The sequence below is a fragment of the Dysidea avara genome, chromosome 4 (genome assembly GCF_963678975.1).
Source record: "Dysidea avara chromosome 4, odDysAvar1.4, whole genome shotgun sequence".
Lineage (NCBI taxonomy): Eukaryota > Metazoa > Porifera > Demospongiae > Dictyoceratida > Dysideidae > Dysidea > Dysidea avara.
Window position 1 is genome coordinate 27,147,402 of NC_089275.1, and position 207,316 is coordinate 27,354,717.

The 207,316-nt window shown below is 37.9% G+C and overlaps 3 protein-coding genes and 3 long non-coding RNA genes across 8 annotated transcripts; 5 read left to right on the plus strand and 1 right to left on the minus strand.

Moving 5' to 3' along the window:
• Positions 1–8,840: 8,840 nt before the first annotated feature.
• Positions 8,841–52,391, plus strand: LOC136252720 (hemicentin-1-like). Its single transcript, XM_066045288.1, has 16 exons — positions 8,841–8,856; positions 8,901–9,167; positions 9,449–9,718; positions 11,189–11,476; positions 21,124–21,375; positions 21,475–21,774; positions 38,599–38,865; positions 39,139–39,411; positions 40,932–41,219; positions 46,025–46,276; positions 46,377–46,676; positions 48,499–48,765; positions 49,075–49,347; positions 49,887–50,174; positions 52,079–52,330; positions 52,387–52,391. Exons 1-16 carry the CDS (start codon positions 8,841–8,843, stop codon positions 52,389–52,391), a joined length of 3,858 nt encoding a protein of 1,285 aa, XP_065901360.1.
• A 181-nt stretch (positions 52,392–52,572) lies between these two features.
• Positions 52,573–153,379, plus strand: LOC136254587 (uncharacterized). Its single transcript, XM_066047336.1, has 38 exons — positions 52,573–52,722; positions 54,883–55,149; positions 55,455–55,727; positions 97,949–98,236; positions 98,353–98,604; positions 98,852–99,103; positions 99,350–99,601; positions 101,413–101,691; positions 107,925–108,197; positions 108,285–108,329; positions 108,461–108,736; positions 109,139–109,428; positions 111,450–111,663; positions 111,744–111,844; positions 111,894–112,001; positions 112,052–112,127; positions 114,008–114,118; positions 131,313–131,589; positions 131,929–131,995; positions 133,665–133,736; positions 134,574–134,709; positions 134,769–134,933; positions 138,166–138,226; positions 138,281–138,386; positions 138,497–138,549; positions 138,602–138,725; positions 138,929–139,029; positions 139,077–139,188; positions 139,246–139,402; positions 139,467–139,533; positions 139,588–139,654; positions 139,714–139,811; positions 147,176–147,302; positions 147,363–147,404; positions 147,693–147,761; positions 147,815–147,866; positions 152,839–152,931; positions 152,988–153,379. The coding sequence occupies exons 1-38, from the start codon at positions 52,590–52,592 to the stop codon at positions 153,164–153,166; spliced, it is 5,715 nt and encodes a 1,904-aa protein (XP_065903408.1). The 5' UTR covers positions 52,573–52,589; the 3' UTR covers positions 153,167–153,379.
• LOC136253284 (uncharacterized) lies at positions 88,906–91,115 on the minus strand. Its single transcript, XR_010700048.1, has 3 exons — positions 91,018–91,115; positions 89,651–89,722; positions 88,906–89,136 (listed from the first exon to the last, which is right to left on the minus strand). It is a non-coding gene; the product is annotated as an uncharacterized lncRNA (long non-coding RNA).
• Positions 153,380–159,070: 5,691 nt separating the features above from the next.
• LOC136253713 (uncharacterized) lies at positions 159,071–163,483 on the plus strand. Its single transcript, XM_066046370.1, has 20 exons — positions 159,071–159,280; positions 159,347–159,508; positions 159,574–159,715; positions 159,936–160,039; positions 160,101–160,232; positions 160,330–160,702; positions 160,751–160,977; positions 161,039–161,126; positions 161,251–161,361; positions 161,424–161,585; positions 161,637–161,785; positions 161,843–161,938; positions 162,061–162,183; positions 162,237–162,362; positions 162,462–162,530; positions 162,583–162,668; positions 162,755–162,881; positions 162,930–163,038; positions 163,115–163,188; positions 163,238–163,483. Exons 1-20 carry the CDS (start codon positions 159,071–159,073, stop codon positions 163,370–163,372), a joined length of 2,805 nt encoding a protein of 934 aa, XP_065902442.1. The 3' UTR covers positions 163,373–163,483.
• A 17,080-nt stretch (positions 163,484–180,563) lies between these two features.
• On the plus strand, positions 180,564–181,928 carry LOC136254077 (uncharacterized). Of its 3 annotated transcripts, XR_010700285.1 has the most exons (6): positions 180,564–180,611; positions 181,131–181,174; positions 181,225–181,402; positions 181,452–181,508; positions 181,564–181,748; positions 181,799–181,928. It is a non-coding gene; the product is annotated as an uncharacterized lncRNA (long non-coding RNA). The 3 variants fall into 3 exon arrangements; XR_010700284.1 differs by lacking the exon at positions 180,564–180,611 and having other exon boundaries at positions 181,072–181,174; XR_010700286.1 differs by lacking the exon at positions 180,564–180,611 and having other exon boundaries at positions 181,072–181,174; positions 181,809–181,923.
• Positions 181,929–182,284: 356 nt separating this feature from the next.
• On the plus strand, positions 182,285–182,518 carry LOC136252806 (uncharacterized). Its single transcript, XR_010699788.1, has 2 exons — positions 182,285–182,342; positions 182,394–182,518. It is a non-coding gene; the product is annotated as an uncharacterized lncRNA (long non-coding RNA).
• The last annotated feature ends 24,798 nt before the right edge of the window (positions 182,519–207,316 follow it).

Consider the following 207,316-nt stretch of genomic DNA (forward strand, 5'->3'; position numbering starts at 1 on the left):
AAGAAACCATCATGTAGAGAGTTCAGCTACAGTACAAACAAATCCTGTAGAAATATCAGCTAGAAGGAACCACCTTGTAGAGAGTTCAGTTACAGAGAAACCACCATGTAGAGAGTTCAGCTACAAACTAGTGACCCTGTAGAGACATCAACTAGAAGAAGTTACCTTGTAGAGAGTTCAGCTACAAAGAAACCATCATGTAGAGAGTTCAACTACAAGCAAATCACCTGTAGAGAGTTCAGCTACAAACAAATCACCCTGTAGAGAGATCAGCTAGAAGAAGTTACCTTGTGGAGAGTTCAGCTACAAAGAAACCATCATGTATAGTTCAGCTACAAACAAGTCACTCTGTATAGAGATCAGCTAGGAGAAGTTACCTTGTAGAGAGTTCAGCTACAAACGATTCACCCTGTACAGAGATCGGTTTGAAGAAGTTCTTTGTAGAGAGTTCAGCTAAAAACAAATCACCCTGTAGAAAGATCAGCTAGAATAAGTCACCTTGTAGAGAGTTCTGTTACAAAGAAACTGCCATGTAGAGAGTTCAGCTACAAACTAGTGACCCTGTAGAGACATCAACTAGAAGAAGTTACCTTGTAGAGAGTTCAGCTACAAAGAAACCATCATGTAGAGAGTTCAACTACAAGCAAATCACCTGTAGAGAGTTCAGCTACAAACAAATCACCCTGTAGAGAGATCAGCTAGAAGAAGTTACCTTGTAGAGAGTTCAGCTACAAACAAATCACCTTGCAATGAGTTCAGCTACAAACAAATCACCCTGTAGAGAGTTCAGCTACAAACAAATCACTCTGTAGAGAGATCAGCTATATAGACACTAGACACAATATGTGACTGGATCTATGAAAACCATTCTTATCGCCCAGGACAGGAAGTTTGATTTTTTCACACAAACACAAAGCTTAATGAATGCACTATCAAGTTTCACTGCCACAGTCGACCAGAGTAAAGTGATCTGCTTTTGCTGGCTGCTTTTTTATAGCACAGTGGCGAGCCGTACGAGTGGTCTGGGGTCTTGATGGAGCCCTTGCCAACCAGGAGATGGCTGTGTGTGGCTGTACAGCTCCGTGGTGTTGGACAATGGCCTGTGCTGTACATTTCCCTTCATTTTAGCCAGTTCTGAGTTCTGAATGGCCTATAACTTGGCCTAATTCATCCCAGCACGTTTCTTTTCAATTTTTGAACACTATCTTGCCCGCCTTCCAGGGCCCCCACCTCCCACCCTCCTGGAGCTTGCCTGATACAGACAACCTAGGTTTAAAAACTATCTAAAATGGCAGGAAACTTAGCTGTTGACTACTTCTTCAGAAGATGATCAGGAAGGTAAGAAATTGTTGTGAAACGTGTGAAAATTTGGTATGCGTAGCTACCACCATTGGCCAGCTACAACACACTGAATATTTAAAACTGACGTTTCTCGATACTTTTGAATGGGCGATAAGACCGGTTTTCCCAGAGACAGTCAAATATGTGACTAGATTTGCGAAAAGGGGTCTTCCACACACATCCAATTCTTTGAACTTGGCAGACCATAACTTAGTGTTCAGTTAACCTAAAAGCCTGAAATTTTCTCCATCCATTAAGCTATGTTGGTACTCACTACTTACCAAATTTCAAGTTAATATCTTTTTCCTTACCTAAGTTATTGATCATTGAAGTTGGTAAATTGGATGTGTGTGGAAGACCCCTTTTCGCAAATCTGGTCACATATAGGGAATTCGGTTACAAGCAAATCACCCTGTAGAGAGTTCAGCTACAAACACATCACCTTGTAGAAAGATCAGCTACAAACAAATTACCTTGCAATGAGTTCAGCTACGAACAAATTACCCTGTAGAGAGATCAGCTGCAAACAAAATGCCTTGCAGTGAGTTCAGCTACAAACAAATCAACCTGCAGAGATTTCAGTTACAAACAAATCACAGAGATCAGCTACAACCAAATCACCCTGTAGAGAGATCAGCTACAAATAAATCACCCTGTAGAGAGTTCAGCTACAAACAAATTACCCTGTAGAGAATTCAGCTACAAACAATTCACCCTCTGGAGAGTTCAGCTACAACCAAATCACCCTGTAGAGAGTTCAGCTACAAACAAAACACCGTGTAGAGAGTTAAGCTACAAACACATCACCCTGTAGAGAGATCAGCTACAAACAAATCACCTTGCAGTGAGTTCACCTACAAACAAATTACCCTGTAGAGAGATCAGCTACAAACAAAACACCGTATAGAGACTTCAGTTACAAACAAATAAACCTGTAGAGATTTTAGTTACAAACAAATCACCCACTGTAGAGAGATCAGCTACAACCAAATCACCCTGTAGAGAGATCAGCTACAAACAAATCACCCTGTAGAGAGTTCAGCTACAAACAAATCAACCTGTAGAGAGATCAGCTATATAGACACTAGACACAATATAGGGAATTTGGTTACAAGCAAATCACCCTGTAGAGAGTTCAGCTACAAACACATCACCCTATAGAGAGATCAGCTACAAACAAATCACCTTGCAGTGAGTTCAGCTACAAACAAATTACCCTGTAGAGAGATCGGCTACAAACAAAACACCTTGTAGAGACTTCAGCTACAAACAAATCAACCTGTAGAGATTTCAGTTACAAACAAATCACCCACTGTAGAGAGAGCAGCTACAACCTAAATCACCCTGTAGAGAGATCAGGTACAAACAAATCACCCTGTAAAGAGTTCAGCTACAAACAAATCACCTTGTAGAGAGTTCACTTACAAACAAATCTACCCATAGAGATATCAGTTACAAACAAATCACCCCCTGTAGAGAGATCAGATCACCCTGTAGAGAGTTCAGCTACAAACAGATCACCCTGTAGAGAGTTCAGGTATAAAAAAAATCACCCTATAGATAGTTTTGATACAAACAAATCACCCTGTAGAGTATTCAGCAAGACAACAGTCACCCTGCATAGACATCAGGTTACCCTATAGAGAGGTCAGCTAGAAGAAGTCACCTTGTAGAGAGTTCAGCAACAAAGAACCCACTCTGTAGAGAGTTCAACTAGAAACTAGTTACCCTATACAGAGATCAGCTATATGTAGAAACAAGTCATCCTGTAGAGAATTCAGCTACAAACACATCACCCTGTAGAGATTTCAGCTACAAACAGATCATCATCCTGTAGATAGTTCAACTATAGATACAAGTCACCCTGTAGTAGGAGAAGTCACCTTGTAGAGAGATCAGCTAGAAACAAGCCACCTTGTAGAGACCAGCTACAAAGAAACCATCCTGTAGAGAGTTCAGCTATAAACAAATCACCCAGAGAGCTCAGCTATGAACAGATCACTCTGTAGAGAGATCAGCTAGAAGCAAGTCACCTTGTAGAGAGTTCAGCTACAAATAAACCATCCTGTAGAGAGTTCAGCTACAAACAAATCATCCTGCATAGAGTTCAGCTACAAATAAATTACTCTGTAGAGAGTTCAGCTACAAACAAATCACCCTGTAGAGTGTTCAGTTAGATAAAAGTCACCCTACAGAGGGATCAGGTCACCCTATAGAGATATCAGCTAAAAGAAGTGATCTTCTAGAGAGTTCAGCTACAAAGAACCCACTCTGTAGAGAGTTCAGTTAGAAATAAGTTACCCTATAGAGAGATCAGCTAGAAACAAGTCACCCTGTAGAGATTTCAGTTACATACAAACAGATCATCCTGTAGATAGTTCAGCTAGATACAAGTCACCTTGTAGAAAGTTCAGTGACAGAGAAACTATCCTGTAGAGAGTTCTTCTACAAACAAATCGCCCTGTAGAGAGTTCAGATGCAAACAAATCACCCTGTAGAGAGTGCAGCTACAAACAAATCAACCTGTAGAGAGTTTAGCTACATTTCAAGTCCCTTAGTAGAAAGATCAGTTGTGAACAAGTTATCCAGTAGGGAATAATAGACATGTAATAAAATATATTTATATAACTACTGATAAAATCAAAAACAGTTGAAGTATTAAAAATCTGCTCTGTCTTTTTATTCTTCCTGTGGTAAACAAAAAGGATAGGTTAAAAAAGCCCCAAAGCCAGCCTATGGCCAGCTTTGGGGTATACAAATACAAAAAGAAGTGATATCTAATCAAAAACAGCTAAGCTGTAAAAAAAAGTGTGGCCCCTAAAAAGGCCAAGGTGAAAAAAGATGTGAAATCCAAGGTGGCGGCCAAGAAATGGCTGTGATGGTAGGTTAATGGTAAAAATTTTAATAAAGACAATTCAGGTGTATTTGGTGCCGCTTGGTCTTGGCACAAAATTCACCTGAATTGTCGTTATTAAATTTTTACCATTAACCTACCATCACAGCCATTTCTTGGCCGCCAGCTTGGATTTCACATCTTTTTTCACACTGGCCTTTTTAGGGGCCATACCTTTTTTTACAGCTTGGCTGTTTTTGATTAGATAATTTCTCCAAGTGTAATTTTGTGCTTCCTTCCAAATTAGGTATGCTTGTACACTATTTGTCTATTAGGATTTTTACTTTGCATGACTGTTCTATTAGAGTATCTCAATTTTTCATGCAAAATGTGATTGCTCAATTACACCTTTATTGATAGAATATGATTTCCAGCCTGTTGTCATAAATTTTGCTAGTATAGCACTTATATGATGATTATGATAATGACGATTAGCGCAAATATGTCTTAATCGCAATGTACTACCCCACCGATCAGTAGGTTTTGATTCGATGGAATACTAAAGAAGTTACAATAGTTTGTATCGCAGATTTTATGTTTGGTTACTTTTGTAATACTGTAATGGAACACACATTTTTTGAGAATTTCTAATAGAACACACATGGAACGTTCTACAGAACAATCTAGATTTTCCATTGGTAGCTGGCTAGGTCTTTGAAATTATGACTTTTTACTATTAAGTATTTATAAAGTAGAAATTAAATGAGGTGATTAGCCAAGATAGCAACGGCTCAGTAGTTAAGGATTTGGGTGTTCGGTGTTTGAGGTCCCTGGTTTGAACGCTGGTAAGTTTTTCGCATTTTTTCATACATCTTTTAATCTGCTGTGACTGTTCTATTAGAGTATTTCAATCCCGTGGTTTACAGTTGTCTGGTTTTTTCCTTGTATTTCTGTAACTGTCAATGTGCTTTCTCGTAAACCACAAAAGGTTTCTCCTATGATGGTTAACCTATACACATACCAAATTCCCATTAGCAGTTTACCCTTACAACATGTCAACAAGTCGACCTTTTTTAATGCAAATAATCGTCTATACAGCAACTCTATGATTGTTAATCAGATTTGCACCAAACTAGGTACATGGTTTTGTCGCAGTAAGTTCTTAAAGTGCACAGCTCAACAAAATTGAGCTACTTGCATTTCTTAACAGTTTTTGTAAAAGTGTGCAAAAAGAATAATCTAAGCACCCCAAGCCCCTTAACTGAAGAAAAAGATGAAGAAATTTAGCTGAATTTTGAGGACTCATATTTCATGAACGCATTAGGTAATCTTGCTCAAATTTGGTGTGTTTGGTACAGAAAGTGGAGGACGATTGCATTACAATTATGATTCCAATTCAAGAAAGGAGCACATGCAAAGCTACGTATGCATGAAAAGCACATTTTGTATCTTCCTATAAATATACTCATGGTGTGGTGTGCTGGCTTTCTTGGTCACATGACACACTGTTATGTGTCTTGATCACAGTGTTACTAAATATCAAATGTAAAAGCCACTGATGTTAAGCAACAGCCATTGGTATAAAAAAAATTGGTATGACTAAAACATCACAGTTTTTCCTAACAATACCAGTATATTGCCCAGCAGTAATGGTGAGGTTTATCTATTATAAAATTAATATTATTAAGACACACGATAATGTGATGTACGGCCAAGAAAAGCCGTTGCTCCACACCAAGAAATTGACAGGAAGAAATGTATTGATGGCTTTTATAGTGTGCATAGCGCCATACCCTATTCTCCAAAGCACACAATTATTTTTTTGCATTATAGCTGTCCACCAGGTGAGGTAGGCTACACAGAAAAAATTGATTAAATTGGCACAATCGGCACTAGCCGATTTTGTGAGATATAGGCACTCAAATTTTGATTTAATTTCTTTGGTTTTTCTTTAGCACAGGGGAGCTAAAGGGGCTATGATTTATTTTTGCATACTTTGCAAAAATTGCTATAAATTAAATACAAACATGTAACTCAATTTCCTTGATCTTTGGCACAAATTAATGAATAATGCATAAAGACACATTCATGTACCAAGTTTACTATGAATGTGATGAACACTAAAGGAGTTATGAGCATTTATTCATGTTTGACAATTGGTACAAGTAGGTCTTAATCTGCCTTGCCTTGCCAATCCGTACCAAAATGGCTATAACATTGGCTTTGATTCGATGGAATACTAGAGAAGTTGCAATAGTATAGTATTGCAGAGTTTATTTATTTGATTACTTTGTAATGCTCTAATAGGGCACACATTTTTCGAGGATTTCTAATAGAACATGCATAATAGAACATGCATAGAATATTCTAGAACAATCTAGATTTTCCATTGGTAGGTCTATGAAATTATGAACTTTTACTATTGAGTGAATTTTAGCTAAAATAAAGTAGAAATTAAGTGAGATAAATAGCCATGATAGCTGCAGGTCAGTGGTTAAAGTTTTGGGTGTTCAGTACGGAAGTCCCTGATTTGAATGCTGGTAAGTTTTTTGACATTTTTATACACCTTTTAACCCCACAATGACTGTTATATTAGAGTATATCAATCCTGCAATTTACAGTTGTTTGGTTTTTACCTTGTAGCCAACAATGCGATTTCTTTTAAACCATGCTATGATTATTAACTTATTCGCATACCGATTTTTAAGTTATTTCCATAAAAGGTTTATCTTGTAGGAATGACAACAAGTAGGCTTTTTTCTTTAAAACAAATAATCATCCATAGTTCTAGTACGTCATTGTACCACAATATGTTCTTAAAAGCGTTCCTAAACTCAAGAAAATCAAGCTACACATTTCCATTTTATAATGGCTTTTGTAAAGTGTGCAAAAAGAATAATCTAAGCCCCCTGTGCCCTTTAAAAGGAGAAGAAAACGAAGAAATTAAGCTGATTCATAATAGCATTATGCAATCTTGCTCAAATGTGGTATGTATGGTGCTGAAGGTGGAGGGCGTTAACAGTATAAAAATGAATTCAAGGGAGAATGGAGCTATGTATGTATGAAAATCGGATTTTGTTTCTTCCTGTAAATATACTCACAGAGTGGCATGCTGGCTTTCTTGGCTGTATGACACACTACCGCGTGTCTTCATGAGAAGAAAAAACAAAGAAAGAAATTAACCAAAATTCTAGTAATTCACATCGGGAATGTCTGCATTGATTTTCTAGTATGTTTCCTGCTGTATCTTCCAGAAAGCTCTACTGTGAAATCACTTTATTAAAAGAAAGGAGTGCAGGCTACATATGTATGCATATGTGAAAGTCACAGTTTTTTTTGCTGTTGACAACACATTGTTGGGATGTGCTAGCTTCTTAGACCACACAACACAGTCTTGATATCTGATAAGATGGAGGTTACTCACTTAATGGAGCAATCTGTGGAGAATAAAATGCTGCAATAATGAGTGATGCACCAATACCACATAAATTATTCACTACGAATCCATTACTGAGTACATTTTGGATGGAAATGGCCTATACTGATCCAGTACCGATACTTTGCCACACTATGGCATTACTCACAAAACAGCTAGTAATTTCAACAGTAGTTGATAGAGTAGCTTACTAAACAAATTGCACACGGGTTTTAAGTTTCAAAAATAACAAAAACATGAATTTGTATTGACTTGGTAGCACTGCTGCCACGTGATCTGACACTGTTACAAGATGGCTTTTACTGAGCCTGTATAGTATGCAAGAATAACTGGAAAATAATGGAAGAATACGGAATAATGGAATATTAGAAATGACAGTAACCAGATGCGGGCAGTGGACAGGAAACATAGAATTTATTTGGAGTGGCCTAATGGATGGTTTCTTTCAAAAAATTCATGGCTTATATCAGTTTTTGATCAACTCCGTTTGACATGCTTTGTCACCGTTTTGAAAATCAATTAGATGACATCATACAAAGTATTGGTTGGTATTGGACATTTAGAGCTTTACCGATACCAGTCCAATACCGGCAAAATAGGGCCTATACCAACACAAGTATTGGTATCAGTGCATCACTAGTAATAATATGCACACTAGATGGATACTCACTAATAGAACAGTCAGTGTGTAGTGAAACATTGTAATAGAGAATTCAGAAATTAAACTTTTCTATACTATGGTATGAAATGTTGTGAACATTGGAGCTTAGTACTAACATAAAAGGAATATTAGAGAATGTTTCCAGAAGCCGTTAGAAATTTTTTTTTCCAAATTAGATGGCAGTAATTAGTTGGAATTTACTGTATTTGTACTAGTAATAGCATGGGTAGCAGTGAAATTTGGGATAAATATCACGAGTGTTGTATTGGAAATGGGGATAAATTTCACGAGGCGAAGCCGAGTGAAATTTACCATTTCCAATACAACAAGAGTGGTATTTATCCCAAATTTCACTGCTACCCATGCTATTCCCAGTTAATACCATACTCGCTGCATATGCGCATGCTGTGCATTAGCGTTGCTATGTACGCAATTTGTCACTATGTACTAAACATGTGTCAACACTAATTGTTAACATAAATTCTAGCCAATGAAATTACAATTACAACTTTTTCACTGCTACCAGTGAAATACGGGATAAATTTCACTGCTACTATTGAGACTTTTGTATGGGCAGTGAAACAGGTATGGTATTAATTGTTTAATATTATCTTTATTTTTTTGTGCAGAGAGACCTGTGATAACCCTATCCTCTCACAATGTCAGTTTGGGCACTAACGTAATATTTGAATGTACAGAGTTTGGTTCTCCACCATTTACCTACCAATGGTTCATGGGAAATACATCAATGGAAAGAAGTGATAAGTTATTAGTTGGAGAGGATAATAACACTTACAACATATCATCAGTATTGTACAATCAGACTGGACTATATTTCTGTGAAGCTAGTAATATGTTAGGAATTCTTTCTAATTCAACTCCTGCTAGTCTAATCGGTGAGAATGCTAGTTTTTTGATTTTCAATGCATACCTATGTAGATCATTGCCGTACTAAATAGGTTGCTAGTGCATAGTTCATGAAATGATTTGCTATAGCCTGTTAATTTCATATTTAACTTTTAATCTAAACTTTGTAAGAATGATTAAGTAACTCAGAAAGTTTTCTTTTGTCTAAGCTAACTACTGTGATTCATCCTACATACATACAAGAATAGGTACTCTTCATAATTTATTTATTTGTAATCAAAATTGTTTTTTACTTACGTAACTCACACAGTTCGTCCAAGCATAGTTGAACATCCTGTCACAGTACAGTCAGTCTACCCAGGAGAGATGGTGAACTTCAGTTGTAGAGCTGAAGGTTACTCTACACTTAGTTATAGCTGGTTCATGGTGGAGTGTGGTTCTGATAGAGTGTATATTGGGAATACAACTAATCCAACACACACTATTTCTAATCCCATTTATGACATGAACAATACTGGTTACTATTGTGTTGCTACTAACAATGAGGGAATTGCAGTATCCAGCACTTCTACTTTGACAGGTAATTACATTGGGTATATTTAGGTTCAATTTGTGCAGGAGTGTGTGTGTGATTTTTGAAGTGTGTATGTGAAAGAACTTAGTGACTGTTCTATTAGAGTATACTGTCAGACTCAGTTATCAAATATTTTTCTCAAATACTTATAAACTAAAAATAACTATGAGACACCACTGTGTGACAAATACATGACATAAAAGACATTTTATGTATGTCCAAGACTCGCAGTCATGATTTCTGAAATCTGAATAATGTGTAAACTCCATAGGGAGCCTAACATTCCATTGCAATCATATCTGCATAAGTTATGTTTTATCCTGTTATGATGGTAGTATCATTGTATTTACACTCATCCAGGGCAGAGCCATGGACAAGTATAATAACATTGATGTCATCCAAGTATATGGGATATAACTATTTTAAATACCTGTGCGCAAGTGTTACGGATATTAAAGTAAATTGCTGTTCAAGTTCCTGTCCATGGGCGACTCCAGGATTTTTGATGACTGGTTTCTGATCAAGAGCATAGTTAGATTTTTGGTGAAGACCAACTATATTGATAAAGTACATAAAAATCATTAATTACAACTACATAGCTTGCTACACGGCTTCTCTGAATACTTTATTAGAGTGATTGACTGCTCTATTAGAGTATCTCAATCTGAACGTGACTTGTTTCCAGAAACCTCCCTGCCATGGAGCTGCCCCAGCTGTTGGTGTGGTCAAGATTTTGTCTAAGTTGTGTATAGAGGCACTGTAATAAATTGTGATGAATGATTTTATGAAGCAGCAGTGTCCAGGTATGATTCAACTTTGTTTTGGTTTGGTGGAGCGGCATTGTGTGATGTGCAAAGACTAAAAGGACTGGCAAGTGGCAAGTATTAATCTGAGATAGAATAATGGAGCCAGAGGTTTATATGAAAATAATTAGTTCTTCACCATAGTGACTGCTGAGACTGATCACAGTAGTGAAAATCAACACAGAATATTTAGTCCTTGACAGTTGTTCTAAACCATTCAATTGCTATAGTGTCTATTTAAGTATTAACCATTTTTATTGTAAGATTTACAAGTGAAAGTACTGTACTGGCATGTTGTTTGCAATAAAATTTCCATATTTGACTATATGCTCTTTAGGTAAACAATACCATTCGCAGTTGTTCTGATGTCATGAACAATTCTGAATGGCTATACCACAGAGTGATAAGTTATGTAGTTGTCACTAGGTAATAATTAACTTTCCACACAGTAGAAGAACCACTACGTCTAGTACTGTAGCTATCTCCCAGTGTGGCACTTTAACATTCTCACACACTGGGATTTAATATAATTCAACATGTTTTATGTACTATATTCTGTAAACATTGTCTTCTAACAGTTAATGTTGGCTTGGAAAATGAAAGCATATTTGTATAATCACTTTATAGTATGATCTACAGACATACTAATCACTATGACTTATTTCCAATGTAGTTCTGAGACCAAACATCACATACGTTACCTTCACTCTACAACCAACCAATACTTCATTGTTACTCAACTTTACTAACAGTCAGTTAATGACTTGTAGTGCTAGTGGTGGTCCTCGGATCATGACGGTGTGGTTGTTTGATGATGGTTCATCATTGTCAACAGTGGCCAATGGTAGTGACAGTGTAACTTATAACATCTCATCCTCATCAACCAGCGATACTGGTAGTTATTACTGTATAGCCACTACTGATGAAATGAATGACACTTCAGATGTGTACGCTCTGTTTGGTGAGTCATTACTATATTATGTACTCTATATGATAGTTTATTTAGGATATACCAATGTGTGCAATTTCAATCTGTTTTTTTCTTCTTCTTTAGTTTTAGTACTCTAAACTTATAATGTATATACCACTTTAGTGTGGGTGTTCAAACTTTGAATACCAATTGCTAAAACTCAGAAGATCTATCATAATTATTATAATTATTTGCATACAAAACTACAAAGATATTAGACAATAAAATGTCTATAGCTTCTAAGGAACTATAGATTTGCCCCCAGAACCCTTGCTCTAAAATGCCTACAAACTCTGGAGCACATCCCAATTTCAAGCTATTGCTAATTTTTGTATGTTGAAAATTGAAGTGACTTTCATTCATGTTCTATTGTATGAAGAACTTCACTTATTTACACAAAATAAAAGCATAATGCGTTTCTGAAAAGCATAAAAACAAGCATAATAGGTAGAAATTGGGTAAATGCCAAAAAGCATAATAGGCAAATTTTGGAGCATAATAGACTCAAGCCTACTTGGGGTTTAACTTGTTAATTCATTGGGCAGTATCTATATATTACCCAAGTAAACACGGTTTGCCCATGACTTTGATGCCCAACCTGTTCAAAGTTACAAAATGCTTTGACTCATTTTATTGAGTGACACAGAGTGTTTTATTGTGGGTTTTAATTTACACATTAGGCAAGGCTCAGTGTAGTTGCTAAGTTTAGATTATTTGACAGTAACTAAAATGTATTCTATGGTGAATGATCTGTAAAAACAACTGCTTGGGCAATGCGTGGATGCGCATTTCAACCCACTGCACAGAGGGCATGTCAGCCATTGAGCAGACCACGAAACAAGAAGAATATGACAACTAGCTTATAGTCCTAAGTACTTAACTTAATGTATTACCTTACAGTCACAATAGCAAGGTTTAATGTAGTATTTTTTTAAAACCATCGGTCTTTTAGCATAAGTGACTTATTATCAACCAAGTTTGGTATACTGGCTTATAACTTACATTGGTAATGCTCAACAGTTCCCTGTTTTCGCCATCAGACTTATCTATCCTTCTACATTTCTGTCCCTGATATCCATATATGTGATAGTGTTTGTTTGTAAGCAGTGTGAGTTGAAATGATCACATGTCAGCAACCTATTATTGACCACCGATACTTACTATTGACTGGGCACATAAATTCCGTAGACCACTTATTGATCAGTACCTTAGTTGATACATGTGCCAAAACTCTACTCAGTTGTAAGTTACATGATGCAATAGCCCACACACCAGAGGAAGTTGGATGTGCTTAAGCACCACTATAACAAATTACAAAAAATCTCTTTTGTTGATGAGGTTAATGCATCGCGATCTCACTGAATCATCTCATGTTTCGTTATAGAATACATACATGAAGGATGGTGAAGTAGTGTACACCAAACCAAGACACACAGTAGTGTGTTGTGCGGCCAATAAAACTGCCAACCACACCGTGAGTATATTGACAGGAAGAGACAAAACAGCTTTGGTTCATCCATTTCCCAAACAGAAATGTTAAAACGTTGTACATAAGCTGTCCGATCGTCTACTGAGGGGTCGTACAGTTCTGGAGCACCAAGATAAGACTTGGTTCCGTGGTTCTTCATCGCCATAATGCTATATATCTTTTGTAATTACTTTATTGTTTCATCACATGGAATCAATGCGACATTTGTTACAATTTCACTAGCAGCACACAAAACAAGTACAACTCATACAGGCCTAATCAAGAGAGTCACGTGCACGTTTTTTACATCATTATATAGTGCTTCGTACTGTAATTAGCTACAGTGTACAAGCGTAATAAAGTATTACAACATAGTTATGGTGAAATTAGACAGCTTAATGACTAAACTATGCTACATCAAGACATGTACTGTACATGCTACGATACATGCACGAGAGTCATCAATGAATGTGTGTAGCCACAGTGCACTAAGTGCAACCACAGGTGCTCATGTGGACACACATGTGTCAAGAGGTACTGATACACATATAGTGGGCGTGTACAAGTGTTTCACACGTGTAACAAGACACGTGAGTCGATGTGTGTACACTAGGCCAAGCTTGTGTGTGCATGCTTCAGTTCACGCGTGTGGAAATCACACAAAACACGTGTGCTGTGAAGTTATATTTGAGCTGTACTGTACTTTACTAGCCACAAATAAACTAAAGTAGTGAATATATTTACAGTGCTAATGGTCACGTGAGTGACATCGCACCAAGAGTCTACAAAAAGACAAAATCGTAAGCTCATTTAAGTGCACTAAAGTACTTACTTTACTAGCCATGAAAACCTAAAGTAGTTACAACAGTAAACAATATCAATTAAGTGCCATGCTCAGTGCTATATGTGACTTACCATCAGGTGTCTATAATCAATCAAAATACTATCCTATGACCTTCTTCATTCAATGAAGCAGCAAACTATCTACTTTATTAAGTACACAGGTTAACTCTGGCTCAGCTTTACAAAACTATAACTCACAATCAGCGGCGGAGGAAGTAGTTGATATGAGGGGGGGCTGGGCTGACCCAGACTTATTTCTATAGTTTGGTAAGGTGAGACCAAAAAAAAAAAAAAAAAAAAAAGGTCACAACCAACTGATAAGAGCTTTCCACCTCACCAGCTACCATTTCTAGCTGACAAACTACATAAAAATCCTTACATAGCTCGCTACACACTGATTACTTTATTAGAGTAACTGCTCTATTAGAGTATCTCGATCTTTATCACGGTTTTCAGCTCCACTCCAAGAAACATTATTTTGATGTGATATCATTCCTCAGCAGACCAAGGGGGGACTTTAGCCCCCTTGCCCCCCCCCCCCTTTCCGCCGCCTATGCTCACAATCAATCTTGTAAAATATGTATCATTGACTATAATTATTAGAGCAGAGGAGATACCACTGTTTCATCAAAGAAATCCAAGAAAGTCTGGAATGCATTAATGAGAAATTAAGACACTGAATTAAAAATTAGAATGGATATACTACCTCCATTTCTCCTTTTTAAGGGAGGTGTGAAAGTGGTATATGTATTAGTTAAAGCACTGCTGCAAGTACTAAAACAGCTAAGCTGTAAAAAAAGGAGTGCGGCCCTTGAAAAGGCTATGGTGAAAAAAGATGTGAAATCCAAGGTGGCGGCCAAGAAATGGCTGTGATGGTAGGTTAATGGTAAAAATTTTAATAATGACAATTCAGGTGAATTTTGTGCCAAGACCAAATTCACCTGAATTGTCGTTATTAAAATTTTTACCATTAACCTACCATCACAGCCATTTCTTGGCTGCCACCTTGGATTTCACATCTTTTTTCACCATGGCCTTTTTGGGAGCCACACCTATTTTTACAGCTTAGCTGTTTTTGATTAGATTTCATTTCTTTTTGTATTTGTATACCCCAAAGCTGGCCTATGGCCAGCTTTGGGGCTTTTTAACCTATATTTTTTTCTTTACCACAGGAAAAAGAAAAAGATGAAGTAGATTTTATAAATACTTTAGTAAATGTACAAATTATATATATATAATGAATATATTTATTACATGTCAATTAATCCCCACAGGATAATTTGCAGCTGATCTCTCTACTGGGTGACTTGAAATGTAGCTGAACTCTCTACAGGGTGATCTGCTTGTACGTAGATGAACTCTTTACAGGATTCTCTCTACAGGGTTACTTGACTCTAGCTAAACTCTCTGCAGGGTTATCTGTTTGTAGTTGAATTCTCTACAGGGTGATTTGTTTGCAGCTGAACTATCTACAAGTTAACTTCTTCTAGCTGATCTGTCTACAGGGTGACATGTTTCTAGCTGGTCTCTCTACAGGGCGATTTGTTTGTAGCTGAATTCTCTACAGAGTGATGTGTTTGCAGCTGAACTCTCTATATGGTGGTTGCTTTGTAGCTGAACTCTCTACAGGATAATCTTTTCATAGCTGAACTCTCTACATGATGATTTCTTTGTAGCTGAATTCTCTACAGGGTGATTTGTTTGTAGCTGAAATCCCTACAAGGTAACTTCTTCTAGCTGATCTTTCTACAGGGCGATTTGTTTGTAGCTGAGTTCTCTACAGGGTGTTTGTTTGCAGCTGAATTCTCTACATGGTGGTTTCTTTATAGCTGAACTCTCTACAAGATGACTTCTTCTAGCTGATCTCTCTACAGGGTGATTTGTTTGTAGCTGAACTCTCTACAGGTGATTTGTTTGTAGCTGAACTCTCTACAAGGTGATACTTCTAAGTGATCTCTCTACAGGATGACTTGTTTCTAACTGAACTCTCAACAGGGTGATCTGTTCATAGCTGAACTTTCTACTGGGTGATTTGTTTGCAGCTGAACTTTCTACATGGTGGTTTCTTTTTAGCTGAACTCTCTACAAGGTAATTTCTTCTAGCTGAACTCTCTACAGGGTGACTTGTTTCTAGCTGATCTCTCTACAGGGTGATCTGTTCATAGCTGAACTTTCTACAGGGTGATTTGTTTGCAGCTGAACTCTCTACATGGTAGTTTCTTTGTAGCTGAACTCTCTACAATGTGACTTCTTCTAGCTGAACTCTCTACAAGGTGACTTGTTTCTAGCTGATCTCTCTACAGGGTGACTTGTTTCTAGCTGAACTCTCTACAGATGATTTGTTTGTAGCTGAACTCTCTACATGGTGGTTTCGTTGTAGCTGAACTCTCTACAAGGTAACTTCTTCTAGCTGATCTTTTTACAGGGCATATTTGTTTGTAGCTGAGTTCTCTACAGGGTGATTTGTTTGCAGCTGAACTCTCTACATGGGAGTTTCATTGTAGCTGAACTCTCTATAATGTGACTTCTTCTAGCTGAACTCTCTACAGGGTGACTTGTTTCTAGCTGATCTCTCTACAGGATGACTTGTTTCTAGCTGAACTCTCTACAGGTGATTTATCTGCAGCTGAACTCTCTATATGGTGGTTTCTTTGTAGCTGAACTCTCTACAAGGTAACTTCTTCTAGCTGATCTTTCTACAGAGTGATTTGTTTGTAGCTGAATTCTCTACAGGGTGATTTATTTGCAGCTGAACTCTCTACAAGGTGACTTCTTCTAGCTGAACTCTCTACAGAGTGATTGATTTTTTTTGCAGCTGAACTCTCTACATGGTGGTTGCTTTGTAGCTGAACTCCCTAAAAGGTGACTCCTTCTAGCTGAACTCTCTACAGGGTGATCTTTTCATAGCTGAACTCTCTACAGGATGATTTGTTTGCAGCTGAATTCTCTACATGATGATTTCTTTGTAGCTGAACTCTCTACAGGGTGATTTGTTTGTAGCTGAGTTCTCTACAGGGTGTTTGTTTGTAGCTGAACTCTCTACATGGTAGTTTCTTTGTAGCTGAACTGTCTACAATGTGACTTCTTCTAGCTGAACTCTCTACAGGATGACTTGTTTCTAGCTGATCTCTCTACAGGGTGACTTGTTTCTAGCTGAACTCTCTACAGGTGATTTGTTTGCAGCTGAACTCTCTACAAGGTAACTTCTTCTAGCTGATCTTTCTACAGGGTAATTTGTTTGTAGCTGAATTCTCTACAGGGTGATTTATTTGCAGCTCAACTCTCTACAAGGTGACTTCTTCTAGCTGAACTCTCTACAGAGTGATTGATTTTTTTGCAGCTGAACGCTCTACATGGTGGTTTCTTTGTAACTGAACCCTCTACAGGGTGATTTGTTTGTAGCTGAACTCTCTACAGGGTGATCTGTTCGTAGTTGAACTCCCTACAAGGTAACTTCTTCTAGCTGATCTTTCTACAGGGCGATTTGTTTGTAGCTGAGTTCTCTACAGGGTGATTTGTTTGCAGCTGAACTCTCTACATGGTAGTTTCATTGTAGCTGAACTCTCTACAATGTGACTTCTTCTAGCTGAACTCTCTACAGGGTGACTTGTTTCTAGTTGATCTCTCTACAGGGTGACTTATTTCTAGCTGAACTCTCTACAGGGGATTTGTTTGCAGCTGAACTCTCTACATGGTGGTTTCTTTATAGCTGAACTCTCTACAAGGTGACCTCTTCTAGCTGATTTCTCTGCAGGGTGATTTGTTTGTAGCTGAACTCTCTACAGGTGATTTGTTTGTAGCTGAACTTTCTACAAGTTGATACCTCTAGCTGATCTCTCTACAGGATGACTTGTTTCTAACTGAACTCTCAACAGGGTGATCTGTTCATAGCTGAACTTTCTACTGGGTGATTTGTTTGCAGCTTAACTCTCTACATGGTGGTTTCTTTGTAGCTGAACTCTCTACAAGGTAACTTCTTCTAGCTGATCTTTTTACAGGGCATGTTTGTTTGCAGCTGAGTTCTCTACAGGGTGATTTGTTTGCAGCTGAACTCTCTACATGATGGTTTCTTTGTAGCCGAGCTCTCTACAAGGTGACTTCTTCTAGCTGATACAGGGTGACTTGTTTCTAGATGAACTCTCTACAGGGTGACTAGCATGTAGCTGAATTGTCTATCAGATTAACTGTTTGTAGCTGAATTCCGTACAGAATATCCTGCAATGTAATATAATTCTGTAATGGTAAGTTATAAACGTAGCAGAATGCTCTATTAGGGTGACTGTTCTTTTAGAGTATCTCTATCTCGCATTTGCTACACGTAGTTGCCTTTCGAATCATAACTCAGTGGTTTGTAATCCGATTCTTCTGTACTACTGCAAGGACTTTCTATGATGATTATTCCAGCTACACACTGATTTTCAGCTCATTGCTCTAAGCGGTTTACCTGGTAGATGTGAAAACTAATAGTTTTTTTATTCATAAAAATCGATCACGTAATTTTAACACAGGTTGCGTTTTGTGTCATATCTCCATGGTCTTTATCTCAATTCCTTTCAAACCACAAAAAGGCACTCCTACGATGGTTAGTCCATCTACATATAAATTTTCAACTCATTCCTCCAAGGGGTTTACCCTGTAGGCGTGACAGACCTTCGACCTTATTTTACGCACATAATCGGTCATAACTCTGTGTATGTTCATCGGATTCCTACCAAAGTTCGTACTGAGATCCGCCTTAATGAGCCCTTCAAGTGTGCCAAATTTCAGCCCTATCCGAGTATGCATTCGTGTTTTATGTAAATATTTTAATAACGACAATTCAGGTGAATTTGGTGCCGCTTGGTCTTGGCACAAAATTCACCTGAATTGTCATTATTAAAATTTTTACCATTAACCTACCATCACAGCCATTTCTTGGCCGCCACCTTGGATTTCACATCTTTTTTCACCATAGCCTGTCTGAGGGCCGCACTTTTTTTACAGCTTGGCTGTTTTGGATTAGATTTCACTTCTTTTTGTATTTGTATACCCCCAGGCTTTTTTTAAACCTATCATATTTTCTTTACCACAGGAAAAAGAAAAGATGAAGCAGGGTGATTTCTTTGTAGCTGACCTCTCTACAAGGTTATCCTTCTAGCTGATCTCTCTACCGGATGACTTGTTTGTAGCTGAACTCTCTACAGGATGGTTTGTTTGTAGCTGAATTTTCTACAGAGCGATTTGTTTGCAGCTGAACTCTCTACATGGTAGTTTCTTTGTAGCTGAACTATCTACAATGTAACTTCTTCTAGCTGAACTCTCTACAGGGTGACTTGTTTCTAGCTGAACTCTCTACAGGGTAATTTGTTTGTAGCTGAACTCTCTACAAGGTAACTTCTTCTAGCTGATCTTTCTACAGGGTGATTTGTTTGTAGCTGAATTCTCTACAGGGTGACTTGTTTCTAGCTGATCTCTGTACAGGGTGACTTGTTCCTAGCTGAACTCTCTACAGGTGATTTGTTTGCAGCTGAACTCTCTTACATGGTGGTTTCTTTGTAGCTGAACTCTCTACAAGGTGACTTCTTCTAGCTGATCATGATCTCCCTACAAGATGACTTGTTTTTAACTGAACTCTCTACAGTGTGATCTGTTCATAGCGGACCTTTGTATTGGGTGATTTGTTTGCAGCTGAACTCTTTGCATGATGGTTTCTTTGTAACTGAACTCTCTACAAGGTAACTTCTTCTAGCTGATCTCTCTACAGGGCAATTTGTTTGAGCTGAACTCTCTACATGATGGTTTCTTTGTAGCTGAACTCTCTATTAGGTACCTTCTTCTGGCTGATCTGACTACAGGGTGACTTTTTTGTAGTTGAATTCCCTACAGAATAACTTGCAATGTAATATGATTAAGTAAATTATAAATGCAGCTGAATGCTTTATTAGGGTGACTGTTCTATTAGAGTATCTCGATCTCGCATTTGCTACACGTAGTTGCCTTTCGAATCATAACTCAGTGGTTTGTAATCCGATTCTTCTGTACTACTGCAATGACTTTCTATGATGATTATTCCAGCTACAAACTGATTTTCAGCTCATTGCTCTAAGCGGTTTGCCTGATAGACACGAAAACTAATAGTATTTTTATTCATAAAAATCGACCGCGTAATTTTGACACAGGTTGGGTTTCGTGTCATATCTCCGTGGTTTTTATCCCGATTCCTTTCAAACCACAAAAAGGCACTCCTACGATGGTTGCTCCATCTACATAGCAATTTTCAGCTGATTCCTCAAAGAGGTTTACCCTGTAGGCGTGACAGACCTTCGACCTAATTTTACGCAAATAATCGGTCATAACTCCGTGAATGTTCATCGGATTCCTACCAAAGCTGGTACAGAGATCCGCCTTAATGAGCCCTTTAAGTGTGCTAAATTTCAGTCTGATCCGAGCACGCATTCGTGTTTTATGGCGGATTTTGCGAAGTGTGCGAAATGAAGAAGTAGAAGAAGAAAAAACGAAGAAATTAAAACGAAATTTTGTTCGCTTGTATCTCGGAAATGGCTACAGCGATTTTCTTCAAATTTGGTGTGTAGACTCCCCTTGCTGGCCGGCACCTCTGTAGCAAATTTGGTTCCAATCGGATAAGGTATCACAGAGCTACATAGGTGTGAAAATTGCGTTTTCTTTCTTCCTGTTAATATACTCACGGGTGGCACGCTGGCTTCTTGGGCCGCACGACACACTACCGTGTGTCTTGATATGAAATTTATAGCTTGTAGGAGAGAGACAAATATAGCACGAGACAAAGATTTCATCTCAAGATCACTCTTTTAGTGCTATGTTTGTCATATAGCGTGAGCAAGGCCATGCTTTAACTAATTTGAATAACTTCCATGTTTGAGCTGGAACCCAAGTGTAACTTGCGCGAAATTATTTGTTACTCATCAAGCAGCATTCAGTGAAACCATTGACTTCGCTCTGGATATGGACGAACGTACCTTGAAGATCCTCCGGAGTGCCTTTTCCTCTGCCTTTCTTCTCCAGTTACTTATCCTTGTTGTATTGATTTTAGGGTGGGGTACCATGTAACTGCCCATCTACAATGCTATAACTACGTACCTTGATGTAGATCTGCAGTCATATAGCACTGTGGTTTTGTATATATGTAGTACTGTGGTCACGAATATAGCACTGTTGTCACATAAACTGTTTTGTATGGCAAATATAGTGCTATTTTCACTTTAATCTTTGTTTAAAATATGCATGTTGCTGAAGTGAACATTGAATAACAATTACAATAAACCACTATTCTACCCATACAAACAGTTTGTGTTGTTTCTCTACGCAGTTGCTCCATATGGTGTAAACATCACTGGTAACAACACATACCCTCATGGGAGTCAGCTACAATTACATTGTTCATCAGAGGGTGGGCCACAATTAGAATACAGTTGGAACAGGACTAACACATTCTCAAACAACACAACTACTAACACCAACAACCTTACTATTAGTAATGTAACTACACTTGATGGAGGAAATTACACTTGTACTGTCACTAATGATGCTGGATCTAGTAGTAATGCTGTCACTGTTTATGGTGAGTCATATATTTCCAAGTTTCTATCTTACCTTGTGTATGTATTTGCGAAACTTTGAATGAGCAAATTAGTTAATTATCACTTATTCTTGTTAACAGTTGGACCAGTGTTCACTACTCATCCAATGAATCAGGAGGAGGTTATTAATAACAGTTTTACACTACATTGTACAGCAGAAGGATTCCCTACACCATCTATACAATGGTACCTCAACAATACCATGATCACTAATAGTAGTAATAGATATATTGTTGACACCACATCAATGAACAGTATTACTAGTATACTGACAGTTATAATGGCTGACTTTACTGATACTGGCCTGTACTACTGTGAAGCTAATAGTAGTGTGTTTGTTGATAATGTGAACAGTGACATGATGAATATCAGTGTAGTAGGTGAGTGTGGGTTGGTATTATACTGTTACAAGGACAAAATACTGTATGCATTTATGGCACACTATTGAATAAATTACACAAGTAGAAAGAAATTTAGGAATTAAGCTTGATTAGAGATCATAGAAAAAGTGGTGAAACAAGGAAGGTTGTCTATACCAGCAGATATAATAATCCAATCCAAATAAACCCAGCTGTAAAAAAGCTGCGGTCTTCCAAAAATAGGCTAGTATGAAAAGGTGTGTTATCTAAAGTGGCAGCCAAGAAGATTATACTGTCACTTACTTTGTAACAAAACAACCTTCACTTTTTTGCTATTCCCCAACCTTCTTCTTTGATCTCTGTGTGTATCGCTTTAAAGAAAGAATAGTGCCAGGCATGCCCGAGTTATCCTGACACAATGTCTGGACACTAAAACTCAGTCTGCACTTAATAGAGCACTCATAAAATATAACTATACTATGGTAAGAAATGTTGTATATAAACATCAGGGAATATTAGAGAATATAATATCTAATCCAAAACAGCCAAGCTGTAAAAAAAGTGTGCGGCCCTCAAAAAGGCTATGGTGAAAAAAGATATGAAATCCAAGGTGGCGGCCAAGAAATGGCTGTGATGGTAGGTTAATGGTAAAAATTTTAATAACAACAATTTAGGTGAATTTTGTGCCAAGACCAAAATTCACCTGAATTGTTGTTATTATAATTTTTACCATTAACCTACCATCACAGCCATTTCTTGGCCGCCACCTTGGATTTCACATCTTTTTTCACCATAGCCTTTTTGAGGGCCGCACACTTTTTTACAGCTTGGCTGTTTTGGATTAGATTTCATTTCTTTTTGTATTTGTATACCCCAAAGCCGGCCTATGGCCGGCTTTGGGACTTTTTTAACCTATCTTTTTTTCTTTACCACAGGAAGAAGAAAAGATGAAGTAGATGTACTTTTAATATTTTATCAGTAAATGTACAAATTCTATATATTACATATACTGATTACAGAAATCTCCATGGTGGTTTCTTTGTAACTGAGCACTCTACAAGGTGACTTCTTCTAGATGCTCTCTCTACAGGGTGAATTGTTTGTAGCTGAACGATCTACAAGGTAACTTCTTCTAACCGATCTTTCTACAGGGCAATTTGTTTGTGGCTGAATTTTCTACAGAGTGATTTCTTTGCAGCTGAACTCTGTACATGGTGATTTCTTTGTAGCTGAACTCTCTACAAGGTGATTTCTTCTAGCTGATCTCTCTACAGGGAGATTTGTTTGTAACTGAACTATCTACAAGGTAACTTCTTCTAGCTGATCTCTCTACAGGGTGATTTGTTTGTAGCTGAATTCTGTACAGGTGCAGCTGAGCTCTTTACAGAATGGTTTCTTTGTAGTTGAACTCTCTACAAGGTGACTTCTTCTAACTGATCTTTTTACAGGGTGGTTTGTTTGTAGCTGAACTATCTACAAGGTAATTTCTTCTAGCTGATCTCTCTACAGGGTGATATGTTTGTAGCTGAATTCTGCACAGGTGATTTGTTTGTAGCTGAACTCTTTACAGAATGGTTTCTTTGTAGCTGAATTCTATACAAGATAACTTTTCTAGCTGACGTCTCTACAAGGTCACTAGTTTGTAGCTGAACTCTCTACATGGTGGTTTCTTTATAACTGAACTTTCTACAAGGTGACTTCTTCTAGCTGATCTTTCTACAGGGTGATTTGTTTATAGCTGAACACTCTACAAGGAAACTTCTTCTAGCTGATCTCTCTACAGGGAGATTTGTTTGTAGCTGAACTCTCTACAAGGTAACTTTTCTAGCTGATGTCTCTACAAGGTCACTAGTTTGTAGCTGAACTCTTTACATGGTGGTGTCTTTGTAACTGAACTCTGTACAAAGTAACTTCTTCTAGCTGATCTCTCTACAGGGTGATTTGTTTGTAGCTGAACTATCTACAAGATAACTTCTTCTAGTTGATCTCTGTACAGGGTGATTTGTTTGTAGTTGAATTCTGTATAGGTGATTTGTTTGCAGCTGAGCTCTTTACAGAATGGTTTCTTTGTAGCTGAACTCTCTACAAGGTAACTTCTTCTAGCTGATGTCTCTACAGGGTCACTAGTTTGTAGCTGAATTCTCTACATGGTGGTTTCTTTGTAACTGAACTCTCTACAAGGTAACTTCTTCTAGCTGATCTTTCTACAGGGTGATTTGTTTGTAGCTGAACTCTCTACAGGTGATTTGTTTGCAGCTGAACTCTATACATGATGGTTTCTTTGTAGCTGAACTCTCTACAAGGTAACTTCTTCTAGCTGATTTCTCTACAGGGTGATTTGTTTGTAGCTGAACTCTCTACATGATGGTTTCTTTGTAGCTGAACTCTCTACAAGGAAACTTCTTCTAGCTGATCTCTCTACAGGGAGATTTGTTTGTAGCTGAACTCTCTACAGGTGATTTGTTTGCAGCTGAACTCTCTACATGATGGTTTCTTTGTAGCTGAACTCTCTACAAGGTAACTTCTTCTAGCTGATTTCTCTACAGGGAGATTTGTTTGTAGCTGAACTCTCTACATGATGGTTTCTTTGTAACTGAACTCTCTGCGAGGTAACTTCTTCTATTGATCTCTCTACAGGGCGATTTGTTTGTAGCTGAACTCTCTACGTGGTGGTTTCTTTGTATATAGCTGAATTCTACAAGATGATTTCTTCTAGCTGAACTATTTCTTTCCATAGTTGCATGAACTCCCTACAAGGTAACTTTTTCTAGCTGATCTCTCTACTGGGTGACTTGTGTGTAGCTGACCTCTAAACAGGTTTCTTGTTTCTAGCTGATCTCTTGAATTCTCTTCAGCGTGACTGCTCTATTAGGATGACTGCTCTATTAGAGTATCTCGATCTCGCACTTGCTGCACCAAGTTGGATTCGTGTTATAATTCTGTGGCTTTAAGTCTGATTCTTCTACACCATTGATGAGCCTTTCTAAGATGATTACTCCATCTGTACAACGATTTTCAAAGCATTACCCCAAGCGGTTTATCTGGTAGGCGTGGCAAGCAGTCATTTTTTTATTAGCTAATCTCGATTGCGTAACTGTTACACACTGTTGGTTTTTCGTTGTATCTTCCTGGTTTTTAGCTCGATTTCTTTCAAACCACAAAAGGTTTGACCGTATCTCTACTGCATATGATCACATTGTTCACTGGAGAAACAACCTTTTCATGGTGCCATTCGGAAAAGCAGGCACTAATTTTGTAACTGAACTATCAAAACTTTTTCACAATTATGGAACAGCTTCTGCCATGGAGTGTATTGCATTGAAGGCTGCTATGGTTATGCCTGCACTGCTGCTTCAACGCCCACATCGGAACTCTATATGTCATAACCACGTGATGTGCCTGGAACGTCGCCTTCCCTTGTGGCATGATGGTAATATACTGGATCTATTGAATGAGGGCTGCTCTATTCAGCATCATTTGCAGACCAACAAGGGAGAGAGATCCAACTCAGAGGATACTGCCAGAAAATTTGCTAACCTTATGTTCCAGGGTAAGGTAAAGCCTGCCTTGCGCTTTGTCTCTGACAAGTCTTGTGGCTCCTTTTTGCCGATCTCTGCACAGGTTGGGGAGTCCACTGTACTGGAGGAGCTCATTAAGAAACATCCATCTCCATCTCCAGCTTCCTCTTCCAGCCTAATTGTGACTGATTCAACAAACTTTAGTCATTGTCATCCTGTCATATGTGACCGGATTTGCGAAAAGGGGTCTTCCACACACATCCAATTCTATTAATTCAGAGGAACACAACTCGGTACTAAAGATACATATTTACCTGAAACTTCCTCCATCCACTAAGCTGTGTTGTTACTCACTACTGACCAAATTGCAAATCAATAGCCATTTCCAATCTGAAGTTACGAGTTGTCAAAGTTGGTAAATTGGATGTGTGTGGAAGACCCCTTTTCGCAAATCCGGTCACATATTTGACTGTCTTAATGACGATGTCCTACGTAAGGTTGTGCTTCGAATGGAGGGCACTGCTGGGCCATCAGGGGTGGATGCCCGAGGCTGGCGCCGTCTCTGTACATCATTTCACTCAGCATCAGTGGACTTATGCCGTTCTCTAGCCATGGTTGCTAGGCGGATTTGTACTTCTTTTGTGGATCCTTCCACTTTGCAACCTTTACTCAACAGTCGCCTTATTGCCCTGGATAAAAATCCGGGTGTTGGACCTATAGGGATAGGAGAAACCTCCAGGCGGATCATTGCTAAGGCTATCCTAAGTGTATTGAAGCAGGACATCTTAAAAACATCAGGCAGCCTTCAACTTTGTGCGAACCAGCGTGGGGGCTGTGAGGCTGCAGTGCATGCCATGAGAGAAATTTTAATGATTCACATTCCGAAGGGGTCCTGCTGATTGATGCTTCTAATGCTTTTAATTCCCTGAATCGTCGCTCTGCCCTTCTGAACATGTTTGATTTGTGTCATCCCTTTGCTACTGTTTTGACCAACATCTATCGTATAGCTTCAAACTTATTTATTGATGGTCCTTCCATATTGTCTCAAGAGGGTACTACACAAGGAGACCCTTTAGCAATGCCCATGTATGCTATCAGTTTGATTCCAGTTATTCAACGTCTAAGGGGTATTGCCAAGCAAGTTTGGTATGCGGATGATGCTGCTGCTGGGGGTTCGCTTCGTCAGCTGAAGAAATGGTGGGATACATTGTGTTCTTTCAGTGGCTCTTTGGGTATAATGTTAACGCAGTCAAGTGCTGGTTAGTTGTTAAGGAAGGTTTGTTGCAGAGGGCTAATCATGTTTTCATGGGAACTGGCGTTCAGGTCACCTCTTCTGGTCGCCCATACTTGGGTGCAGCATTGGGTTCCACTACCTTTATTGACTTATTTACTGAACAGCGTGTTGATGAATGGATTCAAGGAGTCTCTCGCCTATCTTCTTTTGCTGAGACACAGCCTCACGCATCTTATGCCGCTTTTACCCATGGTTACCTTTCTAAGTGGAATTATTTTTTTCGTACCACTCCTAATGTTTCCAACCGGCTTTCACCTCTTGAATCTGCTGTTCGCAGCCATTTTCTTCCTAAGTTGGTACTGTATCCTGTTGGTGACGTTGAGCAAGAATTGTTTGGTCTTCCTGTACGTTTTGGAGGTCTGGGTATCAGTAATCCCACCTTGACATCTGATGAGCAGTACACTTTTTCAAGGGAGCTGCTGCATGGCTTAATAGATTTGATTTACCATCAAAACCCTGCTTTGTCTGAAGATGTAGTTCATCATCAGCAAGAGATTTTTCGTCATCTTTCTTCTGTTAAAGAGCGATCCTTATCTAACCAATTACAGTCCACACTTTCCAACTGCCCTCCACATTTGCGCTGGGCTGTTGAATGCTGCACCGAGAAAGGTTCTTCTTCTTGGCTTACTGCTCTTCCTCTAGAGCAGTATGGCTTTGCACTTCATAAGGGTGAGTTCATTGATGCCATTTGTTTAAGGTATGGCTACATGCCATCACGACTTCCATCTCACTGTGTGTGTGGCAAGGATTTTAGCCTATCCCACGCCCTTAGCTGCCCACATGGTGCCTTTCCGATTATTCCGCCTAATGAAATTAGGAATCTGACAGCTAGTTTGATGTCTGAAGTCTGCCATAATGTCCAGATTGAACCACAGCTGCACCCTTTGTCTGGTGAGACCTTACATTATCGCTCTGCCATTCAAGATGATGACGCGAGGGTAGACATCAGGGCTTCCGGCTTCTGGAGGTGCCTACACCATCATTCCTTCTTTAATGTGAGGGTTTTTAACTGCTTTGCAGCTTCTAATCGTTCCTCTACGCTATCTACTGCTTTTCGAAAACATGAACTAGAGAAACGTTGTGCCTATGAGGAACGGATTTGGGAGGTGGAGCATGGGAGTTTTAATCCCCTTGTTTTTTCCACTTCAGGTGGCATGGGAAGGGCTGCTACCACCACTTATAAACATCTTGCCTGCCTGCTAAGCGAGAAGTGGAATTCCCCATATTCTGTGGTGATGGGCTGGCTCCGTTGTAGTTTGGCGTTTTCCTTGCTCCATTCTTCAGTTATGTGCATCAGGGGATCACACTCAAGATCCAAGTGTCCGTGTGTGCCTCCAGCAGTTGATCTTGCTGTTGCTGAGGGGCACCTGCCTGCCCATTGAACCCTGGGCATGCTGTAGGTTCTGTGTAGGTTCTTTTCTGTAGGTTATAATTAATTTTTCAAATATTTTGTTAGCATTCTATAGAGGAAGGGAGTGACATTAGGGCCGGAGGAAAAAAAAAAAGGTTTGAGGTTCAATAGTTAACCTATTCACCCACTGATTTTCAGCTTCTTCCCATATGCGGTTTACCCTGTAGGCGTGACAACATATTGGTGTTATTTTTCGTGAATAATCGCTCATAACTCTTTGCCTGTTTATCGTATTCCAGCCAAAGTTGGTACAGAGATACGCCTTTATACCCCCCTTCTGTGTGCCAAATTTCAAGGCAATCGGATATTGCATTCACGTTTCATAGCAGTTTTTGTAAGTGTGCAACAAGAGGAAGAAAAATAAGAAGAAAAAAAACGAAGAAACTAAGCCAATTTTCGAAGTCGCATATCTCGGGAATGCGTGAAGCGATTTCGCTCAAATTTGGAATGTGGAGTGCTGAAGTTGGAGGGCATGTCCACAGCAAAAATCGTCTTGTTTCATCAAGGAAGCACAGAGCTACGGAGGTGCGAAAATTGCATTTTCTTTCTTCCTGTCAATATACTCACTGGTGTTACGTGCCGGCTTCTTGGGCCGCACGACACACTACCATGTTTAATATACTTCCAGAAATATTTTAAATGATTTTTACTTCGTATTAGATGTATGTAGTACAATAGATTAGTTGGAATTGATGGTATTTGTACCAGTAACTAATATTTGTATGAGAAGTGAAATTTGTGACTGGATTTGTGAAAAGGAATCTTCCACACACATCCAATAGACCAACTTTGACCATCCATAACTTCAGATTGGAAAAAGCTAATGATTTGAAATTCTGGTAAGCAGTATGTACCAACATAGCTTAATTAATAGAGAAAATTTCAGACTTGTATTTTACTTGAACACTAATTTTCCAAGCTCATAGAAGTGGATGTGTGTGGAAGACCCCTTTTCGTAAATCCGGTCACATTTGGAATAAATACCACATGTTTTGTATTGCAATTTGCCATTTCCAATACAACAACAACAGTGGAAAGTTACTACCATACTCATAGAATACTCCTTATATATGTACATATATGTGCAATAGGTCCGGTTTTTGAAGTCAGAACATCTATTCGTGTTCACCAAATCTTGAGAAGCCATTTAAGAAGCTGTACAGCCAAAGGAACCATAACTTAGCTGTTGCATAATGAGATAAGTGCATCTCATTATGTAAACTTTTGCTTTGTTACACTTTGTAGTAAGTCACAACAACCTTCTCCATGATGTACAGAGTGTTTATTTGAAGAAAACAACAGATGTTATGTAATCATACAATTATAACTCCCATAAAAGTTGTCAGTAGGACTCGACCACAAATTTATTGAGTTGCTCATTTCAAAGGATTCCTCTTAAACAGTTTCCCTTATATGAATGTATGGCAAAACCTCAAAGTGCACTAACTACTTAACAATGTATGGGATTAAAGCACATCTTATCCCATCATCTCTTATCCCATCATCTTAGGTATTTGAATAACTTTAATTTAGTCATTACCAAAAGGAAGTAATGGAATCTATGGTAAATGAGAATATACTATATAGCATAATGCATAAATTTAATAATTATCTAATCAAAAACAGCCAAGCTGTAAAAAAAGGAGTGCGGCCCTTAGATAGGCTATGGTGAAAAAAGATGTGAAATCCAAGGTGGCGGCCAAGAAATGGCTGTGATGGTAGGTTAATGGTAAAAATTTTAATAACGACAATTCAGGTGAATTTGGTGCGCTTAGTCTTGGCACAAAATTCACCTGAATTGTCGTTATTAAAATTTTTACCATTAACCTACCATCACAGCCATTTCTTGGCCGCCACCTTGGATTTCACATCTTTTTTCACCATAGCCTTTTCAAGGGCCACACTCCTTTTTTTACAGCTTGGCTGTTTTAGATTAGATTTCATTTTTGTTTGCATTTGTATACCCAAAAGCTTTTTAACCATATTTTTTTCTTTACCACAGGAAAAAGATGAAGCAGATTTTATAAATACTTTAACTCATTCTGATTTTTAATGTACAAAATTCATTAATCAAGACACACGGTAGTGTGTCGTGCGGCCCAAAAAGCCGGCGCGCCACACTGTGAATACATTTACAGGAAGAAAGTAAACGCGATTTTCACACCTTTGTAGCTACGTGATTCCTTATCCGATTGAAACCAAAGTTGCTACAGAAGTACCGGCTAGGTAGGGGAGTCCACATTCCAAATTTGAAGAAAATCGCTCCATCCATTTCCGAGATACGATCGGCCAAAGTTTGGGTTTTTTTTCTTGGTTTTCTTCTTCTACTACTTCTTCTTTTCGCACACTTTGCAAAATGCACCGTAAAACGCGAATGCGTGCTCCAATCGTGCTGAAATTTGGCACACTTAAAGGGCTCATTAAGGCAGATCTCAGTACTAAGTTTGGTAAGAATCCGATGAACATTCACCGAGTTATGACCGATTATTTGCGTAAAATAAGGTCGAAGGTCTGTCACGCCCACAGGGTGAACCGCTTGAAGGAATGAACTGAAAATTGCTATGTAGATGGAGTAACTATCGTAGGAGTGCCTTTTTGTGGTTTGAAAGGAATCCAGTTAAAGGCCATCGAGATATGACACAAAACCCAACCTGTGTCACAATTACATGATCGATTTTTATGAATAGATGAATATAAAATTGGAAATTTTAAAATGGGAATAGGGATCGCTGAAAAAAGCCACAAAACAAGAAGGGATCGCTGGGGTGGTAATGTAAACCACAAATCCCTATTTTGACTCTTTGTCATAAATTTTTAGTAACATCCTCTGTCATTTTGAAGTGAGTCAAAATAGGGATTTGTGGTTTATATTACCACCCTAGCGATCCCTTCTTGTTTTGTAGCTTTTTTCAGCGATCCCTATTCCCATTTTAAAATTTCCAATTTTTTATTCATCTAGTTTGTGTACTTTTTATTAATCCAGTAATGGATTATGAAGTAAACTGTTGTGAACAGTGTGATTTTGCATTCGGCATAGTAACACCGTCAACATTTCAGTACACACATGAAACTGATCAAATTGCAATGTGCATACAGACTGAGAGTCTCCTAATATGAGGTACAATTTACATTGCTGGTGCCTTCAATAGCTGCAAATTCAGTACAAAGATTGTTGTTATACACTTGACGGCATTATGTATACATCAGGGTGAACTCCCTTCAGACTGGAAGAAGGCATATGTAACACCAGTATACAAGAAGGGCCCGTGTACTAATCCATCGAACTATAGACCTATATCGTTGACTAGTATTTGCTGTAAGTTGTTGGAATATATCATCTCCTCAGCAATATCTTCTCACACTATTGACTACAATATCATGTATACAAATTAACATAGATTTCTTTGATTGATAATGAAGACTGTGGTGAATAGTGTAATTTTGCATTCTGCATAGTAACGCCATTAATGTTTCAGTACAAACATGAAACTGATCAAATTGCAATGTGCATACAGACTGAGAGTTTCCCAATATGAGCTACAATTTAAATTACTGGTGCCTTTAATAACTGTCAAATTCAGTGCAAGAATTGTTGTTGTACACTTGACTGCATTATTAGAGTATTTACATGACTGCTCTATTAGAGTATTTAATCTGGATAACCCGCCCACTTACAATAATCACGGAGCGAAAAAACCACCTTGCAACAAAGTCATCAGCCCAGATTAAGCTTCCTGGCCTATACTGAGTTTAATATAAAGACAGATTTTATTAGCCACAAGTAGCGCACACCAAAAAACTTAACCTTGAGCGCGAACTTGTATGGCTTCTCGAGCGTAATGGCGTTTTGGCAAGAAGAAACGGCCCCGGTTTGGGCTGTTTCCATTTGAAAACGAAATCAAAAATAGGTCATGGACATGAAGAAGGACTAGGTAAGCACGGCAATATAGTTTTTAGCACAAAAAAGTGGATAATTTTTGCTGTACATGGGTGAAACAAAATAATATTATGAATAATAAGAATAATAATATGAACAAAACGGCAAATTTCAGTTTTGTCCCAAATACACATACTGTTTCCTTTTCACTTGATACTTACTAGTGGACCAATACTCATTGCAAATAACCACCAGAGGGTGGTTTTGAATTGGAGGATGCTTTCAAGGTAGTTTTTAGGCGTGCGTTTTATTAGAGTTTTTGCAAAAAAACATGGGCAATCCCTATTATGAACCCACTATCGTGGTTCATGATAAAAAAACTATTAGTTTTCACGCCTACTATGCAAACCGCTTAGAGCAGTGAGCTGAAAATCGGTGTGTAGCTGGAATAATCATCATAGAAAGTCCTTGCAGTAGTACAGAAGAATCGGATTACAAACCACTGAGTTATGATTCCAAAGCCAACTACGTGTAACATATGCGAGATCGAGATACTCTAATAGAACAGTCACCCTAATAGAGCATTCAGCTAATTTATTTACTCCATTATAGAATTCTATTACATTGCAAGTTATTCTGTAGGGAGTTCAGCTGCAAACAGTTAATCTTATAGACAGTTCAGCAAGAAGCAAGTCACCCTATAGAGAGTTCAGCTACAGATATATCACTGTAGTGATTCAGAAGAATCAGAACATTACAAGTCACACTGAAGAGAGTTCAGCTATAAACAAGTCATGCACCCTGTGGAGAGTTTAGCTACACTCTCTAGAGAGTTCAGCTACAAACAAGTCACTGTGGAGAGAGTTCAGCTACAAAGAAACTACCCTGTAGAGAGTTCATCTATACAAACAAGTTAACCTATAGAGACCAGCTGCAAACAAGTAACCCTGTAGAGATTTCAGCTACAGACAAGTCACTTTATAGTTTATACAATGTTCAGCTACAAGTAAGTCACTCTGTAGAGAATTCAGCTACATACAAGTCACTCTGTAGAGAATTTTGCTACAAACAAGTCACAGTGTAGAGAGTTCAGCAACCAAAAAACCACATGTAAAGAGTTCAGCTATACAAACAAGTTACTCTGTAGAGAGAACAGCTAGAAACAAGAGAGAGCTCAGTTAGAAGAAGTTGCCCAGTAGAGATCTCAGCTGTAATGAAACCCTGTAGAGAGATCAACTACAAACAAATCACCCTGCAGAGTGTTTGGCTATAAACAAATCACCCTGTAGAAAGTTCAGGTACATACAAATCACCCTATATAGAGTTCAGCTACAAAAAAAATCACTCTGTAGAGAGTTCAGCTACAAAGAAACTATCCTGTAGAGAGTTCAGCTACAAATAAGTTACCCTACAGTGAAATCAGTTTGAAACAAGAAATTTCAGCTACAAACAAATCAACCTGTAGAGAGTTCAGCTATGAACAGATCACCCTGTAGAGAGTTCAGCTATACAAGTCACCCTGTAGAGAGATCAGCTAGAAGAAGTCACTGTCTACAGAGATCAGCTAGAAGCAAGTCACCTTGTAGAGAGTTCAGTGACAAAGAAACAATCCTGTAGAGAGTTCAGCTACAAACCAATCACCCTGTAGAGAGTTCAGCTACAAAATAAATCACCCTGTAAAGAGATCAGCTACAAACAAATCACCTTGCAGTGAGTTCAGCTACAAACAAATTACCCTGTAGAGAGATCAGCTACAAACAAAACACCGTGTAGAGACTTCAGCTACAAACAAATCAACCTGTAGAGATTTCAGTTACAAACAAATCACCGACTGTAAAGAGATCAGCTACAACCAAATCACCCTGTATAGAGAGATCAGCTACAACCAAATCACCCTGTAGAGAGATCAGCTACAAACAAATCACCCTCTAGAGAGATCAGCTACAAACAAATCACCCTGTAGAGAGTTCAGCTACAACCAAATCACCCTGTAGAGAGATTAGCTACAAACAAATCACCCTCTAGAGAGATCAGCTACAAACAAATCACCCTGTAGAGAGTTCAGCTACAACCAAATCACCCTGTAGAGAGTTCAGCTACAAACAAAACACCGTGTAGAGAGATCAGCTACAAACAAATCACCTTGCAGTGAGTTCAACTACAAACAAATTACCCTGTAGAGAGATCAGCTACAAACCAATCACCTTGCAGTGAGTTCAGCTACAAACAATTCACCCTCTGGAGAGAGTTAAGCTACAAACACACCACCCTGTAGAGAGATCAGCTACAAACAAATCACCTTGCAGTGAGTTCAGCTACAAACAAATTACCCTGTAGAGAGATCAGCTACAAACAAAACAAAATATAGAGACTTCAGTTACAAACAAATCAACCTGTAGAGATTTCAATTACAAACAAATCACCCACTATAGAGAGATCAGCTACAACCAAATCACCCTGTAGAGAGATCAGCTACAACCAAATCACCCTGTAGAGAGATCAGCTACAAACAAATCACCCTCTAGAGAGATCAGCTACAAACAAATCACTCTGTAGAGAGTTCAGCTACAAACAAATCACCCTGTAGAGAGATCAGCTACAAACAGATCATCATCCTGTAGATAGTTCAGCTATAGATACAAGTCACCCTGTAGTAGGAGAAGTCACCTTGTAGAGAGATCGGCTAGAAACAAGTCACCTTGTAGAGACCAGCTACAAAGAAACCATCCTGTATAGAGTTCAGCTACGAACAAATCACCCAGAGAGTTCAGCTATGAACAGATCACCCTGTAGAGAGTTCAGCTATACAAGTCACCCTGTAGAGAGATCAGCTAGAAGCAAGTCACCTTGTAGAGAGTTCAGCTACAAAGAAACCATCCTGTAGAGAGTGCAGCTACAAACAAATCAGCCTGTAGAGAGTTTAGCTACATTTCAAGTCCCTTAGTAGAAAGATCAGCTGCGAACAAGTTATCCAGTAGGGAATAATAGACATGTAATAAATACATTTATATAATTACTGATAAAATCAAAAACAGTTGAAGTATTAAAAATCTGCTCTGTCTTTTTATTCTTCCTGTGGTAAAGAAATAGGATAGGTTAGAAAAGCCCCAAAGCCTATGGCCAGCTTTGGGGTATACAAATACAAAAAGAAGTGATATCTAAAAATAAACAGCCAAGCTGTAAAAAAAAGTGCGGCGCCTAAAAAGGCCAAGGTGAAAAAGATGTGAAATCCAAGGTGGCGGCCAAGAAATGGCTGTGATGGTAGGTTAATGGTAAAAATTTTAATAATGACAATTCAGGTGAATTTTGTGCTAAGACCAAGCGGCACCAAATTCACCTGAATTGTCGTTATTAAAATTTTTACCATTAACCTACCATCACAGCCATTTCTTGGCTGCCACCTGGGATTTCACATCTTTTTCACCTTGGCCTTTCTAGTGGCCGCACCTTTGTTTACAGCTTGGCTGTTTTTGATTAGATTATATATAATGCATATATTTATTACATGTCAATTAATCCCTACAGGATAATTTGCAGCTGATCTCTCTACTCGGTGACTTGAAATGTAGCTGAACTCTCTACAGGGCAATTTGCTTGTACGTAGATGAACTCTTTACAGGATTCTCTCTACAGGGTGACTTGAATCTAGCTGAACTCTCTACAGGGTTATCTGTTTGCAGTTGAACTCTCTACAGGGTGATTTGTTTGCAGCTGAACTCTCTACAAGGTAACTTCTTCTAGCTGATCTGTATACAGGGTGACTTGTTTCTAGCTGGTCTCTCTACAGTGCAATTTGTTTGTAGTTGAACTTTCTACAGGGTGATTTGTTTGCAGCTGAACTCTCTACATGATGGTTTCTTTGTAGCTGGACTCTCTACAAGGTGATTTGTTTGTAGCTGAACTCTGTGTAGCTATTTTGTAGCTGAACTCTCTACAAGGTGACTTCTTTTAGCTGATCTCTGTACAGGGTGACTTGTTTCTAACTGAACTCTCTACAGGGTGATCCGATCGTAGCTGAACTCTCTACAAGGTGATTTGTTTGCAGCTGAACTCTCTACATGATGGTTTCTTTGTAGCTGGACTCTCTACAAGGTAACTTCTTCTAGCTGATCTGTCTACAGGGTGACTTGTTTCTAGCTGATGTCTCTACAGAATGATTTGTTTTCAGCTGCACTCTCTACATAGGGGTTTCTTTGTAGCTGAACTCTCTACAAGGGGACTTCTTCTAGCTGAACTCTCTACAGGGTGATCTTTCCATAGCTGAACTCTTTATAGGGTGATATGTTTACAGCTGAACTCTCTACGTTTGTAGCTGAACTCTCTACAACGTAAATTCTTTTTTCTAGCTGATCTTTCTACGTGGTGAATTTTTTGTAGCTGAACTCTCTACAGGGTGATCTGTTCGTAGCTGAACTCTCTACAGAGTGATTTGTTTGCAGTTGAACTCTCTACAGGGAAGTTCTTTGTAGCTGAACTCTCTACAAGGTGACTCCTTCTAGCTGATCTCTCTACAGGGTAACTTGTTTCTAGCTGATCTCTCTACAGGGTGATTTGTTTGTAGCTGAATTCTCTACAGGATGATTTGTTTGCAGCTGACATAGTGGTTTCTTTGTAGCTGAACTCTCTACAAGGTGATTTTTTCTAGCTGATCTCTCTACAGGGTGACTTGTTTCTAGCTGAATTGTCTATAAAATTAACTGTTTGTAGCTGAACTTCCTATGGAATAACTTGCAATGTAATATAAATCTTTAATGGAGTAAGTTATAAACGTAGCCGAATGCTCTATTAGGGTGACTGTTCTATTAGAGTATCTTGATCTCGCATTTGCAACATGTAGTTGGCTTTGGAATAATAACTCAGTGGTTTGTAATGCGATTCTTCTGTACTACTGCAAAGACTTTCTATGATGATTATTCCAGCTACACACCGATTTTCAGCTCATTGCTCTAAGCGATTTGCCTGGTAGGCGTGAAAATTAATAGTTTTTTATTCATTAAAATCGATTGCGTAGTTGTGACACAGGTTGGGTTTTGTGTCATATCTCGATGGTCTTTATCTTGATTCTTTTCAAACCACACAAAGGCACTCCTACGATGGTTACTCCATGTACATAGCAATTTTCAGCTCATTCCTTCAAGGGGTTTACCGTGTGGGCGTGACAGACCTTTGACCTTATTTTACGCGAATAGTCGGTCATACCTCCGTGAATGTTCATCGGATTACTACCAAAGTTGGCACTGAGATCCACCTTAATGAGCCTTTCAAGCGTGCCAAATTTCAGCCTGACTGGAGCATGAATTCGTGTTTTATGGCGGATTTTGCGAAGTGTGCGAAATGAAGAAGTAGAAGAAAAAAACGAAGAAATTAAAACAAAATTTTGTTCGCTCGTATCTCGGAAATGGCTAGAGCGATTTTGTTCAAATTTGGTATGTAGACTCCCCTAACTGGCCGGCACTTCTGTAGCAAATTTGGTTCCAATCAGAGTAGGTATCACAGAGCTATATAGGTGTGAAAATTGAATTTTCTTTCTTCCTGTTAATATACTCACGGTGTGGCGCACCGGCTTCTTGGGCCGCATGACACACTACCGTGTGTCTTGATATTGTTTACGTAAGATTACTCAGAGATTTCTTCAATGCTAGCTTTCTTGCAGGGCATACACAGTACTGGAATGTTGTTGGTAATATGTACTGTGCAATTCATAGACTTGAGCAAGGGAAGGGATGTGGATTGCACTGAAATTCCACATTAGAATATCATACAGTACAATAGTACTGTATAGTAGGGACATCGAAGGTGTAGGGGCGATCTGTGATATAATATAACTCAAAAACCTGCCATAATTTTTCCTCACAATGACATGACAGTATTGTTTGGGTAAAACCAAGCCCAAAAGTGTCCTCAGATCGACCCAAAACATTTCCATCAATTTGGTACAGAATTTTTTTAAATTATTCAACAGAATTTTCTACTGCCTGCCTGCCTGCCTGCCTGCCTGCCTGCCTGCCTGCCTGCCTGCCTGCCTGCCTGCCTGCCTGCCTGCCTGCCTGCCTGCCTGCCTGCCTGCCTGCCTGCCTGCCTGCCTGCCTGCCTGCCTGCCTGCCTGCCTGCCTGCCTGCCTGCCTGCCTGCCTGCCTTCCTGACTGCCGCTGAGCAAAATGCTGCTGTAAAGCAGCATTTAAATTCAGCACAAAAATGTTTAGTAAGTCTACAGTAGTAATACACTTTTCCTTCTACTTTTTAAACCTTTAACCCATGTTGCTGTTGACTTTATTGTGTTTCTATTCTTGTTTTACTCAAGACCTTGTGTCTCCTTCTCTGTTGTTGAACCAAGCATTGATGCGTTGCTACAACTTACTTTGTGTATAGATACCGTATCAAGAAATTCTTCAGAAATTTTATCACTACTAATCGTCTCATTGTCATTAAAAATTGCACTATTTCATCAGAAAGAAATCATCGCAATTAAACAAGGTTGCTAGCAAAGTAACGTGTCACTGTGTCCATACAAATTGAGCTGTGCACACATCAACACTAATCAGTATTACCAAGAATAAAATTATTTTATTATTTACTCTTGGCATTACACTGTTACACAAATTCTAGCCAATGAATTGCAATTACAATTTTCACTGATATCTGTGAAATATGGGATAAATTTTACTGATGGTATAAGGGGATTTTTGTATAAGCAGTGACACAGGTTTGGTACATGTATTTTTTATTGAATATTATCTTTATTTAGAGAGACCTGTATTAACCCCATCCACTCACAATGTCAGTTTGGGCACTAACATAACATTTGAATGTAAAGTGTTTGGTTCTCCACCATTTACCTACCAATGGTTCATGAGAAATACATCAATGGAAAGAAGTGATAAGTTATTAGTTGGAGAGGATAAGAACACTTACAACATATCATCAGTATTGTACAATCAGACTGGACTATATTTCTGTGAAGCTAGAAACATGTTAGGAATTGTTTCTAATTCAACTCCTGCTAGTCTAATCGGTGAGATTTTTTGATTTTTCAATGCATACCTACATTATTGTTGTACTGAATAGGTTTCTAGTACATAGTTCGTGAAATGATTAGGTAGCCTGTTAATTTCATATTTACATTTTAATCCAAACTTTGTAAGAATGATTAAACAACTCAGAAAGTTTTCTTTTGTTTGAGTTTATTACTGTCATTCATCTCACATATATCTGGTAGCAAGAATAGAAACTATTCATGATTTGAATATAACCACCGTATACATATTATTTGCTTTAACTCACACAGTTCACCCAAGCATAGTCCAACATCCAGTTACAATACAGTCAGTCTACTCAGGAGAGATGGTCAACTTCAGTTGTAGAGCTGAAGGTTACTCTACACTTAGTTATAGCTGGTTCATGGTGGAATCTGGTTCTGATATTGGAGTGGTGATTGGGAATACAACTAATCCAACATACACTCTTTCTAATCCCAACTATAACCAAAACAATACTGGTTATTATTGTGTTGCTACTAACAATGAGGGAATTGCTGTATCCAACACTTCTACTTTGACAGGTACATAGTAACACTGTGTCTTATTTTGTGCAAGGTGTGTATAGGATTTTTGAAGTGTAGTTGCAGTAGATGATCTGTGTCTTTGATGACTGTTCTGGTAGAGTAACACTACTAGACTGATTATCACAATTTGATGGTTATCCAAATGCTATTATTGTTACAAGATTTATGTACAAACCAATATATATGAGATACTATTGCTTAATTATTAGTTAGCAGAAGTTTAAAGTCAAAGAATTATATCCATTTTGATTTGGGGGACCTGAAGTGACAATTTCCAATGCTCCAAGTAGTTTGCAAAAAATCATAGACACTTTCCTGAAACCAGGAGCTTATAAGCGCCGAAGGCGCAAAGGAGCGTAACACTCAGGATATAGCTGTGTTCTATCTTTTGTTAATGAAACATGTCCTTATAAAGAGAGCAGTAATTTCCTGGGCTGTGCTTGGTTATGTTAACAGGTGCTAGCAGTTAATATGCAGCCATAGAGTGTCAGTAATACTGGTAGGGTAATTAAAAGAATTATTTCAACACAGCTCTGTTTCTGGTCCTCAGTACAGCACAAAGAGCTTACAAAACATATGGCTACTTAGTTCATTATTAAGAGTTGTTCAGTCTCTTTTAGTTTACAAATAGCACACAAGTACTTAGACTCATCATGGCTTCCTTTGAAAATTAACAGCTTAAAGGTGATGATGCAATAAACCACTGAGTAGCAGTGAATATAGGATGAATGCCCTACATGGACTGAGGTTTAAGTAATTAGTCAAATGTTGGACTGCATAATGCAACTAATAGTAAGTAATATGATGGATGGCTGTGGTGTTCGGGATTAATAGTGCGATTATTGTATTGTCTTCCTGTTTACAATGTGAGAACTATTAATCCCGAATACCACAGCCATCTGTCTTTTTGCAAATTAATCCAACAACCATAGCAACTGTTGCTAGGCAATAGAAATTCTAAATAACCATTGCAAAGGACTAATCACACTTAGAAACCATTGTCTACCAGCCGAACCATTGCCTAGCAACTGTTGCTATGGTCTCAAAATGATATTTGTCTTAGCAACGGTTACCTAGCAACCATTGCTAAACAACCGTATTGTTGTTATGCCATGGGGCATCTATCACTATGGTAACACTAGTTGTCAAGTCAGACATTTGTTTCTAATAGGATCACACTATTTGCCAATCAAATTAGTATACCAGATTTTTGTCAAGGTACCTTGACAAATAAGTGTAATACTTATATTACTCTATTTGCTAATTGCTTGACGTATTTCAATATAATACGTCAAGCTGCTATTGAGAATATTATACTGTAACACATTCACTTGTTAGACTATACATTTTACTTGTACAGTAGTGCAACATAAATTTGTTTATGTCCTACTCTGTAAATGTTTCCCTCTAGTAATTAGAATTTTAACTATTTAGCACAAAACATATGCTTGGAAAATGATAGCATATTTGTGTAATCGCTTATGATCTACAGATATTTTAACTTATTTCCAATATAGTTCTCAGACCTAACATCACTGATATCACCTTCACTCCACAACCAACCAATGCTTCATTGTTACTCAACTTTACTAACAGTCAGTTAATGACTTGTAGTGCTATTGGTGGTCCTCGAATCATGACCATGTGGTTGTTTGATGATGGTTCATCATTGTCAACAGTGGCCAATGGTAGTGACAGTGTAACTCATAACATCTCATCCTCATCAACCAGTGATACTGGTACTTATTACTGTATAGCCACTATTGATGGAATGAATGACACTTCAGATGTATACACTTTGTTTGGTGAGTCATTACTATCCACGCAAAAACAGCCAAGCTGTATAAAAAGGGCTCAGCATACAAAAGCCCGGGTGAAAAGAGTTGTGAAATCAAAGGTGGCAGCCATAAAATGGCTGCAATGATGTGTTTGATAATACATTAATTTTTATTATATATTTATTATCATTAACATGATTGAAGCCATTTCATGGCCACCACCTTTGATTTCACAACTATTTTGCACCAGGCTTTTTGAAGGCTGCAGCCTTTTTGTGCAGCTTGGCTGTTTTTGGGTGGATTTCATTTCTTTTTTGTATTTAAAATTATGTACCTGAAAGCCAACCACAAACTGGCTTTGAGGTTTATATTTACTAAATTCCTTCCAATTTAGGTGTACTATTTGTCTATTAAGATTTTGCAGTAACTGTTCTATTAGAGTATCTCGATTTTTCATGCAAAATATGATAAGTTGCAGTTGCTCAATTTTTACAAAGTAAATCTTTTACAATTTACAGCCTGTTGTCGCAAGTTTTATTAGCATAGCACTTATTATGATGATGATGATTGGCGTGAGTAGGTCTTAATATGTACTGAGTGTACTGGCCCACTGAATTTTACCAAAATGGCTATAATATTGGCTTTGATTCAATGCAATACTAGGGAAGTTGTAATAGTATCAAGACACACTGTAGTGTGTCGTGCAGCCCAAGAAGCCGGCGCGCCACACCGTGAGTATATTTACAGGAAGAAAGTAAACATGATTTTCACAACTTTGTAGCTCCGTGATTCCTTATCCAATTGAAATCAAAGTTGCTGCATACATACCGGCTAGGTAGGGGGTCCACATTCTACATTTGAAGAAAATCGCTCCAGCCATTTCCGAGATATGAGCTGCCTAAGTTTGGGTTTTTTTTCTTCGTTTTTTTTCTTCTACTTCTTTTTGCACACTTTGTAAAATCCGCCATAAAACACGAATGCGTGCTCCAATCGGGATGAAATTTGGCACACTTAAAGGGCTCATTAAGGCGAATCTCAGTACCAAGTATGGTAGGAATCCGATAAACATTCACGTAGTTATGACCGATTATTTGCATAAAATAAGGTCGAAGGTCTGTTACGCCCACAGGGTAAATCGCTTGAAGGAATGAGCTACAAATTGCTGTGTAGCTGGAGTAACTATTGTAAGAGTGCCTTTTGGTGATTTGAAAGGAATTCAGTTAAAGGCCATCGAGATATGACACAAAACCCAACCTGTGTCACAATTACGCAATCGATTTTTATGAATAAAAAACTATTAGTTTTCACGCCTACCAGGCAAACCGCTTAGAGCAGTGAGCTGAAAATCGGTGTGTAGCTGGAATAATTATCATAGAAAGTCCTTGCGGTAGTACAGAAGAATCGGATTACAAGCCACTGTGTTCTGATTCCAAAGCCAACTACGTGTAGCATATGCGAGATCAAAATACTCTAATAGAACAGTCACCCTAATAGAGAAATCGGTTACGTTTATAACTTACTCCATTTTAGAATTATATTACATCGCAAGTTATTCTGTAGGGAGTTCAGCTATAAACAGTTAATCTTTTAGACAATTCAAGTCACCCTGTAGAGAGTTCAGCTACAAATATGTTGCTGTAGAGATTCAGAGCATTATAAGTCACACTGAAGAGAATTCAGCTATAAATAAGTCACCTTGTAGTGACAACAAGTCACTCTATAGAGAATTCAGCTACAAACAAGTCACTGTGTAAAGGGTTCAGCTTCCAAAAAGCTACCCAGTAGAGAGTTCATCTAGATCAGCTACAAACAAGTTACTTTATGCAATGTTCAGCTACAAACAAATTACTTTATGTAATGTTCAGCTACAAGTAAGTCACTCTGTAGAGAGTTCAGCTACAAACAAGTCACTCTGTAGTACAAACAAGTCACTGTGTAGCTGGAGAGTTCAGCAACCAATCAAAAAACCACCCTGTAAAGAGTACAGCTATACAAACATGTTATGACTCTATAGAGAAAGTCATAACTCTATAGAGAGATCAGCTAGAAACAATTAGTCATCCAGTAGAGAGATCAGCTACAAGACACGACCTTATAGAGAGTTTAGTTACAAAGAAACCACCATGTAGAGAGTTCAGCTGCAAACATATCACCCTGTAGAGAGTGCAGCTATGAACAGATCACCCTGTAGAGAGTTCAACTAGAAAAAGTCATCCTGTTGAGAGATCAGCTAGAAGGATCACCTTGTAGAGCTAGAGTTCAACTACAAGCAAATCACCCTGCAGATAGTTCAGCTACAAACAAGTCACCCTATAGAGAGATCGGCTAGAAGAAGTTACCTTGTACATACAAAGAAACCATCATATAAAGAGTTCAGCTGCAAACAAATCATCCTGTAGAAAGTTCAGCTACGAACAGATCAACCTGTAGAGAGATCAGCTAGAAGAAATCACCTTGTAGAGAGTTCAGATACAAAGAAACCACCATGTAGTGAGTTCAGTTGCAAACAAATCATCTGTAGAGAGTTCAGCCAGAAACAAGTTCACCCTGTAGAGAGATCAGCTAGAAACAAGTCACCCTGTAGAGAGAGCAGCTACAAAGAATCCATCTTGTAGAGAGTTCAGTTACAAACAGATAAACCTATAGAGAGATCAGCTAGAAACAAGTCATCCAGAGATCAGCTAGAAACAAGTCACCCTGTAGAGAGATCAGCTACAAAGAAACCATGCTGTAGAGAGTTTAATTGCAAACAGAAAGCCCTATAGAGCGTTTAGCTAGAAACAAGTCACCGTGTAGAGAGATCAGCTAGATACAAGTCACCCTGTAGAGAGATCAGCTACAAAGAAACCACCCTGTAGAGAGTTCAGCTACAATCAAGTTACACTATAGAGAGATCAGCTAGAAACAAATCATCTTGTAGAGAGTTCAGTTGCAAACAAATCACCCTGTACAGAATTCAGCCACCCTGTAGAGATTTCAGCTTAAACAAGTCACGTTGCAGAGAGTTCAGCTACAAAGAAATCACCATGTAGAGAGTTTAGCTGCAAACAAATCACCCTGTAGAGACAAATCATCCTGTAGAGAGTTCAGCTAGAATCAAATCACCCTGAAAAGAGTTCAGCTACAAACATGATGAGAGTTTCAGCTACAGTTCAGTTATGTAAGAAGTCACCTTATTAACTACAGTATGTGATAATCATCGTTCAATGTTAAATATACAAATATTTCGACAAAAGCTATACACACAATTACTTCCTTTCTTCCATAATTCCTTACAAGTTAAAAGGAAGCAGCATCAAAGCCATATGGCCAGCTTTATGACTTGCAATACAAAAAGAAGTGATATCTAAACCAAAACAGCCAAGCTGTAAAAAAAGAGTGCGGCCCCCAAGGTGAAAAAAGATGTTAAATCCAAGGTGGCGGCCAAGAAATGGCTGTGATGGTAGGTTAATGGCAAAAATTTTAATTACGACAATTCAGATGAATTTGGTGCCGAATCCTAGTGGAGGAGGCAACACAAATTTACCTGAATTGTCGTAATTAAAATTTTTGCCATCAACCTACCATCACAGCCATTTCTTGGCCGCCACCTTGGATTTCACATCTTTTTTCACCTTGGGGGCCGCACTCTTTTTTTACAGCTTGACTGTTTTGGTTTAGATTGTATTACAGAGTTTATTTTTTACTTTTGCAGTATAACCCACATATTTTTTGAGGATTTCTAATAGAACACACATATAATGTTCTAGAACAATCTAGATTTTCCATTGGTATATCTATGAAGTTATGAACTTTGAGTATATTGTAGCTAGAATTGTCATTTATAAGTAGAAATTAAGTGAGGTAATCAGCCGTGATAGCAGTGGCTCAGTGTTAAAGGATTTTGGTTTTCAGCATGGAGGTCCCTGGTTCAAGCGTTGGTAAGTTTATTTCGACATGTTTTATGCACCTATTTTACCTATGGTGACTGTTCTATTAAAGTATTTCAACCCAGCATTTACAGTTGTGTCGTTTTTGAGCTACATATGCATGGAGATTGCATTTGCATTGGAGTGCCTTGTAACTCTATACCTTTCAATGCAATTTCTTTTAAACCCCAAAAGGTTTGAGCTATGATGGTTATAAACCTATGCACATACCAATTTATAGGTTATTCCCATAAGTGGTTTACCCTGTAGGTGTGACAACACGTCAATCTATTAATGCAAATAATCGTCCATAGCTGTATGACTATCATTCAGATTTGCACTAATCTTGGTACATGATTGTGCCACAATATGCTCTTAAAGTAAACCAAAGGACAAGAAAATCAAGATATGTATTTGCATTTTATAATGGCTTTTGTAAAGTGTGTAAAAAGAATAATCTAAGCCACCTAAGCCCCCTAAATGAAGAAAAAAACAAAGAAATTAAGGAAAATTGTGAAGGCTTATATTTCACTATTGTGTTGGGCAATCTTGTGCAAATTTGGTATGTGGGGTCCTGAAGGTGGAGGGCTTTTGCAGTATAAAAATGACTCAAATTCGAGAAGGGAGCATGGTATTGTGTATGCATGAAAATTGAATTTAATTTCTTCCAGTAAATATACTCATGGTGTGGAGTGCCGACTTTCTTGGTTGCACGACACATTACTGTGTGTCTTGATACTACTGTATATGATAGTCTATTTAGAATATGGAAATGTAGAATTTCAATCTTTTTTTTAAATTTTAGTAAACTTAAAATGTACAGATATAATACGCTAAAAACACTGTGTACATGTTGCTAAGCCTAATATTAGATAATAATTACAATAATCCCCTACACACAGTTTGTGTTGCTTCTCTACACAGTTGCTCCATATGGTGTAAACATCACTGGTGACAACACATACCCTCATGGGAGTCAGTTGCAATTACATTGTTTATCAGAGGGTGGACCACAATTAGAATACAGTTGGAGCAGGACTAACACATTCTTAAATGACACAACTACTAACACCAACAACCTTACTATTAGTAATATAACTACACTTGATGGAGGAAATTACACTTGTACTGTCACTAATGATGTTGGATCTAGTAGTAACACTGTCACTGTCTATGGTGCGTTACTTCATATCACATGTTTATTGCCTTGTTTTGTTCTTACTTTGTGTACGATTGAATCTTTGAGTGAGTTAATAAATTAAAATATTTTTAACAGTTGGACCAGTGTTCACTACTCATCCAATGAATCAGGAGGAGGTTATTAATAACAGTTTTACACTACAGTGTACAACAGAAGGATTCCCTACACCATCTATACAATGGTACCTCAACAATACCATGATCACTAATAGTAGTAATAGATATATTGTTGACAACACATCAATGAACAGTATTACTAGTATACTGACAGTTATAATGGCTGACTTTACTGATACTGGCCTGTACCACTGTGAAGCTAATAGTAGTGTGTTTGTTGATAATGTGAACAGTGACATGATGGATATCAGTGTAGTAGGTGAGTGTGGGTTGGTATTATACTGTTACAAGGACAAAATACTGTATATATTTACTTATGGTACACTATTGAATAATGTATGTTTTAAAGTTTAATCAAGAAAATGTTTATTTAATTCAAAACAGCAAAGCTGTAAAAAAAGAATGTGGCCCTCGAAAGGGCTATGGTGAAAAAAGATGTGAAATCCAAGGTGGCGGCCAAGAAATGGCTGTGATGGTAGGTTAATGGTAAAAATTTTAATAACAACAATTCAGGTGAATTTTGGTGCCGCTTGATTTTGGCACAAAATTCACCTGAATTTTCATCATTAAAATTTTTACCAATAACCTACCATCACAGCCATTTCTTGGCTGCCACTTTGGATTTCACATCTTTTTTCACCATAGCCTTTTTGAGGGCCGCACTCTTTTTTTACAGCTTGGCTGTTTTGGATTAGATTTCACTTCTTTTATACCCCAAGGCCGGCTTTGGCACTTCTTTAACCTATCTTTTTTTCTTTACCACGGGAAGAAGAAAAGATGAAGCAGATGTTAAATACTTTAAATATTTCTAATTTTATCAGTAAATATACAAATTATATATCATACATTACGATAGTAACTGTATAGTAAGGACCACAAAGGAGTAGGCATGGCTCACGAAATAATATCGCCCAAAAACCAGCCTCAATTTTCCCTTATGACAATGAGGCAGTATTGGTGAGGTAAAACTAAGCCCAGACAAGCTTTCAGATCGGACCGAAATGCTTTCAACAAGTTGCAATGGAATTTTAAAAATTTTTGTTCAAAAGAATTTTCTACTGACTGAGTAAGTAACTGACTGACTGATGCTTTCAGACAAGCGTAACTTGATAACTGATAAGGCTGCGGGCTTGATTTTTTCACTGTTCGACGTCGTTTCAGCCCGAAAGGTGCCTTTTGGCATACCGCAGTATGTACAATGCATTCTTCATGGACTTACCAGTGTCCTCCTTTGTGTCCCATTCATCTTTGCTGACAGGGAAAGGTGTCGACTTGGCGATAGCACGTGATGGCTTCCGTTCGAAACGGAAATCATCCGTATTTTTCATCGTGGCTATTTTGATTGCAGAGGTGCTTTTCAAACAGTTCTTGATTCGTACTGCTGTGTAACAGGTTGAACGTAGCCTACAGCAAAGCGTAATGGATACTTCACTTTTCAGACGATAATTAATATGATTGGGACACGCAGTACAATTTCTTTCTTTTGGTATGCGTGGATTGTAGAAGTGCTTTTTGAACAGTTCTTGATTCGAAATGCTGTGTAATGGGTTGAACATAGCTGACAACGAAGCGTAATGGATACTTCACTTTTCAGACAATAATCGATATAGCTGGGGCGCATGGTGCCTTTTCAGATGCGGTATGTGTGGGTCCACCAGTCATAATAAAATTATTCATGCGCAGAGGTGGCAGCTATGAAATGGCTGTAATGATGTTGACAATAATAATGCACAAAGCCGTTATTAAAATTTAACATCATTGCAGCCATTTCATGGCCGCCATCTTGATTTCTCAACTTTTTCACCAATGCTACACCCTTTTATAGAGCTAGGCTGTTTTGCATGGAAAATAAATACAGTACATTACACACTATATAGATGGATACTCTCTAATACAACAGTCAGTGAAATACTCTAATAGAGCATTCGTGAATTAAACATTTATGGTAAAAAGGTATTGTGAACATTGGAACATGATAGCCTAAAGAGAATGCTTTTAGAAATCATTTGGAATGATTGTTTTTACAAATTAGTTGCAGTAAACTGTATTTGTTGTTAAATATTATATTATTTCTTGTGTAGAGAGACCTGTGGTTACCCCATCCTCTCACAATGTCAGTTTGGGCACTAACATAACATTTGAATGTACAGAGTTTGGTTCTCCACCATTTACCTACCAATGGTTCATGAGAAATACATCAATGGAAGGAAGTGATAAGTTATTAGTTGGAGAGGATAAGAACACTTACAACATATCATCAGTATTGTACAATCAGACTGGACTATATTTTTGTGAAGCTAGTAATATGTTAGGAATTCTTTCTAATTCAACTCCTGCTAGTCTAATAGGTGAAAATTATTATTATTATTATTTTTTTGATTTTGATTTTGCAATGCATACCTAGGCCATTGCTGTACTAAATAGGTTTCTACTGTGTAAGTCATGAAATGATTTACTAGCCTGTTAATTTCATATTTATATTTTGATCCAAACTTTGTATGAATGATCAGAAAGTTTTCTTTTGTCTCAGCTAATTGCTGTCATTGGCCCAACATATACGTACTATGTATACACCTTGTAGCAAGAATAGGTATTCTTCATAAAACTGAACATAGTAGAAACTGATCTTTACATAAAAATCTGTTTAACTCACACAGTTCGTCCGAACATGGTTGAACATCCAGTCACAATACAGTCAGTGTACCCAGGAGAGATGGTGAACTTCAGTTGTAGAGCTGAAGGTTTCTCTACACTTAGTTATAGCTGGTTTGTGGTGGAGTCTGGTTCTGATATTGGAGTGAAGATTGGGAATACAGCTTATCCAACATACTCTATTTCTAATCCCATTTATAACCAAAGCAATACTGGTTACTATTGTGTTGCTACTAACAATGAGGGAATTGCCGTATCCAACACTTCTACTCTGACAGGTACATAGTCACACTGTGTCTCATTTTGTGCAAGGTATTTATAGGATTTTTGAAGTGTAGTTACTGTAGATGATCTGTGTCTTTGATGACTCTTCTCATATTTATTACTGACACTACTAGACTGATTGTCGCAAATTGGATTGTTATCCAAATGCGTATTATTGATACAAGATTTATGTACAAAACCAATATCTATGAGATACCTTGCTTATGAATAATATATTAGTATTATAAAATAAAGTTAAAACCATTACATCATTTTGATTTGGGGCACCTGAAGTCACAACTTCCTATGCTCCAAATAATTTATAAAAAAAATTTAGGGAGTTTCCATTAGTATCATGACTGGATAATGCAGTTATTATATATTTTATTTGTACAGTAATGCTAAATAAATTTGTTTATGTACTATTCTGTAAATGTTTCCTTCTAGTAATTAAAATTTTGACTATTTAGCACAAATCATATGCTTGGAAAATGATAGCCTATTTGTGTAATCACTTATAATCTACAGATATTTTAACTTATTTTCAATATAGTTGTCAGACCTAACATCACTGATATCACCTTCACTCCACAACCAACCAATACTTCATTGTTACTCAATTTTACTAACAGTCAGTTAATGACTTGTAGTGCTAGTGGTGGTCCTCGGATCATGACCATGTGGTTGTTTGATGATGGTTCATCATTGTCAACAGTGGCCAATGGTAGTGACACTGTAACTCATAACATCTCATCCTCATCAACCAGTGATACTGGTACTTATTACTGTATAACCACTATTGATGGAATGAATGACACTTCAGATGTGTACACTTTGTTTGGTGAGTCATTACTATCTATGTAAAAACAGCCAAGCTGTATAAAAAGGGTGTGGCCTTCAAAATCCTGGGTGAAAAAAGTTGTGAAATCAAAGGTGTGGCGGCCATGAAATGGCTGCAATGATGTGTATGATAATAAAGTTTAATAAAACATTAATTACCATTAACATGATTACAGCCATTTTATGGCCACCATCATTAATATTGTTTCAGAATTTTCTTGACCCCAGCTTTTTGAAGGCCACACACTTTTATACAGCTTGGCTGTTTTTTGCATGAATTTCATTTCTTTTAAATATATACCCAAAGCCAACCATGAACTGACTTTGAGGTTTATTTTTACTAAATTCAAGTATACTATTTGTCTATTTAAGGATTTTCAGTCACTGTTCTATTAGAGTATCTCGCCTTTTTCATGTAAAACATGTTAAGTTACAGTTGTTCAATTTTTACAAAGTAAATCCAGCACCTTTTATGCTAGAATACAATTTACAGCGTGTTGTCACAAGTTTTATTAGTATAGCACTTATTACAGTATGATGATTATGATGATGATGATTTGGTGCGAGTAGGTTTTAATAGTACTGAGTGTACTACCCTGCTGATCTGTACCATAACAGCTATAGTGTTGGCTTGAATTCGATGGAATGCTAGAGAAGTCATAATAGTATTGTATTACAGAGTTTATTTGATTACTTTTGTAATGATCTAACATAGCTCACGTTTTTTGAAAACTTCTAATAGAACACACATGGAATGTTCTAGATTTTCTATTGGTAGATCTATGAAATTATGAACTTTGAGTATATTTTAGCTAGAATTTTCATTTATAAAGTAGAAATTACATGAGGTGATCAGCCATGATGGCAATGGCTCAGTATTAAAGGATTTGGATTTCATTGACAAGCATGAAGGTCCCTGGTTCAAAAGCTGGTAAGTTTATTCCCCACAGTGACTGTTGCATTAGAGTATTTTGATCCAGCGATTTACAGTTGTGTGGTTTTTGAGCTACACATGCATGGAAATCACATTTGCTTTGGAGTGCCTTGTAACTCTATACCTGTCAACACATTTTCTTTTATTAAACCTCAAAAGGTTTGAGCTAAGATGGTTAACCTACCCTCAAAGCAATTTTCAAGTTATTTCCATAAGTGATTTACTCTGTAGGCGTGACTACTCGAATGGCTGCAGGTTCGAAGCTGCCCAGGTCCAGTCATGGTTTTTTTCCCCTTTCTTCACCTTTCCAAACACACTTTCTGTAACAACTTTACACAGGCTGTAGGATCAGGTGTCCTACAGACTTCAGCACTTGTGCTGTAAAGCCTTAATAAATAAGTGAATAAGTCAACCTTTTTAATGCAAATAATTGTTCATAGCTCTATGACTATTATTCAGATTTGCATCAAACTTGGTATGTGATTGTGCCACAATAACAAACAACTGTAAATTGTACCAATGCTCAAGAAAATTGAGCCAAGTCAATTTTTGAAGGTTTATATTTCACGATTTTGTTAGGCAGTCTTGCTCAAATTTGGTATGTGGGGTCTTGAAGGTGGAGGGAATTTGCAGTATAAAAATGATTCCAATTCAAGGAGGAAGCATAGAACTACTTATGCATGAAGATCTCATTTAGTTTCTTCCAGTTAATATACTCGTGGTGTGGAACGCCGACTTTCTTGGCTGCACGACACACTACTGTGTGGCTTGATACTACTATATATGATAGTCTATTTAGGATATATAAATGTACAATTTCAATCTTTTTTTTTCCCTTTAGTTTTAGTAAACTTGAAATGTACGTATATATGCTAATAACACTTTATGCATGCTAAACCTAATATTATATAGCAATTACAATAAACCTCTATTCTACCAATACAAACAATTTGTGTTGTTTCTCTACACAGTTGCTCCATATGGTGTAAACATCACTGGTGGCAACACATACCCTCATGGGAGTCAGTTACAATTACATTGTTCATCAGAGGGTGGACCACAATTAGAATACAGTTGGAGCAGAACTAACACATTCTCAAATGACACAACTACTAACACCAACAACCTTACTATTAGTAATGTAACTACACTTGATGGAGGAAATTACACTTGTACTGTCACTAATAATGCTGGATCTAGTAGTAATACTGTCACTGTCTATGGTGAGTTACTTCATATCACATGTTTATTTCCTTGTTTTGTTCTTACTTTGTGTAAGGTTGAAACCTTGAGTGAGTTAAAATATTTTTAACAGTTGGACCAGTGTTCACTACTCATCCAAAGAATCAGGAGGAGGTTATTAATAACAGTTTTACACTACAGTGTACAACAGAAGGATTCCCTACACCATCTATACAATGGTACCTCAACAATATCATGATCACTAATAATAGTAATAGATATATTATTGACTCCACATCAATGAATAGTATTACTAGTATACTGACAATTATAATGGCTGACTTTACTGATACTGGTCTGTACCACTGTGAAGCTAATAGTAGTGTGTTTATTGATAATGTTTACAGTGACATGATGAATATCAGTGTAGTAGGTGAGTGTGTGTTGGTACGAAGTCAAAATACCGTGTGCATTTATGTATGGTGCACTATTGAATAATGTACATTTTAAAATTTAATAAAGAAAATGTTTATATGTATGTATTTGGTCTATAGTATGAACAGCCTATGTCAAACACTCCAGCATAACAGACAGAGTAGCTATAGAATAGAATGTTTCAGTGTATCAACATGATACTAACACATTGTGAATCTATATCAAAACAGTCAAGTTGTGTGAAAAAGGAATTTACCTCACAATAGTACAGGGTGAAATATTGTGAAACCATACAAATAAATAGCTGAAATGATGTCAATAAATTTTAATAATATGGCATTTCTTATGATTTCACAACCTTTTTACCTGGTCCACACCATTTTTTTAACAGCTTGGCTGTTTTGAGGTCAAGACTACAAACAATCTTTGTATCCATACTAATTCATCACTCACGTAGTACAAGATAAATCAGAACTTGGTTGATTGAGTGCATTATAAAATTTATTATCATCAACATATGGCTGCCACCTTTGATTTCACAATTTTACACTCAAGCTTTTGAAAGCGCACTTATATACAGCTTGGCTATTTTGGATGGATTTCACTTTTTTTTGTATTTTAAATACCCTAAAGCCAACCACAAACTGGCTTTGAGACTTTTTCATCCTAATCATTGTTCATCTTATCTGCGGATACAATGATGATAATATCAGGCAAACTAGTGCTATACCAATGCAGAAAAATACCTACAGATCCAATACCAAAGCCAAAGGATCTAAGTTAACACTGATAATTGCTCCAACTGTAATTTTGTACTTCCTTCCAGATTAGGTGTGCATGTGCACTATTTGTCTATTAGGATTTTTACTTTGTATTACTATTCTATTAGAGTACATACCTCTATTAGTGTATTCCAGCTTTCTTGGTCGCACAGTGCACTACCGTGTGTCTTGATGAGAAGAAAACAAAGAAATAAACCAAAACTCCTAGTAATTCATATCAGGAATGTCTGCATTGATTATGCTGAATTCTAGTATGTTTCCTGTTGTATCTTCCAGGGAGTTCCACACTTTATTAGAAGAAAGGAGTGCAGGGCTATGTAGGTGTGCATGTGTGAAAGTTTCCTATTAATAACACACTGTTGTGATGTGCTGGATTCTTGGACCACACAACACATTATTCTGTGTCTTGATATCTGATAAAATGGAGGTTAATCTCATGGTAGATCAATCCTCACTTAATGGAACAATCAGTGGAGAATAAAATGCTGCAATGATTAGTGATGTACCAATATCACATATTCACTATCGATCCAATACCAAATACATTTTAGATGGAAATGGCAAATACCAATCCAATACTTATACTTTTTTACACTAATACATTACTCACAAAAACAGCTAGTAATTCCAATAGTAGTTGGTAGACTAGCTTACTAAACACACCACACATGAGGATAACAATCATTTATTGCTTCAACAATCTTATTTCATGGCTTATTGCTATTTGCACTATGCTATAAAGCCACTCCAAATACATTCTGTTTCCCATCCTGGACTCAGGAATATATGCTTGCGGGCAGACAGTCTATTTCCATTATGCAAAAACAACTGGAAAGTAATGGAAGAATATGGAATAATGGAATATGAGAACTGACAGTAACTAGATGCGGGCATTGGATGGGAAATAGAGAATTTATTTGGAGTGGCCTAATGGCTGGCCTCTTTCAAAGAATTCATGACTTATATCAGCCTTTGATCAACGCCGTTTGACATGCATCGTAAGCCACTATCTTGAAAATAAATTATATGACACCGTACAAAGCATCGGTGGGTATCAAACATTTATAGCTTTACCAATATCAGTCCAATACCAGCAAAATAGGGCCATTCCAGCACTAATATAGGTATCGGTGCATCACTAGTGATAATATGGTACACACTAGATGGATAGTCTTTAATAGAATGGTCAGTGTGCAGTGAAACACTGTAATAGAGAATTCAGAATTTAAACTTCTTAATACTATATTATGAAATGTTGTGAACATTGGAGCTTAATACAGAAACCATTTGAAAATATTTTTTTGAAAATTAGTTGCAGTAAATTAGTTGGAATTTACTGTATTTATTGTTTAATATTATCTTTATTTCTTGTGTAGAGAGACCTGTGGTTATCCCATCCACTCACAATGTCAGTTTGGGCACTAACATAACATTTAAATGTACAGAGTTTGGTTCTCCACCATTTACCTACCGATGGTTCATGAGAAATACATTAATGGAAGGGAGTGATAAGTTATTAGTTGGAGAGGATAAGAACACTTACAACATATCATCAGTATTGTACAGTCAGATTGGACTATATTTCTGTGAAGCTAGTAACATGTTAGGAATTCTTTCTAATTCAACTCCTGCTAATCTGTTAGGTGAGAATTTTTAGATTTTGCATTGCATACCTAGGCCATTGCTGCATGCTGCCACTAAATCAGTTTCTAGCACATATTTCATGAATTGATGGTATTGCTCTGTTAATTTCATATTTATATTTTAATCCAAAGTTTACATGAATGATTAAATAACTCAGAAAGTTTTCTTTTGTCTCAGCTAATTGTTGTCATTGACCTCACATATACGTACTATGTATACACCTTGCAGCAAGAATAGGTATTCTTCATAAAATTGAACATAGTAGAAACTGATGTTTACATAAAAATTTGTTTAACTCACACAGTTCGTCCGAACATGGTTGAACATCCAGTCACAATACAGTCAGTGTACCCAGGAGAGATGGTGAACTTCAGTTGTAGAGCTGAAGGTTTCTCTACACTTAGTTATAGCTGGTTCGTGGTGGAGTCTGGTTCTGATATTGGAGTGAAGATTGGGAATACAACTAATCCAACATACTCTATTTCTAATCCCATTTATAACCAAAGCAATACTGGTTACTATTGTGTTGCTACTAACAATGAGGGAATTGCCGTATCCAACACTTCTACTCTGACAGGTACATAGTAACAATGTGTCTCATTTTGTACAAGGTATATATAGGATTTTTGAAGTGTAGTTACTGTAGATGATCTGTGTCTTTGATGACTCTTCTCATATTTATTACTGACACTACTAGACTGATTGTTGCAAATTGGATTGTTATCCAAATGCGTATTATTGATACAAGATTTATGTACAAAACCAATATCTATGAGATACCTTGCTTATGAATAATATATTAGTATTATAAAATAAAGTTAAAACCATTACATCCATTTTGATTTGGGGCACCTGAAGTCACAACTTCCTATGCTCCAAATAATTTATATAAAAAATTTAGGGAGTTTCCATTAGTATCATGACTGGATAATGCAGTTATTATATATTTTATTTGTACAGTAATGCTAAATAAATTTGTTTATGTACTATTCTGTAAATGTTTCCTTCTAGTAATTAAAATTTTGACTATTTAGCACAAATCATATGCTTGGAAAATGATAGCCTATTTGTGTAATCACTTATAATCTACAGATATTTTAACTTATTTTCAATATAGTTGTCAGACCTAACATCACTGATATCACCTTCACTCCACAACCAACCAATACTTCATTGTTACTCAATTTTACTAACAGTCAGTTAATGACTTGTAGTGCTAGTGGTGGTCCTCGGATCATGACCATGTGGTTGTTTGATGATGGTTCATCATTGTCAACAGTGGCCAATGGTAGTGACACTGTAACTCATAACATCTCATCCTCATCAACCAGTGATACTGGTACTTATTACTGTATAACCACTATTGATGGAATGAATGACACTTCAGATGTGTACACTTTGTTTGGTGAGTCATTACTATCTATGTAAAAACAGCCAAGCTGTATAAAAAGGGTGTGGCCTTCAAAATCCTGGGTGAAAAAAGTTGTGAAATCAAAGGTGTGGCGGCCATGAAATGGCTGCAATGATGTGTATGATAATAAAGTTTAATAAAATATTAAATACCATTAACATGATTACAGCCATTTTATGGCCACCATCATTAATATTGTTTCAGAATTTTCTTGACCCCAGCTTTTTGAAGGCCACACACTTTTATACAGCTTGGCTGTTTTTTGCATGAATTTCATTTCTTTTAATTATATACCCAAAGCCAACCATGAACTGACTTTGAGGTTTATTTTTACTAAATTCAAGTATACTATTTGTCTATTTAAGGATTTTCAGTCACTGTTCTATTAGAGTATCTCGACTTTTTCATGTAAAACATGTTAAGTTACAGTTGTTCAATTTTTACAAAGTAAATCCAGCACCTTTTATGCTAGAATACAATTTACAGCGTGTTGTCACAAGTTTTATTAGTATAGCACTTATTACAGTATGATGATTATGATGATGATGATTTGGTGCGAGTAGGTTTTAATAGTACTGAGTGTACTACCCTGCTGATCTGTACCATAACAGCTATAGTGTTGGCTTGAATTCAATGGAATGCTAGAGAAGTCATAATAGTATTGTATTACAGAGTATATTTGATTACTTTTGTAATGCTCTAACATAGCTCACAAATTTTTTGAAAATTTCTAATAGAACACACATGGAATGTTCTTTGAAATTATGAACTTTGAGTATATTTTAGCTAGAATTTTCATTTATAAAGTAGAAATTACAGGAGGTGATCTCAATGTTAAAGGATTTGGATTCCCAGCATGGAGGTCCCTGGTTTGAAAGCTGGTAAATTTATTCCCCATTGTGACTGTTCTATTAGAGTATTTTGATCCAGCGATTTACAGTTGTGTGGTTTTTGAGCTACACATGCATAGAAATCGCATTTGCTTTGGAGTGCCTTGTAACTCTATACCTGTCAATGCATTTTCTTTTATTAAACCTCAAAAGGTTTGAGCTACGATGGTTAACCTGTATTCAATGCAATTTTCAAGTTATTTCCATAAGCGATTTACTCTGTAGGCGTGACTACTCGAATGGCTACAGGTTCGAAGCTGTCCAGTTCCAGTCATGTTTTTTTTTCTCCTTTCTCCACCTTTCCAAACACACTTTCTGTAACAACTTTACACAGGCTGTAGGACCAGGTGTCCTACAGACCACTGCACTTGTGCTGTAAAGCCTTAATAAATAAATGAATAAGTCAACCTTTTTAATATAAATAATTGTTCATAGCTCTATAACTATTATTCAGATTTGCACCAAACTTGGTATGTGATTGTGCCACAATAAAAAAAAAAGTAAATTGTACCAATGCTCAAGAAAATCCAGCTAAGTCAACTTTTGAAGGTTTATATTTCATGATTGTGTTAGGCAATCTTGCTCAAATTTGGTATGTGGGGTCTTGAAGGTGGAGGGAATTTGCAGTATAAAAATGATTCCAATTCGAGGAGGGAGCACAGAACTACTTATGCATGAAAATCTCATTTAGTTTCTTCCTTTTAATATACTCGTGGTGTGGAACACCGACTTTCTTGGCTGCATGACACACTACTGTGTGTCTTGATACTACTATATATGATAGTCTATTTAGGATATATAAATGTACAATTTCAATCTGTTTGTTTTCTTTAGTTTTAGTAAACTTGAAATGTACGTATATATGCTAATAACAATTTATGCATGTTGCTAAACCTAATATTAGATCAAGACACACGCTAGTGTGTTGTGCGGCCAAGAAAGCCGGCGACCACGCCGTGAGTATATTTACAGAAAGAAAGTAAACAGCTTTTCCACGCGTGCATAGCTCCATGGCCCCTTCTCCAAAGTTCCCCAGGTAGCGTACGCCACACAGCAAATTTTATTAAATTCGCAACAGCCATTTGCGAGATATGGGCGTTTAAAATTTCGTTTTAATTTTTTTTGTTTTTTTTCCTTTATATGCCGTACGGGGCTTCGATTTCTTTTCGCACACTTTGCAAAAATTGCTATAAAATGCAAATGCGTAACACGATTGCCTCAATCTTTGGCACAAATGAAGAACGTGTAACGATGGATTCACGTACCAAGTTTATTGTAAATCTGAGTAATATTCAAGGAGTTATGGACATTTATTCACATAAAAAAAGATCAAACTTTTGTCACGGCTACAGGGTAAACCAAGTATAGAAATAACTTGAAAATTGGTGTGTAGATAGGCTGATCATCGTAGCAGTGCCTTTTGATAGTTTGAATAGCAACAGAGTTACAGCGACAAAGTTATAAAGCAAAAACTAGGCGAGCGTAAAATCGCAGGTTAGAGATACTGTAATAGAGCAGACGGGGTAAAAAAGGTGTGCAAAAAATGTCGAAGAAAAGCTTACCAGAGTTCAAACCAGGGACCTCTATACCTAACACCTGCTTCCTTAACCGATGAACCACTGCTACCTTGACTGATCATCTCACTTATTTTCTGCTTTATAAATGAAATTTCTAGTTGAAATCTGCTTATAATCATAAGTTTTTAATTTCATAGATCTACCAATAGAAATACTAGATTGTTCTAGAACATTCTATGAATGTTCTATTAGAAGTCCTCAAAAATGTGCACTCTATTAGAGTATTACAATAATATTATCAAATATTGAATTAAATCATGCAATGAAATACATTTATAAGTCTGTCTTCAATAATCATAATTGTATTTACATAGAAAAGAAGAAATGTGAGTAAAAACAAACCTCAAAGTCAGCCATAGGCTGGTTTTGGGGCCTTATAAAGTACAAAAAGGAGTGAAATCCACACAAAAACAGCCAAGCTGTGAAAAAATGGTGCGGCCTTAAAAATCCTGGGTGAAAAAAGTTGTGAAATCAAAGGTGGCGACCAAGAAATGGCTGCAATGATGTTAATGCTAAAAAATTTTAATAATGGCTGTGTGCATTGTTAAAATTTATTAATGTTTAGTTACGCTACCACTCACCTATTTACGTGCTCTGTTCCTCGGATCTTCATTCTTCACCTCCAGCAATCCATTGATTGAGGAAGGGGTTTGGTAGGTGCCAGGGGGCCTCATCTGCCATGGTATATGGCCTAGGCAATGTTATGTAATTCCAGCGGGGCCAAAGTAGGAAGTACTTTTGGTTTATTGATGCTTGGGTAATGAAAGAGTTTAGAGCAGAGAAGCGTCTCTGTCCTAAACTCTTTACAATAGAGGCCAAACGGGAGAACCTAGTGGATAAGGCAGATATCCTAAGTGAGGCCCCCTGGCTGTCTCAGACTCCTCTAAGGAGAATGGACGAACTGCTTATAGCAGTAGTAGGTGATGTGTTGACCTGCGGGTCACCACTAATTTGTGTCACGTGGCTTTAGCCAGATTGTGACAGCATCAACACCTGTGCGCAGGTGCCAGATTGTGCTAGTGATCTGGTTGGGAGAGCGTCTCCTGGTAGTGATCTGGATGGGAGAGCGTCTCCGGCTAGCAATCTGGTTGGGAGAGCATCTCTAGTTGGCAGTTTGAATGGGAGAGCGTCTCCTAATAATGATCTGGATGGGAGAGCATCTTCAGGTAGTGATCTGGTTGGGAGAGCGTCTCCTGGTAGTGATCTGGATGGGAGAGCGTCTCCGGCTAGCAATCTGGTTGGGAGAGCATCTCTAGTTGGCAGTTTGAATGGGATAGCGTCTCCTAATAATGATCTGGATGGGAGAGCATCTTCAGCTAGTAATCTGGTTGGGAGAGTGTCTCCTGATACAGATCTGGATGGGAGAGACAAGCAGCTGTTAGCAACCTAATTTCCTGATGGCACTCTGAACTGGAGGGGCTTGTCTGTGACTGCAGGCAGGATAAAAGAGCATCTCTCCTGACAAAGATTTGAACTGCGAGCATCCCTCAATAGCAATCTCTACTTGTGGTAGCAGCTGGCACGGTGAAGGAATCCAGGCTGGCACAGTGAAGGAATCCAGTCAGACCTACAGCTGAAGAACTCGCAACAAAATGCATATGATAATACAGTCTTTCATGTAAATGTTTAGAGTACAACAACAACAACAACAACAACATTATGTGTCTACTTAGCTTGCTCCACTGCTTACCAGGGCTGAGCGATACTACCGTTTTAGCGATATATCGCGATGTTTTGAAAGTATCGATATCGCGATGTTTTGTTATTAACTATCGTGATACCATGCCTGTACATTACTGTCATTAAAATCCATTTGTTATGCAGTAGTAGGCTAAGAATTCTTGTAAATGATAAAGTCCACCCGTCTGGTTTCCCCTGCAGAGATGTGTGAACACCGTACCAACCTCAAAGCATGTGTTACAATAACTGTTACTGTAAACAAGGATGATAGTGGCTAGTTTGTTATCACCTATAAGGACTTCCTGCAGGAATGCTGAGCAATAAGCTATGTAGCACCAGCTATGATTGACTTATTGGTAAGTATCGTGAACTATTCAGTATCGTGAATAGTGGCTTTAGTATCGATCGTGATACCAAAATGGCAGTATCGCTCAGCCCTAATGCTTACACTACATATGTATGTAAGTACCACTATTGACAATGGGATACTGACTAGAATTTTTAACTGCCAACATACTATGCCAATTAACATAGAGTACCTGTGTGTAGTGAAGTTTGTGAACTGTTCAGTGGGTAGGGACAGGGTGGGAAGATTTGTTACAACAGGTATGAATTACTGCCAACGTGTTCTGCTCACTTTGTTGCGCATGCGTTGTTCTTATTAGAGCCCACTGTTGCATACTAATATTTTGGGTACTTGCGCAGCCTTGCGCAGCCTGCGCTTCACAACATTAACTGTGTTTAATAACTTAAACTTTATTTAATGTTTAGTTACGCTACCACTCACCTATTTACGTGCTCTGTTCCTCGGATCTTCATTCTTCACCTCCAGCAATCCATTGATTGAGGAGGGGGTTTGGTAGGTGCCAGGGGGCCTCATCTGCCATGGTATATGGCCTAGGCAATGTTATGTAATTCCAGCGGGGCCAAAGTAGGAAGTACTTTTGGTTTATTGATGCTTGGGTAATGAAAGAGTTTAGAGCAGAGAAGCGTCTCTGTCCTAAACTCTTTACAATAGAGGCCATAGGTAGGTCATGATATGTATTATGTATATCGTGATCTACCCCCCCAAGCATCAAGGTTATTTATTTAGACCATGCAATGTGCAGAAATGATGATGGTGGCAACATCTAGTAATATGCAAGATAAGCTATGCTTGCAGCATACAGAAGATGATGATGATGATGTGCAAGCTGAGCAACGGTGACATACAAAACAAGCGGTGGCAGTGACATACGTTGATATACGGACAAGCAATGGTGACGACATACATATCAAGCGTGACAACGTAAACATTAGGAAGACATAACGTACGCGCAGACTAACATGCAACTAACAACCCAATGGTGTGCCCCGTACCAATTGCCTGGCAAAGTTGTGGAACACATCCTAACCATAGAACTACAGATATATGACGAAGACACTGTATCGTGTACACATTAGAGCAAGCACTGTGTTTTGAAACAATTCCTGTTGAAGATGTATAGGTTGAAGTTTCCTTTAATGACAATAAAATGGACTTTTCTTTGGGACTATTATAAGACTCAAGGGGTATGGTGTGCAAGAAGCTGGCACAACACCATGAAACTACTATGCAAAGTTCTAATATGTACTTGGCTGCTTTTCAACATACAATTTATGATAACCATGTGTTTGTGTTGTTGTTTTTACAAAGCAACTCTTATTATTTCACATTTTACTGGGGGTGTACCAATAAAGAAATTTCTGAACCGATCCAATATAAAGCGATATACTGAGTCAGAACACCGATACCGACCCAATATAATAAAGTGCAGCTATACATTTAGATTAGAGGAAACTGAGAAACTTTAACTTGCCATAAGATACACTTAGTAAGTAGTTCCAAGTCCTAACAATCACTGCCAATGGTTGATTGCCTGTGGTGGTGTGGCCTCAATTGACAGCCCCAATTAACAGCCCAGGCCGTGAGGCACCCACAAGTTTATTTATTTATTTATTTATTATTATTATTATTTAGTGCGTGCTCCCACCAAGATAAGTCCAAATCACTCCGTATTTTTAATGGCTTGTAGCAGGAGCTCACAAGCGCCGAAGGCGCTAAGGAGCGCGATACTAGTGGTTCCAACATTTGACTAATTACTTAAACCTCAGTCCATGTAGGGCATTCATCCTATATTCACTGCTACTCAGTGGTTTATTGCATCATCACTTTTAAGCTGTTAATTTTCAAAGGAAGCCATGATGAGTCTAAGTACTTGTGTGCTATTTGTAAACTAAAAGGGGCTGAACAACTCTTAACAATGAACTAAGTAGCCATATGTTTTGTAAGCTCTCTGTGCTGTACTGAGGACCAGAAACGGAGTTGTGTTGAAATAATTCTTTTAATTACCCTACCAGTATTACTGACACTCTATGGCTGCATATTAACTGCTAGCACCTGTTAACATAACCAAGCACAGCCCAGGAAATTACTGCTCTCTTTATAAGGACATGTTTCATTAACAAAAGATAGAACACAGCTATATCCTGAGTGTCACGCTCTCCGCGCCCACAAGCTTCTGCTTGTAGAGATGGCTGGTTGTTTCAAGCTGTGTTTCTAGTTTATTCATCCCATGGTTACTTTTTTTTTATATATATATATATAGCTCTCCACTATGATCATTTTTGTATGGTTATAACAAAGAATGTTTGCTATGCGCGTATTTCTATGGCTTCTCGTAGCGTAGCACTTCTTTTCAAGGATAAAACTACTGTTTCCCCAGCTTTGTTTGCTATATAACAGAGGGTATAATGCGGCTTTACCATGGCAAAGACTATTTCGGTATATTATATTGATTTTGGCAGCTATATTGAGACCAACCGATATTGGCAAAAGACGAAATCGCCATATTGGCCACTGATACGATGTACCGGTACATCCCCACTGATTGTATACAAATATATACAGTGTGTGTGGGGACAGTGTGCAAGATTATACTAGTACACCAATTGGTGTTATACTGTTGCTTACCCGATGCAGCATCTTGTTTGAGGCCGTTTCTCGATAGTCGTGTTTGTCCTCGAAGATTCTAATTGATGCCCACCACGTGATTTCCCTGCATTTTTGTTGATTAGGTGGCGTCCGACGAACTGGTTATGGTATGAGGTGGAGCTGTAGTTACTGTTGGTATTGAGTCCAGCGGCGTCAGAGCTGTCCCAGGCGACCGTGACACCGTGCGTGGGCCAAGGTAAGCAACTTGTGGAAACGACCCTGAAGGTGGCTACTAGCATTGTAGTATCGCATCTTGTCGCGTCGTCGTCCTGTCCGGAATACTTGTTCCATTAGGCGGCCCTTCCTCCGGCGTGACAAAGCTCTTCGCTTGCTCAATCCAGCAGTCGACCTTCCCAAGGACGACGACCCTCCCTTTCCTCAGTTGGCGATAACTACGAGTATTCATCTTGAAGATTAAAAGCCACTGTAACTGGCAAGATTTGTTACAACAGGTATGAATTACTGCCAACGTGTTCTGCTCACTTTGTTGCGCATGCATTGTTCTTATTAGAGCCCACTGTTGCATGCTAATATTTTGGGTACTTGCGCAGCCTGCGCTTCACAACATTAACTGTGTTTAATAACTTAAACTTTATTTAGTATTAACATCATTGCAGCCATTTCTTGGCCGCCACCTTTGATTTCACAAATTTTTTCACCCGGGCATTTTAAGGCCGCACCATTTTTCACAGCTTGGCTGTTTTTGTGTGGATAGCAATTACAATAAACCTCTATCCTGCCAATACAAACAATTTGTGTTGTTTCTCTACACAGTTGCTCCATATGGTGTAAACATCACTGGTGACAACACATACCCTCATGGGAGTCAGTTACAATTACATTGTTCATCAGAGGGTGGACCACAATCAGAATACAGTTGGAGCAGAACTAACATATTCTCAAATGACGCAACTACTAACACCAACAACCTTACTATTAGTAATGTAACTACACTTGATGGAGGAAATTACACTTGTACTGTCACTAATGATGCTGGATCTAGTAGTAATACTGTCACTGTCTATGGTGAGTTACTTCATATCACATGTTTGAAACTTTGAGTGAGTTAATGAGTTAAAATATTTTTAACAGTTGGACCAGTGTTCACTACTCATCCAATGAATCAGGAGGAGGTTATTAATAACAGTTTTACACTACATTGTACAGCAGAAGGATTCCCTACACCATCTATACAATGGTACCTCAACAATACCATGATCACTAATAGCAGTAATAGATATATTATTGACTCCACATCAATGAACAGTATTACTAGTATACTGACAGTTATCATGGCTGATTTTACTGATACTGGTCTGTACCACTGTGAAGCTAATAGTAGTATGTTTATTGATAATGTGAACAGTGACATGATGAATATCAGTGTAGTAGGTGAGTGTGGGTTGGTACTAAGACAAAATACTGTGTGCATTTATGTATGGTGCACTATTGAATAATGTACATTTTAAAATTTAATAAAGAGAATGTTTATATGTATGTATCTGGTCTATAGTATGAAAAGCCTATGTCAAACATTCCAGCATAATAGACAGAGTAACTATGGAATGGAATTTTTCAGTGTTTCAACAGTATACTAGCACATTGTGAATCTATATCAAAACAGCCAATATTAATTTGGCCTACTCCGAGGGTTGCTTGGAGTCTGGCGGCCTTGTTTGCTTGCTGGTATTTCCAGCTGTCCAGCACTTTAACAATTAGTGCTGGGGGTGGTGGCAAGGGAAGTCCATCTAGCCCAGGAAAAAAAAAAGAAGCTGTGTGAAAAAGAAATTTACCTCGTAATAGTACAGGGTGAAATGTTGTCAAACCATACAAATAAATAGCTGAAACGATGTCAATAAATTTTAATAATATGGCATTTCTTATGATTTCACAACCTTTTTACCTGGTCCACACCATTTTTTTAACACCTTAGCTGTTTTGACATCAACACTATCAAACAATCTTTGTATCCATACTAATTCATCACTCACATAGTACAAGATAAATCAGAACTTGGCTGATTGAGTGCATTATAAAAGTTATTATCATCAACATATGGCTGCTGTCACCATTGATTTCACGATTTTCACCCAGGCTTTTGAAGGCACACTTATATACAGCTTGGCTATTTTGTATGGATTTCACTTTTTTGTATTTTAAATACTTCAAAGCCAACCACAAATTGGCTTTGAGATTTGTTTTCACCCAAACCATTGTTCTTATCTGCAGATATAATGACGATAATATAAGACAAACTAGTGCTATACCAATGCAGAAAAATACCTACAGATCCAATACCAAAGCCAAAGGATCTAGGTTAATACTGATAATTGCTCCAACTGTAATTTTGTGCTTCCTTCCAGATTAGGTATGCATGTGCATTATTTGCCTATTAGGATTTTTACTTTGCATGACTATTCTAGTAGAGTACATACCTCTATTAGTGTATCCCGGCTTTCTTGGTCGCACGGTGCACTACCGTGTGTCTTGATGAGAAGAAAACAAAGAAATAAAGCAAAACTCCTAGTAGTTCATATCAGGAATGTCTGCATTGATTATGCTGAATTCTAGTATGTTTCCTGCTGTATCTTCCAAGGAGTTCCACTGTGAAGTCACTTTATTAGAAGAAAGGAGTGCAGGGCTATGTATGTATGCATGTGTGAAAGTTACACTTTGTTTCCTGTTAATAACACACTTGTGATGTGCCGGATTCTTGGACCACACAACACATTATTCTGTGTCTTGATATCTGATAAAATGGAGGTTAATTTCATGGTAGATCAATCCTCACTTAATGGAACAATCAGTGGAGAATAAAATGCTGCAATGATTAGTGATGTACCAATATCACATATTCACTATACCAAATACATTTTAGATGGAAATGGCAAATACCAATCCAATACTTATACTTTTTCACACTAATACATTACTCACAAAAACAGCTAGTAATTCCAATTGTAGTTGGTAGACTAGCCTACTAAACACACCACACACAAGGATAACAATCATTTATTGCTTCAACAATCTTATTTCATGGCTTACTGCTATTTGCACTATGCTATAAAGCCACTCCAAATACATTCTGTTTCCCATCCTGGACTCAGACATATTTGCTTGCGGGCAGGCAGTCTAATTTCATTATTTCATTATAAGATTACTATTATTTGCCTTGCACAACTATAAAAAGCAGCATAAAACCATGTGTAAGCTTGTACCTTTCTTTTTAAGTTACAAAAATAACAAAAATATGAATTTGTGTTGACTTGGTAGCACTGCAGACACATGATCTGACACTGTTACAAAATGGCTTTTATTGAGCCTGTATACTATGCAAGAACAACTGGAAGGTAATGGAAGAATATGGAATAATGGAATATGAGAACTGACAGTAACTAGATGCGGGCATTGGATGGGAAATACAGAATTTATTTGGAGTGGCCTAATGGCTGGCCTCTTTCAAAGAATTCATGACTTATATCAGCCTTTGATTAACGCCGTTTGACATGCATCGTAAGCCGCTATCTTGAAAATCAATTAGATGACACCGTACAAAGCATCAGTGGGTATCGAAAATTCATAGCTTTACCAATATCAGTCCAATACCAGCAAAATAGGGCCATTCCAGCACTAATATAGGTATCGGTGCATCACTAGTGATAATATGGTACACACTAGATGGATAGTCTCTAATAGAATGGTCAGTGTGCAGTGAAACACTGTAATAGAGAATTCAGAATTTAGAATTTTTAATACTATATTATGAAATGTTGTGAACATTAGAGAAACCATTTGAAAATAATTTTTTGCAAATTAGATGCAGTAAATTTACTGTATTTATTGTTTAATATTATCTTTATTTCTTGTGTAGAGAGACCTGTGGTTATCCCATCCACTCACAATGTCAGTTTGGACACTAACATAACATTTACATGTACAGAGTTTGGTTCTCCACCATTTACCTACCAATGGTTCATGAGAAATACATCAATGGAAGGGAGTGATAAGTTATTAGTTGGAGAGGATAAGAGCACTTACAACATATCATCAGTATTGTACAGTCAGACTGGACTATATTTCTGTGAAGCTAGTAACATGTTAGGAATTCTTTCTAATTCAACTCCTGCTAATCTGTTAGGTGAGAATTTTTAGATTTTGCATTGCATACCTAGGCCATTGCTGCATGCTGCCACTAAATAGGTTTCTAGCACATATTTCATGAATTGATGGTATTGCTCTGTTAATTTCATATTTATATTTTAATCCAAAGTTTACATGAATGATTAAATAACTCAGAAAGTTTTCTTTTGTCTCAGCTAATTGCTGTCATTGACCTCACATATACGTACTATGTATACACCTTGTAGCAAGAATAGGTATTCTTCATAAAATTGAACATAGTAGAAACTGATCTTTACATAAAAATTTGTTTAACTCACACAGTTCGTTCGAACATGGTTGAACATCCAGTCACAATACAGTCAGTGTACCCAGGAGAGATGGTGAACTTCAGTTGTAGAGCTGAAGGCTTCTCTACACTTAGTTATAGCTGGTTCATGGTGGAGTCTGGTTCTGATATTGGAGTGGAGATTGGGAATACAGCTTATCCAACATACTCTATTTCTAATCCCATTTATAACCAAAACAATACTGGTTACTTTTGTGTTGCTACTAACAATGAGGGAATTGCTGTATCCAACACTTCTATGTTGACAGGTAATCATGTTATGGTTAAAGTACCACCAGGCTTATGTATGAGGGAAATACAGGATGGGGGACATGTCAGCAGGGTCAAAACACCCCATTTAGTGCTGTATTTTCATACGCACAAGCACAAGTGATGTTTTATGTGTTATATTGCACTTCCTAGTCATCTTGCTTGGAGCATTCACCTTGAGTGTTTAATTTTCGGTGATCAAACTATCAGTATAATTTTTCTAGTTGTAGAACAAACTGGTAGGATTAGTTTGGCTAGTTTTAGTGATTCGCAAAGTTATGCAAGTGATCATTCATGCTGTCTGAGTGCGGTTGTTAGCATGACATTCCTTACATAACTGTACTGTACATTCCCAAGTGTACTGTATTTGCCCAATTATCTGCATAACTGCACTGTATGATTCATACACTTTATGGCACTTTCATCTTCTCACGCAAAGTACAATATGTGACTGGATCTGCAAAAACCGGTCTTGTCGCCCAAGACAGGACATTTGATTTTTTCACACAAACACAAAGCTTCATGAACGCGCTATCAAATTTCACTGTGACAGCCAATCAGAGTAAAGTGGTCTGCTTTTGCTAGCTGCTTTTTTCAAGTACAGTGGCGAGCCGTACGAGTGGTCTGGGGTCTTGATGGAGCCCTGGCCAACCAGGAGATGGATGTGTGGCTGTACAGCTCCATGGTATTGGAAAATGACCTATGCTGTAATTTTCCTTTCATTTTAGCCAGTTTTAAGCCCTAAATGGCCCATAACTTCGTCTATATCATCCCAACAAATTCCTCTTCAAATTTTAAACAGCATCTTTCCTGCCTTCCAGCCCTCCTCCCGCCCTACGTCTCACCCCTTTTGGAGCTTGCCTGATACAGCCAACATCGGTGTAAATACTATCTAAAATGGCAGGAAACTTAGCTGTTGACTACTTCAATCTGGAAGGTAATAAATTGTTGTAAAATGTGTGAAAATTTGGTATTTGTAGCTGCCAATCTATTGGCAAGCTATAACACTCTGAATACTTAAAACCGGTATTTCTCAATACTTTTAAATGTCGATAAGACTGGTTTTCCCAGAGGCAGTCACATATTTTGTGCTTACAGTAAGTTTAGGAGTGTGTGCATGATTTTTGAAGTGTGGTTGCTTTAGATGATGAAAGAACTTATACGTAATTATTATAATGAGTGTATACTGTCAGACTCTGTTAGTACAGTAGTTCAAATATTCTTTTCTCAAATGACTGTAAAGAGTTGGATGCTAGTAGATATCTATGAGACACCATTTTTTGACAAGTACAATAAACATTTTGTATATCCAAGACCCCCAGTCATGATTTCCAATAATCTAAATAATTTGTAAACTCCACAGGTCTCTAACATCCAATTGTAAACATATCTGTGTTATATTGTCTAATTCAAAACAGCCAATGTATAAAAAAGTGCACCCTTCCAAAAATAGGCTAGCACAAAAAAGGTTTGATATCAAAGGTGGTGGCCAAGAAATGACTGAAATGATATTATACTGTCATATAAATTGTGACATTACCAATTAATTGACGCAATGTTATTGCAGCCACTTAATCGCCACAACCTTTGATATCACATCTTTTTCATAATAGCCCATTTTTGTAAGGCCGCATCCTTTTTCACAGTTTTCCTATTTTGGATTAGATATCAATTATTTTTGCATTTGTATATGCTGGCTTTTGTCTATCGTTTTTACAGATAAGCAGAAGAACTAAATTTGTACTATCTTGATATGAACTATTGTATTATTTTGCTGTTGTTGAATATCACATGGCTGCTCTACTTATAAGGATCAAGAAACGTTTTTGTTGCATGCATACATGGTTGGTTTTCACATTATAACTCATTGATATTTAAAACAGATTTCCATTACAATACTTGAAGGTTAATACCTAGATGGTTACGTGATACATGCAAGAAAATTCATCTTGTTTGCATAAACAGTTTAGCTAAAAAGTGTGACAACAAATCATGACAAGGACAACTGCTCTATTGAAGTATTTCAATTGCAAGACTATTCTGCCTTTCTTATTATTTGACTATTTTTATAGCACTCTATTACAGCACGCATTTTTGTGAGCACTAGGACATGCATAGAGTGCTCTAGAACAATCTTGAATTTCCATGGATAAATCTAGGAAATTATAGCAACCTGAGTTTCCATTTATAAGGTAGAAATTAGGTGAGGTCGGCAACTGACTGGTGGCAGAATTGAAAAGATTTAGGCGTATAGATGCGGAGATCTCTGGTTTGAACCTTGAACAATTTTTTTCAACATTTTTTTTCAACATTTTCCTGCAACTAGCTGTACAGTACTTCTCAGTGACTGTTCTATTGTAGTATCTCAATCTTGAGTGTTTCACATGTTTGGTTTATGCTTTATATCTCCTTAGCTAATAATCTCAGTGCTTTCAAATCACAAAAGGATTAGCCTATCTGCATACCAAGTTTAAGCTATTTCTATCAGTAGTTTATCCTAAAGGCATCACAAAAAATCACACTTGCAAATTTTAAATTGCTTGTAACTTTGCACTACTTCTATTCATCTGTTGACAAATTGAAAGATTCATGCACTATATTATGCTCTTTATGCCATCCAAATTTAATAAGAATCCAATAAGGCTTGCACCAGTTATGGCAATATTTGTAAATGGTGTTTAATATTAATTACTTGACTAACCTTTGACGTGTCCAGGGAGGTGCAGCACTGGTCGCTCTTCGCCACCGACCAACTGTTGTTGGTAGTGGTGGTTTTGGTATGTGTACCTGGTCCCGGTTGCTGGGTTTGATTTAAAGAATTTTCTGTCTTAAGATTTCTTTTTGGGATCAATTGCCTACCGGGTCTTATATTTTTATTTTCCAGATGTGCTGATACTTGGGCAGGGAAGGACTTTGGTGCCCAGAGGCATTCTACGCACCAAAGGCCTTCCTTTAAGCCATGATTGGGTCTAAATACTAAAACAACCATCCTAGAGACCAGGTACTATCACATTCCCTCTATCAGGAATGGAGATGCTGCGAATGCAGCTAGAGCTTTTAAAAAGCTCTGTTTTTCAGAATGGCGAGACCAGCATTGGCACTGGGCGGCCGAATGCTGATCTGGATTCTGAGAAGTGTGGAAGAGGCAGCATTTGCTAAGAAGCAGTGTGCTACACTCTTCGCAACGAGGGGCTGACACTGACCAGCTGTGGCAGAGCTGCGTGCCAAGACTCCTGTTAGGGGAGGTGGCATTGACTCATGAGGGGGGGGGGGGTCACATGCCAGGCACTCCCGTTCTTGTATCACATCTGTTGGGGGAGGTGACATTGACTCATGAGAGTCGCATGCCAGGCGCTCCCTTGCTTGAATTACACCTGTTGGGGGAGGTGACATGGACCCATGGAAGTCACATGCCAGGCACTCCCTGCCTGCAGTGAGCAAAGGAGTGCATTGTGTGTATCAGTAGCTGTAACAACAACAAAAAAAAATACAGTATGCAATATTGGCTAATAACTGCAACAGATTTGGCATGGCAGAGCTGTGGAAGTTCTGGTATTGGTCCGTGATACAGTCTCCTGCCAGGCACTCCCTTGCGTTTGGCATCGCTGCTTGGTAATGGTCCATGATAGTCTCCAGGCTATACTACCACTTAGCACTGGCAGTATAATAGGTTCACCTGCAGGGAGCTAATGAGTACATCAATGCACAAGTATGATAGCATCATGTGATGACAATACAACAGAGGCGCAGTACTGGCTAGTTGTGTCACCACCAGTGTGCCTGCTCGAAGGAGTGCTACCACTGAAGCGATTAATAGAGGGTGGAGTGCAATGTATATGTATATATATGTGTGTGCTATACCCTGTATGTGGATCAACCACGTACATTTTTATTGGAATTTATTGTTGTAGGCATGATGTTGCTGTGAAAACTGGTATTTGTGCATAAGAGGGATGGGATGGGAGGGTAACACTTGTCTAACAACTAATGCCACGTGCTACTGCGCATGTGCTAGGATTCTTATTAGTGCGTCGTTATTCTTATTAATGTCTCGTGTCTAAGAGTGAATGCTCGAGGCCGCCATCAAGTTCAACATTAACTTTGTTTAAAGGTATTTTAAACTACATTTAATATTAATTACTTGACTAACCTTTGACGTGTCCAGGGAGGTGCAGCACTGGTCGCTCTTCGCCACCGACCAACTGTTGTTGGTAGTGGTGGTTTTGGTATGTGTACCTGGTCCCGGTTGCTGGGTTTGATTTAAAGAATTTTCTGTCTTAAGATTTCTTTTTGGGATCAATTGCCTACCGGGTCTTATATTTTTATTTTCCAGATGTGCTGATACTTGGGCAGGGAAGGACTTTGGTGCCCAGAGGCATTCTACGCACCAAAGGCCTTCCTTTAAGCCATGATTGGGTCTAAATACTAAAACAACCATCCTAGAGACCAGGTACTATCACATTCCCTCTATCAGGAATGGAGATGCTGCGAATGCAGCTAGAGCTTTTAAAAAGCTCTGTTTTTCAGAATGGCGAGACCAGCATTGGCACTGGGCGGCCGAATGCTGATCTGGATTCTGAGAAGTGTGGAAGAGGCAGCATTTGCTAAGAAGCAGTGTGCTACACTCTTCGCAACGAGGGGCTGACACTGACCAGCTGTGGCAGAGCTGCGTGCCAAGACTCCTGTTAGGGGAGGTGGCATTGACTCATGAGGGGGGGGGGGGGGGGTCACATGCCAGGCACTCCCGTTCTTGTATCACATCTGTTGGGGGAGGTGACATTGACTCATGAGAGTCGCATGCCAGGCGCTCCCTTGCTTGAATTACACCTGTTGGGGGAGGTGACATGGACCCATGGAAGTCACATGCCAGGCACTCCCTGCCTGCAGTGAGCAAAGGAGTGCATCGTGTGTATCAGTAGCTGTAACAACAACAAAAAAAAATACAGTATGCAATATTGGCTAATAACTGCAACAGATTTGGCATGGCAGAGCTGTGGAAGTTCTGGTATTGGTCCGTGATACAGTCTCCTGCCAGGCACTCCCTTGCGTTTGGCATCGCTGCTTGGTAATGGTCCATGATAGTCTCCAGGCTATACTACCACTTAGCATTGGCAGTATAATAGGTTCACCTGCAGGGAGCTAATGAGTACATCAATGCACAAGTATGATAGCATCATGTGATGACAATACAACAGAGGCGCAGTACTGGCTAGTTGTGTCACCACCAGTGTGCCTGCTCGAAGGAGTGCTACCACTGAAGCGATTAATAGAGGGTGGAGTGCAATGTATATGTATATATATGTGTGTGCTATACCCTGTATGTGGATCAACCACGTACATTTTTATTGGAATTTATTGTTGTAGGCATGATGTTGCTGTGAAAACTGGTATTTGTGCATAAGAGGGATGGGATGGGAGGGTAACACTTGTCTAACAACTAATGCCACGTGCTACTGCGCATGTGCTAGGATTCTTATTAGTGCGTCGTTATTCTTATTAATGTCTCGTGTCTAAGAGTGAATGCTCGAGGCCGCCATCAAGTTCAACATTAACTTTGTTTAAAGGTATTTTAAACTACATTTAATATTAATTACTTGACTAACCTTTGACGTGTCCAGGGAGGTGCAGCACTGGTCGCTCTTCGCCACCGACCAACTGTTGTTGGTAGTGGTGGTTTTGGTATGTGTACCTGGTCCCGGTTGCTGGGTTTGATTTAAAGAATTTTCTGTCTTAAGATTTCTTTTTGGGATCAATTGCCTACCGGGTCTTATATTTTTATTTTCCAGATGTGCTGATACTTGGGCAGGGAAGGACTTTGGTGCCCAGAGGCATTCTACGCACCAAAGGCCTTCCTTTAAGCCATAGAAAGGTGAGCCCCCCCCCACCAGGCACACAGGTGGGTGGGGGGAGAGACCTTTCACCCAAGTATCTAGATTATGTGTTTTGGAGATACCGGCTGTTTGGGAACAGCACTTATGGCAGGTGTGCATGCCAACAAATTGTGTAGGTCAACCGTTATAGCGTGAAGCCACTTTGCGGTAGTGTCAAGACAAGCACGGTAGCAACATGAAGTGACTGTACAACACTATCAATATGACATATGCAGTACTAGTAGACAGTCCTTAGTACATATAAATACACCAATTACATGCTGAGGTTGTCAAAAAGGAGTCAGTGATGACCAGCTGCGATGATCTTGGACATATTTGCTACCTCACTGGGAGGAGGTCAGATATACCTTTTAAATGCGTTGCTTTTCCAGTGGCCAAGAATTTGTATGTGAGAGTCTGGCAGTTTGGCTAGAGAGGCAGACGTTGCTGCCCCAATTCGAAGGCTATGTGAGTTATAGCGGCGCTTATCGAGTTTGAGGCTGACCATCAGGGACTGGAGGCCTGCACGAAACATGGCTCCCGTCCAGCCATTTCCTTCTTCAGTGATGAAGAGTGGGCCTGGTTGTTCACTCCTTCTGCCGAGGTATGAAATCATTGCTTTTATTGGACATACCAAGCTATCTGTGGCACCCATGTGCACCTTGGCACCCTGCCTGAATGGGTCTGTTTTGGATTCTTTGAGGGACAGTTGCAGGAGACGGGGTTTCTTCCTGTTGTCAACTGTAATATCCTTGAGAGATAGGTGTCGTGATGGATCATAGGAGCCTTCTGTAGGAATTGTAAACTCGCTGACTCTTAAGAACCCCAAAAAAAGGCAAGACAGCACATAGCCCAGAGTGTGGTATTATAATAGGAAGGAGGTTTCTTTGATAGGAGGGCTTTTATGTTATAGAGCATCTGGATGGTAATCGGCAGTCGGGTTTTTCCTCAGTGCATGCCTGCTTGGTGCTTTTTGATTCCCCTTAAGATGAGATGGAGCCTAGGAGTGATTTGGCGGTTGAAGTGGTTATGAAGCCCCTTGCATACATGCATGTGTCTAACTGCTGATAGATACACCTTGATAGTTCCCTGCGAGATGTTGGAGGTAGCTAGGTGCGATATGAACAGAGTTAGGGTGCACTCGGATGTTGGGATCGGGTGAATCCTTGCCATTTTGCAGAAGTTAACATATCGTCTTTGTCCAGCCGTGTAGGTGTTTCTGCTGGATTTGGCCAGTCCATGATGTAGTAGCTTTTGGGCTTTGTTCAGTAGATTGTTGAGGTGAGTACTCCTTGGTAGGTCTACAAATGGAATTTAAGTATATATGTGTGGCCTTGTTTGCAAGTGTCTATTGGGATTTTGTAACAAGAATGGCAAATAAATTATCAACTAAGTTAATCATACAGCAATTACAATGAACAGCATAAATCAATTACACTGAACAACAAGTGTGTGGTCAATTATGTTGTAGCATTGTTTTATGTGAGCTCATTAAGTATGTGGTTTTTTATTTCTTGCAGGTGGAGACCCTTGCAGTGTATTGATGGTTCGCTTGAAGTGACGAAGAAAGGAGGGAGAAGTCCAGTCTTGTCTCCGGGGTGATATGAGCTTCAACAGTGACATTAGGATTGATGCAGGGGAGCGGCAGGTGTGAGGGTGTAGCTTTAAGAATTCTGTTGATCTGTTTCTGGATAACTGGTCTGCGGCAGTATTCGACGTGCCTGGAATATGGCAAGCTGAGATCTTTATATCAAAATGAGCTGAGAAGAACCAGAGACAGTGTAAGAGGTGCATGACCATTATTTCCTTTGAGGATCCTTTGGTAATGGAGTCAACAACACTGCTGTTGTCACGGTGGAATTCCACTCTGCTGCCTGATAGTAGTGGTCCCCAAATAGCGCAGCTTAAAACAATTGGTGCTAACTCCTTCGCCATTACGGTATGTCGATTTGTGCCCAGTCTTTTGACCATGCTAGTTGCAGCCACTGAAATCCAAATACTGCTCCACAGCCCCAGGACCCTGATGTGTCTGAGGCAATTATATAGTCTGGAGTGGAGCCGTTGATAAAACTGAACCCGTTCCAATGTGTGATGAAGAGGTGCCACCACCTAAGATCTGTGTGGAAGCCGCTTGTGAGACGCGTAAAGTGAGATAATTTTTTGAGGCAAGCTGCTAGTCTGTACATTCTGGACACAAAGGTCCTTCCTGGTGTTACCACCTTAGTGGCATGCTGCAGCAAGCCTACCCGGGATAAGATAGCCCTTTTTGGTGTTTTTCTGCGAGATAGCCAAGCTGAAACTTCGTTCTGGATTCTTGAGAGTTTTTTATCAGGTAGGCGGGCCAGCATGAGTTGAGTATCCAGAGAGATTCCCAAAAAGGTTAGAGATTGGGGAAGGGGCTTTCAACCTTCTCTAGGGCAAGAGGGTAGTTCTCTACTGTGTTAGGGTGTTGAAGAGCACAACTCAGATTTTGCTTGACGGATTTCAATGGAGTTAATTGCTCTTTGAAGCCAATGCGAAAGCCCTCTGTGATACCGGAAATAAAAAAGTCGACCAATGGTCTGTTAGGGTGATCTACCAGCAATTTTTTCCAGTTGCTTGCATCTAGTGGTGTGTTGACTGCCCTGGCCACAGGTGGTACTTTGACATCAGATAGCTGGTGGCTCAGGTGATTGGTCCAAGATGAGATCCAGTCACTGTAGTTACAACGCAAGTCCTTAGTGTGCACACCAATAATATGTTGTTCTGACAACACTGCGAGGGGATAAGGTGTCGATAATTAGACTGTCAGCATTGTGCATACTTATCACCACACATAATATTGCATAATATTATATTGACTAAATAGTGTTATTACACAACAAATCATATGGAAAGAAAAGAAACTACTATCAGTATTGGCCTAAAGTCAGTTAACAAAGAAAGGAAAAAACAACAAATCAATCAAGTCAAGATTGGTTGTGCTGCCTGTCCTTCTGCCTGTATGTACACTGGGAGGCCTTGTGATTCTTGTCTTGGGCTCTGGGATTATGAACATATCGGTAGCAAATATGCTTGAAGCGGCAGGGCGACCGAGAGCATCCATTAGGATTTTCGTTCCAGTCCAGGCAAATTGGTTGGTATTGATATTGGCGTTGTGACCATTGGGAAGGTTTGAAGCATAGGGGGTGGAGCCTGCCTGCTGACGACTCTGAATAGCCCTTTCTGGGGAAGTCATATTCCAGAGTGTAACATCTATAACAGACCATAGAGCATTCTGAGAGGCCGATGCTTTTAAGCAAAAGCGACGATCATAAATAACCCACTTGCCTTCGCGACAGTCCATTGATGCCCCAATTATTAGGCTCTGGTATCCTAGGAGGTCAGCAATTCTCTAGGGTTTATGGTGGGAAATAATTGCCATATATACTGCAAAGCACTGGATCCAATCAATTATATCTGTCACTGTAGGAAGTCGCTTGCATGATGCGACCTGCCCTTCATTAATGTTGAGGTCAGCTAAGTCCAGGTGGCTTGGCAGAAGTTCTGCCATCTCAACAAACAATCCATTCTCCACGCGCTTCATCAGTCTGGATGGGATGGGAGGGAGGCCATTACTTATTAACACTAGTGGGCATGACTTCTCCGAAGGGGATGTATCATCCGAATCATGGCTGTCAATGCTAAGGAGATCATCGGAATCTGGATGGACTTCCAACTGCCGGATATGAGGGAGTTCACAGCCATCAGTGGACTCATCTGCAGAACAGGACACAAGAGACAATGAGAAGGGTGGGGGTGGGGATTGAACAACGTCTGATTTTTTAACATTATATGGCCTGCATTAAGTAAACATAGTAAGAGGCTTAGGCATGGTATTATGAGATACCCCTTGAATGAGGCTAGAGCATGGTGCATACTACAATTGGAAGGCTTTTTTTTTTTTTGGAGGAAACTGAAGAGTCAGCATCCATATCTAGGGGTCATATTCCACCAATCAATGTCTTGGTCCCACCACATCGATCATCTTTGCGGCAAAGCAACTAAAAGTCTCAACTTTCTTAAACGTAATATAAGTAAATGCTCCAAAGAAGTTAAGATAACAGCCTATTTAACATCAATACGTCCTCTGCTGGAATATGCTAGTTGTGTCTGGGACCCTCACCAGCTATACTTAATCAATACTTTAGAGAAGGTACAACGTCGTGCTGCAAGATGGGTAGCATCGGATTACAATCCAATGAGTAGTGTCACTTACCTGTTGGATCAACTGCATTGGAAGAGCCTACAGAGCAGAAGATGTATTGATCGTTTGAACTTACTATATAGAGTATTACATCACGCTTTGCCATCTATCCAGCTCCCTGAGTATTTCAAGCCTACTTCATATCCAACTAGATTGCATCACCAATACAGATATATAATTCCTCCAACTAGAACACTTGCTTACCAACAGAGTTACTTTCCAAGAACTATCAAGCAATGGAATAACCTCCCTAATCACATCATCGATACAGAGTCACTAGAACAGTTTAATAATTGTATTTTTGGACTAGATTTGTTGTAATTAACCCCCTTTTTGTTTTGAGGGTCCCCCCCCCTCCTGGATGTAACCAGCACTGAGTGCTGTCTTTCCAGTATCTAATCATAATCATAATCAAACAGTAAGAGGCTTAGGCATGGCGTAATAAGGATGGCTATTAACTGAAGGCTAGAACATGGTGCGGGCTACATAAAGTATGGTATACATATAAAGCATAGGCTTGTGCATGGTGCGCCTTACAAGAAGCCTTTACATGGTGCGCGTTATAAAGAAGGCTTTGCATAGTGCACTTTATTATTTTGTAAAACGAAACATTACACGGACATAACACGCACTACTACATAACTTACCAAAATCCTCGTGGTCGGCGTCTCCTTCGTTGGAACTGTCGTCCGTCTCAGGAGTAGGCGTTGTGCGAGTAACGCGACGACGGGTTGCTTGGCTAGGCTGATCTGTGTTCTTCTGCTTGTGACGACTTGCTCTCTTCTGGCGTGTAGAGGAACTTGGGGTGGCCTCCCTCCGCAGACTGTAGCATGCCCCTGACCACTGCCGACACGATGTCCAGAATGTCAGCAGTTGTTAAGGGACGCGTCTTTGATCTCTTCTCTCGTCGGGCTCCGGGACTTTCAGCTTGTCTTCCCCGCTTCGTTCCTGCCTTAGCGGAAGATTCGGTGGCGGGCGAGACAGCGGATGATCTAGTTTTTAACAGGAGGCTTCTTAGGCGGGGATTTCTTCTTCTGCTGAGCGTTTCTTCCTGTTCCATTCTTTACGGACGATTTCGATTTCTTTCCTACTGCCTTCGTAGGCATCTTGATAACAATTGATAACACTTGTCTAACAACTAATGCCACGTGCTACTGCGCATGTGCTAGGATTCTTATTAGTGCGTCGTTATTCTTATTAATGTCTCGTGTCTAAGAGTGAATGCTCGAGGCCGCCATCAAGTTCAACATTAACTTTGTTTAAAGGTATTTTAAACTACATAAATATAAAATTAATGGAAGAAGAGAAATTAAGACAAGTTAAAAATGTGTGTATCTCAAAGACAGCTGTTTAAATTTAGCTCAAATTTGGTGTGGAAGATGTCCCACCCTGAGGGATGTTTCATAGAAAATGGGCTATTTTTGTTAATCCATTACTGAAGTACAGTATGAATGTGCAAAATCACGTTTTCTTTGTTGTTCCAAAATTGTCTGTCCTGATTATAGTGTGCGGTGGCAGATCTAGATGAGTAACCCCCTTTTAAATTTAGCTCAGTGGAAATCTAAATACATAAACATTGTTGTACTGACAATTTGTCATATCAAACAACTATATACTACTGTATTTCAGTAGCATGCATGCAGCTGCACTTAACTGACACCATTTATAGCTATTAAACCCTCAGCAACACTTCACTTTTCATCTCCCACTGCATTAAAAATGATCAAGATACTCTAATAGAGCATTCAAAGCTACAGCTTATACCGGGGTAGCCATCATATTTGCCATATAGTTAGCTATAGTATTTGCAGTTTAAAGCATTGGATTTATTGTAATTCCTAACTAAAAGTAGCCTAAAAGTAGCCTAAAATCCGATCTCAGAGCTTCTAAAATCTCAAAATTTTCTGGAGAAATAAAGCGCTAATAACAAATGTCATCAGATACCTCATTGAGTTATTACAACTTTCAGAAACCCCCTTTTAAAAATCCTAGATCCGCCATTGGTGTGTCATGTGGCCAAATACAACTAGTGCAGGTGTGTGACAGAGAAGTGTGTATTTTGAAAATTCTTTTTTCACGCATTTGTAGTTTGGTAGTACCTGATCAGAAATTAACCATCTTTGCTTTGGAAACTCCCTCAGGATGGGACACCTCCTGTATACAATTTGAGCTGAATCTATCCAGCCGTCACTGAGCTATGCACCTTCAAAGTTCATCTTAGTTTTTTCATATTTTCATCATCTTTTCACTCAACTTAGAAAAATTACTTTAACTAGCATATGGTTTAGTCAATTTTCTTCAAATTTGGAGGGTAGTAAGAACATACTGCAGAATAATGTCAGTATAAATTATGTACACATCAGAGTAAGAGCAAGGGAGTTATTCATAATTTTTCAAAATTAAGTAAGGCCATACCTATTTGATCTTATGTTACGCGGGCCCGACCGACTGCGTTTTTCTTCAAATGAAATAATTTTGAAAATCACGTGCGCGGATCACGTGTTCTTTATTAAAGACAACATGGCATCAACATCATTGTGCTATAGCCAAAAAGGGACCATTGAAGATCGTCCAACGCTCTAAATTGTGCAGATACAATGGGAAAGATTTATTTTTAAAGTCATTCAAATCTGATGCTACTAGAAGAGTACTGAAAGTGGAGATTTCACAGACTGACCAGCTTTTGAATGCTCACAAGGTTAGTATCAAACTAATTCTATATATATATTAGAGCCTTGCAACCAGGCAGTCTAATAATATGAAACCTAGATTTTAACTGTTTATGTTTAAAATTGTACTATTATAGCTACATTTATTGTTTGCATTTTGTATGCCTTTGTTTAAAATTTTTGTCATTTTCATTTTCAAACCGACTTACCTACCCAAATTTAAAATAGTTTTGCCCGCGCAACAGAAGATCAAATAGGTATGGCCTAAGCATCATAGTGTAAACCTTTTGTGGTTTGAAAGAAATCCCACTAACAGTCATGGAGTTGTAACAAAAATGTCAACCATGTACAACAAGCACATGATCAAGTTTTTTCAATGAAGAACTATTGTTTGCCACACCTACCAGGCAAACTAGAAATGCAAGCATCTGAAAATTGGTAAATAGGTACATTAATCATACAGTAAGTAATGTCTAATCAAAAAGAGACAAGCTGTAAAAAAAGGTGCGGCCTCCAAAAAAGCCAGGGTGAAAAATATGTGAAATCCAAGGTGGCGGCCAAGAAAAAGCTGTAATGGTAGGTTAATTGCAAAAATCCTGTTGCCTTCTCCAAGTTTCACTAGGATTTGGCACCAAATTCACCTGAATTGTTGTTATTAAAATTTTTGCCATTAACCATCATTTCTTGACCGTCACCTTGAATTTCACATCTCTTTTCACCCTGGCTTTTTTGAAGGCCGCACCCTTTTTTTACAGCTTGTCTGTTTTTGATTAGATATCGTATCTTCTTGTAATTTGATGCCTAAAACCAGCCTATGGCCAGCTTTGGGTATTATTTTTAACTTGTCTTTTTCTTTTCTATGGAATGATGTTCATTAAGGAGAAAATTATTTTATTGTTTAATTGTTTAGCTATATATGCACATTTAACAATATTATTTACAATTAATGTTGTTCACTCACCTTACTCAACTGTAACAGTGTTCAGCTCCATATCCACTTCACTGCTGGTTCCGGCTGGCCATCTGTTTATCCTTCACATGTTTGTTACTACTGTAGACCTCACACAGTCAAATGATTGTGGAGGGGTTTGGTAAGTGTACAAGGCCTCGACAGCCATGGGATATTTTGTTTTGTATTACTTTTTTATTGTAGTGTGGAGGGGAAATGTAAGGTGTTAATATTGGATTTTTTTCCTTTTTGACAGATACTTGGGATAGTGAGATGTCTGGGGCAAGGCTAGCAATAGTCCCCTCCCAGACTCTTGCTATTATCTTAAGCCACAGAAAGGGAGCAATGGTGACCTTTCACCCAAGGATCTGATATATCGATGGATGAGTGGCATGTGTGGTATCTCCTGATTTGATTTCAATTTGCTTTGTGAATTTTTTTTAAATTGATGTCTGTGGTTGTGGCTTGGTCGTTACATAATAGACTATGCAGCGTGCTCGCTGTTCGTTCCAAAATTAATTCATTTAAATGATCATTTAAACGTTATTTGTGTTGATTAATCATTAACTCAATGTGAATACTCTACAGAGAAATGTGTATCTAATCCAAAACAGCCAAGCTGTAAAAAAACAGTGCGGCCCTCAAAAAGGCTATGGTGAAAAAATATGTGAAATCCAAGGTGGCGGCCAAGAAATGGCTGTGATGGTAGGTTAATGGTAAAAATTTTAATAACGACAATTCAGGTGAATTTTTGTGCCACTTTGTCTTGGCAAAAAATAAAAAATTGCCGTTATTAAAATTTTTACCATTAACCTACCATCACAGCCATTTCCTGGCCGCCACCTTGGATTTCACATCTTTTTTCACCATAGCCTTTTTGAGGGCCGCACTGTTTTTTTTTACAGCTTGGCTGTTTTGGATTAGATTTCATTTCTTTTTGTATTTGTATACCATAGGCCGGCTTTGGGACTTTTTTAACTTGTCTTTTTTTTCTTTACCACAGGGAGAAGAAAAGATGAAGCAAATGTACTTTAAATATCTGATTTTATCAGTAAATGTACAAATTATATATATATTACATATTATATTTATTACAGAACTCTCCATGGTGGTTTCTTTGTAACTGAACACTCTACAAGGTGACTTCTTCTTGCTGCCCTCTCTACAGGGTGAATTGTTAGTAGCTGAACAATCTACAAGGTAACTTCTTCTAGCTGATCTCTCCACAGGGTGATTTGTTTGAAGCTGAATTCTGTACAGGTGATTTGTTTGCAGCTGAGTTCTTTACAGAATGGTTTCTTTGTAGCTGAACTCTCTACAACGTAACTTCTTCTAACTGATCTTTCTACAGGGCAATTTGTTTGTGGCTGAATTTTCTACAGGGTGATTTCTTTGAAGCTGAACACTCTACATAGTAGTTTCTTTGTAACTGAACTCTCTAAAAGGTAATTTCTTCTAGCTGATCTCTCTACAGGGTGATTTGTTTATAACTGAACTCTCTACAGGTGATTTCTTTGCAGCTGATGTCTCTACAAGGTTACTAGTTTGTAGCTGAACTCTCTACATGATGGTTCTTTGTAGATGAACTCTCTACAAGGTAATTTCTTTTAGCTGATGTCTCTACAAGGTTACTAGTTTGTAGCTGAACTCTCTACATGATGATTTCTTTGTAACTGAACTCTTTACAAGGTGACTCCTTCTAGCTGATCTTTCTACAGGGTGATTTGTTTGTAGCTGAACCCTCTACAAGGATACTTCTTCTAGCTGATCTCTCTACAGGGAGATTTGTTTGTAGCTGAACTCTACAGGTGATTTGTTTGCAGCTGAACTCTCTACATGATGGTTTCTTTGTAGCTGAACTCTCTACAAAGTAACTTCTTCTAGCTGATCTCTCTACAGGGAGATTTGTTTGTAGCTGAACACTCTACAAGTGATTTGTTTGCAGCTGAACTCTCTACATGATGGTTTCTTGTAACTGAACTCTCCACAAGGTAACTTCTTCTAGCTGATCTTTCTACAGGGTGATTTGTTTATAGCTGAACTCTCTACATGATGGTTTCTTTGTAACTGAACTCTCTACAAGGTAACTGATGTCTCTACAAGGTCACTAGTTTGTAGCTGAACTCTCTATATGGTGGTTTCTTTGTAACTGAACTCTCTACAAGGTGACTTCTTCTAGCTGATCTTTCTAGAGGGTGATTTGTTTGTAGCTGAACTCTCTACAAGGAAACTTCTTCTAGCTGATCTCTCTACAGGGAGATTTGTTTGTAACTGAACTCTCTACAGGTGAGTTGTTTGCAGCTGAACTCTCTACATAATGGTTTCTTTGAAGTTGAACTCTCCACAAGGTAACTTCTTCTAGCTGATCTCTCTACAGGAAGATTTGTTTGTAGCTGAACTCTCTACAGGGTGATTTGTTTGCAGCTGAACTCTCTACATGATGGTTTCTTTGTAGCTGAACTCTCTACAAGGTAATTTCTTCTAGCTGATCTTTCTACAGGGCGATTTGTTTGTAGCTGAACTCTCTACAATGAAACTTCGTCTAGCTGATCTCTCTACAGGGAGATTTGCTTGTAGCTGAACTCTCTAACTGTGATTTGTTTGCAGCTGAACTCTCTACATGATAGTTTCTCTGTAGCTGAACTCTCTATAAGGTAACTTCTTTTAGCTGATGTCTCTACAAGGTCACTAGTTTGTAGCTGAACTTTCTACATGATGGTTTCTTTGTAACTGAACTCTCTGCAAGGTGACTTCTTCTAGCTGATCTCTCTACAGGGTGATTTGTTTGTAGCTGAACTCTCTACAAGGAAACTTCTTCTGGCTGATCTCTCTACAGGGAGATTTGTTTGTAGCTGAACTATCTACAGGTGATTTGTTTGCAGCTAAACTCTCTACATGGTAGTTTCTTTGTAGCTGAACTCTACAAGGTGATTTCTTCTAGCTAATCATGAACTATCCCTTTTCATAGTTGCATGAACTCCCTACAAAGAAATTTTTTCTAGCTGATCTCTCTACAGGGTGAATTCTTTGTAGCTGATCTCTCTACAGGGTGAATTGTTTGTAGCTGATCTCTCTACGGGGTGACTTGTTTCTAGCTGATCTCTATACAGGTTACTTGTTTCTAGCTAATCTCTTGAATTCTCTTCAGGGTGACTGCTCTATTAGGATGACTGCTCTATTAGAGTATCTCGATCTCGCACTTGCTGCACCAAGTTGGATTTCGTGTTATAACTCCGTGGTTTTAAGTCTGATTCTTCTACACCATTGAAGAGCCTTTCTAAGGTGATTACTCCTTCTATACAGCGATTTTCAAAGCATTCGCCCTAGCAGTTTATCTGGTAGGCGTGGCAAGTAGTCGTTTTTTATTAGCTAATCTCGATTGCGTAATTGTTACACACTGTTGATTTTTTCGTTGTATCTTCCTCGTTTTTAGCTCGATTTCTTTCAAACCACAAAAGGTTTGAGGTTCAATAGTTAACCTATTCACCCACCGATTTTCAGCTTCTTCCCATACGCGGTTTACCCTGTAGGCGTGACAACATATTGGTGTTATTTTTCGTGAATAATCGATCATATCTCTTTTCCTATTTATCGTATCCTAGCCATTGTTGGTACAGAGATGCGCCTTTATACCCCCCTTCTGTGTGCCAAATTTCAAGGCAATCGGATATATCGTTCGCGTTTTATAGCAGTTTTTGTAAGTGTGCGAAAAGAGGAAGAAAATTATGAAGAAAAAAACGTAGAAACTAAGCCAATTTTTGAAGTCGCATATCTGGGAACGCTAGAAGCGATTTCGCTCAAATTTGGAATGTGGAGTGCTGAAGTTGGAGGGAGTGTCCACAGCAAAAATCGTCTTGTTTCATCAAGGCAGCACAGAGCTACGGAGGTGCAAATTGTGTTTTCTTTCTTCCTGTCAATATACTCACGGGTGTTACGCGCCGGCTTCTTGGGCCGCACGACACACTACCATGTGTCTTGATGTAGCTGAGATTTTTACAGGGAGAATCATAATGTAGCTGTACTCTTAGACTACGTGGTGAAAAGTTTGTATGTAGTTGAACTCACCACAAAGTGACTTGTAACATAACTAAACTCTACAGAAAGAATTGCAAGATAACTGAACTTTATACAAAGTAGTTTTCTTGTAGATGAACCCTCTACAGGGTGACTTGATTCTATCTGATCTCTCTACAGGGTGAATTGTTTTTAACTGATCCTTCTATGGGGTGATATGTTTCAAGCTGACCTTTCTACAGAGTGATTTGAAATGTAGCTGATTTTTCTACACGGTGACTTGTTTTAGCTGAGCTCTCCACAGGGTATCTTGTTTCTAGCTGATCTCTCTACAGGGTGATCTGTTTCTAGTTGTTTCTACAGGGTAACTGTTTCAAGCTGATCTCTCTACAGGGTGACTTGTTTCTAACTGATGTCTCTATGGGGTGATTTGTTTCAAGCTGACCTTTCTACAGGGTGTTTTGAAATGTAGCTGATCTTTCTACAGGATGACTTTAAATTAATTTTTTCTCCACCCCATAAGTAGCATTAATGACGATATGGATAACAGTCTCCTTGATGTTTCTGCTGATATGATTGGTGAGACCCCTAAAAAAAAGCCAATATCTCCACAGTAATTTGCTAAGGACGCTGTAAAATGCTGATATAACATTGTACAACAAATTGGTAAATAGGTACATTAATCATACAGTAGGTAATGATTATATAATAATATTTTTAAAAATTATCAATTTAAAAATGAAGTAGGGATCTATGCAATAAAAAGTAGTGAAACAAGAGATGAATGATGGCATTACAACATAGCTCGGTGGGAAAGTCCCTACTTTGGCATTGAGCAAAATTATAGCTAATGTTCCAAAGTAGGGACTTTCCCATAAAGCTATGCTGCATGTAATAGCATCATTCATCTCTTGTTTCACTACTTTTTATTGCATAGATCCCTACTTCTTTTTTAAATTAAGAATGTTTTAAAGTACTAGTCTGTTTAGTTTTTTGTTGTAGCACAGCTAGCTACACTGTAGTTACAGTGTAACTTGTGAGTAGTTATTAAGTTCTGTACAGCTTATTGAAGTACGTACTGTGCCAAAATTGGGAAGCACATAAGCCCATGTGCATAGCTTACCTTTGATCATAGTAGCAGTGGTGCTTAGATCTATGACCTGTCTCAGTACGATGGTTCATGTTCTATTCACCCAGGCTGGAAGTTGTTCAAATGAACAGGCCCTTTCAGTTGTCTGGAGCTTAGTCTTGACTAACAGGATGGAGTAATACAGCCTCAATTTCCCTTCATGACATCTTTGCAGTCAGTGTTGGGGGTAATGCGTTGCATCATATTATTACTTTTGTGGTAACTAAGCAATATGACGAAATACGCTATAAAACAGGTAATATAACTCAAGTTACTTTACTTACAAATGTAATGCATTACCTAAGTAATATAGTTCTGTAAATTATGTAATATTATTACTACAAGTAACGAAGTTACTAATCTCGTTAGTGATCCACTGAGTAATGCCTAGCCACAATGAAATAATGAAGCCTACTGAATGAAGCTTAGTCACCAGCTTCTTACTCATAGCCAAGATTTGCACATTGTCCAACAACGCAATCATGTCACATGATAAAGTGGTAGTTTCACATGTGACAGCTTAAGGTTGTGGACACAAAGTAATATAATGCGTAATATTATCAAGACTCACGGTAGTGAGTCGCGCGGCCAGTAAAGCAGAAACGCGCGCCGCAGACAATAAATGATGCAACCACTACGTGAGGATTTTACAAGAACGAACGTTGTCAAATTCGGCCTTCCTGTAATCCACCCGTCACTTACGCTATCTCTCTGAAACTCTGGAGTTGAACTCATCGTGTCACTAGTAACTACCACACAAGCAGTGAAGCAAATCCATGCCGATTGTTTCGTGATCGAGGTTGCCGACATCAAAGGGGAAGTTTCATTTAAAAATATATATATATTTTTTATCGCACGTGGTTAGACGCAACCGCAGGTGTATGCCTTGCATTCCTTTGTGCATTCCGAACATTGATCGCCCTGTTATCGCTTCAGTATTCACTCAATCACCTCAAGATTCACATCATCGATTTCACCATACATGATTACCCTACAGTCGTGATTTCAGCACCAAACGAAGTTTCAGTCGTCCTCAGTCGACCTAGAGGCCAAATACAAATCCCAGATTGTTGTTTTCCTCAATACTCGCTTGGCATGTAGGGCAATGTGTCTTTAGACTGTTCTAAAAGTTTCGTTCAGATTGAAACATTTGTTTTCGAGAATGGCTAGTTTGAAATTTGAATTTAGTCGCCCCCACGTCATTTGCTCTCTAAGAATTTTACTTGGAATTTAAAGAATGACGCAGAGCACAACTGCGGTCACTGGGTATTGATGAACTGGCGCTCTATGTAGTTAATCAGTGCATATAGCCACCAAGAAGTGTGCTGCCATAGATTATAGTCCATAGATATAATCTATGGTGCTGCATACCATCCTTCGTTTTGAAATTAGTCGCCCCCACATAATATGTCCTCTAAGGGCGCGGCTTAAAGAATGACACAAGAGTACAACTGCGGTTACCAGTTGTTGACTCAAGCTGTGAGTAATTAGCACATGTAGCTAGCTTAAAAGGAAGTGTGCAAAATCGCCTAATACAATTGTCACCATGCATTATTGCATTTTATAGCACCCCCACATAAAATTACACATGTAATTACAACATACAGAGGAGACACATGAATACCAAACACTTTTCACAACAATAATGTAAGAATTGTACAATAATGACTGTAATATAACTGCTATGCAAATGTTTTCCAGTGGCCCGCCATGGTAGCAAGTCTCACATGACGGCATGTATATTCATCCAAACACAATGGGAGTAACGAGTAAGTATGATGACAACAAGTTGGTATGACTCCATTTGTAGAATCCAGATGAGTGGGTGTGGCTCCAGTATGTCTAAACAGTTAACAAACATTCCTGTTATAAATACGTGCTAGAGTTGCAATATAATAGTATAGTATTTAAATGCAATAATACATAGTCTCCATTGCATCACTATCAAACGACACTAAGTGGAGGATATTGTTGCATTTCTAGTATGTACACTCTATCAGTACAACCCATCTTAATGGCCACTAGTATAGAAAGACAACCACTCTTGAAAAGCCAATTCCAATTGAGAATTTATACACTGTTACCTGCTGAATGAGTGAAGGTGGCAATAAACAAGTTCCACCGTAATTTATACACGTGATCTGATCCTGTATATTCTGTCAGTGGATGAGATCCACTTGGCCAGGACAAAATGTGACTCAAGTGCCCTGGATGATCCATACTCAACCAACTTATGACCCAGTGGCACAATGGTACTGACTATTTATAGAGAATACAATTATATTTATTTCTAAGATGTGTGGATGTGTGGACACATTACAACACATTACATGTACATACAAGACATGCTACGTACTGTTTTAGCATTTCAAGTCACCACATTATACACGTACCATTCAACAATGCTTCATAGTGCCCATCAGTAAACCTGAAGAAAAGTTACGAAAATAAAAATTCACATAAGTACAATGAAACCTCATTAATATGGCAGGCTGTGGGACTAAAAAAATTGGCCTGAATAACAAGGTGGCCTTATTAATGAGGTCATAAGTAATGCTTAGCTATATTTGGGACCTACTAGAGGTGGCCAATATAATGAGGTGGTCTTATTAAAGAGGTGGCCACTAAGTGAGGTTTCACTGTACATATAGTTCACAATATTGTGAACAATATTAATGGTTAACAATATACACTGAAACCTGTAGGTCACTTCTTGTGAAAGATTGCTCTCTACACAAAATGACACATTCAGAGATTGTATTTAGATGGATGATACAGTAACGCATTGTGACTTCAATACTCGTGATGTGTCACTGCTAGGCAGCAACCATATACACGGCACTGCCACATCGCACTTGCTCGCACACACAATTTTGCTAAAGATTTTACAAATCGACAATTAAGGGGTGTGGCAACTAGCTGTTTCGCTCGCAAGACTGTGTGGCAGCTGTTTCCCTTCTGTACAAGTGGCCACCAAGACAGTTCCACTGTGGATGAAAGCCAGGCATTAGATATTTGGTATTTCATGTGTTGAAGACATTCCAGGGCTTCTGGTAGTCTCAAATCTCACCACAGTTTAACTCAGGCAGTGTTGTGGTCACCACTAAACTACTGGAACGCTGTGTTATGTTCATCTTATGCTTGGCTACTATATTGTAGAACTGAAATGGATACTCTGAAAAATATATCCTATGGATAATGACTTCATCACTTTCTTCATCAGGAGCTTATAAGGACCAATAGTGAAACTTTTTACACTTGGGGCTGACAGTCAACTGCCTATGTCTGAAGCAGTGCTTTTGGTGTTCTAACAGATTGGCTGCCCCCTTGCTGCCAGCACTCACTGTCTCATATGCTGTCATACACTAAATCCATCTCTATAGCCAGTTAGAACAGCATGCTTCTTACCTTTTTTTAAGGCCCCATAATGCAGCCACCTCTTTAAAAGGCAAGGTTAGAAAATTTTGTCCCTACGGCCTGAATAATGACCAGTTTTCACTGTACTATTAGTGATTAGTGATCATGGGGGATTATGTATTAAGGTATACAAACGCTACAACCTCTAAATATAGCAGTAAATTTTTTACCCTGGTCCAATGTCTCGTAATAATTGTGACTTCGTGAGAGACTCTACTGTGACAAATACATGTTTAGCATGATATGTGCTAATCGCCTTTTTACAATTAAGGTTTACAACACAAATACATGTATAGTTAAACTCACCAATTGCGACTAAATCCCTTCAACACGAAAAGACAAGTAATGAGACAACCTTGGAGACAACAGCCACACAAGCTTATTCTGGTGCGTTTATTTAGTAGTAATATAAAATTTTAAGGGCATGTATTTACAACAGGACATAATTACGCGCCCCTCTATTGTCTCTACATACTTGCCTTTTCTTTACTATTCTCATTTCATTTCACAAGATCTCTTGGCAGGGGCGTAGCTTCTTCACTTGAATTAGTCAATGCTTGAAGTAGATCGAGATACTCTAATAGAACAGTCACATTTCTACAAGTGCCATATTTTTATATTGTAAAGTCTGTAAGTAGCTAGTAATTTATACTATACAATCCGATGCTAAGCAGAAGTTGTAACTATGCTAAATATTGATTGCTGTGTTACAGCTGTTTTGTGACTGCTCTAATAGAGTATCTTGATCGTTTCAATGCAGTACAAGATGAAAGGCAAAGTGTTGTTAAGGGTTTACTAGTTAAAATGGGTGTTAGTTGACTGCAGTTGCATGCTACTAACAGGGCCGTCCAGAGAAATTAGAGGGCCCAGGGAAAAGAGTTAAAGAGGGGCCCAGGGGCAAGGAAGGGTCTAGATCCTGACTGCTCTATTAGAGTATATCGATCTTTCTTTAAACAGGTATTCAAGTGGCCCCTTTCGGGCTGTGGTAGGGGGCAAAATACCCCAGTTACCCCCAATGTGGGCGACCCTGGCCACTAAAATTACAGTTATATTTTAATATTCTGTCACTGTAATCTGGGGTTTCTGTCAAAACCATGGAAACTCACCTATTGTTATCAACAGTGCATTGCTTATTCTATTGAAATCCCAACCAAAAACAGCTTATAGCTGTAAAAAAAGTTCGCGTCCAAGTAAAGCAGAGTTAACTGCGACAAAAAGTAATGATATCATAATGCGGCCATGTGCGAGGTGTGCAAGCTGTAAAATTAATATTAGCTAATCAGATAATACAATGTTATTGTTAAAGTGTTAATGAGAACTATGTGATGCTGCTAGTTTTTAAGTGTGTGAGCATCTTCATAAATGCCACATAAATTTAATTCTCAATAAAGCAATGTGTATAGATTCTCTGATAGTAATAAATAGTTTGAGTTTGGCTGCCTTTCCTCTATACAGCAATGCTACGAACAAAGGAAAGGTGGCCAAACTCAAACTATTTATTACTATCAGAGAATCTATACACATTGCTTTATTGAGAAATAAATTTATGTGGCATTTATGAAGATGCTCACACACTTAAAAACTAGCAGCATCACATAGTTCTCATTAACACTTTAACAATAGCATTGTATTATCTGATTAGCTAATATTAATTTTACAACTTGCACACCTCGCACATGGCCGCATTATGATATCATTACTTTTTGTCGCAGTTAACTCTGCTTTACTTGGACGCGCACTTTTTTACAGCTATAAGCTGTTTTTGGATGGGATTATAGTTACTTTATTTTATGGATAATATGTAACTGTAACTAAATAGTTCAGTTGCAAGTAATGTGTAACTAGTTACTTCTAAAAAGTAACTGTCCTAACACTGTTGGCAGTATTTGTTGGACAAAGCCAAACCAAAAATGTCTTCAGACCAACACCAAATCCTTCAAAAAAGTTTTTATGGGATTTAAAAAAATCTATTTAACAGAACCTTATGCTGACTGACTAACTTTTTTATATTTGCATATTATACTACTGTATTACAAACAAATAATAATGACTACAAAATGTCTAAACTAAAGATGGAGATGCCCTTGTAATCAATCATTGAGGGGTCATGCATGTGTCCAGGGCAGAGAGGCAACCACACAAACACAAAACAGCTGAGCGCATTAAGGAAAATTCTATATGACATCGAAGCCAGCAAACCGTGTGACTGTAGGGCTTTCCCTTGCGGGTGGCAATGCATGAAGCCAACCTCTTAAGGACAACATCAGCGGTTGGTCCACAGCCACCAGTAACTGAAAATACAAGAGGTGAGAAACATCCCATCTCCACATCATGAACTTGGTAGTCATAATCTCTCCTCCTAGGTTGCCCATTACAGTGATAACAAGTTGACACTGGTACTGATTGATAAGATGGAGCCTTGGGATTAGACACACGTACATCAAAATAAGCAAGTTGATGTGAAATGTCCCAAAAACCACGAGTAGCAATGTCCAATCAAGGTTTTCCCCAGTCAATGGCTGAAGGCCAGGCTCAACAGAAACATCATCACAAATCTCCTTTAGCAAATGAGCAATGGAATCACAAATTTCTTTATGGCGGACAAATAAGAATCCTCCCCGAGTACAATTTAAGGCATGCTCAACTGTAAAGGACACACACACACACACACACACACTCACACACACACACACACACACACACACACACACACACACACACACACACACACACACACACACACACACACACACACACACACACAAAGCTGGTAGTAGAGCAGATTTCCATCCATATCGCAGGCAGAGGGCATCGCGAAAATCACCCTTATCTAGATGAAACTCATGGTCTCTCAGAGGTAAAACTGATAACCAAGTGGAGGCACCAGGCTCACGGGCAATCTAATTTAAGTGGCTCAAGGCTAAAGTTGCATATTATTGAAATTCAGTTAGATAGACAAGCCGCTGCTGACGCTTAAGTAAGCACAGTTTAACCGTTACAAAGTGTTGTTAGTCCATAACCTCTCCGGTATGACTAATGCGAGAAATCAGTAGGGAGACAGGATTAGTAACACCAACTGAAGTTCTGAATTGGACATCACTTGTTAACAGGGGATTGATTATTCCTAACCCCATAAATGCAATGAAAAGGCCAGAAGAGAGCATCCTTGATTGTTAGGTGAACAACAACCAGTCAGGACAGGCAAGTAAATGTAATGAATAGCTCTCTGTAAAGAAATCAACAAGTCAGAAAAATTAGTACAGTTAAAAAAAAGATAATTACACTCATGTGTAAAGGCACTATATGCACAGTGAGTGTGTTGAGAAGCAAATTTAGAAAATTCTTCAATCTCAGAGACTCATTCAGGCACTTTGTTAACAACAAATTGATGGACAAAACTGGTAGTACCAATAAGGGATCCAAGATAGAGTCGACCATTCTGAGTAATAGAAATATTAGAGCCTTAAATTGTTTTGGTGCAGCATAACTAACTAACTAACTAACTGATGCCTCCAGCAAACTCAACAATGGATAAAGTTATGGGCTTGATTTCTTCACTGTTTGATGTCACTTCATCCCAAGATGTGCCCTTTTGCCAACCACAGTACGTACAATACATGCATCATGGACTTGCCTTTATCTGCCTTTGTGTTCCAGTTCTTTTCACTGAAAACGCAAGGTGTTGATTCACGATAGCGCTTCCCTGTGGCTGTGTTGGCTAATCACCCATATTTTCTGTAGCAACTAGATTAATTGCAGAGATGCTTCTCGTACTTTTCTTTGTTTGTAATGCTGCATAACAGGCAAAGCATATAGATGTTTTAGATTCTATTTGAACACTTACACATTGAGTGAACCACGTGATATGTAATAATTAAGGCAATCGTGTAATTCGCTGGTTTTCAAATGGAAACTAAAAGATCTGTAGCTGAAAATAAAGTGCAAAGCCACCTCCCTTTCCGTTACATATTTAATTGTTTGGGTGCACATTCTGATAAATTACTTTTATGGAATTTCTGGTACATTATTTCATTTAATGTAGTATGCACTGGTTTATTTGTTATAATTATGTTATTAAAAAGTAAAACAAACAAGTAGAAAGAAAAATCAATTTGATTAGGGATCAAAGAAAGTAGTGAAACAATGGGATAGCTAATAAATGGTAAAACAAGAAAGGTCACCTATACGTGCAGATATATTTGGATACTTTTTTTATATTGATGACTTTATTTCAAAAATTAATACTGTATGAAAATTATGTCCTCTCTTCTACAGGTTGGCTCACAACTTGGCTGGCTTGAAGCATAAATCTCTTCAAAGTAATTTGTTTTTAGCCGAACTCTCCACTAGGCTTGTGTCAATTATGCCGGCATAATTTTTGGCATAATAGGGGAGGAAAAGCGTAAAGCATAATGCTGGCATAATAGAGCATAATTAGGAGCATAATGGGCAAATTTCTGTCACAATAAATATAACTTCTGCTATAACAGTCACAAAGTCAAAGGCAAACCTGTTTTAGATGGTGAAATGATTCTTGACAAAGAGTAGAGTAATGCACTACTACAAGTTTACACTGCTTGACAAAATGAATGCTTTTCATTGTGGGTTTCAGTTTTATAGGACATATGCAGTCACATGCCAACTAGCACTAAGCCATGACAAAGTAGTTTAGCTGAGTTTCAATCATTGAATTAGGTATTTATAACATTCTAATTTTGAATAAAACAGATGTGATAATTATAATGATTATGATTATTGGAAGCTCGATTGGAAGATGCTCTGATGAGTGATGATAATATTTTTTAAAGGTTAGTGTTGAGTCAAATAGCTAGTAAATGTCTGGACATTGAAAATAGTCAGGTCTGGTGTTAATAGGAAAATATTTCAAAAAGATCGAGATTCTCTAATAGAACAGTCAAACACTCTAATAGAACAGTCATTGCCTGCAACAGAGAGAATGAGAACCATTTAAGTGTTATCCCCAGGAGGCTAATATGTTTTGGCATGGTGCTGCAAATACAAGTTACGTTTTTAAAATAAATTTATTATTATTATTATTATTATTATTATTTTTTTTTTTTAATGCAAGTTACATAATATACTGAGCAGGTGCTGTCCTTTGACTACCAACTGCTACAACTCAGAAGATCAGTCAGAAACAAGGCATAATTAATAATAATTATATTTGACCGGGCCTGCAAAAATAGGGCATGTGGGCACAAACTACACCCCACCAAATAATATATCATATTTCAGTACTGGGATAAAATATTTTCATTCTGTAACTTGTATTTTATAGAAATGTTTAATAAGTGGTAAAAATTTCATGGCCATGAAGTAATGGAGTACAAGGTTATGAAAATGTAGACAATTTTTATGTGCCCACGTGCCCTATTTTTGCAGGCCTGGTCACATTTATTATTTGCATGCAAAACTACAAAGGTATTAGACAATAAAAGGTGTATAGCTTCTGAGGGACTATAGACATGCCCTAAGAATCCTGCTCTAATATGCCTGTGAACTCTGGAGCACATGACACTTCTCCATTTACATGAAGAACACTCCTGTACATAGAAAAACACAAAATAAAAACATAACACATTTTTGGAAAGCATAAAAACAAGCATAATAGGCAGACAATTGGGGAAATGCCAAAAAGCATAATAGGAAAATTTTGGAGCATAATAGACTCAAGCCTACTCTCCACAGGGTGACCTGTTTGTAGTTGAACTCTCTAGAGGGTGACTTGTTTATGACTGAACCTTTCATGAGTGATTAGTTTGCAGCTGAACACTTTGCTAGTTAACTTGTTGTAGCTGAACTCTAGAGGTGAAATGCTTGTGGCTGAACTCTCCATAGGCTTGAGTTTAGCTAATCTCTCCACAGGGCAATTTGTTGTAGCTGAAATTTCTAAAGGGTGCATTGTTTGTGACTTAACTCTCTACCGGGTGATTTGTTTGTAACTGATCTCTCCACAGGGTGACTTGTTTGGTGCTGAACTCTCTACATGGCAACTTGACTGTAGCTGATCTCTCTATGGGGCAACTTGTAACATAGCTGAGCTTTACAGGGTAATCACCTCTTTGTTTACTGACTTCTCTAGAGTGACTATGTAGCTGATGTCTACACTAAATGATTTGGCTGAATTCTCTAAGTGGACATTTAATCCTTTATTCAGTCCTAGTTATAGACTGACATTTAGGGATGTAATGTCCATTAGTATATCTGCAGGTATAGGCAACCTTCCTTGTTTTAACTATTCCTTTGATTCACTTTTTTTTTCTTTAATCCTTTTTCCAACTTACAATTTGTAATTTTTCCTTCTACTTGTTATTTTAGAATGGCCTTTCAGTGGTTTACAAGGAATCAGATTAAATATCACTAAGTTACACTACTAAAGTGTGTGACAAGTAGTGTAACAAGTGCGTGATCAAGATACTTTAATAATGCAGTCACCCTATTAGAGCATTCAGCTATGTAATAAATCAGTGTATTGGAGAGTTCAGCTACAATCAAGTCACCATGTAGAGAGTTCAGTTACAATCAAATCTCTGTGCAGGATTCAGCTCTTGATTTCTTCCACTTTTCTGCAGTAAAGAAAAGGACAAGTAAAAGAAGTTTCAAAGCTGGGCACATGCCAGCTTTGGAGTACACAAATACAAAAAGACATGGTTAAAGAGCCAAGCTGTCAAAAAAGGGTGTGGCCCCCATAAAGTGCAGGATGAAACAAAGATATGAAATCAAAGGAGGCAGCCAAAAATGACTGTGATGGTAGGTTAATGGCAAAATTTTTATTCATGACAATTCAGGTGAATTTGGTGCCGAATCCTTGGAGAAAGCAACATAAATTCACCTGAATTTATTAAAACCTTTTGCCATTAACAGCCATTTTTGGCTCTCACCTTACCACTGGTGGTGTTAGTTAGATATTGCCTGATGTGTGATTTGGAAACAGTTTTGTAAAGTTTAGTCACATACCGTATATCAATTAAATTTGGCGGTGAACTACATTTGGTAAATTGGCGATTCATCACTAAACCACTTTAGATTTCACATCTTTTTTCACCCTGGCTTTTTGCGGGCCACACCTTCTTTTCCTGTTTTGGTATAGATTGCAACATGTTCTACATACTGTATTTTGTAAATGCTGTTTTACAACAGTTAGAAATGAAAGAATTTTGTGTAATTGCTTGTGAACGATAGACATGTTAATCACTATGGCTTATTTCTGATGTAGTTCTCAGACCTAACATCACTGATATCACCTTCACTCCACAACCAACCAATACTTCATTGTTACTCAACTTTGCCAACTGTCAGTTAATGACTTGTAGTGCTAGTGGTGGTCCTCGGATCATGACCATGTGGTTGTTTGATGATAGTTCATCATCGTCAATAGTGGCCAATGGTAGTGATACTGTAACTCATAACATCTCATCTTCATCAACCAGTGTTACTGGTACTTATTACTGTATAGCCACTATTGATGGAATGAATGACACTTCAGATGTGTATACTTTGTTTGGTGAGTCATTACTAAACTACTGCATACGATAGTTTATTTAGGATGCAAATGTATGCAATTTAAACATTTTTTTCTTTCTTTCCCAAACAAACAATTTGTGTTGTTTCTCTACGCAGTTGCTCCATATGGTGTAAACATCACTGGTGACAACACATACCCTCATGGGAGTCAGTTACAATTACTTTGTTCATCAGAGGGTGGACCACAATTAAAGTACAGTTGGAGCAGGACTAACCCATTCTCAAATGACACAACTACTAACACCAACAACCTTACTATTAGTAATGTAACTACACTTGATGGAGGAAATTACACTTGTACTGTCACTAATGATGCTGGATCTAGTAGTAATACTGTTACTGTCTATGGTGAGTTACTTCATATTGTGTAATCTTTATTGATTAACATTAGCATCATTGCAGCTATTTCGCGGCTGCCACTTTTGATTCAACTTTTTTCACCCTGATATTTTGGGGGCTAGATTGTTTTTGGTACAGATATCTTTCCTTTTTATAATGATAAGTCCTAAATTTGGAATTGACTTTTATTTGTTTGTTTATTATTATTATTATCTTTATTTCCCAAACAAACAATTTGTGTTGTTTCTCTACGCAGTTGCTCCATATGGTGTAAACATCACTGGTGACAACACATACCCTCATGGGAGTCAGTTACAATTACTTTGTTCATCAGAGGGTGGACCACAATTAAAATACAGTTGGAACAGGACTAACCCATTCTCAAATGACACAACTACTAACACCAACAACCTTACTATTAGTAATGTAACTACACTTGATGGAGGAAATTACACTTGTACTGTCACTAATGATGCTGGATCTAGTAGTAATACTGTTACTGTCTATGGTGAGTTAGTTCATATTGTGTAATCTTTATTGATTAACATTAGCATCATTGCAGCTATTTCGCGTCTGCCACTTTTGATTCAACTTTTTTCACCCTGATATTTTGGGGGCTAGATTGTTTTTGGTACAGATATCTTTCCTTTTATAATGATAAGTCCTAAATTTGGAATTGACTTTTATTTGTTTGTTTATTATTATTATTATCTTTATTTCCCAAACAAACAATTTGTGTTGTTTCTCTACGCAGTTGCTCCATATGGTGTAAACATCACTGGTGACAACACATACCCTCATGGGAGTCAGTTACAATTACTTTGTTCATCAGAGGGTGGACCACAATTAAAATACAGTTGGAACAGGACTAACCCATTCTCAAATGACACAACTACTAACACCAACAACCTTACTATTAGTAATGTAACTACACTTGATGGAGGAAATTACACTTGTACTGTCACTAATGATGCTGGATCTAGTAGTAATACTGTTACTGTCTATGGTGAGTTAGTTCATATTGTGTAATCTTTATTGATTAACATTAGCATCATTGCAGCTATTTCGCGTCTGCCACTTTTGATTCAACTTTTTTCACCCTGATATTTTGGGGGCTAGATTGTTTTTGGTACAGATATCTTTCCTTTTATAATGATAAGTCCTAAATTTGGAATTGACTTTTATTTGTTTGTTTATTATTATTATTATCTTTATTATTATTAGGAAGAAGAGAATATGATTATTTGAATTAATTAGAGAGTTGTTATATTATGTGGCTGAATAAAGAATATCATGTACCAAAAATGCTACTTGTTATAAAACACCTGTGGAACTCTGTACAAAGTGGCTTATTTGTTGCTTATAATGAACACAATACTGGGTGACTTGTAATGTACTACATGTACGTAGCTGAACTCTCTACTGGAAATTTGTGTGTTGAAATGAGCTAGCCTGGTTTTTATGAAGGCTTTGCTCACTCACCTTGATGCCACAAAACACTTACCTTCATACTAAAGTCTGCTTTATATTGGAGTTAAAGATGGGTGACTGCTGAACTATTGGCAAAAAAATATTTGTTTGGCTGCTGGACAAATAGACACTGTATTCTTTTAAAATCACACATAATGGCCTTGTTTTGTTAATCTAATCACTACGAACATTTGTGACTGGATTTTGGAAAAACGATCCAAATCGCACATTAGAAGTTCCGAGATAAACGGTTTTAAAGAATTGAAGCCAGCATAACTCTCCAAGGATAGCAAGCACGCGTATGAAATTTACACAAAAGATGCATCAATCTGTTACCTTTCAAGCCACTTCCAGTACTTGTAACTTCTTGTACAGTTTCCCGCCAAATAAGATAAAAAATCTGAGCAGTTGGACGAGCGAAGTAGTATCACGAGTGCTCACAAAGGGGTGGAGGCTGGGGGGTGGCGGGGAGGGCAAAAGTTAGACCTCAAAATGGAGGCAGACCACGATTGGAGTCCAGACACCAGATTACAGGGCTGTGCTGGCTCCTTAGTGGCTGATATGTAGCAAAATCAGCAGAGAACACGTCTGGCCAACATTATAAGGCTGTCCACCAGTAAACCACTGACTCTTGCCAAGCCAGGTCCTTCACAAGGCCTGAAACCGCCATTTGAGCACTCCACACCGCCCAGAAAAGACGTGTGTAAAAACCAGCCTCGTGTAGTTTGAGTAGTGCTGAGGGTCAAAACTTGTAGTACGATAGTGCAGCTATCCACTGGTGGTGTTAGTTTGATTTTGCCTGATGTGCGATTTGGATCGGTTCTGTAAAATCTGGTCACATTTTATGTACTTTACCATGCTTCTCCAAATTTGAAATCTATTTAATTAAGTGAATTATACTGAAGTACTGTACGTACGTATGAAAAAAAGAAGAATTAGAAGATGATTTTGCATACAATTAATTTTACCACTGTACTGGCCACACCCTAACGAAATAATTATTTCATTTAAGCTACATTACCTTTACATAGGCATAGCAAGATATTATTAGACAGGGGGGCTCTAGTTTGGTGTCAAAGAGCAAACAAGAAAGCAAAAAAAGCAACTAAAAAAAAGGTCAACACCTGCTAAGAATAGCTGCCATCCACTAAATAATATAGATTGTATCACTGATATGCACATTATCACTGATAAAACCCATAAAAATCCTTATTCACAACTTCATAGTTTGCTACTCTGCTTTTCTCTGAATACTGTGATTGCTTTATTAGAGTAACTTTGTTCAAGTTAAAAGGTTATATTTCTGCTTGTGTCTCTTTGTGTACCATTTAAATATAATTTTTACAGATCCAGTCATTATCAGTGATGGGGGAAAAGTTGAGAATCAGTCAATAGTTAATGATTTCAATAATGATGACATATTAGAATTAATGTGCAGATCTGACAATATGTTTGATGTTGTTGAATGGATAATGATCAATCAGACTGGAACTGTTCAGAGACAGATCACCAACACATCTAATGTTTCATCTACATTGACCTTTTCTAATCCAAGTGATGATTTCACATCACAAATGAGGTGTACCTCCAATAATATTGCACAAAGAGATGTGTTTATTACTAAAGGTAATAATTCTAGTACAATTAATTTGAGGGTTACAGCAATTAAAAGTTGTGAAACAAGATATATGAGATATATGCATGATAGTAACTGTTAGAACATACTGTAGCTATGTGGGAAAATCCTTACATTGGCATTTACTACACAATTTGTTCAATGCCCAAGTAAGGATTCTCTATGTCGTAATAGCTAACATCATTCACATACCTTGTTTCGCTACATTTTATCGATGGAACCCTTCTTCATTTTTAAATTATAGCATGCTAACTGTTTTGCTATAGCATAGCTATGTATATTCATGTAGCTGTGACTGCCTTATTAGAGTATCTCAATCTCCCTGACGTCTCAAGTGAGTTTATATTAAGGGATGTGGTTTGCCAGAATTATTTAGTTTTTATAGCAAAACCGTAGCTTATTGCACACAGATCATTATAAGGTGTATTCATCATTATAGCATAATAATGTAATTATTATTATTTAATCAATGTACACATGCGTGTAGACTGCATGTCATGTGATTTAGTTATGATTATTATCTCTATCCAACAATCATGTGCTCTGATCATAAAGAATGTGATGGCATGTTCTGATTGTTTAGGGGCATGGTTGGTCCATATGATTGTTTAATGTGTACATTTATCTACTATACATTTTATCTAATCAAAAACAGCCAAGCTGTAAAAAAAGGTGCGGCCCCCAAAAAGGCCATGGTGAAAAAAGATGTGAAATCCAAGGTGGCGGCCAAGAAATGGCTGTGATGGTAGGTTAATGGCAAAAATTTTAATTACGATGATTCAGGCGAATTTGCGTTGCCTCCTCCACTAGGATTTGGCACTAAATTCACCTGAATTGTCGTAATTAAAATTTTTGCCATTAACCTACCATCACAGCCATTTCTTGGCCGCCACCTTGGATTTCACATCTTTTTTCACCATGGCCTTTTTGGGGGCTGCACCTTTTTTTACAGCTTGGCTGTTTTTGATTAGATATCACTTCTTTTTGTATTTGTATATTGCAAAGCCAGCCTATAACTGGCTTTGTGGCTTTTTTAACTCATCTGTTTTTTTTAATTTACCACAGGAAGAAGAAAAGAACTTAAAGACGATTTTTAATACTTCAACTATTTTTGATTCTATAATTATACAAATTATATACATATATTTATTAAATGCCATTATTCCCCACGGGATAATTTCTTTGCACCTGATCTCTCTACTGGGTGACTTGTTTCTAGTTCATCTCTCTATAAAGTGGTTTGTTTGTAGCTGAACTCTCTGCAAGGTAATTTGATTGTAGCCGAGCTTTCTACAGGCTTCTTTCTAGCTAATCTCTATATAGGGTAACTTGTTTGTAGCTGAACTTTCTACAGAGTGGGTTCTTTGGAGCTGAACTCTCTACAAGATGACTTCCTCTAGCTGATCTCTCTACAATGTGACTTGTATCTAGCTGAACTATCTACCAGATGATCTGTTTGTAACTGAAATCTCTACAGGGTGACTTGTTTCTAGCTGATCTCTCTATAGAGTAACATGTTTCTAGCTGAACTCTCTACAGAGTGTGTTCTTTGTAGCTGAAGTCTCTACAAGGTGACTTCTTCTAGCTGATCTCTCTATAGGGTGACCTGATCTCTCTGTACAGTGACTTTTATCTAGCTGAGCACTCTACAGGGTGATTTGTTTGTAGCTGAACTCTCTACAGGATGGTTTCTTTGTAGCTGAACTCTCTACAAGGTGACTTGCTTCTAGCTGATCTCTGTAGACGGTGACTTCTTCTAGCTGATCTCTCTACACGGTGACTTGATTCTTTTCTAGCTGAACTCTCTATAGGGTTTTCTGTTTGCAGTTGAACTCTCTACAGGATGATTTCTTTGTAGCTGCTCTCTCTACAGTGTGACTTGTTTCTAGCTGATCTCTCTACAGGGTGAACTTGTTTCTGGCTGAACTCTCTACAGATGATTTGTTTGCAGCTGGACTCTCTACATCGTGGTTTCTTTGTAGCTGAGCTCTCTACAAGGTGATTTCTTCTAGCTGATCTCTCTACAGGATGACTTGATTCTAGCTGATCTCTGGATGACTTGTTTCTAGCTAATCTCTCTACACGGTGACTTGATTCTAGCTGAACTCTCTATAGGGTTTTCTGTTTGCAATTGAACTCTCTACAGGATGATTTCTTTGTAGCTGATCTCTCTACAGGGTGACTTGTTTCTAGCTGATCTCTGGATGACTTGTTTCTAGCTGATCTCTCTACACGGTCACTTGTTTCTAGCTGAACTCTCTATAGAGTTATCTGTTTTGTAATTGAACTCTGTACAGGATGGTTTCTTTGTAGCTGCTCTCTCTACAGTGTGACTTGTTTCTAGCTGATCTCTCTACAGGGTGAACTTGTTTCTGGCTGAACTCTCTACAAATGATTTGTTTGCAGCTGGACTCTCTACATGGTGGTTTCTTTGTAGCTGAACTCTCTACAAGGTGATTTCTTCTAGCTGATCTCTCTACAGGGTGATCTGTAGCTGAACTTTTTACAGGGTGATTTGTTTGCAGCTGAACTCTTTATATGATGGTTTCTTTGTATGTACAAGGTAATTTCTTCTAGCTGATCTCTCTATAGGGTGACTTGTTTGTAGCTGAACTATCTGCAGGGTGATTTGTTTGTAGTTGAACTCTCTACAAGGTGATCCTTCTAGCTGATCTCTCTACAGGATGACTTTTTCTAGCTGAACTCTCTACAGGGTGATCTGTTCATAGCTGCACTCTCTACAGGGTGATATGTTTGCAGCTGATCTCTCTACATGGTAGTTTCTTTGTAACTAAACTCTCTATAAGGTGATGTCTTGTAGCTGATCTCTCTACTGGATGACTAATTGTTTCTAGCTGATCTCAATATAGAGTTATAACTTTCTCTATAGAGTTATAACATGTTTGTATAGCTGAACTCTTTACAGAGTGGTTTTTTGATTGGTTGCTGAACTCTCCCGCTACACGGTGACTTGTTTGTACTACAGAGTGACTTGTTTGTAGCTGAACTCTCTACAAAGTGAGTTACTTGTAGCTGAACATTGCTTAAAGTAACTTGTTTGTAGCTGATCTAGATGAACTCTCTACTGGGTAGCTTTTTTTGTAGCTGAACCCTTTACGCAGTGATTTGTTTGTAACAGAGTGACTTGTTGTAACTGAACTCTCTACAAGGTGACTTGTTTTTAGCTGAATTCTCTTCAGTGTGACTTATAATGTTCTGAATCTCTACAGCAACATATTTGTAGCTGAATTCTCTACAGGGTGACTTGCTTGTAGCTGAATTGTCTATAAGATTAACTGTATGTAGCTGAACTTCCTACAGAATAACTTGCAATGTAATATAATTCTACGATAGAGTAAGTTATAAACGTAGCTGAATGCTCTATTAGGGTGACTGTTCTATTAGAATATCTCGATCTCTCATATGCTACACGTAATTGGCTTTGGAATCGTAACTCAGTGGTTTGTAATCCGATTCTTCTGTACTACTGCACGGAGTTTCTATGATAATTATTCCAGCCACACACCAATTTTCAGCTCACTGCTCTAAGCGGTTTGCCTGGTAGGCGTGAAAACTATTAGTTTTTTATTCATAAAAATCGATCGCGTAATTGTGACACAGGTTAGGTTTTGTTTTATATCTCGATGGTCTTTAACTGGATTCCTTTCAAACCACAAAAAGGCACTCCTACGATAGTTACTCCATCTACATAGCATTTTTTAGCTCATTCCTTCAAGCGGTTTACTCTGTGGGCGTGACAGACCTTCGACCTTATTTTACGCAAATAATCGGTCATAACTCCGTCAATGTTCATTGGATTCCTACTAATCTTGGTACTGAGATTCGCCTTAATGAGCCCTTTAAGTGTGCCAAATTTCAGCCCAATTGGAGCACGAGTTCGTGTTTTATTGCGGATTTTGCAAAGTGTGCGAAAAGAAGAGGTAGAAGTAGGCATTCCAGCCTGATTTTTAAATTTTGGAAAAACAGGCTTTTTATATGCTCATTAGATAGAGTATTGATTGCCGATCTCAGAAATATATAGTTTGTTGGGTTGGAATTAGCTACTTTGGCATGCACAGTTCTTAAAAACTAAAAAAAGGTACATTTTTTCTCCAGGGCTCTCCATACATTTTAAAGGGAAAATGGCACAATTGAATCAGGAAGCCATCTAGCAATCTGGACTATCTTGAAACTGCAGTTGCTTCTAGCTGCAAGTTTGTACATGTAATGAGAATAACTTCAGGTCTTATTGGATCTCAGCGATCTTTGTATACTTTGTGGTGAGCAAATATGCTTCACCTATTGTACACTTCTCAATACAATGGTGTATACCCATATAGGCAAGTGGCTATCTCAAGTTGGTAAAAACATCAAGTTAACAACTTATAAAAGTAAACAACTAAAGTGGAGGTGCCACAATGATGCAACAATACCTAAGGTGGAGTTGTGGTTCAATTATGGCATTGTTATGCCGACTTTGAAGTGGTTCATACTTTTGAGCTGATGACTCAGCCATCAGAAAATTGCTCTGGAGCTGAAAATCGCTAACCCGAGTGCAGTAACTACGCACTTTAAAGTAAGCACCAGTGACTACCTTCCACCCGACAGTACGTTTTTTAAAGTTTTAAAGTATTCTACATATATTACAAGGCTTGAAAAGATTACAAAACAACACAAAACATACTTATATGTAACGCGCACGATAAAACTAAGATTTTCATAATGATCAGCGTGTGGACAAACACCACAGCGATTTTCATCCTAATTGGAGCTCAGACGACGGAGCAATCCCAAGTTAAACACGAGTTGTCATTTTGTGCCGGAGTTCTATTGGGGAATATACGGAGAATTTTTTTATTAAAAAATCTCGGATACTGGAATGCCTAGTAGAAGAAGAAAAAAACGAAGAAAACAAATCCAAACTTTTGCCGCTCGTATCTCGGAAATGGATGGAGTGATTTTCTTCAAATTTGGAATGTGGATTCCCCTACCTAGCCGACACTTCTGTAGCAACTTTGGTTTCAATCGGATAAGGAATCACGGAGCTACAAAGGTGTGAAAATTGCATTTACTTTCTTCCTGTAAATATACTCACGGTGTGGCGCGCCAGCTTCTTGGGCCGCATGACACACTACCGTGTGTCTTGATACAGACAGTGTCGATGTGGACAATTAATGCCTCAGTAGGTGTGGTTTCCTTGCATGAAGAAAACAATCGTGTAATTGAAGATAAAAGGAAAGGCAAAGCATAGAAAGAAGACACTCATTGGAACCAGAAAAGCACATGCCACAAGCGAGTTTGTTTTTTGACACAAAATAGAGGTCATGGGCTGCTTTATTTGGCCTCTATCCTTGTGACAGTGATTAGGCAGGCAGGCAGGCAGGCAGGCAGGCAGGCAGGCAGGCAGGCAGGCAGGCAGGCAGGCAGGCAGGCAGGCAGGCAGGCAGGCAGGCAGGCAGGCAGGCAGGCAGGCAGGCAGGCAGGCAGGCAGGCAGGCAGGCAGGCAGGCAGGCAGGCAGGCAGGCAGGCAGGCAGGCAGGCAGGCAGGCAGGCAGGCAGGCAGGCAGGCAGGCAGGCAGGCAGGCAGGCAGGCAGGCAGGCAGGCAGGCAGGCAGGCAGGCAGGCAGGCAGGCAGGCAGGCAGGCAGGCAGGCAGGCAGGCAGGCAGGCAGGCAGGCAGGCAGGCAGGCAGGCAGGCAGGCAGGCAGGCAGGCAGGCAGGCAGGCAGGCAGGCAGGCAGGCAGGCAGGCAGGCAGGCAGGCAGGCAGGCAGGCAGGCAGGCAGGCAGGCAGACCAACATTCAGGTTTTGCAATTTAAAAATCTAATATCTAGCTGTCAGTGGCTTCGTTGACATTGAAATTGATGTCAAGTGGACTAAGACTATTCTGTAAAGGTGATTTTGTCATGTATGATATTTCTATGATAGTGTTTAGAGCCAGCATTTGGGTGGCACTTTAGGGGGAACCCTACTAAACAGTACTGTCATACTGCTCGATAATTCACACTTGGGTTATGTTCAGAGAAGGCTAATGTACATAACAGTACATTTGCATGTATTTCATGATGCAGAAGGCACAAATTTGATGACAATATTTTCCAAGGTATTCTCAACATTATCACCGTATTTTAAAACTGGTGCACACAAATGCATGTATTTAATTATGTAATACTGCAGTATTAGTTCTGATTATTTTTACAGTATGTGCATGTGTGTATATTTCAGAAAATCCTTTCTACTTACTGTTAACTAACCAGAGCTTAGTAGTGCCATTGGGTAGTAGTCCAGTCATCAGTATTATCATTGCCATTGATTGTGATGGTACAAGATCTCAACAGGATAATGTCACTAACTCTTTAGTGTTCACTCATACTAGTAATAGTGGTGATGTAGTAAATGTGGATGAACTTGAACAAGATCCTGTTAACTTTCAGTTGTACCATTACACATTTCCACCAGTACAGAGAAGTAGTGTTGGCACTTACACAATAATATCAGGTACTGTATGTCGTGTAATGCATACATGTGTTTATTAAAATTTAGATTTATATATAATATATTTACCCTTACATATAAACTATACAGGAAGTTTGGAAGTCATGATTGCTTTGGACTTAGAAAAAACTGAAGGTATCATACCTAAGATACTGTATGTGTACATGTATGTGTGTGCATATTTGCATATGTTTGCATATACATTGCACACATAACAATTATGTTAATGTTCTGTACTAGATACCAAGTTAATTTTTTTACTCTAGTTTTAACCCTCACAAGATCATTTTCCTCAATCACTCTACTGGAAGGAGACACAGTTACCTTATCATGTACTCCAAGTATAACAGTAGTTATTTTGTTGTGGGCTCACAATGGAACGAGTGGGATACAAAGAGGAGATATCAGTTTTTCTCCACCTGATCGTAATCACAGTTTGACAATAAAAAATCCAACAAAAAGTGATAGTGGTGTGTACACCTGCCGTGTTGCCATTGATGATGTACTGATTGAGGAAAGTATCAGAGTAACAGTCAAAGCAGGTAGGTATATACATAGGCAGTAACAAGATTTTAATAAGCACCCGACTGACACACAGCTGTATACATAGATACTCCTGGCTGTATACACTATATATGTGACCGGATTTGACAAAACCAGGCTTCCACACACATCCAATTCTTCGACATTAATCACTTGTAACTTGATCACTCAGTATGCTATTGACCTACAATTTTCACACAATTCAGTCATTGCATTATGTAGTAATATGTAAAAATTTGAAAGTGATAGCTTACTTCTACATTGCGTTATGGTCCTTCAAAGTAACACATCTGGATGTGTGTGGAAGCCTGGTTTTGTCAAATCCAGTCACATATATATATATATATATATATATATATGATTTGGCACTCTTGTTTTGTATTTACGTATGATTTTCTTAGCATGTCAAGAAGATTTTTCTGATTCCTTATTTTGGGACAAGAGTAGAACAGATATTCGTATTACTCAACCCTGTTCAGAACTACATCCAAATTTCCGTTCCGGTGTTAACATTGGGAGATGGTGCCAAAGTGATGGAAGTTGGTCACCAGTGGATGTAACTAACTGTACCATGTTTATGGAATCTAATGCAATTGTTTTACTCTCCTTTACGGTATCTAGTGAAAATAATGTTTTGAAGGAGTTAAATATTACTAATATCCAGAATACTGTAACACAACTGGCGCATAAAGTAAGTATAGTAGTAGATAATATACTGTGTGAAATCATTCTTATCAGTTTTATATTAGCTATGTATGCACATCATACAGCAGGGGCATAGTTTCACCCAGGCCTGCTGGGGCACAGGGCCAGGCAATCATTGCTGGTGTCTGGCCAGCAAACCTGGTAAATGTGGCACCTTCCACTAATACAAACTAAACTAAACTACACACTTACTCTCTTTTTGGAGCATCTTTTGATACTTTCGAGGATCAAAGATCGCCTATACCAGCTCAAGTCCACCAAAATTCCTTTGTCAACTATAGTTGGTGAAGAATATGTACTTAGTCTTTAGTCTAGCTAGCCACTAGGTTGTTGACAGTGGTTAACAATAAATTCTTGTGTGCATAGTGCAATAGTGCATGGTCAACTACCTAGTCTCTTTGCAATTAGTACTAAGAGACTTGTGTTGAAGTCTCTTTATGATATAGAAACTTCTATTTTAATTATACCTCAAAGCATTGCTAACATACCATTTTCTATAATGCCCAGCATCATGTGATCAGATTTTGAAATTTGAGCGGTCGAGGGTCAACCATGTTCTACAATTTTGTGAAACTGCTGAGTAAACAGTATACTGCATGGATTGTTTAATTTAATGTCTAATGATGAGCCGATGAAAACAGACCATTGCCTACCAGGCCAGACATGGATAGAGTGGGAGAAGCCGGTGTGGTGCCCATCTTACTGTTGGCACTGGAGACTGAGTTTTATTCAAGTTCTCTCATTGCTGGTTACTGCCTAAACAATTATAGGGGAGGGTGAAAAAGAGGTCAATATTGAAATTGGAGATGTGATAAGTTAGTCTGTCATGAGATGATTAGTTTTAGCCACTTCTATTACTCATACAATGATATTAATCACTTAATCTTATAAACTCCACAAATAGCAGTGTAGTAGCTAGGTAGCTATATGTACGCACTTTTAAACAGTTTGTTGTTTGTTTAAAGCAAATGCATAATAAAGAGTGCACAGAGATGAGCTCATATTTCTTCATCATAGGGACAGTCAGACCTTGTGCCTGGGATATTAAAACCTAGCGGAACCCCTGTATTGCAGTATGGTAGTATTGTATATTAGAAATCTCATGGAAATTTGCATTGTCTCACTAAAAGCATTGACCAGAAACCAGCCTTACAATTCCTGTATGGCACCTTCCTTAGCAGAGGTATAACCAACCACAAAAGTTCCTTCAGTATGGTCCAAAACACTTCTAATAAGTTGATGCAAAATTTTAATTCTTTTCTATTTAGTGGAATATTCTACTGACTATAACCCTGTACAATATTTCTTTTTAAAGATATTTATGTATTTAAATTTGCACAATAAATCCATTGTTGCATGAAATTATTTCCTTCTATACTAGTCATACTAATTGATTCATTTGTTGCTGCTTTTTTGCTGTTTGATAACTGTTAAAGGTATTAGACTGATATACACAGCATTAAATACAAGAGAAAACAAAACATGAGGTGGTAGAGTAATAGGGGAAGTGCTAGCTATAACTGCTCTACATGTACGTATTTCATAAGGTTAATAGTTTTTCCTTAATAGCTATGGCTGAAGATTGGGATCTAAATTTTAAGAAATTTGCCACCGTTATTGCTAGCTATTATGCCTCTGCTGTATTAAAAGTGACTTATTACAAATGCATATTGCTCATGAGTGCTAATGTCATAATATAAGTAGAAAATTGTGACTTACAGTGTGAGAAGATGATTTTGTGATGTTCACAACTCACTGTTGTTGTACTATATGTACATGTAAAAGCAGTAAAGCAAAATTATAATACGCAAAGTGTCTAAACCATTATACACAGCAAGAAACAATATTATTATGTATGCATAAACATGGTCAGCTCCTGCACCTGTGCCTATACTTCGTATTTTTGTTTATTCTGTTTAGTAAACAAAACAGCTTATGTGTATTTATGGTGTTCTGTTTTACATGTACGTATGTACAACCATACTGAAATTATTTTATGACATGTAGGATTTACGTAAGGGTTCCAGTAAAAATTGGAGTCATGAGTCTGCATCTGGATCATCGAGGCTGCTTAGTTTTGTCATTTCTTATAATCTAAATGCAACATCATTTCCAGCTGGTGTATTGGACAGCATCCAGAAAAGTCTAAGCAACATCTCTTTCCCCAATGGAACCATGTTAATTGAAGATGGCATCCAAATATCAGCATACCAGCCCAACTGTGAGTAGATACTGTATCAGTAGTAGATGCATTTATGAATGTTTGCTTTATTATTAAATGATATTGTGTAATTTTTGCAGCAAGTTGTTCATGCAATGTAACTGATGATAAGAGTATAAGAACAGTGTGTACTGGACCTAGTACTCCACCATGTTTGTGTAGATCTCCTGAAAGTTGTATAGTAAGTTACTACTTTACCAGTTTACACCTGATTAGTGTTATATTTATAGTGCAATAGTCCCACTTATGTTGGTGATGGTAATGTGTGTGGATTAGACTCAGACAGTGATGGATTTCCTGATGTAGGCTTGGACTGTGATCTACCTCAGTGCAAAAGGGTATGAATTATTGCAATACTTCACTTAAAAATACTTATTATTTTATACAGGATCTATGTGTGGAGATTTATAGCAAGACTGAAGATGGACAAAGTGATTTATTTTGTAAGGAGATTGAAGATACTGGTGAGTATTAATTGTAATACTATTTCAGTTTCTCATGCAAGATAAATTTTATAATGTTGCATACACTGTATGGAAATTATGCAATGTGATGTCCACTAGTGACCCATGTCTATATTTCTTTGTTGGCATAAGATTTAATGCAACTTCACACTTCACATATGGGTTCAAGTATACTGCCTGACAGCTTAAGCCATACTTCAATTCCAATGATAGAAAAGCAACAAGTGACCCTGTTGAGTAACTCACGAGCAGGCCGTTGAGTGCTCAAGTTTGAGCAGTCAGCTACAAATTACTACATGTAATAGTTGTAACTCAGGCATGAGGGCTTTGCCTGATATGTATGCTCGACTGCCCAAGTGCCACAGACCCAAAGGCATACATATCACGCAAAGCCCATGCTACAGCCAATATGTAACACTCATCAGGCTGATAGCCTGTACAGGGCGATCAAACACCCAAGCCAATATGAGTGCAGCCACTGGATATATTGTATATACATACCTAAAATTTTTGATTATGGGTCAGCAGCTAGTAGCTATGTTCAGTTATGATCAACGGACATATCCTAGAGATATCATGGAGAATTTCAGTTACATGAGTTTAATGTTTTCATCAGTGCTATTGAATCGTTTATGGAAAATTATATGGAAAATTAAGGAGTTCACTAAAGGCCTAGCTAGATAGGTAATCTTGCTTGTAGAGTGGTTACTCAGTGCAGAGTGGTAGCTTTGTGATGGGGGCGTGTCTGTATTCAAAAACATGCGGAAACAATCGGTGAATAAGCTATAGTACTAGTTCTCACCTTAGCCCAACGTTTTTCAACTCGTAGGATATCAAGGATAACAAAACACTCTCCGTCTGAGTGGTTTTCATGGCAAAATCCAAGTCGTGCATCCTCATCACATGAGTATTAATCGATCCCCACAATCGATTTCGACCTCAACATCTATACAATCACTGCCCAGTTGTAGCCTGGCTACATTTCGTATGTATAGCCCAGGTGGCTCCTTTGATCTGAGGTGTGAAAGTGTTACATATGTTTATGTATATTCATAATTACCAACTCACAGTGACAAAGGATCTACTTCTTTTAAATACACACTTGGGAACACCACAAATTGTGCCAGTATAGCTATTTTCAATATATATCCTTTTTCCCTTTACTCTCTCTATTAAATTCAGGGTGTTTCCATCTTCATTTCCACACAGGCATTTATGTTTTAGGTACTATGAAAACTGGTACAAAAGTGCTAGTTAGTAATATCAGCTTGTAGAACTAGAGATCTTATTTAGCATAATACATTAATTGGAGCTGCATCAGAAATATATGTGTACGCTTGTAGCTTGTCAATGCTGGGGCAAAAATATGAAATATTCTGTTGCAAAACTTGTGAATGATAAGGTTTTTTCACTTTACTAGTCACTGCCAAGTTGTTACCTATGAGTGCCTCACCCTAGAATGCGATTCTGCACTGTAAATGTATAATTTTATGAAAAGGCATCAATCCTAAGTGGGTGCTCTATTAGAGTAGTCAATGTTATCTAACTGCTTATCCAGAGTAATACTAACATTTCTACTAATCGACGTTGTTATATTATTGCTTGGCTGAGAAAAACTTCAAAGTGTGTTCCATTCTTTGTGGATGTATGAAGGCTAAAAAAATACAATTATAAATATTCCAAGTAGTATTTAAAATTCACTGGTTTCCTGATCTCCTGTGTATGACTAATATCACTTTAATTTAGCAACCACCATTGCCACTATGGTCTCCGTTTACAACAATCAATTTGTTATTTAATGAATAAGATGTGATTATATTAAATAGAATTTGATTACAATTTGTTTGTTGTAACATTCTGGTGTAAATTTTGTTAATCAGCATTTATGGGATGTCAGCGAGAAATAGATGGGCAATGGAAGATAACATGGCCACCAACCAATGTCAGTGAAGTAGCTATACAGAAATGTCCTGGTGGTAGTGAAGCAGTAGGTATGTACTGTATGTAGTATAATATCAAGTATCTATCTTAATATTTTATCTTATTATTTTGTGTAATTCGTCATGCTCTTAATTGTTTGTTTAAGACATGCCTTTATATGGATGCTATAATGTATGCATTGATGTAACAGGGCTTTGTAAATGAATTTGTCACCTTTGTGATGTGCTAGCAATACTATTAGACTCTATCACATTAGAATTAATCCATGTCTGCAGAAATTTTGTCATGCCTATTTGTTTTTTTTATTTGGGGATTAGTATCAATTTATTTGGTATTGTTGGCATGCATTCATGACATAGACTGTAGAACCATTTATAATGAAATTACTGGATAACTAGCAGTTAAAATGTAAGATTTAAGCATACACCTGATGCCACAATGCCCATCAATAAAAAATAGGGACATGGAGATTATGACGACATAATTTTTAAGCATAATAGGTAAATCTGCAGATAGCACAATTCCATTAGAAGAGGTCGAAATACAAAGGAGCAGTCAGACCTTCTAATAGAACAGTCATGCAATATCTTTACTCTAATAAATGCTTATATAGAAATGAAGTACTCTAAGGAATAGAAACCTATTTGAAGCTGAAACATCAATGTATATAGTCCCATACTGTATTGCAAACAAAATTTAGTCAACTGCGAAGGAGATAAATTTAATAGACTGTACTGTACATTTTATTTATGCAGGCATACAGCTACAGATGTACAGCCCTCGTGCTGTGCAAATTTAATATTAGACAATGGTATGCAGAATTACTTTGGGGTCTCTTATTGTCAAGGAAACCTGGTAGCAGTTGTCTTATTGATAATATACCTGGCTTAATAAGACACTGGTTTACAACCACAGTCAAACCCTATTAGTCTCTTCTAGACAAACTAATACATAAATAAACAACAAGAAAAGTGACTCACTTGCAATGAAGAAATTGCTCTTTGCACCTGTACTATTGTCGCAACTGGTTATTACATGCTTGAAGAAGTCCATCAAATTCTTTGCAGCACTTGCAATTAGTACATCATTCTTTAGACATAGACAGCCATGCTGGTTATGACTTAGTATATTCTCACACATCTATCATGTCTCAAATACATAGTCAAGTGTACAAACAATTATCATGCTCCATGGCTTGCTGTGTACTCCCAAATCTTTTGGGTAAGGGCTGTATATACTAACTCACTGCTTGTACGCCATTTTCTAAAACACTTAGACACTCGTAATATACACCATCTTTGATACTTAAAACCATTAGTGAAGTCAATTATTACCTCACTGTGCTGCACATTGACATCATCTAGCTCATGTTTTAATTCCTCAAAACATACCTATTATATGATTAATTCCTCAAACACACCTATCATACAGTACAGTAGTACTGTATATTAGTGATCATGCAGAACTGGGCTTTTCCAGCCAAAAAATATCACCGTAAAGCCAGCCTCAATTTCCCTTCATGACAACTTGACAGTATTGGTTAGTACAATAGCCAAGCCCAAAATGTCTTCAGATCAACCCCAAACAACAAAAATTTATTCTGACTAACTGATGCCTTCAACCAAGCATAACTCAAAAATGGACATAGCTACCCGCTTGATTTCTTCACTATTCAACATCACTGTGTCCCAAGATGTGCCCTTTCACCAACTGCAGTATGTACAATACACACATCATGGACCTGCTATTGTCCTCCTTTGTATTCCAGTTCTTTTCGCTGACAACATGATACGATAACACGATGAGGCTTCCCAGTAGCTGTGTTGGTATTTTGTGCGTATTTTCCATAGTGATTGGATTGATTGCAGAGACGCTTTTTGTAAGTACTGTTCTTTGTTTGTAATGTTGTGTAATGGCCTGAAATAGGTGAAAGCGAAGAATAATAGCCACCATTCAACCTCTAGTAGTTGGGGCTCACAAATCATTCATATTTTGTTTAGTGACTGGATTGATTGTAGATGTGCTTTTCCTACTGTTCTTCGTTTATAGCGCTGTATAATGGGGTGATAGCGATGCACAATGGCTGCTTCACTTTTGAGTCAGTAATTGATAGTGGGGTGCACATTCAGACGAAAGATCAACTCTGACGCCTTCCTTTCTTTTGATGTGGTATGCGTGGGTTCACTGGTCATAATAATGCTGCAAAAAGTTCGATTAAGAATCATAGAAAAAAAGTAAGGAAACAAGGGAGGTCGCCTACACCTGCAGATACACTAGTGGACATTTAATCCCTAATTCATTCATGGGTATAGGGATTAACAATGTCCACAGTATATCTGTAACCTCCCTTGTTTCCCTACTTTTTGTTTCTATAAACCCTAATCGAACTTAAGATTCTTAATTTTTCCTTATACTTGTTAATACAAGTATAAGAAAAATTAGGATCTTTAAACTAGAGTGGAAAGTAGATATTTTAAACTAGAGCAGGGACAATGCAGTACCATGATAAAAAGTACTGAAAACAAGCTGGATTGGAGTAGTATGTAATGTCCAATTGCTGTAAAACAATAAGAAGCAAATATCCCTACTGTGCTGTGGAGATTGAAAATGCACAGTAGGGATATTTGCTTCTTATTGTTTTACAGTAATTGGACATAACATACTACTCCAATCCAGCTTGTTTCAGTACTTTTTATCATGGTACTACATTGTCCCTACTCTAGTTTAAAATTCCTAATATTTCTTATACTTGCTTGTAAACTTTTTCGGCAACCACTAAACACACTGTATAGTAGTGCAAATTAATCTAACTGGATTTTTAAAAACAGGTATTAACACTCATCTGTATAGGAGCTGTATATAGAACTATCCATTTAGCAATGTTGATATCAAGGATGTTAAAGGGAGCCCATTAACTCCAAATTGCTTTTTCTCTCAGATTCAGGAGAACTAGATTCAACGTTAGTTGTGATTTGAAAGATTTTACTGAGATTCAACATGATGCAAACCTCTAGAAGGTTATATTATATTTGAAGAGTTGCAGTGTTTCCCAACCAGAAAGGATTTACGTATAGAGCTGCTGGGTTTGTCATGCTTGTGGTGACACATGCTAGTACTGTACATACTAGCTATCCTGATGCTGTACCATCAACTTCAACAATACGAATTTTCTGAATGTTTCACACATTAATAACAATTCTTTGAGCAGGTGTCCTACAGACCTTTAGCACCTGTGCTGTAAAGTATTAATAAATAAATTTTAAAAAAGCATATTGAGAATGGGACTCATGTTAATTAATATCTAATCAAAAACAGCCAAGCTGTAAAAAAAGAAGCGCTGCCCTTGAAAAGGCTATGGTGAAAAAAGATGTGAAATCCAAGGTGGCGGCCAAGAAATGGCTGTGATGGTAGGTTAATGGTAAAAATTTTAATAACGACAATTCAGGTGAATTTGGTGCCGCTTGGTCAATTGGCACAAAATTTACCTAAATTGTCGTTATTAAAATTTTTACCATTAACCTACCATCACAGCCATTTCTTGGCCGCCACCTTGGATTTCACATCTTTTTTCACCATAGCCTTTTCAAGGGCCGCACTCCTTTTTTTACAGCTTGGCTGTTTTTGATTAGATTTCACTTCTTTTTGTATTTGTATACCCCAAAGCCGGCCTATGGCCAGCTTTGGGACTTTTTAACCTATATATTTTTCTTTACCACAGGAAAAAGAAAAAGATGAAGCAGATTTTATAAATACTTTAACTCATTCTGATTTTATCAGTAAATGTACAAATTGTATATATAATGCATATATCAAGAGTTCATAATATAAAAAGAGAGCATATATTTATTACATGTCAATTAATCCCCACAGGATAATTTGCAGCTGATCTCTCTACTGGGTGACTTGAAATGTAGCTGAACTCTCTACAGGGTGATCTGCTTGTACGTAGATGAACTCTTTAGAGGATTCTCTCTACAGGGTGACTTGACTTTAGCTGAACTCTCTGCAGGGTTATCTGTTTGTAGTTGAATTCTCTACAGGGTGATTTGTTTGCAGCTGAACTCTCTACAAGGTAACTTCTTCTAGCTGATCTGTCTACAGGGTGACTTGTTTCTAGCTGGTCTCTCTACAGGGCGATTTGTTTGTAGCTGAATTCTCTACAGGGTGATGTGTTTGCAGCTGAACTCTCTACATGGTGGTTGCTTTGTAGCTAAACTCTCTAAAAGGTGACTTCTTCTAGCTGAACTCTCTACAGGGTGATCTTTTCATAGCTGAACTCTCTACAGGATGATTTGTTTGCAGCTGAACTCTCTACATGATGATTTCTTTGTAGCTGAACTCTCTACAGGATGATTTGTTTGTAGCTGAAATCCCTACAAGGTAACTTCTTCTAGCTGATCTTTCTACAGGGTGATTTGTTTGTAGTTGAGTTCTCTACAGGGTGTTTGTTTGCAGCTGAATTCTCTACATGGTGGTTTCTTTATAGCTGAACTTTCTACAAGGTGACTTCTTCTAGCTGATCTTTTTACAGGGCATATTTGTTTGTAGCTGAGTTCTCTACAGGGTGATTTGTTTGTAGCTTGACTCTCTACAGGTGATTTGTTTGTAGCTGAACTCTCTACATGGTGGTTTCTTTGTAGCTGAACTCTCTACAAGGTAATTTCTTCTAGCTGAACTCTCTGCAGGGTGACTTGTTTCTAGCTGATCTCTCTACAGGGTGATCTGTTCATAGCTGAACTTTCTACAGGGTGATTTGTTTTGCAGTTGAACTCTCTACATGGTAGTTTCTTTGTAGCTGAACTCTCTACAATGTGACGTCTTCTAGCTGAACTCTCTACAAGGTGACTTGTTTCTAGCTGATCTCTCTACAGGGTGACTTGTTTCTAGCTGAACTATCTACAGGTGATTTGTTTGCAGCTGAACTCTCTACATGGTGGTTTCTTTGTAGCCGAACTCTCTACAAGGTAACTTCTTCTAGCTGATCTTTCTACAGGGTGATTTGTTTGTAACTGAATTCTCTACAGGGTGATTTATTTGCAGCTGAACTCTCTACAAGGTGACTTCTTCTAGCTGAACTCTCTATAGAGTGATTGATTTTTTTTTGCAGCTGAACTCTCTACATGGTGGTAGCTTTGTAACTGAACTCTCTAAAAGGTGACTTCTTCTAGCTGAACTCTCTACAGGGTGATCTTTTCATAGCTGAACTCTCTACAGGATGATTTTTTTGCAGCTGAACTCTCTACATGATGATTTCTTTGTAGCTGAACTCTCTACAGGGTGATTTGTTTGTAGCTGAACTGCCTACAAGGTAACTTCTTCTAGCTGATCTATCTACAGGGCGATTTGTTTGTAGCTGAATTCCCTACAGGGTGATTTATTTGCAGCTGAACTCTCTACAAGGTGACTTCTTCTAGCTGAACTCTCTACAGAGTGATTGATTTTTTTGCAGCTGAACTCTCTACATGGTGGTTTCTTTGTAACTGAACTCTCTACAGGGTGATTTGTTCGTAACTGAACTCTCTACAGGGTGATCTGTTCGTAGCTGAACTCCCTACAAGATAACTTCTTCTAACTGATCTTTCTACAGGGCGATTTGTTTGTAGCTGAGTTCTTTACAGAGTGATTTGTTTGCAGCTGAACTCTCTACATGGTAGTTTCTTTGTAGCTGAACTCTCTACAATGTGACTTCTTCTAGCTGAACTCTCTACAGGGTGACTTGTTTCTAGCTGATCTCTCTACAGGGTGACTTGTTTCTAGCTGAACTCTCTACAGGGGATTTGTTTGCAGCTGAACTCTCTACAAGGTGACTTCTTCTAGCTGATCTGCAGGGTGATTTGTTTGTAGCTGAACTCTCTACAGGTGATTTATTTGTAGCTGAACTTTCTACAAGGTGATACTTCTAGCTGATCTCTCTACAGGATGACTTGTTTCTAACTGAACTCTCAACAGGGTGATCTGTTCATAGCTGAACTTTCTACTGGGTGATTTGTTTGCAGCTTAACTCTCTACATGGTGGTTTCTTTGTAGCTGAACTCTCTACAAGGTAACTTCCTCTAGCTGATCTTTTTACAGGGCATGTTTGTTTGTAGCTGAGTTCTCTACAGGGTGATTTGTTTGCAGCTGAACTCTCTACATGATGGTTTCTTTGTAGCTGAACTCTCTACAAGGTGACTTCTTCTAGCTGATACAGGGTGACTTGTTTCTAGATGAACTCTCTACAGGGTGACTTGCATGTAGCTGAATTGTCTATCAGATTAACTGTTTATAGCTGAATTCCGTACAGAATATCCTGCAATGTAATATAATTCTGTAATGGAGTAAGTTATAAACGTAGCTGAATGCTCTATTAGGGTGACTGTTCTATTAGAGTATCTCGATCTCGCATTTGCTACACGTAGTTGCCTTTCGAATCGTAACTCAGTGGTTTGTAATCCGATTCTTCTGTACTACTGCAAGGACTTTCTATGATGATTATTCCAGCTACACACTTATTTTCAGCTAATTGCTCTAAGCGGTTTGCCTGGTAGATGTGAAAACTAATAGTTTTTCTATTCATAAATATCTATCGCGTAATTTTGACACAGGTTGGGTTTTGTGTCATATCTCCATGGTCTTTATCTTAATTCCTTTCAAACCACAAAAAAGCACTTCTACAATGGTTACTCCATCTACATATAAATGTTCAACTCATTCCTCCTAGGGATTTATCCTGTAGACGTGACAGACCTTCGACCTTATTTTACGCACATAATCGGTCATAACTCCGTGTATGTTCATCGGATTCCTAACAAAGTTGGCACTGCGATCCGCCTTAATGAGCCCTTCAAGTGTGCCAAATTTCAGCCCTATCCGAGTACGCATTCGTATTTTATTTAAATATTTTAATAACGACAATTCAGGTGAATTTGGTGCCACTTGGTCATGGCACAAAATTCACCTGAATTGTCATTATTAAAATTTTTACCATTAACCTACCATCACAGTGATTTCTTGGCTGCCACCTTGGATTTCACATCTTTTTTCACCATAGCCTGTCTGAGGGCCGCACTTTTTTTACAGCTTGGCTGTTTTGGATTAGATTTCACTTCTTTTTGTATTTGTATGCCCCAAAGCCGGCCTATGGCCGGCTTTAGAGCTTTTTTAACCTATCATTTTTTCTTTACCACAGGAAGAAGAAAAGATGAAGCAGGGTGATTCCTTTGTAGCTGACCTCTCTACAAGGTTATCCTTCTAGCTGATCTCTCTACCGGATGAATTGTTTGTAGCTGAACTCTCTACAGGGTGGTTTGTTTGTAGCTGAATTTTCTACAGGACGATTTGTTTGCAGCTGAACTCTCTACATGGTAGTTTCTTTGTAGCTGAACTATCTATAATATAACTTCTTCTAGCTGAACTCTCTACAGGGTGACTTGTTTCTAGGTGATCTCTCTACAGGGTGACTTTTTTCTAGCTGAACTCTCTACAAGATAACTTCTTCTAGCCGATCTTTCTACAGGGTGATTTGTTTGTAGCTGAATTCTCTACAGGGTGACTTGTTTCTAGCTGATCTCTGTACAGGGTGACTTGTTCCTAGCTGAACTCTCTATAGGTGATTTGTTTGCAGCTGAACTCTCTTACATGGTGGTTTCTTTGTAGCTGAACTGTCTACAAGGTAACTTCTTCTAGCTGATCTCTCTATAAGATGATTTGTTTCTAACTGAACTCTCTACAGTGTGATCTGTTCATAGTGGAACTTTCTACTGGGTGATTTGTTTGCAGCTGAACACTTTGTATGATTGTTTCTTTGTAACTGAACTCTCTACAAGGTAACTTCTTCTAGCTGATCTCTCTACAGGGCAATTTGTTTGAGCTGAACTCTCTACATGATGGTTTCTTTGTAGCTGAACTCTCTATTAGGTACCTTCTTCTGGCTGATCTGACTACAGGGTGACTTGTTTGTAGCTGAATTCCCTACAGAATAATTTGCAATGTAATATAATTGAGTAAATTATAAATGCAGCTGAATGCTTTATTAGGGTGACTGTTCTATTAGAGTATCTCGATCTCGCATTTGCTACAAGTAGTTGCCTTTCGAATCATAACTCAGTGGTTTGTAATCCGATTCTTCTGTACTACTGCAAGGAATTTCTATGATGAGTATTCCAGCTACATACTGATTTTCAGCTCATTGCTCTAAGCGGTTTGCTTGATAGACACGAAAACTAATAGTTTTTTTTATTCATAAAAATCGATTGTGTAATTTTGACACAGGTCGGGTTTTGTGTCATATCTCCATGGTCTTTATCCCGATTCCTTTCAAACCACAAAAAGGCACTCCTATGATAGTTGCTCCATCTACATAGCAATTTTCAACTGATTCCTCAAAGGAGTTTACCCTGTAGGCGTGACAGACCTTCGACCATATTTTACGCAAATAATCGGTCATAACTCCGTGAATGTTCATCAGATTGTACCAAAGTTGGTACAGAGATCCGCCTTAATGAGCCCTTTAAGTGTGCCAAATTTCAGCCCGATCCGAGCACGCATTCGTGTTTTATGGCGGATTTTGCGAAGTGTGCGAAATGAAGTAGAAGAAAAAACCGAAGAAATTAAAACGAAATTTTGTTCGCTCGTATCTCAGAAATGGCTAGAGCGATTTTCTTCAAATTTGGTGTGTGGACTCCCCTTGCTGGCCGGCAACTGTCTAGCAAATTTGGTTCCATCAGATAAGGGATCACAGAGTTACATAGGTGTGAAAATTCCTTTTTCTTTTTTCCTGTTAATATACTCACGGGTGGCACGCCGGCTTCTTGGGCCGCATGACACACTACCGTGTGTCTTGATGTACATCTAAAGTTTACCAATGGTTACTTGCAGAGATTCACTGCTAACATTATGCCGGATGCCATGCACTAAAATTAAAATCAGAAACTCACATCAAAGTCCACCTATATAATAATACACCATGACACTAGCCTTCATCCCAATGACACGGCCACACAACTGAACTCCATGCCAGTATCAAGAAACACGGTAGTGTGTCGTGCGGCCCAAGAAGCCGGCGCGCCACACCGTGAGTATATTGACAGGAAGAAAGTAAACACGATTTTCACACCTTTGTATCTCGGTGATCCCTTATCTGATTGGAACCAAATTTGCTACAGAGTTGCCCGACAGCTAGGGGAGTGTACATTCCAAATTTGAAGGAATTGGCTCTAGCCATTTCCGAGATACGAGCTGCCAAAGTTTCGATTTTTTTTCTTCATTTTTTTTCTTCTTTGTCTTTTTGCACACTTGCTAAAATTGCTATAAAACGCAAATGCGTACTCCGATCGCCTTGAACTTTGGCACACAGAAAGGGAGTCCAAAGGCGAATCCTAGTATCAAATTTAGTAGAAATCCAGTGAATGGTTCAGGATTTATGACCAATTATTCGCTTAAAACAAGATCGATTTGTTGTCACGCCTACAGGGTAAACCGCTTCATGGGAACGAGTTGAAAATTGCTATGTAGATGGAGTAACCATCGTAGGAGTGCCTTTTGGTGGTTTGAAAGGAATCGAGATAAAGACTATGGAGATATGACACAAAACCCAACCTGTGTCACAATTATGCAATCGATTTTTATGAATAAAAAAAGTATTAGTTTTAAGGCCTACTAGGCAAACTGCTTAGAGCAATGAGCTGAAAATTGGTGTATAGCTGGAATAATCTTCATAGAAAGTCCTTGCAGTAGTACAGAAGAATGGGATTACAATCTACTGAGTTATGATTCGAAAGCCAACTCCGTGTTGCAAATGCGAGATGAAGATACTCTAATAGAACAGTCACCCTAATAGAGCATTCGGCTAATTTATTTACTCCATTATAGAATTCTATTACATTACAAGTTATTCTGTAGGGAGTTCAGCTGCAAACAGTTAATCTTATAGATAGTTCAGCAAGAAGCAAGTCACCCTATAGAAAGTTCAGCTACAAATATATCGCTTTAGTGATTCAGAAGAATCAGAACATTACAAGTCACACTGAAGAGAGTTCAGCTATAAACAATTCATGCACCCTGTGGAGAGTTCGACTACACTCTCTAGAGAGTTCAGCTACAAACAAGTCACTGTGGAGAGAGTTCAGCTACAAAGAAACTACCCTGTAGAGAGTTCATCTATGCAAACAAGTTAACCTATAGAGACCAGCTGCAAACAAGTAACCCTGTAGAGATTTCAGCTACAGACAAGTCACTTTATAGTTTATACAATGTTCAGCTACAAGTAAGTCACTCTGTAGAGAATTCAGCTACATACAAGTCACTCTGTAGAGAATTTTGCTACAAACAAGTCACAGTGTAGAGAGTTCAGCAACCAAAAAACCACCTGTAAAGAGTTCAGCTATACAAACAAGTTACTCTGTAGAGAGATCAGCTAGAAACAGGAGAGAGTTCAGTTAGAAGAAGTTGCCCTGTAGAGATCTCAGCTGCAAAGAAACCCTGTAGAGAGATCAACTACAAACAAATCACCCTGCAGAGTGTTCAGCTATAAACAAATCACCCTGTAGAAAGTTCAGGTACATACCAATCACCTTATATAGACAAAAAAATCACTCTGTAGAGAGTTCAGCTACAAACATATCAACCTGTAGAGAGATCAGCTATATAGACACTAGACACAATATAGGGAATTTGGTTTCACCCTGTAGAGAGTTCAGCTACAAACACATCACCCTGTAGAGAGTTCAGCTACAATAAAATCAACCTGTAGAGAGATCAGCTATATAGACACTAGACACAATATAGTGAATTCAGTTATAAGCAAATCACCCTGTACAGAGTTCAGTTACAAACACATCATCCTGTAGAGAGATGAGCTACAAACAAATCACCCTGTAGAGAGTTCAGCTACAAACAAATCAACCTGTAAAGAGATCAGCTATATAGACACTAGACACAATATAGGGAATTCGGTTTCACCCTGTAGAGAGTTCAGCTACAAACACATCACTCTGTAGAGAGATCAGCTACAAACAAATCACCTTGCAATGAGTTCAGCTACAAACAAATTACCCTGTAGAGAGATCGGCTACAAACAAAACACCTTGTAGAGACTTCAGCTACAAACAAATCAACCTGTAGAGCAAACAAATCACCCTGTAGAGAGTTCAGCTACAAAAAAAAATCACCCTGTAGAGAAATCAGCTAGAAACACATCACCCTGTAGAGAGTTCAGCTACAAACAAATCACTTTGTAGAGAGTGAAGCTACAAACAAATTACCCTGTAGAGAAATCAGCTACAAACAGATCACCTTGTAGAGAGTTCACTTACAAACAAATCTACCTGTAAAGATATCAGTTACAAACAAATCACCCCCTGTAGGAAGATCAGATCACCCTGTAGAGAGTTCGGCTACAAACAAATCATCCTGTAGAAAGTTCAGGTATAAAAAAATCACCCTATAGATAGTTTTGATACAAACAAATCACCCTATAGAGAGTTCAGCAAGATAAAAGTCACCCTGCAGAGACATCAGGTTACCCTATAGAGAGGTTAGCTAGAAGAAGTCACCTTGTAGAGAGTTCAGCAACAAAGAACCCACTCTGTAGAGAGTTCAACTAGAAACTAGTTACCCTATACAGAGATCAGCTATATGTAGAAATAAGTCATCCTGTAGAGAATTCAGCTACAAACAAATCCCCCTGTAGAGATTTCAGCTACAAACAGATCATCATCCTGTAGATAGTTCAGCTATAGATACAAGTCACACTGTAGTAGGAGAAGTCATCTTGTAGAGAGATCAGCTAGAAACAAGTCACCTTGTAGAGACCAGCTACAAAGAAACCATCCTGTAGAGAGTTCAGCTACAAACAAATCATCCTGTAGAGAGTTCAGCTATGAACAGATCACCCTGTAGAGAGTTCAGCTACAAAGAACCTACTCTGTAGAGAGTTCAGCTAGAAATAAGTTACCCTATAGAGAGATCAGCTAGAAACAAGTCACCCTGTAGAGATTTCAGTTACAAACAGATCATCCTGTAGATAGTTCAGCTAGATACAAGTCACTTTGTAGAGAAATCAGCTAGAGGAAGTCATCTTGTAGAGAGTCAGCTAGAAACAAGTCACCTTGTAGAGAGTTCAGTGACAAAGAAACTATCCTGTAGAGAGTTCTTCTACAAACAAATCGCCTTGTAGAGAGTTCGGATGCAAACACATCACCCTGTAGAGAGTTCAGCTACAAACAAATCAACCTGTAGAGAGTTTAGCTGCATTTCAAGTCCCTTAGTAGAAAGATCAACTGCGAACAAGTTATCCAGTAGGGAATAATAGACATGTAATAAATATCTAATCCAAAACAGCCAAGCTGTAAAAAAAGTGTGCGGCCCTCAAAAAGGCTATGGTGAAAAAAGATGTGAAATCCAAGGTGGCGGCCAAGAAATGGCTGTGATGGTAGGTTAATGGTAAAAATTTAATAACGACAATTCAGGTGAATTTTGATGCCGCTTGGTCAATTGGCACAAAATTCACCTGAATTGTCATTATTAAAATTTTTACCATTAACCTACCATCACAGCCATTTCTTGGCCGCCACCTTGGATTTCACATCTTTTTTCACCATAGCCTTTTTGAGGGCCGCACACTTCTTTTACAGCTTGGCTGTTTTGGATTAGATTTCACTTCTTTTTGTATTTGTATACCCCAAAGCCGGCCTATGGCCCGCTTTGGGACTTTTTTAACCTATCTTTTTTTCTTTACCACAGGAAGAAGAAAAGATGAAGCAGATGTACCTTAAATATTTCTGATTTTATCAGTGAATGTACAAATTATATATATAATACATATATTTATTACAGAACTGTCCATGGTGGTTTCTTTGTAACTGAACACTCTTCAAGGTAACTTCTTCTAGCTGATCTCTCTACAGGGTGATTTGTTTGTAGCTGAACTATCAACAAGGTAACTTCTTCTAGCTGTTCTCTCTACAGGATGATTTATTTGTAGCTGAATTCTGTACAGGTGATTTTTTTTGCTGCTGAGCTCTTTACAGAATGGTTTCTTTGTAGCTGAACTCTCTACAAGGTAACTTCTTCTAACTGATCTCTCTACAGGGAGATTTGTTTGTAGCTGAACTCTCTACAGGTGATTTGTTTGCAGCTGAACTATCTAGATGATGGTTTCTTTGTAGCTGAACTCTCTACAAGGTAATTTCTTCTAGCTGAACTCTCTACATGGTGGTTTCTTTGTAGCTGAACTCTCTACAAGATAACTTCTTCTAACTGATCTTTCTACAGGGCAATTTGTTTGTGGCAGAATTTTCTACAGGGTGATTTCTTTCCAGCTGAAATCTCTACATGGTGGTTTCTTTGTACTGTAGCTGAACTCTCTACAAGGTAATTTCTTCTAGCTGATCTCTCTACAGGGTGATTTGTTTGTAGCTGAATTCTATACAGGTGATTTGTTTGCAGCTGAGCTCTTTACAGAATGGTTTCTTTGTAGCTGAACTCTCTACAAGGTAACTTCTTCTAACTGAACTCTCTACAGGGAGATTTGTTTGCAGCTGAACTCTCTTCATGATGGTTTCTTTATAGCTGAACTGTCTACAAGGTAACTTCTTCTAGCTGAACTCGCTACATGGTGGTTTCTTTGTATCTGAACTCTCTACAAGGTGACTTCTTCTAGCTGATCTTTCTACAGGGTGATTTGTTTGTAGCTGATTTTTATACAGGGTGATTTGTTTGTAGCTGAGCTCTCTATATGGTGGTTTCTTTGCAGCTGAACTCTCTACAAGGTGACTTCTTCTAGCTGATCTCTCTACAGGGTGATTTGTTTGTAGCTGAACTCTCTTCATGATGGTTTCTTTGTAGCTGAACTCTCTACAAGGTAACTTCTTCTAGCTGATCTTCCTACAGGGTGATTTGTTTGTAGCTGAATTCTGTACAGGTGATTTGTTTGCAGCTGAGCTCTTTACAGAATGATTTCTTTGTAGCTGAACTCTTTACAAGGTCACTTCTTCTAGCTAATGTCTCTACAGGGTCACTAGTCTGTAAATGAATTCTCTACATGGTGGTTTCTTTGTAACTGAACTCTCTACAAGGTAACTTCTTCTAGCTGATCTTTCTATAGGGTGATTTGTTTGTAGTGGAATTCTGTACAGGTGAATTTTTTTGCAGCTGAGCTCTTTACAGAATGGTTTCTTTGTAGCTGAACTCTTTACAAGGTAATTTCTTCTAGCTGATGTCTCTACAGGGTCACTAGTTTGTAAACGAATTCTCTACACGGTGGTTTCTTTGTAACTGAACTCTCTACAAGGAAACTTCTCCTAGCTGATCTCTCTACAGGGAGATTTGTTTGTAGCTGAACTCTCTACAGGTGATTTGTTTGCATCTGAACTCTCTACATGATGGTTACTTTGTAACTGAACTATCTACAAGGTAACTTATTCTAGCTGATCTCTCTACAGGGCGATTTGTTTGTAGCTGAACTCTCTACATTGTGGTTTCTTTGTAACTGAACTCTACAAGGTGATTTCTTCTAGCTGAATTATCTCTTTCTATAGTTGCATGAATTCCCTACAAGGTAACTTCTTCTAGCTGATCTCTCTATAGGGTGAATTGTTTGTGGCTGATCTCTCTACAGGGTGACTTGTTTGTAGCTGATCTCTATACAGGCTACTTGTTTCTAGCTGATCTCTTGAATTCTCTTCAGGGTGACTGCTCTATTAGGATGACTGCTCTATTAGAGTATCTCGATCTCGCACTTGCTGCACCAAGTTGGAGTTCGTGTTATAACTCCGTGGCTTTAAGTCTGATTCTTCTACACCATTGAAGAGCCTTTCTAAGATGATAACTCCATCTGTACAGCAATTTTCAAAGCATTTGCCCAAGCGGTTTATCTGGTAGGCGTGGCAAGCAGTCGTTTTTTATTAGCTAATCTCGATTGCGTAATTGTTTCCCACTGTTGATTTTTTTGTTGTATCTTCCTGGTTTTTAGCTCGATTTCTTTCAAACCATAAAAGGTTTGAGGTTCAATAGTTAACCTATTCACCCACTGATTTTCAGCTTCTTCCCATACGCGGTTTACCCTGTAGGCGTGACAACATATTGGTGTTATTTTTTGTGAATAATCGCTCATATCTCTTTGCCTGTTTATCGTATTCCAGCCAATGTTGGTACAGAGATGCGCCTTTATAACCCCCTTCTGTGTGCTAAATTTCAAGGCGATCGGATATGGTGTTTGCATTTTATAGCAGTTTTTGTAAGTGTGCGAAAAGAGGAAGAAAAATAAGGAGAAAAAAACCAAGAAACTAAGCCAATTTTTGAAGTCGCATATCTCTGGAACGCTTGAAGCGATTTCGCTCAAATTTGGAATATGGAGTGCTGAAGTTGGAGGTGGTGTCCGCAGCAAAAATCATCTTGTTTCATCCAGGCAGCACAGAGCTACGGAGGTGCACAATTGCATTTTCGTTCTTCCTGTCAATATACACATGGGTGTTGCGCGTCGGCTTCTTGGGCTGCACGACACACTACCGTGTGTCTTGATATTTATGTAATTACTGATAAAATCAAAAACAGTTGAAGTATTAAAAATCTGCTCTGTCTTTTTATTCTTCCTGTAGTAAAGAAAAAGGTTAGGTTAAAAAAGCCCCAAAGCCGGCCATACAAATACAAAAAGAAGTGATATCTAATCAAAAACAGCCTAACTGTAAAAAAAGGTGCGGCCCCTAAAAAAACCATGGTGAAAAAAGATGTGAAATCCAAGGTGGCGGCCAAGAAATGGCTGTGATGGTAGGTTAATGGTAAAAATTTTAATAACGACAATTCAGGTGAATTTTGTGCCAAGACCAAGCGGCACCAAATTCACCTGAATTGCCGTTATTAAAATTTTTACCATTAACCTACCATCACAGCCATTTCTTGGCTGCCACCTTGGATTTCACATCTTTTTTCACCATGGCCTTTTAGGGGCCACACCTTTTTTTACTTCTTGGCTGTTTTTGATTAGATTAATATTTAGGTCATGTGACTATCAAATGCAATAATAAATTTGCATGTGGCTCTTAAATTACCATGCGGGCTGGTGACAGGAAACAAGGAATCTACAATTGGTGGCCTTAGCTATAGCTATAATTATGTTGTTTGCTTGACACATCACATGTAATGTGAAGGCACACAAAGAAAGTTATGAAGGAAAGCATGCTACCAGACTGGGTAATGATGCAGTGAATAAGAGAAGCAGCTAGTGCAGGGGGTAGATGTGGGGGTGGGGTGGGGTGGGGGGATGCTCAAAGGGTTGGAACCCCCATTTGGCACTGAGACGCCTGACTGAGTTTAACTGCTGACAACTTTTCCTTCTCAATAAAACTAAAATCAGTTTATCAGTCAAAGAAACACTTATTACAAAATTTTATATGACCAAACACTTACTTCTACCTTTGTTTACAGCAATAATACTTCAAATATCATTTGGAACTGCTATAAGCACCACTAAAAATATTTATCGTCTTCATTTTCTAAAGCAACTGTTAAAGGCTTTAGTTGCATTTCTAAATACTTAAATGGTAAGTCTACCATTAAGAATGGTGCTTCCCCTTTTAGACGTCTGGATCCTGGTGTGCCTGCGTGTAGTGAACAGTGCCTTGGTACAGTAACAGCAAACTTTCTGAAACACAAGTAGTTAAGTTAACTTTGCTAAAAATGAAACACTTGTCTCTGATAATATTGAACAGCTCACTCAGCACTACAATGTCTACAACACATGTCCATGGGTGTACACATAATGTTACACAATACTATATTGCATAATGTTATGCAATGCCCGTGGATGGAAGCCCTACTATCGATGAAGAACCTTCACTGGTACAGAAGGATAAAAGGCAACACAATAGTGTATGCATTGTATGCTTATCAATGGCACACACATTGCTTATAAATATGCCAAAGGTTTCTTCTTAAAGTGAATCTGAAACATTTTCATGAAAGAAGTAGGCTGTAGTTCTACCCAGTTTTCTGCTATGCTTGACTGAATGCATCAGGCAGGCAGTAGAAATTTCTGTCAAATAATTTTTTTTTAAATTCTGTAGCAAGTTAACAAAAACGTTTCGGGTTAATCTGAAGCCATTTTTGGGCTTGAATTTACTCAACCAATACTGTCATGTCGTTGTGAGGAAAAATCAAGGCAAGATTTTGGGTGGTGTTTTATTGCAGGCCACGCCCACACCTTGTCCCTACTATAATTATGACGAGTGTTTAACTGTTACTAAATATGTTTGATTATACTATTGTCAGGGCTTGCTAGAAGGAAATGTTTAGAAGATGGTATGTGGGACATTCCAGATGTAGCAGAATGTCACAATGTGGAGCAAATAAGACTGGAAAGAAGGGCTAATGAGTTGAATAGTATTGTTGAAGGTCAGAAAGGTGATGAAAGAGACATGACTCAGACTTTTAGACCTGAGGTTGTGGAAGACATTGCCGAGGGATTGGAGGATATTACAACCACCGAACAACCACTATTACCAAATGATATAGATTCAACAGCTAACACTATAGATATCATCATCTCGTAAGTTATTGTGATAAGAACTGCCTTTTGCAGAACATGATTATCTGTATATGAAAGGAACTAAAACAGGCATTGATATCACATCTACCAACATACAGTGCAATGTGCTTAAAATGCTGCTATGGGATAATGTTTCAATTTCCAGACACCACATAATACTGAACTACATTAAATTCTAAAAAGTTATCATCAAAATTAATGCTACAGTAATGTAGATTCGAGTTGTATCACTATGCACTTAACTACATAGTAACATTTGGAACTCTGCATTCCAATGTACTGTGTATTTGAGTTGTTATTGTCTCACATCTGCCCACAAGTGTATTCTAATTTATACAGGTCAGTCGAATTCACTCAACTTCAAAATGTTGAAGTAGATTCATCTTTTGTAATGAATGTGATTGAAGTGGGTTGTTAATAAGTTATATGTATCAATAGAAAATGATTGTTGCATACTACGTAACTTAAAACTCCACAGCTGTATGTAGCTACGCATGTACATACTACATCTCAAAAGACACAGTGGTGGATCCAGGATGGTGCATTTTACGTATCCCCCTTCCTTTGTGAAAGACCCGTACTTTTTTATTGAAATACTATACCTTGTCAAGCCAAATGATCAGTTTATACAGTATAATCTATGAACTCTATGCTTATATTACTAGTATTTATTGCAATCTCACCTGAAACCAAAGTCAAAGCAACTGTCAAATTGTCACTCAACACCTTCATATATTCTAAGTTCCTCTATCGTTTTGTTGGTGTTTAAGACATTTCTAGCCTTCAAGCACCTTTTAAGACTTCACAACCATCTGCAAAGGCCAAAATGGCAAAAAGTAACAGTGAGGTATTACTAAGAAGTGATTTGTTTTGTATACAGGAGAATCTACTCTCCCCATGCAACCACCAACTTAGCGTGTTTGTGCTCCTCTACTTGCCAGCTCCTGGATTTGCCCAGTACCAGCCAGCAAAATTATTTCTAAGTACAATTAGGCAATGCTTATTTGTTTATTATTCTGTGTAGTAGGAAATTCTAGTGAACACAACTCTTCAGTCAGTTACGTTCAGTGGGACTTACCACAAAATTAATTATAAAGATCGTTTTCACAGTTCAGTAGCATACCATTCCATAGCTATATAATGTGTATAAAGGTCTTCGAGACATGTGTACATTTACTGGTCATGTGAATTGCCAGGAGAATTTAAGAGATTTATTGGAAATTATGTGAAAATATTAGTTATGCTTTGGTCTTTGGGTGGGTAGAAGAAATTGGTATGACTTTAGTAATGTTTGTTAAAGGCAAAGCGAAGGTTGAAAGCTCTTTTAGTATTGTTAAAAAGATCATCTATCAGTATGATATAAGGAAACTCGATATTTTTCGATAAGATACAGTATATTAGGCCAACTGTGCAATTCATTCTAAAAGCAGCAATTAGAAAACTGCAGCTACCAGACTTGCTACTATAAACTGTAAAACACTGTATCTGTTATTTAACCTATTTGTGCTGGTAATGTTTGAGATGATAACAAAGCGCCCAATGTTTGATGTCCAGTAGTCCATAAATTATCATGGCTGTTCACATGATGCAATGGTAATGTGTGAATATAAGCATTGTCAGAATTTTTGAAAGATTTCTTTATGTACATGGTGTATGGCAGAACCATTGTATGTTTACCTTTGGTACTCTCCTTATAATTTCTGCTGTAGATGTTAAATATGATTACTGTATTCAAATTCTATATAAGTAAAAAAAAAATTATTTTAATGTTTTTGATGTGCTCATGAACTGTTTAGATAAAAGTGAAAACAGTTTGGTTTTACATTATAAAAGAGTATAGTGTCAAGTGTTGATATATCTATGCAAAAGCATTTCTACTAAAATCTATTAAGTATTAGTATTACTACATTGTTGAAACTAAATTGTTATGGTAGATCTTTGAGGTGCTATTTTTTGATTGTAGCAGTCAAAATTTAGTACTTTTAGATGCTTCCATAGTGCATTAGTTTTAACAGTGTACATGTAGTTACACAAGGATGTAAGACATTCTTTGTACATGAAATACCATTTAACAGGATGCCACAAATGTGTTGGACAGCCTTTTGGATGAAAGGAATGATGAGTCCTTTGAGCAAATGACAAACAGGGTATGACTGATGCTCTTTTTATTATGTTTGTGTAGTGCATACCTGTGTACTTGATGGGTCAGTTGTACAATAATAATTTGGTCCGAACTGTAGTTTAAGGTATGTATATGTTGAAGAATTGAGGGGATCTATGTATTACTGAAAAAGTTAAACTTTCAGTACTACAGGAGGCATCGGAGTAGATTCAACAAGCTCAGCAATCACCTCACCATTGCTAGCTTCAATAAAACATCTTTAAAGCTTTGAAGCTACAGCTACTTAGCACAGTAGAGGATACAGCATGGAGAAAATAGGCAAATGCTCCCCAGTACTTTGACCAGAAAACGAAAAAGCAATGTCATACTTTTAACCAAGATACTCTAATAGAGTAGTCAATAACTGTAATAGTACAGTCATTGCAATACCATCATAGCTTTTTATAATTTTTCCTGACTACACTTGAATCTTGTACTGGGTGTGCCCCCATTGTCAATTATTGAATCCATATGGTAACATGTAACATTATTAATTTTGTTAGATGCAAAAGCACTTCATTTATTTGCATTTTACATTGAATGCAATGGCATAGCTGCACTGGTGCCGACTGGGGCTTGTGCCCCTCCATCAGCACTGCAGGCCACACCATCAGTAAGTCTTGTAAATCAAACAATCTGAACTGATGTATCTCACAACTAGCTTTTTATGTAATGATACATGAAGTAAATTTAAAAATTGCTACTGTGTTCTGCCAACTGCATACTAATGAATCCTGAGCCTTAAATAACTTGCTTTCCTCTGATCATAAGTATTGTATCATTTTTGTATGTTTACAATTTTTCATATACATAATTAATGTAGAATGAATCAGATGCTTCTCCATCCATTGGTGAAAGAATGCTGTCCAATATTGAACGAATTGGCACACTGTTAAGTAGTACACTGGATAGTAATTCTAATGAGACTGTCAAAGGTACTCTGGCAGGAAACAACACTGGTTAGTAGAATATGCTTGACATGTTTGTGCAGGAATAATATACTTCTCATATCATGTAGTTATTGAAGCACAAATCCCAATTGAACAAGATTTAATGGGGAAAAAAGATATAGATTTTCCAACTGATGACTCATCTTCTGTCAGTCCATTTACAAATTTTGGTAACAGGGTCCCAAGATATGAACTATCAACTTCTGTCATTTTAGAACAAATGAAAAGTAAAGGTATGTATTTATCCACACAAAACAATCAAGCTGCTAAAAAGGGTGTGGTCTTCAATAGCCAAGGTGAAAAAGTTGTGGTGGTCACCAAGATATCTTAGCTGTTTTTGTGTGCATTTTATCTTTTTGTAAAATATATTTAATCTAATTTGCTTTGTGGCCTACCCTACTTGGCAGACTGCTACAATGAGAAAAAGGTGTGCTTTGGAGAAGGGACTGGAGCTATTCAAGTTTAAATATTACATTTTCTTTCTTCCTGTCAATATATACTCATGGTGTGATGTGCCCACTTTATTGGCTGTACAACCTACTATTATTTGTCTTGATTACAGTATTACACGGTAACTAGCAAAAACTCACCAAGGGTGAATCGCTAATATGAAGTATAGTAATCTACCACAACTAGATGAATATACTGTAAAGGAATCTAAATCAAATTGTCCAAGTCCTCAATGTTTAAGTTGGGAATGGTGCTGTCATCATTACATAAGTGTAGTCACTGAACTTGGCTGAAAAATGAGAACCACCTTTTATGACACACTGTTTTGGGCAACAGGGGCACAGAGAAGGGTTTTCCAAGGGTTTCAGGAAGCCCTTCTTTTAGACTTAGATTTCTAAGGTTTTAGCAGTACTAGCCAACACAGTATGTTTGGCCATAGATAATGTATGCGTTCCTAATGGATTGGAAATGCCCATTAAATTATTTACCTATCCTAGTTACAGTGTGTTAACACATTCAGAAATTTGTTGAAATGTACTGAGTGGCTGTTTGACTTTCTCTTGCTTGTTTGAAGGCGAGTTTAAAGGTGTGGACATTCCTTTTACATTTCTTATTGTGTTGCGTAAGTTGTGTACTGAACAAGAACACAGTGTGTCTGTGGACATTGGGAGAAATATTGTTTGTGACAGGTGACAATGGCAGGTACGCATTAACTAATATTTCAGCAGCGGTATTATTAGCCATCTTCTAGTCACCGCATTTACATAACCAAAGAAATGTGTAATACATTGAAATAGATTTTATGTCACAGTACTGCTGAGCTTGAGTTAAACAATTGCACAGAGTAGTGCTTGTTTTCTGATATTTTATCACAGAAAAACAGTGAAAATACACAGCAAAACAGTGAATATCTAGCTAACCTAATACACTCAACCTGCTTCAAGTGGTAGCAAAGAAACAATGCCGCACTTTCTCTTTCCGAGGAAATTTGTGCAATTGTTTTGAAACACCATATTTCACCAATTTCTTACGTTGTTGTTTACTACTCGCCAGTGTCCCTACCCAGTCCAGCCTCCAATTAGTGTAGGTGGTATGGGCCCAGCTGTAAACAACAAGCACTAATTTGCTGGTTACAAAACAGTGAAATCTTCCACCTGTGTAGGCCATAAAGTTTATGTGCATTGAAACGAGGATGGCCCATCACATCATTATGTAAATAATACAGGCATTTCCAATCCATGTGTCGTATATTATCTATGGTTTGGCAGCACAAGAATGAATGAGTAACAGCATGCAGTACAGCACAACAGTTGTGACCTGATCTGCAAGAACCCCACATGTTCACACATTTTTGAGTTTCATTTTATTACATTTTCTATAGCCATAGGAATGGTCAACCAAAGGTTCAGCCCTGGGATTCTTGCAGATCTGGTCACAATTGATACATAAACTTACATTCATCTCTTGAGGAAGGATCTACTGAGGGTACATACATACTCTTGAAAGATTTTTAATGATTGAGATACTGTAGTGGACCGTTCACACATACAGTATATCCAACTATTAACAGATTTGTTAATGTGATAAGGTTGGAAATAATAGGAAGTGTTGCTTTTTGAAGAAATAGTTCTAGAGTAGGCATTATAGCATTATAAATGTAGGTGATTCAAAACTGAGTATGGGCTTCTACTGCTAGTCAGCAAATTTTGTTAGTCATAGTTAGACCCTTTTTGTGGTGGATTTGGTGGATTTTGGAGGTGTCTAAGTTACTTAGACCCTTTTCATGTTTACTTAGACCCTACTTAGACCCTTTTCATGTTTATTTTGTACACCTGCACTGGTAGCATTGGCAACGCACCACCACCTGAAAATTAATTTTAAACCCGTAACTGTAACTGTTACGGGTGGAGTAATAGCTTGTTTTTACTAATGAACGCTACATTTTACGGGTGGAGTAATGGCTTGTTTTTACTAATGAATGCTACATTTCTCTGTTACAAGCAGCTGTCAACAATGTTAAGGTACAACAACTACATAAAGGGTCTAAATAACTTAGACTTCAGACCACAGTGGTCAAAGTAATTTAGTAATCCTCAGGCCCTGTAGTAGCGCCTTCGCTTCACTCAGGCACCACAACACAGGGCCATCGGGTTACTAAATTACTTAGACCCTTGTGGTCTGAAATCTAACTATTACATAGACCTCCTGTATTTCTTATATTATCCACTTGGGTGTACAAGAAACATCCTTAATACTTTTAATTGTACCATAATAAATATTGCTTTGATTACTGTATTTACAAGTCATTCCATTTTTTACTGGACTCGTGTCTGTATGTGTAGGCCACTAACTGCATAGCTGTGACCTAGCTAGGAAGTTTTGCATAAACTGTCACATATAATTATCTATAAAATCACCTTTAATATAGCTATCTGTTGAGTTTTGCACTATTAAAGTCTCTCAGCAGCTGGGGACTGTCAATAACTTCGTGTTTCTGTTGGAAAATCCCCTTTAACTGTGCCCTTGATTAACTAGTAGGTATAGAGAGTTCAAAAGTAAGAAAAGTTAGGGGCTGAAATTTTTGTTTGCATGGATTTTGAAGTGTAATGGCATGACATGATAAACAACATCACCAAGGGAAGACTGGTACAGTGAACACAGTCTACAGCAAGTTTCATGAGTATTCCCTTTCCTGTGGAGTTATGGCTGTTTAATGGAAAAATCTGAAAAGAATGAATTGCCACTAAATTATCACCAAAAGATGCACCTTTAAATGTACCACATAAATCAACTTACAGTACTCAAAAACATTTGTGTATGTTTTAAAGAAAGAATACAGTAAGTAAAATATAGCAATTTAAAATTGTTATACCGACTGCAGTGTAGTTGTCAGCTACAAAATTTTATTGATTTTGATATTAGCAAATCATATAAAATAATAATATATGTGTTGCATTAGAATCACTGTGACCTACATATGTACACACTGTAGTCATTTTAACTTTCTGTATGTAGGGGCTAGAATTCCAATTATCACTAGTGTTACTCGAAGTTCACGTTTATCTGCTAATAAGGGGTGAGTTGTGACAATGGAAAATGACATTATTGATTTTGGTGCAATTTTCAACAGGGAAAGGATTGACAGTGTAATAATATCCATTCAAATATCCGATGACCCACAAACTAGGACTGATCTTGGCGATGAACCTGTAACACTGATTTTTGACATTGGAATGGTATGTCAAAATTGAATGCTTTGAATGAAATTGTGGACAAGTAATTGTTTACATCGAAATTTTATGAATTAGTATATGTACATTATAATATAACTACTCAATTATTCTAGGCAGAAAATACAACTCGATTCAGACCTCGGTGTGCATTCTTTGACTTTTCCAAGTATGTAAAGAATTGTATGTTTACATGTTAATAGTGTTGACATATTGTGTAGTTTGTCTAACCAAAGTGGAAGATTTTCAGTTGATGGTATTGCTGTGATCACCAGGAATAGTACATATGTTCAATGTACCTCCAACCACTTGACCAGCTTTGCTGTACTAGTGGATGTATCAGGAGTAAGCTGACCATCAACTTAATTAAAACCACATAAATTCAAATCAACCAATCTAAATATCTGGTTGTGTTCTTTTTCTTTGAAAGTTAATTTTTTTTTCTTATGTTACAGTGTATACAAATCACTAAAATTGATCATGTCAATGGCTCCAGTGTAACCAAAAAGATTATTGTTTACAGTAGTTAGTGTGTAATATTTCTACAGGGTGGCTCTGAATCTCAGGCATTGTCAATTGTCAGTTACATTGGATGTGCAGTATCTATTGTTTGCCTGATTGTAGCAGTAGTTGCATTCATTGCTCTAAGGTAAACATATTTTGATTCTGTTTAATGGAAGTTTAGTGCTTAATTAGGAGAAAGGTGTTCAATTTAATACAACACTTTGTCCACCTCAACCTCTCCATTGCTCTACTACTGGGTCTGATAACATTTGTTAGTGGAATTGAAGCTGCTAGTGAATATGGGGTAAAGAAAACATTAATTTTGTAATATAGTTTATTTATTTTCCCCTTACCGTTATAGGCTAGTTGTCTCATTGTGGCTATCTTACTTCACTACTTCTTCATGGCTGCATTCAGCTGGATGTTTTGTGAAGGAGTCCTATTGTTTATCATGTTAAAATTTGTATTCTATCGGGGATTTTTCAAGAGGAGGTTGTTCTTCTTAATACTTGGTTGGGGTAAGCAACATTTGTGTAATTCAGACATAGTAAATGGCTTCTGTATACATTTCATGACATGTAGGACTGCCTGTTCCAATTGTTATTATATCAGCTGCTGTATCACATGAACAGTATGGTGTAAATGATAGGTCAGCATGTTAATATAACCTATTGATGAATCATTCGTTGCACCTATTTTGTAGATGTTGGATATCTGAAGAAAAGGGTGCAATTTGGGCTTTTGTTGGTCCAATGTTATTGATCATAATGGTAACTGGTTATTATTATTATACAGTATGCATAACTGTGATGCACAAATCTTTTTATAGGCTAATTTCTTTTTCTTGATTGTTACTATGCATGAAGTCTTTAAAACTAATCGTGGCAAGTCATCAACTGAAAAGATAAATGCACTTAACACTGTAAAGTAAGGAAATCAAATGTAATGCATATTATTATATTTTGAGCCATCCACATTCAGGTCCATAGCTGGGGGGGGGGGGGGGGGGGTTGGAATAACACCTTCTTGGAAAAAAAAGTCCACTGTTTTAGCAGAAAGGCCTGAATTGTAGTATAAAAGTCCAAATTATTAGTAGCAAAAGTCAATTAGCTACAGTGTACTAAATACCACTAATAAGAAGCTAAATTAAATGCTCTGAGTAGCTCATTCAGTGCTTGTAATGTAATGCAACATTGAGAAACTCTATTAGAGCAGTCAACCACTCTAATAAAACAATCACTCTAATAGAACAGTTACAATTGCATATTGAGATTGTCTAAACTAGAGCTTTCATTAAACTTTTTGTTGGTGGGCAAGCCCCCATGTAGAGCCCATGAATAGCAGCCATACTTCAACTCCATACAATGTATAAAATTTGTTGTTTAAGACACTCTTTGTTCTGTTTTGCACACCATAATATAATCTGCATCATGCCATATAAAAAGGTCCACTATTCTTCAAAAAGAACTTACCCAGATAAAAGTCTGGCAACTGCCCTGACATTGAAGTTTGAACCAGCCAATCCATACTGAATTTTTAATCAAACTCTTTTTATACTATTGATCATCATAAACAGTGTTTTAATTTTCATTTCTAAACTCTACCTTTATGCTACGGTACAGATTTAATGCAATGTCACACCCGCATGCGGGTGAAAGATACTGCTTATACCACACTCAAATTCCATTAATAAAATGCAACATGTATCTATCTTGGGTAGTACTAAGCTCGATCAATCAGCTACAAATTATTAAATATTTTAATGTATAATACTAATAGTTATAAAGATCTACTTCTTCTAAATACACATGTACATCACCTTTGGCAGCACTAGTGTTATATATTAGCATAATTTTCTATTAATGCACACTCTCCTCTACTGTTTCTATTAAATTCAAGCTTGGACAGAGTGATTCACATTCAATTTCATTTAGGCATTTGTGTCTTAGGAGCATTAAAACAAGGTACCTAAGTGTTAGTCATTAGCAATTGCATCATTTGTGCTACAAAATTATTAATTAACTGTTGTACACCCTCAAGGGCTTAGTTGTCACCTAAAACCTCACCTAGAACTGCTTTATGAACTAGGGACTACCAGAAATTGATGTTATAGACAAGGGTTGTATTGGAAATAAATGGCTACGTGTGGGACTTGCCAATGGTGGAACAAAAATACGAGGGGTTCTGTTGCAGAACTTACGAGTGGTAAGGTCTGCACGCGTAATTAGTCACTGCCAAGTTTCTACCTTCGACGGTCTCACCCTACAGTGTAATTTTGCATTAAATCTGTACCATATATAGTATTTAAATGCAAGTACACCTGTACATGTAATGGATCCTCTCAGTTATCCATATCTAATCAAAAACAGCTAAGCTGTAAAAAAAGGTGCGGCCCCAAAAAGGCCATGGTGAAAAAAGATGTGAAATCCAAGGTGGCGGCCAAGAAATGGCTGTGATGGTAGATTAATGGTAAAAATTTTAATAACGACAATTCAGGTGAATTTGGTCTTAGCACAAAATTCACCTGAATCGTTGTTATTAAAATTTTTACCATTAACCTACCATCACAGCCATTTCTTGGCCGCCACCTTGGATTTCACATCTTTTTTCACCATGGCCTTTTTGGGGCCGCACCCTTTTTTTACAGTTTAGCTGTTTTTGATTAGATTTCACTTCTTTTTGTGGTTGTATACCCCAAAGCCGGCCATAGGCCGGCTTTAGGGATTTTTTTTTCTTTACCACAGGAAGAAGAAAAGATGAAGTAGATGTTAAATACTTTAAATATTTTATCAGTAAATGTACAAATTATATATATATATATATATATATAGTACATATATTTATTACAGAACACTCTACACGGTGGTTTCTTTATAACTGAACACTCTACAAAGTGACTTCTTGTAGCTGATATTTCTACAGGGCGATTTGTTTGTAGCTGAACTCTCTACATGATGGTTTCTTCGCAGCTGAATTCTCTACATGGTGGTTTCTTTACAACTGAACTCTCTACAACATGGTTTCTTTGCAGCTGAACTCTCTACAAGGTAACTTCTTCTAGCTGATGTCTCTACAGGGTCACTTGTTTGTAGTTGAACTCTCTACATGATGATTTCTTTGTAGCTGAACTCTCTACAAGGTATCTTCTTCTAGCTGATGTCTCTACAGGGTCACTAGTTTGTAGCTGAACTCTCTGCATGGTGGTTTCTTTGTAACTGAACTCTCTACAAGGTGACTTCTTCTAGCTGATCTTTCTACAAGGTGATTTGTTTATAGTTGAACTCTCTACATGATGGTTTCTTTGCAGCTGAACTCTCTGCAAGGTAACTTCTTTAGTTGATCTCTGCACAGGGTGAATTGTTTGTAGCTGAGCTCTCTACAAGTGACCTCTTCTAGCTGATCTCTCTACAGAGTGATTTGTTTGTAGCTGAGCTCTCTACAAGTGACCTCTTCTACTGATCTCTCTACAGAGTGATTTGTTTGTAGCTAAACTCTCTACAGGTGATTTGTTTGTAGCTGAACTCTCTACATGGTGGTTTCTTTGTAACTGAACTCTCTACAAGGTGACTTCTTCTAGCTGATCTTTCTACAGGGTGATTTGTTTGTAGCTGAACTCTCTACAAAGAACTTCTTCCAACTGATCTCTGTACAGGGTGTATTGTTTGTAGCTGAACTCTCTACAAGGTAACTTCTTCTAGCTGATCTCTATACAGAGTGACTTGTTTGTAGCCGAACTCTCTACATGATGGTTTCTTTGTAGCTGAATTCTCTAAAAAGGAACTTCTTCTAGCTGATCTTTCTACAGGGCGATTTGTTGCAGCTGAATTCTCCACAAGGTAATTTGGTTGCAACTGAACTGTCTACATGGTGATTTCTTGTAGCTGAGCTCTCTACAAGGTGACTTCTTCTAGCTGAACTCTCTACAGAGTGATCTTTTTGTAGCTGAAACTCTCTACAGGGTGATTTGTTTGCAGCTGAACTCTCTACATGATGGATTCTTTGTAGCTGAACTCTCTACAAGGTGACTTCTTCTTGCTGAACTCTCTACAGGGTGAATTGTTTGTAGCTGATCTCTCTACATGATAGTTTCTTTGTAGTTGAACTCTCTACATGATGGTTTCTTTGTAGCTGAACTCTCTACAAAGTAACTTCTTCTAGCTGATGTCTCTACAGGGTCACTAGTTTGTAGCTGAACTCTCTGCATCGTGGTTTCTTTGCAACTGAACTCTCTACAAGGTGACTTCTTCTGGCTGATCTTTCTACAAGGTGATTTGTTTATAGTTGAACTCTCTACATGATGGTTTCTTTGCAGCTGAACTCTCTGCAAGGTAACTTCTTTAGCTGATCTCTGCACAGGGTGAATTGTTTGTAGCTGAGCTCTCTACAAGAGACCTCTTCTAGCTGATCTCTCTAGAGAGTGATTTGTTTGTAGCTGAACTCTCTACATGGTGGTTTCTTTGTAATTGAACTCTCTACAAGGTGACTTCTTCTAGCTGATCTTTCTACAGGGTGATCTGTTTGTAGCTGAACTCTTTACAAAGAACTTCTTCAAACTCATCTCTGTACACGGTGAATTGTTTGTAGCTGAACTCTTACAAGGTAACTTCTTCTAGCTGATCTCTATACAGAGTGACTTGTTTGTAGCTGAACTTTCTACATGATAGTTTCTTTGTAGCTGAATTCTCTAAAAAGTAACTTCTTCTAGCTGATCTTTCTAGAGAGTGATTTGTTTGTAGCTGAACTCTCTACATGGTGGTTTCTTTGTAATTGAACTCTCTACAAGGTGACTTCTTCTAGCTGATCTTTCTACAGGGTGATCTGTTTGTAGCTGAACTCTTTACAAAGAACTTCTTCAAACTCATCTCTGTACACGGTGAATTGTTTGTAGCTGAACTCTTACAAGGTAACTTCTTCTAGCTGATCTCTATACAGAGTGACTTGTTTGTAGCTGAACTTTCTACATGATAGTTTCTTTGTAGCTGAATTCTCTAAAAAGTAACTTCTTCTAGCTGATCTTTCTACAGGGCGATTTGTTTGTAGCTGAATTCTCCACAAGGTAATTTGGTTGCAACTGAACTCTCTACATGGTGATTTCTTGTAGCTGAGCTCTCTACAAGGTGACTTCTTCTAGCTGAACTATCTACAGAGTGATCTTTTTGTAGCTGAAACTCTCTACAGGGTGATTTGTTTGCAGCTGAACTCTCTACATGATGGATTCTTTGTAGTTGAAGTCTCTGCAAGGTAACTTCTTTAGCTGATCTCTCTACAGAGTGATTTGTTTGTAGCTGAGCTCTCTACAAGTGACCTCTTCTAGCTGATCTCTCTACAGAGTGATTTGTTTGTAGATGAACTCTCTACAGGTGATTTGTTTGTAGCTGAACTCTCTACATGGTGGTTTCTTTGTAACTGAACTCTCTACAAGGTAACTTCTTCTAACTGATCTTTCTACAGGGCGGTTTGTTTGTAGCTGAATTCTCTACAAGGTGATTTATTTGCAGCTGAACTCTCTATTGGGTGAATTCTTCTAGCTGAACTCTCTACAGGGTGATTTTTTTCAACTGAACTCTCTACATGATGGTTTCTTTGTAGCTGAACTCTCTACAAGGTGACTTCTTCTAGCTGATCTCTCTACAGGGTGATTTGTTTACAGCTGAAATCTCTACATAGTGCATAGTTTCTTTGTAACTGAACTCTCTACAAGGTGACTTCTTCCAGCTGATCTCTCTACAGGGTGATTTGTTTCTAGGTGAACTCTCTACAGGGTGACTTGCCTGTAGCTGAATTGTCTATCAGATTAACTGGTTGTAGCTGAATTCCCTACAGAATAACTTGCAATGTAATATAATTCTTTAATGGAGTAAGTTATAAACGTAGCCGAATGCTCTATTAGGGTGACTGTTCTATTAGAGTATATCGATCTCGCATTTGCAACACGTAGTTGGCTTTCGAATCATGACTCAGTGGTTTCTAATCCGATTCTTCTGTACTACTGCAAGGACTTTCTATGATGATTATTCCAGCTACACACTGATTTTCAGCTCCTTGCTCTAAGCGGTTTGCCTGGTAGGCGTGAAAACTAATAGTTTTTTATTCATAAAAATCGATTGCGTAATTGTGACACAGGTTGGGTTTTGTGTCATATCTCCATGGTCTTTATCTCGATTCTCTTCAAACCACAAAAAGGCACTCCTACGATGGTTACTCCATCTACATATCAATTTTCAACTCATTCCTCCGAGTGGTTTTCCCTGTAGGCGTGACAGACCTTCGACCTTATTTTACGCACATAATTGGTCATAACTCCGTGAATGTTCATCGGATTCATACCAAAGTTGGTACTGAGATCCGCCTTAATGAGTTTCAGCCCGATTGGAGCACGCATTCGTGTTTTATGGTGGATTTTGCGAAATGTGCGAAATAAAGAAGTAGAAGAAAAAAACGAAGAATTTAAAACTAAATTTTGTTCACTCGTATCTCGGAAATGGCATTACCGATTTTCTTCAAATTTGGTATGTAGACTCCCATAACTGGCCGGCACGTGTTTAGCAAATTTGGTTCCAATCGGATAAGGGATCACAGAGCTACATAGGTGTGAAAATTGCGTTTTCTTTCTTCCTGTTAATATACTCACGGTGTGGCGCGCCGGCTTCTTGGGCCGCACGACACACTATTGTGTGTTTTGATACTATTTTCATATAAAGAATTCCACTGTAATATCTGAAGTTACCGTATCTGGACCCCCAATATTGGCACACCCTATAAATTGCATATCTGAATGTTAGAAAATGACTGTTCAATTAGACTGTTTCTTTTTATTACATGTTCAATTAAGAAAATTGAATGAAATTCTGTATGCACTGCAAATTCAGAATTTTGAAGTCTATTGATTTTATACCATGGGTGTATTGCATATGCAGGCAATGTGTATTTGACTTTTAATTTTACAGTTGCAATTGCATCAAAATAAAGTCATTATATTTGCTATGTTGATGTTACGTTAAATACATGTACTGCACTTCATTCCATATGCATGGGTCAAAAATTTTTTAATCAATTTTACTCTCTTAGGTGAAAAATACTAGGTTAAGTTTGAGAAACTGCATCAGTAACAGTGATTTGTGGCTTTAATAAATACAATTCATTAATGCTGCAAGTTTAAAATGTAGGGGAGATGCCAGATTATCACCTTGGGAACTTTCCTAGACTACATAAATTATCTATATAGGGAAAAGTTACCACCTGGTTTGAGAATGTTTTCTGCATTCAACAGTATGATAGTACTGTAAATTAGGGATCTTGAAGGTTTGGGTTTTTCTGGCCAAAAATATCACCCTAAAACCAGCCTCACAATACCTTCATGGAATATGCATGCTTTAGCAGTATTAATTACATGTAGGTATAAAACGAAGCCAAAAGTGCCTTTAGTATGCTCTTATATCGTGCTACAATTATTTATTCTGTGGAATCTTGTATGCATAGATGCCTTCATTAACTTGATAGCGGCTAAAGTTATGGGCTTGATTTTTTCACTTTTTGACATTGCTTCAGCCCAACAGGTGCCTTTTTGACATACTGCAATATGTACAATGCATGCTTTATATTTATAGACGTATCTGTGTCCTCCTCTAGTGATCTGTGTCCCATTTATCTTTGCTGACAGCATAATGTGTCATAGCACCACATAATGGCTTCCCTATACATTTGTAGCGGGAATCATCCAATTTTCCCATTGTGAATGGATTGATTGCAGAGGTTCTTCTTGTAGTATTCTTCATTTGTAGTGCTGTGTAATGAGGTGAACATACAGTAGCTGAAAACAAAGCATAATAGCCACTTCAGTAACTGATAGATGGGGCATGCGCTTAGATGAAAAAAAATAAGCCTGCATGGTGCCATTCTTTCTTTAAATGGAGTATGCATGGGATCACCAGTCATAATACATGTAAGTAAACAAACAAGTACAAGTAAAACGTAGGAATTTTAACATCAATTTGGGATCAAAGTGTACACATACTAGAGGACATTTAATTCTAGACTGAAGTAGGCATTAAATATCCACTAGTATATCTTCAGGTGTAGGTGTCCTCCCTTGTTTCAATTCTTTAATTCCTTATTGAACAGTTGACACTTATTAAATTTCATAATTGTTTCTAAATTTTACTTGTACTTGTTTTGATAATAAGTCTGCTACAGTATGTGAGCATTCAGTAATTTTCTACTGGGATGTACAGGGTAGTGATTAATAACTGTGATGACATATTTATATATCCTTCCCTTCATCTCTCCTGCAGGTCATTATTGAGGACTGCTGTTATAATTGTTCCCCTACTTGGGTGTACTTGGGTGTTTGGACTGTTGGCTATAAATGAAGGCACAGCTGTATTTGCATGGATTTTTACTATATTGAATTCTCTACAGGTACTTAACATTAAATTGTTTATATTCCAATGTGAGAATATTAATATTTCCTGTCTACAGGGTGTAAGTATCTTGTTTCTCTATGTGCTGAAAAATGAGAAAGTTAGTTTAAAATATATCCATGAATTACTTGCATGCACGAATTACTTGCAACTATGTAAATGCTGTATTGTATAAATCATTTCTCTTTGCTATTACAGGCAGAAAAATATTTGTTTTATGCTACTGCATGCCTAGGTTCTTGAGGTTAACAACAGAGTTTACAGCAATAAATGAACTTCTAGAATGTATACAAACATTTCCTACTCTATGTACTTATTAACTATTGTCACTCCAAGGTTGTTGTGCACTCACACATAGTTTTGTATCTCTATTATGTGTACACTGTAGTTTTTGAGGACAGTGAAAGTATGTGGACAGAAGTACTACTCTTCTGATGCTGGCACTCAATCTTCATCTGTGAGTTATGCTACAGAGTGTGCTGATTAAATATAATGTTGATATTTATGCAGGTTAAAATGTTTACTCTGCAAAAAAATAAGAAAGCTTCTGACATAACTCTCAGTAAGTATTGTTTGCAGTGTGATGCATCAGCAGATCAAAGGTTACAGCCAGTGTTACAAATCAATTATATACTGGTATACACATGGTTGTAACAACTCAACTACATACCTTAGATAGGATTGGCAATGAAAAAATCAACCTCTATAGCTTCTTCTCCAACTCTGTGTGATCAATCCTACCAAAGTCTACATCAAAACTGTAGGCTAATAATACAGGGTTTCCTCTTGCTGTTTCCATAATGCGCATTTTAATTTTTCGTGATTTTTCAGGTTGTTTTAATAAAATGGGCAGCAGCATCAGCAATCAATATTTTGATAAATGGTACATTACATGGTGATCATTATATTTTTAAAAATGGATGTGTATTGTTGGGGTAATAGATGCTGCAAGTTTCTAAGTCATAGTGTGAACAGCTTGTGTTTCCACATGAATACTATATTTAAAGTCCAAAAAGGTGTCTGACAGTTAGTATACCAACTCTGCACTTTGTTAAGTGAGTTGATTTTTTTATTACAGACCCATCAAACGCTGTTTTAGTGAATATTGAAGTACAGCGAATCACCATTTAAGCCAGTGTATTTTGTGGAGCACCTCACCCAATAACCGAAAAAAACAATGGACAACATCCTAGATGTTCCTTCCCATTTTATGAATATGAGTCAAAATCTGTCAAAATTTTCAACATGCCTATATTCCAAACAGAAAGCATTTGCTCTCTACCAAACCCATCATTTAAAACTAGACCACTGATAGGCTCCATCCCCTGGGTTACAAGTTAATTTAAAGGGAGTTGATTTTTTTCACTGCCAACCCTAACTTAGGCCACACAATTTGGCCACCAATTAGTTCAAAGGTATAAAGACACTATACCACAACAGGAAGTCACAATACCGTAGAATTGGGTTGTTAAGTGCATGTGTCTATTAAGTGCATATTATTTGTTAAGCGCATGCACATTTCTTGTGATTAACGATTAACCATGGCTGATAAGCACACATGGGGCTTAAGACACGACAAAGCTACAACGGGCTGAAATTACTGGAAAATGATTGTCTGCTCAAGCGCTTATGTCTCCCTTGAGGTCTTCCTTCACTGTGTATACAACAAATAAGCCTTCTGGATTGCAATATTCTTGTTCATTATGAAGGATTTCATCCAGAAATAGAGTCAAATATCCTTACACACTGGCATTGTGACTGGTATGAACTACTAACTCCTCCATTACAATGTATAGTGATTCCGTGTTAACACACCATAATTATTTATTAGGCGTATGCATCTAACAGATAGTATGATATTTTACAAAAGTTTTCTCTGAAAATTATAAGTGCATGCGCTTAATAACCCGATTCTAGGTACAAACTATGAATTTACCATTCCAATAAGTTGATGAAAACTATTACATACACTGCCACAGCAGCAATGAATATCCATAACAATTACACTCTTCATGGGAAGTAGTGCAATGTCCTGGCTGAGTCATTGTTGACACACCACAAAGTTACTCGTTTACCATCACATTAAAATAATATCTAAGTATTTTAACTCTGTTGTACAGTATGCTCCTCAATGTTGACCTTAGGCTTACTACTATAGCTCCAGGTGTATTAGTTAACCACTACCACTGTTTTAAGATGCCCAAAAGTAGGTTCAATCCAGGAGTTAAGTACCATAGTTTGGAAATTATTTAACTGAAAAATGTTCACTGAAAATATTTCTGCCCCTTCCATTGCCTGATGAAACTTTTATGTGCAAATAATTATTATTGTGGGTGTGCTAGCCATCCATAGCTACATGGGACCGTGTGCAAGCCAAAAAAAGGAAAAGGTAATACAAAGCGCATACATCAATATATGCACTGGTACATATACTTAATGGATGGTTTCGGGTGGGAGGGAGGGAAAAAGTTTTCTGTCCACGAACATGCCATGCACTATGGCATGATCTCGTTATCTCAAACCTGTCAAGCCAGTTTATTACAATTGAATCATTATGACATCATTACGTCTCATGTATCCTACAAGATTGGTTCAGGTTTTACCTGAAACAAATGCATTGATTTCAGTTTGTGGTGCTAGCACTGGGCTACTTTGCTAATGTACAATGCCGCTCTAATAGACCTTACAGTCATCTCATAGACTCTGTGTTGCTGAATTTAATTATTTACCCAAAAGGCTAGTTTATCACTAAAGGATGCTGGCTTCATTTACTATGGTATGGTATGTAGGTTTGCACTGTATTTATTCTACGCCCATACCAAGGCATGTTAACTTCAATTTATATCGTTGCAATAAATTACATACTGTTTTAAGATGCCCAAAAGTAGGTTCAACCCAGGGATTAAGTACCATAGTTTGGAAATTATTTAACTGAAAAATGTTCATTGAAAATATTATAATAAAATATTTCTGTCTCTTCCATTGCCTGATGAAAACTTTTATGTGCAAATAATTATTGTGGGTATGCTAGCCATACATAGCTACATGGGACCATGTGCAAGCCAAAAAAAGGAAAAGGTAAAAGTATCTAGCTATTCAGGAGTCATAGTCACACTGGTGAGACTGCTAGCCACTATCGCTGATGAATCATTACTCAATGTACAATGCCATCCAGATACTATGGTGCCATTCTCAAATAATGCTGGCATAGCTGCTGCATACCAAACTTTGAACAGAAATTGTGCATAATGCATATTGCACTAAAACGTCGTTAGTTTGTCTGATGTTACATCAATCTGTCCAGCTAATCTAATGTTCAGAGAATGCTTACATAGTTTCCAATCTAGAAAGTTTCTACAAAACAGATATGCAGAACCACATTACTAAATTTTAACCTCTGAAATATTTAATTAATATTTTATCCTTCCGTAGGGCTTGCAACTAAGCTTACCAACTTTATTTAGAATTAGATATCATTTTAATGTCATGACGTAGGCAAAAAGCAATTTGAGCTGCACAGCAGTGAAAGACGTTATTGAAAGCAGAATCTATGTATGTAGGGGGTCAGGAAGGAGCGCAGCATGATACATAAATATAGTTTACAATACACTCATGAGATTTGTATCTGATTTGTTTGTAAACATTATGCCTGAGAGCCTCAGGCCCAAGAGATAAGTAATTACAAACAAGTACAAACCAAATGGGTGTGTCATCAACTTTTTTGTGGTATGGAGTGTGCATGGATCAAAGACGCTCAATTGTAATATGTAAGGAGAAAAATGATAAGGCTAACAATAGTTATTTGTGAAAACTGTGTCCAAGGCAGGATGTACACCCTTTCATATGGTCAATTTAAACCATTCAACCCGAATTAACATGTTCATATGAACTCCTTAACCTGGGTTGAACCTCAAAGTCATAAAGAGCCATAAGGATATGTAACCCTATAAAGCAGTAAGGTTGAACTCAGGTCTGCAAAATAAAAGTGAGTTGTGGTTTTTGACGAATACATAAAGTGCTTATAAGATAATAGTATATTAAAAATTATGAATTTAAAGGGATCCAAGTGATAAAAAGTAGTGAAACAAGAGATGAACAATGGTAGTTATTACAGCATAGCTCAGTGGGAGATCCCTACTCTGGCAATGAACACAAAATAATTGTTATACCATGCCAAAGTAGGGATTTCCCACTGAGCTATGCTGTAAATAACTACCATTGTTCATCTCTTGTTTCACTACTTTTTATTGCTTGGATCCCTACTTCATTGTTAAATTCATAATTTTTAATGTACTAGTTTATTTAGTTTTTTGTTAAACCATACAGCTAGCTATAAACGTGTGACTGTTCTATTAGGATGACTGCTGTATTAGAGTATCTCGAGTCAGCTTGCAAAAGATGTGTGCTTGCCCAAAAAGGGTGTGTTCATCGTGGTTTCGATCGATTATTACACTAGAGTATCTCGAATCAGCCTACTAACTTGAAGGTGTGTGGTCACAAATACAGCTAATGTAAAAGGGGCGTGGTCTCGATCGATATACGCAGAATAAAGAATGGGCGTAATCTTGTGACCTATCATGGAGTACCAGTACCTCCGTAGCTACAGTAGCGTACTCTAAGCACCTTAAATAATTTTGTGGTGTCTATTATGCTGCTTAAAGAAAGTGTTGATATGGAAAATTAACGGCTCGATATGGTTTCGTTGGATGAAGAAGACAAGCAGCCTGATTGAAGATAAAAGAAAAGACAAGGTGCACAGGGTGTACACTTGTCGGAACCCCAAAAGGCACATCCCACCGGTGAGTTTGTTGTTGTAGCGTAAAATGGTGACCGTGCGCTGCTTCGTTTGGGCTCTAGGCTTGCGACTGTGGTCAGTGAGTGAGGCAGTGAGGCAGTTGTACTAAATTTGGATTTTTTTGAAATTTTTATATCCGGCCACCTGTAAGTGTTTTGTTGTATTTAATGCTGTTTTATGTATTATATGGACTAGTACTATTCCGTAAAGGTGGTTTTCGCCGCATACAATGTTTGTAGGATGATTTTTAAAGGCAGAATTTTGGGCGGCGCGCGAAACATTCACCACGATCCCTAGTTAAACGGTATGACCGTACCGTTTGATTATCACACAATAAATACCGTCTTTTTATGATTGCTTGTGCACAGAAACTTGGTTGAATGTGGGTTACAGTAGATAGGAAACTATTCAATGCAAAAAGATTTTGTCATCAATGGGCCAAACTGAAAATTTTTATGACAAAAAACTTAGCTAAAGCATTCTGTACAAAAATTCAATCTTCAAAGTAATGAGTGGTTAAATAGAGCTAGATAAGTTAGTGATAATTTATGTGCTACAAATTTGACTAGACACAAGGATATAAAGTATAATATTGTGCCTCAAATTTGAATGTTAAATATGTATTTAAACGTATAAAACATCAGTGTTGCTAAAGTATGTCAAATCATGATAACACATTTTACATTCTATACATATTCCAATAATTATATCACAGTATGCTTTTTATATGTTGATACAGAATCTAAGACATCAACTATTCGTGACAGCATTGTCTGTAATGATGATTCCTTTCAAATAAACTGTTCCAGTCCTCTTACACCTATAAGTGTTTGTAAGTTTTTGTGATTACTATAGTAATTATGTGTTAAGTATTTATATTAATTACAGTTAACAATGACAGTGTTGTTGAGAAGTTTTCATTTCAACCTGAATTGACACCTTGCACACTACAAGAGGAAAGTAATGAGGAGCAAGTTGCCACATCGCAGTCACAAGATGAGATACATCATCACGAAGAGTCAACTGTATATACAAATGAAGATGCTGTAGAAGAGACCTACCTTTAGTAACATCAATGCTCATTTTTTTTTCCTTTTCTTACTCTACATTACTACTTGTAGCTACAGCTACATAATTTCTAAGTACACAGTAGTTGTTTGTATAGTAGCAGTGCGGCGCTGCTTGTAACAACTTAAAGTAGGTATGCATGTGTGTCAGATGAATTATTATACAACGCAGTGTGTTTTTCTACACATATTATGATTGTAATACATATTTCATGCTTTATAACAGGCTGAACTTACCTGAAAAATGAAGTGTAATGGTCACATCACTTTTCAGTAATTGATGGTTGGGCAAGTGTTCAGATGCAAAACTACTATGTCCAGCACCATACATTCTTCCTTTCGATGCAGTATGCACTGGTTCATGATCACCAGTCATAATTATATTACAAAAAGTAAACAAGGAAAATTAGGAATTTAAGGTCATTGTAGGTATCGCAAATCTATATAGAAATATAAGGATAGAGAGATCACCTACACCTACAATATACACATATGTAGTCCCTAATTCAGTTATCACTCTATTGCTAAACAAAGTATGTATTTTTATTGCATGTGATATATATATATATATATATATATATCCCTATACGAGTATATGTACAATATAGTAACTTTGATTCTCAAAAGCAAATCTCATCTATAATAGTATGCATTAATGTTTGCCATGTTCACATAAATGTGTTGTGAAAGAAGGCTTGTTTAGAGACACATTGTATAAATAATGGTAGAGAGTTCATTAAGAGTTGCACTATAATTATACTATTTAAGATACTTGCTTGACACTGTTGCATGACTGTATTTTATGCGACTCTGCTTGAAGTTTCTTAGTTTACTAGAGTGGTATATCCCCAGTATATGGAACAGTTAATTGTTTGTTATTTTAGCAGATTTTCAGTAAACCCACATTCACTGATGTTTTACTGAGAGTTTAAAACTTAGTAAAACAATTATGTTCCATATCACTGTGAAAAAGGTGGGATATAATATGGTATTTCCAGTGGGTTATTGACTACAAATAAGCCGGCCCTTAATATAAACCCTGTATTATACTCATGTTATACTTTAGTATAATGCGTACTATACTATTACATATATGGTTTCAGTTTATTTACCACATTACCTAAAATAGCTATATCAAATATAATGCCCACACTATACCATCACATATATAGTTTCAGTATGTTTAACGCATTAACTAGACCCTAAAGCTTTACATGTGACAGTGTATCAAATTTGCTCAAAATTTTTCCCAAAATGCTTTCAGGGATTCCCCAAAATTTTCACCCATTATATGCTCTTCATGATCAGTTTTCACATTATGCTCCTACAGGTTAGCAACTATCCTTACAATAGTCTTGGAACATTATTATAGTTAATTTTTAATCATGTGAATGCTGCATTAGAGTATTTCACTACAATGTGACTGTTAGGCATGAGGCTATTATGCTCCAAAAATTGAGCATTATGCTTTTGAGTAGTGCTCAAAAAATCACCTATTTTGCTTTGGAGAATTACCCATTATTCCCAAAATTATGCCACCATAATTGGCTAATAATACCAGTTTATTGCTGTATCAGACAATTTTCATTGATGTTTAGGCCACTCCAAATAAATTCTCTGTTTCCCGTCCTTGACTCAAGCATATTTGCATGCGGGCGGGCGGTCCATTTCCATTATTTCATTATAAGATTGGCAGTTTTTCAAGCCATTATTTGCCTGGCACAACCATAAAAAGCTGCATAAAAGGATGCTTAAGCTTTATCCTTCCTTTTTAAGTTGCAAAAATAACACAAGCGTGAAGTGTGGGCCAACTTGATAGCACTGCTGACACCGTTTCGAGATGGCTTTTACTGAGCCTGTCAGTATGCAAGAATGACCGGAAAATAATGGAAAAATACGGAATAATGGAAGTTTTAGAGCTGACAGTAACCAGATGCGGGCGGTGGACGGGAAACAGAGAATTTATTTGGAGTGGCCTTAAGCTTCAAATAGTCTTGAATTCTTTAGCTGGTTGCTGTATTAGAGTATTCATGTCAACGTGCATGACTGCTTTATTAGAGTAAATAATATTCAGTGACTGTTCTATTAGAGTTTCTGACTGCTCTATTAGAGTATCTCGATCTTTTCTAACGGAATGTGCAGTCTGTAGATTTTCCTACTGTTAAAGCTTTATAATCACCTCAAAATGCTAGCATAATTCCTGATTCCCACACATACCCATTATGCTTGAAATTATGTCGGCATAATCGCCGCATCCCTAGTGACTGTTCTATTAGAAAGTATATATCAATCTAAGGAGATATAACTTGTAGGGACCCGTCGATTTCGCCAGCAAAATATTTGGCATAATGGTTGGGTAAAAGCAATGAGTAAAATGCTGGCATAATAGGTGCAATTTTTGTGAAGTGGACATAAACATTTCACAAAAGATCGAGATACTCTAATAGAACAGTCAGACACGCTAAAATATCGACAATGCATAGCTAATTGTTACAGGAACAACAAGTGACAATCGAGATACCCTAATAAAACAGTTACACATGTTAAGCAATATTGGCTGGCTTCTTGCTTTACATGTTAGAAGTAATTTCTGATCGAGATACTCTAATAGAACAGTCACTTTAAAGCGAAACTGTAGCTTTGCACTTGGAAATATTCAATTAACAAAGATCAGTGCTGAGCAAAATTTATAATTCTTGAGAAAATTATGGAGCATAATAGGTGAAAAATAAAAGAATTGCTGGAAAGAAAAATAGGTAGAAAAAAAGCAAAATAGACTGGTCCCTAGATATAAGAGGGGGAGAAACCATCGTTATTGATGATGAAAAAGGCATGAACAATACAAAATAAATAAAGTGTGGTGTGTCCTTGGACTCATGCAGCCACATTATCTACATATGGCAAATGCCAAATATGGGTGTGGCAAGGAAATTACAATAAAAAAACTAATTGTTTGTCCATTCTGGACAATCTCTCACCAGAAATATCTTGATTGATTGATTTGATTTTTATTAATTTGTGAAAATTCGTACAGGGAAGAGTAAAAGGCTAAAGAGCCTATAAGAACACCCCATCTTCCTGGATGCTGAGATTGCAATCCCTGCTGCTTCGTCAAGGAGCTTTCTACAGTGTGACTTTGAGATTAACTGATCAAAGAGATTCATAGTGCTGTTAATGATGATGCATGATAAATAAAATAGTGGCCCAGAACACTAAGCTAAGCGATCTAATTCGGATAAGATTTGGCTCTTTAGACTGTTTGCAGTCTCTCGCAGACTCAAGGTTTGGAAAGGTATCCAGAGGACTAGTTAACTCCGGTAGTGCCACTGAATTAAATGTTTAATTGAAGTATAGGTGACAATGTCAGGACGGTAAGGAGTAATCATTAAAGATAATGGAATGGTACCTTGCCACTTTCACATCTCAGATCAAAGGAGCCGACAGTGCTACATTCATATGTAGCCCAGCTAGCCGGGCTATATACGAAATGTAGCCAGGCTACAACTGGGCAGTGATTATATAGACGTTGATGCCAAAATTTAGATCTCCTCTTGCTAGATTTCTCAAAAGCATTTGATACAGTATCTCATAACTGTTTACTATCCACTAGGGTATCAATGGTCAAATATTTAATTGGATTAAAGATTTTCTGCTTGACAGGAAACAGCAAGTCGTTCTTGGAAATGTGCACAGCTCATCTTGCAGTGTGGTATCTGGTGTTCCCCAAGGCTCTGTTCTGGGTCCTCTCCTGTTCATAATATACATTAATGACCTACCTATTTCTATATCCTCCAAGATTTGTTTGTATGCTGATGATGTAATAATTTACAGAGCTATCCTTTCAGGTGAAGATGCTTCAATGTTGCAAGAAGACTTAAATAAACTAGTCAACTGGGCTGCAACCTAGTTTATGTCTCTCAACCTTAACAAATGCGAACACCTAGTCATAACTAGCAAAAAACAACCTTTATCAACTACGTACAAGATCGGGGACTACCCCATTTGCGAAGTTACCTCAGCAAAATATTTAGGAGTTACAATAAGCCAAAATATTTCTTGGTCTAAACATATTGACATTTATCACTTGTAAAGCAAATTCTATTCTAGCTTTTTTGCAAAGAAACCTTAGCCAGTGCTCACTTTGTGTCAAATCTTTAGCTTATTTTACATATGTTAGACCGGTGTTGGAGTATGCCTCTGTTGTGTGGTCACCATTCACACAATCTAATATAGACAATATTGAAATGGTACAACGTATGGCTGCTAGATTGTTTTTAATGATTATTATAGATATTCTAGTGTAACTAACATGCTCAACCACTTAAAATGGGAATTCCTTGAACACAGAAGAACTAAGTCCAACATTATCATGTTCTACAAAATCATCAACAATATTGTTTCAGCTGACTTTTACAATTATCTTCATAGAAACTTTACCAGGACAAGAAGTCATCAAATGAGATTTATGACTATTTCGGCTAAAGCCACTCCAAATAAATTCTCTGTTTCCCATCCACCGCCCACATCTAGTTACTGTCAGCTCTAAATATTCCATTATTCCGTATTCTTCCATTACTTTCTGGTTATTTTTACATACTGAGAGGCTCACTTGATCAGTGTCAGCTCACATGTCAGCAGTGCTATTCAGTTGGCACAAACTTCACATTTGTACTATTTTTGCAACTCGAAAAAGGAAGGAACAAGCTTAAGCATGTTTTTATGCAGCTTTATATGGTTGTGCCAGGCAAATAATGGCTTGAAAAGCTGCCAATCTTATAATGAAATAATTGAATGGACCGCCCGCCCGCGTGCAAATATGCTTGGGTCCAGGACGGGAAACAGAGAATTTATTTGGAGTGGCCTAAAAGAAACACCTACTATCACTCCTTCTTTCCCACAGCTATTCGACTATGGAACTCTCTGTCTGAATGAACAGTTAATTCTTTTTTTGTAGCAATTAAATCTCCAAACTTACATTCATTTATTAAGTGTACGTTAACTTGATATGCACTACGCTCATATTTGAGTCTTGCATAACAAAAAAATTAAAATCCCAAATCGATTAATGCTCACGTGATTACGATGCACGACTTGGATTTCGCCATGAAAAACACTCAGATGGAGAGCATTTTGTTATCCTCGCCATCCTACGAGTTGAAAAACGTTGGGCTAAGGTGAGTACGAGTGCTATAGCTTATTCACCGATCGTTTCCGCACGTTTTCGATTACGGACACGCCCCCACCGCGAAGCTGCACGGAGCAACCCGGCACTCCACAAGCAAGCTTACCTATCTAGGCCTTTAGTGAACTGTAACAAAATATTTGGTCCGGGTGCATAAACGGTCCGGCCGGACCAAATATGTTCGACATAAATGGTCCGGCCGGACCATCTATGACGACATAAATGGTCCTACCCGAACATAAATGATCCGGGTTACCAAACTAAACTGCAACGACTATTTGCCACCGTACAGTCGACAAGAATAGCTATATACACCAATTATAGGTTAGCCTCATCTCTTTGAAGCGGTGCCTTCAAAGAAATCTCGCAAAATCTCTCAGCATGCTGACATAAACTAAATCCAATAGATATCTCAGTACTGCTTAGTTAGCTCAAATAGCAGACAGAGTTGGAGTGTATAGACTGTATAACTGGTTGTTGCGGCCGTATCTTGTTGGTATAGGGAGTCTGGTAGTTAGCTTATACAGCATATCCGGCTAAGGAGCAAGATTCGATACGACGCAGTCGCGTGCCGGCGTTCAATTTACTGACTGAGGATCCGCGGCTATACTGCAGCTACAGCAGGACTATATACTAGCTCTAACGAACACGAAAGGCTCAGAGATCAAGTTTAGAGTGAATAATCTGCAACTTGAAGTGGCGCAAGTTGCTTGCTTCCAGTGATGGCTCATAATACTGATAAGGAGGATAACCATTTCGAGGACGAATTGGAAACTGACACACTAGAAGATGTTTATGTTTATGTGACAAGGAAGCAGTATAGAGGAGGCCTTACTCAAAATCAGAAGCGAATTGTAAGAAGAAAGGCAGCAAACTTTTGTGTGGTTGATGGAGAATTGGTGTTTAGAAAAAAACATAAAGGAAAGGATGAGGTGTGGCTATAGTGCACATACATGCATGTATATGTAGCCATATCATTTCTTAATTTGCATGTTCAGGTGCAACAAGTTCGATACATTAGAGAAAGAAAGGAACAGCTTAGGATTGTACAAGCTTGTCATGGAGATCAGACCTCTGGCCATCTTGGATACAGGAAGACACTGGCAAGAATTACTGAGAGGTTTATGTGGAAAGGGGTATCTAAGGATGCTAAAGAAATTGTAAGATGCACTCTGCATGAGCATGTAATACAAATGTGATGCCATATCTTGTACGGAATGCATAGGTGCAACGATGTGATATTTGCCAGCATGTGAACAGAAAGCTAGAAACTATTGCCCCTGCACTGAATCCTGTACCAGTCAAGGCTCCCTGGTATCATCTAGGCGTAGATTTTGTTGGCCCAATTGCATATCAGTCTCCAGCAGGTATGTATACAGTAAAAGCATGCAATGGCTCTGTAAAGATTAATGGTGAGATCTGTGGCAAACATATTATATTAATATAGTGACCATCACTAAAATATAATATAGCTATTGGCATTCACTTGTCACAGGTATCACCATGCACTTACTTTTCACAGTGCATGCATGAATCAGCATCAATTATTATTATTTATTCTGTAAAAATTGCACACATTTTTTGCAGGAAATCGCTATATTTTAACAGTTATTGACTACTTCACAAAGTGGGCAGAGGCCATAGCTACCCCGGACAAAAGTGCATTTCAAGTAGCTAATTCTCTATTTAAGGTATCTATATACGTAGCTTTATGTAAATGATATCTATTTATATATCTGTGTTTTATTATAGATTTTCATGAGGATGGGAATTCCTAGAGTCATCACAACAGATCAGGGAACAGAATTTAACAACCACCTTGATAAACGAATGATGTCATTGCTCCAGATTGATCACAGATTAACAACTGCTTATCATCCGCAGGTATAATTTTCTTGCATTGGTGTCCGTAGCAATTATACAACTACATTGTTATTATATCATATACAGATTGTCGATTAAGTATATATATTTCCCTTAGGCCAATGGCTTGGTTGAACGATTTAACCAGACACTACAGAACATGATTGTGAAATTTATTGATCATAAGAAAGAGCAATGGGAAGACTTTTTGGATACATGTGTTTATAGCTATAATACCTCCAAACAAGAATCTACACAATACTCACCATTTGAACTCATGTTTGCACGAAAGCCAGTGCTACCGGTTGACATTAATACCGAAAAGAAAGATCCTGATGTATTGTTAACGGATTTTTGCAAAGCAGAAGATCCTTCTCTACTTAATGAGCTTCATCATGCTAAGCAAGCAACACTTAATGCTGCAAAGGCTAACATTCTGAAAGCACAACAAAGACAAAAAGAACAGTATGATAAGAGAAACTATAAGCCAGGTATGTAATATATATCTAAAGATACGCCAGTTCAATTTCTTTATGTAGGAGCTTATGCTGTAGGAGCCAAAATGCTTATTAGAGATAATAAAAGGAAGAAAAGGAAGGGAGGAAAACTGGATTACAGATGGCTTGGTCCTTATGAAATTGTAAAATCACTAGGAAAAGGTCTCTACAGTTTAAAAGGAGTTGAAAATCCTGAAAAGGTCATTGAAAGAGTGCATGGCACTCGTCTCAAGCCTTATATGTCTCCAATACAGCCAATACCTCCTAAAGTAAGTTAACTGAATATTTGACATTACTTCTACCTTGGTTACCTCTTCTGTTTATGTTTAGAGTCCAACTGCAGTAGATGCATCTACCAGTTCTGGTACATCATATTCCGATTCATCAAGCAAAAATCAAAAATTTAAGGATTGTGAAGGTATTTATTTATATAATACATTCAGTTAAGGATGTACACCCTGTCTTGCTAATACTGTATGCATAATTGTGTGTATCTGCATAAATTATGTGTATAGATAAATTTATAAGTTATTTGTTTGTAGTAAACCGACTGCAAGATCAACAAATGAAATCTGACAGTACTGCAAGAAATTCTAATTCACCTGTGCCACTTCCTTCATTAAGCCAAGGAATAAGCAAGGAGCACTCTGATGGTATATGTGTATATTTATTGAATTATACTTCAAGGTGTGCACATCGTACTTATTTCATTTAGTTGTACAGGATAGCCAGGAAGTTAACAGTATAATTCAAGCTAGCACACCTCTTTGTATGGAAGAGTTTGTTCCTGAACTACTTCCAAGTGGCACTCGAATTTCACCAATTTGTGGGACTAAGAAAGGAGATACACAGCTTAGTGCTACACCTAAATCACCTGGTAGGTGTTTCAACAAATGTCTGTATTATTTTGATTCATCACAAATTACAGAGAATAGAATTGTAGATGCAATTTTTGATTCGCCTAAAGGAGTTACTAAATGTAAAAGATTACTGCAGTTTTCTAGTCCTGATAAGAATTGTCCTGATCTTGTGAAACCACAGAGGAAGCGCAAATTGCTGAAAGATGTTTTTAAAACTGTAAGTTTGGCATATTCATCTGCATAATGGTGCTGCTACATGTGGCACATTGTACAGAATGAGAGTGCTTGCAAGAAGGTAAAGAGTGATCCAGTGAAGGAGATTCATAAGAATGACTGTGAGATGGATACAGGATCCACTAATAATGCAGAGGTATAATAACAATGCTATACAGTAGTTATACAGCTATACATTATGCTACATGGAGCACATGTATAATGAATATATGTTATGTATGTATGCACAAAATATTATCATGTGTTTTATTCCTCAAGAAACAGCTTACTAAGATTTGGAATGGAAAACCATGTCATGTTGTTAAAGCAAGGATAGGTAGAAATGCAGTTCACCACGGAAGTTTCCACAGCCTAAAACCAAATCAAGATGTAAATGATGAGGTTCATTAATGTCTGACATGTATGTGCTTATTTAAATGTATTAAATTCCAAAGATAATCCATACATACCTTGAACTGTTATCAAATATCCAAGGAAATACTTTTGCCATGATTTCTCAGACACTATCTTGCATACTCAGCCATACCTCTGCTGGGAAGCATTCACACCTATTGTCTAAGGTACAGTTACAATGACGGTTAGTAACATTTTGCACACAATAACAAAGTAATTAAGCTATGTATAATTATTGCAATGAGAGTTGTTCCCTTGGTTGCTAGGAATCATTGAGCACGTATAAGTACATTGGAGGATGCTACAACCAAGGTAGTAACCATTGGATTCTCATTGTAAGTCTGCTCATCAGTAACATTGTCATCTGTTACGCTATTATGTTTTTAGGCTATGGACTTGGAGCAGAAAAGCTTTTATTATCTTGATCCCTATGGACCTTCACGGTCAAGCCGTGGTGCATTTGCTGCTGTAAAGTTAGTTAGTTACATGGCAAATAAGTTTTTTGGCATACATTTTACTTGAAAATGTGACTTCAATTGCTGAACACCTGTTTATACAGGAATTACTTCAAGAGAAGGGGTGAAATATTAGGAAAGGACCATTTAGACATCACTAAGTTTGAGTTGAAGCAGCTGAAGAGAAAGATTCAGTATGATACCTCCAACTGTGGTGTATACTGCATGAAGGTATAATCATAAAATCATTATAAGTATAGCATTATAGTTTTTTGTTAGATGGCTGAGCAGCTGTTTCTATCAGGAAGCATTGAAGAAAATAGCCTGTGCAGAATGAATACTACACAAGCACGGATTGATATAGGTGTTGCATTGCTTTCATACTCAGGTACTATAGTACATAATGACCTCTAGCTACAAACGAATGTGCCTGCATTATGGTATTTGATATACACATTCTATAGTTGATATGACCGAAAGGTGTATAATGTGTGGTGCAGGGGAACAAAGTATAAGTCACCCACAATATGTTGATTGGGTAAGACTAATACACAATAATATTTGCACATTTTAATGTATTTTTACAGGTACGATGTGATAAATGTAAGCAATGGTCACACATCATCTGTACCAACCTGAAGCCTGAAGAGGCCAAGAATGTAAAAACTTTTTCATGCCACGAATGCTCCCAGGACATTCACCAGATTAATGACTTTGAATAATTGCAACCATGCCATGTATCTTTATAGCTACAGTGCTTTAGCATTATAATCTTATTTTAATAGCAAAATTCACCTGTGGAAAATTGTAACAGAATTAGCTACGTAGCAAGATATGAGTAACTATACCTAACATAGCTACAGTTAATTATTATTAGCTGTGCCAGAATATAGCTACACTGCATGTTAATTCGAAAATATGAACTTCATACACTGTAGATAACACCTGTGGCAACTTGTATGAATCTCATACATGTAGCTATGATTTGTATGATCTTCATGCAAGTTGGCACAGGAGTCATCCACTCGAATTAACAGTGTAATTATTCTAATCACGAATTGTTCTGGAATAGAAACTACAGTATAGTACACCATAGTTGTTTATGCTAGCAAAGAGACGTTCTACTATAGGGTCGGCTATATTATGCTCAGTCCAGGTACTGGTATTGATATAGCTTTCTTGTAGCAAAGCCACGGCATCAGGCATGCGTTTGTGGACGCTTAGTTACGGTGGCAGAGGGATCAGTCCCTGGTGGCACAGTGGCGGAATACTTGAGGTAGGGAGTGCCGTTATGGCCGGCTAATGAAAGACTGGAGGCGGACCATTTATGTTCAGGCCGGACCATTTTTGCACAGACATGTATGGTCCGGGGGGACCAGTTATGCATGCACAAATGGTCCGGCCGGACCATTTATGACAGCATAAATGGTCCGGCCGGACCGTTTTTGCCCGGACCATCGGTCCCTGGTGGCACAGTGGCGGAATACTTGAGGTAGGGAGTGCCGTTATGGCCGGCTAATGAAAGACTGGAGGCGGACCATTTATGTTCAGGCCGGACCATTTTTGCACAGACATGTATGGTCCGGGGGGACCAGTTATGCATGCACAAATGGTCCGGCCGGACCATTTATGACAGCATAAATGGTCCGGCCGGACCGTTTTTGCCCGGACCATCGGTGCGTTGACAGAACTCATTTAAAAAAAAAATTATTATTATATAGTCTATATATATATATATATTGTTTTTTCCCCGGGGCTAGATGTACTGCTCTTGCCACCACCCCCAGCACTAGGCCGGTGTTAAAGTGTTGGACAGCTGGTAATATCACCAATCAAACAAGGCCAACGGACTCCAAGGTGAAGCGACCTTCGGAGTAGGCCAGATCAATATATGATGTTGATGGACTGTGATTTGAAGAGTGATAACCCCTCAAGCACATCACTAAAGATCTTAAAAGCGAAAAGCAAAGCCTACATCGCAGCCAGAATAAGCATTTGCTGTAATTAATGCTATGTTTCTCAGCCAACATAGAAGCAAGCTTCCTAAACACTGTTGTAGCAATGGGCCCCATGTCACCAGTAGCTGCAAACACCAATGGTGAAAAGCAAGCTCTCTCAACCTGTCTAACATGCTCATCATATGCCCATCGTTTCTCATGTTCATAAAGTTGATAACATCTGGACAATTGGGAACGAAAATAGGAGCGTGCAAAAGGGTTAAACACCTGGACATCGAAAAATGCATGCTGCCTATTTCGACCCCAAAAGTCCCTGGTGACAACATCAAGATGGGCACCATCTTCTCTATTGGCAGTAACAAATTGCAATGGCTTGCATTCAACAGGCTGGAGAGCAGGCTCAACACCAACATCACAGCATACTTCACTCAACAGACTTGCAGTTAAATCCCTGACTTCATTGTGGCAGACAGATGGAAACCCATCACAGGGACAAGTAAAGGCATGCTCCACACAAAAAGGTTTACCACAAACACATGTCTGAGGCAAGTTAACAGGTTGCCATCCAAATTTTAAACACAGAGCATCACGAAACTCCCTCATACTTTTTCCATAAACGATTCAATAGCACTGATTAAAAGATTAAACTCTCATAACCGAAATTTTCCGTGGTCTCTCTAGGATATATCCGTTAATCATAGCCAAACATGAACAAAACTTACTAGCTGCTGACCCATAATCAAAACTTTTAGGTATGCATATACTCAGTGGCTGCACTCATGTTGGCTTGGGTGATTGATCGCCCTGTACAGGCGCCCTAATAAGTGTTACATACTAGCTATAACATGGGGCATTCAGGTTTTACCTGATATGTATACTCTCTGCCCTCGGGCTTGTGGCCCTTGGGCAGTCGGGCATACATATCAGGCAAAGCCCTCATTCCCATGTTACAACTATTACTTATGAAATTAGTTTCTGCTTATTGCCTTGCTCTATACTCATCATATAGTGGTGGGTTGAAGGTTCCTGAAGGCCCTTAGCTAGCATGACTCAATAAATCCAATCTTAGCATGTGTAAAAATTAAAAAAATATAATTATATTATATAGGTCCAGTAGTCCAATTTAGTGTTCCAGTCCAGTCTAGTGATTAGTTACACCTAATCTAACCCAGACCTTAACCCTAACCTAACAGGTAAAAACCATACATTCCCTTATCCTAGTTGTGTGTCTTAGAGCACTACTCCTAAACCCAAGAGTGCTGTTCCTATTCCCAGGAGCACTTTCTTAATCCTAGGGGCACTGTTTCTAATCATAGGGGAGTGGCAAAAAAAACTTTTTTTTTACAATTACTATGATGAGGTGGTGTTTGCTGTATGCATATTTCCATGATTATCCAAACAGTTAAAGTAAAGAGAGGGCTTGACAATGTGTGACAAAGTGCCAGTAAACAGGAAAACTTTACGGATTTCTGACCAATTAGTGGGGCCTGGGGAAATCTCTCCCATGGAAATCTTTGAAGCACAAGTGTGCCAAGATTGAATCAGGAAGTGATTTTAGAGAAATGGAAGTAATTTAGCAAAACAGCAATTTAAGCTGAAGAGACAATATTTAAAAATAAGAACTACAATTGCATACATGCAAGCGTGGATTTTAAGGTAATTCAATTTTGTAGTGAACTGTAAAAAAGAAAATTAAAACTAGTTGGATTGTAAGGCAAATTTATTCAAAGAGTAGACTACGAAATTGCAAAGTTTTGAAAATGGCTATCTCAAGATTGGACCTTAAGGTACATTAAATCAAATCACTGTAGTAAATTGTAAACGAGTAAAGATGTACAACACATAAGTATATATAACTTTGAGTTTATACTTTTCTGTGGTGCAGATGGATATTTTTGTCTAAGTTTTACAACTAGCCAAAAGCCATTTACAACTAGCTTTATGACCACAACTAGCTCCCTTTTTCTAGCCCTTGTCCTAGGGGCATTGTTCCTAATCCTAGGAGCACTGTTCCTAATCCTACAACTGTATTTCTTAAACTATATGGATGAATTCCTAATGTTTATACAAGTGACCGACTGAATAAATGTTTGCACCATGACCAGTGACCGGCTAAATATCCAGCAAAATTGTTAAAAATACACACATAGTCAAATGCACATAACAAAGTCAGTCTTCATCTTCTGCTGCATACTACTATAGAAAAAAAACAATTCAAAAGGAAGCTTCAGAGAGGCCCAGTTTTTATTTTTATACCAATTTCTTCTTAACAACTGAAAGACTCTTCTCCAGTAAATAATACACACATTGCAAATTTAAACTACAAAAACAATCACAAGAAGTCAATTGGATTATTCAAATCTGTATAGTGTTCATTATTATTGTTCTAATGGAGAGGCAGGTGCCCCTCAGTAAAAGCACGGTCAGCAGCTGGTACATGGCACACAGGCATGCTTGGATCGAGAATGCGATCTGCTGATACACATTATAGAGGAACAAAACAAGGAGAGCCCCAAACTACAACAATGGAGCCAGCCCATAACCATAGAATACAGGGAACTACATACCGCCAGATGTGTAAAATACAAGGAGTGTAAAACTTTCATGTTCCATCATAAGCACAGCATTTCTCCATTTCGTGTTTTCAGAAGGTAGCAGCGATGTAGTAGAGTGGGCTGCAAAATATTTAAATACCATACATCATTAGGTGTGATAGTAGTAAATTATTAAACATTTCAGAAGCCCTAGCATCTACATTGGCAGGGGCATTTGAGGCAAATGCCCTTCCTTTGTGGAGAAACCATGCATACTTCTTCTGATTGAAATACTAAACCTTATCAGGCTAAAATGATGCATACAACTCATGAAAAATATGCCATTCATTGTAAACTCGCCTGAAACCAAAGTCTAAACAGCTGTCAAACTGTCACCCAGCACCTTTGTGTGCACTAAAAATAGTTATCGTTTTGCTGGTGATTAAGACATTTATAGCCTTTTTAAGCAGTTCTTTAGACTTCACAACCATCTGCAAAAGCCAAAGTGGCAAAAATCAACAGCGAGATGCTACTATGAGGTGATTATTTGCTGCTTATAATAAATACAGCAACTAACAATGGAATCTGCTCTCCCGAACCACTTACACTGTACTTAGCTTGTGTGTGCCCCTCACCTTGCCAACTCCTGGATCCGCCCCTTATCTACTTGTGCATCATCATCTTGAATGGCTGAACAGTGATGCATTATCTCTCCAGATAAAGGATGCAGCATACCTCACAATGGTTAAACCACAAATGGAACATTCGTCAGCTCAGCTGTGTGGGACCCGTACTATAATTCACACATCTAAAAATTAGAAAAGGTACAACATTGTGCAGCCCAATGGATTTATTACGACTATTAGCTCAGTCTTGGTAATGTTAGGTGAATTATCCCGGCCATCTCTTGAGATCCGTTGTAAGATTTCTAGATTACAAGTCGTACACAAAACAGCTTGTGATCTCTATTCCATCATATTATTTACTGCCAATGAGAACAAGCAGATCATACCTCCCATTACATTTCATCATATTGTCTTTGTCTATAAGGTCATATCAGAACAGTTATTTCTCCAAAGAATGGAACATCTTGCCACTAAAATATTATTGAAACCTCTGATTCTGATTTATAATTGGCTTGTGTATTAGTGTAACTTTCTTTCTTCTTTTTCCTGAGCATACCAGGAGGGCTGACTGCTCAGTAAGCTGGACAATTTTGGGATATGCAATTACAAAAAAGAAGTGATAGCTATCTTATCCAAAACAACCAACTTGATTGTCTGTGAAGACATTAAGGGTGTAGCCCCCAAAGAGGCAGGGTGAAAAAAAGATGTGAAATCAAAGGTGCATGGCGGCCAAGAACTGTCTACAATATAGCATTTTTAATCTCGCCGCAGTAGCTATGACAGAATCAATCATACAAGCAACAGTCATAACATTTCAACATTACAGAACTATGTCCAGCTTAGTGCTTCTAATATTCATCATCATTCCCTACTGTACAGCTAGCTACCTAAAATAGATCTATCTTAATCTATATGTACAAACACCATTAAACACAAACTCTACAACTTCATGTGGGATTATTTCATACAGCAATTTAATGATGCTAATGTTCATATAGTTTCCATCACGTTTGTCCTTGCTGCCACTGTTCAACAGCTTCACCATCAAGTCATATTGTGACTAATAATACTTAGGCCACTCCAAATAAATTCTCTGTTTCCCGTCCTGGACTCAAGCATATTTGCATGCGGGCGGGCGGTTCATTTCCGTTATTCAATATAAGATTGGCAGCTTTTCAAGCCATTGTTTGCCTTGCCCAATCATAAAAAGCTGCATAAAAGGATGCTTGAGCTTGTTCCTTCCTTTTGAGGTTGCAAAAATAGCACAAACGTGAAGTTTGTGCAGACTTGATAGCACTGCTGACACGTGAGCTGACATGGTTTCAAATGAGCCTGTCAGTTTGCAACAATAACCGGAAAATAATGGAAGAATACGGAATAATGGAATATAACAGAGCTGACAGTAACTAGATGCGGGCGGTGGACGGGAAACAGAGAATTTATTTGGAGTGGCCTTAGCTATAGCTAATTAATTTTGTTTATGTAGCTAGTGAGTCACTGCCCCACTGGCAACACTTGCCAGTGCCAGTGGCTTTCAGTATAACTTTATGTACTGAAAAACTTATAAATAAATAAAAATAAAATGGCATAGTATCTAGTGATCAATCAGGCGGTTCGCGCGTTATCATCAGGTAATTATCTGGCTTTAAAGGTGTGTTATATTCAGGTAACTATGATACCTGATAACTGGTAGCGCGCCCCAGTGTACTCATTGTAGAGGTTATTCGTATACTTAGTATGCTGAAACGGCGTACATAACGGATTGTAGCTGGCTCTCTGGCTGTCTAGTAGGGATGTGAGATGTCAATACGAATAGCTGAATGAATATGTTCCTGGCTGGATAGTTACCAAGTTGCCTGCTTGAGTCCTGGTGCGTAAAATGATCGCCAGATGGCGTGCTATAAAAATGAAAACTTATCAGTCATGCATGTGCATGATGTGTCATGTATTTTGATGTACTTGACATCCTCAGTTCTGAGGTTTGTGCATAACTAAATATTGGTGAGTCAGGAATTGAATAGGCTTTCGTTATGGAGATAATGCACGTTTCTTCACTACTATGCACACGGGCAGAGGTGGGGGATAAGTGGAGAACATTACCAGTTCTAATCCCCACTACTTGATGGTCTTGCTATCCCCTACTATTCCCGTGGACTTTTACTGGGGTATAAGTGGGAATTCGGCATGGAAAATGGCCCACAACTCAGTCTTCAGTTTTAATACCAGATGGCGTAGCTAGCTACCACTAAAGAAATTTTCAGTCTTCATGCTTGGCTTGGAACTACATTACTCAACATGTCTTTTAACAGCTTGCTTTTGCACAAGATCTAGTAGACAGCACGTGAGCCTTGCAGAAAGTGATAGAACTTAATGTGGGAAATTCAAGGATAAATCTCCTGAAAGTAAAGACTGAGAGTGTTAAAGCTCAACAAGATAACAGCTGTGATTAAATGCCCCACTACCTGGGGCATGGTTGGCGGTTGATTCCCCCACCTCTGTTCGTGTTCATAGTAGTGGGGCAAAGCATTGATAGGTGCATAATGTCTATGTACTGATTCAATCCTCAGTGCACCAAGGATTAGTACATTATCTTCATGACCAGTAAGTTCCCTGCAGTGTTACAATGCTGTAATCAGTATGTGGTTGTGTATTTAAGAGACTGCGGAATTGATGACTGTTAGCTATACAAGGGGGTGGTACTCCAAAGTATTGTGTACTATGTCTATATGATCTTCATTATTAGTCAAAGTGCAAAATGGGCCTTGACATTAAAAGGACGCTTAACTCTTAATTAGCCAAATTCTCATAAAACTCACATTAACATTGTATATCTAACACGTATGTACTTGATAGTTGTCCTTTGAGCTACTACAAAAGTTCTTTTTGACATTGGCTTCGACCTAGGATGAAGATCAGACTACACAATACATTGTAGTGTCACTCAGCTGTGAGCTGCAGCACTCTTAAATTTGTACATGAGATTAGCTATTGTAACTGTACCTTGTGCACAAACAAGTATCTTCCATAGAGGCCTTCATCTAGTCATGGGGGAGGGGGGGAAAAGGAAGGTTTTATGAGAGTGGGGGGCAAAGGAAAGTTTTATGAGAGTGGGGGAGGGCAGTAGTGTAAAGTTACCATGTATACACACATGCCATTTACGTAGGTCTGGGGGACATGCTCATCAGAAATTTTTATATTTTAGACTCTTGGAATGCTTTTGGTGCATCCTCAGGTACCTGAGAATAACATGCCATTGTGTTTTGTTGCTCCTGGTGCATTCTCAAGTATCTGAGAATAACTTGCCACTCCAGGTGATTTTTGCATTTTAGGTGCATTCTCAGGTACACACTGCTCCAGGAAATGTTTTATATTTTAGACTTTCTCAGATTGCTTCTGATACATTCTGAGGCACTTTGATTTAAACTATTGAAGGAGGGGGGGGAGTTTGTCAAGGGGGGTGGGGGCAGGGGTGGATCCATGAGTGGCAAGGGGAGGGGTACAAACAGGCTAAGTAAGGTGCTGGGTAACAGTTTTATTTATTTATTATTCACTATCCCCCTAGGAACCCACTACTGAAAGCCTGTGTAGCAGCTCATTTGATTTTGATTTAAGGTGAGTTTGTAATAAATGATCATAATATGGATACAGTGTACTTCTTAAGTGATCAATTGATTTTGGCCTGAGAAACTTTAGCAATTCTGAATCATTTAAAAGATACATGACTCCTCCACAAAGGGAAGGAGAAGGATGCATTTTCCCCAAATGCCCCATGCATTGGTTGGGAGGGGGGAGAGCTCACAATCTTTTTGTAATAGCATTTAGACTCTAGTACTAAACTTTCAGACCTTATTGGCTTAAAACCCTTCTATTCTGAATTAGGTACAAGCTACTGAAACCTTATTATTTTGTATACAAATGAAATTATAAATTTTCGCTTTCAAAATTAGTCATTGTGTTTACATGTAATTCTGTTGTTACATCAATAAACAATAAAAAACAACCATAGAGAACTGTTTCTATGATTACTAGACTAAAGTGTGTGGTCAGAGTGGATATTAATAGTAAATATTATTCCCCATATGTATATAGCATATACCTTTTGAAGATGGTGATGTGTGTGAAAACAGAAAATGTGGGCACGTATATTGGCCTACATTTTTGTACTTTCATCACTCTTAACATTATACATATTATTCTATTCCAATAATATATGACCTGGTGTGTAGTTTGTGCCCACGTGCATTATTTTTGCATCAGGGGTACAGTCATATATAGAAATAAAATTACTTGTACAAGAACATAGTAAGTATATTATATAGTAGCACATTATTCAATTTAAGGAGTCCAGGGAGGTGATTCTAAAGTGATATTGTAGCATGGAAAGGATTGTTGATAATTTATTATATATTGAAATTTTGTGAGTATTGTAGTCCCAAGTCCCAGCCCTACATCTAACATTTTTGAAATTTCCTTCAAAAATTTCTATACGTGCGATAGACCTTGGTAATGAGTAGGAGTCATATTCCTTGCTTGAAATAGAGAGCTTGCTTGAAATAGAGAGCTTGTGCCATGTAAATTAACATCCATGACCTTCCAAATTATATGTAAACAGTCCATTGCGCCATGTAATCTGTATAGAATTTCTATAGCATGCTGAATATGTTTTATTGATGTGACCTGCATTTCTAGCATGCTAGATGCACAAGGGGGTGTCATGTAAGGAAGTGCTGCAGATGTAGATCTGCAACCATGGTCAAAGTCTTAACCAAGTGAAATTTCTCATTGTCAATGACTTGTGACTTGCAGTGCTTATTGTGTTTGACCTGTGGCTTAATTGTTTCTTGACCACTGTTTATTTTATAATTTTGTATGCCTGCCTTTGCAACATAGTATAACAACTTCTTGGTGCGTGCTACCAACAACTGTGAGAAAAACATCTTTGTAATCACAGTGAAATGTCTGCTGATGCTTAAACCTTGAAGCATCTTCTTGGAGATCCTTACATCTTGTGAGCTATGTATAATTCCATAAACTTGATTCCAGTTACGTATAGTTTGGGTCTAAAACTCTATTTCATCGATCATTGACCCACTATTTTATAGTCTTGACTGTTGACTTTAGAGTTTGACCACGGTCACAGATCTACAACCTGAGTGGCACCCCCTTGATGCATTTGCAATGCAAGTGGACTACTTGAAAATGAATCATCATTGGGCTGCACAGTTTGTTACTAATAATACATGGTGAAAAGAACAGTATTACTTATTACTAATAGTTAGACACCAAGACCAAGGAAGAACAAAGTAATTTAGTAACTTCAAAGACTAGAGGCAGTAGCATCCCAAGTGCAGTATAACAGTGCTACCGAAGGACTACTAGATTAGCAGTTTGTCTTTGTGTTGTAATTGTTTATCATGTACAAAATTGCTTGAGGGCATGCATGTGACTAAGTGGACATGTGTAGGTGACTAAGTGGACATGTGTAGGTGACTAAGTGATTTAGTAATCCTCTAAATGAGCTATGATGTTGCATGTGTGGTGGTCAGATGACCTGACCATTTCAAATATAACTGACACAACAAGTGTAACTTATCATAGAAGATGTGCCCAAACAATTTAAAGAGCAGTGATACTGTGTCAGAAAGTGTTCTTGAGTCCTGCTATGCTAGAAGCAATTTAAAATTCAGCTCTATCATCTATGGCTGTTCAGTCATTTGTTGTATAATCAGTATAAATAACTGTCTACACTAGCTATGTTGCTAGTAAGGAAGTATTATACTAAGAACAATTTTAGTAACAACAGTTAATGAGTGATAACAAACGTTGATATAATACAATTGCTCTGATGACACACGATAATAACTACGAAAGCCAACTAACTGTTACAAAACACAAAATCAGTATTTATATGTAATTATCAATAAATGCCACGTGATAGTTCTAGAGAGTTCCGTAATTATGTCAGTCACTACACAATAATTGTTACTCAATTGACACCTGTCACACATGATACTTCTATCAGTCAGTAGCTGATGATGTTAAACACACTATGTGCTGCCAATGATTGTGAGCAGCACAGAAGTTATTCAATAAGTAGCAACCATGCTATATGCTTTTAAATACTACCAACAGCAATTGTAAAAACATACATGATGCCCTGCAGCTGTGGGATGAATCAAAACTGTTAACATAAATAGGAAACCGTGGCTATGATTCTGCATGTTTAAAGTAGCGGCTTCTACACTTTTGTTTTTTCTAGTCAACAAAAATAAGTCTGTTTTCAGTGAGTGTGTGCACGCTGCTGAAATCCTTATTGTGGGCCTGATAACACAACAGCTGTTGGTGATGTGGCTAATATCAGTACCCCTTTTGGGAATTTGTAGACAAGACAAGGTGAGGGAATTTCCTCGCCTTGCTTTTGTTGTAATTGTGGTTCCAACAGCTCCAGATTTGCACACCTGGCCTAAATGACTAAACAGTTAAAGTTAATTTGGTTGTCATCATTTGTGATCATATGCCACATGCCATACATTTTGGGTTGCGTATTGGAGGATGAATTAGCAGAACTGTACATTCCATGGTCACCGTACACATACAAATTTTCAAGGAATGTAATTTTTGTGGATTTTGCAGTTGCTTTGCTTTCTGCGACATTTTCATCCTTGAAAATTAACGATTATCAAGTTTAGCTCTATGCTTTCTAATAGATAACCTCAGTGAGAAACGACTGATCCTCAAAAATAAAACCACAAAAATCCTGAAATTCTTTGATCCCGAAAATTACATGCTGTACTTAAAAAATTTGCACGTATATGGTGGTATATTATTTGGTCATTCGCATTAAGAAAAGTGCTGTATCCGAACAATGAAACATCCAGACCATTTGCCTTAGAACATTTAGAAACTACCTAAAATCGATATACTGTATTATACACAAACAGGTAGAATGTACCCACAAACATGAATCTGTCTTTCATGTTAAATGATAAGTACAGTAAATTTACATCACAACAGACCATTTAGCTAGTTTAAATCAGGTGTTTTAGTAACTTGTCATGCACAAATGCTGTATACATCACTGTCAAAGTAGTACCAGTCTTTAATAAATAGCATGATGGTATAAACTCAGATTACTACAAGATGTTGCCGGATATAAGCATAATGAATAGGAGATGTATGCAAATTGTGTGTATAGAATCATCAGTTCTAAAAACCTATTTCATAAACATGTTATAGAGAAATCTATTAGATAGCCCTCATGCAGTGTTCATTTATTTATTTATTATGAGCCACTTGATCAGCCCTGCCCCATGGTTTTTCTTGTAAGCTGCTTCTCTTCCCAAGCTCACAAGTGATATAACGCAAAGTATCCTGATAATTAACGTACTGGTTTTCCAGATCACTTTACGGGTGAAGTTGGGGCCACCCAACTGTCCTCATTAACTAGTAACAAATCATTTTGCTGTTTGATTATCAATTAGCAGTGAAACCTGTTAATAATGTTAGTAATAGACACTTAATAATATGTGGACACCTGTAAAATCAGGAGTCTGCATGGACATTTAGTAATGGTGTCAAAGTATCCCTTAGCATATACTGTAAATCGACCATGATAAAGAGGAAGCTTTCAACCATCTTTATTGCAATGTTATACTTCACCATATTAATTCTAAAAGAAAGCTAAACTAATATAGCACCATTGCTTACTTTTGCTTAGCTTTTTGTTGTGCAAGAAACATGTTTATATGTTATAAAATATTTTCCAGTTTTTCTTCCACAACATACTCCAACATTTATACCTTCAATCTTTCTACACAAATTGTAATCATTGATATACCAATAGCCAGTATAATAACAAAATATTGTAGCTGTATACAAATGTTGGTATCATGAAAATCGTAATAGGTTGTAATTTCAAGCTAGAAAACAAAGAGCAATTTTCAGAAATTTATCAGGTATGGATGGTATACTGGTACATAGGTAGGTGCAGTCAAGCCCAAATATCCCATCAAAAAGTTTTAATGCACTATCTACAAAGACTTTCACAGGACTAGTAACCTGTAGAAGGTTGTACCATGTCTCGCAAGTGAAGGTATGGGCACCTGAAGTCCCATATGGACTTTTACCCACTATATGATACATGCATGGACAGTTGGCATTTGCTTCCCCAGTTTACCAGATACCCATCTGCTTCCCCAGTGACACCAGGCTGCCAGGTCCCCACTAAGCAGCTGAGCAGACTGGAGTAATGTGAGTAAAGTTTCTTGCTCAAGGAAACACCAAAATATCAATTGGTGTAACCAGTCATCGAACCTAGAACCTTAATTTTCCATTACCAGGCTGATGCTCTAGCCACTTGGCCTGGTAATACACACACACACACACACACACACACACACACACACACACACACACACACACACACACACACACACACGCACGCACACGCACACGCACGCACACACACGCTCACTCTATCTAACAGGCATGCAGGTAAGGCTCTTCCCATTATTTACTCTTGATATATTAGTGAAAAACTATGTACATTTAGTGAGTTCAAACTCTTAATTATGCACTCATACTGTTGAATAGACAAGATTACAGTTTGTATGTGCCTCTAATATACAAGACTGAGAATGTGGTGTACATGTATATTGCTAATGATGCATGATAGTTGAAAAGGTACTTGAGCAAACTTAGCGTGAGTTCAGTAGTCCATTCTAGTAATCCAGCCCAGTATTCTAGTTCAGTAATCCAAAAGTCCAGTCAAGTGAATGGATATACATCTGAAATTTTTATATTTGCATGTTGTAAGATCTACATGACAAGTACTGAGTTTCATTACAAAAGTTTAATATCAAAAGCAAATGCTGAGTTGGGAGTTGTGGTTAATTGGTGTGACTACAGTTGCACCATATAGGAATTAGACCACAACTCCACAGTAGTTTGTGTACACGTGGCCACAATAGATTAGTCACCTTGCTGTCCCAAACTCTGTGGGAAATGTATATACTAAAAAATTAAACCATACTATCTTTGGAGTACCTAGTCTGATGTACATGACATTGTCTGCATGGAGGCACTTCTTATAAACTGACTTTATTCCATTTTAGGATGTGTAAGACAGTCATCAGCCAGTATATGCCATTTGTTCACCAAGAGAAATTGGCTGGCATGCATATAACCTGAAACTTTTGTGAAAAAATATTGAAGTAAAAACTTGGTATAAGGGTAGAAATATTAACTAATTCCTTAGATCCCATGCAACTTACTTTTTGTAAAGTTAGCTAACTAGAAATGGGGGTTACTATTCAGTGGACTGGACTACTGGACTGGAACACTGGACTGGACTACTGGACTGACGTATTTTTGGTTTTTGCACATTCTATAGTTGGATTTATGGAGTCTTGCTAGTAAGCACCCTTAGGGCACCTGCAGCCCACTTCTAAATGCTGAAAACGAACAGTAGAATATGTGAAAACTGTCTCTTAATATTTTCGCTACTGTTTATTATGCTATACAACACTTATTCCTTACCCTGGTGTGTAGTAATTGAATGTGACAGCAATAGTTAACTAGCAATCAACTAGCCAGTAGACAATATCTTTCAAGATATATGCTTAGAGCAAGCTTGAGGAGCAAGCTAGTCTTGCCAGCATGGCCAGACCTCTAGACTTGCCTCTAGTTCAGGGCAGGGGCTTACCAATTAGAGATTTTTCAGTATGGGCACTTATAATCTTTTAATTGATAAGCCCCTGCACTGAGACAGAAGTCTGGCAGCGAGACTAGCTTGCTTGCTCCTCAAGCCTTCTCTAAGGATATAACTCAAAGGATACCATCTACTGGCTAGTTGATTGCTGATTAACTATTGCTGTCACAATCAATTCCCTGCACTGCCTGCAGCATTACTACACACCAGGGTAATAAATAAGTGTTGTATAGTGGCATAATGAACAGTAGCAAAATTATCAAGATAAGAGACAGTTTTCGCATATTCCATTGTTCATCTTCAGCATTTAGAAGTGGGCTGCAGGTGCCCTAACTGGCAAGACTCCATAAATCCAACCATAGAATGTGCAAAAATCAAAAATATGTCAGTCCAGTAGTCCAGTCCAGTGTTCCAGTCCAGTAGTCCAGTCCACTGAATAGTAACCCCCAACTAGAAATTAGGATACTAGTTGGTTTCATGTTACCATTTCACCCAGGGGAAGAATAAACTGTATGCAGTGGAAATGGAAAATGGAAAAAGTCAAATCTTCATGACATGTATATTAGGGTAAAACTCTTACTTAGTGGCCACCTCCCAAAACCCGCCTCATTACAAAAATCACCTTTGTACAAGGTTACAAGATGATGAAGGCACACCGCTTATATACAAGAACATTACAGTGACTAATTCCTTACAATAACCACCTCTTTACAAAGACCACTTCTTAAGATTTCATAGCTAAGCTACAAACATGTACTGCATGACTTGTTCACCAACACACCTAGAAAATGATAGGTACTTATGGTCATCTTTTGAGACTGAATTTTCTTTGATACAGTTATAGTTTACAACACTTTTTGAGAATATCCATTACAAACCAACCAACTGATTTATGGTACAGATGGTCTGATCATACCAAAATATGGAGGATGATATTGACCTTACCATGGGGTCATAGAGAGGAGATACACCATTAATTTCTGGGGCCTACATATTTTACACATTATATTAAACGTCCTGGAGTACAGTAATGGGGTGGGATCACGATGAATATTATGTAATTGTACAAATTCATTATTGCATTTGGTTTTTGTAAAGACTGAAGAGGTGGTAATTGTATGTCATTAAGTATGCCTATGGCATCTTTGAGACCTAATTACAATGTGGTCTTTGTACAGAGATGGTCTTTGTAAAGAGGTGGTCTTTGAGAGGTGGCGACTAAGCAAAGGTTTTACCCTAGTGTATACATGTAAATAAAGATTTGACCTTTTCCGTTTCTATTTTCTGTTTCCAGTTTCCATTTCCACTGCTTCCAATTCCCCGAGTAAGTGTTTTTGTTTTAATTCATGATTACTAGATACTAGAGATGCAATGATATATCGCGTATCGTATCATTTTAAGACAATATTGCTGTATCGATACCAAGTCAAACCGTATCGATACCAAGTCAAACCGTATCGATATATCGTGTATCATGAAACGTATATTGACATATCGTGGCTTGTTAACATGGTTGACAATCAAATTGTTGTACATTGTGGTTAAACTGAATAGTATGTAATGCTTCTCAAAAAAAGAAAATATTCCTTAAAAACAATATAGACCATTTTTTAGACTCCACTTTGTATCATGCAATATATCGCTGTATCATGATACACCAGAGGCAGTATATCGATACGTCTACACACTGTATCATTGCAACTCTACTAGATACTATGTAACCATTGTGGTAACATAGTTACAGTACAGAGAATAGTTATCCCAACGGGCTGCACATATATTTTAGACAACTCATAATTTTGAAATCCTGCATGATGTTTCCATTTTGAAAGTCAAATGTTAAATAAAATAAATATCCTGTACTTTGCATGTATATCTGTACATGTATTGTGTTCATATGTAGTAACTGCATGTCATATTCATGGTGGTAGATGTTAGTGACCCACATGATTTTATATAATAGATTAAAAAATATTGTGACATGTTGGGATTTAAATGCAGGCCATCAATGTTTGTTACATAGGTAAGCTATAGTTTATATACAGTGCAGTTGAGTATGCCATTAAATATAATTAACAGGTCACTCTAAGAAGACATGGAAAGGGACTCTTACAGCAACACTGCATCAAACAGCAATACGGCAGTTACAATGTTGCATATTTAAGCGTTCTGTGTGAACATATTAGGGCTCAAACGAATAGTGGTTTTTACTATTCGAATATTTCTTTATTTACAACTATCGAATATTCTTTTTTCAGCATTGGTATGGACAAGATATCAATAATCCTGTTGTACAAGATGTCTCTTTAATACAATTCAGAATCAACATGATTTGATCACTTACACTGTGAAAAAAGAGGAATATAAGATGGTATATCTAATGGCTTAAACTATACAAATAATCTCAGTATAGTCTTGCATTATACTAACAACTATCTTATACTTTAGTATAAACTCCATCTTATATTATGGGAAACAGATTATACTTTAGTTTAATACACATTCTTTGTATGGCTTTGTTTACTTAACTAAATGTGATAGCTTTTTAGCTTCACCATCAGATCTCATTATTGTCTGCTTCACCATCTCATTATCACCATCTCATGTGACTAAAGATTTTTTTACTGTACCAAACAAAGTCATGATGATTTTACAATAAGTAGCTACACTTCTGTTAATCACCATACTGGCTAGCTAACTAGCTTCAGTTTGTTGTGATAGCTAATTTCATACACACACATTTTCATACGGTAAAGCATATAATACCAGAAAAAAAATTATTCAATCTAAATCATACAAATCTAGATTTTCTCGCACAGTTAGCACACCTGTAAAAGTTCGTAGTAATGCTTGTTTAAAATTGAAGGGGTCAGTGGTGTGCGCATGCGTATTAGATGCAATTTAGTCGCCATCTTTGTCGCTATTGTTGTATCCGAGGTTGTAAATGTGAGTGATATGACGGAGTATCTCGCGGAAAGAGTGTGCGCGATCGGCGCCATCGTCCAATGAGCCACGATAATAGTTATGGACCACGACTGTACATCCCTGCTGGCTGTAGTGGTGAAGTGGCGCGGCCAAGTGGTCCGAAGTGGACAATTCCTTCGATGGAAGCAATCAAAAACAGCTCTAGATGAGTAAGTGTTAGACTAAAATGATGGCTTGTACGATAGGTTTAGCCGTATTAAATTGTTTATTGTGTATTGTACGCAGGGCCGCCCAGAGAAATTAAGGGGCCCAGGGCAAAGAGTTAAAGTGGGGCCCTTGACCCAAGTTGTAAGGTGAAGACCAAAAAAAAAAAGAAAAAAGAAAAAAAAAGGTCACAACCTGCTAGCAATGACAATAACTACCCATCACCAACCATATCTCCTTATCTATAAGCTTGCTACACTGCTCCTCTGAAGAATACTGTGACTGCTCTATTAGAGTATTTAGATCTGACTGCTCTATTAGAGTATATCGATCTTTTAAACAGGTATTCAGGGGGCCCTTCATGGGGCCTCCTGGGGCCCCTTTCAGGCTGGGGCCCGGGGCAAAATGCCCCAGTTGCCCCCCCCCCCCTGTGGGCGGCCCTGATTGTACGACAATGGCCTGCAAATGATTCAACTTTGGTGTTGCTGTGTACATATTACATGTTTTATATCCTGTTATCTCAGCTTATGGCGGATGACGAGTGGACACAGTTCATCAGCCATCAATGGTAAGAGTATGCATGGTCTGCTGTTATGATTTTGTATATTATCTCTTCAGAGGTACAGTTTCTTGTCGAACCTCTTAGTTCTACAGGCTGTCAGTGTACAACATCTGCAGTGTTAGTTTCCTTCAATGGCAGCTGCTTCCTTTAAAGAATCTGGTAGCGACCATATGTAGACAGTTTTGTTCTTTTTTCATGGAGTTGTTCAACGTCATCTTCTAATTACTTACAGCTGTAAGTGCATTAAGCCTGATTGTGTTTTTATTCATTTTCTTTTCAATAGGGTAGGAATTACAGACTTGGTCTCAGTTCTAGGAGATTCTTCTTATTGCTAACATCTGTAAGTAAGTACACTGAGAGTGTCCAGTATACAATTTATATTTACCTTCGTTTAGGTTTATGGAAACTGGTCTCATTTCTTCTGGGAACCAGTCTCATTTCTTCATGTTTTTCACTACCTTTTATCAATAGCTGACGGCTGCTACCTCATCTGGCATTGTAAATGAGTTGAGTGCTTTCAAGAACCTGTTCCGTCTTGTTTGTCCTTATTTCACTGACCATGCTCGTATTGCTAACAAAAGTAAGTTCACTGAGAGTATGCAAATTATATTATATTTAGTCTTGTTTCAGTTGTACTTAGTGATTACAAGATTCTTGGACTTGGTTATCAGTGTATCAGATGCTTCTTGTAAGCTTACGTAACACGTTAGCCCAACAAAGTCACATACTAAGTGGCTGTTTTATGTCTGGTTAGACTCACTGATAAACCTGTAAGTACACCAAATAATCCAGAATATTAATTATGTTTGCCTCCATTTAGGGTTGTGAGACCTGGTCTTATCAGACTTGTCTTAGTTGTACATGGATTGTTGGTCTCAGACTCGGTTTCAGTTTTAAAAGATTGTTACAAAGTGTAAGTACAATAATTGTTCAGTATACGCATTATATTTCCCATCTTTAATAGAGTTGTGGGACCTAGCCGCCGTTCTACATGATAATACTAGATTTCCAGACAAGGTCTCGGTTTTATGAGATTCTTATTGTTACAAACTGTAAGTCCAACAATTGTCCAGAATACACATTATATTTACCATCTTTGTATTAGAGCTGTGGAATAGTTCTACCAGACGATTAACAGATTGTCACAGAGTTCTACATAGTGATAATAATACAGGTAATTTGTAATGGAACTTGTGAATTGTATTTACTGTTTTACCTGTTGCAGTTGGATAAAGACTGATAAATGACGAAATTGATTTGATACTGTCATGGCCAAGGAGACATTGATTTACTAGCTGTACCTATTGTGGTTTTAACATATTTACAGAATTAAATTCATTACAAATATAATTATAGAAATTATTTAATTAAAGTTATGGAAAGTAAAAAAGTACAGTAATATAGTAGCCAATATATGGTTGAAATAGGCTTAGTATAGTCTGATAATACACCGCACTATACTAGTAATATAATCTCTAATATATGACTGTCTTAAATGCATTCAATAAGCTTGTTATAGTAAAGTCCTAATCTATTAATATATGCTGCACTATTTCATTCCAATACTAACATAATAAGACTGTTATAGACCTTATTATTCTGAGCTTTTTTCACAGTGTTATCTCATAGATATGCATATGCTAATGTAGGATCAAGAATTTCCATGTACTCTACACACTGATGTTATATATTCTTTAGAAACGAATATTCGAATACTAGAAATGGTTTTCGAATATTCGTTTGAGCCCTACACTACATATTATTTATTCATTTATTTATTATTATTGATTAGCAAAACCCATTGGGTAAATCGCTAATGTACAAAAACAAAATTTTAGCGTCTATGCATTTTGCAAACAGTTCTTGAAAGTAAGTAAGTCTATATTGTCAAGATCTTCCATATCTAAATTGTTCCAGTCTGGTATTGATCTTGGTAAGAAAGAGTTACTATATCGATTTGTTCTGGCATACAACTGTAATAGCTTCAAGGGATGGTTTGCCCTGGTACTTGTTGCAGGAGATAACACTGGCAGATACTGATTTGGAACATAAATTAATTTGTTTACAAACTTAAACAACAGCATCAGACGTGCCTGTTTCCTACGATCTTCCAGTGTTGGCCATTTTAATTCCACTAACATTTCAGTTATACTGTCCCTATGATTCCTTCTCCAAGGTCTATTTAACACGAAACGTGCAGCACGATGTTGTATCATCTCTAACTTGTGAATGAGTGATTGTTGATGTGGATCCCAGATAGAAGAGCAGTATTCAATAGATGGCAAGACAATCTGTTTATATGCATGTTCTTTTAAGTGAGGTGGACAATGGTGGAGAGTTCTTCGCAAAAATCCCAGTAGACGATTAGCTTTATTGCACACTGAAGTTATGTGAGGGGTCCATGACAACTTGTTATCTAAAAGTACTCCCAAATAGTGATGTCTCTCAACAACTTCTAAGGGGATTTTGTACATTGTATAGGAGAACTCACTAGCAGAATGTAGTGTAGATATCTGCATGATGCAACATTTTGAAACATTAAATTCCATTTGCCAAATATCAGCCCACGATGATAATGTGTCAAGATCACTTTGGAGTATCTTATGATCTTCGGGTGAGTAGATAGGACGATAAACTAAACAATCATCTGCAAAAAGTCTCAACTGACTGTGGATGTTAGTTACAATATCATTTATATATATCAGAAACAACACTGGACCGAGCACTGATCCTTGTGGTACACCTGATGTTACACTGCAAGGCGAAGACTGCCTACCATCAATGTACGATTTGTAAGAAACGATTGTAGCCACTGTAACAATTCACCTCTTATACCATAGAAATTCAGCTTGTGAGCTAGCCTAGCATGGGCAACTTTATCAAAAGCTTTTGCAAAATCTAAGATAGCCACATCAACCTGAACTTTGTTATCAACTGCTCTGGCAAAATCATCAACTGCAAGAAATAGCTGGGCTTCACATGATCGCTTTGATCTAAATCCATATTGTACATCAGTTAATATGTTGTTTGACTCGAGGTGTTTCATTATTTGACTAACTAAAATGTGTTCTAATGTTTTACAGACCAAAGATGTAAGAGACACTGGGCGATAGTTTCTGGGATCAGTCTTATCACCCTTCTTATATATTGGGGTTACATTAGCTTGTTTCCAGGAGTCAGGCACAGTGCCAATTCTTAATGATTGATTGAAGAGATGTGTCAGTAGAGGAGCTATTTCAGAAGCAACTTGTTTCAAAAATGCAGCATGTATGTTGTCAGGACCCGGGGATTTAGTTGTATCGCACTCAGCAAGAAGGTTTCTCACACCATTTAGTGTAATGTGAATGTCTGGGATGGATGGATAGGGAGAATTACCCTTATCTGGAATACAACTAGCGTCCTCAGAGGTAAATACAGATTTAAACTGGTTGTTTAGGATCTCTGCTTTCTCTAGTGAGTCAGTAATTATATTCTCTGCTTGGTCCTTTAAGGCGCCAATTTCGATATTGTCTTGACGTTTACTTTTAATATAATGCCAAAAACGTTTCATTTTGTTATTACCAGATTCAGGGTTTGAAATATTAGATAGATATTGATTGTGCTGCTGACGCGTCATACATTTAGTTTGATGTTGTAGTCTTTTATATTCATCCCAATCCTCTGTACGTTGGTATTTCTTTGCACGATTATAAGTTCGCTGTTTCTTCTTGATCAGTCGTTTTAGTGCAGCATTCATCCATGGTAGGTGGAACTTACTACCAATAGTTTTCTTGGGTACCATCTCTTGTATTAGTTGTGAGCATTTCTCATAAATATATTCCCAATTTTCGTTCACACTTCTCTGGGTGGTAGAGTTTAGTTCAAAATATCTCTCATAGATGTCTAACATTCTTTCTCGTATAAGGTCCCAGTTTGCTTTATGATATAGGAAGATTTCTCTAGGAGGTTTCTTTACTAATTTAACCTGAGTGGAGATATCCGCTACAACTGCATTATGGTCGCTGATGCCAGGGGTAGTTTGGCAGGATGTCACTAGATCTGGGTGGCTAGCAAAGAATAAGTCTAAAATGTTTGTACCCCTTGTAGGTGTGGTAACCAACTGTTCGAAATGAAGATCTTCTGTAATTGAAAGGAGTTTCTCCCTAAAGGATACAGGTACATATGATTCTGTTAATGATTTACATTGCCAATCAATTCCAGAAGCATTAAAGTCACCACCAAGAAATATTCTTGCTGTTGGATGGGCATTTCTGATGTCGTTGATGGTATTTTCTAATTCATCTAGGATAGTTGTAGAAGAGTTTGGAGGACAGTAGACTGAACCCACTATGATGCTTTGCTTGTGTTTCATATGGATATGCACCCAAACTTGTTCGACTGATGTAGAAACATGTAACAGAGAAGATGGGATCTCATTTCTAATTAGAATGAATACACCGCCACCATGTCTATTTCTGTCGTTTCGATAAACAGTGTAATGTGGGGGGAAAATTTCTGAGGACATAATTTTTTCGTCTAAGTAGGACTCTGTTCCCATGAGGAGGTCTAACTTTTGTACATGGAGTAGGGTTTCAAGCTCAGGACATTTATTTACAACACTACGACAATTTACAATTGCTAGATTCAATGATTGTAGGTTTTGAGAATTTGCTTGGAGACCAGCCCCTTGAGATAGTCAATTTTGGGATTGCTTCTGCATTTGATTTGTGGCAGGCACCATTGGTTGGACATTTGAAGGAGCAGTACTGCTAGGATTTGTTTGAGTTCTTGCATTCCTGTAGACAATGGCATTGTTTCGGATTATCAGATTTGTTTCTCCTTTTGCTTTTCTTTGTTTAAGTTCTTCTACCAGCTTCTTGTACTTTAAACGCTCGAATTTTGTTCTGTCCGGTGAGAAATACACTGTCTTATACGCGTCATGTTGACGCAGCCTTGCTGAGTTTGAAAGAAGAAATGATTTGTCTACTTCGTGTTTGAGTGTGACTAATACAGGTCTATTATTACTTTCATTCTTTTTACCCAGTCTCAGTACTTTTACTACTGCAAATTCCTCAGAAAATACAGTCTTACACAGTTCAGTAAAGAGCTTTTTATCAGCTTCACGGTCAGATTTCTCAGATAGGTTGTAAATGATTACATTGTTCTTGCGTCGGTCTCGGTCAGCCAATTCATCTGCGATGCTTGATGCAGTGGTGTTCAATACTGTGCCAGCGCTGGCTGGGGAGTTCTGAAGTGACTGAGTCACTGTGTCTATTTCCATGTTTATACCAGACTGATTTGACAACAAGTGTTGGATTTTTGAACTCAAGTCTTCAATCTTTTCTTCTATTTGAGTCTTGAGGCCTGATAGAGATTCTTCTACAGATGCAGACCGTGTGGTCTGCTGCTCCAAATTTCTATAATGGTGATGGGTTAGCTGTTTACATATGCAGTATACATGTAATAGAAGTATATTTATATTGATGCAAATTAAACCAATACATGCTGTAGTTGTACTGTTTTAAATATAATAGATCTCTTATGTTGCAGTATACTGGTACAACAATGTGGGCAGATAATATTATGTGTGTTTTATAAGAGTGATTGCAAGTTCAACAGCCTGTAGTGTGTACAAGTATATCACGTACTGTAACTATATAATATGCAGAGTCTATAGTAAATATTATGCTTATAACCTTAATGTAATCACTTAAGTGGATATAGTATTATTTTATCATAAGGTATTATGCATTATAATTATTAGTATACATGCATTCTGAAGCTATTGGCAGATCTTTACTATATATTATATTGTTATCGATGGTGAACTTCATAATTATTATATATATGTATCTTAAACACAAGATTGCAACACTGAGTGTGTAATTGTATATTGTAGTAACGATGCATGCATGGGTTTATTGCTGCCTATAATATAATTATATAGCTTTTTAACCTATAAAACTCTGTACGTGTGCTGTTGCAAGCACGGTTTACAGTAGTTGCAAACTATAATGCATTGTTATACGAACTGCACTATTATAATTATGGTCTATATACAATTATTATTATAATATATATATCTGTTAAGAAACCAATGGTTATAATTATGGAAGAGTCCATACGTGTCCGGGATAATCTGGGATCTGTGCCACTATGTATTTTAGCTTAAATTTTCTAATAAAACAATCGTTTCATGGATTTCTTGTATCACTTCATGTATGATATTGATGGAGTCTATCTATGTATGTAGATCAAAACATGCATATATATTTGCATATACAGAAAGAGTAAATAAAGTTACATTAAATGTCATACACTTGAAGAAATGTGAGTCTAGTCTATAGAGGATATGCACTGCCGAATACATTCTAATGAACACGTGATTTTTTCATACGTCATGACGGTGAACGGAATGCGAATCGATTCATTACATGGACGGTAGATCAGTTACGAGACATATCCTTCTGCCTAAGAAGTAGTACATCCGGCGAGAAGAAGCTGGCCCGTGGCTTTAGTGGCGAGTTCCAGTTCGAACATTCATTCACTGCCCATATTTTTATGAGTTTTTCGTGACCTTGTGGTAATCGTTCACAACAACAGAAAGCCTGCTTGTAGCTTAAAAGGCGAGTTATACTTCGATTCGCATTCACTGCCCAGTACTTTTATTAGTCTCGCGTAGCCAGACCGCTTTTTCTCCGTCACGGCGCTTATCGATTAGAGAGAGAATAAACGTCTTAATGATTAAGACAAAATATACATTACAAGCATACAGGGGCCTAGACACAGGGGTACCATGTGCTGATGGATCAGTACAGGAGCCCTGGCAAGACTTACATTAACTAAAGGTAAATTAAATTACAATACACACACACAAAAAAAAACAACTATATCTACATATATGTAATACTTAAAGTTTACCTAAGGTGGTCTAAGAGATCCCAGCCCGGGGAGGCTCTAGAATTAAAAATTCTGTAAGAACAGGACACAGCAATGCGAGCTGCCTGCTCAAACAAGGATCTTATGGTTTTCTTTGGCACTTCACAAGCAGTAGCCATTTGAGCAATTGTTTCTGGCAAAAAGTGGCCTAAACAACCAATTTCAATTGGAACAAGATTGACAGTTAACCCAGAAAGCTGGAGGTCATATTGCAAGGAGCTATATCGATCTTCCTTTCTAGCTCTAGCAGAAAGGAAGAGCCTACTCCGAAATAGGGTCTGGTCCAGAATCAATACGTAAACTCGTTTTCACACCCCAAGCAAGAGCTCGGGGTGTTTAATCAACTTTCGTCATAAAACGTATACTTCCTTTTAAATTTCAAGCCACGTACGCACTAGAAATGCCATGAACGATACCTGGTAGACCGTTGATGAGAGATACTGAGGCTGGTATTCTACGGTTTAAAAGGTAACAGATCGATTCCTTGTGAAAACGAAAAGGCTAAAGGCGAACTGAGCAAGGAATCAACCCGTGTTCTTATTAGCCTTAGAAAACCAGCCTCAGTGTTTCTTATCGACTCTACCGGCTATCGTTCATGGCATTTCCAGTGCGTACGTGGCTTGAAAATTAAAAGGAAGTATACGTTTTATGACGAAAGTTGATTAAACACCCCGAGCTCTTGCTTAGGGTGTGAAAACGAGTTTACATATTGATTCTGGACCAGACCCTATTTCGGAGTAGGCGCTTATAATCTCTAATCGATAAGCGCCGTGACGGAGAAAAAGCGGTCTGGCCACGCGAGACTATACTTTTATATGGAATTTTCGTAAATCTTCGATAGTCGTTCCGAGTCACCATCAACTTTTTTTTTGGAAGCGCCGCGCCGCTGATCATTTTTCGTTCGAATAATATAGCATGCATATCCTCTATTGCAAACAGAACGGTGACATACTGGTCTATTATTAGGGATGCGGCGATTATGCCAGCATAATTTCGGGCACAATGCGTATGTGTGGGAATCAGAAATTATGCTAGCATTTTGAGGTGATTATAAAGCTTTAACAGTAAGAAAATCTGCAGATTGCACAATTCCGAGATACTCTAATAGAGCAGTCAGAAACTCTAATAGAACAGTCACTGAATATTATTTACTCTAATAAAGCAGCCACATTGAAATGAAATACTCTAATACAGCAACTAGCTAAAGAATTCAAGATTATTTAAAGCTTAAACATCAATGAAAATGGTCTGATACAGTAATAAACTGGCATTATTAGCCAATTGTGGTGGCATATTTTTGGGAATAATGGGAAATTCTCAAAAGCATAATGAGTGAATTTTTGAGCACTGCTCAAAAAGCATAATGCTCAATTTTAGGAGCATAATAGCCTCATGTCTATCTATTATTATATCTAGCTATAATAGAATTACATATCAGTAAGTCACATCATACATTACAATGAGTCATCCATCTTTTCAGCCTAACGTTATGCGAGTATACAAAGAGTATGCTGCTAGGGGGAGGCGGTTAATTGTATACTTTTAATTAAATAAAATTAATAACCAAAAATGTAAGATTAAAAAAATGCTTTAAACCAGTTGGTTAATAATCCATACATACTCCTGTATAAACTACCAACCTTATACTGAAACTGAAAGGCCAGGATACGGATAGTGTAAACATCTGTATTATAATTTTAAATTATGATACTTCCCCTGAGTTTATCCGTACCTAGATCTGTTATAGTTAAGTATAATGTATTTAATTTTCAAGAGTAGCATAATTTTCAAGAGTAGTTGTATGCATAATTGTGAGCATCTTCAACATTATTTCAGCAGTCCTTGTGAAAGAGTTATAAAGAGCACTATTTGTGACCGGATTTACAAAAAAGGGTCTTCCACAAATCCAATTCCATAAACTTGGGAGACCATAACTTAGTGTTGAAGTGACTTAATTATTATCCTGAAACTTTCACCATGTATTCAGCTATGATGGTGCTCACTTCTGACCAAATTTCAAGTCAATAGCTCTTTCCATTCTAAAGATATGAATTGCCAAAGTTGGCAAACTAGATACATGTGGAATAGTAGGAAGACCCCCTTTTGCAAATCTGGTCACATTTGTACATTTGGTATGTGGTTAGTAAATTGCTTAGCTTTGTGATACAACAATCACATCATTCCACCTTTCCATAGTCACAACAATGCCACATACTACCACTGACTATCCATAGCCATGGAGCATGGCACTTTTATGTTGACACATGTAGAAAGGGCATCAGTGATATCAGTTGATACTTCATCATGTGGTTTCCATACTAGGTCTCCAAGCAAGCCTTAGGCCTGGATCTCCAGTAAGCATGTACACTGCCTTTGGATCCTTACTGTGTATACATAAACATAATGTACTGACTTATGACTAATGTGAGGAATAAAACAATCACAATGGAAAAATTAATGTATACATGACGTGTAAACAGTTTACAATAACACAATACAGACACAGCATTCGCACTGTAAATGTCAAAGTAGCACTATAATTGTTCTCAGATGTGCACAGCAATGTTGAATCACTGTTTTCTGTTTCTCCTATAAGTAGAAATATATGTATATCTGTAACCACTGCATGTATGTAGTTTACCTAGCTCAATATGTATAAGCATCTTGCCTTCGCAGTTCCATCAGAATAATTTGATGTCTAATGTAGATACAAACAAACCTTATACACTGTACATGCAAGGTGAAATGTGCATGTAGCAAAATACACAGTATCGTTGCAGTAAATTTTAAACGTTGAAAATATTGTCATCTAAACCTTCAATGGAAAATACCTTGACTGTTAAATTACTTTGACAAGCAGAGTAGTGTAGTAGTAACTAAACAATCTCAATGAAAAGTGAACTCATGTTTGCATAGAAGAGCTGTAGCCACCACACATGCACCTACTGCCTAAATTTACTTGGCAGCTGGATCTGAAATGTATTGACAGACATTGACATTAATGGCTCACTCAGCAGCCACCTCCTTAACCACCTCTCTGTATGTAGTGGCCACCTTCTTAACCACTTCTCTATAGTGGCCACCTCAAGTAGTTTCCAAACACAGCAATGGTGTACTACATGGCATGTTTTCTAAAGCAAATTCTTTAGCCAGTAAATGGTTCATTACAAGTTGTGATGGGTGTGTCCACCCACCATTCTAGTTAAAATGCTTCGCAGCACACAAGGAAAGCCCTATTCAATTTTCTCAGAGATCAGCCATCCTCATTCAAGTTATTACAATGAGAATGATTAAGTGTAAGAAAGCTAACCTTTATGCATATGGGTGCTCGTTCATTGAACAAAGTCTCCTTTAAGGTTGAAACTTTTCAAACTTGTTCACAAGCATGATGTGGACAGACAAACATGCAATCATACTACATGCAGACATGTGGCTTTCCTATATCCAATTTCAGGAAACCAGGTTCACGCCCACAGTAGGCCTACAGCTTAACAGCACATCGGGTTAAAGTTATTAAACAAACTTTAAAATATTTTAAAGAGGAATCAATTTTATTGCTATGTATAATAATTGCTTTGTAGAAATCAATGATCAAATTTCACAGCTTGCAGGCAAATGCCAGATAGTGACAGGGGACTGATACACATTGTTAATTTTATATATGTCATGACTGACACCTTCATTCATTTTCCTCACTGAAGTACCACAATCCACCTACATAAACCACAGCATGTTACATGCTGTAACACACTGACTAGTGTATATATATATATCTTGCTACACTGCCATTAAATAGATCACTGCATGTTAAACAGCTTACCCTAACTATGTATTAGTGCCCAACTTAAACAATTATGACAAAACACCTACAAGGACTTGCAAGTGATTACAGTTCAGTATGGATTATAGGATAATTGCCCGTGAAATCAGCACCATCATAAAGAATTAATTTTAAATTGTGGAAAGAATGTTTTAATGGAGTATGGATTATAATTAAGACTCCCTGGGCAGTCCTCACTTTATTATTAGCAGTACTGTCTTCTCTGGCAGCTGCTTATCCTCCATTTTATACTTGAAATTATTCAACACGTGACATAGTGTCCAATAGACCATGTATATTACTGTCAAACCATTGGGATTGAATTACACCACTGAATTTAGCGTACGTAAGAAAATCTTGTGATTGGTACATAGTTCTTAGCATTACCCTCCAAAAAATAGGCTCTCTATATAAACCCTGTAGCTCACATAAACCACATCATACCTCCTCTGGGTAATTGTCTTTTACCAACCCGGCTTTGACAAAAAGTCAAAACTACACTTACACCTTCACAGGGATTCACAGGGGAAATATTTTATGTTTATATGGGATAATATTATGCATTGATACTCATATCCTACAGTGCATTCATGTCAGCAACAATTTATTTCCTGGTAACCAAAAAACAGTTATTGTAATGTACTCAACAAAATAAAGGCTATAGAACTATTATATATATATTGCCTGCAAAAGTAGTTTGTTCTTAGCTGTGCTTGTGCTAACACAAATCACACAGCTGTCCAAATCTTCATGCAATTGAAACTATCATCACCATACGGTACATATGGTAATACCTGACCTTTAATAAAGGCCAGAGGGAAGCTACACCTATGAGAATTACAATGAATGAACCAGCTGACCATTAACTGATAAGTGAATGAGCATAATGCATTCCATGGACTAGACCCATGGACTCACTGACGGACTGGGCTTGAAACAGGAAATGATGGAGACTGTTTTCACAAATATCATATACACGCTAATATTTTCAAAAGATGATGCTAGAAATCTTAGTTAGGGAACATAGTTGTCATCAATTTAAACTATAATACCATACCTGTTTCAGTGCCCATACAAAAGTCTCAATAGTAGCAGTGAAATTTAATATCCCGTATTTCACTGGTAGCAGTGAAAAAGTTGTAATTGCAATTTCATTGGCTAGAATTTATGTTAAGAATGTAGCACCAATTAGTGTTGAGTTTAGTATATGCATGAGTATGGTATTAACTGGGAATAGCATGGTATAGCAGTGAAATTTAAGATAAATACCACTCTTGTTGCATTGAAAATGGAAATTTCACTTGGCTTTGCCTCATGAAATTTTACCCATTTTCAATGCAACACTCATGGTATTTATCCCAAATTTCACTGCTACCCATGTTATCACTAGTACTAATCACATAGAGATTTAGTTTGCCATACATTAGTCTCAATAGTAGGAGTGCAATTAATCCCAAATCGCATGGCCTTGTTTCTGTAATTGCACTGTAAATTAGCCAATAAAATAGCGGAATAACAGAAGCCTTTTTAGTGCAACAAGAAAGTGATAATTATAATGAATAGCCAATGAAATAAGCTGACACATGAAGCCTTTTAAGTACACCAACAAATGATGTAATACAAAGAAGAATGATGCAATCACCTGGTACAGTAGAAGTTAATGGCCACATAGAACTGGATAGATGTGTATTACAAACCATGAAGGGTAGTCACTATGTGATCAATAGGCAATCACACACATTTTCATGCAATTATGGAATAATTGTACTCGTAACAGCCAAAATTGCACTCAAATGTGTGTGATTACCTATACTAACCATGACATATGCACTTGTAGCTACATTATATAAAATACCTATTGCTCCATCACTAAAGCTAAAAATCTATTATATCAAGTGCTGCAGTAATGAAGAAACCAGACACATAAATTTATGAATACTACAGCATTACCAAGGGCGCAAGCAGGGAGTTCAGATGAACCCCTTTCAGAGGCAGAATTTTTTAAAATTATAAAAATCACACCTCTCTGGTAGTTACTTGCCCACTGGCGCTCCTCTGTACTACTCTTGAGGGTCACATTACATTAATGCTGAACCATTGCTAAGCATATCTATTGAATCACGTGATCAATTTTGCATGTGATGCATGGTTGAAATGGCGTGAGTGAAATGGCAAAGGACTCTTCAATGGTTGGTTGAGACATATTTCAAGGCAGCACTGCTATAAACTTGAGTGGTTGTGTTATACATGTGTCAGGTTAGCACAAACTGTGAATTATTGATCAAAACACACGGTAGTGTGTCGTGCGTCCCAAGAAGCCGGCACGCAACACCCGTGAGTATATATATATATATATTGTTATTTTTTTTGGTAAATAACAATAATTATGGGCATAACACACATACATACTGAAAACTACACCATACTACTACTTATTACCTAACTATATACTTATTACTACCTACATACTTAACTTAACCAATGTCAAAGTCACGTGAGTATATTGACAGGAAGAACAAAAACGCAATTTTCGCACCTCCGTAGCTCTGTGATGCCTTGATGAAACAAGACGATTTTTGCTGTGAACACTCCCTCCAACTTCAGCACTCCACATTCCAAATTTGAGCGAAATCGCTTCAGGCGTCCCAGAGATATGTGACTTCAAAAGTTGGCTTAGTTTCTTCGTTTTTTTTCTTCTTATTTTTCTTCCTCTTTTCGTACACTTACAAAAACTGCTATAAAACTCGAACCCTATATCCGATCGCCTTCAACTTTGGCACACAGAAGCGAGGTATAAAGGCGCATCTCAGTACCAATTTTGGCTGGAATACAATAAACAAGCAAAGAGTTATGAGCGATTATTCACGAAAAATAACACCAATATGTTGTCACGCCTACAGGGTAAACCGCGTATGGGAAGAAGCTGAAAATCGGTGGGTGAATAGGTTAACTATTGAATCTCAAACCTTTTGTGGTTTGAAAGAAATCGAGCTTAAAACCAGGAAGATAAAACGAAAAAACCAACAGTGTGTAACAATTACGCAATCGAGATTAGCTACTAACAAAAACGACTGCTTGCCACGCCTATAAGATAAACCGCTTTGGGTAATGCTTTGAAAATCATTGTACAGATGGAGTAATCATCTTAGAAAGGTTCATCAATGGTGTAGAAGAATTAGACTTAAAGCCACGGACTTATAACACAAAATCCAACTTGGTGCAGCAAGTGCGAGATCGAGATACTCTAATAGAGCAGTCATCCTAATAGAGCAGTCACCCTGAAGAGAATTCAAGAAATCAGCTAGAAACAAGTAACCTGTATAGAGATCAGCTACAAACAATTCACCCTGTAGAGAGATCAGCTAGAAGAAGTTACCTTGTAGGGAGTTCATGCTATATGGAAAGAGATAGTTCAGCTAGAAGAAATCACCTTGTAGAGTTCAGCTACAAAGAAACCACCATGTAGAGAGTTCAGCTACAAACACATCGCCCTGTAGAGAGATCAATAGAAGAAGTTACCTTGCAGAGAGTTCAGCTACAAAGAAACCATCATGTAGAGAGTTCAGCTACAAACAAATCTCCCTGTAGAGAGATCAGCTAGAGAGTTCAGCTACAAAGAAACCATCATGTAGAGAGTTTAGCTGCAAACAAATCACCTGTAGAGAGTTCAGCTACAAACAAATCTCCCTGTAGAGAGATCAGCTAGAAGAAGTTTCCTTGTAGAGAGTTCAGCTTCAAACAAATCACCCTGTAGAAAGATCAGCTAGAAGAAATCACGTAGTAGAGAGTTCAGTTACAAAGAAACCACCATGTAGAGAGCTCAGCTACAAACTAGTGAGCTTGTAGAGACATCAGCTAGAAGAAGTTACCTTGTAGAGAGTTCAGCTACAAAGAAACCATTCTGTAAAGAGCTCAGCTGCAAACGAATCACCTGTACAGAATTCAGCTACAAACAAATCACCCTGTAGAGAGATAAGCTAGAAGAAATTACCTTGTAGATAGTTCAGCTACAAACAGATCTCCCTGTAGAAAGATCAGTTAGAAGAAGTTACCTTAAAGAGAGTTCAGCTACAAAGAAACCATTTTGTAAAGAGCTCAGCTGCAAACAAATCACCTGTACAGAATTCAGCTACAAACAAATCACCCTGTAGAGAGATCAGCTAGAAGAAGTTACCTTGTAGATAGTTCAGCTACAAACAAATCTCCCTGTAGAGAGATCAGCTAGAAGAAATTACCTTGTAGAGAGTTCAGCTACAAAGAAACCACCATGTAGAGAGTTCAGCTGCAAAGAAATCACTCTGTAGAAAATTCAGTCACAAACAAATTGCCCTGTAGAAAGATCAGTTAGAAGAAGTTACCTTGTAGAAAGTTTGGCTACAAAGAAACCATTCTGTAGAGAGCTCAGCTGCAAACAAATCACCTGTACAGAATTCAGCTACAAACAAATCACCCTGTAGAGAGATCAGCTAGAAGAAGTTACCTTGTAGATCATTCAGCTACAAACAATTCACCCTGTAGAGAGAGCATCTAGAAGAAGTCACCTTGTAGAGTGTTCAGTTAAAAAGAAACCACCACGGAGATTTCTGTAATAAATATAATTATGTATTATATATATAATTTGTACATTTACTGATAAATATTTAAAGTACATCCACTTCATCTTTTCTTCTTCCTGTGGTAAAGAGAAAAAGATAGGTTTAAAAAGTCCCAAAGCTGGCCTATAGCTTTGGGGTATACAAATACAAAAAGAAATGAAATCTAATACAAAACAACCAAGCTGTAAAAAAAGTGTGCGGCCCTCAAAAAGGCTATGGTGAAAAAAGGTGTGAAATCCAAGGTGGCAGCCAAGAAATGACTGTGATGGTAGGTTATAATGGTAAAAATTTAATAATGACAATTCAGGTGAATTTTGTGCCAAGACCAAGTGGCACAAAAATTCACCTGAATTGTCGTTATTAAAATTTTTACCATTAACCTACCATCACAGTCATTTCTTGGCCGTCACCTTGGATTTCACATCTTTTTCACCATAGCCTTTTGAGGGCCGCACACTTTTTTTACAGCTTGTTTGTTTTGGATTAGATATATATTTACCTGATGAATAGTTTGTTTATTTGTTACTTGTTGTGGGAACGTGATGTCTCAAACATATTGGAGTACAACTAGCTGAGAATAATGTATAGCTGGAAAGAAGTATTGCCAACTAAGGAACTCGAGTGTGGAGGACTTCTGTGTGCTAGGAAATTGAAGTTGGCTGTCAGTATGCTGTCTGGAAGTGAAGTTTTACGGTAGGTTTATAGTTTCTATAAGCTGCATAAACAGCAGTGTGTAGTTTTAGCTAGTCAGATGCACACAACACCTTTTAATGTTACTGCTAAGGACACATTTTGTGTATGCATTACTTTTGTTCAAATATGGTCTAGGGAAAGCACCGGGCCTTCCCCTTAAGACATTTCACTTTAAATCCGAACCCCCTTCAAAAAATCCTGGCTATTCCCCTAATTACTGTATTTTGTAATCAATTATTCCGTGCATGACTTTGCGAAGACTAAGTAGCAACAATTTTGAAACAATAATATGCATTGCAATAACTATGTAGATACCGTATGGATTATGTGTAAAGCTCAAACTGTGTATCCTGTCATCCAGTTTGTAAGCAAAATACATCACACCAAGTGAATGAGTGAGTAGGGTGACAACAGCTGATGCATGAGGATTGGGGTCACCAGTGTACCCCTCAGCTGAGCACCTTATCGTGGTTTGATTTGAAAATTTATATTGGGCTTATTCATTGCTAGGAATCCTATCCCAACACAAAAACAGCTTCTACATACAGAACAACTCATAGCAGAAAAATCTCAAAATGTAACAAATATTTATTCTATGCAGAACTGTTATGCATATCAGACAAGCAATGGACTAGACCTAATGGGGAAAATGTGCATTTTGTGGATGGTGAGTATATACAATCTAATCCAAAACAGCCAAGCTGTAAAAAAAGGTGCTGCCCCCAAAAAGGCCATGTGAAAAAAGATGTGAAATCCAAGGTGGCGGCCAAGAAATGGCTGTGATGGTAGGTTAATGGCAAAAATTTTAATTACGATGATTCAGGTGAATTTGTGTTGCCTCCTCCTCTAGGATTTGGCACCAAATTCACCTGAATTGTCGTTACTAAAATTTTGCTATTAACCTACCATCACAGCCATTTCTTGGCTGCCACCTTGGATTTCACATCTTTTTTCACCATGGCCTTTTTGGGGGCTGCACCTTTTTTTACAGCTTGGCTGTTTTTGATTAGATATCACTTCTTTTTGTATTTGTATATTGCAAAGCCAGGCTATAGCTGGCTTTGGGGCTTTTTTAACCCATTTGTTTTTTTTTATATATATTTACCACAGGAAGAAGAAAAGAACTTAAAGACGATTTTTAATACTTCAACTATTTTTGATTCTATTATATAGTAATTATACAAATTATATACATATATTTATTAAATGTCAATTATTCCCCACAGGATAATTTCTTTGCACCTGATCTCTCTACTGGGTGATTTGAAATGTAGCTGAACTACAGGATGGTTTCTTTATAGCTGACCTCTCTACAAGGTGACTTGTTTCTAGTTCATCTCTCTATAAAGTGGTTTGTTTGTAACCATTTGCGGCGGAAAGGGGGGGGGGCTAGGGGGCTAAAGCCCCCCCTCGGTCTGCTGAGGGGGGGCTTAGCCCCCCCTCAGAATGATATCACAATGAAATTATCTTTCTTGGAGTGGGGCTGAAAACCGTGATAAAGATCGAGATACTCTAATAGAGCAGTCACTCTAATAAAGTAGTCAGTGTGTAGCGAGCTATGTAAGGATTTTTATGTAGTTTATCAGCTAGAAATGGTAGCTGGTGAGGTGGAAAGCTCTTGTCAGTTGGTTGTGACCTTTTTTTTTTTTTGGTCTCACCTTACCAAACTACTATAGAAATAAGTCTGGGTTAGCCCAGCCCCCCCTCATATCAACTACTTCCTCCGCCGCTGTTTGTAACTGAACTCTCTGCAAGGTAATTTGATTGTAGCCGAGCTTTCTACAGGCTTCTTTCTAGCTAATCTCTATATAGGGTAACTTGTTTGTACCATGAACTTTCTACAGAGTGGGTTCTTTGGAGCTGAACTCTCTACAAGGTGACTTGTTTTAGCTTATCTCTCTACAAGATGACTTCCTCTAGCTGATCTCTCTACAATGTGACTTGTATCTAGCTGAACTATCTACAGGATGATCTGTTTGTAACTGAAATCTCTACAGGGTGACTTGTTTCTAGCTGATCTCTTTATAGAGTAACATGTTTCTAGCTGAACTCTCTACAGAGTGTGTTCTTTGTAGCTGAATTCTCTACAAGGTGACTTCTTCTAGCTGATCTCTCTATAGGGTGACCTGATCTCTCTGTATACAGTGACTTTTATCTAGCTGAACACTCTACAGGGTGATTTGTTTGTAGCTGAACTCTCTACAGGATGGTTTCTTTGTAGCTGAACTCTCTACAAGGTGACTTGCTTCTAGCTGATCTCTCTAGACGGTGACTTCTTCTAGCTGATCTCTCTAAAGGGTGACTTGTATAGCTGAACTATCTACAGGTGATCTGTTCATAGATGAACTCTCTACAGGGTGATTTGTTTGTAGCTGAACTCTCTGCAGGATGGTTTCTTTGTAGCTGGTCTCTACAATGTGACTTCTGCTACTACAGGGTGACTTGTATCTATAGCTGAACTATCTAAAGGATGATCTATTTGTAGCTGAAATCTCTACAGGATGATTTGTTTGTAGCTGAATTCTCTACAGGGTGACATGTTTCTAGCTGATCTGTCTATAGGGTCACTTGTTTCTAGCTGAACTCTCTGTTCTTTGTAGCTGAACTCTCTACAAGGTGACTTCTTCTAGCTGACCTCTCTATAGGGTGACCTGATCTCTCTGCAGGGTGACTTTTATCTTGCTGAACTCTCTACAGGGTGATTTGTTTATATCAAAACTATCTACAGGGTGACTTTTTTATACCTGAACTTTCCACAGGGTGATTTGTTTGTAGCTGAACTCTCTACAGGGTAATCTGGTCTCCCTACAGTGGGTGATTTGTTTGTAACTGATATCTCTACAGGTAGATTTATTTGTAAGTGAACTCTTTGCAAGGTGATTTGTTTATAGCTGATTTCTCTACAGGGTAATTTGTTTGTATAGCTTAACTCTCTACAAGGTGATTTATTTGTAGTTGAACTCTCTACAGGGTGATGTGTTTTTAGCTGATCTCTCTACAGGGTGATTTGTTTGTAGCTGATCTCTCTACAGGGTGACTTGTTTCTAGCTGATCTCTCTACAGGGTGACTTGTTTCTAGTTGATCTCTCTACAAGTTGACTTGTTTCTAGCTGATCTCTCTACAGGGTGACTTGTTTCTAGCTGATCTCTCTACAGGGTGACTTGTTTCTAGCTGATTCCTGGATGACTTGTTTCTAGCTGATCTCTCTACACAGTGACTTGTTTCTAGTAACTCTCTATAGGGTTATCTGTTTGTATTTGAACCCTCTACAGGATGGTTTCTTTGTAGCTGGTCTCTCTACAGGTTGACTTGTTTCTAGCTGATTCATGGATGGCTTGTTTCTAGCTGATCTCTCTACTCGGTGACTTGTTTCTAGTTGAACTCTCTATAGAGTTATCTGTTTGTAATTGAACTCTCTACAGGATGGTTTCTTTGTAGCTGCTCTCTCTACAGGGTGACTTGTTTCTAGCTGATCTCTCTACAGGGTGAATTTGTTTCTGGCTTGACTCTCTACAGATGATTTGTTTGCAGCTGAACTCTCTACATGGTGGTTTCTTTGTAGCTGAACTTTCTACAAGGTGATTTCTTCTAGCTGATCTCTCTACAGGGTGATCTGTAGCTGAACTTTCTACAGGGTGATTTGTTTGCAGCTGAACTCTTTATATGATGGTTTCTTTGTATGTACAAGGTAACTTCTTCTAGCTGATCTCTCTATAGGGTGACTTGTTTGTAGCTGAACCATCTGCAGGGTGATTTGTTTGTAGTTGAACTCTTTACAAGGTGATCCTTCTAGCTGATCTCTCTACAGGATAACTCTTTCTAGCTGAACTCTCTACAGCATGGGCGGATCTGAGGGGGGGGGGGGGGGGGGGGGGGGCAAGGGGTGCTGTGTTCCCCCTGGCCCATCTCTGCCCCCCCCTTAGACCTACAGTACTATATGTATACCGGAAACTAGAATCATGCATTCACACTGTATTTAGAAGTATAGAAAGCCAATAGGCAAATAGAAGACAACACTTTTAAATATACTTAACATTTATAGTTAAACTGTACACCGTAAAGAAAGTGATGCAAATAAATTTGATTTTTTGTGCAAAGATCGAGGTACTCTAATAGAGCAGTCACTACTCTAATAGAACAGTCGCAATTCTGATGTCATCAATTTACAAATTTTATAAATCGTAACAATGCTAGCTACTCCTTATTTTGATTTGGTATACACTTTACCATCAAACAGGTTATCTCAGATAGGCTAACCAATCTTTGTATGCATTGCAAAGCATACACTTTTAAAGCTAAGTGTTATCAAAAATGCTCTGAAATTTAAACCTGGGAAGTCTGATTTTTAAAATCTTCTCCAACTACAGTTTTACAAACCGTATGTCCATCATTCATCCAGCTATATGCTGAATAAGGTTATGCAAATGAATATAACTTGTGTTCTAGAATTTCCCCATAGCTCATAGTAGAATAAACTCTGTTGTGCACTAAAACTTCTTGCCCCCCCTGACAGTGTCTCCTAGATCCGCCTATGCTCTACAGGGTCATCTGTTCATAGCTGCACTCTCTACAGCGTGATATGTTTGCAGCTGAACTCTCTACATGGTGGTTTCTCTGTAACTAAACTCTCTATAAGGTGATGTCTTGTAGCTGATCTCTCTACTGGATGACTAATTGTTTCTAGCTGATCTCAATATAAAGTTATAACTTTCTCTATAGAGTTATAACATGTTTGTATAGCTGAACTCTTTACAGAGTGGTTTTTTGATTGGTTGCTGAACTCTCCAGCTACACGGTGACTTGTTTGTACTACAGAATGATTTGTTTGTACTACAGAATGACTTGTTTGCAGCTGAACTCTCTACAGAGTGAGTTACTTGTAGCTGAACTTTGCTTAAAGTGACTTGTTTGTAGCTGATCTAGATGAACTATCTACTGGGTAGCTTTTTTTGTAGCTGAACCCTTTACGCAGTGATTTGTTTGTAGCTGAATTCTCTACAGAGTGACTTGTTGTAGCTGAACTCTCTACAAGGTGACTTGTTTATAGCTGAATTCTTTTCAGTGTGACTTATAATGTTCTGAGTCTCTACAGCAACATATTTGTAGCTGAATTCTCTACAGGGTGACTTGCTTGTAGCTGAATTGTCTATAAGATTAATTGTATGTAGCTGAACTCCCTACAGAATAACTTTCAATGTAATATAATTTTATGATGGAGTAAGTTATAAACGTAGCTGAATGCTTTATTAGGGTGACTGTTCTATTAGAGTATCTCGATCTCGCATATGCTACACGTAGTTGGCTTTGGAATCATAACTCAGTGGTTTGTAATCCGATTCTTCTGTACTACTGCAAGGACTTTCTATGATAATTATTCCAGCCACACACCGATTTTCAGCTCACTGCTCTAAGCGGTTTGCCTGGTAGGCGTGAAAACTATGGTATAAGAGGTGAATTGTTACAGTGGCTACAATCGTTTCTTACAAATCGTACACAAAAAGTAATCATTGATGGTAGGCAGTCTTCGCTTTGCAGTGTAACATCAGGTGTACCACAAGGATCAGTGCTCGGTCCAGTGTTGTTTCTGATATATATAAATGATATTGTAACTAACATCCACAGTCAGTTGAGACTTTTTGCAGATGATTGTTTAGTCTATCGTCCTATCTACTCACCCGAAGATCATAAGATACTCCAAAGTGATCTTGACACATTATCATCATGGGCTGATATTTGGCAAATGGAATTTAATGTTTCAAAATGTTGCATCATGCAGATATCTACACTACATTCTGCTAGTGAGTTCTCCTATACATTGTACAAAATCCCCTTAGAAGTTGTTGAGAGACATCACTATTTGGGAGTAATTTTAGATAACAAGTTGTCATGGACCCCTCACATAAATTCAGTGTGCAATAAAGCAAATTGTCTACTGGGATTTTTGCGAAGAACTCTCCATCATTGTCCACCTCACTTAAAAGAACATGCATATAAACAGATCATCTTGCCATCTATTGAATACTGCTCTTCTATCTGGGATCCAAATCAACAATCACTCATTCACAAGTTAGAGATGATACAACATCGTGCTGCACGTTTCGTGTTAAATAGACCTTGGAGAAGGAACCATAGGGACAGCATAACTGAAATGTTAGTGGAGTTAAAATGGCCAACACTGGAAGATCGTAGGAAACAGGCACGTCTGATGCTGTTGTTTAAGTTTGTAAACAAATTTAATTTATGTTCCAAATCAGTATCTGCCAGTGTTATCTCCTGCAACAAGTACCAGGGCAAACCATCCCTTGAAGCTATTACAGTTGTATGCCAGAACAAATCGATATAGTAACTCTTTCTTACCAAGATCAATACCAGACTGGAACAATTTAGATATGGAAGATCTTGACAATATAGACTTACTTACTTTCAAGAACCGTTTGCAAAATGCATAGACACTAACATTTGTTTTTGTACATTAGCGATTTACCCAACGGGTTTTACTAATCAATAATAATATAATATAATAATATAACTATTAGTTTTTTATTCATAAAAATTGATCGCGTAATTGTGACACAGGTTGGGTTTTATGTTATATCTCGATGGCCTTTAACTGGATTCCTTTCAAACCACAAAAAGGCACTCCTACGATAGTTACTCCATCTACATAGCAATTGTCAGCTCATTCCTTCAAGAGGTTTACCCTGTGGGCGTGACAGACTTTCTACCTTATTTTACGCAAATAATCGGTCATAACTCCGTGAATGTTTATCGGATTCCTACCAAACGTGGTACTGAGATTCGCCTTAATGAGCCCTTTAAGTGTGCGAAATTTCAGCCCGATTGGAGCACGCATTCGTGTTTTATTGCGGATTTTGCAAAGTGTGCGAAAAGAAGAAGAAAAAACGAAGAAAAAAAATCCAAACTTTGGCCACTCGTATCTCGGAAATAGCTGGAGCGATTTTCTTCAAATTTGGAATGTAGACTCCCCTATCTAGCCGGCACTTCTGTAGCAACTTTAGTTTCAATCGGATAAGGAATCACGGAGCTACAATGGTGTGAAAATCGCGTTTACTTTCTTCCTGTAAATATACTCACGGTGTCGCGCGCCGGCTTCTTGGGCCGCACGACACACTACCGTGTGTCTTGATGCATAAAGTGCTTTGATTACTCTAATTACTTACTTCAAATGCACACACACACTACAGAAAAAAATTTGAAAACAATAACAAGGTCACTAGCAGCCAAGCAAAACACAGCAGCAAAGCAAAACACAGCAGCCAAGCAAAACACAGCTATTGCTCCCCGGTGAATTAGCACTGGGATGCCTCAGTTACTTGAGTTTGGTGCAGGAAAATCCCCTTGGGGCAGTACTCGTAAGCCACACAAGGATTGCCCAATTCTCACAGAGAGAAGTCACAGAACCCAAAGTTCCACAACGACCCCTATACCCCTAAGAGAGACAAAGACAGTTGGGTATTAGCTTCCCCAGAAACACCAGGTACCCACTAATGTTACAGCTGCTTCCCCAGTTGACACAAGGTCACCAGGTCTTCATTTTACAGCCAAGTACTCTGGAGCAATGTGGGTAAAGATTTTTGTTTAAGGAAGCAACAACAACAACAACACCAACTTAGCATAACCCTTCTGATTAATAGGATGATGCTCTAGCCACTTGGCTATTCTGCATCTCTCTCTCTCTAATGTACACATATACACACACGCATGCACGCAGTGAACCAGTACTGGAACACCTGTGCATTACCCAGGTGTTATGAGTCAGCACCAGCAAATATCCTGGGACAGGATTAGTTACTCACAGGAGGCTGTATCATGTCTCACAGGTGAAGGTATGGACACACAAAGTCGGACACACAAAGTCCCATCTGGACCTTCACCCACTCTGTGATACATGGACAGTTGGCATTTATGTACACCTCCCTGGTTTATTCCAGGTAGCCATTGATGTAACCGTGGGTGGACACTAGACACACACACGCACACACAAACACACACACTACACATCTGTACTATCTGCTTTGTCAGTAGATAAGGTTGGGTTCAAAGGCTAACCTGTGCCAATAGTAGCAAATACAATGAATAACGCATTATAATCTCCAGTGTTGGGCAAGTTACTTTTTAAAAGTAACTAGTTACATATTACATATTACTTGCAACTGAACTATTTAGTTACAGTTACATATTACCCATAAAATAAAGTAACTGTAATAATATTACATATTATATTACTTTGTGTCCACAGCCTTAAGCTGTCACGTGTGAAACTACCACCTTATCACGTGACATGATTGCATTGTTGGGCAATGTGCAAATGTTGGTTATAAGTAAGAAGCTGGTGAATAAGCTTCATTCAGTAGGCTTCATTACTTCGTTGTGGCTAGACGTTACTCAGTGGATTACTAACGAGATTAGTAACTTCGCTACTTGTAGTAATAATATTAGATTCGTTACAGTAACTATATTACTTAGGCAACGCGTTACACTTGTAAGTAAAGTAACTTGAGTTATATTACCTGTTTTTATAGTGTATTTCGTTATATTACTTTGTTACCACAAAAGTAATAATATTACGTAACGCGATACATAAGTAGCGCGTTACTCCCAACACTGATAATCTCACTTGAAATTATATATTATACATGTAAGCATGGACGCAGTTGTGTACTCTGTAAGTATCAAATTAAAGTTTAAAAATTTTGAAAATGTATTTTAATGATCAAAGGTAATGCCATTATAGATAGGTATAGGTCTACTGTTACTCTGTGTGGACAACAATACAAAGCAAACTGAGAGGCTCTTGATGTGTGCCAGACACATGACAATGAATGCTCTGCCTACAATAGTGGTATACCAAGCAGAAAGTTACATAGCTGCATTACACAGCTACGAATATATAGTAATGTACTTTAAAAACAGCTTGCATACTGAGTTTGTGTGTGTGTGTGTGTGTGTGTGTGTGTGTGTGTGTGTGTGTGTGTGTGTGTGTGTGTGTGTGTGTGTGTGTGTGTGTGTGTGTGTGTGTGTGTGTGTGTGTGTGTGTGTGTGTGTGTGTGTGTGTGTGTGTGTGTGTGTGTGTGTGTGTGTGTGTGTGTGTGTGTGTGTGTGTGTGTGTGTGTGTGTGTGTGTGTGTGTGTGTGTGTGTGTGTGTGTGTGTGTGTGTGTGTGTGTGTGTGTGTGTGTGTGTGTGTGTGTGTGTGTGTGTGTGTGTGTGTGTGTGTGTGTGTGTGTGTGTGTGTGTGTGTGTGTGTGTGTGTGTGTGTGTGTGTGTGTGTGTGTGTGTGTGTGTGTGTGTGTGTGTGTGTGTGTGTGTGTGTGTGTGTGTGTGTGTGTGTGTGTGTGTGTGTGTGTGTGTGTGTGTGTGTGTGTGTGTGTGTGTGTGTGTGTGTGTGTGTGTGTGTGTGTGTGTGTGTGTGTGTGTGAAAGGTGGTCATTAGGTTGAGTCAGTTTCATCGAACACACACAATATTTCTTTTCTTGAGATCAAAAAGTATCTGCTATACACTCTATCGCCTATTGTACCTGCAGCAGCGTTGAAACCGGGTCGGGTCATCCGGGTCATCCGGGTCACATTTTCTCCGGGTCATCCAGGTCTGACCCGGTTTACAATTTATCCGGGTCTGACCCGGATTGGATCACGTGAGAAACGAAATTGTTAGTTTGACGACGTGGAACTTATAAACGCTATCGCGTAGCTCTTTCGTGAGCCACGCCCACTTATCGCATTACCAACATATGCTCAGCCACGCCTATTTGTTAGTAAGTGCAGTATGTAGCACGAAACTGAGGGTATCTATGGTGAGGGGTAGCTATTGTCAGTAGGTGAAGACCTTTTTTTTTTTTTTTTTTTGGTCTTCAACCTACAGCTAGGCTGAAATTGCAATATTTACTCAACACGAATCGAACGCTGAAAATGTAGACTCGTTCGCTCGCCCGAGACTAGCCGAAACACGTCTCGGATTTAATTAATCCGGGTCACATCCGGGTCAGTGGGTCATCCGGGTCAGCAGTAGTGACCCGGTTTCAACGTTGACCTGCAGTACCATGAAATTGCTCTGCTGAAAGGATAAATTAATATGCATGAATTTCTTGCCTACGGCATGATA

Coding starts and splice junctions, on each gene's coding strand:
- LOC136252720 (XM_066045288.1), top strand. Junction 39,412..40,931: donor CAACACTTCTACTTTGACAG/GTACATAGTAAC, acceptor TTTCCAATATAG/TTCTCAGACCTAACATCACT. Junction 48,766..49,074: donor AACTCCTGCTAGTCTAATAG/GTGAAAATTATT, acceptor TAACTCACACAG/TTCGTCCGAACATGGTTGAA.
- LOC136254587 (XM_066047336.1), top strand. CDS start 52,590: ATGAATAGTATTACTAGTATACTGACAATTATAATGGCTGACTTTACT. Junction 134,934..138,165: donor AGAACAAATGAAAAGTAAAG/GTATGTATTTAT, acceptor TTCTGTATGTAG/GGGCTAGAATTCCAATTATC. Junction 147,405..147,692: donor ATGTGCTGAAAAATGAGAAA/GTTAGTTTAAAA, acceptor TGTACACTGTAG/TTTTTGAGGACAGTGAAAGT.
- LOC136253713 (XM_066046370.1), top strand. CDS start 159,071: ATGGCTCATAATACTGATAAGGAGGATAACCATTTCGAGGACGAATTG. Junction 159,281..159,346: donor AACATAAAGGAAAGGATGAG/GTGTGGCTATAG, acceptor TTGCATGTTCAG/GTGCAACAAGTTCGATACAT. Junction 161,586..161,636: donor TGCTACACCTAAATCACCTG/GTAGGTGTTTCA, acceptor CACAAATTACAG/AGAATAGAATTGTAGATGCA.